General features: G+C 39.1%; 5 protein-coding genes across 8 annotated transcripts; 2 read left to right on the forward strand and 3 right to left on the reverse strand.

Moving 5' to 3' along the window:
- The first annotated feature begins 4948 nt into the window (after positions 1 to 4948).
- On the forward strand, positions 4949 to 29250 carry SCRG1 (stimulator of chondrogenesis 1). Its single transcript, XM_044225092.1, has 3 exons — positions 4949 to 5085; positions 26629 to 26884; positions 29081 to 29250. Exons 2-3 carry the CDS (start codon positions 26643 to 26645, stop codon positions 29133 to 29135), a joined length of 297 nt encoding a protein of 98 aa, XP_044081027.1. The 5' UTR covers positions 4949 to 5085; positions 26629 to 26642; the 3' UTR covers positions 29136 to 29250.
- Positions 29251 to 38032: 8782 nt separating this feature from the next.
- Positions 38033 to 43611, reverse strand: SAP30 (Sin3A associated protein 30). Its single transcript, XM_044225087.1, has 4 exons — positions 42987 to 43611; positions 41192 to 41317; positions 40655 to 40753; positions 38033 to 38370 (listed from the first exon to the last, which is right to left on the reverse strand). The coding sequence occupies exons 1-4, from the start codon at positions 43302 to 43304 to the stop codon at positions 38248 to 38250; spliced, it is 666 nt and encodes a 221-aa protein (XP_044081022.1). The 5' UTR covers positions 43305 to 43611; the 3' UTR covers positions 38033 to 38247.
- A 29944-nt stretch (positions 43612 to 73555) lies between these two features.
- Positions 73556 to 76208, forward strand: HMGB2 (high mobility group box 2). Of its 3 annotated transcripts, none has more exons than XM_044225088.1 (5): positions 73556 to 73653; positions 74245 to 74413; positions 74722 to 74867; positions 74944 to 75118; positions 75658 to 76208. In XM_044225088.1, exons 2-5 carry the CDS (start codon positions 74264 to 74266, stop codon positions 75817 to 75819), a joined length of 633 nt encoding a protein of 210 aa, XP_044081023.1. In that variant the 5' UTR covers positions 73556 to 73653; positions 74245 to 74263; the 3' UTR covers positions 75820 to 76208. The 3 variants fall into 3 exon arrangements, with proteins under 3 accessions (XP_044081023.1, XP_044081024.1, XP_044081025.1); XM_044225089.1 differs by having other exon boundaries at positions 73559 to 73653; positions 74249 to 74413; XM_044225090.1 differs by lacking the exon at positions 73556 to 73653 and adding an exon at positions 73708 to 73757.
- A 7964-nt stretch (positions 76209 to 84172) lies between these two features.
- On the reverse strand, positions 84173 to 226622 carry GALNT7 (polypeptide N-acetylgalactosaminyltransferase 7). 2 transcript variants are annotated; one of them, XM_044225093.1, is made up of 12 exons: positions 226446 to 226622; positions 151224 to 151684; positions 113677 to 113843; positions 109202 to 109332; positions 108862 to 108941; positions 106310 to 106492; positions 103228 to 103345; positions 101382 to 101504; positions 95460 to 95678; positions 90954 to 91052; positions 90090 to 90218; positions 84173 to 86612 (listed from the first exon to the last, which is right to left on the reverse strand). In XM_044225093.1, the coding sequence occupies exons 1-12, from the start codon at positions 226569 to 226571 to the stop codon at positions 86475 to 86477; spliced, it is 1974 nt and encodes a 657-aa protein (XP_044081028.1). In that variant the 5' UTR covers positions 226572 to 226622; the 3' UTR covers positions 84173 to 86474. The 2 variants fall into 2 exon arrangements, with proteins under 2 accessions (XP_044081028.1, XP_044081029.1); XM_044225094.1 differs by lacking the exon at positions 106310 to 106492 and adding an exon at positions 106634 to 106816.
- LOC122889724 (prefoldin subunit 1-like) lies at positions 122187 to 122620 on the reverse strand. Its single transcript, XM_044225095.1, has one exon. The coding sequence runs from the start codon at positions 122618 to 122620 to the stop codon at positions 122264 to 122266; it is 357 nt and encodes a 118-aa protein (XP_044081030.1). The 3' UTR covers positions 122187 to 122263.
- Positions 226623 to 288358: the final 61736 nt, after the last annotated feature.

Here is a 288358-nt window from a genome sequence, read left to right on the forward strand (position 1 = left end):
TACTTAAAGATCACATTACTTGGGGTGTTTACCACCTCTATGTATAAATGCTGAGAAAAAGTCCAGCCCTCCCAGAGGGTGTCTCCCTCTCCGTGCCCAGGTAAAAGAGAGCTTGTGTTTGCTATCTGACTAGAAGTGTCTGAGCAAGAAGTCTCCTTCTCCAATCCCCATTAGAGCCCCGACTGCCTGTGTGGGAATCCCAGCAGTTCCCGAAGACATCAGCCCTCTGAGACTGCCTCTTGGAAACAGTGCTCTCTGCCTGTAGTGGTGGCACCAGCTCAGCAACTCCCACAACAGCTCCTTGGTACTTCTGCTGCCTCCCCCAGGGCCTCCCTTGAGGCTGCTCAGTAGAGTCTGCTTTCATAAGTTCTACTTCAGTGGCAGAAAGCTAAGTTTGAGTAATAGAGGTTACCTTGTACAACCCAGTTGCAAAAACCATTCTAAGCACAAATGTTCCAACTTCAGAGGAAATCTTAAAGGAAACTTTAAGTAGTTTTTATCAAAAAGAATACTCTTTTACAGGGTTCAAAAATAAGTTAACACAACAGGTTAATTTTTTCTTTTTAACTGATTTTAAAGGAATTTTCAAAGATCATTTTATCTGTGGCTCATTATCATTGCAACAAGCAGACTGAGAATTCGTTTTCAACTAGCACAATTATTTTGAAACTCCTTTTGTCAAGAATAGTCAGAAAAAAACAGGTCCTACTTCTCTCTTAGGAGGAACGTGTGAAGGTTGAAACCAGCTGCTGCTTCTCCCCACACTGCCAATCTTAGTGACTCCAGAAGGATTTGGGCCCGAGGGAGATAAGAGAAAGGGGTCAATTATGGAAAAGAGGAGCAGCAGATTCTAAATCAGGACATATGCATGAGCTCCCAACTAGAAACCAGAGGGAGAGCTTATGTGTGTTCCCATTTTCTTCATAAACTTAGGACGTCCAACATCTAAAATTATTTGTATTTAAGACATCTCCTGGGACTTCAACTGATTGGAAGGATTTTGTTGTTATTGTTTGTTTGTTTATAAAGTACTACTCAGGGACGCCTGGGTGGCGCAGTTGGTTAAACGACTGCCTCCGGCTCAGGGCGTGATCCTGGAGTCCCGGGATCGAGTCCCACGTCGGGCTCCCAGCTCCATGGGGAGTCTGCTTCTCCCTCTGACCTTCTCCTCGCTCATGCTCTCTCTCACTATCTCTCTCTCTCAAATAAATAAAATAAAATCTTAAAAAAAAAAATAAAGTACTACTCAGCTTGCTTTTCAAATTTAAAAACAATACTTTTAACATAATTGCTTAAGTTCTATATCAAATGTTTTTCTACTCATGAAATGACTCTGTCATTAATTTACAGGATTTTCTATTGGTAACAAACCTGATTGGACATAAGGGTGATAACATAACCCATATAAATCACACACACATGTAGTAAATATCACATGAAAATCTAGCAGAACATATTTTCTAGAAATGTGGACAATATATTTAAATGTCCTAACCTACCACACTTAAGAGGTTTACTTTGGGAGGCCCCAGAGACTGTCTCAAAAAGAGAGATGGTCTCCAGAACAACAAAAATCAGGGTTTGACAAGGTCTTAGTAACTGATAGTCAGGAGAGAAGACAAAAACAAACAAAATGCTGTATATAAGAAGATAAATAGTGGCTTCAGATTTGAACCCCAAATTAAAAGTCACAAGGGCAACCTCTCCAATTGCAGGCCTTGGTTTGCAATTCCATTGCTTTTCAAATGGGCAAATCTGTGTTAAGGACATCAGGATAAATAATAGAAGATGTTTTAAAATTTAACAACATTCAATAATTCTCCCTAGAAATGGTGGGGTGTCTAGAAAGTAATAAGTAAACGTTTGAGACACAACAAGGGACTAGGAAGCTAAGATCAAAATGCGTTGTTTAGGGGAAATCTTTCCTAAGTGTCTAGGAACATGATCCAGAGGCATTAGGTAGTCATTTCATTGTCTAGAGCTACTGACCACTTGAAGCAGGCATGTAAGAAATATGGTGGCAGGCATATTAGGATTTGAATATTGTTGAATATAAAAATGAGTCAACAATTCTCACTAGCTATGGAATAAATGCAAGGAAACAAAATGAGCAGTGCAATAAGGGAAATAAAAAAGAATCAGACACACAGGGAAAGAACAGTAAAACAGAGAAAAAGAGAGAACCTGTTTATAGGAAAAGCAATTGGGTTGGCACTACACTTCTAGTCTAGATTGACTGACATGGGGGAAACAAGATGAATAGCTCTTAAGATGGAGTGAAGGCTGAATAGCTTCTATTAGTTTCTATTTTCCTCTTACACTTATAAAATTCAACACCCACAACCCACATAATCCAATTTTTGAATGGGCAGAAGACCTGAACAGACATTTCTCCAAGAAGGCATTTAGCTGGCCAGCAACCACATGAAGAGATGCTCAATAGGGATGCCTGGGTAGCTCAGTTGGTTGGGCATCTGCCTTTGGCTCAGGTCATTGTCCCAAGGTACTGGGATCAAGTCACGCTTTGGGCTCCCTGCTCAGCAGGGAGTCTGATTCTCCGTCTGCCTGCTGCTCCCCCCGCTTATGCTATCTTTCTCTCTCAAATAAATAAATTAAATATTTTTTAAAAAGATGCTCAACATCACTCATCATCAAGAAAATGCAAATCAAAACTATAATGAGATATCTTCTTACACCTGTCAGAATGGCTAAAATCCAAAACAGAGGAAACAATGAGTGCTGTCAACGATGTGGAGAAAAAGGAACCCTCTTGCACTGTTGGTGGAATGGCAAACTGGTACTGTCCCTGTGGAAACAGTAAGGAGTTTCCACATAAAGTTAAAAATAGGGGTTCCTGGGTGGCTCAGTTGGTTCACATCTGCCTTAAGCTCAGTTCATGATCCCCAGGTCCTGGGATAGAGTCCTGCATTGGGCTCCATGCTTCATGGGAAGTCTACTTCTCCCTCTGCCTCCCTCTCTCTTTCTTTGTCCCTATGAACAAATAAATAAAGTCTCAAAGAAAAAGTTAAAAATAGAACTGCCCTGGTAAGAACTACTGGGTTCTTACCTCCAAAATACAAAAATGCTAATTCAAAGAGATATACGCACCCCTATTTTTACAGCAGCATTATTTACAATAGCCAAGATATGGAAGCAGCCCAAGTGTCCAACAACTGATGAATGGATAAAGAAGATGTGGCATATATATATACACAATGGAATATGATTCGGCCATAAAAAGAATGAAATCTTGCCATTTGCAACAACATGGTTGGAGCTAGAGAGTATAATGCTAAGTGAAATAAGTTCGTCAGAGAAAAACAAACACCATACAGTTTCACTCATATGTGGAATTTAAGAAACAAAACAAATAACCAAAAGAAAAAAGAGAGAGAGAAAGAGAGAGACAAACCAAGAAACAAACTCTTAACTATAGAGAACAAAGTGATGGTTCCTAGAGAGGAGATAGGAGGGGGGATGGGGGGTAAGAGGAGATGGGTATCACGGAGTGCACTTGTCATGAGGAAAACCAGGAGATGTAGGGAGTTGTTGAATCCCTATATTGTACAACTGAAATACCTATAATGTTGTATGCTAACTATACTGGAATTAAAATAAAAAATAAGAACACTTGAAACTCAATAAAAAATAAATAAGCTCACTCATTTCTATTTTCCCCTCCTGCTCCACCAAAACTGTTCTTCCTTTTGTATTCTTTTCCCTAGATGAATAACGCATTATCCATTCAAAGCTCCTACAAGTTAATAAAGTCTCCTTCCCTTCTTTCAACTACCTCTACCCTAAATATAAAAACCTAATTGATTGCCAAATATTTTTAGCTTTGCTTCTTATCTTCCCTTCTGGGTTACCACAAGGGCCCCTCTTCTGTCCCTAGCTTCCTTCTTCCTACATCATCTGTCTTTCACACTGCAGTTAGGGCTTTCGTCCTTTTTAATACCTTTTAATACTTTTCTCATCTTTCCATTTGCTTTCAGAGTAAAATTTTCAATGTAGCATACGGGGTACTTCATCAACTTGCTTCTTTCTAGTTCTCTAACTTTTTCCTCTGCTGTCCCTAAATCCAGCTACACTAAACTACTTGAATCACCCCAGAGTTGTTTCCCTCTCTTTCACCTTCCTGCCTTTTTTAATACAACCTAGAATGCTCTTCCCTCCATTCTCTGTCTAGATAATCCAGATTCTAATTTTTCCAACTCCTTCCATGTTACTCCGAATTGAATTTTTGAAAATTAACCAACAATTAAAGGATAGTTAGCAGATGCTACGATTCCAGTGCTGTTTGCTCAAAACAGAGTGAAATTCCTTTTGTGCCTTTATTTGAGACACAGATTTCTTTTTTCAGTCATTTTATTTTCTACTTTCCTTTGACTGGTAATTACTCACTGGGTGAGGACTTGGAGAGTTTGAACATGTATTCGGCCACAATATTATAAAGGAGATCTAGATGGTGAGGAAAACTGAGTGAAAAATCACAAAGAAACTGTGAAAGAGGAAGAAGTGCTCAGCTAATTGCCTAAAATCACATTAGCCATTTCTCCTCCTTCTCTCCTTCACCTCTTTTTCTCTCCCTCCTCTCTCTGTCCCTATCTGTGTCTGTGTCTGTCTCTGTCTGTCTGTCTCTCTCTCTCTCTCACACACACACACACACACACACACACACACACACACACACTTCTCCTAAGGTTAAAACTACTCTGTGTTCTTTTTAAATCCCTCAGGTTTTACATTTTATTGCTCCAAGAGTCTGCCTCCCTGAAGTTCTTGTATAGACTAGTTATTTCCCTCTGTAAAGAAGCTGTTCAGTTCTGCCTTGCCTGGCTTGGAAGAATCCAAGGGAGGCAGTTCTTTCAGGCCTGTCTCTTTTCCACTCCCCTCCTCCCCAGTACTGGCTGGATCAGTGAGTCTGTCAATCCCAGGCAAGAGACAAGGCAGACAAAGGTTTATTTGTAAAGAACCTCCTTCTAGCACCTCCTTTTTTCTCCTTTTGCCTAAACTCACCCAGTGAATTGGAGCATTTAAGAAGATTGCTCTGCCAAGAAGACCAAAAGGAACAGAGAAGAAAGGGTATGTATTTTTTCTTAAATATCATTTTGTATCACTTATTCTATTACAAATTATTGCCATAGACTAGAGCAGAAATGTATTTATGTGTTGAATCAGAAGAGAAAGGGATTCTCTAAGGAGATGGATGTACTTTGAAAAAGATAATGCTTCCTAGGATAAAAGAAAATAGTCAGATTAAAAGGGACTAGAAAATGTACATTCCTTAACTGGGAGAGTCACTTAATCATAGGTTTAAAAAGAGACAGCTCCCTCACTGTGATTCCTGATTACTGCCTATGGCCACTCTGAATCTGATCCCATGTACTAAGACCTTATTATTCCAACTCTCAGAATCATACGTGAATAATGAAGTATATAAAGTTAGTCTTTCAATGCAGTAGATATATCTCTATATTACCTATTCTATGTGAAGTTAACTGCAATGTCTAAGAAAGGAAATGGATTTTTTTTGCTCTTGAAATCCTGATTCCTAAAAAGGAACTGGTATAAATGTGTAATACAAAGGGGGAATTCACTGAATTCAACCTTGGTGTCCTCATCATAGAACACACTACAGTGTCTGTGCTGCTAAGATAAAGGGAATACTTTCTCCCTTTCAGGCTTATAAAAATTCCTCTTTAAGATTCCTTAACTTAGTTATGCAAGTTATGAAAATCTCCCCCAAATCCTTGTCCTTTTCTCCAATGCTGATGATCTATTATAGCCAGAAAAGTAAGTAGAATGATACAAGACTGAATATTAATATCATCTTACAGCATTCTCTGAAGGAAGATTACTTTCAGGAAAGATGTGAACTTCATGTTTCCACTGATGAATGTCTCTTGGGTACTTGAGTGGATCTTGCCTGATTTAATGATGTTTGAAAGGCTTATCCACTTTCTTGTACCACCTCTTCTGTAACACACACTTTAAGAAGTTCTACTCCACGGTGCTTTCTACCACAAACCTCTTCTAACACAGTTAGTAAGAAAGAGACATTTTTTGAAATGACTTTTTTTTTCATCACCCAAGAAAGATGAATGGGAAACATCACAGGCTAGATGGCAATTTTAATCTCTTCCAACTATAATTTTTGATATTTTACATGTCAAGTTCTAGGCTGGAAATTTCATTTGTTTTTGCAGCCTTTGCTTCTCTCTTGCTGTGTTTTGAAAGAAATCTGAAAATGAACTGCCCTTTCTGTCTAATTCATCAACTCGGTTTCACTCCACTGCTCTTAATACCAGTTCCCAGAATTGACATCAGTTGCCTATATGAGCATTGCATCATAAATCTCTGAACACTTAAACTGTATAGCCCTGTTAGTTTTGGCCATTAAATGGGATAATTTTTCTTTTTAAGTCTTCATTTAACTCAATGATTCAAAAGCCTTCTGAAGGCAAACACCCTCACATAATCAAAATTTGCAATTCTATATTTTATGATGGTGACCATGATTTGTTGCAAGGTGTTGGAAATACCTTGCCCATGACTCTATATCCTCTGCTTTGATCCTTTGAAAATTATGCCACTATTCAAATATTAATGGTATCATACAGTTTTAGGAACAATATTAATTATATAAATTTGAATCCAAAAAACCAATAGATAACTATCTAAGGATCTCTTGCTTATTCCTTTCGATATTCAGATTTTAGCTTTGTTTCCTTTTGTAATTTGGATGTACTCCAGGAGGAATTTTAAGTGCATGTACTTCAACTGAAATAGAAAAGAAAATAGAGCATTTTGCTTCAGATTTGCCAAAGTCATCTCACTCTTACTGGCACTTGAAAATATATGGTCTTGATGGATTGCCAAGGATTAAGTTTGATGTCTTCTAATGAAAAAAATAATCAATGTATCACATTAGAACATACTGGTTGAGATATTTTTCCATTTGCCGCACTCAAGTAAAAGAAGAAGAGAAAACTTCATTTCAAACATGAAGTTTATTAAGTGTTAAAAAAAATACTACCAGTAAGTTCTTGCCAGGTGTGGAATTTTCCATCCTAGTATGTGACTGAGACTGTGACAGAAACAGTATTTTGTGCTCTGGCATGGACATATTCAGAAGAGGTGCATGGTATGGCAACATACCCACTTTTCCAGCAATTTATTTGTTCATTCCTTCAGTGAATGTTTTTGGAACATTTACTGTGAGCCCAGCGTTAAAGCAGGCACTCTGAGAGATGCAAAAGAATTTATAGTCTGCCTTAATGATGCTGGCATCTCCTTTTCCAATCCTCTGAATATCAACTTGCCCCAGGTCTCAGTCTTTTGTCACTTCTCTTCTTAATCTATTCTCACTACCCTGTTAGTCCCATAGCTATAAATATGATCAATAAACATCCTGATGTCTCTCAAAAATTTTTTTAAATTTATTTGACAGACAGAGATCACAAATAGGCAGAGAGGCAGGCAGAGAGAGAGGAGGGGAAGAAGGCTCTCTGCTCAGCAGAGCAGATGTGGGGCTTGATCCCAGGACCCCAGGATCATGACCTGAACCGAAGGCAGAGGCTTTAACCCACTGAGCCACCCAGGCACTCCATCAAGTTTTTATTTCTAGCCCTAACCTTCAGACACTAACTGCCTACTCAACATCTTCACTTGGATGTCTAGTAGGCCCCTCAAACTTAATTTGTCTCATATTTAACTCTTAAATTTTCCCCAAATTGACCCCATCTAATTCTTCCTCAACTCAAAAAACGTCAATATCACTTATGTCAAAAACCTAAAAGTCATCCTTGTTTTTCATCTTCCATCAACTTTCACCAATAGCCTTTTTCTTCTTCCAATGTTGTCCACCACAACACATCTTTGTAAAGCAGTCAGGGATTATTTTTTAAGTCGTTCATCAGATCGTGTTTCTATTCTATCAAAAATCTTACAATGGCTTCCTAATATACTAAATAAAATCCAAGTTCTTAATCATGTTCTGTAAGACCCTTTATGGCATTTCCATATCTTCCTTCCTGATTCTAGGTAAATACTCAGAACGACAAATTTACTCAATGGCCAAATGTCTTTTGGTGAATTTCCGATTCCCAACTGTAGCCATATTCTCTATCCTTAAATGGTTTATGAAAAATATTGACAATTACAAGGCATTATTCAGTCAAATTCACAGTTCTTAAAGAACGGATTACACAGGACAACTGAGTGGCTCAGTTGTTAAGAGTCTGCCTTCAGGGGGGTCATGATCCTGGGCTCCTGGAACTGAGCCCCACACCGGGCTCCCTGCTCAGCAGGAAGCCTGCTTCTCCCTCTCCCACTCCTCCTGCTTGTGCTCCCCCTCTCTCTGTGTCTCTCCTTGTCAAATAAATAAATAAAATCTTAAAAGAAAAAAAGATTACGCGTGAGTGCTATAGGCACATAGAACAGGGGAGCTATTAAGAACAGCAGGCTGGATCTGGCTTCTTAGAAGAGATGAGTTTGAGGTTTGTCCTCAGTAGATGGTTTGGTCAGAAATTAACATAAAGGGAAGAGGTGAGAGGGAATAATAAGGCAAAGACCTATGTATAGGATTGAAGAGATGACTGAAGAGATGACCACTAGCTGAGCAATAGTGAATGATAGATGTGGAGGAGAAGTGGAAGGAAGGCCTTAGGATTAGCCTTAGGAAGTTAACCATCTTTTAGATACCATGAAACCACTGCAGGAACTTCCTCAGGATTTAAAAAAAAAAAAAGTGTTTTCAGAGAATCATTCATGTAATACCACATACAGGGGCCATGCATTGTATTAGCCACTGGGTATGTGGTAGTGAACAAAACAGACGGCTTTTATGAAGCTTTCTGTCTTAAGGGAATGATAGACATCAAATGATTAAACTCATAAATATATAATTTAAAATGTGATAAATATCATTAGAATAAAGAAGGCACTATGGAAGAATCAAGTTGAAACTACTTTAGATTGGATGGTCAGAGAAAGCATTTGAAAAAAATGACATTTAAATTGAGAACGGAAAGTCAAGAATAAGCCAGGCAAGTACAGCACATTCCTTCTAGCATATATAAAAATCTTAATGGAGGAAGAAAGATTTCTATTTAATTATAAGGAGATACTCTATGTATCTTTATTGCAATATGTTTTTTAAATGGGTGAGATGAGCTATCTTCTAACAAAAAACAAATTATCAAAAATAACTCAAGAGATAGAAACTATATAATATTTAGGACATATTTATATTATAAATTATTTATTATTTATCTGAAATTTAAATTTAACTGAGTATCCTGTATTTTATCAATTATATTTTAACAATATTAAATATCATCTGAGTTTCAATATCATGTATATAATCAGGGACTCAGGACTGTAAAAGAGGTCAGGAAGTGGTGATATATGGACTTTGAACTTACCTGCTTTTACGTAGCAGGGTGTAGTGGAGACACTCTAAAGAATATACCTCAGTTAATACAAATCTTTGGGATGAGTTTGTCCTCAGCTTTTCACCCATTTATTCTTTTCCCCTTTTCTCATTATCTTATAAGCCTATACTTCCTTCTTAATAACTTTCGCTGGTACAACATCTTTCTCTGACTTTTCTTCTGCCCAGTCTACAAATGTTAGTTTTCCAATGTTCTGTCCCTGGCCATCTCAAGTTCTCCTTAACACCCTCGCCTTATGCATACCAAAAAGAGATATACCAAAATGCTAACAACCCTAATCTCCACATGGAAACTAGCTGTATTTTATTTATCTATTCTTTTCTGTATTATCCTTGTTTTAGACTGAGTGTTACTACTTTTTAAAAAAGTATTTTTAAAAAATCCAATCAGGCTTCTGGCTATAATTAGAACCATCTAATGGAAAGAAAGCTTAAGCAGTTAAGAGTCATGAAATGAGTTCAAAACTACACTTATATGCAGGAAACATATAAAAAGTAATAAGAGTCCAAGCTTAGTAAATGCATGACTTTTTCCAAAAGCCACAAGAATTAAGATAAAATTAAGCTAATTACTAAAAATAAGAACAACATGGTTGCATAGTTGAAACAAACAAACAAATCTGGGGAGACCCAAACTGTAAAATATATGAAAAATGCTAATGACTAACATAATACAAAAATTCTTCAAACACAATTGGTAAAAAGGTTACAAAGAATTTACAACTCTCTCTCCACCCCTCTCCTTAAACTCAATTTTTTGATAGAGAGTAATCTGGTAAGGGAGGTTAGAGAAAAGGGGAGGGGTCTCTGCTGTTGTTGAATCTTCTGATAAAAGTACACACACACACACACACATTTTAAGATTTATTTATTCTAGAGAGAGAGAGCAAGAGAGAGAATCTTAAGCAGACTTCCCAGTGACTGCGGAGCCCAACCCAGGGCTCAACCTCATGACCCCCGAGATCATGACCTGAATTGCAATCAAATCAATGCTTAACCAACTGAGGCAACTGGGTTCCCCTATAACTATATATTGTTAATTCAGGTAAGAGCTGACTATAACAAGTGACAGTTTTGATTAAAAAGGGAAACAAACCAGAAATTGGGAAGTACATCTTAAAGTCAGATTATTTAGAAAAAATGCAATACAATGCAATTTAATCAAAACAATAGTACTCGATGATATCCAAATTTAAGAATTTGACAGCTCACTAACATCTTCCCATACTAAATCGTTCCCTGCAACTTGATATTTAGTTTAGAAATATGAGAAATTCCTCCTTCTCTGACTCTATATAAGCATCTTGAGATTAGGATATATTATTTATTCTTTCACTAACATGCCAGGCATTGTTTGAGGTGCTTGGAATACACATCAGACAAAACCCTGTCTTCCTGAAGCTTACATTCAAGTTCTGGGAGACATAATAAGAATATTTTTTAACAATTTAGAGGTTCATAAATGCCATGGGAAAGTAGAGCAACTAAGGCAGATTGAGAGTATGTGAGGGGAGATACAATTTTAAACAGAATATATCTTACTGAGGAGCAAAGTGAACAAAAACTTGAAGAGGCTGAGGGAAGCAGACATGCAGTTAATCTGCTGGAAGAGCTTTCCAAGCGGAGGAACTAACCAGAGCAAAGGCACTAAGGCAAGAATGTGTCTAGTATTTTTGAGGATTAGCTAGAAGAGAAAGAACAAGGGAAAGAGTAATCATTTCAGAGAGAGAGAGATAGCAGGAAGCCGGATTGCATATGGAGGCCACCACAATCACTTTAGCTTTAATTGAAGTTATTGGAGAGATTGGAAGAGGATAGGTGTAGTTATTAATATTTTTCTTAATTCCTTTGCACTGTTGGTACTTAGGACAGTGCCTGGTATAAAGGAAATACTAAAAAATGTCTGTTACATTGAACCAAATTGAACCACCTTGCTCCTGTTTTTCTCTGTCACACATAATTACTTAATCACTTTATCAGTGAGTCCTATATCAGTGCTATTCTTGGACTCCCTCACTTTCCCAATATTGGCTGCTCTTCTCCTGAATACTCTTGCCAGCTTGGTCTTGGTATGGGCAGAGGAATTCTAAGTCACCTGAAGCAGTATGTGAAGACTTGGGCCCAAAGATAAAAGAATGATTTCAGGCTGTTTTTCAGCAGGCTATATCAACTAGAACAAACTACACAAGCATCATTCCAGAAATCGGAAGGGCAGACTGAATGTCTCCTTGTGCAAACCATAATGGGTCTTATTTATTGTGTTTTGGAACACTATAACTCTTACCCTATCCAAGAGATCGGAGTCAGAGCAACATAATCCAATTTAGGAAAGGTTGTGGAAAGGAAAAACATGGTTCCGAGACTGGCTTAAATATTAAAATTACCAGAGTACCATGCAGCTCATTTTTAGAACTTGTAGTTTGGGTATCTCTCCTTCATATTCCTCCAAAAATAGGTGCAAATCGTAGTAGCATAGAAAGCTTTGCTTCCACCCAAGATGGAGTAGAAAGAACTAGATTTACTCACTCCTCTGAACTAACAACAACAAAAAAAACCCAGACAAAACATTTGAAACAACCTCTGTCAAAACACTGGATTTCAAGCAAGGAAGGACATCGTCCTGTGAGAGATGGGAAACAAATGAGGTATAATTTTCAAGGAGAGGGAACACAGAATCCTGCAGATTCCCTGAACTGAGAAAATGGAGCTGAATGTCAGAGAGAATAAAACAGCCACAATTCACAGAAAAGAGTTTGGAGAGAAGAAAGATACATAGAAAATGCTGGATGTCTGCAGAGGGCCCCACTGAAATATTCAGAGAACTGGTTCGTGCATGCAAATGAGAAAACTATCTATGGCCAGGGAGAAAAATCCGAGAGGATTAGAGAACAGAGTGTCTGGCACTCACAAAAAGTCAGGCTTACTCACAGAAACAAATTGAAAATAAGCTTGTAATTCATTGGCCATTGGGTAGAATACTCAGGAAGAGATGGTCTCAGTAGTGAGGAATAATTAGCTTGGCTGAGTTAGAATCATCGAACAAATCGTAAAACCAAGTCCTGAAGAAATCAAACTGTTTCCAAGTAACTTAGTTACATCTCAGCACAAGAATATTTATAAAAATACAAAAATATCCAGCACCCTACAAAGCAAAATTTAAACTGTCTGTAATCTAATCAAAGACTACCAAATTGCAAAAAAGCAGGAAAACATAATTCATAACTAGAATAATCTATCAATTAAAGCCAACCCAGAATTGACACTTTTGTTAGTATTAGTAGCAGTAGCAAAGGATAATAAAACAGATACATTTTTAAGGTGCTGAAAAAAATCCAAACTATCAATCTACCACACCATAACCAGCAGAAATTTTTTTAAAAAAAGGAAAATAAAAACAGTTTCAGACATGCAAAAATTTAAAGAATTCCTCACCAGAAAACCTACACTATTAGAATGTTAAGGACATCATTAGGGCATATGGAAAATGATATCAGATGGAATGTGGATCTACACAGAAAAATGAAGAGCACTGGAAATAGAAACTACATGGATAAACACACAAGATTTTTTCTCATTATTTAATGCCCTAAAATACAATTGTTTAAGCAATAATAATAATATATTTTGATTTTTTAGCATATACGTCAGTAAAATACGTAACAGTAATAGCATAAAAGATGGGAGAAGAGAAATGGAAGTATATTATTGTAAAATTTTTATACTATATGTAAAGTATAATATCATTTGAAGGGAAATGGTAAGTTAAAGTATATACATTATAAATCTTAAGGGAACCACTAATATAACAAAATGAAGAATTATAGCTATGAGCCAACAAAGAAAGTAAAATGAAATCACACACACAAAAATGTTCACTTAATCCAAAAGAACACATACAAAGAGGAAAGAAAGAACAAAGAGCAAGTAGACCAAATAGAAAATAAAATCCAAGTTGATAGATTTAAACCGAATGATGTCGGGGCACCTTGTGGCTCAGTGGATTAAATCTAATGATGTTAATAATCACATTAAATGTAAATGACCTAAATGTTCCACTTAAAAGTCAGAGATTGTCAGTTTGGATTAAAAAAAAAAAAACAAGACCAGGGCGCCTGGGTGGCTCAGTGGGTTAAATCCTCTGCCTTTGACTCAGGTCATGATCCCAGGGTCTCCACTGGGCTCTCTGCTCAGCAGGGAGCCTGCTTCCCCCTCTTTCTCTCTACCTGCCTTTCTGCCTACTTGTGATCTCTGCCTGTCAAATAAATAAATAAAATCTTTTAAAAAAAAAAAAAGACCAAATGATAGACTACCTCTAAGAACATATTTGAAACCTAAAATGAGTAAAAATAAAAGTATAGAAAGATATATTCAGGGTCAGAAAAGCCAATATTATTAGAATGCCATTATTCGCCAAATTTATCTATAGGTTCAATGCAATCTTAATCAAAATTTCAGAAGGCTTTTTCTGTAGAAATTGAGAAGCCGATAATACAACTTATACAGAAATGCAAAAGACCTATAATTGCCAAAACAACTTTGTGAAAGAAGAAAATTTCAGGGCTAATTCCACCTGATTCTAAGAATTATTATGAAGTGACTAATCAAAACTATAGTGTTCACATAAAGATAAAGAAATAAATTGATGAAAAAGAATAGAGGCCAGAAACAGGCTCACAGCTAAATTGAAACCTGATATTTGACAAAGATGCAAAGGCAATTCAGTGGAGAAATAACAATAATTTCAAATATGGTACTAAAATTACTGGAGAACTATATAAAAAAATGCAGAAAGAAATTCAACCACACCATTCACTAAATAAAAAATTAACTATAATAGATCACAAAACTAAATGGGATATCTAATATTATAAAACTGGAAGAAAACATAAGAGGAAAAACTTTGTGTGGCCTTGGATAAGGCAATGTTTTCTTATATATGACAATGAAAGCATTTTTTAAAGAAAAAAAGAACATTGATAAATCAGACTTCATCAATTTTAAAAACTTTTGCTCTTTGAAGCCCACTGTTAAGAAAGTGATAAGGAAAGTCATAGATAAAGAGTAAATGTTTGGGAAGTACATATATGATAAAGAACTTGTATCCAAAATTTGTAAAGGACTCTTAAAATTCAGGAAAACCACCCCAATTTTCAAAAGAGAGCAAGAGATTTGAACAGATTGTTCACCAAAGATAAACAAATAAGTGGATAAAAAGGGGCTCAACACCATTAATTATTAGGGAAATGCAATATAAGAACACAATGAGACACTTACTAGAATGGCCAAAAATGAAAAAGACTGACCATACCAAGCTTTGGAGAGAATGTGGAGAAATTGGAACTTTCTCATACACTGTTGGTGGGAATGTAAAATGGTACTATCACTTTGGAAAAACAATTTGGCAATTTCTTATGAGGTAAAATATAGTCCTATCATTCAATGCAACTATTCTACTTCTAGCTATTCGAGAGTAATGAAAGCTCTGACCTTACAAAGACTCATACACAAGTGTTCAAAACAGCTTTATTTGCATTGGCCAAAACATAAAACAACTCAAATATCCATCGGCAGGTACATGGATAAACAATCTGAAGCTTATATAATGTAACACTAATACTTCTCAGCAATAAAAAGAAATCAGCTATTGATACCTGCAACGACATATATAATCTCAAAATAAGTATGCTGAGTGAAAGAAGTCAGAAAAAAAAAGTACATATTTTATGGTTCTATTTACATGAAACTCTAGAAAATGCAAATTTATCTCTGGAGATAGCAAATAAGTTGTTGTCTGTATAAGAGTGGAGGGAAGGGAGGAGGTAAGAGTGATGAACTACAAAAGGGCATGAGGAAACTTAGGGATAAGTTTGATTATGGTAATGGTTTCATGGGAATATACATAGGGCAAAGCTTATCAAAATTTATTCTCTAAATATTTATGATTTATTATATGTCCATTTTACCTCAATAAAACTGTTTAAAAACTATAGTAGAATTTTGTTTTATATCTTAATATATTGTCTAAAGCTTAATAGTTGTGGTGATTCCTGCCACAGTAAATGTTCAGTGAATAAAGAATATAATTTACCTTCTTTGAAGATTAACCTGTAAAAAAAATGTCAAGAAATATGGCTCTTTAAAAAATATCACCTATCTAAAGAGTATAAAGTAGGCCCTAAAGTGAAGTAATTAAGAACTAGAGCACCTCAGAGAATTATATTTTTTAAAATATAAAATTTAAACTATGATCTGTAAAAAGTTTATTGGAAGGCATTATTATCTGTCTATATATTAGATTGTGATGAAATACAACACTGTCTTGCTCTATCAAATTGGAAAAAATATAAAGTGAAATAGATCTCATGTTTGTCTTTTTTTCCACTAATGTTTGGAATTGGAATTAAATTAAATTTTTAAAATTCTAAAAAAATATAAGAAAAACCCAAAATAACTAATTCAAATTAGACTGTGAAACAAAGAAAATATTAAGCTCCTTTGGAGTATAAAGAAATATTTTTAGTTTCTAAGTTTAGAAAAAAGCAGTGAATATGTTTATTCAAAATTTTTATCAGACTTCTGTTTTCCAATTCCACATATCAGGTGCTTGGAAATCAGTATTCTGTCTTAACTATAAGTAAAAAGCTGAACAGATTGAAAAATGAACAACTCTTCTTGGATTCATAAGAGAGGGGAGGACACAGGGGAAACCATTCCCCCAAGATTAGGAAGACAGGCAGATGAACATAGGGATTAAAGTCTTCCCAGAGCCAAGACTCATTAGTAGAAACTGTCATGGAACAAGTGCCAGGGTAAAAAACAAACAAAACCACCGGACAAAAAACCTGAACATGATGGAAGAATTGGTGGAGGCTCACTGTGGACAACTCTGAGAGTTAACAGCTCCACAAGGACCCAGTCATGGGGATCCCCCACAATATTGTGAGATTTACTAGGAGTGAACCAAGTACACACAGTGAATAACAGAAAAATTCTCTCAGGGTTTCATCCGGGGGAAGAAAAAGGAAATATGCTAGAGCACTCTGTTCTTAATTAGGCCTGCCCTCAGGAGAAACTACTTAACCAAAACCTAACTGCTGAGGTATTATCAGAGCCTAACTGACCTAGTGAAAGAGAAACATCCAACTGCAGCTGGCTCTAGGCTAGCTGTCCAACCAAAGAGAGTAGGAAAAAAACCCAGAGAAACCCTTATGAAAGTCACAGCTCAGAAGCATGGACTCACTAAAAGACTGAGACCTAGTTATAGGCCTATAAAATGCTTCCTCTCCCGCACATCTCACCACATTACTAAAGGCTTATTTTCAGCAGTTCATTTTACTTGGTACATCATATGTGGCTATCAAGAAAACATTATAAGGCATACCAAAAACAGATAAAATGAGTATCAGAACCAGACATGGCAGAGATGTTAGAATTATCAGGCCAGGAATTTTAAAAACTATGATTAATATACTAAGGACTTTAACGGATAAAGTATACAGAATGCAAGAACAGATGGGCAAAGTAAGTGGAGAGATGGAAATTCTAAGAAAGAACCAAAAAAGAAAGCTAGAGATGAAAAACACTTTAAAAGAAATAAAGCTTGTCTTTTATGGGCTCATTACCAGACTGGACACAGCTGAGGAGAGAATCACTGAGGTAGAGGATATAATAAATGTAGCCTCCAAAAGTACAGAATAAAGATGGGGGAAAATATATTCATATATTATGAATATAAATATTCATAAACAGAATATTTATGGACTGTGGGACAACTACAAAGTTCCTAATGGGAATACTAGAAGGAAAAGAGAGAAAGGAACAGAAAAAATACTTGAAACAATAATGACTGAGAATCTACTCAAATTAATGTCAGAAATCAAACCACAAATTCAGGAAGCTCAGAGAATACCAAACAGGATATATGTCTGAAACATTACACACAGATATATAATTTTCAAACTACAGAAAAATCAAAGGTTAAAAAAAAAACACCTTTAGAGAAACCAGAGGTAAAAAACACCTTACTTATATAGAACATAGGTAAGTATTATATCCAACTTCTCTTCAGAAACCATGCAAGCGAGAAGAGAATGGAGTATATAAGAAATAGCGCAGAGGATCGTAGAGGAAGGGAGGGGAAAACTGAATGGGAGCAAAACAGAGAGGGAGACAAATCATGAGACTCTTGACTCTGGGAAACAAACTGAAGGTTGTGGAAAGGGAAGTGGGTGGGGGGATGTGGAAACTGGGCATTAAGGAGGGTACATGATGTGATGAACACTGGGTGTTATACACAACTAACGAACCATTGCACACTACATCAGAAACTAATGATGTACTATATGTTGGCTAATTAAATTTAAATTTTTAAAAAAGAAGAGAATGGATGAAATATTTAAACTGTTGACAGAAAAAAATTTCAACCCAGAATTCTGTACTCTGCAAACTTATTTTTCAAACATAAAAAAGAAAGATTTTCTCAAATAAAAATTGAAGAAATTTGTTGCTAGTAAACCTGCCTTACAAGAAATGTTAAAATAAGTTCTTTTGAGAGAAAGAAAGTAATATAGGTCAGAAACTCAGACCTACATAAAGAAAGGAAGAGCATGGAAGGAGAAATAAGTAAAAGCAAAAGAAAAATTTATTTTTCTTATTCTTAACTGATCTAACGGAGAGCAGTTTGTTCAAAATAATAGCAATAATAAAAAAAATAGCAATGATGTATTCAATTATGCATGTTTATGTATAGATCACATATACATGCAAATGTATGTTTACATACAAGTGAAACAAATGACAGTTATGATACAAGGAACGAAAGGAAGGAATTAAGATAATTTGTTGTTACAGGATATTCACACTGCCATGAAGTGGTATAGTTTGTGTGTGTGTGTGTGTGTGTGTGTGTTATTTATTTATTTATTGTGGTATCCGGATGGCTCTGACTCTTTTAAGCAACTGACTCTTGATTTTGGCTCACGTCATGATCTTGGGGTTATGGGATTGAGCCCCAAGCTGGGTTCCATGCTCAACAGGGAGTCTGCTTCTCTCCCTCTCCCGCTACACCCCCCACTCAAATAAAGATGTTTATCTGAGAGAGACAGAGTGGGGTACAAGGAGGGAGAGAGAAAATCTCAGGCAGACACCCCACTGAGCCAGGAGCTTGACATGGGGCTCAATCTTACAACTAACATCATGACCTGAGTTCAAATCAAGAGTCAGACATTCAACTGACTGAGCCACTCAGGTACCCCAAGCTATAGCATTTTTTGAAAGGCGATGTAGATTAGTTGAAAATGTATATTTCAAACTCTAGGGCAACCACTTAAAAAAAAAGTGGAGAAAAAAGTATAACCAATATGCTAGGAAAGGAGAGAAAATGGAATCATATAAAATGTTCAATTAAAACCACAAAATAAGGCAGAAAGAAAAGTCAAAGAGAAAAATAGGAAAAAAGAACAGGGCAACAAATAGAAAACAAAAACAAATATGGTAGCTATTAGTCCAAATATATCAATAATCACTTTGGATGTCAATGGTCCAAATGTCCCAATTAAAAGATAGATCATCAGAGTAGTTCAAAAAATATGACCCAATGTTAAACTATGTATATAGTGCTTTATAATTTAAAAGAATTTTAAAATATTTTTTTCATCAGGATAAATGTACTGCTTAATCCCCACTTCCTAGTTCACTCATTCCCCCACCTACCTCCCTTCTTAACCATATTTTGTTCACTGTAGTTGGAAATCTGTTTCTTGGTTTCTCATTCTCCCTTTTTTTCCTTTGCTCATTTGTTTTGTTTCTTAAATTCCACATATGAGTGAGATCATGTGGTGTTTATCTTTTTCTGACTGATTTATTTCACTTGGCATTATTCTCTCTAGCTCTAGTCATGTTGTGGCACATGGCAAGATTTCATTCTTTGTTATTGCTGAGTAATATTCAATTGCACCCCCCATCCCTATGTTGAACTTCTTACCCCTAATGTGACTGTATTTAGATATAGGGCCCTTAAGGAGAGAATTAAGGCTAAATGAGGTCATAAGCACAAGATCCTAATCCAATAGGACTGAAGAAGAGGAAGAAACACCAGACACTTCTCTCTTTCTCTCTCCATATGCACAGAAGAAAAGCAATATGAGGGCACAGTGAGAAAGGGGCCATCTGGTAGGCCAAATCTGCTGTGATCTTGGACTTCTAGTGTCAAGAACTGTGACAAATACATTTCTGATGTTTAAGCCACCCAATCTGTGGTATCTTGTTATGGGAGTTATTATAGGTGTTAGTGAAGAATTGAGAATGATACTATGAAGGACAACAAACAAACAAACAAACAAAACATGACCCAACTATATGTTATCTACAAGAAACCCACTTCAAGTATAAAGACACATAAAGAGACACCTGGCTGGTTCAGTTGGAGGAGAGTGTGATTCTTGATCTTGGGGTTGTACATTAAAGCCCCATATTGGGTATAAAGATTACTTAAAAATAAAAACTTTTTAAAAAGACAAAGATAAAAAGTAAGTGTATGGAGAAAAATACACCATACTAACACTAATCAAAGAAAGCAGGAGTAGCTATATGAATTTGAGACAGAGTAGACTTCAAAAGAAAGTTATCAAGAATAAAGTAAAATATTCTATAATGATAAAGGGGTTAATTTTCCAGTAAGACATAACAATTGTTAACAAGTATGTGCTTAACAAAAGAGCATCAAACTGCATTAGGTAAAAATTGATGGAATTGTGAGAAAAAACAGATGAATTCACTATCCATATATCATAGATTTCAACACTCCACAGAAATGGAACAAATCCAGCAGGCAGAAAATTAGTAAGGACATAGTAGAATTCAACAACACCATAAATGAACCAGTTATAATTGAGATCTACAGACTACTTCATCCCATAATGGCAGAATACACATTCTTCTCAAACTTACATGGAACATACATCACATTCTGGGCCAAAAAACATGATTTAACATGGGACGCCTGAGTGGCTCAGTAGGTTAAAGCCTCTGCCTTCGGCTCAGGTCCTGATCTCAGGGTCCTGGGATTGAGCCCCGTATCAGGCTCTCTGCTCAACAGAGAGCCTGCTTCCCCTTCTCTCTCTCTGCCTGCCTCTCTGCCTGCTTGTGATCTCTGTCTGTCAAATAAATAAATAAAATCTTTTAAAAAAAACATGATTTAACAAAGTGAAAAGAATAGAAATCATACAATTTCTTCCCTCAGACCATAATGGAATTAAACTAAAAATCAATAACAGAAAGATAACTGGAAAATCCCCAAATAGGTGGAGATTAACACAATTCTAAATAGCACGTTGGGGCTAAAAGGAAATCTCAAGAGAACTTTTAGAATATTTTGAACTAAATGAAAAGGAAAACAACTTATCAAAATGTGTGGGATGCAGCAAAAGCAGTGCTTGGAGGGAAATTTAGGAATGCATTAAGTGCAAATATTAGAAAAGAAGAAATATCTAAAATCAATTATCTCAGTTTCCACTTCGGGAAGCTAGAACAAATTCAATTTGCTCCAAAGTAAGCAGGTGAAAAGGAGTAATAAGAATTAGAACAGATAAGTGAAACAAGTCAGAGAAAGACAAATGTCATATGATTTTACTTATATGTGGAATCTAAAAAACAAACAAAAGCAATGAGAAACAATATTTATAAATATAGAGAACCAGTGGTTGCCAGAGAAAAGGGGATTGGGGAATAGGCAAAATAGGTAGAAGGGATTAGGAGGTACACATTTCTGGTTATCAAATAAATAAGTTACAAGGATGAAAAAGTATAGCATAGGGAATATAGTCAATAATATTGTAATAATTTTGTATAATGACAGATGGTAACTACATTTATCATGGAAAGCATTTCATAATGTACATAACTGCTGAACCACTATGTTATACACTTGAAACTAATATATGTCAACTATATTTCAATCAAAAAATAAGAGGAGAAAGTTAGGAATTCAAACAATGACTGGCTTTTTGATGATATGAAGAAATTATTAAATTTTTTTAGCATTTTGTTCCATTGTGTTATGATTTAGCATTTTTTTTACATTGTGTTATGAATTTTAAAAGTCCTTACCTTTAGTGAACTATACTGAAATGTTTGTGGATAAGATGAGATGACTAGAATTGGCTTCAAAGTAATCAATATTGAGGGAGAAAAAAAAAGTTGAGGTATAGGTGAAATAAAGGAAGCTATACAGTGATAAAAATTGAAGCTAACAGATGAGTACATTGAGGTCCATTAAACATTATATCTATTTTGTATGTATTTGAAGTTTTTTACAATAAAAAGAAAATAAAAATCAATGCCTTAATAAAAATGATTAGAGCAGAAATCTTAAATTAAAAACAGGAAATCAATAGAGAAAAATCAATGAATCCAAAAGCTGTTTCTTCAAAAAGATTAAAAAAATCAATAAGCTTCTAGCCAGGTAAACTAAGAAAAAGAAGACACAAATTACTAATATCAGAAATGAAAGAAGGAACATCCTACAGATCCCATTAAAATTGAAAGGATAATAAAGCAATACTTTGATCCATAAATCTGTTAAACTAAATGAGTGAATCAACTCCTTGCAAGACACAGTTTGCCAAAATTCACGCAATCTGAATAGACCTATATCTGTTAAAGAAATTGAGTTAATAATTAATAACCTTCCCAAACAGAAAGCACCAAGCTCAAATATGTTCCCCTCTAAATTTTATGAAATATTTGAGGAAGAAATTATACCAATTCTCTACAATCTCTTTCAGAGGAAAGAAGCATAGGGAATACTTCCTAACTCATTCTATGAGGCCAGCATTACTTTAATACCAAAACCAGACAATGACATTACAGGAAAAGAAAGCTATAGACCAATATCTCTCATGAATATCAATACAAAAATCCCCAACAAAATATTAGCAAATTGAATCCAAACAAGTATAAAAAGAATGATATACCACAGTCAAGTGTGATTAACGTCTGCAAGTCTAGTTCAACATTTGAAAGTTAATTAATGTAATCCATCACATCAATAGACTAAAAAAATCCACATGATAGTATCAATAGATGCAGAAAAATCATTTGAGAAAACCTAACACAGATGCATGATAAAAACTCTCAGTAAATGAGGGGTGCCTGGGTGGCTCAGTGGGTTAAAGCCTCTGCCTTCGGCTCAGGTCATGATCCCAGGGTCCTGGGGTCGAGCCCCACATTGGGCTCTCTGCTCTGTGGGGAGTCTGCTTCCTCCTCTCTCTCTCTGCCTGCCTCTCTGCCTACTTGTGATCTCTGTCAAATAAATAAATAAAATATTAAAAAAAAAAAAACCTCTCAGTAAACGAGAAATAGAGGGAACTTTCTCAATTTTTTTTTTAAAGATTTTATTTATTTATTTGACAGGCAGAGATTACAAGTAGGCTGAGAGGCAGGCAGAGAGAGAGAAGGAGGAAGCAGGCTCCCCGCTGAGCAGAGAGCCCGATGTGGGGCTCGATCCCAGGACCCTGGGATCATGACCTGAGCCCAAGGCAGAGGCTTTAACCCACTGAGCCACCCAGGCGCCCCAGGAACTTTCTCAAATTGATAAAGAGTATCTATAGGTGCCTGAGTAGCTCAGTTGGTTAAGCGTCTGCCTTCAGCTCAGGTCATGATCCCAGGGTACTGGGATCAAGCCCTGCATTGAACCCTGCATCAGGCTCCCTGCTCAGCAAGGGGTCTGCTTCTCCCTCTCTCTCTGCCCTTTCCCTGACTTGTGCTCTCTCTTTCTCAAATAAATACATAAAATTTAAAAAAAAAAAAAAAAGAAAAGACTATCTACCAAAAAACCCGAGTTAACATCCTTAATGGCGACAGATGTAAATCTTTCCTACTAAGCTCAGGAACGAGGGCAAGAATGTGCCATCTCACCACTCTTTTTCAATTCATACTGAAAGTCCTTGCTAATATAATAAGATAAGAAAAGGAAACAGAAGGTACATAAAGTAGGAAAGAAGACATAATACTGTCTTTTCAGATGACATGACTGTCTATACAGAAAATCTAAAGGAATCAACAAAAAACCTTCTGCAACTAGTATGTGATTATAGCAAAGTTTCAGGATACAAGGTTAATATACAAGCATTAGTTGCTTTCCAACATACAAGCAATGAATGAGTGAAATTTGAAATTAAAAACACAAAACCATTTATATTAGCACCACCCCCCAAAATAAATTATTTAGGTATAAGTCTGGCAAAATATTTAGAAGATTTATATGAGAAAAACTATAAATCTCTGTTGAATAAAATCAACATTTGGATATGGTTATGCCTGTTAAGATACAACACCAAAGATATAATCCATGAAAGAAATAATTGGTAAGTTAAACTTTATTATAGTTAAAATATCTCTGTGAAAGAAAATGTCAAGAGAATTAGAAGATAAGCCATAGGCTGGGAGAAAATACTTGCAAAAGACACAGCTAATACAGGACTGTTAGCTAAAATATACAAAAAACTCTTAAAATCTCAACAATAAGAAAACAACCAACCTGATTTTTTTTATTTATTTATTTATAAAGTTTTTATTTGTTTATTTGACAGACAGAGATCACAAGTAGGCAGAGAGACAGGAGGAAGCAGGATCCCTGCTGAGCAGAGAGCCCGATGCGGGGCTCAATCTCAGGACCCTGGGATCATGACCCGAGCCTAAGGCAGAGGCTTAACCCACTGAGCCATCCAGGCATTCCCCCAACCTGATTTTAAATATAAGCCAAAGACCTTAACAGAGTCTTCAGCAAAGAATATATACAGATGGCAAATATGTATATGAAAAGACACTCCACATCATATGTCATCAAGGAAATGCAAATTAAAACAACAATGAGATCACTACAACCTACCAGAACGGCCAATATCCAGAACACTGACAACACCAAATACTGGTGAAGATATGAAACAACAAGAACTCATTTGTTGTTGGTGGATATGTGAAATGGTACAGTCACTTTGGAATACAGTTTAGAAGCTTCTTACAAAACTAAACATAGTTTTACCATATAATTCAGCAATTGTGCTCATTGGTATTTATCCACAGGAGCTGAAAACTGATGACCATACAAAAACTGGTCCATGGATCTTTACAGCAGCTTTATTCATAATTGCCAAAAGTTGGAAGCAGCCAAGATTTCCTTGAGTGGGTAAATGGACAAATAAATTGTGGTACATGCAGACAATAGAATATTATTTAGTACTAAAGGAAACAAGCTGTCAAGACATGAAAAGACATGGAGGAAACTTAAATGCATTTTACTAAGTGAAAGAAGCCAGTCTGAAATTACTACATATTGTATGTATAACTATATGACATTCTGAAAAAGGTAAAACTATAGAAACAATAAAAAAAAATCAGTAGTTTACCAGAATTTAAGGAGGTAGAGAAGTATAGACAGATCACAGAGGATTTTTACAGCAGTGAAAATATTTTGTATGATATTGTAATGATGGACAAATGTCATTATACATTTGTCCAACCCACAGACTGTACAACACCATGCATGAACTTATGGCTTTTGGGAGATTATGATGTGCCATGCGGGTTCATCTTTGGGAAAAAAATTACCATTCTGATGAGTGATGTTGATATTTAGGAGACTATGCATGTATGAGGGTAGAGGGTATGTGGGAAATCTGTACCTCCCTTTCAATTTTATTGTAAACCAAAGACTACTCTAAAAATAATTGTCTTTTTAAAAAATCCATACTCTTGCCTAAATTAATTCACCTTTGAGATGTATCTAGTCACTGAAAACTTCACACAAAAATTTCCTTCCAACAACATTGTTTTCTTTCAAAGTACAATATACGTATGTGTCTTCTCCTCTTTAATATTCCGTGGTAGGAAGGATCTTTTGGCATCTGTCAACAAGATGAAATCTGAATGGCTGAGGGTTCTGGTTCTGATTCTGATTCCTCCACTATTTTGCCACTTTTCCTTTGCTAAAATAGCCCCCATTCTTTTCAAGTCTAACCTGAAAGCCAGAGAAGCCTGAATAAACAGATGATGAAAAAAAGTGGGGGGGAAGTAGATGATGAATATTCCACAGTTGTATGCAAATACTATATTTAAAGAATTCTCCCCTGGAAGAGAAAAACATTTGTTTGGTATGACCCCAAGAGCTCAAACTGGGACTGGTTGGTAGAAGCTACAGATAAAATGTTTGACAGTCAGGGAAATGTTAGAACTGCATCAGTAGAATATATTGATTTAGTCAATAATGATCTCCCTGGCATGGTAGGTGTTCAAGAACAGGCTAAATGTTTATTAGGGGAAATTCAAGCCTCTGTTTTCAATGAAGTAAACTGCATGGGACAAAAATACACAATATTACTAAAAATTTGCAAGAAAAATGAACCCCAAAATATTTCTGGTAGATTTCAAAAACTTAATTAAACTATATGTATAGAACATTATTTCTCAATGTCATAATAGATAGGTTTTTTGTTCCTGTTAGAGTGGAACCCAAGTTCTTTGACATTGCTTTTGTTAGGATATCCAAATCAAGAACCACCAAACTTGGGACACCTGAGTAGTTCAGTTGGTTAAGTATCTGCCTTTGGCTCAGGTCATGAACCCAGGGTCCTGGGATTGAGTCCCAAATCAGGCTCCCTGCTCAGCAGGGAACCTGGTTTTCCTTCTTCTGCCTTCCACTCCCCATGCTTATGCATGCTTTTGCATTCTTTCTCTCTTTGACCAAAAAAAAAAAAAAAAAAAAAAAAAAGAACCACTGAACTTGCTGATGGTATACGTTGTAGAAATTCACTGGAGTTTTACCACCTTAAAAAGCAGTTTTTCTCTACTGAATATTCTAAAAATAAAAAATTACTTTGGGTACTTAAAAATGCAGATTCTGGGTCTTACTATCACCTCCTCCTGAACCCCAGCATTTATTTAATATTTTGTTGTGGAACCCAGGCATTTGATTTTTAACAATTATTCTAAGGGATTTTTATTGTCAACAGTCACAAAATTACGCTTTGAGAAACACAAAGAAGAGAATAGAAAAGATCCACTCCCAATCTTTCTTTCCAAATATTTATGAGAATGCTACAGAACTTTATGTTCAGATGGATTTCATCTTTTTAAAAAACAAACACTAACACATTTTGCTTTCTCTTCTATCTTAGGGCAAAAAGCCAAAATGAAATTTATAGTACTTGCTGTCACTGTTGGGCTAGCTTTGCTGCTAGGAGTCCATGCCATGCCTGCCAATCGCCTCTCTTGCTACAGAAAGACACTAAAAGATCGCAACTGTCACAACCTCCCAGAGGGAGTAACTGACCTGACAAAGATCGATGTAAACGTCCAGGATCACTTCTGGGATGGGAAGGGATGTGAAATGATCTGTTACTGCAACTTCAGTGAATTGCTCTGCTGCCCAAAGTAAGGAAATGTAATTACAAAGTATATGGGTATGAAATGTATGCATAACAAGACTTTTTTTTAAGATAACTTTATAATGTTTGCTGAGACTAATCTCCTTTTTTAGTAAAATCCTACTTAAATCTCAGCTATTTTCTAGGATCATCACCATTGTGTATGAAACTGAATGTTTTCATTTAAGAAACAGAGTTTGGCAGATTTTAATAAAACTAAATATAATTCAGAAAATTAATAACACTCCAATATACTAAATTCTAAATTCCCTGACTTTTATCACACACACACACACACACACACACACACACACACACACACAAATCTACCAGTGGGAAAGGTCAGCTTCAAGGTTGATATCTTAAATCAATTTGAAAACCAATAAAAAGCTTTAGATAAAAGATCCTAATAAGCAGGGCCAAGTAATTGGACAAAGAAGTGGTCATGGTCAAAGAAAGAATTTCTAGCTCTATGTATGAGTTAACCAGAAATGAATTAAATAAAAAGTATCTACTGACTTGGAAAATAGATGCATTTTAAATATAATACAACAGCAGATAAATCAGTATTTTTTTTGTTTGTTTCCTCTTTTTAAAATCATCTTCTTCTGGTTACTGAAGAGCTTCAAATAGTATGATCTTGGCTATTTCATACTGAAATTAGCTCTTTCAAATTACTTTCAACATATGTCATCATGTTTTCCTATGTGAGATATGAGATAGGAAAGACAGAAGCATCTTATCACGGAAAGGTGCAGAGAGGTAAAATGACCAGCATCATCCCACACAACTCACTAATACCAGTACTGAAACGAAAATCCAGGTCTTCTGATATGGACCAAATATTTTTCCTACCAAGGCAGTTGGTTCTTAACATATGGCTCCCAGATCAGCGGCTTCAATATCACCTAGTTCTCTTTAAAAACAAATATCCATCCTCCAGCCCTAGGCCAGACTTACTGAATTAGAAAGACTGGAGGTGAGGCATAGCAGCTATGGTTTAACAAATCCTGTAGGTGATTCTGATGCATGATAAAGTTTAAGAATCGCTTGTACTAAATGATATCAAGAACATGAGTGAAAGGATTCCATTAAAATGACTTAATTTTTCCCAAACTACATAAATGAAATGCTTTTTAATATTAAAATACCATGGTTGCTCTTTTGTAATTGTAAGACCTGAAGCCAATTTATTGAGAAGCACTTTTATTTAATTTATGATATAATTTTTTGACCATCTGTGTTAATGGGTAGTAGAAGTCTGGATACACAAAAGTAATTTCTATCTGATTTTAGTTACCCTTTCCCCAGTACCAACAGATTTATCTTACTATGTATATTTCCTTTTTTACCCTGTAAACAAAAATTCTAATTTGCCATCCTATATTCTTCTCATTTGTATTGAGATATAATCGACATAGAGCACTGTTTATATTTAAGGTATACAGCATAATAACTTGACAGACATATATTACAAAATGATTACCATAATAAATTTAGTTAACATCCATTACTTCATTAGTTACCCCCAATTTTTTATCCTTGTGATAAGAACTTTTAGAATTTACTCTCTTAGCAACATTCAAATATATGACACAGCAGGGTATACTATACTTACTATATTTATATATACTTACTATACTTACATATACTTACAAACTATACTTACATACTAAGTATATTTCTAATGAGCCATAATCATGATACAATTTTATATTATTTTCATGCATTTTTATACTTTACCTAATGTGATCTTTTCAATAACAGTAGAGTTGAATAGCTTAACATTTGTCCTTTTCCTATAAAATGTAGAAATTTATTTATTGACTTTCTAAGAATTTTTTAACCTTCTGTTTCTTATCTATGGATTTAAACTTCATGGCCCATCCCCACTCATATTAGAGAAATAATACTTTTGGTATGACCATAAGGTTTTGAAATCATTTAATTTTTCCTTTTCCTAATAGATAAATGATGGCATAATATCAATGGCAAAGGGGAGGAAAGTAGGAAACTTGATTACCTTCTTGGTCTTTGTTGCTCCTGTGGCAAATCCTCCCACGCATTCTCTTTGTACTTTATTCCCTAAAAAAGAATAGTTACCTCTGAAATCCTGGAAATCATTGTCCATTTTTAACCCAGTAAACACTAATAGATATCTTTGTTTTCAGCAGAATTTAACCGATGTCCTGTTTTCTTTCAGAGATATCTTCTTTGGACCAAAGATCTCTTTTGTGATTCCTTGCAACAATCGTTGAGAATCTTCATGTATTCCAGGGAACGTCATCTCTCATTTCCCACAAATTGCAATATGTCGACATAACTACATTTCAAGTTTCTGTCCAGTGCAATAAAGCAGATTCCATAAATTCCTACTTGTCTAAGACCGTAAACTTGTGTTAAGTATAAGTTGTAATGGGATCGAGTCCCGCATCGGGCTCTCTGCTCAGCAGGGAGCCTGCTTAGCTCTTCTCTCTCTGCCTGCCTCTCTTCCTCCTTGTGATCTCTCTCTGTCAAATAAATAAATAAAATCTTTAAAAAAAATTAATTCAATTTAAATTCTCTGTGGACATTGTTGGCACTGGTTAAAAATTTTGGGTAAAAAATTTTCATCTATGAGGTGTTCAGTAGGTTCAGGATTTTTAAATAGTTGATTAGCCATAATTCTTGCTCAAGGGTTGAGAACTTTTACTTCTTAGTTGACAGTTATTGACCATGTACACTTAATGGGAAGAATCAGATATAAATTGAGGTTCTTATAAGGGAATCTAGAAGATTTCTAATAAGAGGGTAAAAGGGCTGGGGCACTTGGCTGGCTCAGTTGGTAGAGCATGAAACTCAATCTCAGGTCCTGAGTTCCAGCCCCATGTTGGGCATAGAGTTTACTTAAAAAAAAAAAAAAAAAAAAAAAAGATAAAGGGAGCCCATATTTAAGTACTTATTATGCATGCCAAGTATTTTAAGTGCATTTTTACTTGCTCTCTCAAAAAACAATAAAAACCTTCATGGTAAGTATTCTTAAACCCATTTTTTACATACTAACTTAAGCTTAAGATATTTGCTAAAAATCAAATGTAGCCCATATACTACATTCATACACAGCTGTATCCTTAAAATTGTTTATCTGTGATGTATCAGTTCTTCTTTAGAATAACATATATTAAAAGAAACATGTAATGGATCAGGATTAAAGTCACATGAATGTTGAAAGTATATAATACAGATGTCTTGAAAGGTATTTTCTTTTCTTTTTTTAAGATTTATTTATTTATTTATTTGACAGAGAGAGAGAGAGACAGGGAGCGAGGGAACACAAGTAGGGGGAGTCGGAGAGGGGAGAAGCAGACTTCCTGCGAGGAGCCCAACACAGGGCTCAATCCCAGGACCCTGGGATCATGACCTGAGCTGAAGGCAGAGGCTTAACCAACTGAGCCACCCAGGCACCCCTTGAAAGATATTTTCTGATAGAGGCAGCTTTGAACTATGCCCCATATCTTAGGAGGTATGCATTGACTAGTGGCCATCAGAGGTAATTTCAGAAAGTCCTTCATGCTATAAAAATGTATTAAATGCTTGCTAAGCGCCAGCTATGATTTAGATTTGGGCATGCAGTAATAAGATGGACTTGTCCTCTTGGAACGGGTATTCTAACAAAAGTATAATAATTACAAACACTTATTTATAAATGTGAATACTGCTTAAAAGGGGACATGTAGAGGGCTATACAAAGTATTATTAAGGGGGAAAGTTTGAGAAGTACCATACCCTGTAATAAACCAAGAGATAACATTTTGTCAATAAAGGTGACGTTATTTAGGGGCACCTGAGTGGCTCACTTGGTTAAGATTCCAACTCTTGATTTCAGTTTAGGATTATGAGATTGAGCCCCAGGATGGGCCTGTGCTGGGCAGGGAGCCTGCTTGTGATTCTCTCTCCCCTGTCCCTCCCCAGTCACACTCTCTCTCTTTAAAAAAGAAAAAAAAAGTGACAATATTTAATTAAATACATACTCGGAGGTCCCTGTTGTCTATCCAATATCCAGTAAGTGTTAATGGGCTAGACCAAACAATTCTGAAGTAGTCAGTATTTAGTCCCTCTTAAAATCTACACAAATATGTTAGAATATGTTTTTCAAATAGTATGACTTCCTACAAAAATATTTGAAGAAGAATTGTTTAAAAAAAAACCTAATTCATTATTTTATCAACGTAATATGGTTTGATTGGGCTTTTTTCTTCAGTGAATTAACTGGTATTAAAATCAGATGAAATAATTTAAGTCATATCTTTTCTAGAACAGTGCATGGAACAGATAAATAAGAAAATCATCAGTAAACCTGCTTCATTTTTTACTTGGTATAGACTGCTTTTGAGGGGAAAAAAAAGTGTTAAGGATTCAATATCCCTATTTGTAAATGACACATCAGTGTGAGAGCATCTGTGAGGCAACAGTGCCTTTTGAAGGAAATGTTCCCTTACTACTGTAAACAAAAACTGATGAGAAAAATTGTATTTGAAAAAAAAGCTGAATATTTAATGGAATTTTATAGATTATTATGATTATTCTTCATTGTATACTCCCCTTTCTGGAAATAACTTTTGTAATATGAGATTAAGTTACATTGTTTTAGAAATGAATGTATAACAGAAGCACACATTCTTCTGTATATTATCAAATAGGTATAAAAATATGAATGTTCACGTAACTTACCTTATGTAACTTTTCCCAAGTACATCAATATATTTTTAAAAGCAAACACTTCATTTAGTTATATTAATAACTATATCCTTTGTTTTTTCCATAGCTTTTAGCTACAAGAAAAGATAATTAAGCTTGTATTAAAAATTTACTATTTTCCTTAACACTGTCTTACAAGTGAGTGTAGTAGGTACTGTCATCCAATTCTATTGCCAAAGCACCAAGGTTTAGAGAGATTAAGGAGCATAAGGTTACATTATCAGAGCACTAGTGCCAGGTTTTAAATAGGGTCAGTCTTACTCTAGCATCTAGAATCTTAACTTCTATGTTATTTAGGAACATCATCTAATCTATTTCCTTTTTAGGAAAACAAACCTTTACTGATATGGGACACATGATTGTACACTTCAGCTAGCTCGTATAAGCTAAATGCTTACTGAATTAACCATTTCTGTATTTTTATCTTAGATGTTTTATATCCTTTTCCATATTATGAATCTGAGCACAGAGTTGAGAATAATACTTACTAACAGCTCATCTCTTCTTGATAAAATTTCTTTACCTCATCAAATCTGTCAGAATGCCTTGAATAATTTTGTTTGCTGGGATTAAGTACTAATCATAAAAGATTATAAGAGAATTGGAGAACCCAAATAACGAGCAACAACTACTAGAGGTAGGGAAGGACAGACGGATAAGAACATTCACAGATCTTGAAACTTTTAACTTTCTTATAGTTGTCAACAGGTATACATGAGTTCTTTCCAAAATAAATCATTTTTGCAAAATATTATGACCGGTGCTTTTAAAACTTAAATAATTCCATCAACAGAGCATTACGGGTTTTGAAATAATTTTCCCAAAAAGAAAAAATAATCAAAGTCATGTATTTCTGAGTCATTTTGCATTAACAGCCTAAGCCTAAACTTTTCTCTCAAAGATTTGAAGAGAAATTGATAATAGGACATTATAATAAATTGGGGTGCCTGGGTGGCTCAATCTGTTAAGTGTCTAACTCTTAGTTTCAGCTCAGGTCATGATCCCAGGGTCTTGAGACCTAGCCCGCTTTGGACTTCACACTCAGTGTGTAGTCTGCTTGAGATTCTTTCTCCCGTATCTCCCTCCACCTCTGTTTTTCCTCTACTCCCACTCTCTCTTTAAAATAAAGAAAATAGGGCCACCTGGGTGGCTCAGTGGGTTAAAGCCTCTGCCTTCGGCTTGGATCGTGATCCCAGGGTCCTGAGATTGAGTCCCGCATCGGGCTCTCTGCTCAGTGGGGAGGCTGCTTCCTCCTCTCTCTCTCTGCCTGCCTCTCTGCCTACTTGTGATCTGTCTGTCAAATAAATAAATAAAAATCTTAAAAAAATAAAATAAAATATTTAAAAAAGGAAAATCATAATAAATTGACACTGATTTAATTTCCCCCTTTTACTTCTACAGAGTTCTTATCACCATAATGGGCTCATCTTTACAGAGTGGTATACCTGGAGAGAAATATGTGGCATAGATGTAGCCCTTATCATCTAAGAATTTTACAAATAAAAACCTCTATCAGCATTATCCTGATACCAAATCAGGCACAGACAGAACAAGAAAACTCCAGACCAATATACCTTATGAATATAGATGTAAAAATCTTAAAAAATTATTAATATACCAAATCCAACAGCACATTAAAAATATCATAGAATATACATAAATACCACTAGAAATAATAAAAAAATTCAGCACAGTTGTAAGGATTCAACATACAATAATTAGTTGTGTTTCTATACGGTAGTAATGAACAATCCAAAAAAGAAACCAAGAAAACAATTTTATTTGCAGTAGCATCAAGAATTAAGCATCAGAAATAAATTTCATCAAGGTGGTGAAAGACTTACATACTAGAAACTATAAAACATTGCTGAAAGGAATTTTTAAAAACCAAAATAAATGGAAAAACATCCCATATTCACAGATTGGAGTACTTAATATTGTTAATATGGCAATCTTAAAGTGATCAACAGATTCAATAAAACCTTCATTAAAAATTCTAATGGTTGGGGTGCCTGGGTGGGTCAGTCATGAAGCATTTGCCTTCAGCTTAGGTCATGATCCCAGGGTCCTGGGATGGAGCCCCATTATCAGGCTCCCTGCTTGGTGGGGAGCCTGCTTCTTCCTCTCTAGCTCCTCTGTGCTTGTGTTTCCACTCTTGCCATCTCTCTGTCATAAATAAATAAAATCTTTAAAAAAAATTCTAATGGCCTTTTTGGCAAAAATGGAAAAGCTGATTCTCAGATTCGTATGGAACTACAAAGGACCTCAGATAGCTGAAATGATATTGAAAAACGAAAACAGGTGGGAGGACTCCCATTTCCTGATTTCAAAACTTACTGCAAGGCTACAGCACTCAAAGGAGTTTAGTATTGACATAAGAATAGGAATATGAACCAATGGAATAGAATTGAGAATACAAAAATAAACCCAATCATCTGCAGCAAATGGATTTTTGACAAGGGTGCCAAAACCATTCAGTGAAAAAAGAATAGTCTTTACCAAATGTTACTGAGACAACTGGATAACCACACTCAAAACAATGAAGTTACACCTCTACATCACTCTGTATACAAAAATTGACTCAAAATGTGCCAGCGAGCTGAATTAAGTGCTGAAGTTCTCTCTCTCTCTCTCTCACACACACACACACACACACATACAGAAAAAAGTAGGGGGTTAATCTTCATAACCTCAGATTTGGCAAAGAATTCTTAGATCTGACACCAAAAATATGAGTAACAAAAAAAAATAAACTAGACTATCTAAAAACTAAGAACTTTTGTGCAATAAAGAACATTATCAAGAATATAAAAAGGCAATTCACAGAATGGGGGAAAAATGTATCAAGTGTGGACTTAAGATTTGTATCAAGAAAAAAAAAACTCCTGCAACAAGCAGTCCAATTGAAAAATAAGCAAAGGATTTAAATAAATATTCTTTAAAGAAGACATACAGGGGCGCCTGGGTGGCTCAGTTGGTTGGCTCAGTTGGTTAACCAGCTGCCTTCGGCTCAGGTCATGATACCAGGGTCCTGGGGTTGAGCCCCACATCGAGCTCCCTGCTTAGCAGAGCCTGCTTCTCTCTCTCCCTCTGCTTGCCGCTCTTCTTACTTGCACTCCCGCTCCCATCAAATAAATAAATAAATAAAATCTTTAAAGAAGACATACAAGTCAGCAATAAACACATGAAAAGACATACAATATCATTGATCAGTAAGGAAATACAAATCAAAACCACAATGAGATACCACTTCACACCCAGCAGGAAGGCTTAATTCAAAAAAAAAAAAAAAAAAAAAAAAGGAAATACAAGTATTGATAATTTGGAGAAACAGAAACTCTTGTACACTGCTGGTGGGAATGGAAATAATACAGCCACTATGGAAATCTGAAGGTTCCTCAAAGTTAAATACAGAATACAATGTGATTAAAAAATTCTACTTCTATATATATACCCAAAAGAAAGGAAAACATGTCCACATAGAAACTTGCACACAAATGTTCATAGAAGTATTATTAATCGCTAAAAGTGGAAATCAAATGTCCATCTATGGATGAAAAATTGTGATCACAATGGAATATTGTCCAGCTGTTAAAAGGAACAAAGTACTGGTAAATATGCAGCAACTTGGATGAGCCTTGAACACATATGCTACATATGCTATGTGTGTTAAAAACAAAACCCAAACACAAAAGGACATGTATGATTTCCTTTATAGGCTATATCCATAATAGGCAAATTCATAGAGACAGGGAGCAGATTAGAGGTATCAGGGGATGAAGAGGAGAAATTGGGAGTGATTACTTATGGGTGTTTTTATGGGGTAATGAAAAATGTTGAAATTAGAACTGGTGGTTTTACAACATTGTGAATACACTAAATATTTACCTGAAAATTTTACAGCTTAAAATGGTCAATTAAAAAAAACTTTATGTAAGAGGTGCCTGGGTAGCTCAGTTTGTTAAGTCTCTGCCTTTGGCTCAGGTCTTGATCCCAGGGTCCTGGAATAGAGCCCATTATTGGCCTCTCTGCTCAGAGGGAGACTTTGTCTCCCTCTCCCGCTGCCCCTCCCCCTATTTATGCTGTCTCTCAAATAAATAAAATCTTTAAAAAAAAAATCTTTACATAAAAATAACATAGAGCTTGTTTTTGTAAAGAACTTTATTTCAGGTATTTTTAGCCTTTTCTTAAATGTTTAATAAAAGTTTTACCAAATAACTGAAATTTTTTTTTTTTTTTTAGTGAGCATATGTCAAAGATTTCTTTAACTCATTGACAAGGAAACCATCAGGACTTATTTCTTGAGTATCTGCTACCCATTGTGTTTTCTTCCTTCCATCTCTATCAATTTCAGATTCTTCTGATGCTCTAATATTATAAGTAACCTATACCCTTTTAGAGGGAAGAGTTTAAATTTACTTTTTTGGTTCAGAGATAAACAGGAAAAAAGATTTCTAGTGAATTTTTCATACCTAAGAGCAAATAATTAAAAATTTTATATAAAACTTACATTGTAGCATCTTGAGTTCCTAAGCTTTGATGAAGTTCTCTCAGTTTTTCCTGTTTTAAATTGCTCTAACAAGGATTTAATTTCATTGGATAACTAACACCCAGAACTCTTATTTTCACTTTTATCCAACTACATTTTATGCAAATAATTAACTATGAAATCAACACTCTTAGTCAAAGGTTATATCCATAAACAGGTAATTTAATGTAAGCAAATGGTTTCAAGCTTCTTTCACAAGAACGGAGGGTTTTTATAGGAAAAAGTAAGCCTACAGTCAAGTGTTATTAAAAAATGAAGTTTTTACAGATTATAGGTTTAGATAAAAATTTGTAGAAGGAATACTTTCTCCAAATAAACAACCACCACATCTTGTAGTTTCGTGGTTCATTTTCAGACAGCTAAGAAAAAATTTCTCGCAGATTTCTGGAATGCTAAAAATGAGAGGATTTTTTAATACCAATTATCACAGTCTCTGCTCATCAGTAAAGTACAGTTGATCCTTGAACAACATGGGTTTGAACTGTGTGAGTCCACGTACGTGCAGATTCTTTACGGTGTGTATTACTGCAAATGTATTTTCTCTTATGATTTCAAAAACATTTTTTCTCTAGCTTACTTTTAGAATAGTATATAATACATGTAACATACAAAATGTACATTGACTGTTTATGCTATTGGAGAGGACTGAGCCAACAGTAGGCTATTAGTAATTAAGTTTTGGGAAAGTCAAAAGTTGTATATGGATTTCCAACTCTGTGGTGGTTGGTGCTCCAACCCCTTCATTGTTTAAGGATCAAACTGTAAATCTTTAAATGGTATAGCAAGAACAAAGACCAGTACTGTATTTTTCACATTTTCCAGCTGTTAATACACTCAGAGGACTTAAATATACAAAGACTTTATAATAAACCACTATTTTAGATTTAGCTACATCAGTGGTTTTTCACCTTTGGTGATTTTGCTTACCCAGGCATGTTTGGCAGCATTTAGTGATAGTTTTGGTTGTCACATTTTCAGAGTGCCACTGGCACTAGTGTGGACGGCAATGATGCTGCTACAACACCGCATAGGACAGCCTCCTTTGGTGAAGAATTATCAGGCCCAAATGTTGACCTTTGAGGGAAACCTTAAGCTACATTAATGTTCTGATCCATTTCCAGCCTAAAATCTGCACCATAATCAAGAACATTAACTCAAACTATTGTTTTGATGTCATAAGCTATAAATTTGATTTGCAATTATGAGAACTTTAATCAAAAACTGATAGTGAATGAAATGTAAAAAAAAAGCAGAATACGAATCAAGTTAGAGCTATGTATGGACCAAAATTTAAAGCTCTTTTTAGATTTCTAAATCTCTCCAACGTAAGTTTTAATCTGCAATGTAAACAGTACAGGGCATGACTGAAAATTAAAGGGCACTACAGAACTTCTTTCTATGTTCATGCCATATAAACATGTTTTCCCTAAGACAAAATTTTAAGAAACAAATAAAGCTAATTCTATGTTATTTCAACTTTTAGCACTGTGTTTATCTTTGCTGGCATATTAAGTCTTCTTTGGAAGGAGAAAGGCATATAAATTAAACTCTTTGTTATTCCTAATACTTTATCAAATAATAATAATAGTAAAAAAGGAAGTAAAAAAGAAGTTGCACCCCAAAGGAAGTCTATTTTTCAAACCCATTAGCACCAAAAAGCACCTTATAGCGTTAGGATATTAATTCCAAATCAGCTTGTCCCAGAGAAAGCAAATGCACTGTTTGTTACTTCTCCTTGACCTTAATTTCTTGGAATTAAAAATAAAAGGGGGGGTGTAACAAAATGATCTTTAAACTCTCAATTAAAGCTAGTACCTTGGCAGTTTAATATAAAAATCAAATTTCACAAAATAAATACACCGAAGCAACTATAATAGTAATCAGCTTTATTTAAAATATTTTTCAATCTAGGAAAGCTCATTTTACACGAGTTTCCAACTAATTTATTAGAGTCAGAAACAAAGAAAATAAAACCAGAGAAAATCCTCTGTAAAAAAATACACAAGGAACATTTCTACATGTGAAAAAAGAGTAAACAGTCTTAACACTGGAACATCCAAGTCTTAGTCTCAATTCCATCTTTTTTAGTGAACACTACTATCAACCTTGAGATCTGATTTGTTCTTGTCATTCTTCACTGAGTAGATGAAATATGTTAAGGTATCCTTTTCATTCACTGGAATAGACCTAAAGTGGCAACCAACTATCTATAAAAACAAAAACAAACAAACAAAAAAACCACCTGAAATTATAGATATTGACAGATATCATATACATTCATCAAAAGAAAAAGAAAATACCAACAAGATGAAAAGCATGTAAGAATAAGATGTTATGAACAAGAAATAGTGTGACTTCACAGGACCCTCTCTAATCCATTCAATTAAATATACATTAATTAGAAATTATTTACTTTTATTTAAATTTATAACTAGAATCTACATTAGGAGGTAAATATTTTTCAATTTTAAGTACCAATGAAATAAAATAGAATGTAGACCCTACTCCCACAGAAAAAGGATATAGAAGTTGAAAAAATTTTGGTACTATACAAATTATAAACTATCTTACAAATATATTTGCTGTAACTTATATTCATTCATTCATTGGCAGTACTCTTTTTTAAGGTTCCTTGAAAGTTTTTCTGAATAAAGATTATGGATGGAAAATGAGAAGGGAAAGAGAGACGTTCACTGAAGAATGTTTATTTTCTGGCCTTTTCATTCTGCTTATCTAACATCTAGATGCACAGCAACCAAGAGAAACGCAACAGACCAAATTGGGGTGTTGCTTTGTATATCTAGAATGTGGAAGGCAAAACTTCTTAAAGAAAATGTTACTCATACAATAATTAAGAGATTTAAAGAGGGCAGTCACCTAACTCTGGAATCATGCCTAAATAAATTATAACTTTCATTGCCATTTGAATTTCTTCTCATTTCTAAAGAAGAAAGTAATTTTAGAAATAATGTAAATTTTAAATATCAGATATTTCAGGCGCACTTAAGAGATACATACTTTTGACTCTTGTACAACACAGATTTTAGCTGTGAGGGTCCACTTACACACTTTTATTTCAATAAATACAGTACAGTACTGTAAATGTATTTTCTCCTCCATATGATTTTCTTAACATTTTCTTTTCTTTAGGTTACTTTACTGAAACTATAGTAAGAATATATATAATACATATGACATAGAAAATATGCTGACTATAGTATCAGGAATGCTTCCAGTCAACAGTAAGCTAGTAGTAGTTAAGTTTTTGGGGAATCAAAAGTTATATGCAGACTTTTGACTATGTTCCGTTATAACTCTTGTGTTGTTCAAGGGTCAACTGCACAGTATATGTAACATTTATAATAATCAGTTTTCTGGTTCTCATTTGTCCCAGAACAAAGGTAACTTCCACCTGATGAGTATCTGTCTATATGGATATAGTTTTATTATGGTAGATAATATCTATGTTTACATTATATTAATATACTATACAATCTAAAAAGGACTGGATCTTTTAAATCAAATTTAAAGAGAAACTGAATTTTTGTTGCTTAGGCAAGAAGAAAAGAAGAAATTCTGGCAAAAAAAGTCAATATATTAGCTCTTAACAAAGAAGAAATTCTGGCAAAAAAGTCAACATATTAGCTCTTAACAATGTTAAAAAAGCATTCTGCCAAAGAATTGTACCTTCTGTATCTTTCACCTTATTCAATAAGCGTGTGTTAGAAAAAATGTTGCATTACTAAACCCAAGCTGAAAAATATGAGAAAACTGATTTATATATTTAATTTATATTCCAATAGACTAAATATTTTTACTCAAAATGATGAAAGTATAAGTATATAAGTCTATAAATGCCTTAATATGATTCACAGATTTTTTGGTTTATTAATTCCTGAGAAGACACATATTTCAAAATTTACAGAAAGAAATAGAAGTCCTATATCAAAGCAAACTAAGTAACGTCTTGAATGAAAGTCTTTGCATCTTCTAGATGTGAAGAAGCACAGATGCCTCAACTAAAACGAACTAACATCAACAAGGACAAATTCTCAAACAGTTAAATCCACAAGTTATGGGAATACTATTTATGGGCTAATCTGTAGGCTCAATCTGTCAAAAACTTAAAAAAATTCTAATAAAGACAACAAAGTTTATCAATTTCTTTTATTATGCCTCAATTAAGTGTTCAATAAATGTTTACTAAGTGGAATTTCAAAGCCAACAGAAATACTGAATACTGAAAGCCAGTATTTAAAAATGCTTAGAAAATTACATACAATCCATTGAGTGTTTGTTACATAAAGGAATTTAAGAGGTAGACAAACATTTCTAAGAAACTAGATTCTTCCATAATAGATTTTTTATTCACTGATCTATCTAACTAAAACGTACTGTTATATACACTACGTTAACAATTTCATTAGGCTTTTATGACTCTTTTTTGTATAAACAGGCTCATTTAAAGTATAGTTTAAAACTCATAAATACCTCAACAAGTTGTGCTTTATTAAGTCCTGGTCTGGTTGATAGTTTGAAGTGTCTTTTGTATCTCCGAAGTGTATTTACTTGTAATTGGTATAAATCCACCTAGAAAAAAATAAAGGTGGAAGAATTAGAATTAGTTCGTGCAATGTTTAAAAGTTATCTTTGATACATATAATAACATTTCAATTTTGTCACAGTAAAAATGTAATTCTGTAATTCCATTACTAAATAACAAAAGTTACATTAATGAATTCCATTATTCCTTTTATAGAATCAAAACTATAAATATATTGTACACTTTAATCTTTTGAAGATAAATATTGAAAACTGGGAGCAAAAAAGTTATAAGTCAATAGAGCCATAAGCATTGTCAATTGAAAACATAAGTCAAGCTACAACTGCCTGTTAACTGGCTATATTTAATTTTGCTTTCATTTTCAGATTTTTCCTTTTAAGTATTTTTAAAATTTATATTTTTCAATATAAGTTTCAGAATGGAATACTTAGGATTTACATTTAACATACAGAAACTTTATCTACCTCCGGAGTATCAATATCTTGAACAGGTGAATCTCCTCCATCATCATCACTCCCTTTTCTCTTTCTTCTGTTTCGAACACTCTGAATTAAGTTTTTATGATAATCACAAATGTAAAGATGCCTTGCCTGAAACAGAAAAGTTTCACAAACTACTTATAATTATGTAATGTGTCCATGTATTAGTAAAATACATAGGGCACAATGAATTATTAAAAATAAAAACAGTCAAAACAGCCATTGTTAAGACAAAACCATGTTTCTATGCTTAAATCCTGTATTCAGTTAGAACAAACAAGTCCGGCAATACCGTTGAGAGGATTGGGGTGGGGGTAGGGGATTGGAAGGGAGGAAGGGAAGCAGAGAAGCAGAATGAGAAATTCCAACTCTGGATTTTGTCATTAAATTGCAGTGAAGGTGAACTAGATTTGGTAGGTCATGCTGTTTTTTAACAAGGGGAAAGGTGATGTTGCCCCACAAAATATTCGATAATATTTTCTCTACCTAAAGATCATATTTTAGCAGCATGATGTATGCTTCCTATTCTTTCTCAACATTCAAATTATAATCCAGATACAAAACTACCCATTTCTACACATGAGCTGATTTCATATACTACTTGTATATAAATTTGAATTATAAACTTCTGAGTATTTAAAGAATGTATTTATTTGTATTACGTTTTTCCAACCAAAGCAATGTGAAATTATTCAAGTTTGCTTGAAACGTTTCTTATGAGCATGACTGAAGGACTGTTTAACAGGCATAAAGTATCACAAGCATGCCTTTAACAGGCATAAAGTATCACGAACTTCGCAAAAGCTTCAATTAAATGTAGTCTTGAGAGCTGTACGGTAACATTTGAAATATTGGGCTGCATATGTTAACACAATTAAACTCCTTTAAAAAACTAAACGATTAAAGACTAAGGCTTTTAAATTAACTTCTAAACTAAATCCAAGTTAAAATTATGCAGGACATGTGCTAGGTTCTTGCATCTTGTTATTTATTCATTTACCGCCAGCCAGAGCTCAGAAAAGAGGCAATGGTTGTTCCTAAAAACCTCATGAATGGTCAAAAGCAAACAAACAAAAAACAAAAACAGACGCGCAAAAGGACGGAAAAAGAAATCCCGATGGCTGCCAAAGGGATGGCAAAACCGCAGAGGCTACGTGCTCCCCACGTTCGGAGAAGCTGCGCTACATGCTGACATCGTTCACAATCCCGGCTCCCAGCAAGGCGAGCTTGGCTTCCCTCACTCCGTACTCGGGCGAACGAGGAAAGGGGTCTTTCTTTACGCGGTATCAGGTCCTTGGTCTCTGCAGGACTCCACTTTTGCCTACGCGAGGGTAGTTACTCCCTGCGGCCACACGAACAGCTAGGGCAGCAAAACAAAGAAGGCGCCTCCATTCCAGAAGGAGCTGCCGGGCTGCAAGAAAACTACTCCGGGCCCTCCGAGAGACGGTCCCCTTTGTTTCATTTCCCGATCTCAGTGAAGGAGGAAGGGGTTAGACAGTGAGCAGAACGGACTCAGGGACCGTGGGGGTGGGGGGACAGGAGCAGTAGGGGTGGGGGTGGGGGAGGAGCGGAACCGCGGCGTGCAAGTATGTGTCTGTTGGGGGTGGCGGTCGGAGTTGCAGCGACTTTGTTGTTTGCTTCCTACCAGAGCCCACACAACGGGTTCGCACTGCAGCCAGGTCGAGGGGAACCCTGAACCTTCCGCCCAACAATCCATGTGAGCACCGCTCCTGGAGCCCCAAGGGGGTGGGCAGGGCTGGGCCGTCCCGCCGTGACTTACGCTCTTATCCAGCTCGATTTTCACCTTCTTCTGGGAGATGCTCTTCTGGATCCTCTTGCTGAAGCTGGCGTTCCCAGCCGCCCGGCCGCACCGCTCACCGTCCTCCCGCAGACAGCACAGCTGTCCGGGGCCGGGGCCAGCCGCTCCCGGGGGTCCAGCAGCAGAGACGGCCCCTGCACCGGGCACCTCAGCCCCGGCGCCAGCCCCTGCCCCGTTCCCGGCTGAAGCTGCGGCAGCCGCGGCGGCAGCGACCACTGCGGCCACTGCGGCGGCCGCGTCCCCTCCGCGGCTCATCTCCTCAGGCGTGAAGCCGTTCATGTCTCCGCGCTTTGGGACGCCGGCGCTGACAAGAATCCCCGCTCCGCCTCTCTCCGGAGACTCCGGTGTCTCCGCAGGATCCCTCAGACACACCTGACCCTACCGAGGCAATTCCTCCGGCGACACGGCCAGACAGCAAGCGTCCTAGACTGTTGTTGTCGGCTGGCGCCGGGACAGGGGACAGTGCTTTCGGTCAAGAACCAAAGTGGGGCGGCGCCAGGAGTTAAGACCCCGCTCACTGTCACATGGAGACGCTTCAGCAGTTGGACCCGAGCGCCTCCGCCTCCCTCCGGCCCCTCGACTTGCGCAAGCGCGATGCGTTCTCTCCTGTCCCGCCCCTTCCACACTGTTGCGGGCCACCACGGGAATTGTAGTTCTCTGCGGGTACAATCAACCTGAGTTCCTCCCTGACTCGGCGCCTTGGGGATTGGAGGAACTACTTATCCTAGCATGCATCGCGTGGCAATGGGTCGGGCTCCTTTTTTTTTTTTTTTTTTTTTGGAAAACACTAGCGTGCGGTTGGGGGTTGTGATGTTTCTCGCTTCTTGGTTCTCCCAGGAAGTTGGTTTATGTTTGGCTACCGGAATTTTGCAGAGTTGGCATTCCAGACGAAGGGGTCACTCAGCTCCTGAGGCGAAGGGCAAAATGCGCCGAGCGGGGCCTAGGAGGGGACGGGAGTGAAGGTGCTGGGGTAAAAAAAGTTTCGGAGCCGTTTTCCTATCTGTGGAAAAAGAATTTTTGGTGTGGCCATGCTGTTGTGGGAAACCCAAACCAAGTGCAACTCAGTAGAGCTGGCGCTCCTCGGGCCCTGGAGGTCCTGCAGGTTCTGCTGCTAACAAGGCCGCTGGATAATAGTTACATTCATTGACGCACCAGCTTGTTTAGGGGCTCCTGCTTAGGGAAAAACGCCCATCCAGAACCCGACCGTGACCCAAGTGACAGAGCTTGAGGCCGTTTTTTAAATCCTTGCACGTTCCGGCGAGGATCAGGTTTTATTCTTGGGTGCGCAAAGTTGGTCGCTTCCTGAGGTGGAGCTGCTGACTGGTTGTAACAGGGCTGCTTTCCGCTTCCACCTCCAAGCTTTACAATTTCTCCTCTAATGGACCTGGAGAAGGGCGGAGTCCAATATCCTATAAAAGAGGACGTGGAACCCTACCAATACCAAGTTAGCACTAGTGCTCGTCAGAAACTTCCTGGCATTCTCTTTACGGAATGAGAGGCAAGAAAGAAACTGCATTTCCTTGGCTGCCTGCCAGTGCCTGTGGGCTTGTGCGTGTAGAGTGCGTGTGTGTGTGTGCGCCTTTGCGTGTGTGTGCGTGCGTGCCTGTGGGCGCGTGCTTGTGGAGGGCGGGGTAGAAGAATGGGAGCAGCTGATATGAAAGCTGCACCTTTGCTATTTGCGGCGCGTCACTGTTTTTATCAGATGCATCCTGTTTAGCAATCCCATTGTTGAAGCAAAAATACCGAGCTGGTTCTTTTAAAAGTTTAGACTTGCTGAGTGGATTTAGTGATAGATGATTTTTTTTAAAAAAGCATAAATGTCATCTGCCCTGAAATTCAAAGGCATCCATTTCTTCTGTGTTTGTCCTTTCTAGGATATGGCAAAGGAAAAAAAGAGAAACATTAAAATGTTACATAAATTGAATGGGCGAAAGAAAGATAATGAATGGTGAGTATTTTGTTACTTTTTTAAGCTGCGCTCTCCAGTAGGGTGTCTGATGGTTATTTCTACTGAAAACCTAAATTGTTAATTTAATTTTAACTAAATTTTAAAAAACGGATTTCAGTTATTGGAAAACCTTTAAGTGTGTTTGGAACAACTTGAATATATAAATATATTATTTCAATTTAAATTTTGTGAAATCTAAATTTAGAATCCAAGTTGAAATGTGCTGTATGAACTAACAGGATTTCAAAGATTTAGAATTCTCTCTCTTTTTTTTTATTTTTTAAGATTTTATTTATTTATTTGACACAGAGAGAGAGAGGTTGCAGGTGGGCAGAGAGGCAGGCAGGGGAAGGGGAAAGCAGGCTCCCTGTTGAGCAGAGAGCCAGATGCGGCCTTGGGCCTCTGGCCTCAATTCCAGGGTCCTGAGATCATGATCTGAGCCCAAGGTAGAGGCTTAACTCACTGAGCCTCCCAGGCACCCAGGATTTCAAAGACTTAGTACCAGAAATTTTTCAAAAAGTATATTGAATGGCTCATTAATAATTTTTATATCGATTACATGTTGAAATAATATTTTGAGCTGGTTTAAAGGAAATATAACATTAAAATAAAGTTTACTTGTTTCTATTGTTTTAAATGTGGCTATGAGGACGTTTAAATGTTTAAACATGTGACTCAGGTGTTTGTATTAGATAATGCTGGCTTAATCTATTAAACATAGAATATTGGTATCCATTGTTTGTGCATATATTTTCTTAAGTGTTTAAAAATGAGAACATATGGACAGGATGGATACACTCCAACTTCAGGGTGGGGTTCATCTCTCAGAGGCCAAGGGATAGTATAAGGGAATGGTTTAAAGGTTGGAGTCTGTTACGTGTGTAAGTTTTTATTCATTAAAAAAAAATTGAAACAAATGTTGTGTTAGGATGTTGGATTTTCACTTTTTTTATACTTTTGTTTTAAAAATGATTCATAATATTGTTTGGTCCTAGGTCTTAAAAGTTTATAATCTATCTCATGCAAAATGTGACCAAATTACTTCATGTATATGTGTATTGTTTAGCAATATATCTCTTTCATATGAATTTTACTAAAGTGATGAATTGTGGTTAGGCTTCCTTTACACACAATATGGTATTTTAAGAAGATCCAATTAAACATTTATTGCATAATGGGATCTTTTCTAGGCCTTGGGGTATAAAAATAATTGAAACAGGGTCCTAGCAATTTTGTAGCTCACTGTTTAGTAGTAGAGTAGCTTAACAAGCACACTGTACACACTATAAATGCCAAAGACTGAATGTTTGTGTCCTCCCCAAATTTGTATGTTGAAACCTAATCCTCCAATGTGATGGTATTCTGAGGTAGCATTTTTGGAAGGTGATAGGTCCTGAGGTGGAGGCCTTGTATGGGATTAGTACCTTCATAAAAGAGGATCCTGGAGAGTCCCCCTGCTCCTTTTCCCATGTGAGAACGCAAGTGAGAAGATAGCAGTTTATGAACTATAAAGCTGACTCACTAGATAGAGACCTGCTAGTGCCTTGGTCTTGAATTTCCCAGTGTCTAGAACTGTGAGAAACTAAGTTTTTGTTACTTATCAGCCACCCAGTCTATGGTGTTTGTTATATAAGCCAAATAGACTAAAATACATGCCTCAGTAAAATTAGAGAAAGAGCACAGATTTATGCAGAAGAGGTGGTGATTCACCTCTGGCAAGTAGAAGGCATTCTTGGAGTAGGTGAACTGCAAATTCTCAATGCCTGATAAAAGTTTATCTTCAGTGAATCTGTTGTTCAGACAAAGAAATTTTTGTTAGAATCACAGTTCATTATTTCTACAAATCTTCATATTCAGGGCAGGTAAGAATTTCTTCCTTTAAGATGATTCACAACCTATGTTGGAATCAGGCTTTGGGGAGCTTCAAACTTACATAATTTGAGGAGTCTTCTTTAAGACAAACTATTTAAAATTATAAATACAAAATTAGGCACAAGCGTTTAAAAGGACCTGTCCAAATGAGGGACTCTGGAGCTTAAATCCATTAGCTTCATGGTAATCCTACTTCAGAGTAGACAGTGTGGATACACAGATCTATGAAACCTAAGTTATAGGGAGGTTGTTGATGTCATTAAAATATTTGCTTTCTGAAATGATTATAATATGATTCTTTTAAATGTGTTTTTCCCTGACTTGCTTCCCTCTGGAGCTTTTAACATGATTTAATTTTTCTGGTTTTACTTTAAAATAAGTAATTAGTTTATTTAATTTATAAAAATTTACAAATTGACCCATAATCCTAACATGAACATGATTAGGAAATTCAAATAATACAAAAGATTCAATATTGGGGCACCTGGGTGGCTCAGTGTGTTAAAGCCTCTGCCTTTGGCTCAGGTCATGATCCCAGAGTCCTGGGATCGAGCCCCACATGGGGCTCTCTGCTCAGCTGGGAGCCTGCTTCCCTCTCTCTCTCTCTCTGCCTGCCTCTCTGCCTACTTGTGATCTCTGTCAAATAAATAAATTAAAAAAAAAAAAGACTCTCTTATGCTAAAAAAAAAAAAAAAAGATTCAATATTAAAAAAAGCCCGTTTCCTTTGATCTTCTCAAATCCCTGTCCCTAAAAGGAACCAATGTTAACAATTTCTTGGATTTCCTGTTAGAAAAAAATTGTTTATGTTAGTATATACATCTCTATATATGAATAATTCTATCACACTGTTTTACACTGTGCTTTTTTTTACCTAGTTTAAAATAAAACAAGCTTACAAAAAGTGCATAAAACATAAGTGTCCAGTTTCAGTAGTTACGGAAAAACAAACATGCATGTAACGGCTATGCAAGTGCAGAAAAAAAAATAATAAAACAAACAATACAACCACAATAAAACCTTTTGGGATTTTTGGTTGATATTGCATTGAATCCATAGGATTCAACTAGGATCCAAACTAGGAGAGAACAGTTACCTTTACAATTCTGAGCCTCCTAATCCATGAACATGATGTATTTTTCAATTCATTCAGATCTTCTGTAATGTCTCTTAACAGAAGTTTGTCATTTTGCAGAAGTTTTGCATATATTTTATTAGACTTGTTCATACATACTTGATATTTCTGATACTATTATAAATAGCATCTTTTTAATATTTCGTTTTCTTTGTTACCAATATATAGAAAATAAGCTGATTTTTCGCCCAAAATAATGTTTAAATTCAGTAACTTCCCTATCATAAAATTTCCTACTCACAGTAATTTATTTCTATATTCATTTGGATTGTCAAAGCACCCAATCACATCACTTGCAAATATTGAGTTTTGTTCCTTTATTCCTAATTTATTTACTTTTCCTTCTAACTCTGCTATATGGCTAGGACTCCAGATCAGTATTGGAAAAGAAGTGGTATTAGCAGGCTTACTGTCCTGTTCCCAGTCTCAAAATAAGGACTTTCTATGTTTCACCACTATATGTAGTCTTTATGACAGATATTTTTGTTTCTTATACTGTTTACTTGCTCATAATATCCTCTTCTGTTTTTAATGTATGCCAGATTTGTACTGCTGTTTCTCCTTTCATTCTTGATTTCAATTATTTGTACCTTCTCTCTTTTTTGGATCAGACCTCATCAGAGTATTTTATCAATTAAATTAGACCTTTTAAAGGACAAATATTAGTTTTATTCTTGGTTTCTATTATATTTTTTTCTATTTTTTAAATTATTTCCTTCTTTTTTATTTTGTTGTTTTACTAACTTCTTTACAAATAAGGGAATTAGATCCTGTATATTTCCTTATGGATACTGTTTTGCCTGCACCCACAAGTCTTAATATGTGTTATTCTTATTATCATTGAGGTCAAAATATTATCTAAATTCCCTCAAGATTATTATTGATGCGTAATTATTTAGGGGTCCATTTCTTAATTTTCAAATATATGCAGATGATCTGTTACCCTTATTGATTTCCAACACATTTGCTCTGTTGTTACAGAAATATATATTTAAATCCTTTAAAATTTACTGAGGTTTGCTTTTGAACGAAGAACATGTTTGATTTTTATTTTAAAGAAAGGGGATACATGTGCGAGCTGAGAAAGGGGCAAAGAGAGAATCTCAAACAGATTACTGCCAAGCATGGAGTGGGAGGAGGGGCTTGATCTCACGACCCTGACACCATGACCTGAGTCCAGTGCTTAACTGACTGAGCCAGCCAGGTGCCCCTAATATGGTTGATTTTTAAAAATATTCTATGTTTAAAAACAGTTCATATTCTCCTTTTAGGTTAGTATTCTATTTATGTCTATTGGGTCCTATTAACTGTGCTGTTCACATTTATGTATCTTCACAGACTTTTTGTCTGCATGTTCTATAAATTAGTAAGTTAAAATATCCTACACAGGCTTATAAATTTGTTTATTTCTCCTTTTCATTCTGTCCATTTTTGCTTTACATATGTTGAGACCATGTTATTTAGTTGACACAAATTTAGAATTGTTATATGAACCGGGAACCGAGTATTTCAGCGTTCTGAAATCACCTTCTTTATCTCTGTAATGGTTTTAGCCTTAAATTCTATTTTGTCTGGCTGGTATTAATATAGTTACACCACCTGCTTTTTACTTAGTGTTTGCATGATATTCAGCTGGCCCTTGAATAATTGTGGGCTTTAGGCGTACCATACCCCCCATGCAGTCAAAAAGCCAGGTATAACTTTTGACTCCCCCAAAACTTTACCCAAAACTTTACCTTATCAGTAACATAAACAACTGATTAATACATATTTTGTATGTTATATATGCTATATAGGGTATTCTTACAGTAGAGTAAACTGAAGAAAAAAATGTTATTAAGAAAATTATAAAGAAGAAAAAATACATTTACAGTACTGTACTGTAAAAAAAAGTCTCCATATAATTGGACCTGTGAAGTTCAAACTCATGTTGTTCAAGGATCAACCAAATTTTTCCATCTTTTTACTCTCAGCCTTTCTGTATCCTGATAACTTAAAAGTGTCTGTAGGACACATGATTTTGCATTAAAAAAAATCTAGTAATCTTTGTGTCTTAACTAGGACATTTTGTCTATTTATAGTTATGAATTACTAATATACTTGGGTTTAAACCTACTATTCATAATCTTTTGTGCTTTCTATTTTTTGTACCTACACTGTTTGTTTTATTTTCCTTTTTTGTTTTCTTTTTGGGTATTTTAAAATAGTTCAGTTTCCTTGAAATTAGTTTGGAAGTTATAAATTCTTTTTCTATTCTTCTGATCCTAAAATGTATAACATACATCCTTACTTTTTTTTTTTTTTTAAAGATTTTATTTATTTATTTGACAGAGAGAAATCACAAGTAGACGGAGAGGCAGGCAGAGAGAGAAGGAAGCAGGCTCCCCGCTGAGCAGAGAGCCCGATGCGGGACTCGATCCCAGGACCCCGAGATCATGACCTGAGCCTAAGGCAGCGGCCTAACCCACTGAGCCACCCAGGCACCCCATATATCCTTACTTTTTTAAAGTCCAATATTAATCTTTACTTTACTTTGCTGTTCTTTAATTAATTAATTAGTCTTTACTTTTCTTTCCACAAAGTACAAGATTCTTTTGAGGGTGATGTCTTCCCCCAGCTTCTTTTAAGTTTTTCTCTTGGATTTTCTGTGGTTTCACTTCAGTAATATACTTTTTATTTTGAAGAATCCTGTTGTACTTCACTAGGCTTCTCAAATTATAGATTAATATTTTAATCACTTTTCAGAAATTCTCAGCCATTATCTCTTCACACATAATTTCTGCTCTCATGGCATTTCTGGAAATCCAATATATATTAAGCCATCCCACTGTATCCTCTATGTCTCTTGCTCTGTCTTCAATATTTTTTATTTTACTTTTCCTTCCCTCATTGGGGACTGTTTCTTTTAGCCTACCTTCCAGTTATTCATTCTCTTTAGGTATGCCAAATCTGCTCTAGGATTCACCCATAATTTTTATACTTTTAGTTATCCTCTTCATTTTATAATTTATCTTTGATTAAAATTATCACTTTCTGTAGTTTCTAGTTCCTTGACAGAATTTATAAGCTTGACTTTTACTTCCATGACCATAGCGAACAGAGTGGTTTTTAGATTATGTTTGTCTTTTGTCTGTTGTTTCTACTGGTGTTGGCTCATACTCGGTTCTTCTTGCATTCTATTATCTTTGATTGTTTGCTCTGGATGTTATTTTAAAAATTAATGATAAAAATAACATGAAGCATTGGATACTGTTAGGTCCCTCCAGAGAAGAGTTTCATTTCCTTCTCTCAATCTCCATAAAAAGGGTGCCAGTAGTCCCAAATCAATGCTGGAGGATTTCTGATCCAACCAAATGATTCCAGTTCATATCCTCACTTTTGGGCTGTTTCTTAGGGTCCTGTCGCAGGGTGGGAGTGTTTCACTAGGGTTAATACATCCTGGACTCCAGCCCTATGTCCAAGTGACTGCCAAATGCTCAGTTTTTCCTCTCACCTCCTTTGTTAAATTGCCTGGTTATAACTAGTACTGTTTAGGTTAAAATAACATTCACATTCTGATACTGTCCGGAGTGTAATATTTTGGTTGGCATATCTCTGCTTCTTCCACTGTGATTTATCTCTCATCAGAATGTGAAGCATATAAAAATCAGTGCAGTACCCAGGAAATGCTGGAGCTTGCTCTGGGTAGAAAACTATCTGTGGCTGATCACCAAGATGGAATGATATTAACCATCAAAAAGAATCTGAACATAGCTTTAAATCCCCAGGATCAAAAAAGCATTCTTGGGACATCCCCTCATCCATAATCCAATAAGATCCTCTCAAATGTTCCTGTACAATGTTTTAGTTGTGTGGGTTCAGAAAGAATAGTTCACTAAAAATTCTCTTTTTAACATAGCAGAATAAAGTGCTGCTGCTCTCTGAGCTGCTTCCATTAAATTTTTTTTTCTTCATTGTGTGCCTCAGATGTTTTTTCATTACAACTACTTTGTTGCATTACTTCTGTACATAGTCTTAATGTCATAGCAGATGTGAACATCTAAATAATCAGCTCAATTTGGCTACTGACAACTACAAAATTTTGTTCATTATCTGAAGCCAGTAATCTTTCAGAGAATTTCTTAATATCTTTTGGAAATGTGGGAGAAAAATTAAGTATATTAGCATTCTCTAAGAACATAGGGTCTGCTTAGTCCTAAACTTTTTCATTCATTTTCCATTGACTGATTGAGAGCAAAAAGGAGAATGGAAATAAATTCAAAGAAACTGAATTTTCAGCAAGCAGTTGACTAAAAAAAACCCCCCAAACTCCAAAATCACATGTGAGTGCTACAGTAGGCAACTGAGACCAGAAGCACTGGGCAGGAAGCCCATACTGGAAATCAAGAGAACATTTTGAGAAAGAACGGAGACTGCACAGAGTCCAAACACTGACAAGGGAGAGAGAGAGAAGGATAGAAAGTGACTAATCAGAGATAGCAGACCTTAGAAAGCACCAGTAAAGTAACTTTCTAAAAAAAATAATATCTTTGAAGGCAAATTGTGTCTCCCTGTGGCCTGTGCATAAATCAGGAAGTCCAGAATGCTGTGTATAATCTCTTCAGAACTAGGTTAGGTAATGAGAAGCAGAGTAAGTGTGGCTTCATAGAGTTGCCATATTTTAAAGAAGTAATCTTTTGCTATAGCAACAGAGGAGAACCGATGAGAGATGAATTCTGTAAAGCTACCCTGGCCTTTCTACTCTTGGCTCTAGTCCAGGAAAATTCAACTCATTCAAATATGAAGATTATGAAAGTCATATGTACAACGTCCACTCAAAAATACAGTGAGAAAACTGAAATTGGGTAGATAATATTCCTATGGAAGATGAAAAAAAATTTTTTTTAAAGATTCTATTCATTTATTTGACAGAGATCATAAGTAGGCAGAGAGGCAGGCAGGGAGAGAGAGGAGGAAGCACACTCTCTGCTGAGCAGAGAGCCCGATGCGGAGCTTGATCCCAGGACCCTTGGATCATGACCCGAGCTGAAGGCAGAGACTTTAACTCACTGAGCCAAGGCGCCCCTGGAAGATGAAAATTTAACAGAAAATTGTTATCATAAATGAAGCTTGTGATTCTGCATCCCAACATGAATTTGAGAAACTTAACTGAAGCAATCATCCCGTGAATTAAAAATCAAAAAAGTAATATAAGAGGTAGCAGGGAGCCAGAAAACAGGTTATTAATGTTTACCTTTCATAAGAATGCAATCAGAGAATTGATGATTGTGACATTTTAGGAATGCACAGTAAAGAATTAACCTTACCCAAAGAGAGGTCTGGTCTTTGCCTTCACGTTCTAGGAGGTGATCTCCAAAAGGGTGGCTTTATTTACTTGGAGGCTTTGGGCCACACTGGACAGTCTAACAATGTGATTTATGATGGGGGCTTTGGACCACATGGATTCATCTCTACCCACAGAGGGGTTGGGTGCTAAAACTGCCAGAAGGGCAGCCAACCATGCCTACATAGTTGGGTCCCAATAAAAACTCTGGAAACCAAGGCTCAGATAAGCTTCTCTGGTTAGCAGTGTTTCTTGTGTATTGTTGCACATAAGTTCTGGGATGGTAACAATGTCCACAACTCGACAAGGACATGACAACTGGAAGCTCCGTGTATGGAACTTTCTTGGACTCTACCCTGTGCACCAATTCCCTTGGCTGATTTTATCTGTATCCTTTTGCTGTAACCATAATTGTGAGTATAACAGCTTTCAGTGAACCCTTTGAGTAAATTATTAAATCTAAGGGTGATCCTGGGAACCTTTAAACTGTGAAGTTGGGGGGCACCTGGGTGGCTCAGTGGGTTAAAGCCTCTGTCTTCGGCTCAGGTCATGGTCCCGGGGACCTGGGATCGAGCCCCGCGTCGGGCTCTCTGCTCAGCAGGGAGCCTGCTTCCTCCTCTCTCTGCCTACTTGTGATCTTTGCCTGTCAAATAAATGAATGGAATCTAAAACAAACAAAAAAAAAAAACAAAAAAAAACCCCAAAAAACCTGTGAAGTTGGTGTCAAAGTGAGGATGATCTCATAAGGACTGCTTCCCTAATTTTGCAGGAAAGCTTTGAAGTTTGGCCATAAAACACATTAGATATTGTAAGTCATGCCTAGTGATGGGGTATATTTTGTGTTTATACAGAAAAACCCCGTTGGAGTGCCTGGATGGATCAGTCCGTTAAGCATCTGCCTTCGGCTCAGGTAATGATCCCAGGGTCCTGGGATCGAGTCCTGCATTGGCCTCCCTGCTCAGTGGGGAGTCTTCTCCCTCTCCTGGTCATCCTGCTTGTGCTCTCTCTCTCTCTCTCTCTCTGTCAAGTGAATAAATAAAATCATAAAAAGAAAAAAAGCCCCTGATGGGTTTATGTGTGGACTATTTGTGTACCTCTGAGAATTTCTGCTTGTAATACCTATAGTTCTTGCTCCATTTATTTTAATCCTATGTTATATTTAATTTAATAATATATTTGGTTCATAGAAAAGCCTCTTTTCCTGTTTTAAAAAAATGAGGGCAAATTGATACTGTTTTGATAAGGTGAAAGACAAAATAATTATGTCTGTTTTTGCCATTAGTATGTAAAATATACAATTCAGAACAACTAGAGAAAGTTATTCCTGTACCTAGCAACAGTGATTTCGGGATATGGACATAATGAGAAAGTAACATTCTTCAGGTTTTTCTCCTATTCTTACCCTGTGTTCTCTCACTTTAGCCACTTTCAGTATCTTCAATTCCCTTGAAAACTTCCCTTCTCACCTGCTAAGCAAAAATCAACCCTATTTCCATCTAATCTTAGTTGACTGCAGAGTCCTTCCCCCAGAGTGCTTCACTGTAGGTCCTTCTTCTGCCCATCTCTAGTTAGTACTGAATTGTCAGTACTTTATCTGACCTCCCATCCCACCATCTCCCCTCTTATTTTAACCCAAAGACCAGTCTGCTATTTTACAAAGAAAAATGATGCTGTCAGAAATTCCCTAGTTGTCTTGTGCCTACCAACAAAACAATCTGCATTCTCAACAAAACTCACAAAGACTACTTTGTTTTATTTTGTTTACTTTATTACCTCTTGTCTCCCAAAGTTTTTTGTTCCATTAATTATCTTTCCCTCCTTCCTATATCTTCAGCCTCTTTCTACAAGCTGCAAGTTTCTCCCTTATTAAAACAAACACCTCATACAAGACAATACCCTCCTTTAACTCTAGATACTTATCTAAGCTCTGATTTCCTTAATAGTCAAACTCCTTAAAAAACAGTGGTGTATGTACACTTACTATATCCACATCTTTGCCTTCAATCACTTCCCATGCTTCAAACTCTTCTCCCCACCCCCATTATTTCCCATGACCTACAGCATAAAGTCTGAACCCTTTATATACTCGCCCCTGTCTCTGTAGCTTCTTTGATACCATTTCTCACATTACACAATGTTTCTATATTGCCCAGCCACCCAGAACAAATCATACTGTTTAAAGCATCTGTGCTGTTCACCTACCATATCCTTCTTTGGCAGTTGCCATCCCTTTCTCTTATATTATCCACTCTCTTCATCCTTTACACTCTACTATGCAATCATCTTATGTCTGAAACCATCCTTTTAGAATTTGAGGGACCTAAGAAAACAGTGCTAGGACTCCTCACTATGAAACCCTACTGGAAATTATATTGCCATTGCATTGAATCTACGAATCAATTTGGATTTTTTTAAGGTTTTATTTATTTATTTGACAGAGAGACCACAAGTAGGCAGAGAGGCAGGTAGAGAGAGAGAGAGGAGAAAGCAGGCTCCCTACCAAGCAGAGAGCCTGATGCAGGACTCGATCCCAGGACCCTGAGATCATGACCTGAGCCGAAGGCAGAGGTTTAACCCACTGAGCCACCCAGGCGCCCTCAATTTGGATTTTTAAACAATATTTAAAATTTTACTTTATACATTACATGTTAGATTTGTTTCTAGTTCTTTTACTTATTTTTTTCCAACATTAAACTCATCTTGTATTTGTGGAAGAATGCCAAATTGATCAGGATATGGTCCTTTTTATGTGTTGCTAGATTTAATTTGTCAATATTTTGTTTAGGATTGCTGCCTGTATATTCGTGAGATACTGACCTATAATTTACTTTTCTTGGAAAGCCCTTATCAAGTACTGTTACCAATAGAGTTGCCAGATTTAGCAAATAAAATATGGGACATTCAGTTAAATTTGAATTTCAAATAAACAATATATATTTTTTTAGTTTGTGTATATCCTGTGCAATATTTTACACTAAAACATCATTCATTGTTTATCTGAAATTTGGATTAACTGGGGAGCCCTAGCTATCAAGGTTTTGTTTACTTCACAGGTTCAAAAATGTTTCCTCTTTTTGTATTCTTTGGAGGAATTTGTGAACTTCCTAAGTGCCTGATAAACTTTACTGGTGAAACAATATGTGCCAGGAGTTTTCTTCATGGGAAGGTTAAATACAGACTAAGGTTATTTAATAGATAAACGTTTGGATATTCTATTTCTTCACCTGTCAGTTTTGTTAGGATGTTTACAAAGAATGTGTCCATTTCATATAAATTTTCAAGTTGATTGGCCGTGCAGCTTCTCTTTCTTTCTTTTTTTTTTTTTTAAGATTTTACTTATTTATTTTACAGAGAGAGAGAGAGCATGAGCAGGGAGTTGGGGGAGCAAGGGGAGAGAGAGGGAGAGGGAGGCTCCCCACACAGCAGGGAGGCTGATGCAGGACTCCATCCTAGGACCCCGGGATCATGACCTGAGTGCAAGGCAGATGCTTAATGGATCCACTTGCCCTGGCCATCTGTTTCTTATATTTTAATATGTAGGATCATTATAATCTCTTGATAAGTCAATTCTTAAGTTCTTTTTACTTCTAGTAATATTAACACAAATTTGACTTTTGGCATTTGAGTAACTATACTAGATTTCTTTGGTTAATGTTTTTATGATATATCTTTTTCCATCCTTTTACTTTCATTTTTTATGTGCATACTTACGGTGTCTGTTTAAGCTATATGATTAGGTTTTGCTTTTGTAATCAGTCTGACAATCTTTGTGTTGTAACTGAAACATTTAGTACATTTCCTAAATGTTTCTGAATTTAAAACTACCATCTTATCTTTATTTATATTTGTTCCATCTGTTCTATGCTACCATTCTTCTTTCTTGCCTTTTTCTAACCAATTTAATATTTTTTTATAATTCCATTTCCCCCTCCATTAGCTTATTATAGCTTTTAAAATGAAGTTGCTTTATTTTGAGGTAATTTTAGATTGTGGTACAGTTGTAAGATCTATCACAGAGAGATTCTGTGTACCCTTTACCTAGTTTCCTCTTGCAAAACTGTAGTACAACCTTGCCACTGGGAATTGACATTGTTACAGTCAGATTCAGAATGTTTCCATCACCATTACCACAGGGATCTCTCATCTTGTCCTTTATAGCCACATACTTCTTGACCCCTGGCAACCACCAAGCTTTTCCCCATTTCTATAATTTTATCTTTTCAAAACAAAATATACAAAAATACATGGAAGTATACAGATGTGACACTTGGAATTTTTTTTTTTAAGATTTTATTTATTTGACAGAGAGATCACAAGTAGGCAGAGAGGCAGACAGAGAGAGAGGGGGAAGCAGGCTCCTTACTGAGCAGAGAGCCGGATCCCAGGTCCCTGAGATCATGACCTGAGCCGAAGGCAGAGGCCCAACCCACTGAGCCACCCAGGTGCCCCTGAATTTTTTTTTAAAAATTCAACATGATACTCTGGAAATTCATTCAGGTTGTTGCATATATCAATAATTTGTTCCCCTTTTTTGCTGAGTACTATAGTATGGATGTAGAACAGTTTGTTTAGCCCTTCACCAGATGAGGGACCTCTGGATTCTTTATAGTTTGGGGCTATTATAAATAAAGCTGCTATAAACGTTTGTGTATGGGTTTTTTGTGAACACAAGTCATTTTTCTGGGCCAAAGCCATTTCTGTGTAATAGGCTGTATGTAGTTTCATATTTAGGTTTTTAACAACTACAGCTGTTTTTCAGAGTGGCTGTACGATTTTACATTGTCACCAACAATGTGTGAGTGATCTAGCTTCTCCATATTCTTATGAACATTGGGTGTTTTCACAATTTTTATATTAGCCATTCTGATAGGTGTGTGGTCTGTCATTATGGTTTTAATTTGCATTTCCCTAATGGCTAATCATGTTGAACATCTCTTTTCATTTGCTTGTACACCATCCGAATACCTGCTTAGATGAGTTCCTGTTAATCTCTTTCATTTTCTACCTGGATTTAAAAAAAAAAAATTGGTGGGGTTTGAGAGTTCTTTATGTAATATAGATATTAGTCTTTTGTCAGATACATGGTTTGCAGATATTTTTTCCCAGTGTGTAACTTGCCTTTCATCCTGTCTTTATGTTTTCCACTGAGTAAATTTTTTAGTTTTGATGAGGTTTAGTTGATCATTTTTTTTTTAAGATTTTATTTATTTATTTGACAGACAGAGATCACAAGTAGACAGAGAGGCAGGCAGAGAGAGAGAGGAGGAAGCAGGTTCCCTGCCGAGCAGAGAGCCTGATACAGGGCTGGATTCCAGGACCCTTGGATTATGACCTCAGCCAAAGGCAGAGGCTTTGAACCACTGAGCCACCCAGGCGCCTGATCAGGTTATCCTTTAATGGATTGTGCTTTTGGTGTTAACTCTAAGAACGTTTAGCTTTAGATCCCAAAGATTTTCTTGTGCCTTTTTTTTTCTTAAGTTTTATGGTTTCACATTTTACATTTAATTCTATTATCCAAAATGAATTAATTTTTCTGTAAGGGTGTAAGGTGGGGCACTTAGGTTGAAGTTCATTCTTCTTCTTAAACCTATATGGGTGTCTTTTATCAGTTGTGCAAATTCTTGACTACTATGTCTTTAGATGTACCTTTCCCCCATTTTCTGTCTTCACCTTCCAAGACTAGAGTTATATGAATGTTAGCTTTTTCACTTTGTTACATTTATCTCTCGTGCTCTTTTCTGTTTTACATTTTCCCTTGTTTCTCTCTGTGCTCCCGACTGGTTATTTTCTTCTTATCTTCCTTTTCTCATACTGGCAACTCTGTTCACCCCCCTTTTTTTAATGCTCATTATATTTTCTTGTATTCATACTGTATCTTTGGGATTATTTTCCTTCTTATGGTAGATACTTTAGAAGTCCATTTAGAGCTAGTCTACTGATTCCACAATTTTCTTTAACCTTAAAATATGTTTATTTGCCCTTATCTTGAAACTTAAGTTGCTGGTTGTGCAGTTCTAGGATGACAGTCATTCTCTGAGCACTTGACAGGTGTTAGTTCACTGTCTTCCATTGTTATTATTGAGAACTGCTATTAGTCTTTGTAGGTAAGCTGTCTTTCCTCTCTTGTTTCTTTCAAAATTGTTAATCTTTGATATTATGCAGTATCTTTTTATTAAACTACTAGAGTTACCTTATGCTTCCTAATTTTAAGTTCATGTCATTTATTATTTAAAACTTCAGTCACTAAATTAAAATACCATTCCGTGATTTACTCTCCCTCCCCTACCCAGGACTAACCATATTGGAATATTGATGAGCACTGTTATATTTTCAAACTTTCTCAGTTTCATAATTTATATTTTCCTCTCATTCTTCTGTGCTTCATTCTAGGTAATTTCAATAATAATTTCCAGTTTGTTAATTTTGTTTTCAGCTCTCTCTAATCTGTTTAGCCCGATGTGGGACTCAATCCCAAGGTCTGGGGATCATGGCCCAAGCTGAAGGCAGATGCTTAACTAACTGAGCCACCCAGGTGCCTGGGCAGTGACTTTATATTGAAGCTTAAACCAGCCATGATGAAAAAAAAGGTCAGGACATTCTAGAGAGAAAGAACAGCTTGTGCATGGGCCTTGAGGCAAAAAATACTTTGATATGTTTGAGGAAATGAAAGATTGTCTATACAGCTATAGCATAGTGAGTGAGAGGGGAGCGTGGTAGTAGCTGAAGGTAAAGAGATGGGGAGAGGGCCAATCATACAGAACAACGTGTGCAATGATAAGCTGTTAGATTTTCTCTTATGTAAATGATAAGTCATCAAAATGTTTTATGCTGGGAAGTAATTGATCTGATTTATATTTTGAGAAGATCATTCTTACAATTCCATGGAGGATCGGTTGTTAAGGGCAAGAATTCCTGGAATTCTTGTATTTTCATCATTGTATTTTCAGAATAGTGCCTGGCATAAAGTAGGAACACTACTTCAGAGTCTGTTGCTATATTCTAGGTAAGAAATTACTTTGTTTGAACTTGAACTTGTGAACTTGTGTGATGATAATAGAGATAGAAATAGAGAGATTCAGAATATATTCTGAAGGGAGAAAAGAGAATGTGTTTTTTTAAATATAACTGAGCAAGCAAAGTGGCTGTGTAGGAGGAGATCATGCATAAATGGTTATGCTACTTTACATCATATCTGAAAGGCCATCATCTCATGACAACTTTCTCAGTGATAGAGCCCTCCTGAGCTTCTTTAAATGTAAGTTTTAAAACATCAAAGTTAATATTGAAGGGTAGAGCTCAGGTAGAGAGCTGTGAGGAATACCATGATCCATCCTTAGAGGGGAATCCAGAAGGATTAAAACTAGTGTGCCCAAATACCTGCTGCTCTTTGGGGTTTTCTGATGAGTTACTATCTTAAATAATTTACTCCAGAAATAAAATGACTTTGTCTTGGGGTTGCTATGCAAAAGGGAAAAAAATTGCTATTTAAACAGTTAGAATCACTAGCTATGTGTAACAGATTGCCGGTTTAGCAGTATTTTTTAAAATATATTTTTAAAGATTTTATTTATTTATTTGACAGAGAGAGACAAAACAAGAGAGGGAACACAGCAGAGGAGTGGGAGAGGGAGAAGCAGGCTTCCCACTGAGCAGGGAGCCTGATGCGGGGCTCGATCCCAGGACTCCGGGATCATGACCTTAGCTGAAGGCAGACGCTTAACGACTGAGCCACCCAGGCACCCCTGTTTAACAGTATTAATAGGAGTTTATTTTTCTGTTGTAATAAGAAAGGCTGAAGGAAGATTGCTGTTGGTATCACTTCAGTAGTTCAACAGTGTCAGGGTTGGCATCTATGGTTTTCTTGCCTTTCGTCATACTAATCAGAGTAGCATTCTCATGATTGGTTTGAACCAGCAATATCAATACCCTTTTTGTAATCAAGATATTTTTTTAAAGGAAGATGGAAGAAGAAAATGGTTATTGGGTAGACAATTAACAGATTATCTACAATGGTCTAGATTGAAGAAGAATGATAGAAGAAGGGACAGAACAAGACCACGGTACTTAAAATTCTTGAAACAGACGAAAACGTGACTTTTTGATCATAATTACAGTTTAAAAATAATTCTACCTTCGTAAACCTACAAAGTAATATGTTCAGGTAGTAATTAAGTTGACAAATCCACTCAGTGACTATTTAAGCCTAGGACATATATATAGCAGTGTGCTAGGTTCTATGAGAGATATAAAACATGATACCCATTCCCAGTCTTCAGGAAACTTCTAAACAATAATTCTTGGTATTATATTTTCTCATTATAACTCTTGCACAGGCATTATTTCTTTTGAAGTCAGAACAACTATGTACAAGGAAAATTTTTATCTGATGAAAAAATGAAGAGTAGTAGGCCTTGTAGACTCCCACCTATACCTTTCTGGCTTTTACCACTACAGCATTCGCAGGCAGATTTCTAGCTACCAGTACTTGCACCTCTTTTCTCCCAAGCACAGGAGGCAGCTCTGGCCCCGTGTAGTCAGCGCAATTTACAAAAGCCTGAGAATTATTAACTTCCCATCTCAACAAAGGACTGATGGGATTTATTATATAGATACCCCAGCCCTCTTGACCCCCAGGTGGTTAACTTTGGGGTATGTATTTCATATCATTTCCTAGAGTTTTCCCATGGGATTATGCTCCAGTCATTACCAGTGTGGTTGCTGGCTTGATAAGGCACCCTTTATTTATTGCCTTCCCTTCTTTGTCTTACTTGCCCACCTCTTACCGATGTTTCCTGAATCCTCCAGATAAACTACCTGCACTCAAATCCTTGTCTCAGGATTATAGTGGGCATTTCCACCCCGTTATTTCCCCAATACCCACGGCTCAGCTAAAATGCTTAGTTCAATGCTGGGCACATGATTCAAACCAAGCCAGTTGGAATCCTTCCCAGGGAATTTCGTTCAGTCTGAAACAGGGAGAAAGGAGCTTTCTTCCCCCTTTTCTTTCTTCCTTCCTTTCTTTCTTTCTTTTTTTTGTCCTCTCCATCATTGTATTTTCAGAATAGTGCCTGGCATAAAGTAGGATCTTGCTAAATATTTGTTGAATATTTAATAAATAAAATTCCTATAACTTCTTTGCTGTCAACTGTATTTATGAGCAGATCTTAATTTTAAGACATATAAAATACTCTTATTATAGTAGATCACAGTGCTACAGCATGGTATAGCAGTTGAGAGCATGGACTCAGAAGCCAGACTACCTGAGATTTAAGCTCTGCCAGTTGCCAGTTGTTTGACTATGCTAATTATGTCCACTGCCTCCCAGCTCCTTCTACCCTCTCCTCTGTATCATAAGGGTTCTGGAGTCATAAAAATCATTTCCCAGATTCACTTGCCAAGTGGTCACCAGTTCCATTCTGCTAATGGGAGATTAAAAAGAAAGAAGGGGATGGGAGGCATTTTTCCTTTCTTTAGGCTCCAGTGGCCTGGGCACACTGTGCTCCTCTACTCAGGCTCCAGGAGTAGTGGGGAGGGCGGCCTCTGAATGCTGCTGGCTTCTTGCAAAACAGGTAGCAGTAATAGTTATAATAATGCAATAGTTAAGTTCCAAAAGCTTCTGATGCACAGTGTTTGTGGGTTTTGGATAACACTGCTTTCTCTTTTGTTCCTCCAGTGCTAGGATGCTGGCTCTGCTTGCAGTTCCCTTTGGATTATACCTTCCTCCTTTTTGCTCCTCCGGATAAGGATTTCCTCAACAATAAAGGTGATACATTATCTCTGAAATACCCAAAGTGGTTTTCTTTTCCTGACTGGACACTGACTAATAATGTGACCTTGAGCAAGTAATTTTTGCATCAGTAACTTCCTCTATAAAATGAAGATAGATGAAAATAGTAATCTATCTCATTGGCATTATTAAGATTAAATGAGCTAATGTTTTTAGAGTACTTAGAATAGTGCCTGGCACAAAGCAGACACTATGTTTGCTAAGTAAGTGGTATCATGTATCATATTCTGTTGTTAAATACATATGGCGTTAGCCATTAAGTTTATAAAATCTGATGTCCTTCTCCATACATCTGTCACATTGTGTCACCTGCCCCCCCCAACCGTTTCTTGTCCTTACTGCTTATTGCTATCATTTCCCTGCCTGTGACCTCTATGCCCTATCTTCTTTTGCATCTCTTCTGTCATTAAATCAGCATGTATGTTTTTCAGTGTCCTTTTCTCTCGTTTGCTTTAGACATAGACATTTTGGAGGCCCATAGGTTTCAATGTTTTTATGAAGTTTTGTATTGTAGGATGTGCAGTGGTGAGAGGGGGTATGCAGGGTAGGAAGCAGCACTGGCAGTGGAAGACTAGCATGAGAACCTGAAGACAAATCCTGAATCTACAGAGTGGGATGTCAGGGACCTTGTGTAACAGAAATGTTGAGAAATACAGATTCTTTTGGCTAAATCTTGTCCACAGTAAGATTATTTTACATTTGTATGGAATTCTTTCAGTGGTTACAATTTAGGGATTTGAGAACAGTGTTGTTTTTTATTTCATACTCAATAAGGAAAGCCGATTCAGATTTTCGGGTTATAGTTACTCCATTCCCAAGATCCTAGAGACCAAAACGTTCCAGAAAACAAAACAAAACAAAAAATGTGGGAATGAGTTAGACCTAAAATACTGAATAAATTATTCAGTTTACTGAATAAAGAGAATACTGCGGTGTCTATATGAATGTTGGATCATTGTCCAGAGAACTGGTCACAGAAATTCCTAGAATGATTGTTGAGCTCTCCACAAAGTAAGATCACGTAAATTTTTACTGTCCTGTACACTTTCAGCTTGTCCTACTAGGCACATGTTATATACAGGTATCCCTCAGTTTCCAAAAAGTTGGTTACACGACTTTGCTTTTAGGAAAGAACTGTATGAGTACCTGTTTTCACTGAGCAAAAGAAGCCCAAAGAGGATTTTTGCTTCACGAAAAAAGCCATTACTATACCACAGGCCTTTCATAAAAGTGAAGTGTAACTTGAATTTTCAGAAAGTCAGGGATACTCTTCCCAGTATGCCTTTTCAGCTTATGTAAGGTCTTATAGAAATGTTTTACTTTTGGACAATAGGGAAATCTGTACTTCCTTTTCTTTATAAGTCCAACTTTCAGCTATGCGTAAGTGCATTTTTTTTTGTCTAATTAGAATTCTAGGCTTTAAATTTAGATGGGTATTTGTAAAAGTACATCTGAAAATCTCATATTGCTTTTGAATATCTTTCCCTCCCTCCCTTCCTTCTTTCCTTCCTTCCTTTCTTATCTGTCTCTCTATCTAAAGTAGGCTCCATGCCCAGCATGAAGCTCAGTGTGGGGCTTGAACTCACAACCCAGAGATCAAGACCTGAGCCGAAATCAAGAAATGGACACTTAACTGCCTGAGCTTCCCAGGTGTCCCTTGACTATTTTTTAAAATACAAACTACTAAGCATAATAACAAAATTATTTAGAGGACAAAGTTATGTCATCTTTATATTCACCTTTATATTCATATTAATATTTACATCAGAGTTTGAAATTTTTAGTCATTACCAAAATTAAAACTATCTTTGGCTATATATAAGATCAGTATAGTATTAATATACCACGGATTTACTTTAAGTGGAAACACCTACAAAAAAATTAGATAATTTGAAAAGAATCTACAAAAGGATTATTTTTTTACTGCATGAAAACAATAGATACTCAACCAAATATGGGCCAAGCAATGCGATTACAATTCAAGAGCTGCTTAACTACCATTTCCTAAAATAGAAAAGTCATACTCACTTCCTCTCAAGTGATCCCTATATTTTCATATCGTATTCTGCAGCTCTCACTGTTAAAGTCTAATTTGTTGACCATTTTGATACAGTGCTCTCCAACTGGAAAAATGTCACTGGCTTTATAACATTTCCATTACCTGAAGACTTTCCATCATGCTTCTATACAGTCAGTCCTGCTCCCACCTCTAGCCCTAGAGCAAAACACTTCTGCTTTGAGTCTATATATTTGCTTTTTCTAGAAATGTCATATAGATGGAATCATAAAATATGTTGTCTTCTGTGTCTGGCTTCTTTTACTTAGCATGCTTTTAAGGTTCATCTGATATAGCTTGTATCAGTGTTCATTTCTTTTTTTCTCCCTACACTCCTTTTTATTAATAGATGGTATTCTAATATATGGATATATCCACATTTTTGTTTATTGATTCATCAGCCAGTGGACATTTAGTTTGTTTCTAGTTTTTGGCTATTAGAAATAAAACTGCTGTAAAACCTCACATACAAGTTTTTTGGGTTTTTTTGTTTTATGTTTTTTTGTGGACATAGGTATTCATCTCTCTTGGGAAGATGCCTAGGGGTAGAATTGCTGGGTAAATACATGTTTCAATTTTTTAAAAAAAGATTTTATTTATTTGACAGACAGACAGATCACAAGTAGGCAGAGAGGCAGGCAGGAAGCAGGCTCCCTGCTGAGCCGAGAGCCCAATTTGGGGCTTGATCTTAGGATCCTGAGATCATGACCTGAGCCAAAGGCAGAGGCTTAACCCACTGAGTCACATAGGCACCCCTATATGTTTCAGTTTTAGAAACTGCCAAACTATTTTATATTGTGACTTTACTATTTTATATTTCCATCAGTAATGAATGAATGTTCCACTTTTTCCACATCTTCACCAACACTTGCTATTTTCTTTTTAAATTATAGCCATCCTAGTGAGTATGAAATAGTAATCTTATTGTGGTTTTAGTTTGTATTTTCTTAATGATTAATGATGTTAAATATATTTCATATGCTTAGTAGCCATTGATCATTGAGTTTTTTATCATAGACTAATTTAAGAACTGGTAGCCTATGTGCAGAAGGGTGAGTTTTTGCACACACACACATATGTACATATCTCATATGTAGGTATATATATAAACATACCTATAAAACTAGCACCCCAATATATAGCAATATATACAGTTTAATACATATTATTAACTTTTATCACTTTCTGAACAATGAACTTTCTGAACAATCACTTTCTTACCATTTGCTATTGTTATATATTCTACTTATACATTATAAAAACCCACAAGACAGTATTATTATTGTAATTTTAAACAAGTAATAGTCATTTAAAATGTACATAATTACCCTTGCTTTTATTCTTTTTTCCTTCTGCAGATTTAGGATCATTTTCCTTCATCAGGACTGCCGACCATGACTTCATTCAGCTTTTGTTTGTCCAAAAACATCTTTATTTTACCTTGATCCTGAAAGCTTTTCCCCTGGATATAAAACTCAAGGTTAGCAGTTTTGTTTCTGTTTTTGTTTTTTCTTTAGCAATTTAAAGGTGTCATTCTTGGGGTGCCTGGGTGGCTTAGTGGGTTAAGGCCTCTGCCTTCAGTTTGGGTCATAATCCCAGAGTCCTGGGATCCAGCCCTGCATAGACTCTGCTCAGCAGGGAGCCTGCTTCCAACTCTCTCTGCCTGTCGAATAAATAAATAAAATCTTAAAAAAAAAAAAAAGATGTCATTCTTTGGCCTTCTGGATTTCATATTTCTATTGAAGGGTCAGCATCCACTTACTGCTTTTTAAAATTTACTATGTCTTTTTTCTCTGGTCCTTTTACGATTTTCTTTATCTTTAGTTTTCAAATTTTTGTATTATGATGTGCTCCAGATGATATATTATACAGAGAGTATATGTGCTGCCGAAGCGAGCACTATATTATACCAGAGAGGATTTGACCTTTCCTCTATTAGGCAGAATCAACCCCTTTTTAATAGGTAGAAGGATAAGGACTTATCTTAATCCAATGAAGGAATGAGCTGTGTGTATACAGGCTGGGCTGTAAAATTTCAGTAAGACCCAATTCACCTCTGGCTCATTCCAGTTCTTCAGAGACTGATGGGTTTTTGATTGAGGGCTTGGTGGTCTGTCTCTGTCTCCTTAGACCAGAAAGATTATAGAAGATTCATTTCAGCGTTTTGATGGTTTTGAGCTCGTTTTTCTACATTTCCATCTACACAGCTTCAAAAAATGGGAAATATCTTCAGGAAGCGATCAGTCTTATGTTTGTGACAGACCCTCTCCCTCCAGCCAGACTTTGTCCACTAAGCACCATGAAACCCTGGGAGATTTCACTTTGTGTTTAGATTTTTCTGGCACAATTTCCTGTCCTTTTATACCACCTCAGAATTCAGTCCATGTAGGTGGAAAATAGATCATTATGTATATCTAAGGGTCCCCTAGTTTCCAACTGGTTGTTTTAACCCCGCACAATTACCAAAAGCTTGCTGATTCTCTTTTCCTTAGTGAAGGTCCTTTTACCTGGGACAAAACTGATCCTCCATTCCTCACCTAAAATCTATAAATTCTTCTCAAATATTATCAGCACACCTAGGGTAGACAGCACACCTGTCCAGAATTTCAGTTTGAATTATTTTCTGATTGCTTTAATAGATCTATAGTGTATTTAAAAACGTGATTTTTGCAGTTTGTCATTTTCTTAATCCTGATTGTGCCAGTGGAGGCTTTTAAAAAGTAAATAACTTTTTGGTGGACATTTAGTTCAAATTGTGTCACAAAAATAGTTTTTTTGAAGAAAAACAGAATAACTTTTTCTTACTATTTTGCATTGAAATTGCTAGCAGTAGAACGAAAGGTTTTTGTTTTTTCTTAATATGCATTTTCATTTCTTCAGAAATATATTGTTGTATATTGTTGAGGGGTGCCTGGGTGGCTCAGTTGGTTAAGTATCTGCCTTTGGTTCAGGTCATGATCCTAGGATCCTGGGATCCAGCCCCTCATCTGGCTTCCTGCTCCGCAAGGAGCCTACTTCTCCCCTCCCTGCCAATCCCCCTGCGTGTGCCCTCACTCTCTCTCTTTCTCTCTGTCAAATGAATAAAATCCTAAAAAAGAAAAGAAATGTACTGTTGAACTATATCACTAATTATATCACTAACTACAATACTACTACACCACATTAAATCTCTGGAGTTAGTATATAGTTAGGCCTCAGAACCAGTGGTCTCCCCACAAGTGGATGTACCTATTTGATAATGCTCTAGTATGGTTATCCTTCCCCTCCTAGCCTTTAAAAACAACCTAAAAATATTAAACCTCAATATAAGACTAATATTTGAGAAACTAATATGTGTGCAGGGTAGTGGTTTTCAGTTTTTAATTTATTTTTTACAGATTTTATTTATTTGACAGATAGAGATCACAAGTAGGCAGAGAGGCAGGCAGAGACAGGAAGGGAAGCAGGCTTCCCGCTGAGCAGAGAGCCCAATGTGGAGCTTGATCCCGGGATCCTGAGATCATGACCTGAGCCGAAGGCGGAAGCTTTAACCCACTGAGTCACCCGGGTGCCCCGGTTTTCAGTTTTTTACATTAACTAGGCAACTTGAAAGAAAAAGAATGATCTTATATGTACCTAATCTTATGTAGAGTATCTTAATTTTAGCTAACTATTTGAGTTAATCAAGAAATTAAAAAAAAATAGGTTATGGACATTGGGGAGGGTATGTGCTTTTGGGTAAATTGGAAGGGGAGGTGAACCATGAGAGACTATGGACTCTGAAAAACAATCTGAGGGGTTTGAAGTGGCGGGGGGGGTGGGAGGTTGGGGTACCAGGTGGTGGGTATTATAAAGGGCACGGCTTGCATGGAGCACTGGGTGTGGTGAAAAAATAATGAATACTGTTTTTCTGAAAATAAATAAATTGGAGAAAAAAAAAGGCACACATGAAAAAAAAAGAAATTTAAAAAAATAATTACTGAGTTTATTATTTATTGCTTTGTGTGTGGGGGGTAGTTTACAAAAAAAAAGGATATATAATATACTCTTTCATCAGGATTTTCCAATGTGGTTTGATGATCAGATTACGAAAAGTCCAAATTTTTAGGATAACTGAATGAAAAAAATAATAGGAATTGCATTAGTTGATACAACTAAGATCATTTCTACACAATCCTGCCAGATTGACATTATACATAAATTCCAGTTTATCTACAGAATAACTATTCATACATGTAGGGTGAGGACCTACTTTGGAAACAATTTCAGTCCTAACCCAGAATTAGCTTATTGCTAAATATTTGCATTGCTACAATTTGTGAGAAGCTGAATTTAGGCAAAGTTTGACAAATCAAATTTTATTTTGATATCATCTAGGGGGAATCCCCTGGTTGAATCATTTTATTAGAAGACTAAGAAGATTGAGTAATATTGTGTAATCTAAAGTTTGGTCTATATAATTTATTACATTTGAACAGCTATAAACTCTTACTTCAACAAATACTATTTGAAACAAGTAGGCTCACAACTAATTGGTATTCTTAAAACCAAAGGATTTCCTAGATCTTGAATTATTTATCTTTTAAAATTTTAATTATAATTTCTTGACCACCTAACAATAGCAAAAGTTAACATTTATTTTCTCACATTATGAACAAATATTCACAGAATTATAAAATCATACAGTTTAAGAGCTGAATGTTACCTTAGAGATTGTCCCCCAAATCTCATTTTATAGTTTGTCAGTCAAAAGCCTAGAAATATTAAGTGTACTGTTCAAAACCATAAGCCCTTGCTGGATTATAATTCATATATTCTTTTCTTTTTTAAAGACTAATTTATTTATTTTAGAGAGAGTGTGAAGGAGTAGGGGGAGGGACAGAGGAAGAGAATCCTCAAGTGGACTCCCCGAGTGCAGGGCCAAACACAGGGCTGGATCCCTGAGATCATGATTAGAGCCAAAACTAAGAAGTCTGATGTTCAACAGATTGGGCCACCCAGGTGCCCCTCAATTTATACAATCTTTATGAAGAACATAAACACTTTCTTTTTCATCATCTTTTAGGAAGATACATCGTACTACTAACAATAAATTTGGACAATCATTTTTAGAATATATGAAATTGATGTGTTCCTGAAAAGGTTAAATTTTAGAAAACAATTTTATTTTCCCATTTAAAACCATAAAAATAGTAGACACAAGAGAAACACCTTTAGGGATACCTGGGTGGCTCAGTCAGTTGAGCATCCGTCTCTTGAGCATTTGATGCTTAATTTTGGCTCAGGTCTTGATCTCAGGGTCTTTGGGATTGGCACTCAGGCCCAGGACCGTGCTCAGCAGAGAATGTGCTTGAGGATTCTCTCTCTCTTCCTTTCCCTCTGTTCCCCCCACCCCCGACTGTCTCTTTCTCAAATAAATAAATAATGTGGTGGTTTTTTTTAAAGAGAAAGTTTTATAGGACATTTTAGTTTTCTGATAAACTTAATAATAACAGTATGCTAGGTAATTCATAATAGTGAACCAATCCTCTTGTGTATTTGACCCATCTTTACAGAACAGATTTGGTACTAGATTTTTTATGTGTGCTACCATATTCTGCGTATGGTTTTTATTCCGAAAAGGAAAAAACTTGGTACTATAACGAACAATTGCCTAGATTTCATTTAAATTTTATCACTTCACTGTGCTTTTTTTTTTAAAGATTTTATTTTATTTATTTGACAGACAGAGATCACAAGTAGGCAGAGAAACAGGCAGAGAGAGGAGGAAGCAGGCTCCCTGCTGAGCAGAGAGCCCGATATGGGGCTCCATGCAGGGCTCGATTCCAGGACCCTGGGATCATGACTTGAGCCGAAGGCAGAGGCTTTAACCCACTGAGCCACCCAGGCGCCCCTTCACTGTGCTTTTTGATGTTACTTCTAAGCCAGGAATTACAGCCTAAGAGTGAAGTCTTAGCATCCATGGTAAAAGCAGATTAAATACAGAAATGTATTCCTATTCACTGTGATGCAGAAATTGAAATTGAAAAAGAATGGAAATTGAAATGGAAAGGGTTGGTTTCTTCTGAGGGCTATAAGGGAGGATTCCAGGCCTCTCTCCTTACCCTGTAGATGGCTGACTTCTCTGTGTGTCTTTTCACATTGTCTAACCTCTGTGCCTTTCTCTGTGTCCAAATTCCCCTATTAATTTTGTAAGGACACCAATCACTGGATTGGGGGCCTACCCAACTCCATATGACCTCATCCTAACTGATTACATCTGCAATGACCCTATTTTCAAATAAGGTCACAGTTACAACTGTGCTATAAACAGCAGATTAAAAACCCAAATTGACAAATCATACTATATTATTGAAATAGCAATAAACCTACTTTTAAAATTTATTATTAAATTCAGTGGCATTAGTATATGCACAATGTTGGGCAGCCAATATCCATTTCCAAAGAAAAATCATTATTATTATTATTATTATTATTTTTATTTTTAAAGATTTTATTTATTTATTTGACAGACAAAGATCATAAGTAGGCAGAGAGGCAGGCAGAGAGAGAGGGAGAGGCAGGCTCCCTGCCAAGCAGAGCCCAATGTGGGAATCCATCCCAGGACTCTGGGATCATGAGCTGAGCGGAAGGCAGAGGCTTTAATCCACTGAGCCACCCAGGCGGCCCAGAAAGATTTTTTTTTTTAAGATTTTTATTTATTTATTTGACAGAGAGAGATCTCAAGTAGGCAGAGAGGTGGGGGGTGGGGGGAGAAGCAGGCTCCCTGCTGAACAGAGAGCCCAATGCGGGTGTGTGTGGGGGGGGCTGGATCCCAGGAGCCTGGGATCATGACCCTAACCGAAGGCAGAGGCTTAACCCCCTGAGCCACCCAGGCGCCCCACCAGAAAGATCATTTTTAAAAACCTTGCTTTTATTAGTAAATGTAGATAAAGAGCTGCCGGTTTTTGAGTTATTATTGGTCAGGGTTACTGAATACAAACCAAACAGGCACACACAGTCGAACAAATGCCAGTGAATTTACTGAGAAAATAAGACAATATTAAAATCTGTTGAAGCTGTAAGCGCAATACATGGAAAAAACAGACCTTAAAACTAAATACAACAACACAGAAATAGCATAGTAAGATGTCAGTGAAAGTCCTTCTACTTTGGGAAAAGCAGCCTGCGATGTTAGTAAGCAGTTAAGGTAGCTTTGGTGTGCTCTTACTAAACACTAAAATGAAGGTTCTTAACTTGGGTCTGGAGGGGTGTGTAAATGCAATATGCACTTGGCGAATATAAGCAGCTGGGGGGTGCGAAGCATTCATTCCTTTTATGGGGGGTCTCAGAAAGATCTTTGATTTTAAAAGTTTTTACATTATGATGTAAGGGAGACGAGACAGTGAATAGATAAGATAGCCAAAGGTGGACAGTGGCGGGGAATCCTACTTTTCGTGCAGCAGCTGTAGGAGGGTGAGCCAGAGCCCAGCCAGGAGGTAGCAACCGGGAATCCGGAGTCGGGGGAGGAGGCGGAGCCAGGGAAGACAACACCCGCTCCCGCCCCTTCGGGACCTCGGGGGCGCCCTTGTTTACCTCCCGACATTGGACACCCGAGACAAAGAGGGAAGGGAGGGAGGGGACCTTTAGAGGGAAACTCCACGGGCGGGAAACGCCTTACTGAAATACCGTTTGGGTAACACCACACGAGAGGCGGGAACAGCCGCCCTCCCGCGCCCCTCCGCGCCCCTCCCCAGGTTCCCCGCCACCTCCGGTCTTCCTGGGCTTCTGTCCTAGCCTCAGCGACAACGGGCGGAGCTGGGCAATCGGCCCGAAGGGCAAGCTCCTTAGCCTCTATTTGTTACTCTTCGGACCGGACAGAGGACGCCCTGTGGGGTTACACGGCCGAACGACTACAGCTTCCATGAGACAAGCCTGTGGGGCCGACTTGGGGCGGAAGAGAGACGCGACCCGGACAGTGGTCAGAGAGAGGGTAGGGCGGTCTGCTCGTAACCTCAGCACCTGTAAACTGCCGCCGCCGACCCCCCAACAACCCTGTTTGCCGACTCAGTATTTTTAAATCTGGCGGGGCTTTCCCTTTCAAGCCAACCACTCCCCCCGTTTACCGCCCCAGCCAGTCAGCGCCAGGCCCGCCATTTTTCAAACCCTTTTCCTGCCGCCAATCAGGATCGAGCAGTACATTCCTCTCCTGACCGGTTCTAACGGGTCTGGGAGTTAACGACCTGGACGACCCACCGAACCTGCTAGGCTGGGGCTGGAGGGACGGGCCTGGTGAGACACCGACCAATCGGAGGACTTCGTGGTGGTAGGGCGTGGCCTACGGGAGTTTGAATAATCATCAGAGCCAATCAGAGAGGCGGGGGTGTGGCCTGTGGCCCGGCTCGTCAAGTTGCCGTGGCGCGGAGAACTCTGCAAAACAAGAGGCTGAGGATTGCGTTAGCGATAAACCAGTTCACGCCGGAGCCCTGGGAAGGGAGCGTCTCTGTTGGATCCGGCCTCTTCGCGGGACTCTCAGAACAGCCACCACCAGGCAAGAATCCCTTTTAGCCCCTTCGAGTTCGTGGGCCTGTCGTTCCCCCTTTCCTCATAGCCTTCTAGCCGGGCCTGGCACTTTCGCTTTCGGGGTTCGACCTGGTGAGCGGAATCTGGGGTGCGGGCCGGTGAGGGCCGGGGGCTGTGGCGGGAGGGCGGTCGGGGCCGGCGGGAGGGCGGGAAGCTCGTCCGGGCCCGGTTTTAGTCGTTTTTTGAATGTCGGTCGCGAAGCGACTACTCTTTGAGTGGGGCCGGCGGCGTGGAAGCCGGGGAGACCTTTCTGTCAGGAAAAAGGTTTCGACGGCGCGCCCGGCGTTCCCTTCCCCAGCCCGGGCCTAGGCGGAGGGCGGGCGGCGGGTGGCGGCCTCTCGGGCCTTCGGGAGCGACGTGGTGATCGCGCGTGAGTCGGCTCGTTCGCGGCTGTTCTGCTGGGTGCCGGGAGGAGGGTGTGTGCGCGGAGGCGGCCGCCCGGGGCGGGCTGGCGGGGGAGCCTGGCGCGGGCCGCCTTCCTTCCGAGAGGGGGCGGGCGCGTATTTGGGCGGGAAGCTGAGCCCAGCCAGCGTCCACCCACCGCTTCTCTCCCCGCTAGGTAGACGCCGCCTGTCAGCATGGGTAAAGGAGACCCCAACAAGCCGCGGGGCAAGATGTCCTCGTACGCCTTCTTCGTGCAGACCTGCCGGGAAGAGCACAAGAAGAAACACCCGGACTCTTCCGTCAATTTCGCCGAATTTTCCAAGAAATGTTCGGAGAGATGGAAGGTGAGACCGGAATTCGGACAGAGCTAAGGGTTTTTTCAGGTGTTTTTTGTTTGTTTGTTTGTTTGTTTGTTTTTGGCTAGAACCTTAAACCGGTAGGTGACTTGTAACCTTCAACTTGGCTACGGTCGTGACTCGTCCAGATATTTTGAGTTTGGGGCAGACTACCTTAGGTTTTCGTTTACTTCCAAGACTAAAGGTAAAATGCTGCTAACCACGGAAAATGCAGCCCTTAAGGATGACCTTGATCTTTTTTGGATGCGTGTAGCTTATAGTTTTGCTGTACTTTATTCCTTATTTCATACTCATAGACCATGTCTGCAAAGGAGAAGTCGAAATTTGAAGATATGGCAAAAAGTGATAAAGCTCGGTATGACAGGGAGATGAAAAATTATGTGCCTCCCAAAGGTGACAAGAAAGGAAAGAAAAAAGATCCCAATGCTCCTAAAAGGCCTCCGTAAGTTGATTTTCAAATCAGTCAAATTGCCCCATAATTTTCCACCCAGTTTATTAACTCCGTTGCTTCCTTTCAGGTCTGCTTTCTTCCTGTTTTGCTCTGAACATCGCCCAAAGATCAAAAGTGAACACCCTGGTTTATCCATTGGGGATACTGCAAAAAAATTGGGTGAAATGTGGTCTGAACAGTCAGCCAAAGATAAACAACCGTATGAACAGAAAGCAGCAAAGCTAAAGGAGAAATATGAAAAGGTACATTGTCTTTTTTAAGCCCAAGATATTTTCTAAATAAGGATGTTAGAAATAGGTATGAACTGTAGAGTTGGAAAGTTTAGTTCCTCTTGATTTATGGTTGTCAGCTGTATTTGGAGATCTAGTGAAAACTGTACATTTAAGACTTAGCTATTTGAAACTTCCTTCTTTTGACTGAAACCAGTGGTCGTAGCATTGGTAGATTCCTGCAAAGAGACTCATTTGCAGTTCTGGGTCTCTTAGTTTTAAGAAATGGAGGGCCAAATACTTTGCTTTATGTAGATGTACCTAAAATAAGTGGGGGTGGGCAATATGAGGTAAATTGGACAGTGATAGTGAAAGTTTTGACATTTCCAACCCCCTCATTTTACATCATTAGCTTTCTAAATCCTCTAAAAGCTGGGTTATTAGACTTTGAATACCTCTTTGGATAGTCATCAGGGTTATTGGTCAATAAGCTTAGAATGTTTACAGCTTAGTGGTTTTCACAGTTGAGTAATGACACCGGATGCTGATTTTATTTTTTGACCATATTTCAGGATATTGCTGCATATCGTGCCAAGGGCAAAAGTGAAGCTGGAAAGAAGGGCCCTGGCAGGCCAACAGGTTCAAAGAAGAAGAATGAACCAGAGGATGAGGAGGAAGAGGAAGAGGAGGAAGACGATGAAGATGACGAGGAAGAGGAGGAAGATGAAGAATAAATGGCTATCCTGTAATGATATGTGTGGAGTGTGTGTGTGTGCTCAGGCAATTGTTTTGCTAAGAATGTGAATTCAAGTGCAGCTCAATATTAGCTTCAGTATAAAAACTGTACAGATTTTTGTATAGCTGATAAGATTCTTTGTAGAGAAAATACTTTTTTAAAAATGCAGGTTGTAGCTTTTTGAGGGGCTACTACATACAGTTAGATTTTAAAGCTTCTGATGTTGAATGTTTCTAAATATTTAATGGTTTTCTTAATTTCTTGACTTGTGTATTGTAGCACAGCAAACTTGTAGGAATTAGTATCAATAGTAAATTTTGGGTTTTTTAGAATGTTGCATTTTGGTTTTTTTTTTTTTAAATTTTTGTAATAAAATTATGTATATTATTTCTTTCGTCTTTGTCTTAATCTGCTAGGGTAATTTTCACTTTAAAAATGCTCCAGGTCTGGAACCACATCAACTTTTTCTTGTATTTGTGCCTAATTCTCAGACACAGTTGGTTTAGTAAAAGGTTTGGTTAAAAAACTTAAAACATGCCCATATTCTGAATTACAAAGTATTTAAAAACTAGATCTGAAATTTAATGAACTTCTAAAATTGGTGCTGTTTTGACAAAATGAGTGTTTTTTCTTTTTCCTTGATGTTGCTGTTTATTACTAACTTGTCCCTTGACACTATCTTTAAGGAAACTTTCTCTATAATATGAGGCAGAGGAGCTAATACAGTGAGTACATCCCTGAAGACTTAAACTTTTAAAAGCATCATTAGTAACAGGTTAAGTTTTCTTTTGATTATAAACTAGTTCCAAGTAGAATAGCAGAATGATTTTTCAGTTATATCTTTAAAAATTTATGGTTTTAAGCTTTAGAATTTTGGTAACCTTACAAAACCATTTGAGGTGGTTATTGTGATCCTGCCATGACTAAATTTCACTAGGAATTTTATTTATTGGGGGAAAGCAGTTGAGAAATGCTCCTTTGAGGGAACAATTTCTTCTGAGTTAAGATTACTATTTTGAACTGTTACCAGAGGCTTCTAGTGAAAGTCAACCTCTGGCCAAGTTAGAAATAGGTATGAATTTGTAGAGTTGGTGAGAGAACAAACCTGTTTGTTTGTTATTTGATAGTTTCCTTATTACCTACCAAGTTTTAAAACCGTCAAAATTCTTACTACCCAAGGATGGGAGTTTTGGTTGTCTGTCTTATGCCATATTTGAGTAAGTATCTGGTAAGGATTATATCATTAAACAGGAAACACTGAAGTTGTGTTAAATGGAAAGTGAGGTATTAGCATAATTACCAAAATTTGCAGACCTCTGATTGCCTTAATCTTAACCTCAGTAGTTGCACATTTAAATTTGGAGCTTTTGCTGATGAAAATGAAAATTGATAATTTAAAAAAATAATTACTGATGTTAAGTGGCTTAATAGTGCCTGAAATTAGTGTAATGTATTTTAGAGATACAACTTAGGTCTGGATCCCAGTTCCCCTGCTCTATAAATACTAGCTTTATGAACTTAATTTTTGACCTTCTGTCTCCCCATTTGTAATATGGGGTCAGTACTCAGTTCACAGTTTTAATGTTAAAGGAGAAAGTTCAAATTACCTTAAATACTTCTAGTGCTTAAGAGATTTTAAAAAGGAGTTTCTAAAACTGAAATAGGGTAAAAGTCTTGTTTCTTTCAGGATATTTATAAATCTAAATTTTAAGACCCATGAGGCAGACCTGTCCGATTTCTTGTCATCTTTTTGGAAGTTTTTGTGACTACTTCTGTTCTTTATATAAAACTTGACATGTCTAAGATAAGAGCGACTCATTCTTTTAATTAGAAGCTGCTCTAGAGTAAGCTCAGGATTTAGGGTGAGTCATCATTAAGTGTGGATCAAGATTTCAAATCTCTGAAAGATTGAGTAAATTTTCAAGATTAGGTTACTTCAGGGAGTGGTTCTGTTGGAAACTGAAATAGGGATAAGAATTAGGTTTCATTCCAGACCAGGTGGTATATGGAGGTGTTTATGAAAAGTCCCTTTTTTTTTTCTTTTAAGAAATAAGTTATATCTTAGTGATACAAAATGTAGAAGAGCCATGTAGTGGGTAGTCTATATCCTTGATTCCCAACTACCTGGTTCTCCCATGAGACAACCACAATAATTCATCCTTCAAGAAAGACAAAGCATCATATATATTTATATATATGTATTTATGTTTATATATTCATATGTATATATATGTTGTAAGTGTATATAAATATATGATGCTTTCTGCTTAAATACACATATGCATATATATATATATACACATATACACACATATATATATAAACATTAAACCAATGGAAGCGTTCTATATGTACGCTTTGCCCCTTGTTCTCATTTTAGGGAATGTTCTATCAGTATAAGAGCTGATGCTTCAATTTGAGTAGCTAGCTGCATAGTATCCCATTGGATAGATCATAATTTAGTTCATATTTATGAACAATATTGCCATGAATACCCTTGTATGTGGTTTCAAAAAAATAGTAACAAAAATTTTAAGTTTGTACATTTTAAGATTTGATGATTATAACCACTAAAACCTGTATAGTTGACCCTTGGAACAACATGGGGGTTATGGGAGCTAAACTGCCCCTCACACTGTTGAAAATCTGCGTGTAACTTCTGACTTCCCAAAAACTTTACTAATAGCCTGTTGATGAGAACCTGTACTGGTAATATGGTCAGTCAACACATACTTTTCATGTTATATTTTATACTGTATTTTTAAAGTAAGTTGGAAAAAAGAACATGTTTAGTAGAAAATCATAAGAGGAAATTTCATTTACAGTACTGTACTGTAAAAAATCCACATCTAAGTCGACAGTGCACAGTTCAAACCTGCTTTGTTCAAGGTCAACTGTACCTGGTATATGGTGGAAACCTCTTATGTTTTAACTTAGTAAAGGCTGTCAAAATTGTTCTCAGTAGTTGTACTAATAATACATAGTCCATAGCAATGAATGTTTTAGAGTGTCTATTTCCTCATCTCAGCAACATAATAGTTATCAAACTTTTAATCTTTGCTATTTTGATTTAGAAAAAGTGGTTCCTCCTGCTAAAAGTTGAGCATGTTTTTATGTTTCACAGCCATTTGTTTCCTGTGGTCTTCTGTCTCATGGGTCTCTGTATTAGTAATCTGTGGAGATTAAGGAAAGTGACCCTTTGTGACTTGAATTGTAAATGTTTTTCTCCTTATCAATTTCCTTTTGACTTGATGCTGTTTTCTTTATGCAAAGATTTATGTAGGCAATTTTATTAAATCTTTAGTGGTTTTGGGAGGTCTTTTCCACTCAAAGATTATAAAAATTATCTGTTTTATTATTTAATTCTTTGATCTTCTGGAATTTATTTTGGTCAAGGACTCAGGTAGGGGGTTAGAATTCTTTCTTTCCAGATGGCAGCTACTAATTTGGGTCTTTTTATTTGTAAAAGCTGGGTTAGAAGATCCTAAGGTTTCTTACATATTGGAGCAGTCAATTGCAAACTTACACAATAGATGACAGTATGCCTTTTTGTAAGTATTTTTTTAACAGCAGTATTTACTGTAAGTAGTAAATCATAAGCTTGTCTTAGACTAGTACAAATATAGCATTATCTTAAACCTACTACTACATATGCCACTAAAAATGTTTTACAAAACAGCAATGATTTTATTTCTTGGGGTGCTAAAGAACGATAAAGGAGCTGTTAGGTCACCACATAAGATCCAGTCCTTTTTAAAATAAAACATCTCTAGAAATAAGTTTTTTGGACTCATTCTCATGAGATTCCTATTGAGAATTGTGGCATTTTCAGAGAAAGGTAAGATATAGGGCAGAAAATTCAAAGATAAATAGAGTGCAGACAGGAAAAAAGGGCTGTATGTGGTAAAGTGATGAGCATACAAGAAAGTAAGCTCTATGAGAGCAATGTTTTTTTTGTTTGTTTGTTTTTTGTTTTTTTAAGATTTTATTTATTTATTTGACAGAGATCACAAGTAGGCAGAGAGTGAGGAAGGGAAGCAGGCTCCCTGCCGAGCAGAGAGCCCAACTCAGGACTCGATCCCAGAACCCTAGGATCACGACCTGAGCCGAAGGCAGAGGCCTCAACCCACAGAGCCATCCAGGTGCCCCATTTTAAAAATATTTTGTGTAATTCTCTATACCTTGTGCCAGAAATTTAGTAGGTGCTCTATAAACAAATATGCTGAGGATAAAGAGGGCAGCTCCTACTTAGCTCAGTCCTGTTGTTGGATGGAAATGTGGGTCCAGGATTCCCATATCCCAAATTTTCAAGAATCAGAAATCTAGATATTTTTTTAAAAAGTGAAATCTGGGGGCACTTGGGTGGCTCAGTGGATTAAGCCTCTGCCTTCGGCTCAGGTCATGGTCTCAGGGTTCTGGGATCGAGCCCCACATCGGGCTCCCTGCTCAGTGGGGAGCCTGCTTCCCTCCTCTCTCTCTGCCTGCCTCTCTGCCTACTTGTGATCTCTCTTTCTGTCTAATAAATAAAATCTTTAAAAAAAAAAGTGAAATCTGAATCATAAATGTTGGCAATGAATTCAAATGTCGGGTTCAAAGGAAATGTCTACAGGTAAGGTTCTACCCAAGGGTTACCAATTTGCCAATTCTGTAAATTAAATAGGTAAATATAAGCTTATTAACAATATTTGAGTTAGGACTGTTAAGTTTATGTACGCTTTCCAGTTGAGCATTGTTTTTACAGTTGTATAAGCAACTTTTCACTCTGACTGGAAACTCCTCTGACTTCTTATCCTGTAGTAAATGTACAGATAGACATTGTTTCTGAGGTCTGAGGTCTTAATGTAATTTCACTGGACTCCTGGGCTTCTTTTCAGGATTTACAGTGCTAACTTCCCTCAGTGAGCCTCATCCTAACAGTTACCATATCTGTAGAATAATGGACTCAGAAGCACAGTTAGAGTGTCACATTTAAAGAAAAGTAAAATAACTTTCAAGCAACGTGGAACAGCAAACTTCAGACCTGGAAATGATCTTTATATCAACAGATCCAGTTTCCTTCCTTCAGGAAGACATGGCAGTTCAACTAAGACAATATTCTAGGGCAGCAGGTAAGATAATAAAACACTAATTCATTTACATTTGTTATGTTATTCTTTGATTCTTTACATTTTTCTAATAAAGAGGAGATGACTTATGCAAGGGATTAATTAAAGTAACGGGTACTTGGCTGGCTCAGTTGGTAGAGCATGAGACGCTTGATTCTGGGGTCATGAGTTTGAGCCCCATGTTGGGCATAGAGATCACTTAAGATAAAATACAAACAGACAAAGGGAGAAGCAAGGTTATGAAGGAGATTAAAGGTGAGGAGATGAGCTTACACTTGGAACTTGGATTAGAGTGAATAGGTCTCTTTCTTACTGATTTGGTAACCTCAGACAAGTTATATAACCTTTCAATTTCCTCACCTATAAAATTAAGAAATTTTGAGGATTAAATGAGGCAATATATTTAAGACCCTTTTCTGGGTGGCAAGTGATAGTAAATAATGTTAGCTAAAGGTATATGGGTTATATTGGTAACCCAATATATATGGGTTAAGATAGTTGCTATGGTAAGAGTATCAGATTCAGTTCTGAGATTTTTTTAAATCATCCTCACCTCCTATCATCCATCCTCTACCCATCTCTCCTCTGGTAACCTTTAGTTTGTTTCTTGGTTTGTCTCTTTTTTTTTTTTTTTTTTTTTTGTTTCCTTAGCTCATTAGTTTAAGTTCCACATACAAGTGAGATCATATGGTATTTATCTTTCTCTGACTTATTTTGCTTAGCATTATATTCTCTAGCTCTGTCCATGTTGTTGCAAATGGCAAGATTTCTTTTTCTTTTTAATGGCTGTGTGCTCATTGCTGTGTAATATTGATGAGTATTTAGGTTCTTGGGGGTTTTGCTATTGTAAATGGCAATGCTATAAAAATTTCTGTACCAATTTCCTGGTATTCAAGTACACTCCCCTCCAGTATCCTTCCCTATAAAGTCCAGCTGTCTCAGAAGTACCAAACTCTATTCTCGTTCTCCATAGCTCACCAATATCATCATTGAGCTCCATTTTCCTGTACCATGATCTTGAAAGTTCTCCCAGACAGACATGGTAAACCTGAGGTTTACCTGCATGTTTCCTTATTTTCAAGCATCACAGTCTGCTTTGCCTATTTCCATTTCCTCAAAACAGTCCATATATTTTATCCAGGTTATAGTTGTTTAAGAACAGCAGCCCAAGTCCAATACCAACTACTATGTCATGGCCAGACATGGAAGTGAATTCAGTTCAATTTTCTACTAAAAGTTCTAGTTTTCTTTGTACATTTAGACATTAATACAGTTGGAATTTATTTGTCCGTATTAAAAACCTACGAAATTTCATTTAGAAATAACTTAAAGACATTATCTTAAACATCTGTTAAGATGTGCTTGGTTCTACCCAAGCGTTAAATTAGACCACTAAAAACTATTTTACACATGCTATAAATGATGTGAGGTAGAAATTATTTATTCCCTTATGGATAAACATTTCACCTCCAATTTAAGAAGCATCATAACTTCTGAGCTTCATTTCTCCATTTGTAAAATGTCAGTAATGTTATCTTGTATATGAAACATAGGTACACACACATAGCCTTTATATAGGGCTTCCAGTGTAGGTGTCTTCTGATTAAAAACGAATTTTTTAAAAAATTTTTATTTATTTAATTTGACAGAGAAAGAGATCACAAGCAGGCAGAGCAGCAGGCAGAGGGAGAAGCAGACTCTCTGATAAGCAGAGAGCCCACTGTGGAGCGCCATCCCATGACCCTGGGATCATGATCTGAGTCAAAGGCAGACGTTTAACCGACTGAGCCACCGATCGCCATGATTAAAAACAAATTTAAAGTCTCTGAAACCAGAGAATCATAGCTAATACTTATATTATCCTGACTATATGCCAGCTAATACTTGTATTATCCTGACTATATGCCATAGCTAATACTTATATTATCCTGACTATATGCCTGACTATATATATATATATATATATATATATCCTGACTATATGACATGTGACTATATATCAGGAGCTATCCTAAGCACTTCATGTATATTCATACAATCCTAATAAAATCTGTGAAATAGGCACTATTACTTTTCCCAATTTACAAATGGGAAAATTGAGGCACAGTTTAAATAACAGGGTTATATGAGTAATTTGTAGTGGAACAGAGATTCAAAACAGATTGGTCCACCATACTATATATTCATTCAGATGAGTAGACTGTAACATTTTATTAGGAAAATAAGGAGCCCTCCCCATTCCACCTCTGCTCAGACTCAATTATGGGCATCTCAAAATCTTAAATATGAGACTTGCTATACAATTATTGGATTTAGCTTAGAATCCATCCTTCCTTTAATCTCAATTCCAGGGAATAGTGGTCCACAAAAACCATTCTCTGTCCATTTTCCTGCAACTCACTGATTCTAATGAATGATATGCATTTTCATAGTGCTTGATACTTTTTAAAATCTGCTTTCACATGGATTAATTTTCATGTCCCCAAATGACTGGCCTACTGGGGCTCTGGCTCAGATCAAGTACTTACCATGTTTTCCACTGAATTATAAGTGGATTTTTAAAAAAAAAGATAGATTCTATCCAGAAATTAAGTATATTCCAAGATCCCTGTGAGACTGTATCTTAAGAAATAAGTGAGCCCCCATTTACTCCAGTCTGGTCCTAGATGACTTTTTCAAATTTCTTTGATACAGTAGCTGAGAATTAGCGGATGTGACAATAGCCAAGTCAACTGAAAGTTTCCCAAATCACCACTGCCACGTATTGGAGTGTTAGTAGCCGTATCTTCTCTTGAGATGTCGCACGTTGTACCACAAGGTCCTATACCCTGTTTCTCTTTTTTTTGGTAGGCTTCCTTTCTCTCTACTCACTTGACCTGGCAGGTTGTAAAGAGTTTTGACTTAAAGAAATTTTTGCTTTCAATAGGCAATTCTATAGTAGAATACATTGCCAAGAAAGATATATGTTGCTGGGGTGGTTTTTTATACTTGGATAAGTTACTTCAAAAAAAATTGCTATATATAAGGAACTAGCAACCAAAATAAAATTTTTATGTTTCCTTCCTACAGATACGCTCCAAGTATTCCAAGCATATTCTAAGCATAATTATAACCAATATTCAAGCACATACTCAACATATAACTATAGTATATGATATTTTAGCTATTATGTTAGTGTATCTTATAGACGAAATTCAAGCATGCAGTTTTGGATTTAGAAATGATTACAAGTACTGAAAAAACCCATGGATTAAAATATTTTATTTTTTTCTCACCTAAAAAACAAGCAACCCAGAATTAAGATATACATAAACTTCTCAAATTTATCCCTAATAAAATTTGAATATTTATACAATTTCTACAGAAACATACAGTGTATCAAAATCTGCATAAATCAAATTTATAAAATATGTAGAAATGCATAGTGATATTATCAACTTACAAAGCAAGGATATGGGAATTATTTCCAAAGCAGCCTACAGTAGAAAATAGTCATATGGCAGCAGCTTCTGATGTTTTTCATGTTTGGTAAGGTTTCTGATTTCAATATATAGAATCATTTTCATAGAGTATCAACGAATTGCACAAAATACCCATTTAAAATTTACATGCACAGTTTATGTGCCACCTTTCTTAGGCCTATGCATAGTTAACAAGGTTATAATCTATTCAACAAGGAAAATGGAGCCTATTTGCAAAGACACAAGTAATTAATGTACCAATTCTCTTAGTTTCCTTTTTATAGCTGATTTATTTTGCAGTTGTATAAGCATATATAAATGTATTCCTTTTAAACATCCCTAAAGATGAATGAAAGTTAAAATGGTTGATCACAGATCAGTAGCAAAATATAAATTGACAATTCAAAATTATAAATAAGACTCTGTTCAGGATGTTTAACTCTGACTCTCCAAATTTAAGAGCTAAGCTTGGAAGAAACAAGTTTGTAGGCTTTTCTTCTAAACAAATGTAGATTTTTTTCTTTCCTTTTTTAAGCTTTAATTAAAAATAGTTCCCTCTGGCAGTAGTTTGTGAAATTCCTTTCATTGTAATGATATCATGATTACAGGATCAAAAATGCATCATTTACTTGCCATTCCCCACTTCATCAGTTTTTTCCTTTTTTTTTTTTTCCCACTCAGTGTAGCATTTTAATCTTTTGGGTAACAAAAGACTCTTATTTAGAAATTAGAATTTAATTCACTATTTGCACTATTTGGTTTTCCTATAGTAGGTACCATCTTAATAAATGTTAAATCCAAACACGTCTTCTTTTCACTGGAAAAATACTAATAGAAATATGCTTCCTAAAACAAAACAAAACAGAAACACTAGGGAACTAACACCTAACCTAACAGAAGTTCATATTTGTTAATGAACTGTATTTTTAAATAGCCTTTTTTTTTTTTTTAATTTAAAACAATGTGCAGGGGATTTCATTTGGATGAAGACATACATGAAACATCCATTCACTCTTGGCTTCCGGGTTCCACAGCTTAGGGTTGTAACGCACATGGGTATTGTAAGGCTTAGTCTAACAAGGGCTTGGAAATTCTTACCATGGTCAGAATGAGCCCTGGATGTGCTGACAGTGGTATTTTGTTGTTTTTGTTATTCCCACACTTCAGAGTTTCAAAACTGAGAATTTTCTGTAGTGATAGGTATTGGGGAAAAGTGAATACCAGATGTCAGTGGACAACTTTTCCCTAGTTGGTAGACCCCCTCTGTTATCTTCGGAGTCACTATCAGCGGAGAACATTGGGCATGCCAGGGAGTGAGGGAGTTAATGTTACAATCTTCAACCCTATGAAATAGCGTTGGATGTTCTATACTGTCTTTTCTTTTTCAAACCATACACCATTCCATTTCAGAGCAAATGGTAGCACATAAATTCATTTTTGAGTAGTGAAAGTATTTCTCATCCAGATGACAATTCCATCATTACCATCCTATAAATTTCATCAAAAGCTCTTGAAATATATACTGAGAAATGAAAGAGGCACTAAATGTGTTGAAATTCACCTTTCAATAAAGCAGCATGACTGTGAAGGAAGGCCACCTTGGCTAAGAACCTGTGGCAGTGCTTCATAAAGATGTAAAATTAAATAAAGACACAATAGGTTGATAATCACCAAGTTATATATGAAAGTCTGGTTACTCCAACCTTGTTTTCAAGTGTGTTTAAAAAAAAAAAAATCAAACTGCCTTTCAGACCCCTGAGTGTAATCCCAAAGAAGACAATGATGCTTTTAACTCTGTTCTAAATAAAACAGAGCTAAATGCACAAATTACCAACATCATCTTGAAACAAAACAAAAAAAGATGTAAACATCTACAAAGTTTAAGGTAAAAGCAGTTTTGTAAACAGTAACTGCAGATGATAATGTTATTGTAAAATCACAGTTTATCAACGTCCTTCAAACTGATCAGGAGGTTCTGGGTTTGGAGCTGTACAGAGTTAACAATAGTTGCAGCAGGTTTCAGGCGGTTTTCAGTCCTAGATAAGTTTATGTGTCAGTAGGTAGGTTATTGGTTTCTTTCATTCTTTCTAAACACTATGGATGTTGTTCATTTCCCACTTTTGAGTCATTTTACTGGAGTCGCAGTCAGAGATGAACACTTGGTGGAGGACGTCTGAACGATCTAAGCACTTTCCTGAAGGAATATGAGTAAATCTGTACAGGCTCTGGAAAACAAGAGGACAAGGGAACTTTAAATTTGTACTTCTTTTGGTATCATTGACATTCGAAGTCATTATCTGGCTTTCACAAGAAGAGAATTCCAGCAAATCGGACAGGCTTAAACCAACCATACCTCAGACTTTGGATTTTTCGCAATTGTCAGTCTTCTAAGTCCTTTTATTGTTAAGTCACAACGTACAAATTCAATGGTATACAAACTTCAATTCACTGTCTTCCTCTCCCAACCTACTGCTTCAGTTCCCATCCTGGCTAACGGCAGTACCATCCTTCCAGGGCTCGAGACAGGCCTTTCATGCTACACTTTCCTTCCTTCCCTTCAAACTGTCGCAATCACTGAGGACTGATATTTGCAATGTCTCTGATCTGAATCCTTTCCCAGACCCACTGCATGTACCTTAGTTTAGTGCTCGTCCTCTGCTGTAGATTTCCTCAATAGAGCTCAGGGCTTCTCATACTGTAGTTCTCGGACTATCTAAGATTGGGTCTGTAAGGCCAAAACTACATTTGTAATAATACAAAGACCCCATTTGCCTTTTTCATTGCATGGACATTTATACTAATGGTGCAAAAGCAATGGAAGGTCAAAATACTGGGGCCTTTGCATAAATCAAACAGTGATGTAATTGCGCTAGTCTCAGTATTCGTGGCTATATACCCACAGCTAAAAAAAGAAAAACACTGGTTTTACTCAAAGGTGTTTGTGATGAAACCATAAAACTTACTGGTTTTATTAGATCTTGACCCTTGAGTATACTTTTTTCTTAAAGATTTATTTATTTTAGAGACGGAGAGAGAGAGAGAGAGAGAGAGAGAGAGAGAGAGCAAGCGGGGTTGGGGGTGGGAGGGCAGAGGGACTTTCCCAACTCCCTGCTGAATGTGGAGCCCTATGCGGGGCTTGGTCCGACAACCCATGAGAATATGACTTGAGCTGAAACCAAGACCAGACAATCAACTGAGCCATCCAGGTGTCCCTACCCTTTTAAAAATATTCTGAGATGAGATGGATAGTATGGATAAAGCACTTCCATATAGTGAAGTACAGTGGTTATCCAGAAGGAAAGCATGTGTACATTTGTTTGACCTGAGAGTCCAACTAGCTGCTTTTTTCAAGTAATGTCATTTTGACTTCAAAGGACAACTCTAGACAAACTATGATTATTCCAACTTGAGACTGGGCAGACTTTTTCTAGAAAATGAAGTAAGTCCATCACTTAAAAAACCAGCAATGATAATCTGATAGTATTTGTTGCCACTGATAGATAGAATCTGACTTTTCAAGCAAAAACTAGAGTGGTGGAAAACTTGTACCCACCACCATGAACCTGACAGCTTTACCATGAAATCAGTGCTTATATCTGTGATTTTTGGACACTGTTTAATGAAATGTGTCAACATTTGGAAGACCTACTTCACTGAGTGAGCCAATATTTTCCAAACAACCAACGCATGATGTTACAAAAGCAGACATGAGTAAAAGATCCTTTCAGAGTATAAGACAGACCAATGGATTTTAATGTAACATAGACCAAATGCTCACTGATATGGTTTCAGATTCTACACTGCAAATAACTTTTAAGAAACTACCATTTACTTAGCTGTGGTGTAGCATCAAAGAAGAATACAATTATCTGAAAAGGCTATTGAATTAATTCTCTCTTTTTTAACTGCATGTTTGAGGCTAGATTTTCCTCATATACTTCAACTAAAACAACATATAGCATCAAATTGAATGCAGAAGCAGTATGAGAATCCAGCTGTCTTCCATTAAACCATGCATTTAAAGGGATTTGAAAAATCATGAAACAATGCCATTCTTCTCACTTTTTTGAAATAGTAATTTGAAATAGTAATTTGTTATTCAAAATGTTATTTTTATTAACATGTGGAAGGGTTATCATTAACTTTTAACATGAATTAATATATAAATACAAATATAAAGCAACACAAATACATGCTTACAAAACTTCTCAGGTTTAATTTGCAACTCAGAAAACATTTTTTAGCTATGACCTAGATAAACAAAATCTGTCGTTGTGGGGAGGTTCTCAGTAATTTTCAAGAGTGCAGAGAGAATCTAGAGACTGGAAGTCTGACAACAGCAGACTGAACTGATCTGCTCATCAGTCCGTACTTCACGATATTCCTGGAGTTGTTTTCCTGAAGTATCCACTGTTCCCTCTCACTGGGTTCCTCACTTGCAAAATGAAGTTCAATGTTCTTCCACGTGGACTACAACTTAAGGACACCAAACTCACCAAGAGTCCTAGACTCTACTACACACTTTTACTCCATGCCTTTGCTCCTCCAGTTTTCTTATTTACCCTCTACAAAAAGCCTTTTTCTACCTCAAGATCTGGTACGATGATAATTCCTCTATGAAATTCATAATAAACAATTCCTCCTATTAATCGATCCTTTGTTAACCTATTGCATTTTACTTACTTTCATTTCTGCAGTTTTTTCTTTTCTGCCATTAGAGTATGATGTGCTTTGACTTCTTTTTGAAGTTATGACGTCATCGGGCCCCAAGAAATATTTAGTAACGTCTGATGCACAAATGCATATTCAATGCTATGGCCTTTAAAATAGCTAAAATATGTATATTCCATTTTTTGTCCATTAAACTACTTCTGGATGGTAGTTTCTGGTCTGCCTTAGCTGCCTTTTAATATTTTTAGTTACTAATACTGTTCTCACTGAGCCCATCATTTATTGCTATTACTCATCTTTCTTTGTAGAAACAAAGGCTCTGTTCTTCAAGGTTTATATTAACCTTCTCCTTTCTAACTTGTTACAGGAAAAAAATTGGCAACTGACACATAGCACTTGATAGTAATTATTTCTGAATGATGATAACTGGGAATATTAAGCTGGGTCATAACGATGTCACTACAAAGCAAGTAAGTGCTGGCATGACAGACATGGTATGATCATGACCACTAGATGCATAAATAAAGGGGAGGACTGCCAAGTTCTTTCAGTTTGGGGCAGCTTTCCCAACTTCGTGTTTCACAATAAATTGATTTAGTCAAGTCTAGACACAGAAAATTATACATAAATACATTAATATGTTGGGATCTTCAACTTGGCAAAGAACCTGGAAGAGTCACATCTGGGGGAAAAACAAACAAACAAACAAACAAACAAAAACCCATTCCTGTAGTGTCAAGTGAATAACTAAACATGACTTTTAAAGTAGTATTTCTCCCATTGTTAATAAGAAGTCACGAAGACCCAGACTTCTAAGTGTTATTTGTTTGTCTATAGCTCCACCTGCTGAACATGAACTATAAATGCAATTTATGCATATTGAAACTTAATATATATGTACGTATATAAACACACATATATATTTTAAGATTTATATATCTTAATTCCAGATGGTAGGTATTATTAAAGTGAAATAGCAAATAATATTATTTTACAATAATGCACAACCGAAATGTTGAAATGCTTAATACCTTGAAGTATTGCCATTCCTTGAATTCATTTAGATTACAGTGTGTAATCATAACTTTGGATCCATCAGGCCCTTTTGTCAAACACTGGTCATACTGCATGAGTTGATTAGCTTCATTGATTCGAAAAAGCTATTAAAAAAAAAAAAAGAAAGTATCAAGGCACCTTCTCTGCTGATCTGCATTATTTTAAAAAAAGAAAAAAAGAAACTTAACTCATAATCTCAATGACTTTATTTTTCTATAACTTTTCTGTATGTTCAGAGTTCTATGTCCAAAGATAGAAACTATATTCATTTTGATATTAGTGAAGAATCCTGCTAATACTTTAAGGATTGTGTTCTTTAGCCTTTTAGGCACAGAATGGATCATCAACACATATTTCTTATGCACCAACAGTGTGAGCAGATGAAAAAGTGGAAACAGAGCTGATGATATTTGACAATCTAACTTAGAGGCAAGAAAAACACCCACATAAGGAAGTAAGAAAATATATTAGTGAAATGTTACCTTACTGTCAGTAACATCCTAGCTCATTTATTAGGGGGAAATGTGGAATAATGAACACGATTTACAAATAAAATTACTACAGAGCTAGGCTTACATGGCTAGATACTCACATAGGAATATATTCTAATCTCTTATATCAGACACAAATTCTAGATTCGGATTGCTTGTGTGAAAACTCAACACCGTTCTCATCCCCTTCATCTAAGTAAATGTTTTAACGCTGTCAGTTTTTTCACAGAATGTTTTATTTTACCCAAATAAAATTATCAAATTAAAAAGTAAATGAAACCCCATGATCAGTAAGACTAGCTGCCGCAATGCAGCCGAATATGAAAACATGCAAGTATGGTTATTTACCTGATTCCCTCCCATCCTGTGGCAGGGCCCTAGTTCAACAAAGCCTCCGTTTGTCTTCCCCATGCTATCAATGCAGTAAACAGTCTCAAGGCCTCTGATCTACAAAAATGAACAAAGAACCAAAAAGCAGGCAACAGTTTAGTTTCAGTGAGCTCTAGCAACAGGTTAAGAGAGTTTCATGCTAAATACTGCAGTTCACAGTAGAAATCTGGGTGTGTAATGTTAGGTGATGACTGTCTTGTCTGTCTTGGAGTAGCTCAGGGAATACCAGTCACCTCTGAAATCATTTACAGTCTTGAAGCCCACACTGGAATGGGCTTATTACTCCAACTGAGGGTACTAGTCCATAGATTTTTATAAAATACCACAGAAGAAAAAAAGAAGATACCATGAAATACAATTCCAGGTTCATGAGAATTCATGCGGATGAGAAGCAAACAGAGCACAGCTACCCAGTGCTAACGGACACTGGCCCTAGATGTCTAAACCAGAATTAAAGACAAAAGAGAACTCCTCCAAATGGCTGTGCGACCATTTTGGCAGATGTCTCCAAGAGGCTCGGGAGGCAAAAGTCATGGCAAATGGGCCAGACAGTGAGATTTTTCTTGAAGCATGAATTATGCAGGTGAGAAGCAACCACAGGGTTTCATCTTTGGAATGCCCATTTTGTATAAAACATACCTTTTCCCTTCTCTGGAAATACTATATATTTGTATTGCAATTATGAATTTTACAGTATTTGGATAAAATGTTTATCCTTTCATTTGGTCAGCAAATACTGATCGAGCACCTACGATGATTAGTGCTTTAGAAGATACAATGAGAATCAAGTCATGGGCTGGGGCCCTTGTGTCCGTGGCGTCCAGCAGGATGGAGGGACAGGCATGTGGAGAAAGGAGCCTCTTGCCCTGCTTGGAGGGACGCTGAAGACTGTCCCCAGGGAGACATGGGGCTCAAACTGGTAGGGGTTCCCTGCAATGTGCAAGGAAACACTGAGGAGTGAGGCTTAACGTATAGGGGCCAGAGCGGGGACAGAGCTTAAAGTGAGGATATATTCAGGGGTGGCTTAAAAAGGGAGAACAGAAAATTCCACCTATTCACTCATTCATGACTTTATTTATTCATCAAATATTTGGTGAGTAAATACTGTGTCAGGCATGTTGTAAGGCTCTGTTACACCAGGGAACAAAATGGATAAAAGATCCTTGCCCCAGCAAGCTTATATTCTAGGGAGGGAAAGACAGAAAATAAGCAGAAAACATAACAAACATGTTTGAAGTGGTAAGCGCCATGGAGAAAAGAAAAAGAAGAGCAAGTTCAAGGTGGGGGCTGAGAGGGTTAGGGGACAGCAGGGCAGATTCTCACTGAGAAGGTAACATCTGAGCAGTCTTGAGAGGTATACAATTGACCCTTGAACAACGCAGGGATTAGGGGAGACAGCCTCCCACACAGTCAAAAACCTGTGTATATATAGCTTCTGATTTCCCCAAAACTTCACTACTAACAGCCTCCTGTTGACCAGAAGCCTTACCAGTAACAAACAGTCACTTAACACATACTCTGCATGTTATATGTATTATGTACTGTATTCTTACAATAAAGCCAGCAAGAGAAAAGAAAAATGTTAAGAAAATCATAAGGAAGAGGGGTGCGTGGGTGGCTCAGTTGGTTAAGGGTCTGCCTTCGGCTCAGGTCATGATCCCAGAGTCCTGGGATGGAGCCCCGCATTAGGGACCCTGTTCAGCAGGGAGTCTGCTTCTCCTTCTCCCTCTGCTCCTCCCCCCAGGCCCCGCTCCTGCCCAAGCTCTCTCTCAAATAAAATCTTAAAAAAAAAAGAAAGAAAGAAAGAAGGAAGAAATAAATCGTAAGGAAGAAAAAATACATTCCCTATATTAAAAAAAAAAAAAAATGCTTGTGTAAGTGGACCCGGGCAGTTCAAACCCTTGTTGTTCAAGGGTCAACTGTATAAACGTCAGGCCTGCGTGAAGAGGCAGCCTTTGTTTGTTTTCGGGCAGAGGGAACAGCAAAGGCAGGTGCAAGCCTGCCCCAACTGAACACCAGGAGGGACGGCGGCGGAGCTGACACGGAGTGGGGAGAGTAGTGGCAGGAGAGGCCAGAGAACAGTGGGGCCAGACTGCATATTGGCCTCGAGCCCACTAGAATGGCCTCTGCCTTCACCCCACTGCAGGTTTCTAACAGCAGAGCTCCGTGACCGGACTCACATTTTCAAAAGAGCACTCGGCCTGCTGGCTGAGAACAGGCCACACGAAGGCAAAGTTAATCTCAGAGATGTAGTGGCTTAAAGCACAGTAAGAAAGGCTCAGATTTGGGAACTGGATGTGACGTAAGAGAGATGATTCAAAGAAGAAGCCGAAGTTTTGTCCTGAGCAATCAGCGAAGACAGGCTGGGGAGGGGACACAAGGAGTTCAGTTTTGAATACATTGAGTTTGAAGTGTCTGTTAGATAATCTGCTGGAGATTGCAAGCAGCATGTTGGAAGGACTTGTCTGGGCTCCGGGAGAGAGATTTGGGCGAGAGATAGAAAGCCAGAGTCATCAGCATGTAGATGGTTTCAGAGACAGGAGACCCAACGAGATCACCAAGAGGATCCATTCCTTTTATGAAGAAGGCACTATATTAATCAGGTGTTCCTGGAGATTAAAAGAGAACTGAAATCTGGTCTGGACTTCCAGGGGCTCACGGTCTAGCTGGGAGTCAAACCCAGTCTGCTATAATAGAACACGGGGTACGGGAGGGTGGGGGGAAAGGTATTAAACCAAGAGGTGAACTGCATAAATTTTGGCTTCTTTTATTTCCAAACTCTATGTGCTGGAATCCCTCAGGGCTGGATCCCAACTTCTTTTATCTATCTCTATTTTCTCCCTACGTGAGTTCACTCCGTGTCATGAAACAATCTACCTGCCGATGGCTCCAAATGTACATCACTCTTTTCTGGCCTTCAATTTCCTCGCTGCACCTGGCTGTCTAACGTCCAGGCGCTTCACCCGACCAGAATGCCAATAAAGAACTTGCCATTCCCAACCCTTCCCCCGCTTCCCCTCCAGCAACCTCCCCTTCTCAGCTGCCACCTCAGTGGCTACTCAGAGAAAAAACAAAACTAGTCATCCTGGCCCATATCCTTCACATCCCCATCCATCAGCGACCTGCCTCCAGATAAAATACGTATCTCACATTGGTCTGCTCACCTCCATTCCATTTTTGACTTCCTGGTCTCTGCTACCATCACTTCTCACCGGAACTACCCTACCAGGCTTCCTAACTGGCATCCCTGTTTCCACTCTAAACCTTCACAGCAGGGTGATTAAAAAGCAAAGCTTAAATCATTTCTGTTACCTCCTTAAAACCGTCCCATGGCTTCCTATCCCCACAGGATAAAGGCCTCCCTCCTCATTAATTTCCTCTCTTCTGAATATCACAAAGGCAAAGCATTTCCTGACTCAGAGCCTCCAACCTCACCATTTTCTTCTTGGAACACTCTCTCCTGGCTCTCTGGTGTATCACTGACATCTCAGATTAAATGTCACCTCTTCCAAGAAGGCTTCCATAATCTGTCCCTCTGTCCTCCTGAACATCACCTGTTTATTTCCTTTGTAGGACCCACCACCATCTTCCATTACCTTCCTCGTCTTCCCTTTTGTTCTCTTTCCCCCACTAACCCAAGGGGAGAGCCTTTCCCTGATGAAAAGGGCCTGCCTGTCTTATTTCATGTATAGGAAAGTGACTGGGACATAGCAGGCCCTTGACCAGTAGTTGCTGAATACGTAACTAAGCAATACTACCCAGGTTTAAAAGTTCATGGCACATTTAATACACCCATGAGGTAGCAGCATGAAGGCTCACGGGTGCATAAAATCAGAAATGAGGTTACAAAGGGAAGTCTGAAAAAAACAAATGACAACACCAATCAATGCCTTGGCCTACTTTACTTGTTTTCAGTTATCATTCGTTCGTTTGACAAGCACTGTTTGAGTGCCTATTGTATATGGGGATCTCTAATTAGTCCACTGGGACACATGGTGAACCAGGTCCTGAACACGGAGAATAGCTGAGAGATAGCTGCTATCTCAATTTTGAGTGTTACGAGAACCCATGGGAAGATCAAGAACTCAGTCTTTCTGATGGATTGAGGAAGAATAAGAAAGGCTTTTTAGAACTGGTACTCTCTAAATTGAGAGCCACAGGATAAGTTAGAATTAGTCAGGAAAAGGACTTGGGAAGGAGAGGCAGGGAAGGGGCAGGAGGAGCTGCAGGGAGTGTATGGCATTCCAGGATGGAGAGCCGTAAGTCCAAGAGCTGAGAGCAGGGGACATAGTGGTTGGGCCAGGGGTTAGGGTGTCAAGGGAGGTGTCATGGTCTGGTGGAAAGGTAGAAGAGAAACTTACTCCAAGAATTCTTTCCTTTCACTCACATATTTCCACCTCCCTCTGCCTTCTCCTAAACTCAGTCTCCAAACATTTTGAGATCGGAATACCTGCCAGTACTTACTTCTCCCCATTCGACATTTTTGGGTGGCAAAGGGTAGTGTGAAGTTATGTCATAAGCTATTTCTTCCATGAACCATTTGAAACTTTTGCAGTTGTGATCTTCCCGAAATTTTTTCAGCTCAGATATATCTCCATATGGTAAGGCCTTTGATTCAGGACGACTAGCATAGAAGTAGTCTTTGTATTCATCCCACCAAACTTCAACAACTCTAACATAATTCTGTGAAAAAGAAGACAACATTAAGAAAAAGAAAAATATCGCAATGCCATAAACAGCCATCTTAGACACACGGAATATGACCAACATATAACAAACTCATTTTGATAGGACCTGATATTTAATTAAACAAATGCAAGTCAGTTAACGACCCGAATATGTCAAGATAAAATGTCATAAACGTTCAACTAAGAAGTGACGGGCATAGAATCTGACATCACTGAGCTGTAAAAATCATATATTCTAAGACTGTATGTTCTGTCCACCTTCTAGAGGAAGAAGGTGAAGTTCAGGGAGGGTTTAGGAGAGGGCTTCTGGACACAGATGCTCCTTCACCCAGAATGATCTCTTTCTATTAGAACCACACTACTAGCATGTGTAGGGAAAAGGCTCATTTCAGAAACCATCACAAAAAACAATAGCTGTGTTGAATAAAACACTTTTTTTTTGGCAAGTGGCTTTTTTGGGTCATGGTACGACTATAATAGAACCATTTTGCTACCACCCAGAATTAACCGGCTAGTTTCCCCAACTGATGCACTCTGAGGAACAGCATTTAAGGAATAATAAAATAAGCTGATGTTGTGATAGCTGACAAAGACCTATCTTGTAAGGTTTAATGGAATGAATGCAGGTGGGCGTGAATATTATGACAGATGGAATACATACTCAATCTAGTCCCTTGGTCTCCAACATCGTTCATCAGCAAATTTTCTCTATAAAAGGCCAGAGCGTAAGGATCTTTGGCAACAGTGGGCCACACAGTCTCTGCAGCAACTACTGAGCTCTGCTGTTGTCATGAGAAGGTAGTTTACACAACATGCAGACAGATGGGTGTGCTGGTGCTTCCCTATTACCTTATTTACTAAAAAGGGCTGGATCTGGTCTAAAGGCCATCGTTGCTGAGCCCTGTTTTACATCAGGAGTAGAAAACAGCTTGTGCGTTGGAAACTAATGGCATATTTGATGTTGGCTAATTGAATTTAAATTTAAAAAAAAAAAAAAGGAAAACACCTTGTGTTCAGATTAAGATTGTCCTAGGCTATGACTACCACAGAGTGAATGTAGATGTACTGTTGCCAAAAGCCCCTGGATTCCAAGAACGTTGTATGTGGTAATATTGTAACGTAACACATAATGTTACTGCTAAATTGTCTTAACTTTTGCAAAGTCACCCAAAATTGGATACAGCTCATGTCTTCTAGATACGAATGCACGGGAAGAATTCAGGGCACACACATATGGTTACAGTGATGCAAAGACAGGGCATTTCATTGTTTGGGAAGGAGAAGCCTAGAGGGGCATCTTGGAGGAGCAAGGGACAGCTCAGCCTCGAAGGAGTGGTTCATTATGTGGGAATGGTATTCAGGGCAAAGAGAAACCCAAAATTAGTGTGACTTATCATGGTGCCTTTGGAATCCTGCAAGTAGTTTTTCACACCATAGCTTGTCGTGCTTTGTGAAAATTAAAAAGCATTTAGGGTCTGGTGTACAGTGAGCGCTTAAAAAGTGTTAGCTATTATTATTATTATTCTTTTTTTAGGACTTTGAATTTTATCCTTTAGCTGAGAGCCATCAAAAGGCTTTAAGCAGGTATAGACATCGAATTTAATGTTCAGGGGAGCGACACTGGTGGTGAGTGGGAGATGGACCGAAGGGGGTTGCAGCTGATGGCAGAGAACCAAGTAGGAGGCTATTTAATATGCATGGGATTTGAGGACCTGCACAAAGCATAGAAAGGAAGGATTTCACAGATATGTAAGAGGCAGAATCTTCAGGGCTCAGGAAGGTGGAGGGAAGGGAAGAAGACTACACTAACATCCCCTCGCAAAGTTTCATTCACGGGCAAACAGAGGATGCAGGAAAAGGACTACTTTTGCAAAAAAGTTAAAATGTTCAGCTTTGACTATATGGAGTCTGAAATGCCTGAGGGTCATCTAAGAAGATAATTCTAGGAGACAACTGCCTATCAAAGTCAGCAGCTCAGAGACGACAGACAAGCTGGATAAACAGATGGAAGCCATTGGCACACGGTGGCTGAAGCGGATGATGGAGGGGAAAGGGCCTGGCACATTCTAGGCACTCACGGAATGTAAACAGAATATTACATTTATCAGGCCGTTTTCCCAATATGTACAGTTAATTTTTAGAGTGGATAAAGATTTCCCTCTCATCGTTTTTCCTTTTCCTTGTAGCACAGGCCTTCATGAATCGATGTGACTTTCCATTAATTCTTTGTGATTATGGGTCCAGCTCCAAGGGCAGGTTCTTTTCCTGCAATGCCAGTGAGTCCTGGTGTTAATTTGGTGCTCTTTGTCTTATTGGGGATATTTTAGTCTCATCTCCTCTGGTAGCTGGGGCTCCATTTGGCCATTTCTATGATAAACTGGCTAGTTAGAAAGCTGTGTTCATTCTTTAAGACCTTTCCATCTCTGCTTTTATTATCTACTTCCCTTTAAGGAACTGTTACCAGTTGCATCTACAGCCAATAATAAACTTCCTTCTGCTTTTGACTTGGTTTAAGGGCTCCAGAAAATGAATGGAATCAGACTCCTATGCACTTAGAATTTATGAAAGCAGCCCAACTAGAGAAAGTTCAAAGTTGCTCGGTCAAGAATAGAGGACTTCACCTTCCTAGCAGTGGGATATTTGGCCTCTGTGTGAAGCTTTTCTGCTTTATTCCTGGTTTGAGAGACAAAAGACATTAATCTTTTGCAAGCATTGTTCAAAAATCTGATTTTATTTACTGCACAAACTCCTAATAGGATTATTTTAGAACAAACAAAAATAATATTTTATTTGTGTGAAAATAGTAGAAGCTGACATTTTCCTTTCAACTATTTTCTGACAGAGTGGCAGGTTTTTTTTTTGTTTTTTTTTTTTAATTTTTTTATGAGATGTCTTCTCATGGAGAACATTCAGTATAAAAATCTTAATCAGAATAGGATACAAAGAATAATCTTAAAAAATAATACGATCCCTGATAAACACAGATGCAAAAAAATCTTCAACAGAATATCAGTAAGGTGAATTCAACAATACACTGAAAGGATTATACACCATGATCAACTGGGATTATTTCAGGGATGCAAGGATGGTTCAATGTTCACAAATCAATCAACATGATACACCACTTTAATAAAAAGAATAACAAAAATCAGGTAACTTTCTCAATGGATGCAGAAAGAACATTTGATAAAAGTCAAGATCCATTTATGACAAAAATTCTCTACAAAGTGAATACAGAGGGAACGTACTTCAACATAATGGAGGCTATGTATGACAAGCCCATGAGCTAACATCACACTCAATGATGAAAAGCCAAAAGATATCCATCTAAGATCTGGGACAAGGATGCCCACTCTTGTCACTTTTATTCAACTTAGTGTTGGAAGTCCTAGCCATGGCAATCAGACAAGAAGAGAAATAAAAAGCATTCAGATTGGGAAAGAAGAAGTAAAACGGTCACTTTTTGTAGATGACATGACACTTTACATGGAAAACCCTAAAGACTCTACCAAAAAAGCTATTAGAACAAATAGATGAATTCAGTCAAGTTATAGGATACAAAATTAATATACATAAGTCTGTTGTATTTCTATATACTAATAATAAGCTATCAGAAAAAGAAATTAAGAAAATAATCCATTTATAATTGCATCAAAAACATTGAGAAATAAATTTAAATAAGGAGGCAAAAGACCCATACTCCAAAAACTGTAAGACACTGATGAAAGAAATTGAAGATAACACATAAAAAAATGGAAAGATATACCACATTCATGGACTGGAAAAAAATCAATATTATTAAAATGTCCATACTATCCAAAACAATTTAAAGACTCAGTGCAATATCTATCAAAATACCTATAGTATTTTTCATAGAATGAGAACAAATAATCCAAAAATTTGTGTGGAACCACAAAACCCTGAATAGCCAAAGCAATCTTGAGAAGGAAGAACAAACCTGGAAGTATCATGCTCCCTGATTTGAAATTATACCACAAAGTTATAGTAATCAAAACAGTATGTATACCTCAATGGATACATACCTCAGATAAAAAAAACAGATAAAAACAGATACATACCTCAATGGAACAGAATAGACAGTCCAGAAATAAACCCAAGCTCATGTGGTTAATTAATCTTTGACAAATGAAGCCAAGGGGAAAAGGCAGTTTCCTCAATAAATGTTGGGAAAACTGGACAGCCCCTTGCAAAAGAATCAAACTAGACCACTTTCTTATTAACCATTATACAAAATAAACTCAAAATGGACTAAAGACTTGACTTAAATATAAGACCTGAAACCATAAAACTCCTAAGAAAACATGGGAAGCAAGCTCTTGAACAACATTTTTTTGGATCTATCTCCTCAGGCAAGTACAACAAAAGAAAAATAAACACACGGGTCTACATCAAACTAAAAAGCTTTTGTATTGATTCCATCAACAAAATGAAAAGGCATCCTTCTGAATGGGAGGATACTTGCAAATGATCCAACCAGACAGGAATTAATATCCAAAATGATAAAGAACTCATATGACTCAATATAAAAATGCAAAAAAAAAAAAAAAAACAATCAAATAATGGGCAGATGACCTGAATGGACATTTCTCCAAAGAGGACAGACATGTAGCCAACAGATACATGAAAAACTACTTAATCTCACTAATCATCAGTGAAAGACAAATCAAAACCACAAGGAGATATCACCTCATACCTGTCAGAATGGCTATTGTCAAAACAACAAGAAATAAGTGTTGGTGAAGATAAGAGGAAAAGGGAACCCTTGTGTGCTGCTTTTGAAAATTGGTGCAGCCACTATGGAAAACAGTATGGTGATTCCTCAAAAAATTAAAAACAGAACTACCCTACAACCTAGGAATTCTAGTTCTGAGTATTTACACAAAGAGCACAAAAACACTAATTCAAAAAGATATATGTGTCCTTATGTTCACTGCAGCATTAGTTATAATACAATTTACAATCATAACAGCCAAGCTATGGAAGCAACTTAAGTGTCCACTGATAATACTGATAGATAAAGAAGATGTGGGATATATAAATATATATACACTCACACACACACACACACACACACACACACACAGAGTGCAATTTTACTCAGTCACAAAAAAGATGAACTCATGCCATTTGTTAGAACATGGATGGACCCAGATGGGCAACATGGCTGGTATTAAGGTAAGTGAAATAAGTAAGGCAGAGAAAGACAAATACCGTATGATTTCACTTCTACGTGGAATCTAAAAGACAAAACAAACAAGCAAACAAAGCAAAGCGGGCAGATGGGTGACACAGGGGAAGGGGAGGCAATGCACAGCATAGGGACCAGAGTTAATAACACTGTAACAGCTTCAATGGTGACGGATGGTAGCGAGATTTATTGTGATTACTTCCCAATGTATATATGTGTTGAATACCTGTGTACACCTGTAATCTAACACCTATAATACTGCATGTCAGCTCTACTTCAAATAAAAACAAAACAAAACAAAACAAAAATGATAAGGTGTTTCATGAGTAAGTCCAGCTTAAGCTAGAAGGGAGAACCAGCATTGACTGCTTCAATGATTTATCGCACTCAGTGAACTACCGTTGAAATGACTTCAACATGTGGGCTATCAATGGAGCGGTGTGTGGTACAGAGGTCCCCAGGCTACTCTCCTGGTATCCAAAGACTCACCTTCAGAGTTGGGGAAGAGCCGACATAAAGGGGTGGAGGATTCCCTTGCCAGCCCTCAAGTCGGTAGATGTGTCCAACGCGAGAGCAGGGGACAAACAGCAATTTGCCGCCACACTGCCATATCTATCGGGGGAAAACACATGTGGAAGTTGTTTCAGATATCAAAATAAATTATACTTGAAAATTTGTCTCATAAATGTAAATGTAAAATCTAAATTAGATACAGTGTCCATGGGGAATTCATAGATGAAACGAATCCTAAAATAACGTTTTCAAACTCCTAGGATACCAAGCAAGGCAGTATGGAATGCAGTAATATTCCACTCCTCAGGGCCCCTTCTGTACTTGTAGCTTTAAACAACCTTCGCCCAGTGTAACCTTGCAAAGCCACACAGATTCTTCATTCCAGATATCACTAGCCGTTTCCAAGACTAATGGATTTCCCACCTGGGTGATTATTATAGTAACCTCCAAACTGGCTTCTTCACGTCCTGCTTCTCTCAACTCTACGCTATCCTTATTTACAGTAAGATTATTCTAGCTGAAGGGCAGCTCTGGGTCATGTTATTCCCTTGCTTAATATCTCCAATAGGTTGCCCCCAGCTTATTAAATTCAGTAAAAATCTCTTGGCTCAGCATCAGAGTGCGTCCTCTATACAATCCCAACATATGTGTCCACTTCCCCTTCTTGGATGTTTTTCTTACTCAGGCCATCGGGTTCTGCTAAACTGTGCTGTCACTGTTTGCTGAACATATTCTTCTTGTTCCCACCTTTATACCTGCTAACCCAGTCTACCTGCCCTGGGGTCTCCTTTCCCTCCCTTTATCTCGGCCTATCGATATGATGCCCACCTTCCTAGTCAGCCTCAAATCCTCCCTCCAGGATGATGCTGTTTCTTAATCACACCAACTGAATGCCATCTACCTTCTTATTGTATTATGAATTTAATTCTAATCTCTTCTTATGAACTCTAACTTCCTTGAGAGCAGGGAGTTATTCTTCTTTCGTCTCTGGACTTTTAAGACAAGAGATAAATATCTGTTTAACTCTGCCTGTGATATAGTTCTCTTTCTTACGGACAGCGGGAGGGCGGGGTGGGAGCATGGACGGTATTATTGTCCAAGGACTGCCTCAGCAACAGGGTGGGTGCTGCAGGAAGGCAGCTCCAGGGTCAGTCTGAGGATGCACAGTCATGGCTGGGGTCTGCTTCTGTCCTGAATTACCATGTCCTACAGTGATAAAGGGCAACAACAGTGTCAGTGGATGGTCAAATGTGGCCCCTACACATGCAGATTCCCTAAAGGACTTTTATAACAAAAAGCTTCAAGGCACAGAAAGCCTGGAGGGTAAGGTGGGGAGTGGGGCGAGGAGGTACTTTCATTTTTTTAAAAAAGATTTATTTATTTCAGAGAAAGAGAGGGAGAGAGAATGAGTATGTGTGTGCAAGCAGGAGGAGAGACAGAGGGAGCGGCAAAGAGGGAATCCTCAAGCAGATTCCCCACTGAGTGCAGATCCTGACACGGGGCTTGATCCCAGGACCCTGAGATAGTGACCCGAGCTGAAACCAAGAGTCAGACACTTGACTAAGCCACCCAGGTGCCCTGGAACTTTCATTTTTGAAGTTTGCTGGCTTCAGTGTTGAGATGAGCCATATAAACATATAAGAAGCTGGGAGTTGGCATTTTGCCCTATTTTTTTCCCCAAAGGCATGAATTTTTGTTAGTTCTTTATAATTTAGAGAAATGCATTAAACAGTCCCCCCCCCCAAAAGAAACAAGCCTTATCTGAAAGTCACAAAAGTCGGTAACAACTTAGAAAACTGCATTTGTTTAAATGAAATGTTACCTTGTATGAGATCTCAAAGTTTTCACCACCCCAGATCTGGAGACCTGGATCATACAGACCCAGTTCAAAGAAGAACTCTCGTTCAATGGCAAATAATCCGCCAGCCATGGCAGGGGACCTAAGGGAAGAAACACTGCAGTAACTATTAAAGATAAACCCCCAGTACCCCTTCACCAACAGACAACAGCCTGTTTGGAACACAATCTAAGTAATGCACAGAAGAGACAACACCGATGGCCAAACATTAAGAAATTACAAAGCCTTCACAAACAATCTCTTTATAATTCTTTACTGAATTTACTGATTTCTATCTGAAATCCAATTTGCAGTTCATTATGAAGTAGCGCATTGCACCATTCTGCCAGGAGAGGGCGCCTTAGTTCCCTTGTTGGTTCGAAAATTTAAGCCTTGAGAGTTAGTTAAGATAGAATTTTCTCTTTCACTCCTAAAAATACTGAGCCATACAGCCACGGTCTGCTAACTGCTCCTACAATGATTTATGAGTCATTCTAGGATGAGTGAAACCATAGACCATGGAAGTAGTCTGTCATTTTTTAATTTTATAGCTCAGGGGCATGCCAAATAAGGGTGTAAATCATGGCTGAACAGTCACAGTTCATTCAGAGTTTGCAAATGTAGCACGGAAACGACACAGGAGAATTAGACATTAGCTATTTACTGTGTCGGGAGGTAGAAATGCAAAGGGGCGATCTGCGGGCTTCCTGAATGGAATCTTGGATTGGGTCCTTTCTGGGGACATGCCACTCACATCTCTAGAGGAAGAAATTTTCATCCTGTGCCCCCACAATTAATAATCAATGCGTCTTGATTCCTAAGTAGATTCCTCCATCTCAGAACCTTTTTCATCACTACACCTAACATTCAATTTGTCACTAATTCCTACTGATTTCACCTTGAAAAGATATCTGGATCCTGTCCCTGCTGCTTCCATCCCAAACCAAGCTCCCGTCACTTGCACTGCTATGGGGACACCCCTGACTGTCTCTTCTTCTGTTCTGCCCTCATCCACATCGAATCTCACGGCAGGCACCGCAGACTCAGTGTGGGCCCGGGGTTGCCGGCCTCTCTCCCTGCTCTCCACGCGCAGCAGGCTTTTTCCCGAGTTCTTCACTGCTCTGCTCACGCCTCCAACACGACAAACGCTCCTCTCTCTCAGGGTTTCACCTCGACTGTTCGCTCTCCTGAAAAGTTCTTCCTCCCTGTCCACAGGACCAACTCCTGGCCTTCCGGGCTCCTCCCAACTGGATTAGGTTCTCTCCCCGCTAAGCTCCATGTCCACTGTGGCTTGCCTTCGTGCTGCTTTTGGCGGTTGCTATTCCAGAGTTATTCGTGTACTGATCTGTTTCATTTCTGTCTCATTCTGGCTCACCCCTTATATTTTAAGAGCCACAAGAGAACATATCTTTGAAAAATTTATCCCCAGGAAACAATGCCTCGCACATAATAAGCATTCATTAAATATTTGTTGAGAGGATAAATAATAAATCAAGTAATATTTTCAATATTAAAGGAAATCACATCAAGCGAAGCGATTCTCTTAAGGTATGCTGCCTGACTTGGTAAGCAGAGCTATTACATTCTTGGTTATTTTCATGGCACATTTATTTAACTCATTTAAAATTACTCCATTGTAACCATGCCTTTTTGATCTTTAAATGTATTCATGTTTACGGGGTGCCTTGGTGGCTCAGTTGGTTAAGCGACTGCCTTCAGCTCAGGTCATGAACCTGGAGTCCTAGGATTGAATCCCACATCGGGCTCCCAGCTCCACGGGGAGTCTGCTTCTCCCTCTGACCTTCTCCTCGCTCATGTTCTCTCTCACTGTCTCTCTCTCTCAAATAAATAAATAAAAATAAAATATTTAAATGTATTCCTGTTTATCTCAGTGTGTATTTTAAGATTCATCTTAACATGAAAACCGGTGAGTTATTTAAAGAGATCCCCCCATGAATTTTTCTAGCCTACTTAAAAAAATTCCTTTACTAACCAAGCCCATGGAATTGGCAGAAATATAAATATAATCATTACCCTTTATTTTGTACCCCAAGAAGTTCTTGTCAAATTAAGTATGTAAGCAGTACATCCTTGGACTGTTTCAAAAAAAGAACTTCAGAGGGAAATTTGTAAACCGTCAAAGCTTAAAATTCTATAATTTCCTTATGTTTGCCATCTCAGTATTTGAATATCATGACCCACCCAGATCCCGCCAGCATTTGCGTGACATTGGAAGCAACTTCCCAAAACAGGGTTCTAACATTATCAGTAGTATAACAAGGAGAGAGAGACCAAAAGCAGAACCATAAGATCTGAAAAACTTAGACACATTTAGAAGCTATACTAACATAAGACAAAAAAGTTTCATTTGGAGTCACTCTTGAAAGGCAGTGAATGTTTCAGCTAAACAACCAAAAGAATAGGGTAGGATAAACTGTTCTATTTGTCCCATAAGAAGGGACAAAAGCTGACTTTGGAATAAAGTTTCATTTTAATCAAATGTTCTTCTGAAAAGGAAGTAATAAAGGGTTCTATGTAATATTTTCCAAAGTCATGTATTTCTACGCACCAAACCTAACCCGGTACAAAAGTATTATTTATGAGTTAGCATACAAAACAAAAAGAAGAAAAAGACAAGAATTCTCTTCTATTTGCCTTTCATCGTTAACACTACGGCCAAGGGATCAAAGCGGACATAAAACTTGGACTGGAAATGATTTATGCATTTTTAATTTACAGAATGAAACTATGGCCAAAAGAATACAATTTGATGTCTACTCTACTAGGACAGAAGGGCAAAGATTTTTTTCTACTTCTATTTGAAACCAATGCCATATAACCCCATCCCTAGATCCCCCCCCCCCACAAATGAAGCTTGCATTTAGGGAAAAAATTACAAAGAAGCAAATGTGAATTCAAACCTCGGAAATAATACAAGGGAAAAAAACTCTTACAGAATCTGCAATAGCAACTACAGTTCTAATCACAAATTTTTTAGCTTGGCAAGAGGTTAATATGTTAGCAGCCACTGGAGAAAAGAAAAACATGTAAGTGATTTAGTGATTACCGATATGGTTCAGTTTTTGTCTTTCTCATTCTCTTCTCTCGAGGGGTCAGAGGCACCCGTTTCCAGAGCATACTCCAATCCCATGCTCCTCGGGCATACCCATCTTCGTCACCACCCCCTTGGGGTACAATTTCATATGTGTTGCCATTTATGACATCTATAATCGGCACAGTGCAAATGGTTCTGTATTGTGTTGATGATGGCAGCAAAGATGAAATGCAAGGGTATGTATGGACCCACATATTTATACAAGCACATGGGGAAGGAAAAAAAAAAGTACTTAGATAGACATTCCACATAAGAACATAAAGTAGCAATCGTTACCGATAAGGTTCAGTTTTATGTTTTCTTTTGGCCTTTTCCTTGTGGCTTAGAGGGATACGTTTCCATAGTAAACTCCAGTCCCAGGCCCCTCTGGCAAAACCATCTTCATCCCCACCTTGCTGCGGTTCAATGGAATAATCATTCCCATCTATGTAATCTATTAGAGGCACAGTACATGTAGTTCTGAAACATTTACAGAAAATGAAAAAGCGTTTAAGAACCCAAAACTGACTAGTTTAGCATGCCTAACTATATTGTCTCTTTTTATTATTGATTTTTTTTTTTTTTTGCATTGGAAGAGTTTAATACCTAATGGAAAATTGAATGAATGTCTTTAAAAGTCAAGGAGCCCTTTTTTTTGTGAAGGAAAGACGCAGCAGACTGTTCCCTTGGCTTATAGACAAATGTCAGGGACAAAGAGCCATGTCTTTGAACTTGATAGCGCTTTCTCATTTTTACTTTGGTCCTATAGGCAATTTTCTCCTGGTAATTTTTGCATTATTTACAAGATTTTCCTGGCTGTTATTTTCCCTCCTTATTTCTCCATTAAATAAAAATGAATATGAATATAAATGTGAATGTGCGTGTGACCGTGTGTGAGTGTGAATGTGTATAGAAATAATACCAGCTACATACTCAGTGGTTCTCCCAACTCTGTACTCCTTTGGAAAAACTTATTATGAAAATCTGTCTCTGTTCCTTTAGTGCATCAGGATCTTTTCCTGTTCCTTTAATTGCAATAAACAGCTGTCATAGCAAAAAAAAAAAAAAAAAAAGTACAGTATTGTATTCCTGCTTTTTTTAAAAAAGAGAAAAACAATCACTCAAAACCTGCTGAAGAACTTAGGTAGTGGCCTGAGAATGCAAAGCAAAAATACCTCTTATTTGGGCTTCATAAAATGCCACTCCTATACGACCAGTTAGGTGTAGGATTAAGCCTGCAAAGATAATTTTGCACCCAGCTTGTTTTAATGGTCATCTTTGTCAGACAGGATTTTAAAATGCATTTCCTGAAACAGAGACTGCAGCTTTCATAACCATGTTAAGGTGCTTTTTAGAGGCTTAGAAACCAAAGAGAAGAGAAAAACCTCCAGGGCTTAGAATTCTGATGTGGGGGACTGGATTCAAGCCAGCTGCTTTATTCTCTGCAGACGGTGGATTCCCAGGGGACAGTGGGGGCGGGGGTCACTGTGGGGTAGATGAGGGATTGCTGCGGACCCTGCAGAAAACCACTTCCTCACCGTGCCTGGAGACTGCCAGTTTTCACCTGGAGAGGGAAGGTGTGTTATCTTTCTTCACTTCTCATGATTCTCAGATTTCTAAGTAAATAGTGTGAAGTGTCCTAGAGAGATCTCAGTTTGATAGTTTATTAGCTGTTTGAATCAGGGCAAATCAATTAATTTCTCTAGGCTTCAATATCCTCTTCAGTACCATGGAGCTAATAATATCTACCTTGCAGGGCTGCTGTGAGGATTAAAACAGCGTGTGAAAAATGTTTATGACTGGCCTTCACACCAAACCCTCTGATGATTAAATCCCCCAAAGTTCACCCTTTGACTCATATTATTCACCACAGGGACATGTCCTCCCCCCCCCCACCCCGCTGCCCCGATTCTGAAATAGTCAGAATTCTGGACTAAAAGCAGGAAAGGCTTCTGGAACTGGGAGACTGATGCTGCCTTCCACTGTTCAGACATTTAGACATTTCAGACATGTAAATATAATGGCGACTGACACATTTCCATGGAGTAGCTGTCGATTTCTAAACTTTAGAGTTTCCATAGGAACCCGAAGCCTTGACATGTGTCACAGCTGGTCTGAAGTAATAATTCAAAAGGGCATAAAAAAACCAATAAGTGTAATTTCAGAGTGTGCGCCTTCAGGCTTTAGAACCATTACCATAGGGTAGAGGGAGCAATTAATGTTACTCTTTGAGAAGGCTTCTGGCGCTAGAGGATGTCTGTTCAATAACCTGACCACAAGACCATTCTTGAGTGAGACCCCCTTGGCTTTTCATCCCAAATGCCTGACTGCCTGCATCTGAGTCACCCCCAACGCTGGGCGGGCCCCCACCCCTGGACACAACGAGCTGAAGGAGCACTTATGCTCCTCCTCAATGCTTGAGGCGCTGAGGGAAACTGGAATCAGACGAATGAGAAGATGATTTGTCCTTCTACGACAAGGTTTACTGTTCCCCCAGGAAAGAAAAGAAAGCAAGGTAATGTTACCTGTCCTTGGAAATGGGAGCTACCAGTGGTGCATACCAGTTAGCGGCCACCTCACAGTGGGCATCAAGGTATATCAAAACCTTAAAGAAAAGAGGCAGGTGAAAGAACATTCCTCATATTTGGCACATCGTGTATCACACACAATTTAAAACTAGATGGAAATTTAAATCAGCACGAGAGTCCTTCTGATATACGAGTTATCTGTTTAATCTAGCCAGCATTTTCATTTAAATTAAAAAAAAAAAAAAAAACCAACATCCGAAGGGTACTTTAAAACATACATGATTGTTTAGTTAGCAAATCCAAGATGATGAAAAGGTAAATATCCGACGTTTCCTACCTGTCCAAGTTTGGCCTTCTGGGCGCCAATACTTCGTGCTTGAATCAAACCTTCTCTTCTCTCATTTCGAAATACCTTCACTAAGCCATTCCACAGCTTAATATAGTCATCTAGTTTTCCTTTTAAGTGTTCTATGAATAAAAAAATTCAATCAACATTACAAATTACATTGATGTCTATAAACCAGTCAGACTATCATTTTTTTCAAGGAACAGGAATGGGCAACAGGTCCTTTGGGCAGTCGATTTGAAACAGACTGAACGTTTGTGGGAAACTCAGGTAATGTGCATTATTTGAATTAATATTTGAGCTTAATACACCTACAGAGAACTGGTTAGCCTGAGAGTTATCAAAGATCTCTCCAAACATTAAATATATGATGACTAGGCTAGCTGACATGGAAACCGTTTTTATAAAAAATTCACATACTTAATGTCGTATCTAAAAGCTTTAAGGCAAACATTTTGTTTGCTTCGGCAGAAGAAAAGTCTCCAGATTTCTGAAGATACACTGACTGTAAGTAACATTATGTGACTTTACTGGCATCTACACAAGGTATAGGTTAACGTTTGTTTCTTGGCCATCTTTCTCCTGCTGTGATCAGCATTCAGGGTTGCAGTCTTGGTGTTATATGGTTCACATCAAGTTATCAAATAATAATCAAAGAATACAATTTTCTCTTTATTTTGGGTATCAACGAGAGTATGTATGTATGTATGTATATACATATATATGTATATACATATAAAAATATATACATAAGTGAATATTTAAATTTAATATTTAGATATAACGAATAAACATACATGTATTTATTTACAATCTGGTGGAGAAAACTGTTAGAAAAATAAGACACATTTGCCAAAATTTCCACCTTGGTTTTCCAGGTGCTAGAGAGTAGTTTTTATTTGTGTCACTATGAGCCCCTGAAATTGACCCATCATAGCCACAACTAGCTCTTGGATCTCTAAAGATGTTTCTTGGGGACACAAAAAATATTTTTAAGTTGTTTAAAATTTTGGACCATGAATACATAAACAACAACAACAAAGGCTTTATTTATTTATTTTTTAAAGATTTATTTGAGAGCGACTGAGTGAGACAGAGCATGTGCAAGGGGGAAGGGATGGCATGCGGAAGAGGGGAGAGAAACTTAAGCAGACTCCGCCCTGAGTACAGAGCCCAGTGTGGGGCTCGATCCCAGGACCCCAAGATCATACCTAAGCCAAAACCAAGAGTTGGAAGCTAAACTGACTGTGCCATCCAGGTGCCCCATTAGCTCGACTGCATGATGTGCTGGTGCTTAAGTGGCCAAATCAGGCTATATACTTAATACTTGACTCATTTTTAGGGAGCTTATAATTAGAAATACATCTATATACAGGTATTTAGAATTGAGAAGAAAAAAAAATCCACCTTTTTCTATTTTGGCATCCAGTTTTAATGAGTATTACAAATAAAATTCTTATGCTGAATTATATTTTTTTTCCTAGAGAAATCTGGGTACTTTTCCCATTAATTTAAGTGATTTTTTTTTTGTTTTGTTTTTAAATCTTACCTTCTGATTTTTTTTCATCTCAGTAACAATCCTAAATTACTTTTTTGAAAGATTTTATTTATTTATTTGAGAGAGAGAGAGAAAACAGGGAGAGGGGCAGAGGGTGAGGAGGAGAGAGAATCTCAAGCAAACTCCCCACTGACGGGGAGCCCGGCACGGGGCTTGATCTCACAATCCTGAGATCCCCGTCACAGCTAAAATCATGAGTTGGACGCTTGACTGACTGAGCCACCCAGGTGTCCCAATCCTAAACTGCTTTTTAGAAAGTCTTTCTGAATTGCATTTTGGTGTTCTTTGGGCTATGCAATCTACATAAATCTAAAATAAACTGCTATGGCCAGAAATGAGCTGATAGCCTATTTTCCAAATGTAGATTCTTAATTCAGGTGAGCCAACAGATCGGTTGGTCAATCAAATGACTTCTGGCTTCTTTGGGATCCGCGCTGTGGTAGATTCTAAGAATGCTCACAATTGGGGATTATTTATTCTTTCCAACCTACTGAGGGCAAGCCAGACCATATACCTCGCCACAGTCCGTGTGAGGGGACAAAATGACGTGAGGCACTTGTGAACACAAGGGCTAAAATCCCACTAGTGCTTCACCATTAGCTTCTCCCTGCACAAGGCAGGAAATGTCTGAGATCAGGCTGCCATGCAATGGTGATGTGGGGCAGAGCTGGGCTGACCCACAGAAAACACGCAATAGGAGCCAGGGAATGGTACAGCCCTTGTGGTTACAAGCCACCGAGTGTGTGGAGCCCATTTGACCGCAGCTTCACTTATCCTCAAGCTGCCTGACATACACGCATGCAGGAACGTGTTCTATTTCAAGGTCCCACACCTTTTTAGAGAGGACACTGTATTTTCCAGAAACCCAGATAGTACGAGCAGCCAGCTCCTCTACAAGGTATTATCTTAGTATTTCGTCATTAAAAGAAAAATTATAACTCAAAGAACAAACCATGTTCCCACTCACAGGCCAGGACTGACAAATTTTAAGGTTGTTTTGAAATTGGGAAAGTTAAAGACTTTCTGTAGCTCTGTTCAAGAGTATAACCCCAACAAATGCTTTACTGTACTCTGTAAGTGAAGCGGGCCGTGCACTTGATTGCTGTTAAAATGTGTTATAAGAGACCGAATATTAGAGGTATGCAACAACAGAAACACTGATCACCAAAATACTAAGGTAAAATGGACAATAACCTGAAGTCTAAAATTTTGTGTTCCTTTTCGAAGCCAAGCAGCTATTTTAGGATGGGAAACATATTTTAGTATTTCTTCACTTTTTTTTAAGGATATGCTAAGCTTCTACTTGTATTAATAACATAGGGCTTCTTAAAAACAGCATAATCACATACATGAGATTTCTCAGTTATTTTTGTAGATGTAGGTTTTCCTAAATCTAAAATATTGTCGGTACCAAAAGGATTACTTTAAAACCTATTTTCAAATATTTAGCTTGAGACAGGAATGTGTCTCAACAAATGTGTTCCTTAATGAAAACACTCCTATCATAGAAAATTGCAACCAAGGTAAGATGTCTAAGTGAAAAGGCATTTGACAGGACTAAGAAGTTTAAAGTTTACATTCTTTAGTGTAATTAAAGGTGATTAGTTTAAAAAAAAAAGTGATTAGTTGTATAAAAATGACTGGAAAAGGAAATTGGCCATATTTCTATTTCTTCTCTGTGCTAACGCATGTATACAAGATCAAGATTCTGGTCATGTCCTTGCCAAAACAGCAGAGGTTTATCTAGACTGCAAGAGTTACAAATTAAGTTTTGGAGAAAGCTTTTTTGTAAAGCTGTTCTGAATGGTATTTTCATGCTACCCATGTTCTGTCTGCGCTGAATATATTCAGTGGTATCACTACTTGTACACAAAAACTCTCTGCAAAACTTATTTGTCAAAAAGCAAATATCCTGCTGTTATTGAGTAGCCTGAGCTCTTCGGTCAATTTTCAAAGAATTCAACTCAGTTTTATGACAGGCGAAGAGGAGTAAGTAAATATCCAGATCTGGGTTTCTGCAGCACAATTACATTTTTTACTTAGCAAGCTGATTTGGGTGTGAACTATAGCATTATCTATCTTCTCATACTTGTGCCATTAAGAAGATACATTCAGCTTACAATAATGGATCTACTTAAAGAAAAAAATGTTAATTTAAAAAACCCACTTATCTGGAAAACCACCGTTCAATCTCTGTCTTGCCAAGTTGAACTAAGACTACGCAATATCTCCCTAATGATAAGAGCTGACTCCTTAAAAAGAATAAAAAATAAAATACAATTTCCTTTTAGTCAATGTACCACATCAAATATAGAAAAAAATAAGCTCCAGTAGCTACTTTGTATTATAAATAACAATGGCCCATGGTTTCTGGTCAAATTCCATATTTGCATCACTGCTCAAGTGCAAAATACAGACTATTAAACAGGTATGTGGGTGTCACTTTGACAACCATGGATGGAACATCAGGTGGCATTGCAATATACACACACTTACACTTTTTTGATCTTTCAGTAAATCATCTCCAAAACCAAATTTTTATAAAATCCAAGACCCGGAAAATTGGTAACATGTAAGATGGTACCTAAACACACAGATTTATGAGCCTGTAGATTTGGATGCATCTGTTAACTACTATCTCTGTGGTGTTTGGCAAGTTACTTAACATCTCTGAGCCTCGTGTGTAAAATAAAGATGATAACAACTTCCGCCTCAAGGATTATTGTCAGGATTAAACAAAATAATCCATACACAATGCTTGGCACATGGCCAACTTGCTGGTAACAGATACTATCAAGGGATGCTAATTATTAATTTTTAAAGGCTAATTAATTTTAAAATTACATTTTATAATTGTTCCTAATTAACTTATTTCATAGACAAAATGTCAATTTTCTATAGCCATTACCTTTATTACTGAAATCATCAATTAACACAATTTCTGCTAAATATTTCCTTGGAGTCCTTTTAATTACACTGTGGACTGTTCTCATGAGGGTTGACCATCCTTCGTTATGGAAGACAATGACAACACTGGAAGTGAGCAGGTTTTCATCATAATGCCAATACTTGCACCTGCAAAAGGAAAATTTCACTGTGTTTACTTAGAGGAAATGTATAACGTGGGGTTCCACACCTACTATGATTATGTTTTCTGATTGAATTAAATATCACTGGCTTAACCGACCTTAGTGAATGAGACACAACCTTTTGTGTCTTAACAGAAGCACAGAAGACAGAACAGAAGAGAGAAGATGCTATGAGATGCAGGGATTCATCGACAGAGCTCCTTCCTAACCAACTGGCACTTGCTGTGTGGATAAAGAGAATTAATTTCTGGGTATGTGCTTCCCAGCTGGGGATGCATCAGATATTATTTACAGCTATCAGGGCTGGGTTGTTTTTTTCCATGACTTAGATCTCAGTTTATTTTCCTTTTTAAAAACTTGAGTTTCTAGTGCAAAGGATTTGTTTCACTTGCCATGTATAAACCACTAGGTAGCTGTATTTGAAAGCTGTACCACTCTAATATGGTGAAAACATTCAGAACAAAATAACAACAAAACAACAACAAAACCCATTAAATAGGCTGACTTGTGGCATATAGCAGAATAGCAGACATTAAAAAAATTAGTGTTGAATGAATTTTAAAGGTTCTAGTAAGGTTTAGTTATTAGATTAGCTAAAGGATATTTTGCTATTTTATTGTTTTATTTTTATTTTTTTAATTTAAATTCAATTAGCGAACATGGAGTGCCTCATTAGTTTCTGATGGAGTGCTCAACGATTCATTCGTTGATGTAACACCCAGTGCTCATCTCATCACGTGCCTTCCTTAGTGCCCATCACCCGGTTCCCACATCCTCCCACCCGCCTCCCTTTCTGCAACCCTCAGGTTGTTTCCCAGAGTCCAGAGTCTCTCATGGATTGTCTCCCTTCTGATTTCTTCCGATTCAGTTTTTCCTCCCTTCCCCTATAATCTTCTGTGCTATTTCTTATATTCCACAGATGAGTGAAACCATATAATAATTACCTTTCTTTGATTGACCTACTTCACTTAGCATAATACCCTCAGTTCCATCCATGGTGATGCAAATGGTGGGTGTTCATCCTTTCTGATCGCTGAGTGATATTTCACTGTTTGTATGAACTACATGTTCATTATCCATTCATCTGTTGAAGGACAACTCGGCTCCTTCCACAGCTTGGCTATTATGGACATAATGCTGCTATGAACATTGGGGTGCATGTGCCCCTTCTTTTCATCACATCTGTATCTTTGGGGTAAATACCCAGTAGTGCAGTTTCTGGGTCATAGGATAGCTTTATTTTTAACTTCTCGAGGAGCCTTCATACTGTTTCCCAGAGTGGCTGCACCAGCTTGCATTCCCCCCAACAGTGTAAGAGGGTTCCCCTTTCTCCACATCCTCACCAACACCTGTTTCCTGTCTTTTAATTTTAGCCATCCTAACTGACATAAGGTGGTATCTCATTGTGGTTTGATTTGTATTCCCCCAATGACACTGATGTGAAGTATTTTTTCATATGTCTACACAAAATTATTTGAAACAACTGTAGTAGGAATAAAGTTCCCAAAAGCCTTTTTCTAGTTGAAAGGAGAGTCCAACCAGGGCCGGATAAATACTCAAGGAGCAAGAGAAGGTACAATGAGTTTCACAAAATATCTATATATTATACAGATATATACATACATGTGTATATATTCATGCACATTTATTTTTGTTTATTTTTAACCCCAAAGCTTTTCTTGAAGTAAATAAGCTTGTTTCCAAGATTAAATTTAAAACCATGAGAGCAATAATTAACATTATCAGCCCGATAACCTATCCCAGCATTTAGAATAGTAACTGTTATTTAAAATGGGGCCTGACCCAATACAGATGGAAACAGCCTTTTCTTAGGTGTTTATTTTCCTTTCAAAATTGTTCTAAATTATCTATGTTTTTAGAGGTTTCTGTAGAAATGCAGACTGAGTCCGGTAATCCATTTAAGTCCGATTTCCTACATCTGCATTTTCTCATTAAACAAGTATTAATTACCTATTACGCCCATGCTCTCTAAGCGAGGCCCTAGGGCTATGGCATTGAGGGGGTTCCACATGGTTTCTGCCCTTCCGAAGCCATGGTCCTACAGGGGAATCAAGACGCAAAACAAATATCTGTATTTTCCCTGAGTGTGTTGGTGTAAAAACCAGGGTATATATGACAAATGGACCTCACCTAGCCTCAACACATATGGTCAGGGAGGGCTCCTACAGTCAGAGATTTGAGGGTGAGACCAGAAAGATGATTAAAAAAAAAAAAAAAAAAAGTACTGACCCTCAAAAAGTGGGGAGAGTGTAAGGAGGAAAGATAAAAGCACAAGAATGAATCATGCGCATATGATACAGATACTATAAGAACTTGGAAGAGTGGGGAGCCTGGATGGCTCAGTTCTTAAGCGTCTGCCTCTGGTTCAGGTCATGATCCCAGGGTCCCATTGAGCCCCACATCATCCCACTCCCTGCTCAGCAGGGAGCCTGCTTCTTCCTCTCCCACTTCCCTTGCTTCTGTTCCCTCTCTCACTGTGCCTCTCTCTGTCAAATGAATAAATAAAATCTTAAAAAAAAAAAAAAAGAACTTGGAAGATCTGTATCATTAATTAAAATATGAAAGATAAACATAAGTTAAAGAGGAAAAGTTACAAAGAAAGGCATTTGCAGTATAACAAATATCAACTTATTATATGCCTGGAAATGTTCTACATGCTTTACTTTTATTAATTTATTTAATTTCCCAATACCACTCACTCTGAGGTTAGAATTATAAATGTCTCTGTTTTACAGACGAGGGGACTGAGACTCAGAAATGATTTATCTAAGATCATACAGCTAGTAAGTAATGAAGACAGGAAATAAACCTAGGCTATCTTGAATTTATAAGATATCTTGTTAAGAATAAAACAAATGAAAAAAAAAAAAAAAACGCTAGCTGTACCTATGTATGAATGGCTAAAAACTGACCTAAGATCTAAGAATTGAGGATGAAACCAAGTATCATCTCCATACAAGGCACCCGTGGAACATACTGTTATGTGACAGGAACTATTTTCCCTCCCCTCTGCAGCGAGGAGATGGCCCCAGAAATGGGGAAGGAGTAGTGCAGTGTGGCAGCATCTAGCAACAGATTAAACCAAGAGGGCTTTCTAGTGTAACCCAAAGTTGAGATGGGCAAATGCTCTTTCAGAACGAGTTAAAAAATACAATAGTGGAAGAATGCATATCTTGAAAGATGTGATGAGCGTTTCTGGAGAGAAACCAATCTGGGCACATAGGTTTAATTTAATTTTTTAAAAAAGATTTTATTTATTTGACAGAGAGAGAGAGAAAGAGTGTGTGTGAGTGCACAAGCAGTGGGGAGGAGCAGAGGGAGAGGGAAAAGCAGAGAGCCCGATGTGGGGCTCGATCCCAGGACCCCCAGGATCATGACCTGAGCCAAAGGCAGACACTTAACTGACTGAGACACTTAACTGACTGAGCCATTTAAAATTAAACCTGTGGGGCGCCCCACAGGTTTAATTTTAAATAGGTAGGGATAACAGTCCCCCAAACAAATTCTAACCCCGATGTAAGTTCAGGCAACCTTTTTCTTTCTCTGAGTAGAACCACTGAGTTTAAAGCAACAGAACCGGAGAGCACAGACAGCAGTTTTGATTTGTAACAGACACCAGAGATGGTGAAAATATTTAAGACATGGTAGGACATTTGGGACTTGCTGATTTCTAAGGCAGAAGATGACAACTTGGGGGACACCAGGGTGTCGCAGTCGGTTAACTCTCTGATTCCTTGATTTCGGCTGTGGTGGGGATCTCAGGGTCATGGGACTGGGCCCCAGGTCGGCCCCTGTGCTCAGTGCAGAGTCAGCTTCAGATTCTCTCTCTCTCTCTCCCTCTGCCCCTCCCCCTGCCCACGCTGTTCTCTCTCTAAACCAAATAAATAAAATCTTTAAAAAAGGATGACAACTTGGGGAAATGAGCAGACAGGGACTTTGAATGGAAGAGAAAGGAGCTGAAAACACAGAGGGACTGAAGGGGAACGGGGAGAGGTAGAGTGAAGTCAGGAGACAGCGTACGTTGAGGGACACCGTCACTGTCCTGGGGAGAGCTGCATGTGGAGACAGTTTAAAGGTCTGGGCACCCTACCTTGCCTTCCTCCATAGGACAAGGGGACAAGAGAGCTGGAATAGAGTGTGTTGTCTCATCTTTTCATCCCCTCTTGCCTACATACAGTTCAGAAATAACTCCAAAGATGTTTAGATTGTGTGACAGTTAACAACTCTTGGTGTATATTTTCCCTGTCCGTCTCAAAAATAACCAAAGCAATATACAACTTGTACAATACAGAAGTGTATGAAGGTGAAAGTTCCCTCCTTTACCTCTCCCCATCTATGTCAAATCTCACCTCTTAGGGGAAATCATTGCTAATAGTTGGCTGTGTATTTATTTTAAGATTTTATTTATTTATTTATTTGACCACGATCACAACTAGGCAGAGAGGCAGGCAGAGAGAGAGAGAAAGAGAGAGAGAGAGGAGGAAGCAGGCTCCTCACTGAGCAGAGAGCCTGATGCCAGGCTTGATCCCAGGACCCTGGGATCATGACCTGAGCCCAAGACAGAGGCTTTAACCCACTGAGCCACCCAGGCACCCCTGGCTGTGTATTTTTGAAATTTTCTTATACTCACTCAGACGTATAAATGTGTATGTGTATATATACACATACACACACACAACATATATTCAGATAAGTAGATATAAATTCTTCTTTCATGTGATTATGTACAGATTTATCTTATTATCTCTTTTTAACTTTTTAACTACTGCATAATATTCCACAGTATGGCTGGCCCATAATTCACTTAACCATTTCCTTATTGATGGACATTTCAGTTGACTCTAAAAATAATGTTACAATGATCATCCTTGTGCATATACCTCCATGCCTTTGCGTAGGCATCTTTCCTATAAAATGCTCAAGGGTGTATGCTCATTAAAGGACAGGAGTCTCATCTATTTTGCTCACCATAATCTAACACAAAATAGTTGCTCCATAAATATTTATTCAGTTGCTCTGGGGATATTTTTGGAAGACCTCTGGATGCATTCTCTTTTCTCAGTAATGTCCACCCTCCCCCGTACAACCCTTCTAATTTGAGGTAGCCTCAAGAACAAGTCCATATGGCCAGTGGAGGAGGGGACATTCCTCTTCCACAGAAAGGGGAAGGAAAAGCATTTTTAGTGGCAAGGGACAGAAAATCTGGAGGGAACAAGATGGGAATGAAAGCAGATAGAAGAAAGGATGTGTGCTTGGCCTCCATTTCTGAACCTGAGCAGGAGATCACCAGCAGGGTATGGTTGTGGCACAGAACAGAAATAATGTTGAGGTGTACTAAGGCAGAGAGGGTTAAACACAATCCCCTTTCCCACCTCTTCTTTGCAGTCTCCCTTGGCTCTAGGATGGAACCGGAGAGCTTGGTATTTCCACATGCTTCCAGTGGGAGCACAGAAGGCAGCCGAGCATTAAGATCTAGGGGCCTGCCAAGAGTCACTATGGGAAGGGGTAAGATGATATGTAGCTGAGCTATGGGGTAGAAGACTTAAGCCAGGGACTGGCCCTCAGGGTTCAGAGGATCCACAGTGCCAGTGAAAGCCAAAATGGAGATGAGTCCCTGGAGTGGGGCACCTGGGGAAGGGGCCATCCATCCCAAGAAGAGCAGGAGAACTGACCAGAAGTTACTGCAACAGGGGTTCCTTCAGCACCAAATGAAAAGAGGTCAATACACCTGGGAAGACAGGAGGAGGCAGCAGAGATGGAGGGTAAACAGTCCCGAGCTGCCCACAACACCTTAAGAATGCAAAACTGTCCTATCACCTGGATGTGACAGAAGAAAGGAAAGGAAGAGATGAGACACTGTGGAGAAGAAACAGCCCAGAGAGGGAATATGAACTTCAGGCTGACAGGACACTAGCCCAAAGGAGACCTTTACGCCAATGCAGATTGGGTTCCCTTTAATGACTAGCTTTCATTGGCCACCATCAGCCTGAATGCAGGTTCACGAGAAAGTTTAGCTCTTGGGCAGCTTCTCTGAATTCCCATTGTGAGGTAAGTCCATTGTCTGGAGCATAGGGAAATAGAGCTCATAATATACATAAGCCTTAGTATTGAAAGAAGCACCCAAGGTATTGAGGTAAAACCCCCTATTTTGCATCATTCCCCTCACTTTACTGGTGTAGAGTTTATAAGTTCGAATGAGAAGCAAGGTCAGCTGAACCAAGAATTCCACATTTAAAGGGGTGGGTTTTCTTATAGACTTTTGGCTAATTTCTGCTCTCCGGCGCTTCATTTTCCAAGACAGCTTATAAATCCTCTAACGTCAAGGACAAATCAAGGTCACAAATAATTCATATTCAGATTACGGGTTTGCAGTGATTAAAGCTACTCTTATTCTTAAAGTTATTTAACAAAGTATGATCATAGCGGCAATGTGGGCTAGGTCCTGGGGATCAGAAGAAAGGATGGGAATAAAAATTCTCATGGTTGTTATTCTATAACTTTAAAAAGAAGATTTCAAAACCAAAAGTGAAATTCCTATGTATAATTCACTTGTATTCTCTGTACCAGCTATGTTTTTAAGGTCTGTAACATGATATACGGCTTTGTTGTACTTAGACTTTATCAATAAATAATATCTAATTCAGCAGAGTATGAAAAACACAACATTCTTAGGCTGCCAACCCCTGTAATCCGCATAGACTATCATTGATCTATGGTAGAGTGTATGTGTGTGTGTTCACACATGCATCCACATGCTTTTTTAGGCATGGGAAACAAACCCTCAATTTGGGGAACACTTTTTTAAATTATCTACTTTTATTTTTAAATAAATTAGGGATATTTCCTGTCTCCATCTAAAACCTTTTTTGCTCATTCCCATGATAGAAGTAGAAAATTGCTTATGATTTACATGAAACAGTGCTGACACCCAATGGCTGAATAAATTAGTAATGTAGAATATAAAATTTAACTTAGCATTCAGAAACCAATATACATTTTCAATGAAAGGAGAATTACCACTGTTAAACCAAATCGCTCAAGTCAACAGACTGGGGGGAGTGGATTTTACCCCGGTATTCAGGATCCATGCACTTTGACTGAAATGACACGAAGTAGGCTCCTTGAGAACATGCTACGGTAGAATGTATTCCTACAGTTCATTACACACACCGAGATGAAGAACGAAAGCATCAAAGAAATTTATAAATTAAGCTTCCTAATCACCATTCTCTGAATATGCTCCTTTCTGTCGATGTCGTTCCCAGAAAAGCCTGCTATAATCCAGATGTGGACTTGCTACCATAAAGGTGCACTATTACAACACTTACTCTGGATAAGAATCCTTTACAAAAGCAATTTAAAATTACACAGGCACTGGATATATTTTTCTGTAACCATATCATACTGCTAGATCACATACCCCTACAACTTTTCTCACCTGATTAGCATTAAGTCTAATGTTTTTCATTTCATTCATTCTAATGTTTTTCATTTTCATTCTGTGTTTCTGTAGCTGAACGCCACATAAAGCACCGTGTTTACACCTATCGCATTTTACATTTTTGGCTTGGGTACATGTTCCAGCAGGATCTGCTCTCTTTGAGGATTTTGTCAATTGGTGTATACAACCGTTCCTCCTGCTTTTTTTATGTGGAAGACTGAAATTAGTATGATTTCTATCTCTGTATCCACTGTTTATATGGACAAATATGAGAAGGTCAAATACAGTGCCTGAAAGCTATGTGTAATCCTTGAGAGGCTGCTATCACTCTACCCATCAATTTCATCTAACTGCACCATATTTCACACTACATTTCTTTACCTGGTCCACAAGGATCTGAAAACTTGACTCAGATATGCAGCTACATCAAGATGAATTAGGTATCACACAGTCTCCTGGTCCACTGGTATAAACTTTTTTTTTTTTAAAGATATAGTTGCTGTTAGTTTGATTCTTTTTCATAAACCCAAGCTGGTACCTAGTAAAGGTTACTTTCTAAATATGCATAAGTGATCGTTCCTGGGATCTTTTGGGGTGGGGGGCAGATGCCTTTTATTGGTCTAAGCAACGTACAGAGTAATAGGCTTGGGCAGAGCTCCCCTGTCTGTCCTGGCTCCCATCTTCCCTCTCCTGGGAGTTAGTGATTCACCCCTAGGGGAGAAGAGTGTTCTGGGTAGGGGTGGCAGACAGAGCCAGGATAAAAAATACAGAGCTGGGATCTGAAAGGGGATCAGGGTGAAGAAGAAAATATAGGTTTACCAGATCATCCAAATAAAAAGTCCGTCAGGGTAGAAGAGAGGTTGTTTCCCCACATGGGCCCCTCTGCCCTTGCCAGGAATGGGAGGGGGCAGGAAGCTTCTGCTAGAGATTTCCTACTGTGCCATTCATGCCATCAGCATCTCCTGGACGTTGTCCTCAGCTTCCTTCACACTCCGCTCTAGGTAGGATTTCTTCTGCTCTAATTCTTTAATTTTTTCCTCTGCTATTTTCTGTTTCTCTAACAGCTGACTGTGAATTACCTCCTTGGACTGAAGAATAAACATTTTTCCTACACCTTCATACATGTTAGTCTCATCTACCAAAGTCATAATCTCTGTATCTGTAAGATGTGCATGCTTTTTCGTTCTGTTTAGCTGTTCAATCTGTATGTCTGCAAGCTTCACCTTCTGTTGAGTGTTAATTACTTTGGCTTGAAACTCTGTGAAGGCCTTCTTTAACTCCAGATCCACGGGAGCCACCATCTTGGTTCCCGTTCCTGGGATCTTAACAGTAGTATATCAGTGCCAAGTTTCCAGAAGCAAACTTTCTCTCTCCTCTTTGTAAGTGCAAGAACTATTTTCCCACCTCAGGCTTTCAGAAGTATTCTTCACAATACTTCCGGATTATTATTTTTTTTTTAAAGATTTTATTTATTTATTTGACACAGAGAGAGAGATCACAACAAGTAGGCAGAGAGAGAGGAGGAAGCAGGCTTCCCACCCACCAGAGAGCCCGATGTGGGGCTCAGTCCCAGGACCCCGAGATCATGACCTGAGCTAAGGCAGAGGCTTAACCCACTGAGCCACCCATGCGCCCCAATACTTCTGGATTATTGACAGCACTTCCTCTCAGACTCATGGGGTAAGTTCCTTAGTATCTGGTGCTACAAGAGATTTATTTATTTATTAAAGATGTATTTATTTTAGAGAGAGTAAGAGAGCACGGGAGCGAGTGGGGGGGGAGGAGCAGAGGGAGAGCAAGAGAGAATATTAAGCAGACTCCTCACTGAGCACAGAGTCTGCCACGGGCTAGATCTCATGACCCTGAGATCATGACCCGAGCCAAAATCAAGAGTTGGATGCTTAAACAACTGAGCCACCCAGACGCCCCTAGAAGAGGCTATTAGAAGTCTCAAAAATTTAATGTATTTAGGTGCTTCCTTATTCCATGCGTACTGTTTTGGAATTTAATTCCCTCTTTACCATGTTGTTATAAAACTTTCAATATGGAGATCACTCATGCATCTAAGAAAGAAATAAGAGTACGCACATGTCTCTTTTTTCTCATATGTAAAACCACATAATATGCCTGAATCATCTGGCTACTCTTTGTTTTTGTTTGTTTTTTTTCTTTATTTAACTCCAAACAGATTTTTAAAATTATTTTTGTTTAGTTATCTTTGGCAGACGCCACTGGGGATGCATTTCTGGAATGTCTCCTGCTTCTCTGAAAGCTGCCCATCACTCAATCCTGCCCAAGGTCCACTTCTCTGAAAGTCTCCCTAAATAACAGTTACTGAGTAGAAGTATCCTGGCACAGGAGGATGGCCTAACAGGGAACACTTGGCCAAGCTGGGCCAAAGGCACCCCCACCCCTTGAACTTTAAGCTTCTGAGATTCCAGTTGGTTTCCATTAAGCTCTTGAATGATCCTGTGAGGCATGGGCTGAGCAGAGAAAAAAAGAAGTAGAGATTAGAGTCTATGAGCCACAAAAAAGGAAGAGCATATGACTTTGGTTCTCAACTTTTCATTTCCTGGTCCAGTCAAGTACACTTCCTGACCTTAGGTTCCATGAGATACTCCTACATCCTTTCAGTTAATTGCTTGCCTCCCCACACTTCCAACCTTCTTCTTCTTCTTCTTCTTCTTATTCTTATTCTTATTATTATTATTTTAAGTTTTAGCTAGTTGAGAAGAATCATTCCTGCTATTAATCCATGTTTAACATGTGACTCTTGATATTTTGGTAAACTTCAGTTCATTACACATATGTCTCCACAGAATTAAACTTAGAGATTTTCACGATCATTTGATCAATCAAACTATCTATCACTTAAAATTTGAGATTACTGGAGACATTCCTCAATGGTCACTGCTGAAGTTACAAAAAGATGAACTAGAGGTGGCCTTACCAGAGGCCAGTATTACTCGGAAGGTACTAAAAATAATTTTTATGAATGTACAAAATTGAGCTTAAGAGAATTACATAAGCTAACCAAATAGGAGACTGATACATTAAACTGATGTGAAAAAACAACCCACAAATTTTCAAGTAGCCTAGTCATGACTAGAAAAAGCTGCCTACAAATTCTGATTACAATAGGAATGTTGCTTGGTGAGCGTGGAATCTCGACAGTCTTACTGGTTTTGAGAGCTCTGTGCATCTCCGTCCCCAGCAGGGTTTGTTGAACAGAGTAAATTCAAATTGGCTGACTCAAGTCCCCTCTCTCATGGACAGCTGTGGGTACAATGATCACAGAGTTTCTTTGGCTCCTCTATTCTCATCCCCATGGAGACAATTTCCTTCTTGATAATATATTCTTTCTTTTATTAGGCACAATAAAATGGAAGCTTTTTAAAAAATTTAATGATTTTATCAAAATTCTACTTTAATGTCTTTAAGAGTTTATGCTCCTTTCCACAATTATTAGAAGCCCTAAGATGATTTAGTTCTTTTTCCTCAATGTTCTTATCAATTGCTCTGATTAGTCAGTCTTCCCTTGAAGGTCAAACTTAAGTCTATAGTAACAGAACTCATTCCTCCTTAACCATCTACAAGATGAAAACACCATAGCTGATTGCCAGAAGTCTTGCTCTTAGCCAGAAGAGAATTTTCCTGTATTATGTTAATACCCAATACATATTGGTTGATTTGATCTCAAAAACTTTTCTGAGAATACTCCTCTTCTCAGTGTTGTATTGTATCAAAGAGTACCACACATTCTCTTCTTTAACAAATTAAGTATCGATGACAAAGAGAATAATAAGCCTTTAGCTTCTCTACCGAGGTTAAAAGTCAAAATCAATGAACACAGAATTAATGGTTGGGTCTACAAAAGTTTTTCAAGTATGCCATCTTTCGGGATTAAACTAGGTAAGTGAAAACATATAGCTTTGCCATACTTGTTTTGGAGTATAGTATATGGTGCCATAATCCGAAGGTGGGATACCAGGATGGGCACGAAGGAATGGAAAATGGGTTGCTTAGCTCCTCATACCCATACCCTCCATCAGGCCCAGCCTCCCAGTCACTTGATCTAAATAAAAAACAAATGCTTGCTATGTGTGTCAGGTTTTAGGACAAGTGCCCCCCATTCTATCCAAGTAGCTGCACTGAAACTTTTCCTGGGATGGATTTCATTTTCTGAGGCAGAGCTGAGGTGTACAAGTTTATTTCATGTCCAAACGATTAATGTATTAGAGGAAGGGGGGTGGAATTCTTGGCAGAGCAGAATAACAAGGACCAGAAACTGTTTAGTTCACCACAGCTGATTCCTAAGGCAAGAAGCCACAAAAAGAGCTAGTAAATACCACTGCTTTGTGTAGTTTATGTAACAAAGAGGAGGCCCAGACGATCTGCCCGGACCACTTGTGACCTGTCACCCAGGGTGTTCCAAAAAGCATGTATCCGTGTTCATTCCCATTCTCTCCAACCTCCTCTGAGGTAGCCAGTTTCCTGGCACCCCCACAGTTCGTGGGAGACTGCTGTCTAGTCATTAGCCATGACAGCTCATCTGCCAGTGATCTTCAAAACACAGCCGCAGGATGGTGAGAACGCACAGCTCCACAACAGCCAGAGCCTGCCTGAAACGGACAGTATCTTCGGGCCCCTCAGCCTGCGGTCTCTGTGGCAACCTGAGATAATGTGTACAGAGCCTGGGACAAGTCAGGTCTGGCTTTAGAGAATGCCTCCCTCTCAGCCATCCTGCTGATACTCCTCCTCATTCAGCGTCCTGACAAACCAACCGGGTGTGAAAGGCATTTTCTCCATTTTGAGATACTCTGAGAAATGACGTAGGAGAGAACTTGACAGTTGACAGGTGTCAAGAGTGGTTACACAGGGATGACGACGTTCCTTTGGTGAAGACACTACTGGCCTCAAGGGCCTCCGGCCAAGGATTTAGCGAGGCTACGAGCTGTGTGAGCGGCTATGGAAAGTCTCTCACCTCAGTGAGCCACAGAGAAGGAACTCAAACGCCCCTGAGGAACCCAAGCATGTGTTCAACAAGCCCAGAGGACTTCCAGAACCAGGTGGGAGGAATCTGAAGGAGGCAAAATTCTAGCAGAACGGACAGTATCTGAGCCAAATAAATAGTGTTTTTGCTATTAGTTATTGTGATCTCATTTCATCCCAGAGTGGGGAAATGCACTTCTAACAGCTCTGACGATTTCCAAAGCACTTACGCATGCGCTGTCTCCTCTGAGTCCCACAGGAGCCCTCTGGTGTAGGTGGGACAGGCATTGGTGCTACTCATTTTCTACATCAGGGGACCAAGGCTCTATCAGGGTGTACAATTTGCTCATAGTAATGGAGGCAAGATTTAAAAATGAATCCTTTGACTCTAACTTCAAGGTTCTTTCCCTTAAACCAAAGATTTACTAAGAATTACACACGATATATGCCTTAAAAGGGGGGGGGGCTGGGTGGCTCAGTGGATTAAAGCCCCTGCCTTCCGCTTAGGTCATGATCCCAGGATCCTGGGATCGAGCCCCACATCGGGCTCTCTCCTCAGCGGGAAGCCTACTTCCTCCTCCCTCTCTCTGCCTACTTGTGATTTCTCTCTCTTAAATAAATAAAATCTTTTTTAAAAAAAGGGGGGGAGGAAGGAATGAATTTCTTACTTTCACTTAATACCCAGGGACTATGCAGACACTAACAGAATGACTGCACACAGTTCTGTCAATTTCTGCCTGATTTTAAAGGTTGAGAATACTAAAGAATACATCAGGGCAAGTGAAGAATGCTGAGCTATGTCATTGGATAAATGTTCTCGATTTTTTTTTTTTTTGAAAAGGAAAACATATGCAGACAGATGTGTCCACTTAATGATCTGAAATGTCAAACCATAATTTAAGAAAAAAACCTGGCAGGGAATCCTATGACTGGACATATGTTCATGTGCATTTCTTCAGAACTCCCTGGGAAGGGAAAATGAACATTTCATAGTGTGAGCCATATGTTTACAGCTATATTGGACTCTCTCTTCACATATGAGCTTACATGCCATATTCTGACTTTACAGAGGCACCAGCTCATCAAAAAACCATATATCTGAGCCAAAACAACTACCTCAACAGGAGCAAGGATCCGGTGAGGTGTCAGGGCAGGGATAAGGACAGTAACGACATGAACGCAGGTTTGCGCCTATTCATTTCTGCTGCACCTCTTTCCACAGAGGACTCTGAGCAGCTTACACACAATCAGAGAATGTGACACTGTTATGAAAATTAAAAATAGGGGGAGAAGATGGATAAAGAAAGAATGAGGGAAAAAAGCAATAATCAAGAATGAGGTGTTAAAAGTACCTACCAGCGGGCACAAGGGCTCCTGCGGGCACAGTCCTGAGGCACCAGTCACAAAGAACATACTATTAATAGCACTGCCTTGAGTCAGGCAATACAGTGGCCTTGGTTGCTGTCGCCCCTCTTGTTAATGGGGAGGCCACAGTTTGGCTTGAATTGCCTAGCAGGGAAACCTGGTCTGATCTGTGTTTAACAAACCAGTTGTTCTGAAGAAGTACAATAATCTTGGTGTGAAGACCAGATGGGATTTTTTTAAATTTTTTCCTAGAGGTCCTCCTTATGGCAAATGCGGCAGTGAGTTTCACTGGGCTGTTATTCATGAAGGCTGTCAATGGAGACCAATGGCATTCTACCAAAACACAACTTAGTAAAAACAGTTGTGCAGAGACCAAGTTGGGAATTTCAGTTCAACACAGATTTGAAAATCACACTTTGCAAACATTCCTTAAAATGTTTATTGAGTCATCTCCTATTCCATGTTTCATCACTCAGCGAGTGAGTGTGTGCCTTCTCTACTCTCATTACAAGAAGGAAATCACATCGACCATATGGAGGGCTCATATTTCTAAGAGCAAATTTCAACACTGCTAATGACGAAAGAGGTGTAAGCTTGCGATGGTAGCATGGTAACTTTAGATTGGAGTTAGTAAAAAATTACACAACAGAGAGAAGTGTGAGATATTGAGAGAGTTATCGGTATAGGCTGTATAATATTTACTCATGGAAATCTTCAACACTGACTGATCCTAACACTCCTACAGCAAAATGAGGAGATGCACTAGACCATTTTTAAAAGATGCCCAACTAGAAAACTATGATTACAGATGTGGAAAAAAGTACAAGAGTTAATATTTATTAATTCACAGAGCAGGCAATTTCTGGAGCTAATAAGAATATATGAACTGTTGAGTAATTTATCTTGTTTAAGGTATTAGGAAGCCAGGTTATTCATTTAGCATGTAATATAATTGACACATACGAGATGTTTAATAAATACTGTGGTGAAGAAATCTGGTAATACTATTTCAAGAAATCATTTAATCGGTCTACCTCTTTTCCTGCATTAACTCAATTACCTTTACCTCTCTCTTAAATCTTTGCTTCATTGTAATTTTCCAGAAAATCAGATCCTCTACTGGGAGGCTGATGAGTCCCCAAAAGTAAGTTGAAGTTCGTTATTAAAAGCTTTATGGCTCAAAGAGGAGATGGAATTTCTAAGGTAAGAACTGAAAGGATATGCCAACGCCCCCTCTGAAGAAGGCAGAGGACAGGAAACTTCAAGCCATAATTTCGGAAAACATTTTAGTTCATTAAAATCTGGCAGGAAACCCAAGAACTGAATACATGTGAACACCAGCAGTGACATACAGTCAGTTGTCAGCTGAAGACAGTACACAATCAATGGTTACCTTCTCTCCTCGAAGCCCTTGTGTTTCTCATAGGTCTATAGATAGGCCACGAACAAGGGAAGCCAAATAGCAAAACAAAACAAAATGAATCTGTTCTGTGAGGTGGAGACTGACAGAGCAGTGGAGACCAGGGAAACAGAAGACAGTGAAAGGGGGAGTCCAGTGCCGAAAAAACACTACCAAGTAAAAGGAAATGGGTATTAAACCTTTGATCGAGGGATTCCACTAAGACATCTGTCCTACTGAAGTCCGCAACAGTGGACTCGATAATGGGGCCACAACTTGTTCATCTCAGCATTGTTTAGAGAAACTGGAAACAACCCAAATATCCCCAAATGAAGGACTGGGGACATAATTCTGGTCATCTATGCAGTGGACTATCTTTGTTTAAAAAAGTGAAAATTTCCAGCCTGGTGGTAGGTGATTCTTATTTCCTTCTTTTATATTTTCTTTTAAGCATATGCTTTCCTCTTTTGAAACCTTTAAAATGGCTACTTCAGACTATTGAAAGTGAAAAGAACATCATTGGGCAGCTTTCTAATCAGCAACCCCTGGTCAACAGGTCCATCCTAACATTTTTCTTATGAGAACTATTACATTAAGGCTTTCCCTGGAGTTAGAACTTTTAAAAAAAAATTATTTATTTTTTCAGTGTTCCAAGAGTCATTGTTTATGCACACCCAGTGCTCCATGCAGTAAGTGCCCTCCTTAATGCCCACCACCAGGCTCACCCAACCCCCCAAAACCCTCAGTTTGTTTCTCAGAGTCCACAGTCTCTCCTGGTTTGTCTCCCCCTCCGATTTCCCCCAACTCACTTCTCCTCTCCAACTCCCAATGTCGTCCGTGTTATTCCTTATGCCCCGCTGTGGGGCCAGAACTTTACCTTAATAACGGAATTAGAACAAACTTTGGCATTTGCTTCGTAGATGGCTGGGCTGGAATTCATCTAAGATGTGAGGACACGTTTTTCAAAAACATTCCTCTTTAGACCCATTTGCATTTTGATTCAATATGAAGATATTTGAGGGATTCACAAATCATACTTAAGGTTTCTCTCTGCATTTCATTTCTGCCAGTCTTTTCCTTCCTGACGCTAGCTGGTTGCTCCACTTCATCTCATCTGACTGCAAAGCCATCCTGTCAGGGTGGAAAGAAGTCCCCTCAGAACAGAGCTGCTAAGAAGACTACTCTTGCTCAGAAATGCTGGACCAGCTAGAAAAAAAGACAAATGTGACGAAGTGGGAAAGGAAAACACAAAGAAAGATGTAAGAGCTCTGTTGGAAGAAATCTTTTATGAGGACCAGCTGCTAACTTTTGGAAGTTTATAAATCCAAATGGGAAAACTAGATCTTCTGAGTTCCAATATAATGTTTCAAATATCACTGGCTAAGTGTGTTTAATTATCACCATTTCAGAAATAAAGTATTTTGTGTGGTGGAAAAATCATACCTCTTTAAAATCTACCAAAAGCCTTAGAAATCCTCAATGTTCTGAAGCAATTCAGGGTGCTTCAGAGATCTCCAATTATGTTTCTCAAGAGGAAGAAAGTCCGACTTATGAATTCCTTTACAGAGAGCTCTGAGTGGACATCAAGTCAGAGTTATCTAAAGACCTGTATTGATTTAATAGATGGACTGACTTCTTATCCCCTCCATTCCTCGAGGGTCCTTTGGACCCACTATGTCATTTGCTGCCAGCTTGCTTCTGTCTGCCAGCCCCAGATTACGGTCAGAGTGCTGGCTGCCATGGCCAGCTTTTATACTAAAGTCTTCAAGACAGAAAGGAAGTTTCTTCTGCAGCTTCCTCATTACCTGAGATACCAGAACGCAGAACGCGATTTCTCCCCTAAAATTTTTATTCATGAAACACTTGTCACCAAAATAAAAAGCGTTCTTTTTTCAAATTGATAAACCCAAGACCTCACAGGAGCAATTTAATTCAATCTCTGCACACCTAAACTCATTTTTTGAGGTGGACCTTAATCCATTACAGCTTTATTCTGGGGAGAACAAGCAACTAACCGTTAAGGGTAACTGTCACAATCTAAAGGGGAGAAAAAAGTAGTCTTCTATTTACCATCCAAATTATCCCCACTTTAAAAAAAATTTCTCGAGGAAATTATCCATATCCTTACCATTGGCAGTGACATTGGCTCTGTACCTCCGCACAACTGTTAAAACTCGTGGCTCTACTTCAAAGTGCATTTTATGACCATTTTATATGTTCAGGTTCTAGAAGTATGCACACATTTGTATTGTCTTGCTCTTTTAGTCACAGGACTTTTGTAAATAACTTCCCCACAACCAGCTGTGCGGACAAGGCCTCTCGTTTTACTGGACGCAGGAGCATAGGAACTCTCCCAGCACTGTGCCCACAACTTCTGAGCCTCAAAAGCCACATTTCTTCTCCTGCCATCATTGTGTAATGGGACTTCGTGGCCATGGTCTAGAAGACTGTTGTTTATTCCTCTGAGACCAAGACTGAATTAACAGGTGTGATGTTCTTTTATTGAAGTACTACCCGGAATGAACTTAAATCACTGCTCTTGAGGAGGGAGATAAAATCTAAAATTAATAAGTATTCCTGACAAAAGTCTAGGCTAGTTATAAGAAATTAAACAGATTCACAAAGCATCTAACCATTTAGGTAAGGTGACATACTTGGGGCCTGGAAGCAAGACACCATCACATGAAATGGTCATCAGTACCTCTGAAATTCAGATTAGGTGTGCTAATCAACAGAGGTGATTTCATCACTGAATCTAATAAATATTCCAAACGGGCAGAAAACCTCCTGCGTTTCACTGCCCGGGCCCCTGCTAGCAGCAGCCCCTGTTGAGCACATCCTGGCAGGATTCCAAATTCGTCCCAAGATCATTTTAGTAGTAAGATGTAGTAAAGGAGGTAGGAGTGATGTAGGGAAGGAGGTGTGGGAAGAAGAAAAGAAAGATTAATTATGGAGGTATACTTATAATAACTAGTCCAGTTTCTTTCCGTTCTTTGAATAGAAAAACTTAATATTCTACACTTTTGGTTTTGACATTTCTATAAGCCATTATTGCCTTATCTTTTTGGCATAAACTAGCAGGTTAAAAAAATACTTGGTTTACTAGAACTGCCAGTGTTCCTGAAATTTGCACTTACCATAATGGGGTATTGGGCATTATGTTCATTAACTATATACTAATTTTTTTTTAAAGATTTTATTTACTTGACAGAGATCACAAGTAGGCAGAGAGGCAGGCAGAGATTGAGGAAGGGAAGCAGGCTCCCTGCTGAGCAGAGATCCTGATGCTGGGCTCGATCCCAGGACCCTGGGATCATGATCCAAGCCGAAGGCAGAGGCTTTAACCCACTGAGCCACCCAGGTGCCCCTATACTAAATGTTTCTGTGATTAACCTGAGTTCCATATTCAAATACACAAAAATGCAACAGATCCTTATTCATCCTGGAGTCTGGTGTGTCAACCTGCGCACTCCCTAAAATTTATTTGTAACCCCCAAATCGATACCGGACACTGTTACAGTCATTTGAGAACATGTACAAAGCAGCAAAAAAAAAAAAAAAAAAAAAAAAGAAAGACAGAAAAGAAAAGAAAAAAAAGCGAATTGCAACTCGAGTTGCCTACAGGCAGACACAGGAGGATACTCTGTCTTCAGTTTCTACTCTGACAACCGTAAACAGTGTGCTTTTCAGAGTCTATTTAGGGCCATCTTCTCCTCAGTTCTATGTTTGTTTTTTTATTTTAACATATAATGTATTATTTGTCCCAGGGGTACAGGTCTGTGAATCGTCAGGCTTACACATTTCACAGCACTCACCATAGCACATACCCTCCCCAATGTCCATAACCCAGCCACCCCATAGCTCCCCACAACCCAGCAACCTTCAGTTTGTTTCCTGAGATTAAGAGTCTCTTTCGGTTTTTGTTAGTGATTTCACTGTCTGCAATGGCTCCCAAGCCTGGTGCTGAAGTCTGTCTAGCATTCCTAAGTGTGAGAAGGCAGTGTTGTGCTTTCTGGAGAATATAATATGTGTGTTCGATTTCTTCCTCCAGGCATGAGTTCAATGTTGCGGTTCAACAATACATGTTAAACAGGGTGTTCGTAGACAGAACCACACATATATCCAGGCTACATAATGATCAGTGAGGCTCACAAGAACCTAACCCTGAGTTTCCTCTAGGAGCAATGTTTCTGCATTCCTAACCCCGTGTTCATAGTGACTTGATAGAACACAACTACCTTGATAACAAGGATCGCCCACATAGCAAAATACACACGGACAGAAATTCACTTCTGCCAATAAGGACAGCTACAAAAAGTCAGTTACAAAGTTTGTCATTCTTTTGCCCTGCCCACTGTACAGGGGAAGTGTGATGGGTGGATGAATTTCTGTTCTCGGGAGCACTCATGAACTCAGTCCTCCTCTCAGGTACCATGCAGTACCCTTTGTTCCCTCTAGCTCAGGATCACTGGGGGTGGGGGTGCCCCACTGCAAAAGGGCCTTGGCTTCCGTGAAGTGGGTCCCACTGCTGCACCTGCTATAAGGCAGGGCAATGCTGGACACACTTGCTGATCTGTGCCAAGGCCATAGTTTCTTGTCACTGCAGAACCCACTGGATGGTGATACGCTCCTAGCTTTGACACACCTGCAAGTGTGGGAATCTGCTGTTCTGCAGATATTCCAGTAAAAACTTCCCGCATAGTATCTCCGTGGTGTTTGGGTTTGAATGAGCTCAGGGGGCAGGCAGGGCGTATGACCTAAGTGAGAGGCACTGGACCAATGCTAACACCGCCCCTCTGACCACACTCGAGGGCCTTTCTGCCCTCTCCCTATGATGGCTTCTTCCAACTTAGACTGAAGCAGAGACCCATGCTGCGAACAGCTGGGACTTGAAATGCCTACACTGAAAGACAGAGTCATTGATAACACTGCTCCCTTTTGTTTGACAACATAATTGATAACCTAAACTCCTCTTTTGTTTCTAAGAAAGAAATGCTATTACTATAAAAATGTCTCAAGTTTAAAATGACTGCTCCGATAACAGACTTTTCTGATCTTTTACCTGGTGTGGAGAAATATCCCCGAGACGTGGTGACGCCCCTGGTAGCACACCATCCTGGGTCATTGCTTACTTTGCAGACTTCTGGTACTTGATCCATAAGACGAGGAAACAGTGAGCTCTCTGGCTCCACTCAGCTCTAGGATTTTGAGTCTCTGAAATATTTAATGTATTATGAGCAAGGTTCTTGGGGTGTCCAAGCCTTTAGAAGTGGCCACCTTGGGTGTCCAAGCCATAGCCTTTAGAAGCGGCCACACGGCTCCAAAAGTGCAATCTTGTGCCCTTGGCTCCCACCTGTCATAACTCGTAGTTTATCTGGGCCAGGTGAGGCGTGAGAGGGAAGCAGAGATTTGGCCGCAGGATGGCATCAGACGAGGCAAAACCACAGAGGGGAGCGTGCGGGGACACACGATAAGCCGTCTGTGTGAGAGAAGGAGTAGGAAAAATCAGGGCCCACCCCCTATCACTCCTGCCTGGGATGGTCCCGTTGGTGCCAGTAGGATGCTGACCATGACACAAGCCTCAGATCACATAGCAAAGGCTGCTGAGGTCAAAGCAGAAGGAAGCATAGGGAGTGATGTACAGCAGTACAGAAGGAAGTATAGGGAGTGATGAGCAAGTTTAGTTCTAATAAATGTGGCTATAGGTGTAAAAATGGATGGGAAAAGAACTTGACAAATTATTTAAACAGCAGCTGCCCCTGCAATGGGAGAATGGGGACTTTCGGTTCTTGGTCAAGGTGCCAGAACGGGTTTCGTCCCCTCCCTGGAGCGGATGCGTACAACTGGGTATGGGTAACAAGAGGAGACGTTCTCACAGCGGGATTCTATCCGAGGGACTCCAGCAGGGTTGAACTTGGCAATATAAAGTAGCTGATTGTCTTCTACCCGATCTATTCTGTTCCCCTTCCTGCTCCTGGGGAAACGAAAGAAGGGGGGAGCCTGGTATCCTGGCAGCCAGTCTGATGTTCTCTCTGCCAGGATGGGCACAGCGTCGAGGGGCTGAACATCAAGGGCAAGTTTTGCCAAACGGTGCAAATTGCTAATGGGCTGGAATCAAAGCAGTGCCTGCCTCTGCTGGGATACAGCACAGCTAAGTTAACAGATACTGCATCTATTGTTACTTTCCAAGAAGAGCTGTCAAGCCTGGCACTGGCCCAGAAGCTGCCAGGCTCCTCAGCTCTTCCAGGAAGAGAAGGCAGGGCCAGAACAGAAAGCGCTCTGCTCAGCTAGAGTGGTAACAGCTGCACACCAGCTGCTCGCTGGCTGGGTCTGTTCAGCTTTCAGATCTAGAGAAACATTGTGGAAAGCCCAGGGGAGGGTGGAGAAACATAGAAAAAAGTAATTTTCAGATGGAAGAGCCCTTGGAAGATGTCTGGAGGTTTCCACACTGAATTAAGGAGTCCAAGGTTTCAAGGAGGTGCACAGATCCAAAGCACAGAGTCAATAAGAAAGGCATTTGAAGAAAGGATTCTGGGGATGGTGTGGCCAAACAAGTTAAACACAATTAAAATTCCTTCTTTTTATGGATGCCGACTCAGAGAGGGCTATGAGGAGTGTTTTCCCCAAGAAGTCATACTCTGAAGATAGAGACTTGAGAATCAACAAAGTGTGAACACAGTGTACGTCATAATGGATACTGATGGGAAATAAAAGACAAACCGACAATCTTGTAGAGTTGACTTTTTCTGATTTTCCTGTGTATCTGTTTCGTTTTACAATCATTAGGATTGAAATAATAAGTGCCTTCTGACGACTCAGGTATTATACAGATCTTTTTCTTTTGAAAATGAAAGGGTGGGCTGGACCGAAAAAAAATCAAAGCATCCCAAGTTGCTATATTTTCCTTATTAAAAATCTGGTTCCAAGATCAATTTTAGCTTTAGAACTTAATTACTTTGCTATATAAACAATATATATGATAAAATACCAATAAAAGAACATGGGCTGGGGGGAGGGGCGGCGTCTAGTGATTTACCAAAGAGCAAAAGAGCTTTGCAGGGATGCCTGGGTGGCTCAGTTGGTTAAGCAGCTGCCTTCGGCTCAGGTCATGATCCCAGCGTCTTGGGATCAAGTCCCACATCGGGCTCCTTGTTTGGCAGGGAAGCCTGCTTCTCCCTCTGCCTGCCACTCTGTCTGCCTGTGCTCATTCTTTCGCTCTTTAGATCTCTCTCACAAATAAAATCTTAAAAAAAAAAAAAAAAAAAAAAAGAGCTTTGCAGATGTCCCAAATGAGCTAACAGTTTGGAAGCTAACTTAGGTTATCTGTATAATGTCTTATCAATTTGTCATGTTAATACTACTCGTCTCATTTTATGATGTACCTGCATGATATATTTGATATTCTAGTACTATTTCTAAACTTCAGAAAATAGCTTTTGGGCACTCTGCCATGAATTCCTAAAATATCAAAAATGATCAATACAAAAACATTAGTATAATAAAGTACCTGGCCAATAAATTATTGAACTTTGAATCCTTGGGTATGAATCCCTTTTTACTCCCGCAAGACCCTTTCTGGATAATTTAAATTATTATGATAAGAATAAACTACTCCAAATTTGGAGGCTGGTTGCGTCACACCATTTAAAAACATGTCTTTCCCAGGAATATTAACACTAGACTTTTTTTAATTGTTTTACCCATCAGTCCTATTAATTAGTCCAGTGATAGGATCTTATACTATCAGGTCATCTACCCTTCTGCAGGTGTTCCAGCACTTTTCATAACCTAAAGTTCTTCTTTATCAGTTAATTAAAATAGGGTCCAATTAAATTTTGGACCAGGATGACATCTTAATGATCTAAATCATCACTAACCATGGAATCCGGTGAAATTACCAATGAATCAGGTATAAGAATTCTAACTTAACTTTATAATATTATAATTTGTTGGTGACCAAACTGAAAGACTGAAGTTGACAACTTTTTTCTGAAGTCTGTTTTCATTATTTATCTAATTTATTCTAAAATCTATAACAGTGGTGCCCCAAGTATGATCCACAGATCACTGGGATCCCTAAGACCCTTTCAGGAGCTTGGTTAGATCAAAATTATTTTCATGGTATTAAGAGCTTAATATCTTTTTCCCTGTGTTATTTACTCTGAGGGGGAAAAGCAGTGGTGGGTAAAACTGTTGGTGCCCTTGGACAAATCAAGGTAATAGCATCAAAAGGTCCTTGAGTTGATGGTATGTGTCCCTCTTCGTCACACTCACAGTAAAAACAATGCCATCTACACTGAATGTCCCCGAAGAAGCAACTAATTTTTTAAATTAAATCCTGCCCTTGAGTACATGACTTTTTAATACTTGATGAGACAAAATGGGAAGTATGCAAAGAGGGCTTCTGCTCCATTATGATGGTTGTCTCAAAAAAAAAGCGCTGTATAACTGAATTCCCCGTTGAACTTGCCAATTTTTTCATTGAACGAAAGTTTTGGTTATTTGGCATTTTCTCAAATGTGGATGAAGGGAGCTTATGTCACTTTTAAGGAAAACAGCTGACATCATTTGTTTCTGATGATAAAACCTGAGCTTTCAAGCAAAACTTAGAATTCTGGAATTAGGACAGCTTCCCAGGAATTAAAACCCTTTCTGATGAGATCTGATGATGACATATGTAATGAAACTGTCAATATTTGGAAGCTCTGCATTACTTGGGGTATGAACAGGTGATGTTGCATCATTCACCGGGAAAAGACTAAAGTGCAACACAGACAAACAACAGAGTATTCAAGGCTCATTGGTATAGCTGCAGATTCTACATTACAACTACCTTTCAAAAACTACTATGGCTATGTTTTGGCACAGTATCAAGGAGGAATATCGACAATTATCTGAAAGGGCTATTAAAAATACTCTCTTTTCCAATTACATATCTGTGTGAGGCCAGATTTTCTTCATATATTTCAACCAAAACAACATATGTGCATAGACTGAATGGAGAAATAGATATTGGAATCTAGATACCTTCTGTAAGCCAGACATTAAAGAAACTGGTAAAAATGCAAAATAATTTTACTCTTACCAAACATTTTTTTTTCATTTTGGAAAATGTACTTTTGATAAAAATGTGTTAACATGTAATGGGTTTATTATTATTAACTGAATAATTTAAAACTTTTTTAGTTTCAATATGGTAAATTTTGATAGATATATAGCATATAAACCAAAGTCTAATAATTTGGGGCTCTTAATAATTTCTAAGCGTTGAAGGGAGGCCTGAGACCAAAAGGTAAAGAACTGCTGGTCCAGAGAATCTGAACAGGCCAAGGCACCAGATATTTTATTACAGGTTTTACCTTTACATAATTCATTCTGATACTTGCTGATACATAACTAAAATATCACTGCCTTACAATGATACTAATGAGCATAAAATTGTCTTTGCAGGTTAGTAACACAAGTACTGTCAATATTTATTTCTTAGAATAATTTCCCTCCCCAACAAGTATTAGTAGTTGTCCAGATTTAAAAAGGTGGGGGTGGAATAGAAATAGGAGATAATTCGAGAGAAGAATGATTTGAGTAACTTAGGATCAAGTTCAGACAAAATGCACTCACTTTTGAAAATGTCATCAGTGGCCAGCACTGACTGAAAGGTGGGATTAAATAAAAGGCAGGATTGGTCCCCCCCCCTTTTTTTTTCAACAGTGGAATAAAGTGTGGCTCTGTGCTTTGTACTCCCAGTATTTGTTACATGGAAAAAAAGCAGAAGAGATATCCATGGATCTGTGAATGATTACTGTAACGTCACTGATACTCTGCCTCAAGGTAGCCTAAGACCCGTGATGACATCTTCACCTCTAATAACTAACTTCATTCTACCACAGATCAGGCCTTCCTATTTATTTGACTCATTCGGTCAATATGTGCTTATTCTTTCCCACAATGAAATCTCATCTCTGTTCTTTCCACTGTATTACCACCGCCCTCACTCTACCCACCAAAACATTCCCTTGACTTCTTAGAACAGTGGTTCTTAATCAGGGGAGATTTTGCCCTACCTGGAACACGTGGCAAACTCTGGAGAGATCTGTGGTTGCCGTCACAACAACCAGGGCCAGGGTGCGTGTGCCCCTGGCATCTAGCGGGTAGACTGCAGAGATTCTGAGAAACACCCTACCATGCACAGGACATCCCCCATGACAAAGAATGTGACAGTGCTGAGACTGAGAAACCCTGTCTTAGGGGCAGAAAAAAACCTCTGCAATAATAAGATAAAAAGTCTTTGCCTGGGGCATCTGGGGGGCTCAGTCTGGGTTTAGTATCTCTCTCTTCGGCTCAAGTCATAATCCCAGAGTCCTGGGATCAAGCCCCTCATTGGGCTCCCAGCTGGGCAGGGAGCTTACCTCTCCCTCTCCTTCCCACTGGTATTCTCTCTCCCTATCTCTGTCTCTCTTTCTCAAATAAATAAAATCTTAAAAAAAAGTCTTTGCCTTTCACCTTTTCCTAACTTTCTGCGTTTTTCGTTTTAAGAAAGTTAGCACACTGTAGTCTCCCGTAACACAAACCCCTTGGCCATTAGTTCAGCATCACTGATGAGGCAACGTGCTCTAGAAGCCAGATTTTGAATCCCAGGGCCACCATCTTACAGTTATGTGACCTTCAAATTACCTACCTCTCTGAGCCCCACGTACATCACCAAAAAACACAGTGCAAAAAATATGTAGTTTCAATACGGTTGTAAAGATTGGAGACAGTTCAGTCAAAAAGCCCCTGGCACACTGCCAGACATACAACAGGTGCTCAATAAAATGGACAATGATGTTATTGATCCTGTCACTTACAGAGGACCCTCTGTCTTCATGACCTGCTGTATGGGAGAAATACAGGAGCAAAGCGCCATCACAGTGACAGAGTTAATTCTGCCGAAATGGTAAACATAGCTTATACTGCATTTAATGTGACTGAGAAGGGGCACCTGGGCAGCTGAGGCAGTTAAGCATCTGCCTTCGGCTCAGGTCATGATCCCAGGGTCCTGGGACTGAGCCTCGTGTCAGGCTCCCTGCTCAGCTGGAAGCCTGCTCCTGCCTGCCACTCTGCCTGTTTGTGTTTGCTGTCAACATCTTTTTTTAAAAAAATAGTGACTGAGAAATATTTTCCCCAAAACCATATAAAAAAGTATAAATAAATGCCCTAGGGCTGGAACCTGCCTTTCTGTGTCTTTCCAGGTCTGTGGCACATGTCCCCTAGCAGACCCTTAACTCCAACCTGTCCTGCCCCTAGCCCTAATGTCCAGCATCTGATGACTGTGGAGGCAGAGCTGAGCACATAGGACAGAAGCCAGAGAAGGTTACGAAGCAGTCAGACCAAATCTAGGCTGTTTCATGTCTGCCTCCAAGATAAACTCTTCTTTGCTTGCTTTTATTTTTCTAAAAGACTATTTACTTATTTATTTGGGAAAGAGAGCAAGAGAAAGAGAACAAGTGGAGGGGAGAGGCAGAGGCAGAGGAAGAAGCAAGCTTCCTGCAGAGCAGGGAGCCCAATGCCCCAATGCCGGGCTCAATCCCACGACCCTGAGATCATGACCTGAGCTGAAGGCAGATGCTCAACTGACCGAGCTGCCCGGGTGTCCCCTCTTTGGTCTTAAGTAAGACTGACTACCTGATGCTACATGCCCAGGAAGTGGTGCATCCCACGTGTATCAACAAAAACTTTTAGGAGTTTGTCTTCCTCCATTGCTCCCTCCCTACTCTTCTTGTGAGAAGGCGTGTTGCCGATCTTCTAGGGAGGGACCCAAGCCAGCAGGCCTGGAGCGAGCCTCTTGTGGCTCTGGGGGGAGCTCCTGCCTCACAAAAGATGAAACACAGCAGTCCGCTGGTCTGCTCTTCACTCACGTCAGCTTTTGGTAAAGACTTTCCAACTCCTTCCTTTAAAGTGACAGTAGTGCATCTCCAGGGTCTAAGAATACACAGTGTAGATTCTCTAATCGTTCCCCAGAGCCCTTTAACCTGCTTTTTGATTTGCTCATTGGAACCTGCTATTTTGGAGAAGGAGCAGAGATCTTCCTTTTGATTAAAATGGCACGGCTCATTCTAAAATAAGTTACTAAAAAATGTGATTTTCCTCCTACACATTGACTACATTTTGGAAAGTGGAAGCTCACTGCAGGGATGTCGTGAAGAGGAGAGCAAAAACTACAGGCCATTTCCTAGATATAACTGAAGTTACACTGTATTTTAACGTAATTTTAACACATGCAATTCGTTTGACCTTTTTACTTTTTTAGCATGCTCCCCTTCCGTGTTGCAAGAGTGATAATTCTATTTGCAACATACCAAGCGCATTTTTTAACATACTCAGCTTAAAGTGGGCAGAGATAAGTAATTTACAAGTGCACTCAAGAAGTTGTACAGCAAATTATTCATCTCACTACTTCTATAATACATGCTTATGAAAAAGAATTGGTACGGATGATCCTGCTTTTCAGTCCCCACCCCTTGCTCCCCCGGCCCCCTCCACCAAGGACTTTTCTCTGCCATGGGTGGGCTGTCACAATTGGCCCAGAACTGAGTAGTGGATGTCAGCCTGAAACTCAACCAATCAAGAGGAAGGAAGGCTTTGACCTGGTACAACCACTTTTAAAGACTGCCATCTCTCCCACAGCCTACTTTTTGCTTTTCCCCCAAACTAGTTCTTTCTACCAGCTATCCCAGAGGTAACCACATGTGTCTCTGTGGAAGGGGTGAGGCTGTCACCTCCGGCTTTTACAGCCTAACATGACAGTAGCGAGACCTGGCTCTCAACTGGCCAAAGTTTCTCCCTAGTGTGTGGCTCAACAAGAGCACTCCCTTACAGATCACAACCTCCCAGAGTGGTTGCAGGGGCTTCCGGAATAAATAAGGGGTAGAGCTTTCCCTTTCCTTAAAGGTTCATTCATGCTTGGCTTAACAGTTAACCAGTTCCATGTAGAGAATTCATCTTAAATGTGGAAAACACCCTATGTTATGACATTGCAGTCACACTATGATGATCCTATGTCCGCAAGTTTGGCTTTGACTACCCCTGAGGTACAATACAAACACTTTTGCTACAAGGTCATAGAGAGATGGATAGATAATATCCAGGTAAAACTCTGTTTTGCAAAATCATGTATTTCAAAAAAGAAAGAGAAGCAAATAGGACCTAAAACAGAGATAGGACCAGACCACTCCAAGGGTAGGGAACGTTGGGATGAGAACCCAGAGAGTAAAATCTTAGCTAAAATCAACACTGACATTCATGGACCATCTTTCAGTCTTTAAACCCCAGGGGCTTGTGTTTTCCTTCCTGTAGGTCCTGGGGGACATTTGGTTCTAATACAGAGAAGCTTCACCAAAATTAAAAGTCTGATCCAGAGACACCCTTCTTCCCCAGTCCATTTCCTCTCAGTGTCTCTGGATCCACTGGCAGCTTCCCGAGACAGCTTAACACAGTAGCAAGTGTAGCTGGTGCCTCTAGCATCTCTCTTATTCACCACACACACACAAGCCCATATGCACTAAGGGAACACACTGGAATTAACAGGCTGTACCTAATAGCCTGGCTGCCTCTACTCATCTGAGCTGTTCAACTGCCACAGAAGGTCATGCAACCCTCCCAGGGGAGAGACAGGTGTTCGGCACCCATACCGCACTGTGGCCTGCCTGGGTCTGCTTCTGGAACTCTCCCCGCGGGGGTGGGGAAGAATCTGATAACCTTATAGCAGAGGACAAAGAGACTAAACTCGGTGAAATGATCATTATTTCCAAAACTCAGAGGCTCTAGTAGGAGTGGGCACAAAAAACATCCCTCAACCTCCATGGCAGTGCTCCTCATGGGTGGGAAACTTAGCCTAAAGTGGGGGGAAAGAAGAGTCAAGATTTTCAGGGCACCTGGGTGGCTCAGTGGGTTAAAGCCTCTGCCTTCGGCTCAGGTCATGATCCCAGGGTACTGGGTTCGAGCCCCGCTAGGGCTCTCTGCTCAGTGGGAAGCCTGCTTCCTCCTCTCTCTGCCTGCCTCTCTGCCTACTTGTGATCTGTCAAATAAATAAATAAAAATCTTAAAAAAAAAAAAAGTCAAGATTTTCTTTTGCTGAAATTGTCTGTCTCTGGGGTGGAATGTTATGGGTTATCCAGTGGTGCCTCTCTACGTATTTCTCTTATTCTAAATTCTAAAATTGGGAGTGGAGGGTTTGAAAAACAAAAATGAGTCACCTGATTTACAGTTTTTCATCAGGCATTTCTTACTCACATTTCTGTAATGCCAGTGGTGGGGATGCAGGGGAAATGGAGCAAAGTCCCTTTCAACAGAGCAACTTGGATAGTGACTAGAGAATGGGAAGGACTTTATCAACCAAATGAAGTTTGGCAGGAGAAGAAAGTTTTTGCCAAGGGAAGGGAGCCATCCCAGAATAAGATTAAGGGGAGAGTGGCTCTCAAGATTGCTACTCTGCTCATGGTGGCTTAGAGCAAATTCCCTCTATCTCCAGTTTTTGTAGGCTCACTTTATGAACATGGAACCCTCCTCAACTGCTGTGGAAACTGGGATGACCTAACTTACCCCTGATCTGTAATAATTCCACTTTGGCTAAATAACATCTCCAGTTGTCAGCCAGGACCTTAAATAAAAATCAGCTGTGCACCGCATTGAGAAAACACCAACGTGCAAAGTGTGTACCTGTGTGTGTGCTCGTGTGTGTGCACGTGTGTGTGTGTGTGCACGTGTGAGTGTGTGCTCGTGTGTGTGTGTGCTCATGTGTGTGCATCTGTGTGTATGTGGGTTTAGAGGAAAAGGAAAAAGAGAAACCAGGTGTTAGAATGCTATTTTTAGTCTGGAAAATGTCTGAACTCACAAAAAGTGGCTTCTAAGAGTAAAAATTTTCAAGCCAGTTAGAAAGTAATACCTTTGAAGACAAAAAAGAAGCAATATGTCCATCATGGGTCATCTGAAACCAATTTCAAATATGTTTCCTGCAGATCAAACCTAGGGTTCCCAAACTGTAGTTTGAAAAATGAGACACATCTTGGGCCATTCATGAGAGAAAACGACCAGGTGTTGGTAGCTGTGAACGGTGCAGTTTGGATGGGGTCTGCCATATATTCTAACAGAAACTGGGACATAGTGCTGAAATCCATACGCACGTACATGATTCACAATTGTATGTGTAGATCGGGTTTATACATTCTAATAATTTGTTTTAACTTCTGATGTCCGGCTCAGAGTTTTAGTTAGCTCTAACTGAAAACTATGGGTCATTGGTAGAAACTGAGATTTAAAAGGAACCCTATACCATTTCAACAAAATAAGTGCTTTGAAAATGGTATGTTCTATAAATTATAGCACTATATTCCAAACAAATGTATTAAAGAAAGCCTTTAACACAAATAGAAAAAGAAAAAAAAAATCTCATGATCACAATTCACCTTCAATAAGAGTATAAACATGAATATTTTGGTATCAGGTAAGAAGAGAATTGTCTAGTATATAGGCATGAGTGTAAGTGAAAATTTCTTATTTAAAAAAAAACCAACAAAACCTTCAATTTCCCATAGACAAGCTTAAGGAAGTTATTAACAATCATATTAACATTTGCATAGCTCTTAGAATTTTTGGAGCACTTTAACATCTATTATTTCACTTTGTAAATGCAATGAAGATAGCTCTCTACAAAATAAAAATGCAATTGGTACGTAGGTAGGAGGAAAGGTTAAATATTAGAAGCAGATGAATTTGCTCAACCAGTCAAAATATTTAATTCATTTGTTTGAAACAAAATAGCTTGGATTATATACCTCTGATTGTCTGTCTTCTTGGGCAGAAAAAGGGCAAGAATAATTTCCATGTATTTGCATCGGCAGTTAGTTCCCAGCAGGGGAAATAAAATCTGGAGCTTTAATTGAAGGAAATCTAACATATTCACAAACAGACCACGCCACCTTTTCCCACACGTGGCCTCCCCATCCTGCTGGGCTCTGCAGGAATTCACCTACAGCTGGGAGAAAAGTGGTTCAGGCCACTGAGCTTTGGGCAGAGTAGCCTGCTCTGCTCCAACCACGTTTCCCTGCTAAGGCGCCATTCTCTGTGCTGCTGCCTGTCCAAGCACTGGGTTTCTCTTTGATTCCTCCTTCCACTCCATCAAGCTGCCAAGGCCTACTGATTTCTGTTCTCTTACAGAGTCTCCTTTTTCTGGTTCTATACCCTTCACTGAAGCTCCTGGTCTAGAGCTCCTAACCCTCCAACTGGTCTCCACCCCGTAATCCATTCTCAACAACTTTACTCATCTGATATTCCTAAGATTCTCTGTGTAACCTTTGGTGGGTCTTTCCTGACCACCAACCCATGACTTTGTGCGTGACCCTACGGTCTCCCAAATGTGAAGCTACTTATCCTACAAGTATCTCTATACCTACTTCCTGACCCAAGTATATATTACACCACTTGTTTTTTTCCCTAGTCACTGGCTGTCTTGAAGTCTTCTAAACCTGGAACTCTTCCTGGAGAGACCCTACCCAACTTCCAGGCTTCAGCCCTGGTGTTCCCCCTCCCTCCATCTTGTTCCGACTCCTGTCAAGTACCCCTCCCCCCTCTGAACCACATCATTTGGCTCGCCCCTTTCCTAGGACTCTTACATTATGGATTTCTTTCCCTTCCCCCAGGGGCAGATGGGGAGCTGTCTAAAGGCAGGGACTGTGTCTTGTCAACCAATGGGTTAGCACAGTGCAGTGCTTATTGGAGATACTCAATAACTGTCGAACTGTCAAAAAAACCACTGTGTTTTTCATAGGATATTTGTGTGAAGGCAGGTGAAGTCATTCTTGGATCAAGTTTCTAAAAAAGAAGTAGGCCTCCAGTTCACTCAAAATACAGTTACTCACTCTTAACAAGCAATCAACAGCCAGTAAATTACTCAGCCAGTGCATGTAATTCAAAGCTGTAACATACATAAGTATGAGTCACGTTGGCAGCTGGGCAGTTCTGTCTTGCTTCTAAGGTAGAGAACAGTCATCTGAAAAGACGACGGAACAGCCACAAGAACAAACAAGTTAACCACAGTGTCAGAAGTCACAGCTGGACAAATAGCCCCAAAGACCGTTTCTAAGCTTGGCAGCTGGCTCATTTAAATGTCTGATGGAGGGGTGCCTAGGTGGCTTAGTTGGCTAAGTGGCTGCCCTTGGCTCAGATCATGATCCCAGGGTTCTGGGATCTAGCCCCACAGCAGGCTGTGTGCTCAGCGGGGAGGCTGCTTCTCCCTCTCCCTGCTGCCCCCTGCTCGTGGTCTCTCTACCTCTCTATCTCTCTCTGAAATAAATAAAATCTTTAAAAAAAAATGAATAAATGTCTGATGGATGCAAGAGAACAGGGCTGAGAAGGCCTATATTCCAAAGCTGCAGAAAGTCAGCAACACCAAGTCAGCCTCTGGTGGGCTCTATGTAGCTAGCATATTCTCCATGTGGGATGAGCATGAGGAAGGTTGAATATGTGATATGGATGCAGGTTTGTTTTCAATATATTTGCCAGAAAAGGAGAAAAGTGCTAATTTGCATATGGGATAATATGTAAAAATTTAGGGATGTTTTATTAATTGCTGGCCTTTTAATTTTACATTAAATTCTTAAGACGATCCACATCCTAATTTATGAATAACTCTACTTAGAAATTATTTTTCTACATTGGATTTTCAATGTTCAAAGAGGAATGAAGCCTATCTCTTTCTCTCTTTTTTTAAGTATGAGAAAGAATCAAGTTTAAAAAGTAATCTCTGTGATCTCTCTCTGTCAAATAAATAAATAAAATATTAAAAAAAAAAAAGTAATCTGGATTTTGGGCACCTGGGTGGCTCAGTCAGTCAAGTGACTCTTGGTTTTGGCTCAGGTCATGATAGGACCGAGCCAATGATGGCTCTGCACTCTGCACGGAGTCTACTGGAGATTCCCTCTATCTCCCTCCCTGCTCTGCTCGAGTACTCTCTCTCTCTAAAACAAATCAAATCTTGCCAGCAGGGGGTGATCTGGATTCAGTTTAGAAAAAATTGGGGGGACTACCTGGGTGGCGCAGCATCCCAACTCTTGATTTTTGGCTCAGGTCATGGTCTCGGGGTCATGAGATCAAGATCTGCCTGGGCCCCGCACTGGGCTTGATACCTGATTAAGAATCTCTCTCTCTCTCTTCTCCCCCGACAAGCTTGCTTGCATGCTCTCTCTCTCTCTCTCAAAAACCAAAAAAAGCTTCTGGGGTTTATAATATTTGAGTACTTTGAAGCATAAAAGAGAGAGTTTTCTCACCAGCATAGAAGTTTAAAGAGGGGCTTAGGAGCATTTGCTAAGATAGTCTTGGGTCCTTCTGTTTGACCGAGGACAATGTACTTAAAGGAATGATACATAGAAACATGCAATATCCAATTTCTAAGTACTTATGCAAGAGAAAAGAACACAGGAAGTGATCAGCCTATGTGTGGCACGGAAGAAGGAAGGAAGGGAGAGGAAAGATGGGGGGAAAGAGGGATGCAATGAGGAAGGCCAGAAAGAAAGGACAAGGGAGAGACAAAGGAAGGAAGGAAGTTATATGAGAGCAAAGAGTACTCAGAGAGATTGGAGGTTTAGGTGGCAATAATTGGTATGTCTAAAAAACTTACCACAGAAGAGGGGAAGGCGTTGCCATCATGGAAGGTAACAAGTAGAAGCAAGATGATGAAGATAAGGGAGTGTGTGACATTTACATCTTCCAAAAAGCAACAGAGGACCTCAAAGTTAAACAGAACTGAAAACATGAAAATTTTGACAAGAGGGTATATGACCTGAAGAAAGTGCCACAATAATAATAATAATATAATTATTATACATATATTATATGTATATTATTATAATATATGTATATTGTATTATTATATATGATATAATTATTATACATATATTATAGTATATGTATAATATATATGATATAATAATAATATGATATAATTATTATTATTATTATTATTAAAATTCAAGAACACTTAAGTGCCACCAGGCCTGTGACAGAAGACTTTTAGTCTATTATATCATTTAATTCCAATGCCAATCCAGGGAGATAGGTATTGTTAGAGTAATTTTAAGGATTAGGTAACAGAGTATAAGTAACTGATCAAAGATCTCACATCTGGTAATGAAGTCAAGGTTTGAACCCTAGCAGATTCCATTCATTCATTCATTCATTCACTTGTTCTCTCAACAGATATTTACCAACTGGCTGTCAGCTATTGGAAGTAGCTGGTGAAGAAAACTGGCAAACTCCTCATTCCCAGGACCTCATCATGCAGTAAGAAAGATGGTCAATAAACAACTAAATAAACCAATACCTATATAAATTTGATAAATTATAAAACTGGATATGTACTATGAATGAAATGGTCAGAGAGCAGTATTAAAAAATAAAGCAGGGCATTACCAAATTAGACAGCACGGTTAGAGAGCTTCTACTAAGACCTAAAGAACGGGAAGGAGCCAGCCACAGTATCCGTAGAGGAGGGAAGAGCACAGGCAAAGAGACCGGGAAGGCCAGCCCAGCTAGAGCATTCTGAGCCAGAGCACAGTACAAGAGGAGGTTGTCAAGACAAGGAAGGGTTGCGGCTGCCACTAAGGAGTTTGGATTTTATTTAAGTGCACTAGGAAGGCAAAGAATCGTTGCAGATAAGCTAGAGTTGTGTGGTTCAGACACCATACTGGCTTCTGTGGGAAAAGAGAGGAGGCAGAAACTGAATTGGAGAAACTGTGAAGGAGATTCTTGCAGGATTTCAAGAGAGATGATGGCGGCCTGGACTTGGGTGGTAGCAGTGGGAATGAACAAACTCGCCTCCGAAGTAATCGGAGACGTGTTTTGGTGGCAGAAGCTAGAGGCCTGCAGACAGAATGGATGTGTGGGGTGAAGGAGAGGGAGACAGACAGGCGTGTACTTCTCTGCTTGTAGGTCATTTCGCTTTTTAGCCTATTTCTTATGTTGAAAAGTGAGCCAGATTTATATTGGTGTTATTAATGATCTTTTACAAATTGCCCAAGTGCTAAAAACCTCCGTTTCGACACTAAGCTCACCCACAGACTGTAACATGGCACGGAGGCACGTCACCTGGGCAAGACCTACCTTGAGATAACGACGTATGGTGGAAAGATAGGGCTTTCACACCAAACCACCCTGGCTTGAACCACAACTCTGCCATTTTGCTGGGCAAACACACGGAAGTCAGAGCTCCAAGCTTCAGACTACCTACACAGGTAAAAACTCTCAAGGTTTGGTTGTAAGAATTTAAGTAAGAGAACCTATAGTAAGTCCTGGCATGTAGTAGGAAGTCAATCCGTGTTACTCTCCCCTTCCCTTCTCAGTGATGAGGATGCCATTGATAGGTTCTCAGATAACCTTCTGTCACAGAGATAAACAGTATGTTTAAGTGCTGTATTTTAGATAACCAGGACACACTCCAGATAAGGGACTGCAGAGCCTCATATGGGTCTTAAAGGATACTCGTGTGGCAGTTGCAGAGCCTCATATGGGTCTTAAAGGATACTCGTGTGGCAGTTCTAGCTCCATAACCACCACCCTCCGCCCCTGACTGGAGGGGTATGGGACACCCGGTTATATTCAGGTTTCAGAGAAACAACTATTTTCTAAAGTATAAATATGTCCCATACACCATTTGGGATATATTTATACTTAATGTTCTTCATTATTCATCTGAAATTCAAATCTAATCGAGTGTCCTCTGTTTTTATTTGCTAAATCTGGCAACCTTGTGACCAGGCAAGCCTCTACTTTTGATTTAGAATCAATTGCTCCAGGCTTCCTCCTCCACTGTCCCTTGAGATGCTCTAACTCCTCTCACCGTCATGGTTCTGTACTTCTACTCCTCTGCTTTCTTCGCATATTTCATTCACCCCCTCTCACTCTTACCAATTAATAGATGAATGTCCAAAGTCTTGAAATTTAAGAAACAAAACAGATGAACGTATGGGATGGGGAAAAGAAAAAGAGAGAGGCAAACCATGTGAGACTCTCAACTAGAAAGAACTGAGGGCCACTGGAAGGGAGGTGGGTGGGGGATGGGCTAGATGGGGGATGGGGATTAAGGAGGGCACTTGTGATGGGCACTGGGTGTTGTATGGAAGTGACGAATCCCTGAATTCTACTGAAACCAATACTGCACTGTATGTTAACTTAACTATAATTTAAACAAAAATTTAAAAAGGAAAAAGTCTATTGAGTAGCACTATATTAAGTAAAGAATCTTTCTTAACGGTCCTATGGAACACTGCAATGGGGTCTCTGTGTGTGAGCATAAATGTGTTAACCTTTTAGGACAAAGATTACATTAGCAATCCATCATCAGAATACATTTTGAGAGTTTTCTAATAGTACAGAATTAAATTTGCACCATGTTAACAGAGGCTATTTAGATACTACAGAAGCAGAACAGGTTATTAAATAAACTGAAAGAGAAAAGCTTTGAGTTTAATCACAGTAACCACTGTCTATCAGGTTAGGAGTTGGGGATCCTTTGATCCTTTATTTTAAATCAAACTACATGAAAATAATTTGGAAGTTTAGGCCATAGCTTTATCTGCTGAGGACTCCTTTTACATTAGACCCAGAGTTCCGATTTCCAAGTGCAGGACTAAGAAAAAAACTTAAGGGAAACATCAACATCTAGGTAATTACAGGAGATAGCTAGAATAGCGTTACTATTTGTTATTATTCCAACAAGACAAGGGGCTTGATCCATAATGAAAATCAATGCATCGAGACAGTTTTGTTATTAAAAGATTGTCACTTGTCCTAAACAAATTATTTACTGGTTGGTTTACACTCTGGCACAAATTCACGTTTTCACTATGGACTGGTAACAAAAAATTCACACACTGGTGCCAGTCCAGGGACCACAAGTGAGGAGCACAGATATAAAACCCCCAGAATTTTATAGGTCATACCTTCACTCTAACGGCATAAATGGAGCGATCTCCTCCTTCTGGCCATTTTGCAGACCGAAGAGCCTTTTATTTCCTTGGAATAAAGGCAAAGATATTTTCTCCAGTCTAACAATCTAACTAAATATCTATCAGAACAATAGCTGCCCCAATTTTAGAAAGAAGAGGATGTGTGCTTACTCTTCTTGTCGCAAGTCATTGACGCTGCGGTCCAGCGAGATCATGTCACTTGCCACCATGTTAAATCCAAACTCTTTAATGCTGGCTTGAACTGCATGTTTGAATTCTGGTCCCAAAACCAATGGCTTGGCGTTCTCTCCAGGGCCACCAACCACTCCATGAGGCTCAGGTTCTTTGGGTTCAAAGTTACCGAGGATCCCTGGACGTAGCACAGGATCTCGGTAGGTGAATGTCTGAGGCTTAAATGTGAGATACTGCCTCTGCATTATGTCTTTCTGCTTATCTCCTCCAGCATGGCGCTCTTGTTCATTTTTCGCCTTGTTTTTTCTTCTAATAGACTCTAAGTCCACTTCTACTCCTTCAACATGAGGCCATGGTACCACAGGTTTGAATCTGTCATCCCCAGGAGCTAATCCATTGCCTCCTCGGTTAGGCATGGGGTTATTGACATCTCTGTCTTCCTATACAAAAGGGAGGGGGATATACAATGAGTGCATGAAGGCAATCACAGCAGAGTTTATGATATGAATTTTCATGTTTAATAAAAGGCTGAGGCAACAATACAATGATTTAAAATGTTAAACAGAAGCAGACTATTCATCAGGACTTCCCATTAAAAAGACATCTTTTGGGCAAGGGGAGGACATCCCAAGAAATACACTCTTTCCTTGCCTTACCATTCCAAAATAAATTAATGGATACATGTTCTTTAACCTCTTCCCTTCTAAAACTAACTCTCCCAACAAAGACCTCTTACTAAAGTACACTGTTATGGGTGAAAGCAATGGGGTTCGAGGAGCTTTGACAAAAACAGACATTTAATAGGTCATGTACAGTATGTGGTTTTCCCAGACGTCTGGTGTGTGATAAATATAAGTATTTGTCAGGAATGCAGCCATATGGTGGCAGTGGTATTAGATGTCACCCACCATGAGGCTGGCTTCATGCCTCTCACGGCAGAGGAAAAGGGGAAATGCACTCAATGTCTGTATTTTCTACTCAGTGAGAGGTTAGCTGAATTCAGAACCATTTTTTTTTTTTAAAGCAAACAAAAACAAAATGCTAAAGAATGACCAAGTCACTTCAGGCTTTTAAACCACACCAAATACCTAGTCTGCCCCATTCCAGAGGTAGCCCAAGTTAAAACAGATTTGGTGCATATGCATATTCTGGAAGGGCCATCTCCCGTGTCCGTGTGGACCTTCCTCACCACCTGCACAGATCTTTTGGTAAGAAATCCTGAGTGCTTTTGCTGCTGAGGTATCCTATGTGAAGTTTTTGCTAAATCAGTACCATTCATTGCACAGGACAGTGTTTTCCAATATTAGCATCACCTCAGTGACTTTAAGAAATACTGATGTCTGTGTCCCACCCCCAGACTTTGTGATTTAATTGGTCTGGGCATTCCCATTTTTAAAAGCTCCCCCAAGCGATTTTAATATGCATCCAAGCTTGAGAACCTTTAGCTCAGAGGAAGAGCTGCTGGCTATAATTAGACAAGAGGATTATTGAGTATGCACAGCTGGGGAAGAAGCAAGGTGAACTTCAAACTGCAAAATAGGCGAACGGGTCTGCCGCTCCCCTCCACTCTGAGACTATCGGAGCCCTTCATAAATTCATAATAGAATTAGGGCTATCGGACCAAAATGTGGCTACAGTGTTAGAGCTATCTTGAAGAGGAAAGTTTAAACCTTGATTTTAAAGAGTACAGAAGTGCAGTGCTAGGTATGACACTGAGAGGTAGGTTGCGATCTGCTGGGAGCTTATTGAGAAAGATCTCTTTAGAAAGCCAGTTCAGGGCGCCTGGGTGGCTCAGGGGGTTGGGCCGCTGCCTTCGGCTCAGGTCATGATCTCAGGGTCCTGGGATCGAGTCCCACATCGGGCTCTCTGCTCAGCGCGGGGCCTGCTTCCCTTCCCCTCTATCTGCCTGCTTCTCTGCCTACTTGTGATCTCTGTCTGTCAAATAAATAAATAAAATCTTAAAAAAAAAAAAAAGAAAGCCAGTTCATTAATTTATTTTTAGTATTAAAATCTTTATCTTTATTAACATATATTATTTGGTTCAGGGGTACAGGTCTGTAATTCACCAGTCTTATATAGTACAAAGCGCTCCCTGCAACACATACCGTCCCCAGGGTCCATCACCCAGCCAGTTAATTTAAATGTGAATTTACTTGAAGTTTTGGTAAGGGCTAGCTAAGGATTGATTTGGGGGAGTTCAAAGAGGAATTTTAAAAATTTATTTGTTTAGGTAATATAAGTATATGATAGAATATTCCAAGGACCCAAAAGGGCATCTAATGAAAAGCACGTTTTCTGGCTTCCTCTCCTACAGAGGCCATCACAGGCAGCACTTTGGGAATCTTTCTAGAGATGTTATATGCACATATAAACACACGTGTGTAGGTAACAAAACAATTGTTTTTAGCATGGGACATAGATTTTAATTAACTCGTTATTTAAAAAGGAAACCAGTACGATGTTACAAGTGGTTCGAAGGTGAATCCAAAGAACAAATATCTAAACATCAATGATACTGCAGAGGGTTTATAAACAGATGCACGACTGGTAATGTTGGTCAATACCTACAAGGCAATAACCCACTGCACTCATTGTATACAATTTCCATTTCAATGGACAAGAATCTTTCGCATTCTTGCGAACAAGAATACTTTCTCAGTATTCTGCTGTTTCTAGCCACTGTCAAATAGCTCAACGATAAGGAAAGGGCAAGATAACCTAGAAGCCAAGCCAGAGAGTATACCTAATAATCTTTTTGGTCCACTTTGAAGTTTTTCCATAATTTTCCTCCTATAACACAAAACCAAATTTAAAATGCAACACTCAGCCTGATTATATAAATGTGATACCTTTCTTCAGGCATGTGTGATAAGGGAGATAAGGCTTCTGGATCAGGCTTCTATCATCACACATCTCAGTAGCAAGGACTTAGCTGGAGCCTAACCTGTGAGCCCTACTGCCTCGGAGGATGGAAAAAGTGTACGGTGCTCCAACCTATCTCCCAGCTCTTTCTAAAAGAAAAGTATTGTGGCATTGTTATAGGCAAATTAAAACAGAAAAATCTTAAAACTCTAAGATACTGGACCTAAGATATTGATGCTGAACCAAGTATAACACATAAAGAAGACCATCTCCCCCACTTCAATATTTCACATCAAGGCTCCAGTGAATGTGTAACTGGGGAGGTTAAAAAAAGAAAAAGAAAAAGGGGGTGGGTAGGAAACGTCAAACACAGAAAAGCAGAACAAATAGGTCATCAGATGTCAGCATCTGTAACCACAGCAACCACTCTACCGTTGCCTAAAATTCCGTAAAGGGCATGGTGTATACTGGAAGAGAATGGAATATGGCGGTACATGAAATTGTAGTACATGAAAGACCCACACTGTGAAATACACACTATGGTTTAGGTTGGCCTATGCAAATGCAAAACTTGAAAATTTAAGTATTTTTCAAATTCACCCGCCTCAATAAGAGAATATTTAATGGGTTTAAACTTCATGCTTATCTTCCTCCAAATTAGATCTTTTCTTGACCTAAGGGTTCTTTGTCTGATCTTCCGCTGCTGGTGTTCCTCATAGTTCTCTTAGACATCCACCTATCAGTCAGTTAGGGTCTGTGATTACAGTTCCTGTTTTACCAGTAGAAAATCTAACAGAAAGTTATTCAACATCAGAATCAGTACATGGTAGGGCCAAAATTTGCATATCGGCAGTCTGGCTCAAGAGTCCATGCTCTTGGGGCACCTGGATGGCTCAGTGGATTAAGCGTCTGCCTTTGGCTCAGGTCATGATCCCAGGGTCCTACATCAAAACACAACAAAACACTACATCAAAAACTAATGATGTATTATATGTTGGCTAATTGAACATTTATTAAAAAGAGTCCATGCTCTTAACCACTACACTGAGTGCTTCTCCTTCTAATGCATGCATGTACTCTTGCTTTCATTGTTTTTTTCTACATAGGAACCATAGTGACTTTTCTTTTTTTTTTATTTATTATTATTATTTTTTATTCCCAGGGGTACAGGTCTGTGAATCGCCCGGTTTACATATTTTACAGCACTCATCATAGCATATACCCTCCCCAATGTCCATATCCTCACCACCCTCTCCTGTTCCGCCCGCCCCCCAAGCAACCCTCAGTCTGTTTTTTGAGATTGAGTCTTTTCATAGTGACTTTTCTAAAATTCAAATATGAACATGTTACATTCCCTGCTTACAACATTCCACTGCTGGTCCACTTCCCTCAGGAGCGTTTATATTCTTTTTTTAAAGATTTTATTTATTTATTAGACAGAGATCATAAGCAGACAGAGAGGCAGGCAGAGAGAGGAGGAAGCAGGCTCCCTGCTGAGCAGAGAGCCCTATGCGGGGCTCGATCCCAGGACCCTGAGATCATGACCTGAGCCGAAGGCAGAGGCTTAACCCACTGAGCCACCCAGGTGCTCCCATTTATATTCTTTAACAAGGAGAGTTTATACTCTTTTTTCACCATACCCCTAGAAAAAGCATTGGTTAGCTTTATCTGTAAAGGTCAAGGGTAAATATTTTAGGCCTTGCACACCACAGGGTCTCCATTGCAATCATTCAAGTCTGCCATTATAGTGCAAAAGCAGCCACCAATAACATGTAAATGAATGGGTAAGGTTGTGTTCCAATAAAACTCTTCACAAAGACAGACAACAGGATGGATCTGTGACTACCACCCCTCCCAACCCTTGCACTAGACTGTCAGTTCTGTGAAAAAGTAGGTGCCATGTCTATCATATGAACCACTGCATTCCCCATGTTTATCCTGGCGCTAATTCCTCCATAAATATTTACTGAATAAATGAATGACCCCTAAAATTTCTGCTTTGGTTATGAGAGAAGAAAAGGAAAAGAGAGAATGGAGAATATGGAATGGGAATGGGAAGAGGGGCTTGGATCAGATAGTACATCGGGCAATACTTTACAAAACTGGCAAGAGAACAGGATATAACTTCATACTCTCTCCACAGTAGTGTACTCTTAATAATGCTATACTAGTCACCAGAAAAACTGAATTTGCTCACTTCTCAAAGCCTGTATGGCATTAAATCTGAAAGCAAAACCAAATATGAGAACTGTCTAACCTCAAGTCAATTAAAATTAATCTTGTCAAATCTTGTGTTACGAGATTCAAAGAACGGCTACAAAACCGTAGAATACTCAACTCCCCTGAGAAGGAAAACTACACACTCCATCCTGAGAGTGAATGAGAATCAGGAGACGCCTTTGTGACTCACTGGTACTATAATATCTTCATAAGCACCAGCTGATTTACTCTGCAGTCAAGAGCCAATGAATCACTGTTGACTAGAAATGGAAAAGACAATCGGTAGATAACTGGTTAAGATCACCATGTTCATAAAGGTGGAAATATACTGGAAAGCAGAATCACTTACCAGCAGATGGAAATATGGTATGATCAGAAATCAGGTCAGACTATTCACTTTCTATCTTACAAAGCTCCCCCTTCACCCTTAGATTCTACTTAAGTATGGTATATTCCCACGATGATCATGCCTTGGTAGAAACGATAGGAATACAAAGGGATTTAGAAAAATAGTCTTTAGATAGAAGCTTGTCTATATTTGAAATTATAGGTGAACCTAGAAAACTTAAGCTCTTAATCATGAGCTCCTAAAGTCAATGATTTCTGCAGAAATTACAATTTAGTTTTAGAAAGTGGCCACGGCTAACAATATTTACACTATTTGGTTATCATGCTACATGAGCCACAGAACTTAAAAACATAAGTCAAATTTAATACCATGATTTAAAAACCCTCTCGATAAGAAACGCCTTAAAAAAAAAAAAGATTTTATTTATTTTGGGGGTGGAGGGGCAGAGGAAGAGGGAGGAGAGAATCTCAAGAACAGTCTGTTAAGCATGGAGCCCTATGGGGGCTCGATCTCATGACCCCAAGATCATGACCTGAGTCAAAATTATGAGTCCAAGCCTTAACCAACTGAGCCACCCAGATGCCCCAAGGAACACCTTTAATTAGAAGAATGACACCAGCATGTTTTTTCTAGCTCCACTTTCTTCTGCTCCTAGGTGAGTGAGCAACAGGAACAAAGATCACAGAGGGAGATAGTTAAAACAAGGAGGCCCCAGAAGAAACTGGGTGTGCTTGTAAGGCTGGACCTCCCCAGACTCCAATCCACCTGTGGCAGAAGGTGGGTGGGAAAGTGGGTGCTCCACCCTCGGTACCCTTGTTTCTCTCTGCTTAGCTAGAGCTGGATTCTCAGCTAACCCGTCCGTGCTGGCATTTTGTGCTGACTGAAGACTATTCACTCCAGCTCCTTTCAGAGGACCGATAGGGACTGCATGGGGGAGGGGGATGTCAGTGGCCTCTGCTGATCATGAGAGGAGGGGCAGGGGTCAAGTGACTTTTCTGTGTTTAAGTAGAGCAGAAAATGGAAAAACCCAAGATTAAACAGAGACCTTATCAGTCCTTGAATATCTAAGATGGTCTCCCTTAAGGATAGAGACCTAACCCAACTACAAGTAAAGACTCATGAACTAGAAAGCGATTGAAGACCCACGGCCAGGCCTCTGTTAGCAAGTAGGGCAGAACTGAAAATGAAGAAGGGTGTGCCTTATCAGTATTACATTCTGATAGAAGAATTATCTTCTGAAAGAAATTGACTGCCATGGGACGCCTGGGTGGCTCAGTTTGTTAAGCATCTGCCTTTGGCTAAGGTCATGAGATCGAGTCCCACATCTGTCTGTCTGTCTGTCTCTCTCTCTCTCTATGTCAAATGAATAAATAAAATCTTAAAAAAAAAAAAAAAAGAAAAGAAAAGAAAGAAAAAAAGAAGAGAAAAGAAATAAACTCCCATTGCAGGGATTTCAATTCTTCTTTTCCCCCTTGACCCCCCAGGCCAGGTTATAAACCAAAAGGTAACAGAATGGAGAAAACAGCATGGTTGGCATCACAATAAGTGCCCCACCAAAAGAAATCTGGGTAAGCACTTCTAGTACTAGAAATTGGACTTCGGCGGGGTAGCCGCTAGTCACAGTAAGCCAGATTGACCCAGACTTCTTCCAGGTACTATAACACTGACACTGGACTGTGGAGAGCTGCCTATTACGTAATAGCTAATGACTGGTCCTTTTATTTTCTCTTAAAACTTATGATACACCATGGCAACCATAGTTACAAATGCGTAAGCTAGTGCTGTAGTATTAACCACCCACTGGAAAGATTTTACTAGGTTCATATGGGGGTATTCTGAGTCAATTAAATGCCACCTCTCCTTAGCCAAACAAGCAAAACACAGTATTTAATACAGATCTATCCAGTACTATCGTGAATACCACTGAAATTAATAGGTGTCTTCCTAAAAAGTTAGCTATATTACATTGTGAACATTTAATCATGTTAACAGAAGAAAGATTTCCATTATAAAAGAGTCTCCCAATAAATCCCATAATTGTGCAACTAGTCAGTTTTTGTAGATTTGGATCTTCATGCATATCATATGGTATCCTTAAGAGAAGTATCCATCTGCACTGACAATTTTCTTCAGATCTTTGCACATCTTGAATAATCATGGTCAACTATAGAATATCTAGATATGGCAAATTTTAAGTCTTGGGCTCTTTTCAAAATTCAAAAAAATATTTAGTTCAACCAAAGTAAATGTCTGAATTGGTTAAAGTTATAAAATTTAGGGGCACCTGCGTGGCTCAGTTGTTAAGTGGCTGCCTTCGGGTCAGGTCATGATCCCAGCATCCTGGGATCGAGCCCCATTCGGGTTCTCTACTCTGCAGGAAGCCTGCTTCTCCCTCTCTCACTCCCCTGCTTGTGTTCCCTCTCTCGCTGTGTCTCTGTCAAGAAAGTAAAATCTAAAAAAAAAAAAATTATAAAATTTATTCTTTTGAAGATTTTATTATTTACTCAAGAGAGAGAAAGAGAGCAAGAACAAGCCAGGGAGAGGGGCAGAAGGAGAGGGATACGTAGCCTCACTGCTGACCAGAGAGCCCGACAGAGGGCTCAATCCCAGGACCCCAAGATCAGAATCTGAGTGGAAGACAGATACTTAAACCAAATGAGCCACCCAGGCGTCCCCCCTCCCACAATAGATACTTTTTCAAAAACCATATCAATACATTGCATTTTTAAAGGTATCAGACTAAACTACAAACTCCTCAGTAATCAACATTTTCAATTTTCAACAGCAAAGTTAAAACTATAATTGAAAACAGGGAGATTTCATGCAAAATCCTTCTCTGTTTTAATACCATTATCTCCAATGTTCTATTTTGTAAATGTGAAATTACCATGAAGCACCAGTAGTTCAAGTGAGCAGTTCTAAACTCAGCAATTGGCTCCGGGTATATTCCCCCACAGTACCATGAATATTTCTGATACTGCTCTTCCTGAATTGCCCTAGTATCTGTGTACATGCTTCTCCCCAGTCAGACTAAGGGCTCTCTGAAGACAGTGAGTGTGTGTCCCTACACAGTGGCTGGGAGTGGGGGGGGCAGGTGGAGGGCAGGTACTCAGCACATGTTTCTTCACAGACGACTAAGTGGAGACCACCTAGCTGCGGGTCATCTCTTATTATGTTGCTGGAATATAAACGGACTTTGGAGCCCCTGTCTTATCTCACTGGTTGGCTTGATTTAAGCTCGCATTTTGAGAATCTAAATGAAATAACTAAAAACATTATTTTCTCTGCTAACAACATTGCTTTCCCTACCAATCCAAAACTTGAATAATCCTTTTTTTAGTTTCTTCTCTTCTTCAGATTTGGATAAATCGTGTCTGCAAGTGAAATTTGTTACTTCATGGAAAATGAGTACTTTATTTAAACACGAGAAAGTATATATGCTGGTGTTCATCTCAGTCCTCTAAGCCAATTCATCTTGCAAATGGTTTCCTGCTAAATTTGGGGCTTGTTTTAAAACAGTAATAAGATAGAGATTCTAAATCAGGTCAGGAAAGTATCAGATAATACTCAAGGGGGAATAAATTAAAAGAAATAAGCAAGTAAAGGACCAAAATGTAGGTTAATGTCTACAATAGTAAAGTAACAAATTGGTTATCCCTTTACAAAAAAACTTTTATTTGTACTACTGCTTAATGGCCCAGATCAAAGTTAATATCACACACAACTAACCAAGTCTATGAAACATGAAATTTATACATATTTCTGCAATCCAAATAATTTTTATTTTCCAGAAACCTTATGAAAAATGCATGCTTTAGCTCATGAACTGAGTCATAGATATACTGCACAGGCATAAAAAATATTTATTATGAATATTTAATATTAAATCCTTAACTGATTTGAACTGAATTTTAAGAATCAAACATGATTATGAAGCAATGGCCAATAAATCATTTTGTAGTATGTTTCAAAAGGTGATGAAGCTATAGTTGTCAAAGTCTATGCCAGCATTTCAGTGGTAAGAGCACCGACGTCAAGACTAGGCTATAAATACAAGGCGCACCAATGCCATTTAAAAGCTCCAGCTCCCATGGGTACTAAAAGGCAGATTATAATACCTCTTAGAAATCGTAAAAGGATATAGTGGATAGATTTTTTTAACTCTCTCTGTTTGGGAGCTAAGCAATTACAGAGTTTTAAAAAGAAAGCTCCTAAGAGGCATTTTCAATCTAAAAATAGCATGTGGTAAGTTATGCAAAATATTTTAATAAGATTGTTGGTATTTTACCATAAATATTCTACTACATTATTCCTACAAAATGACCTGTCTAAAAATAAGGTATTAAAGAGGAGAGGAAAATGAAAGCAAAGCAAGGAGAGGAGAGATTATAAAATAAAATCTGTGAAGATTTTTTAGCACATGAATAATTTATGTATGCATACATATGATAAATGCACATGGAGAGAGGAAATACACATTTAAAAACCAAATAGCTTAGCAGGATAAGAAATAAGAAATTAACCCAGCTGAATGGACCCTTCAAAAGAACAATTATGGCATTTCATCAGGTGGAGAAATGAGGAACTACTTAAAAGCTGAATTGATTGAAAATGAGGTCCCATCTGCTCCTCTTCTGCCCACTCACATGATGTTCTGGAACCTTCTTTTGCTTTATGCCAATCAATTCTACTTTTTTACCTAGAAGAGCTAGGAATCTCTTCACTCTCTTTCCTAGATCATCTTTAAAATATTTCAAAAGAGCAATCCAGGCACCAATCCTTGGGGAATGACACTGTTAACACTTTTCCTTAAACCCAGGACAAGTGTTTATTCAGTCCTATCCTTTGATTTTCGTTCCCGTTACAACAATGCACTTCATAATCTAATACCTGCCAAAAGCAGACAGTTTAATTCCTAATTCTCCTTCACATCCGGCAATGCCGGTGAAAGCATGAAATGATTTCCAAATCTTCCTGAAAACTTTATTGGAAATTATGTCACCAACACAACCATTAATAACTCTTATGACACTAAGGAAAACATTTTACTGAGTGAAAGAAGAATGAGGTCAAATGTGGTATTTGTGTTGGGAGAGAATGTTTGTAATACCCTTTGAAAGCTGAAAAAGCAATGTCCTATTATCCCTCTAGGGGAGAAATTCTAGAATGAATACAGCACTCCCACATGAAGTGCTACTACTTTCTGCAGCTGGAAATGCATAAAACAGCCTTTCCTCTAGTGCTTCCTTGCTTTGCCCTGAAGCGTGGCTTTCATAACAGCTCACGAAAAAGCACTGTAATGTGCAGCTTCAGAACACATACATTTTGACTGGTGTATAAGAAACTCCTCTTGTAAATCTTAAAAAAAAAAAAATCACCTCAAGAAAGAAAGTATCTCAAAGTTTTCAGGGTGAAGTTTTCATCTTAAAGTGTGGGACAACATTTTACTACCATGTCAGGACTAGAAATCCATTTTAGGAGGGTGTGTCAAGGAAATGTAACTGTGGGAGACAGAAAAAATACACTCAGGGTGGATGGAGGCCATTTACATAAAGAAACGTTTGGACAGTTTACTTTTCGACTATCAGCAGGTTCGATTTCAAGAGGGAATGCTTATCCAGGGATAGTCTAGTTTACCATAATTGTTCTTTGGCATTCTGATTAGTATTTCAATGTATTATTAAAGGTAAAAGAGCCGTCCTTTCAGTTTTCCAAATATTCCAGGTCTGCTACCCGCCAGGCACTGACGCGCCCTGCCACGCAAGGACGTGCTGACTGGGAAAAGGGATGTCTGAATGGGCTGGAAGTGACTGAATCCTTGCTTTGAAGCAGCAGACAGTCCCCTGCGTGAGATGGGGAATGGTTGGTAGGTAAAGGAGGTGGGGGTGGAAAGTGGAGTTTGGCAGCTGAGGCAAAGGCACAGAAGCATAAAAGAAAAAACGGTTTAATGTAACGAGTGCAGGGGACATATGGGGCGGTGGCAGGAGAGGAGACTGGAGATGCCGGCGAGCGCCTCTTAAGAAACGCCAGTAAGTTCAGACTTTATGGGAGCCATGAGAGGGGTGCATGCCAGATCAAAGCTAAATTTTGGGAGGAGTTTGCCGATGGAGCAAATGAATGGGAAGAGGTGCCAAGATGTTTGCAGTGGGATAAGAAAAAAAAATGTAGAAAATATGGGGAAAAGCAATACAGGAGAGAATTTCAAGAGGTGGACAAGAGGACTAAAAACTGCAGGCAAGATGTTAAATTGATGAGAATTCCAAGGTCTGAAGGTACAGGCAAGGGAGGTATTTAAGTCCCGGTCCTGCAGCATGACTCACTACAACGTTGGCAGAGGCCCCAGGAGGGCAGATCTAGAGTGGACTCAGGACTCCTCACCATTATCTCCTACCCAGCTGCAGATGGAAGTATCCTATTTTCTCTCACCTAGAAGGCTAGAGGCATTTCTGTGATCCTCTTGTTCAGCCCTCGACATTTCTCTGAAAGAGTCTAATTGATGGGTGACAAGTACGTGTTGAGCACTTATGCTGCTCCAGGGCTTCCAGGACACGTGATGAGCAAACCCATCCCTGCTCTCGTGGAGCGCTCTGTCCAGTGAGGGAGACATGTAATCCGACAGTCATACAGAATTGGTGCTCTAAGAGCCTTTTGGGGAGAGTCAATTTAATCTAAGATGCTAAAAAAGGCTTCCTTGAGAATGGAGGACTGCTGAGTAGAGGTTTGAGGGATGAGGAGAAGCTAAGTTGGTAAAAAGAGGAAAGAGGGGCACCTGTGTGGCTCAGTCAGTTTAGAGTTCAACTCTTGGTTTTGGCTCAGGTCATGCTCTCATGGGACTGACCCCTGAGTCAGGTGGTCAGCGGGAAATCTACTTGAAAGATTCTCTCTCTCCACTCCTTTCCCCTACTCTCTCTCTTTCAAATATATAAATCTTTTAAAGATTTTATTTATTCAAGAATGAGAGAACCAGAAAGAGCATGCACGTGTGTCCGAGCGCAGGGGAGAGGCAGTGGGAGAGGGAGAGGCAGACTCCCCGCTGAGTGGGGAACCTGACATGGGGCTCCATGCCAGGACCCTGAGATCATGACCTGAGCCAGAAGCAGACACTTAACCAAGCCACCCAGGTACTCCTAAAATAAATATTAGTATTTATACTAATAAAAAAGTATTCAGAGAGAACATGTGCAGAGTCTCTATAGCAAGAAGTTCTATGGTAAGTAGGGAGAACTAACTATGGCTGGAGTGCCAGGAGCTGGCGAAGCCTGGTGCCAGACGAGGCAGAGGAAAGTAGTGGCCAGAACAAGTGGGGCTCTTGTATGATGGTCATGACTTTGGCTGTAGTATGGGAGCCTGAGCAGACAGTCAATAGTTTCAATGCTCCTACCAGAGACAGGAGCACTCTGATAAGAGCCCACTGGCTGGGGAGCGAGAGAATGGAAAGAGGCCAGAGTGGATGAGGGCTAATTAGGAAATGGAGATATTTAATGGGGAGCCTCAGGGATGGCTCTACGGCATGACTGGATACTATTCACTGAGAGGGAAAGCACTGAAGAAGACTGAAAATGAAGTCAACTACGAGGCCCTTCTCGGGTATGTGGACTTCGAAGTGCCTCTGAAACATTCAAAAGAAGATGGAAACGTAGAATTTGTATCTCAGTGACTAGACTAGAGAAGATAAAAATTTGGTAGATACCTTAAATAGATCAAAACTGATATAAGGACCCAGATGCTATTTATGAGTTGACCATAAAGTGAAAAGAGGAGAGGACCCCCTGACCCCACCTTGAGGAATCCAACCCTTAGAAGACTGGTGGAGGAGGAGGGTGGGACTACCAAGGAGACAGAGGACTAGCCCAGTATGAAGGAAGAAAGCCAAAACCAAGACAGCACGTGTGGGACAGCAGGAATGGTCAATGGTGTTAAATGCTGCTTAAAGGCCGTGTGAGAGGAGGACTGGATTTAGCGAGAGCCATTCCAGTGGTAGGAAGTGTCAAGAGCCCAGGGCCAGTGGCGTTGAAGTGTGGAGTTGGAAGGTATGGAAATGGTGCAAGCAAAAGCAGGCTACCTTTGTGAAAGCCCTGCCTGTAAAGAGAACAGCAATGGAGAGGGAGCTGGAGGGAAGGAGGTTGGGTGAGGGGTTTGGGTTGGTTTTGTTTTTAATGGGAAAGTTCTGAGCAGCTTTAAAAAGAAAGGCAAGGATAAGATATTCAAATATATGTGAGAGGAGGAATAATTAAAAGTGAGGCATTCCTGAGAATGGGGACTGGTGGGAGCCAAAGCAGAGGTGGGGTTAGCCAGGTCAGGAGGAGGGCAGCCTCTCTGCAGTAACGGGAACATGCAACTGGGGCAGACACATGTACTTTGCTCCTCCTTGGGATCCAAACCCTCACTACTGCTGTCTGAATTACTCCAACAATAATTTAACCCATTCTGTTTTAACCTATTCTACTTCCTGAAATCAGACTTACCTATGTTAACACTCTCAGAGCGCATGTCAGAGAGTTCTTAAAAAACAAAACAAAAACAAAAACTGGGGCACCTGGGTGGCTCAGTGGGTTAAAGCCTCTGCCTTCAGCTCAGGTCATGGTCCCGGGGTCCTGGGATCGAGCCCCACATCGGGCTCTCTGCTTGGCGGGGAGCCTGCTTCCTCCTCTCACTCTCTGCCAGCCTCTCTACCTACTTGTGATCTCTCTGTCAAATAAATAAATAAAATCTTTAAAAAAAAAATTTGAAGTCTTCCCATCTTTTTCTAACATGTCAGTTCAAAATCCTTTGCCTGGCCTTCTGTCATCCCTGGTTACTCACTCAAGCTGTCCCCATACTCTAGTCAGCTGGACCCTTCAGGAGATCATAGAAACACATTGTCAGCCTGGCCTCTAGTTTGGCTCCTGCTAGCAAGCCTTAGCCTACAGCACTGCCCTGTTGCCTGCCTCTTTCTTTCTAGGTTCAGTTCCAAGTCCTTTGATAAGATCCAGCCCTGCCATCTGTTCTAGTTCCAGTGATATTTTCACTCGCATGAATTTCTACTCCTTCGTACTTTTATAATTCCCTATCTATCGCATGTGCTCATCTTCTCCCCCCGCCCCCGACTAAAAGTTCTAGCTGAGGAGGGTCTTAGTCTTTTACTCCTTTTGTGCAGTAGGAGTTTGTATTATGTATCTTCCTTTCTTCTCAATTCTGACATTTCTCTTTTCCTTATTCTTATCCCCCTATGCAAATAACACCTATTCAATAGAAACGTGATGTCCCCCGAGCTCCCTGTTTCTAGAAGGGGGTGTGCCATGTGGTGTTTAGATGGATCTTGGGGGAACAGCAATGAAAAGTCTGATTAAAAAAATAAAATAGCCAGATACTGCTAAGTAGGTTTCATTCTCCAGTGCTCACAGTGATCCTAAGTATGACAGGTCCTGTAATTTTATTTTCACATTTTACAGTTGAGGAAATCAAAGATTAGAGAGACTAACACATCCAATGTCACGTAATTCAGAAGGGACTCCCTGATACTTGAACCCTGCGTAACTCAGACTCCTTAGCATTTAGCCCCAATGCTGAGCCACCTGACTTACAACTGCTTAATGACTTCTACTTTCTAGAAATATACCAAAAAATTTGAGAGGCCTTTAAAAATGCTCAACTAATATATACTTTCATGTCTCTTTATTCTGCTTCTTTATCACATTTTATACAGTTTGTCTTTGGCAACTTACTTACACCAAAGAAATGGCCCATTCTGACACTCTAAACAATGAGATGTGCCTTGTCAACGGTTTGTTCGCTCCTTTAATGTGTTAGACGATGATTTCCCCTGACAGCATGTGAAATAAGGGAAAGACATTTTGAACTAATTTTACACAAAGAATTAAATCAGTCTCTCTCATAAGTAAGAACTAAAGTATTTTTGGTCCTGTTTAGCTGACTCTTCTGACTGATGTACTACATCTTTAAATTCTGAGCTGTTCAAAATCCTGCTAAAAAATACTTTTGCCTTTTTATGACTAAAAGCATCGCTGAAGCCATGGAATAAAACCAAATTATTCATAAGCCCGTGACTATGGCTTCACTAATATTCCACTTTAACCAAAAACTTATCCAAAAATGGCTCCATAATAGAAAAGAATTATACCATCACGGGGAGCTTACTACACTTTTCAGGATGGGCTGCCTATATACGAGACCATGAAAGGATAAAAAAGAAATGGTCTTTTTTATCCTTTTCATGGTGTAAAAGGGATCACCCAGGGAGAGGAGAAGAAAGCCTCACAGAGTAGGTATCCACAGATACCACAGTCTGTTTTCTGGGATACACGAAGATGTGCCCTGTGAAATCCAAAGGCAGGTTAGGAGTCGCATATCAAGACACTGCTTTCATGGAGAATAAGACACGGTCCTCTCCTAATCCATTCTTTTTTTTTTTTTTTTTTTAATTTTTTTTTTTTTTAAAGATTTTATTTATTTATTTGAGAGAGAGACAGTGAGAAAGAACATGGACGAGGAGAAGGTCAGAGGGAGAAGCAGACTCCCCATGGAGCTGGGAGCCTGATGCGGGACTCGATCCCGGGACTCCAGGATCCCCCTCCTAATCCATTCTGATATATCACGGGATAAGGAGCTTATACTGACATTAGAATGTTAACAACGTGATGCCTTTCACGTTAACTTTCCAGTTCTTTCCAGTTCCATTTCTTAATCATGCTAAACACCACTTTCTGGAAATTAAAAGTAGTGTCCTAATTTTATCACAGCAATGTTTATAATAGTTAACACCTCTTTCTAGAACACCTTAAGATGATAAGCTCAAGAAACGCTGGGGAGAAGGAAGAGCAGCAGTTCCTGAGCCATGGAAAGTGGCTCTATCAGTCAGCAAAGGCGAGGGTCAGTCAGGAACATGCTACGTTTAGCTGCTCGAACACATTCCAGCCAACTGCACTGGGTCTCACATAAGCTACCAAAGTAGTAAACTGAAATCTGAGATCCCTTTGCAACTAAAGGCGAAATTCCAGCAAAAACATGCACAGTGCTTGGAACAGTCAAGTCTCACAAAACACCTCAATGTAATTTTGACATCATCTTCTGATGACCCTAAGTCATTTAAAAGTATTTTTGTTTTTCTGTGAAAAAGAGTTCCTTTTTCACCTGGCACAATTAAGGTAAGCAAGACAGTTATTTTTCTATCTATGAATGAATGGAAAAAGGAGGCTCAAGGTTACTTCACAGCACATGCCAAAGACAGTCTGCCAAGGTGTCAGTCAAAGCTTTGTCAACATTAGCAAAATTAGCAAAGAACCTCCAAAGGCTTCAACAGGAAATCGGAACAGATTTTTAAAACAGAGGCAAATCAGTTTGTCACTGGAAGTATTTTATTGAGTGCTGATTCAGTTCAGAGTGATGATGACGATGATGATGATGGTAGGGTGAGAGCAGGTAGAAGAGCCCTTACAATGTCACCAGCATATTCCAAGTGCATCCTACCTGGCTCTTTTCATCCTTGAAATAACCATTTGAGCTGAAAACCATCATTTACCCCATCCTGCAGATGAGGAAAATAGAGGCACAGAGTTTAAGTAACTTGCCAAAAGCCATACCCTCCGGAGGTGGCAGGGATTCAAATCCAGGGTCTCGGACACCACAAGGTTCTCAAAACGTTTAGCTATATAAATTGATAGCTTTCTTTCAGATTTTTTTTTAAAGATTTTATTTATTTATTTGGCAGACAGAGATCACAAGTAGGCAGAGAGGCAGGCAGAGAGAGAGGAGGAAGCAGGCTCCCTGCTGAGCAAAGAGCCAGATGCGGGGCTCGATCCCAGGACCCTGGGATCATGACCTGAACTGAAGGCAGAGGCTTTAACTAACCACTGAGCCACCCAGGCGCCCCTTTCTTTTAGATTTTTAAAATATCAAAACCTAAATATATTCCTTAGAATCTGTTCATTTCAGAAGTTCATTTTAATAAAAATCCCTTTTTTGTAAAACCAGTATAATGCTATTAATAAGATAATTCAGAAAGGGCTATTTTCAAAGAAGTGAATTTCCGGAAATCCAATTCATACTTCAAAAAGGAGTAATAACTTACTATGAGGCCCACTAGGCGAGGTGAATATCAGAATATTAGAATGATACACTCATATGATTTTACTTCTACTGAGAAAAACTGAAATTATTTTCAGTTAGTCAGTTGGGCACATAAGGCCCACAAGAGCTGCTATGCTTGCTCTTCTGATTTCACAGAAACATGGAATTGTTTTCAAATATCTTCTATTTGTCTGCCACCGACAAACAGGAAGTAAATAAAAGAGGACTTTTTGAATTGATGCGAAGAAGAGTTACTACCACTTCTACTCCCTGAAGTCCAAAGTATTCCTGAAAGGAATCCTCAGTCTGATCACCTGCAGGTCTCACTGAGATCATATTTTCAACAAATTTCTTGCACAGCTTCTTCAGGCTATGCTTTTGCTAGCCTTCCAGAAAGCTAAAAGTCAGCGATGACCTCAAGAACCATAAAATCTTAATTCCATAAAATTTTAATAAACCTATCAGTGGTTTTCAACCTTTTTAGGGTCATGAAGATCTTGGACCTGCTCTTTAAAAAAAAAAAAAAATATGAATAGTACAATGTTGGTAGAGTTCTTGGCAGAGCCACCTGGCTGTAGGTATCACCATCCTTAAAAACATTCATTTTTTTTCTAACTACAAAATTTCAGAGCTGGGTATATATTCTAGGGAGATAATTCTAATAACAGAAAAAGACATTATGCATAAATGTTCCACTGCAGCATATACTAGCAAATAGACTAGAAACAAATAGAATGTTTCTAACAAGAGAACGAATGGCCAAGAATGTTACCCTTATACAGCTGGATTGTCCATAACTATAAAAATGTTTAAGAGAAATAATTCCTGGGGAAAATCCTTATGATGTTTTTTTTTTAATTAGGATACATGCACTGAATATACATACTGCTTATATCATATAATCTCAAATATGGAAAGAGAAAAAAACAACCAGAAATGACTAGCAAGAAAGTTAAAAGTAGTAGTTGTGTCTGGTGGGGAGATTTTAGATATATTTTCTCATCCCTTGGTTCCTATCTTGAGCATATGCTTATATAAAGTTTTTAAAAAGATCATTACCTTTCTCTCAAACTTGTTTTAAGATTTACTGATGAAATCCATTAGAAAATGGTCTATAACAGTAACTCGAGATTTTGTTTTCCTCTAGGAGGTTCTACAACAAATTGTGAAGTTGGTTGACTGCCAAAGAGGTCATTATAAGTAATTTGGGGATAAAGAGAATACCCACAGAGCACAGCTGATGGAAGGCTCAGAGAACAGTACTTGTGATCATAAAAAGACTAAGCTGAAAGTTCACACACAGGACACAGGTAGGAATATTTTTCATTTGAGTATACTACCGAAAATTTAAGGTAGCATTAAGAAGACAAAACAAAAAGACTTTCAGTAAGTTTTTAAAAAGTACAAAAAACAGAGTGAATTCAATGACGCATCACCTGGTCATCAGTTATCAATTACTTAAAAGCACAGAGGAGACATTATGTCATAGGACATCCTCTAAAATGAGGCATTCATGAGGCAGAAGCCCAAGGGCTTTATGCAAAGATGCATACACTTTTTTCAAACAGAATACTTTATCACACTCTTGTTCTCCACTGATCTCTCCCTCTTATACTTGCTTCCAGTTCATCCTCAAGACATTTCTTTAAAGGCAGGTAAATTTTAAAACTTTGTATTTAATTCAAAAAATTAAAGAGGTTAAAATTAAAAGCATTTCTTGTGTGTTGTGTGTATGTTTTGTTCTGTTTGGTAGGCAGCAAAGCAAGGTTAACTGAGTGACAGCAAAGTGATACTACAAAGCTCCCAAGGAGGGAGGGGACCCGAGAGTGCTGCCTAATTTAATTAGAAATATCAACAGGATGATTAAAAGAAGAAAACAAGCATACTTCCTTGCCCACTTGCTGAAAGGGCCTGAAAGCAGTGATACATTTCATTTGTAGGTTAGAGAACACTGTAAAGCAAATTGCGTTGTTGGGTGCCAAAGTTCAGTAAAAGGAAAAATGACTATGTTTTAAAATGTACAGAACATAATAAAAGTATTTTGAGATCCTCCCAATAAAAATGAAGACTAGATACACCCCTAATGTAAGATAACCAGCAGTGCATTTACAATATGCAGGCTAATCTAATTCAAATACTCAAAATCAAGCATTTCTTTTGCTGAGAACACTTATTCCCCACCTTCCCCCAAGAAGGGAGCCGAGGTACACCAGATAGGAGGCATGTGGCAGTCAGCTGTCAGTGACACCATATTCCAGCTCTCGCCATCCACAGATCTAAACCAACAGGTGGATGTGGATCTTTGTGAAACAGGCTGCCTTTCTACCTCCAACTTCACAGGGACAGTCAGGCAAGTCACCAGCAGGCAAGTCACTTTCTTCACCAGAAAATCATGGGACGATGGGGCGCCTGGGTGGTTCAGTGGGTTAAAGCCTCTGCTTTCGGCTCAGGTTGTGATTTCAGGGTCCTGGGATCGAGCCCCAATCAGGCTCTCTGCTCAGCAGGGAGCCTGTTTCCCCGTCCCTCTCTGTCTGCCTCTCTGCCTACTTGTGATCTCTGTCTGTCAAATAAATAAAGAGAATCCTTAAAAAAAAAAAAAAAAAGAAAAGAAAATCATGGGATGAAGGATGCATGTTGAGTGTCAAAGAGAGTGCTTTAACAAAGAAGGGTTTGAAATTCAGGAGACCCGAAGCTTGAGCTAACATAAAAACTACCTCTTGAATAGACTTTTTTGAGAACCTTCTCAAGTGTGGTTACAAAGTGAAATAGAGTAAAATTCTGGTGACTGGATTAGAGATGATAAACCTGTGATATCTAAAAACAGTGTAAAAGTTACCTGCATGTAAAAATTTTGGCCCCATCAAAATCATACAAGGCAGGGAGCTAAAAGCTGATTAAACTGGGTTAAAAAGGAAGAGTTTAGGTTTATTTTTTTTTTTAAAGATTTTTTATTTATTTATTTGACAGAGCGAGATCACAAGCAGGCAGAGAGGCAGGCAGAGAGAGAGGAAGAAGCAGGCTCCCCGCTGAGCAGAGAGCCCGATGTGGGCCTCGATCCCAGGACCCCGAGATCATGACCCGAGCCGAAGGCAGCGGCTTAACCCACTGAGCCACCCAGGCGCCCAGAGTTTAGGTTTATGATAAAAGGCAATGAGAACAAACTTCCTTGAACATGGATTCTTTAACAGAAAAAATAAGAAGATAACCAATGGGGAAAAAATGGTTTTTGTCAAGAACAATTTGTTTTGGAGAAACTATAGCAAATCCATAGAAGAGGTTGTGGGCACCATGGTAATCTCCCATAACCCCTCCAGGACTAAAGGACTTACACCCCCAGCTGCTGGCGGAGACTGCTGTCAGCCCTTGCTGGGATCACCTCTGCTAAAGAAACTGCCTTGCCCAAAGTCAAGCCTCCTTCAGGGACAGTCTGTTGTACACAGTCACTGGTCACTGCAGAGGTAAAAAAGGCCCAGCTTCTCCATTCCAAACTGGAACAACTCTGAAGGACCATCCTAGCTCCAGGCCTCCTACTCCCCGCCCCACAGTGGGGTCAGCTAAGGACTTCATAGAGACAGTTCGCATCGACTTTTTTTTTTTTTTAACCAGTGTATTGCTTTGTTGAGGGTGGAGGTCGGTGGGGAGGTTCAACTTCTCTGTGCATTTATGTTTTCAACCTCTCCTTTCAGGGGTGTTGATCCAGAACCCTCTCCCCCCAACCAATAGAACCTGCAACCACACCTCCATATCAAAGTCAGCTTTCCTAGATAACCCATAGATAACCTTCCTAGATAACCCTACCTGTGGCAGAAGGTAGGACGTGTATTTTCCCTGAAAAGTCATCCCATAAGCAGACACTACATATATTTAAAATCAATGTTCTCACTTATAAAACTGAATATGTGAGTGCAAAGATTAAATGAGGTAATGTATAAAACACTGAGTGCCTAGCAACACCAAATATGCAACATAATGTTATGCCATTATTAAATAAATATTAAATGTTTTTCAAATCAGGATTACTGTTTAAAACCTCCTGAAGGAATGTAGGGAAGATACTGTAGAGAATGAGACTCTGAAAATGCGAAAAGTTATTGTTCATTTTTTGCTCCCCAGTCAACCCTTTTCCCATTTGTTTACATTTTTCTCTCTGTGCCAATTACTCAACATTATAATCAAACTATGAAAGTGTCTAAGGAGGAGAAAAAGGAGGTGGGAATATTACCCAAAGCCAAACAGATCTCACACATTCCAGCAATCCCAAGACTGACTACGGCAGTAGGTCATGGATTTGTTATTTGAAAATACAAACCTACGAGCTGACACCAATTTCTCCTCCAAGAGTCTCATGCAAAAGGTCTGGGGGTAAACGAATTTGTAGGTTTAAAAACTCCCCAGGTATAAGAAAAACTGCAAAGAAATCTTAAACTTCAGAGTTTTATTTTTAGTAGCAGTAAAATTGATAGCATAACTTTAAACATATGTATATATGAAGGAAATAAGCAAATATTTAAATAAGAACCAAGATTTTCAGAATAAGAAACACAGATGTATTCAAAAAGCTAAACTTACTTTAGTTAGAAATATCAACATGATGATTAAAAGAAGAAAACATACTTCCTTGCCCCACTTGCAAAAAGGGCCTGAAAGCAGTGATACAAAAGAATAAACATGCCCAACCCTTAGAACTTGATTTCTAAATACCATGCCCCACTAAAAGGAGCTCATCTCCTTGGAGAAGTGGCTGATTCCAGATGTGAAGTAGGAAATCACAAGGTGAGCCAATTTGGTTGTGTCAGAAAGAAAAACAGCACTGGAAAAAAAAAGGTGGGGGCGGGATTTGATTTAGTGAAATCTACTCCAAACAGGGTAATTATAAGGGAAGAATTAAGCATTTACCCTGATTTTTAGCATGAACTACAGTCCATCTACTGTTAAAGGCGAGGGAATGCTCACCTTTAGAGAAGAACGAACAGCTAACCATGTGGATGAAATAACTCAATCCTGATTGAACACTAGTCTCAGGCAGGGGCCAAATGATGCTGAAACCTTTGGCTAAAAGGCCGTTGGGAGAACAGGACATGCACATGGTACCAAAGTTGTACTGACACACATTTGTTATTTACAAAAAAGAGATCTGGCAGTTTACCACTATATACAAATGATGAAAGAACATCATTCATAATGGAATAATCTGACATCATTTGCCTCCTGATGTGATACGATATAAAGTCCACACATCAAAAAGGTATTTTTAATAATCAATCATGTTTTACCTAAATCAAGTCAAGACCTATATAGGGGGAGAGGGAAGAAGAGAAGGAAAGCAAATTTGTCAAAATATTAACTGTGAATCCAAGAGGTGTTCACATGGATGTTCACTGTACTGTTCTCTCAAAGTGTGTGTGTGTGTATCTTATTGAAGATGACATAGTGTTACATTAGTTCATGTGTACAACATAGTGAAAAGACAAGTCTATACACTATGTTATGTTCACAAGTGTAGATACCATCTGTCACCATACAATGCTGTTACAATACCACTGACTGTATTCCCTGTGCTGTGCCTTTCATCCCTGTGACTGATTCATTCCATAACGGAATCTGTAGCTCCCACTCCCCTTCACCCATTTGCCTACCCCCTACCCCCTTTTTGTATATTTGAAGAAAATTTCCATTATAAAATGCTTAAGAGCAAAATGTTTTTTTAAGTTCTTTGAACGATTGGACAAATTTTGGATGAGTGAGGTAAGGGTATTCCTAAAGAAAGCAAATACAATACTGTGCAATTCTTTTTAATTCAGTAATAACATTTTCGTTATTGAACAGATATATTCAAGAACTACAGAACTTTTATCAGAGCTAGTATGATCTGTTTTTCTTGGGTCAGAGTTAAACTAATAGAATGCAAGCTTAGAAATCTTGCTGTACTAATTTTTAAAAACTCCACTAAATTTATGCAGTGAATTATTTGACACTTAACATGGTTTAAAACAAGGCAGGATGTAATATTAAAAAGGGAGGGGAAGGACTAGTGCACTTAAAATGCAACGAAAGGAATCCTAAGCACAATACAGAGACTATCTGATTTGACTTCTATTATTTTTTAAACCATGAACTGATTTTACTTTTTATTAAAGTAAACTCTACCCCCAACGTGGGGCCAAACTCACAACCCCAAGATCAAGAGTCTCATGCTCTAATGACTGAGCCAGCCGGGTGCCCCTGACTTGATTTTTAAATGAGTACAGCAAGTATCAGTGGTCAAAATTCTCAAAATCATTTATCAGACACCTCTGAAGGGGTCCTCTTTTGTTAAAAATGAAAGACTGCTTATCTTTAGAAGCCCCATCTAAGTACAAGTGGCTCCCAGAACTGATTCAGAGAAGTGCTGATGGAATTTTTTTTTTTTTTCTCTAAAGGATAAGTCTCTCAAGAAGAAAATTATACTACTATTGCCCAAAAAGATCCAGAGCCAGAAACTAACAGTCCGGTGCTTTGACCTTAATAGCAATTTTATTTCAAACACTGATAGAGGTCAATGATGAAGGAGTTCAATCTCAGCTCTAAAACAGTAGTCAGGAATTCTAGTTTTCAGCCCACATCTTCCACTCATTAGCTATATAATCTCAGTTAAACTGTAGTTAAGTCGTCGGTAAAATGGGGAAAATAGTTAAGTGTCCAACTTCACAGAACTGTCACAAGGATCACAAGAGCTAAAGTGTGGGAAAGCACTTTACATAAAGTCCTATTTAAATGTACCTAATCTAGAAGAGGTAGGAACGGTTTAAAATTTCTAAAAGAAGTAATCGGAATATAAAAATCTTTGTTTCATATGCATAACTTTTAAAAATCGCCTATTTAAAGGCAAAGCAACACCAAATGTACAGATTATTAAATAATGTTGAGATCTTCTCTGTGCAATGAGCCCTCCATTCATGCGAATGTTTACTAAGGGGCTCCTAAGGATGCACTGATGCTGCAGAAGGGCAGTCCTCAGGGACAGGTCAGCACTCCCTGAGGACACAGGTACAAAGGTAAAGGCAGCTTTTACAATCTTTAAGGCAATCAGGTAGCTTCATTTTATGTCTTCTCAATCTAATGCAGGCTCATATTTTGCATCTTCCTTTTAAAATTGTCATTTTTCTCTCAGTTCACTTTTACTGATCTAGAGTATCGGTTTGTGACCTGATAAAAACAAAAAACAACCCAAAAAAACAAACACAGCCCTTCAACATAGACTGTTTTGGAAGCAGTACTGGAGAGCGTGAAGTGATGAAAACAGTGCCTCGCCCCTTTTGACTCATGCTAAAATTTAAGTATAACTCTCACTAGATCAATCCCCCCGAACAGTGGTAATTAAAGAGTGGACAGAGTCAAATAAATCTGACTGACGCACCAGTGAGGTAACTGCAATTTATCTCCTTGCATATTTAATAAAGTCTGATGTGACAGCCAAACTTGCCAACATTTGAGTCAGAGCTGGGTTTTAAAACTGGTACCTGCCTTTCACCTTTTTCCAAATAAAATTAAATTAAGAATAGTTCATACTAGTGAAATATTACTGAAATATTAAAGTTCTCAATGACTCAAATGCTAAGTAAACAACCTCCCAAGCCTATGTCTAAAGACTGCTATTTTAGATTTGTGATTTTGCTCTACCGGGGGGGCCATAACTTCACTTAGTCACTTAAAAAATGACACTCCCCAATTTCCAAAAATGGGCTAACGACCTCATCCTCACCAAAGAAGATGTACAGATGGCAAGTAAGCACATGAGAAGATGCTCTGCAATCTATGTCATCAAGGCAAGGCAAACTGTAAAAATGAGACACTGCTACACACCCACAAGAAGGATCAAAATCCAGGACACGGACTACACCAATGGCTGACAACGCCGGGAAGCAACAGGAACTCTCCTTCGCTGTGCAGGGAATGCAAAATGGTACAGCTATTTTGGAAGACAGTTTGGCAGCTTCTTATGAAATGAAACCTACTCTTACCATGCAGTCCAGCAATCATGCCCCTTGGTATTTACCCCGAGGAGTGGGAAACTTAACGTCCCCATGAAGCTGCACATTTACAGCAGCTTTATTTGTAACTGCCCAAGCTTGGCAACAACCCAGATGTCCTTCAGTAGATGAGTAGATAAACAAACTCTGGTACAACCAAACAATGGAATCTTACTCAACACCATAAAAGAAATAAGTTATCAAGCCACGAAAAGACATGGAAGAATTTTAAACACCTATTACTTAGTAAAAGAAACTGGTATGAAAAGGCTACATGTTATATGATTGCAATTTAGGACACTCTGGAAAAGGCAAAACCACAGAGACAGGAAAAAGATCAGTGGTGAAGTATGCTGATGGTAGAGGCTGGGCATGGATGGGGGCAGGGAGTATATGAGAAATCTCTGTCCCTTCCTCTTAATTTTGCTGTGAACCTAAGACTGTTCTAAAAAATAAAGTCTATTAAAAAGTCTATTCATTTATTAATTAAACTATCATCAAAGGATTGTCTCTATTTTTTTTTTAAATATTTTATTTATTTGACAGAGACACAGTGAGAGAGGGAACACAAGCAGGGGGAATGGAGAGGGAGAAGCAGGCTTCCAGCTGAGCGGGGAGCCCGATGCGGGGCTCCATCCCAGGACCCTAGGATCACGACTGGAACCGAAGGCAACCGTTTAATGACTAAGCCACCCAGGCATCCCCAAGGATTGTCTCTATATTGGTATGATTGGTAGCTCACTCTCTATGAACAGGTTTGGCTCAGTACCGGTTGGTTTGTTATTTCATTCATGTTGACTTATGACTGGGCTAGAGAACAATCCCATAAAGAAAGAGAGTATTCCTGTCTTTTTTCTGCTACATCTCCAGTACTAAGCAGATCTCCAGGAAGATGGATATTGATGAAAAGAAATAAAAATAAAACAATCATATAGCCAAGCATTTGGAAGCTGGTGGCTCCTTGTGATGGGGGATCATAACTCATTCATCTTTGCACATCGAGCAACTAGCTAGTCCTAGAAACAACAGGGGTTGGTAAATGCTTGTTGAATAAAATGAATGAATGAATGAATGAATGGGACCATGAGGCAACTGCCAACATTTAAAAGAATATGTTTTTCACTCTCCACATAAGGTATTTAATATTTACTCTCTAATTCTGAGCAGAAATTATATTTTTGTATTATTTATGCTGGATACTATCCATCCTTCTACAATTAACACAATGTGAATAGTAATGCTCCAACTAAAAAGAAACACAAAATCTTAGTGGCTGAGAAACTTGCTGAAATTGCTCTTTTTAGAGTATATGTATATGATTCCCTTCAAAGAGCACTTAAAATCTACTAATATACACATACCCTTCTCAATAGTCACTGCTTGGATGTTGTTTCTAAAGCCAAGGACACAAAATATTCAGGAGAATTGAGGTAACTGTGATAGTATCTTGATCTCCATGATTAAAAAACAAAACAAGAAAAAGTCCTCTCAAATTTAAAATAAAGCTTTTTAGCTTTCAGAAAACATCTCACATTAGAAAAGAGTTAAAATAAAACTCCTCACCCAACCTCCGAATTCCAACAATTGCTTCTAAGCCTGGATTTGCATAAGACTCATTTTTTTCTATAAGATGCCATATTTCATTCACAAATGAGAGGACTTCCAATCTACATAAAACATCTATGCTAAGATTTGAGGATAAACCAATCTGTTAATCTACATTATCATTTAAACTTTTAAAAGAAACACCGCCAGGCCCAACAAATAGCTTAAGGTATTGGAATTTAATCAGTTTTCTTCCTAACCTGTCTCCAGAAGCCAGGAGAAAAATGTACTGAGGTGATTCAGCCAGAGAAATTAAGGCTATTATGAAATGTAATCAGAACTCTCTGGAGCCTGATGGCTTTATGATGGTATTTTATAAACAACTGTCAGCCTTCTTAGCATTGTTTCAAATTAAGACAGTATCTAATAGAAGGGACTATCTTCAGTAAGCAAGGTTGAAGTTTATCAGCCCCACCTTCACTGACAGAAGGAAGGAAGTCAGGCTGCAAATTATCTCTGCCTCAGGTCTAAGAAAAAATACAAAGGGCAAAACCACCATCTCCTGTCATTTAGGTAAAGAAACAAAGAAGACTTAAGGCCTGAATCTCTGGGCAATACAGATGCTAACCCCACTTTAAATAAGAAGGCGGGGGGATTTGGGCCTTTTCCTTTGTGCATTTTAAAACAATTTTCTGTAAAACTAAAACATGAACTCCCTTCAACCTTATGTTCTTGTAGATATCAGATCCAAGTATACCTTGTTTTACTGTACTTCACAGATACCCCATTTTTGTAAAAACACAAACTAACGGTTTATGGCAACCCAGTGATGAACATGTCTATCGGTGTCATTTTTCTAAGAGCATCCGCTCGCTTTGCGTCTCCCTGTAATATTTTGGTAATCCTTACAACACTTCAGACTTTTTCACTGTATCTGTTATGGCGATCTGCAATCAGTCATTTTGATTGTTATTATTGTAATTGTTCGGGGGCACCATGAACTGCACCCATCTAAGGGCAAACTTAATAAATGTGTGTCTTCTGACTGCTCCACTGACCAGCCATTCCTCTCTCTCCCTCTCCTCAGATCTCCCTATTCCCTTAAACACTACAATACTGAAATCAGATCAGTTAGTTACCTAATCCTAAAAGGCCCCTAAGTGCTCAGGTGAAAGGAAACATTCCTCTTTAAATCAAGAAATGACCAAGCTTAGTGAGAAAGACATGCTGAAAAGACAGGCTGAAAGCTAGGTCTCTTGCACCAAATAGACTTTTTTTTTTTTTTTAAATATTTTATTTATTTAGTTGACAGAGATCACAAGTAGGCAGAGAGGCAGGCAGAGAGAGAGGAGGAAGCAGGCTCCCCGCTGAGCAGAAAGCCCGATGCGGGGCTTGATCCCAGGACCCTGGGATCATGACCCGAGCCAAAGGCAGAGGCTTTAATCCACTGTGCCACCCCGGCACCCCCAAATAGACTTTTGAATGAAAAGGAAAAGCTCTTGAAGAAAACTAAAATTAAGAGCTCCTCTAGGGAACACATGAATAAGAAAGTTAAAGAGCCTTATTGCTGATGTAGAGACAATTTCAGTGGTCTGTACAGAAGATCAAACCAGCCATCACATTCCGCTCATCCAAAGCCTGATCCCAAGCAAGGCTCTAGTTCTTTCCAATTCCATGAAGACTGAAAGGTGAGGAGGCCTCAAAAGAAAAGTTGGAAATTAGCAGAGGTTGGTTCAGGAGATTTAAGGAAAGAAGCATCAAAGGGAAGCAACACGTGCAGATGGAGAAGCAGCAGCAAGTTCTCCAGAAGATCCAGTTAAGAGAATTCATGAAGGGGGCTACACTAAACCAATTTTCAATGTAGATGAAATAGCCTTCTGTTGGAAGAAGAGGTCATCTAGGACTTTCCTAGCTGGAAAGGAGAGGTCAATGCTCGACTTAAAAGCTTCAAAGCATTGGCTGACTCTCTTGTGAGGGACCACTCCAAAAATCCTAGGACACGTAAGAATTATACTGGATCTCAGGCACCTGGGTGGCTCAGGGGGTTAAGCCTCTGCCCTCAGCTCAGGTCTTGATCTCAGGGTCCTGGGATCGAGCCTCAGCAGGAAGCCTGCTTCCCCCTCTCTCTGCCTGCCTATTTACTTGTGATCTCTATCCAATAAATAAATAAATAAAATCTTAAAAAAAAAAAAAAAAGAATTATACTGGATCTACTCTGGCTGTGCTCTATAAATGGAACAAAGCCTAGATGACCATACATCTGTTACAACATGGTTTATTGAACATTTTAAGCCCACTGTTGAGAATGACTCAGAAAAAAAAGATTCCTTTCAAAATATAACTGCCCATTAACAATGTACCTGGTTACCCAAGAACTGATGGAAATGGACAACGAGATTAATGTTTTCATGCCTGCTAATGCAATGTCCATCCTGTAGCCCACAGATCAAGAAGTCTTATTACTTAAGAAATGCCTTTCATAAAGCTCCAACTGCCATAGTGATTCCTCTGATGGATCTAGGCAAAGTAAACAGAAAACCTTCTGGAAAAGATTCACTATCCTAGGCACCATTCAGAACATCTGTGACTCCTGGGAAGAGGTCAAAATAGCAACATTTAGAGAAGTTTGTAAGTATTTGATTCTAACGCCCGTGAATGACTTTGAGGGGTTCAAGGCTTCAGTGGAGGAAGTAACTGCAGACATGGTGGAAAAAGCGAGAACTAGAATTAGAAATGAAGCCTGAAGATATAAGTAAATTGCTACAATTCTCATGACAAAACCTGAATGGATAAGGAATTGCTTCGTATGGATGAGCAAAGAAAGTGGTTTGAGATGGTAATCTATTCCTGATGAAGACGCTGTGAAGATTGGTTAAATGACAACAGAGAAATCGTTCATGAAAGGATGTGTCAATTGGTGTAGCAAATTTCATCGCTGTCATTTCATGCCTATATTTACTAGTTATTAGTAGATGCACTAAAGGACTATTGCCACATGATATAAGAATGATATTTCTGACTAAAGTAGGATGGATAAAACACTTCATTAGATTCTACTGATCTGGAATTGTTGATTAGCTACAAGTTCTACCTTTGAATTTTTTACAAAGAAAGTGTTTGCTAAAGTAAATCAGTGGTTGAAAAAATATTAAAGGAGGAAAACCATCTTAGAAACAGCATAGGACACCAGTCAGAATGGCTAAAATCAACAAGTCAGGAAATGACAGATGCTGGCAAGGATGCGGAGAAAGGGGAACCCTCCTACACTGTTGGTGGGAATGCAAGCTGGTGCAACCACTCTGGAAAACAGCATGGAGGTTCCTCAAAATGTTGAAAATAGAACTGCCCTATGACCCAGCAATTGCACTACTGGGTATTTACCCTAAAGATACAAAGGTAGTGATCTGAAGGGGCACGTGCACCCAAATGTTTATAGCAGCAATGTCCACAATAACCAAACTATGGAAAGAACCTAGATGTCCATCAACAGATGAATGGATAAAGAAGATGTGGTATATATACACAATGGAATACTATGCAGCCATCAAAATAAACGAAATCTTGCCATTTACGACAACATGGATGGAACTAGAGCGTATCATGCTTAGCGAAATAAGTCAAGCGGAGAAAGACAACTATCATGTGATCTCCCTGATATGAGGAAGTAGTGATGCAACATGGGGGCTTAAGTGGGTAGGAGAAGAATCCATGAAACAAGATGGGATAGGGAGGGAGACAAACCATAAGTGACTCTTAATCTCACGAAACAAACTGTGGGTTGCTGGGGGGAGGGGGATTGGAAGAAGGGGGGTAGGGTTATGGACATTGGGGAGGGTATGTGCTTTTGGGTAAATTGGAAGGGGTGGTGAACCATGAGAGACTATGGACTCTGAAAAATAATCTGAGGGGTTTGAAGTGGCGGGGGGGGGGGGGGTGGGAGGTTGGGGTACCAGGTGGTGGGTATTATAGAGGGCATGGCTTGCATGGAGCACTGGGTGTGGTGAAAAAATAATGAATACTGTTTTTCTGAAAATAAATAAATTGGAAAAAAAAAAAAAAGAAACAGCATAGGGACATCATTCTCTGTAATCACTAAAGCCAGTTTTAAATATCTGAATGTCAGTCAAAATGCAGTCGATATTGTCTATCTCAAACCTACATACTACAACAGCTTCAAAATCATTGACAAGAAAAATTGTAGTTTTTAGATGGTTCTGTAATTCTAACATTTCATTAAGTAGAAATGAGCTTCTTAGTTAAATTTAAAAGTAAAGCTTTATTGTCACATAATTGAAGAATTGAGACTGGCACTCTGTCAAGATATTTAAACCTGGGGCACCTGGGTGGCTCAGTCAGTTAGGTGTCTACCTTTGGCTTAGGTCATGAACTGGAGATCCTGGGATGGAGTCCCGCATTCGGCTCCCTGCTCAGCTGAGTCTGCTTGTTCCTTGCCCTCTGCCCCTTCCCCACCCTACCGGGGTACTTTCTCTCTTCTCTCAAGTAAATAAAATCTTAAAAAAAAAAAAGTTAAACCTCAAGCAGTATTAAATTTTCTATAATTAAGTGACCCTACTTCCTGAATTTCCTCATATCAATTTCAGTGGCATGTAATTTTATCCTTCTCATAAATGAAAACATAGGCTTTTTCATTTTAATTTAATTAATGTTTTAATTTCGTGCCTTTGTAAGATTGTCCAGAGAAACAGATTCACACATTTTTTTGTTTTTTGTTTTTTGTTTTAAATATAAAATTACTTTACTCACAGCTAAAGAAAGATACTTATATCACTGCCACTGGAATTGTGATCCCAGTATGCTCCTTGAAAGGCTTCTTTTAGCCCAAAGGTCTCCAAATCCTGGACTTCTCAGGTACTCGGGTCAGCAACCAGCCCTGCCCTGGCTAGCAGCTCTGATCCTTACTTAATTCAGTTCCCCTAGTATGTGAGTGTATTAAAAAGAGAAAAACAGACTTGAAGGGGCTAATTCAGAACCTCTTGGATAGCTGAATTTGCTCCTTCAACTAACCTCCCTTGTACATCCACCATTTTCCTGGAGGTAACAGAGAGAAAAGTCATGGCATCCGCCTTCTAGGAGCTTAGATTCTGGTGGGGGGAGAAAGCAAGCCGGCAATTCTGATAGGGTTACATAAATGAATGGGTCCACGTGTCCAAACCACAACTTGGCTACATGAGTTGGCACTTGGCCATCACCAGGGCAGCTGGGTATTCCTGAAGTACGAACACGGGCTAGGTGCCAGATGTGTTGGTACTGCCTCTGGTATTAGAGAAGTGTTGAATGACACTTTGGAAAATGTTGACCAGCTCCTGGGGCTGGCAGGAACAGAACAGAAAAAAAAAAAAATCCATAAAACTGCAAATTTGGGAATAAGTGAAAGGCCAGGGTAACAGGTTACTACTTACTGCCGGATTCCACCAAGGAATTCTACAAACTCTCTACTACCAAGGGCTGGTAATCTAACTCTCTACGGGGCTTGAGAACCTGGATTTGGATTCTTGGTCAGAACAGTTCTGCTGAGTGTGTACATAAGGTGAACCTGCACCAAATACTTCACTTTTCCTTAGGGCTCATCTGGGCTTGTGTCTCTTTTCTGTTTGAAGATTTTCTAAACTCTGGTGTTTTCTTGGGTGCCTCTGGTCCCTTACAGACTCAATTTAATCACACAGAGATCTTGCTCTTTCTCTTGGAACACACTCTGTGTCCCAGCGGAGAGGGCTAGATAGAGATAAGAAGCCTGAAGCCATCATGACCTTACAGAGTGATGTGGGTCAAATCACAAGTTAATGACTTCTCTAAAGAAAGTTTCTTAGGTTATCAAAATCCAACGGCTAAAATACCTGTCACAAAGGTGGATTCGGTAAGAGTTTTTAAAGAGCTTTGTACTCAATCTCTCAAATTGAACTTTGTTGTTTAAAGGAAACACCTGATCATCTATTAAAACATCAAAATTAAAGGTTATTATTTAATGATCATATCTTAGCTAGGTCTTCCAAAAATAAACAACATTCGGTTGTGTATTATTTTCAGAGGTATTCTGATCTTTTTTTTTTTTTCCCCCCCAAATCAGAGACTGAGGTTTACCAAATTTGCCTGGAGCAATATAAAAGCCCATATGTTAGTTAATTTTATAAAGTAAAATATATATTAGTCAAGTGCAGTGTTCAACATTTCTGAAAACGTATAGAAGAATACATTTAAACTTCCCTAAAACTGAGTCCAAAGTCAAAGTTACTATGAAAAATTATGATGAATCCTTCGCAGTAATAATAAGAAAGGATGTTCATATAATTCACTTAACGAAAAAAGACTTTTAAAACCAAAGTTGGTGAAAACAACTACATTTGAGGTGCTTTAAGCATAGCAGTGCTTTAATATTTATTGAAACAGCTGCATTTTTGTCATTTAATCTTTAATTTCATAAGACTGAATTTTATTACAAATTTTTTGGTTGGCAGACCTTCAAAAATTACTAAGAAGTAACCACCATATACTTATCAAATTATAGTTTTCAGGATATGTGCAAACAGGCTCCTTTATTTGATTGTGAAGTACAGTGCATAATAAAAATATCAATCCAGGACTCCTCTAAGACAATGTATGATTACTCATATTTGTTCATCACAACTCAATTGTGTTAGAGATTACTGCTCATTGCCTGATCAGTTTTTACAAATGCTGCCAGAAAAGTAGCAATTCCTTTTCTCTTACTGGCTTTCAGTCTAGCTCTTCTTAATATGCTCAAATGGCAAATGCTTCACTTCTAACAAATTCCCAGGTTTATGGGGAACAGTTCCTCACTGAAGCAGCTTGAATAGCACAGAGTAGATCAGGTTTATCAGCTTTAATTTTGTAGTAAAAACACTGTCCAGCATTAAAAAGAAAAATACTACTGAGTAAGTAAGAAGAGAATGTAAAAAGAGAAATCATGTTTTTTCTTATTTAGCTTAAGGATCTTGAATACTAAGAATACAACAGAGCACTTAAACAAGGAGTCATCCATTTTTTCATTTGGTCAACTGAAAATTAATAATAGGTAAATTTTCTCACTTAAGACATTAAAAGTCAATTGGCAACCTGTATGTCCTAGTACCTTATATATACAATTATACACACTTGCCTAATGTAAAATTTTTTCCTGACGTGATCGAGAATGTTAAAAAAGAAAAGCAGGGTTGCAGATTCAAGTTCTAGTATTTTCCATAAAAAGGATTTTAAAACTTCGGTTACTGTACTCAGTCTTAAGAAACCTATTTTTGGAGAAATAATCATTCTCTACTTAATGCCCAATGATAAACAGAAGGAAATACAGATGTAATTTTCAAACACTGAAGTCATGCTATTATCTTCATCGTATTGTGTTTGTAAGTCCAATTGATCTCAAAATAGTTTTCATCATTTTGTTATAGCAAATCACATCTTAATAAACTATTACATTCCAACAAAAGAGGCCATCATAGTCAATAAAAATGACAAGTCAGTGAAGTGAATCAGAAGGCAGTGGCAGACCAGAGGACTTTCTGTGTGACCTGGAGTTAACCCACTGATCTCTTTGGATCTCAGTTTGAACTGTTCATTTGTAAAAAGAGAGAGGCAAAACTAGACGGTGGGGATGAGGGAATCAGTGGCTGCCAGGGATTGGATGGGGATGAATAGGTAGAGTACAGAGAATTTTTAGGGCAGTGAAAATACTCTGTAGTATACTATAATGACGGATGACCCCTGAATAAAAAGGTTTTAAACTGTGCAGGTCCACAAATACGTGGATTTATTTTTAAGTAAATACAGTACAGAGCTGTGTAGGATTTTTTTTTTAACATTTTCTTTTCCCTAGCTTATTTTATTGTAAGATTACAGTATATAATACATAAAACATACAAAAACATGTTGATAAAGTGTTTATTATCAGTAAGGCTCTGGTCAACAGTATGCTATTAGCAGCTAAGTATTTGGGGAGTCAAAGTTATACACAGATTTTTAACTGTACAGGGATTGGGGCCCTTAACCCCGGGTTTTTCAAGAATCAATTGTACACTGCATACTGTCCAAATCCAAAGAATGTATAACACCAAGAGCGAATCCTAATGCACGCTATGTACTTTGGTCGACGATGTGTCAATGGGGTGGGGGGGGTTCATCAGTTGTAACAATTTCAACTCTGGTGGGGGATGTTGATAATAGGGGAGGCTGTACAAGTGTGGGGGCAGGGGACATAGGAGAAATCTGTACCTTCTCAATTTGGCTGTGAACCTAAAACTGCTCTAAAAAAGTCTTTAAAAAGAAAAGAATATCTATTATCTAGACTATATAAATTATCTAGACTATATAATATAGTCTAGATACTCTAAACTCAAGACTCTCAACTGGGAGCCATATAACCATTCTGACCACTGTTTAAAAAAAAAAAAAATCTGTTTAAACAGACTTTAAACGATCTGGAACTTTAAGATGCTTTTTTAAAATCTAGTAGTTATTAGGAGGGCACTATGAATACCATTCCTTTATTTAATAGGCCTTGTGCTTGTACTCTCTGAAAACTTAAAATGATTTTTAAGAAAAAAATTATTAAATAACTTGAAAATATTTAGTTGTTAAATTCACTTGCCTAAGATTTATCTAACTTCAAAGTTTAGTCACTTCTAAAACTAGTGTTAAAAAGCAAACATTTTTCTTGTCTTCAACTAATCTAAAATAATCCTGGCATTACCTTTGGATGACCTCTCAGATTTATTTTTCGTGTAGTACTTGTGCTGCCCTTGTCAGCTCTATGTAAAAGAAAGAAGAAAGCCATTGTGATTTACCCTATAAAGAATTCCCATAAAATTACAGAGCAGTCAACCATACTGCCTGCTGAGATGTGGCAGTCTTGTCATTAAAGATGAAATTTTAACCTGAAAGCGCAAGAGTTGAATGTGTTTTTCACACTTTGAAAATTGATAGGCTGAAGAACCTATATATTAGATCATGATGTCCAGAGATACATTAAAATTACAATAAGCCCAAATGCTATTTTGATACAGATTTTGAAAAGGAGTTTTAAAATAGCAGCCCATGGTGCTCTACTGACTAACTCTAATATCTAAAAGACACGGAGAATGGAAGTACACATAAAATCTGGTCATGCCCATCACAATGAAATTTCAATCAGTAAGAGTATTTAGGCGACGTGTTTGCGTGCACACCTGCACGTTACCAGTGTGGTATTCTACACTTAATTTCCTCAAAAACTGAAGATTAATCTGAAAATCCATTTTGTTGCCAATCCCTTTTGTTACTGAAAATCCACCCAGGGACACCTGCATGGCTCAGTCAGTTAAGCATCCTCTGGCTCTTGGGCTCTTGATTTCTCCTCAGGTCACGACCTCTGGGTTGTGAGATTGAGCCCCTGGATGGCTTCTGGGCTGGGCATGGAGTCTGCCTGAGATTCTTTCTCTGCCCCTCCCCCACCTTTTAAAAAAATCCACAGGGGCGCCTGGGTGGTTCAGTGGGTTAAAGCCTCTGCCTTTGGCTCAGGTCATGATCCCGGGGTCCTGGGATAGAGCCCCGCATCGGGCTCTCTGCTCCGCGGGGAGTCTGTTTCCCCCTCTCTCTCTGCCTCTCTGCCTACTTGTGATCTCTGTCAAATAAATAAATAAAATCTTTTTTAAAAATTATTTATAAAAAAATCCGCATAGAATATTAGTCTACATTCTTATCCACTATGGTAGAAAGGACAAGCAGTGTAATGTAATAAAAAGGGTACCAGATTTGTCATTGAAAGATTCAGGTCTGTATCATTACCCTGTGGAAAAGCTCATTATACTGGGTATGTTTAGTCATACGTAAAAATGAATAAATGGGACTAGCTTGGTTTTTAAAGGTACTTGTTATAGTCACCTATGTTGTGTGTGTGTGTGTGTTTTAAGATTTTATTTGACAGAGAGAGAGCACAAGTAAGGGGAACAGCAGACACAGGCTCCCAGTTGAGCAGGGAGCCCAAGACCCTGGGATTATGACCCAAGCTGAAGGTAGCCACTTAATCAACTGAGCCACCACGGCACCCCACACCTATGTATCTTTTGCATGCCCAGACTCATAGATTTTTACCTCAGCAGGTCTAATGGTGGTACAGACAGGAATGTATAATTTGAAATTCTGAGGTGTTTCTAGACAAGCATCCTCAGAGTAAGAACCCCTAGAATTGGTTAGTTTCAATACAAGGACAAGGTAAAACACCCCAAATTTAGAAAACGATCTGTGATTACTGAACACTTAAAATATAGGCTAGTCCAACTTAAGATGAGCTGTAATTATAAAATACACACCTGTCAAAGGAAAAAAATTTGAAGGATCTCAATTTTTTTTTTTTTTTACATTGACTACATGCTGACAGGACACTGGATATATTAAGCTAAATAAAGTATGTTAAAATTAATTTCAGCTGGGTTTTCAAAACTTTTCAATGTGTCTACTAGAAACTTTGAATTGTGTGACCTGCATTTGTTTTTCTGTTGGACAGCATCAGAATAGAGTTTCAATAAAGTGTGTTCTACAGAAAATATTTAATTTTTAACATTTCAATTTTTGTTGAAGAATCAAAAAGAATGAGAGTAATAAAACAAATATAAAAGGAAAAAGAATAAAGGTGATTTTCTGCTCTCCTTGGCTCCTGATAAAGATTTGGGCACAGGTTACCATTTTTCATTTTGCTCTAGGTAGGTTTATGAAAGAGTCCATGTAGGTGAGTTTTCCAAACGTTGAAATTCTATCTACCTCAAACACATGCTCCATGCCCACAGGGACTCCAAAGTATAGGTTTCCTGGCATCCTTCCTGCCAGGAAACAAGTGCTCATTCTTCTGGCTGGAATGAGTCATGTTGATGCTGCAATGTTTCTGTGTAAGGATAATTAAATATTTCTTGAATTGTTAGGTGCTCAGTTCTGCCTGAGCACAGAGGTATGCAAGATCAGGAACTTTCTGTGCTGGTACCCTGTGGGGGAACGCTAAGGATGGGTTGGCAGATGGGGTGAGAAAGGAACCTGATGAAATGGCCCCAGGGCATCTACACGTTCCTGAAGTGAAGGAGGCTGGGTGAGACTGCCAGAGACGGGGAGAGCAGGTGAGGTGTGGGGGTGTGTGTGGAAGGAGGGGGTCTATTGGCAGGTACCAGAGAGGGGAAGCCCACCTGTAGTATTGATAGTGAAATTGGCTACGTGATTATTTTCCTTTTGGCTCCAAGTAACTACACAAACACTGGTCAGTGAGATATTATATATGTTCACAGAATCAGAGAGGAGTTAAGGGTTACTGGCAATGTACTGCATTTTCCAATTCTAGTCATGGGAGCAAGTGAGACTCGTTCTGGACAAGGAACTAATGTAACACAGAAGTTCTACTTCTCCAGCTCAGCTAGGGAAAAAAAAAAAAAAAAATACCAAAGAGTCCTGAAGAGCTAAGAAATGGGTTGACCAAGGCAACTTCATTCAAAATGTATAATAATATGGCACACTTCTCTTCTTACTGAAGGTAAGACAAAACATATCAGCTAAGAATATATTTCAAAAGAAGAACAATGATGTTACGGTATGTGGGGGGAGAACTGCCCTCCAGATATTAAAATGAATTTTGAAATAAAAGAAATTTGGCACCAGTATAGATAAAGATTAATGAATCAAAGTTCACAAAGAGACACAAATGTATAAAAGAAACTAAGTATTTAGGGACACCTGGGGGGCTCAGTCAGTTAAGCATGTGGTTCTTGATCTTGGCTCAGGTCAAGATAGCAGTGTCCTGAGATAGAGCCCTGCATTGGGTTCCACGTTGCATGCGGAGCCTGCCTAGGATTTTCTCTCTCCCTCTCTCTCTGCCCTGCTCCCTGCTCACGTTCTCGCGCTCTCTTAAAAACAAACAAACAAAACAAAACAAAAAACAAAAAGTACTTAATAAAAGCTGGTACTTCAAAACTTTATTATTTAATAAATGATACTGGAGGAACTGGCTAACCATTTGGACAAAAGATAGATTTCTAAACCATTCCACCACCAAAATAAATTCTGGAAATTAATAAAGATTTAAATGTAAGAAAGAATTCATAGAAATACTGAAAGGAAACAATCCTAAATTGAAAAAGGACTTCCTACACATGGCACCAAAGGTAGAAACCAAAAGAAATCATTTGTAGGTTTGATTATAGAAAAAAAAATGTTTAACTCTCTGTCCAAAGCCACTGTAAAATTAAGGTGGAGATGGCAGGCTAGCTAGGCATGTTCTCATCTTTCTGAGAACTCAATTTAATCAAAAGATATAAGGAAGGAAACTTGTAACAGGCAAGAGAAAGGCCTAAGCAGAAACAGAGTCTTTCTAGAAGACAGGAAGCAAAGGAGAGCGGGCTAGGAGATGAACCAGGCTGGGGGAGAGGCAGTAGAGATGGATGCCAGTCCTGTGAGGACTACAGAGGAGAGGGAAACTTCTGGAAAAGCTCTGGTCTCAGAATCCCTAGGTATAGATGGGGATAGACGGTAGGCCCATAGGGTAGAGATGCTAATACTCTTACTTTATAAAGTGGGGTTCAAGAGAGGCTGATAATGGAATACAAAATGAGAAGAGTTATTTTTTTTTTTTAAGATCCCATTTATTTATTCAACAGAGAGAAATCACAAGTAGAAGGAGAGGCAGGCAGAGAGAGAGAGAGGGAAGCAGGCTCCCCGCTGAGCAGAGAGCCCAATGCGGGACTCAATCCCAGGACCCTGAGACTATGACCTGAGCCAAAGGCAGCGGCCTAACCCACTGAACCATCCAGGCGCCCGAGAAGAGTTATTTTGAGGGCACCTGGGTGGCTCAGTCGTTAAGCATCTGCCTTTGGCTTAGGTCATGATCTCAGGGTCCTGGGATCAAGGCCCACATCAGGCTCCCTGCTCGGCGGGAAGCCTACTTCTCCCTCTGCTCATGTTCCCTCTCTCTGTCTCTGTCAAATAAAAAAATAAAATCTTTAAAAAATAAATAAATAAAAGAAGAAGAGTTATTTTTAGTCATAAAGCTAAAGAGAAGAACACCTAAAAATCGCAACTTTTGGTAGAATGAGAGGTAAACAGAAAAGGACAGGCCAAATTTGCATCTTTTATATCAAGGAGCAAATAGAAATTTTCCATTGTTAAATCAAAAATAGGAAAAACTGCCTGTTTTCTAGTGCTATTAGAGAAACAATATAGACTGTACTTTTTCACTTTTACCTATTTATATCTTTAACCATGAATAATACTTTAAATTTAAAATACCAAAACAAAAAAAAATGCAAGACAAAAAGCTGAGGAAGTATTTATAATATAGCAACAAATATTTATAATATGGCAACCAAAGTGTTAATATTCTTAAATCCTAGCCACCCCATCCCACCCACACAAAACAAACAAACAAATAAAAAAACCTCTTGCACATTTTCAGGAAAAAAATAAACACCTATAGAAAAGAATGGGGAAAAACATAAGCAGGAAATTTTAAAAAGATGACATTCAAATTTTAAAAAGATGATATTCAAATGGTTAATAAAAATGATGCTTGATCATATTAGTATTTTAAAAACACTAAGATTTCATTACCTATAAAATTGACAAAATATGAAATAATATCCAGCGTCAATGAGGTTTTCATTTATTAGTAAGAGTAAACTTATACAGTATAACCTTTGCAAAAGGCATACCCTTGGACCCAACAATTGAAATTCTAGAAATCTGGAGTGCCTGGATGGCTCAATTGGTAGAGCATGGGACTCTTGATCCCAGGGTTGTGAGCTCAAGCCCCATGCTGGGAGTGGAGCCTACTTTATTTCTTTTTTAAAGGTTTTACTTATTTTAGAGAGAGGGAGCATGGGGTGGTGGGGCGGTGGAGGAGGGAGATGGACAAGCACATTCCACACTGAGCACAAAGCCACACACAGCGCTCGATCCCACAACCCTGAGACCACAGCCTAAGGTGAAATCAAGAGCTGGACACTCAACCAGCTGAACCACCCAGGCACCCAGAAAAAAAGAAAAAAGAAAAGAAAAGAGAGATGCCTGGGTGGCTCAGTCAGTTGAGCACCTGCCTTTGGCTCCAGTCATGATCCCAGGGTCCTGGTATCCAGTCCCACATTAGGCTCCTTGCTCAGCGGGAAGCCTGCTTCTCCCTCTGCCTGCCACTCCCTCTGCTTGTGTTCTCTAACAAATAACAAAATCTTTAAAAGAAAGAAGAAGACAATTCTAAATACCTATGCTGAGGAAATCATAAGGTGATGGATGGAAGCTACTCTTCTCATGTACGTATATTACTTTGAAGATAAAGAAACCAGGAAGAAAGGGTGAAAACACAGTATTTAAGAATTTGTGTACAAAATTAGCTACAACTCTTACCACAGAACTATTTACAAGAGCAGAGAGGTGGGAAACAACCCAAATAGAGGTTTGAGTTAATAACTTTACTTTTATTTCTAAATAATTTAGTAAGTATAATGATATGGAAGATATAGTTTTAAAAGAAAAACCCTGAGGAACTACAGATATAAAATGAGCCACACATCCTTTTCTGATAGTGTTTATATATTCTGCATGAAAAAATATATACACCGATGTGGGAAATGTTAGAGTATATATCAAAATTTAGCAAGTTATCCTTGGGTGGTTAAGTCATTCTTATTTTATTCTTCTTTGTATTTTCTACAAAAATTTATTCTTTTGAACTGAGGGAAAAAAACCTTTATGATGGGACAACTCTCCTGTCAAGATCACTTTCATTTTGGGGTAGGAGGCCCATGAACAGCCCTGGTGACAAAGAACAGGGTATCCCCTTTGGAGAAACTCAAGAGCCCACTACAGTGGTACTGAAAACAGTTGTAACTGACACAGCTGTAAGAAAGAAGGAAAAGGCAAGTCACATTCTAGACTCAAGGACCCATATGAGGCAACACAGAAAGATGGCAGACACTGAGTCCATTTGGTAAACCCCAGCAGTGAGGGGTAGTTGCTGTAAACGGGGAAGCTGGCGATGGCCACAGTGATAGACAGCAAAGCACCCCCTTCCACAGGGCCCCCAAGTAGCCACAACAGCAGTTTCCAATGCACCGGAGAGGCTGTGTCACATCTTGGCTGCAAACTGAGTTTTCTAAATCCTGAACTACTTAGTGGGAGGGAGACCTTGGACTGGAGACTAAGGACAATCTGTGTTCACCCCACCCACCCCTTTAGCCACAGGCCTCCTGGGGCCAGTGTGCGCTGCACAGATGGAAGAAGGGAAACCCCCCCCCCTCATTCTTCCATACTCTTTTCTACTTCCCATTTCTTAGAACATCAGAGAGGCAGAAAATTCTTGAACCTGAAGATGAGTTTGAGAGTCCAGGTCCACACAGTGGAAGGAAGCAGACTTTGAATCAGAAAGATGAGGTCTCAAACTTGGCTCTAGGGCTGCAACGTTTTGTGACTGGCAACAGAGGTCATCTACCTTCATCTGTCAGTTTGGGATCATGACGGTACCTATCTCAACGGGATGCCAGGAAATAAAAACAAGCTCCTCCCTGGTTCACATCCAACACAAGGACAGCCTTTACTTGGAAATACCAGGCAGTAGCCAAGTCAAGGGTCCCATCAGACTGTGCAACAAAAGCTGTAACTGGCCAGGAAAAATAGTTGTTGGGAGCTGGCACGGGTGGGGCAGCCTTCCCAGAAGAAGAGGATTTGAACTAGACTTTGACAGCAAGGTAAGGACTGAAGAGATAGGAAACAAAGTAAAGAAGGGGTAGTCCCAGAAAACACGACTGCAGGATCAAGAGCAGGAAGACAGACCCAATCCCTCTGTACATGATTTTTCAGGCTCTAATCACTGTAGATCTGCACTAGGCTTAGGAACTCACCGGCTGAGGAAGAAGTTACTTCTGCCTACTATGAATGTCTGGTGTAGGGCTAGACCCATAATGATCTGAGCTTCTCTTCCAGAGAGAATGCTCATTCACGCCAGCAGTCTGTGTAGCCCAGCAGTAAGGATGAACCAGGAAAAGCCCTTTTAAAAGGCTTGCTTCTCAAGGTTTTGGAAATATAGGAGTGTTTCCCTTTGGCAAAAATGAAAACAGTTGATATCGTACAGTATCAAGTTTGCTATGAAAGAGCAATATCACCATCAGAAAGAAGAAAGAAAAATCAATGCATATTATGAACTTGAAAATCAGACTTTCTAATAAACAATTCATAAAGACAGAATCTGCTGTTTTCTTTCAGAAAGATCTTCCTCTCTTCCTCACTTTAGAAGTGTAAGATCAGACATCCACTTACAATAGGACTGTCACTTTTCTCCAAACATCAAAACCCACTAAGAGACACAAAAGTCTGGAAGTTCTCTGCCTTCCTATTAAGGAAAGGCTGAGAGTGGCATCCTAATGAGAGCTGATGAAAAGATCTTTGCAGGGTTCTGGACAACCTGGCTAAAGCATGACGAGGCACTCTAAGCCAATTAACATGGAAGGTTGTAGGACACAATCAGCAATTACCAGAAAAAGGGTACTCTTTCTAAGATGTCCTATTTGATATCACTTGTTGGTCATATCCCCTGAATGGGAGCTGGCATTTTCATTAAGTTAATACAATGTTGAATTGAATCCTATAGAATGAAGATGACTTACTAGTTGGGCTCAGTATAGAAATAGAATATAACCCAGTTCTCTTTGCTCAAAATAGATTGCATTCTAGTCATACAAATAGCTGTGAATTCGTTCAGAGCACTTAAGTTTTCTTCTTTATTTTTATCTGGATTCTGTAAGGCAGCAAAGGTGCATTTGGAACAGCATGTACTCTGCAATTAATCATAGGAGGGTTTGTATTAATATTTGGCTCTTCAGTTCCTAGGTGGGTAAATTTGGTCAAGTTTGTAATTATTTAATTAAATAATTCTACCACATACTGAAAAGAATATGAGGTAGTCTATCTAAAAACGTGTCCTAAAAATACAATTTTTAAAATATTAAGCAAAAAGGCGAAATGAAGGCAAGAAAGTGAGGGGAAAAAAGAAATAGAAAATGCCTTCTAGGGGCACGTGGCAGATGGAACATGCAAAGCTTGGTCTTGGGGTTATGAGCTTGTACCCCAAGCTGGATATAGAGATTACTTAAAAATGAAACCTTAATTTGTTTTTTCATTCTAATAGGTTTACACCATTGTTAAGAGTAAGCAAAAACTTTAGCTTTGAACTTTAAAAACATTAAAACCAAGTCAAAATAGTAATTCACAAAGCCATCAAGCAACTACTCAATCTGAACAAATTTGGAATGGATCACAGATCTTGAAGTTTTATGTTAAGAATCATATCCTCTATGAAAACACCTACCATATAGTTATCTGTCTCATAAATGTTCTTCCTTTGTTTTCACTTAAGATTTTCTGTGATACATCTATTTTAAACTGAGGTTCAAAAATGGTATTTGAGAAATGCTCCTCTAATCTATCTCTCATTTGGAACATTACTTTTGTTTCACTGAAAAAAAAGTAGCACTCAATATTCTACCATACAGACTTTGGGGACTCTAGAATCTTGTACTAAAAAAAAAAAAAAAAAAAAAAAAAAATGGAAATAACTGTATCCTACAAGATCTATTTCCTGCAACATCCTTTATGAGTACATATTTACCTCCCACTCCTTAGCATACTCTAAAGACCAGATAGACATAAATAAAAAAAGAATACATAAAACTGCTATTAGCAAGCTATGGAGAATATATGCTATTCAAATAACTAGAATATCACAGTCTTGCAGATGGAATCCTAAAATAATATGTAGGAGGTTGTCAGCTCTTTGATATTAGTGTGTTAATTAGGATTCCCCGGAATAAAATGGTATGTCAAGTGAGATATTCATTTTTTCCTTTTATTTTTTAAAGAATAGAAACCTACAGATTTTAGAAAGCAGTATCCAAGAACAAAGTGGTCTTAGAACATGGGAGCATGTTTTAAAAATAGTTTTAAAACAGATTAATCTCATTGGCTTTCTTTCTGCCTTAAATAATCAAGGGGAAAATCTGGCTCTCTGTAATGGAAAGACCTGACATTTTCATTCTCCTGGCATAAAACTGTCATGTTGCAAAAGGTGAGTGACTTTCAATGAACGCAATTAGATTAATTCCAAAGGGCTGCTACGGAAGTTAGATATATAATTGGTTAGCTAAATCGCTTCTTCCATGTACAAAATAGAAGTTTAATAATTTCTTTAGCTTTATAAAAATCTCTCATTTTATCTAAATGGTTAGGGAATGAATTCTTCAGGTTATGAATGTTTGCAGCCACTGGGCCTTTCTTATTTTATACAGGGATTGCTAATTTTTTAAGAATTAGAAATCAATATAATGCTAGGATGCCTGGGTGGCTCAGTCAGTTAAGCATCTGCCTTTGGCTCAGGTCATGATCCCGGGTCCTGGGATCGGGTCCTGGGATCAAGTCCTGCATCAGGCTCCCTGCTCTAGTGGGGAGCCTGCTTGTGCACTCGCACTCTCTGACAAATAAATAAAATCAAAGAAACCAATAAAATGCTAAAATTATTCCAAATAAATTTTAACTTTTATTTATTTGGAAGGAACATGGTGAATCTTATAGTGCCTTAAGGTCACTTGTGATGATCCATTACTATTCTAGAACTATGATTCTCATCTAACCTAATCCAAGAAGTGGTGGACTGCAGATTCTGATTTGTTCCTTCCTACCCTTCACCCCTGCCCAAAATGAAAGACAATCTGACTTAAGGCTTACAAACCCTTAGAAAATATTTCATTGTTAAAAAAGGTAACTTGGATAGAAAGTGGACAAGGGGCACCTGGGTGCTTCAGTTGGTTAAGTGACTGACTCTTGGTTTCAGCTCAGGTCATGGTCTCATGGTGGGGGTGAGATCCAGCAGTGTGTATGGGAGCCACACGCAGCAGGGAATCTGCGTGAAGATTCTCTCCCTCTGCCCCTTCCCCCACTCACGAGGGCTAACTCTCTCAAATACATAAATCAATATGAAAAAGGAAAGAAAGAAAAGTCAATGAAGCAACTTTTAATCTCCTTTGCTGGGTAAGGACAGTTCATACATGGTGGGTGATCACTGAAGGATTCTCATGGGCAAGCCTGGGCCCTATTAGGAGGGGACGAAAGCTATCCAGGCATCTGGACTGTGCCATGTGGGGCACTAGGTAGTCTACTATAATGATGTCACCATTACCTTCTAATGATGGGGACAACAACAGGACAATGACTGTGCTAGGAATAGCACACCATCGTCATCTATTTTAGCAAGTGGGCCTACATTACAGGCAATATTCTAAGAACACTGCAGATACTAATGGTCTGCTGAAAGAGACACCACAGGGTTCCTAATATGCCGTCACAGAGGCTCAGTAACTTATGGTAGGCTTTAAAGCGAGTGTGAGGCAGAGCTGAGATTTGAACCTAGGCAGTCGGGCTCCCTCTTGCCTCAGCCACCACAATATGCTGCCTCCATTGTACCACCTAGCCCTTGTCCCCTAAATGTTGAATCCTTCTCCTTTGAAAGACTCTCTTCTTTAAAACAGAACTGTGCTGTGTCTGTAGCACAGAGTACCTAGCCCACAATGCTCAACAGAGATTAAATATATATCGTGCATGCAAAATCGGGATTACGAAATCCTTCTCACATGTATTTCTTTGCCTTTGCTCTCCTCAAAATGTGCTCCAGAAAACATGAATCCCTTTTCGGATTCTCTGCCTAGAGGATCCTACCCTCCAAGATTTTTGCAAGTCTAGTTCTGTTGCCTCACTCCATTTACCTTTCAGACTCTGGCTCAAACAGCCCCTTTCTAGAGACCTTTTATGACCATCGATCAAAAGGAGTTCTCACCTCTCACCCACGGCACTCACACGGCTTTAAGATGTCCAGAGTATTCATCGTTATCTGAAATCATCATTTCACTCTTTATCTGTCTCTTCCCTAGCCCTCCCAGAGGCAGCCTACGACAGGGTCTGAACGCAGCAAGTTCTCAAACAGTATTTACTGAACTAACAGGGTTAAAGTTAAGTAAATTTCTTCAAGACTTTTCAGACTTGTGGCTCCTTAAAGGGGTGGGGAACTAGTAAACCGTTTTTGCGACACTTATCTGGCCATGGAAATTTATTTTTTATTATTTTTTATTTATTTAAAAAAATTTATTCATTTATTTGACACAGAGAGAGAGGCAGAGCGGCAGGCAGAGAGAGAGGGGGAAGCAGGCTCTGCACCAAGCAGAGAGCCCAATGCAGGGCTCGATCCCAGGACCCTGAGATCATGACCTGAGCCAAAGGCAGAGGCTTTAACCCACTGAGCCACCCAGGCATTCCGGGAATTTTTTATTTTTAACGGAGCCCCTCACAGGGGGACACTCCAGGAAGCACCACAGAGAGAGATCTACTCTATGAGAGATTCTGGACGCTGCTTTAAGAAGTGGCCTTCTCCCCAAGCCTTTTTTCACCAAAGGAACGGGTTCAGTAAGGTCACTGAAGCAAGTCAGCAGCAATGTAAGGAAAAGAATTTGGGGTCACAAAGCTGAAAACTAACTTATTTATGTATCTCCCACTTGATAAACTTCCCATCTAACCTTGATGAACCTCCCCTTTCTCATATTTTTTATTAATCTGAAAACTCAAAACCAACCAAAGAAAGGAGGGCTTTTCCTTTAGATAATTTTCTGAAGGGGGAGAACAAATAATAGTAGCCAAAGGCAGGGAAGAATATTTTACTCTTGACTAAAAGTATTGGCTCGTACGTGCCACATCCTTGTATTATTTTCCATCGTTGTGAAGTTATGAAAATTAGGGTTAAGTTAGGGTTTATATTCCTGGAGACCACTTCTCACTTTCATCCTGTAATTCCTCACATGCACAGAGCCCTGGGCTTCTGCTACACCCAACTATATCTGCTTCCTTCCCCCAACCACTCCCCAGAATGGAAGAGAGGCCAGGAACCATAACACGGAAACATGCATTAAGCAGTGTTTAATCCTCTTGGCAGCTCTGTGAGATGGGACAATCTCCATTTTACAGATCATGAGGGTAAGGCTCTGAAAGATTAAGTCACATACTCTATTACACCTGAGAACTAAGAAGATAAACCAGGGCTCAAATTCAGAACTTTCTGGCTCCAAAGCCCATCCATCTCCCACTGTTGAACACTGATGTGCAATATCATCTCCCAGCTTCTCTTCAACCAGAGCCTGAACATGCCTAGGGCCTGGGCTTTGGGATGACCCTGAGCGAGATGTGGCCAGCCAAGATGGAGCACAGGGAGAGGATCACGCATTCCCCCTCGTGTTTATACTGCAGGGTGTACAAGACCCAGATAAGAATAAACTGTGTCCAGAGTGTAATATTTGACACTATTAGGTCCTATGAATTGAAGCTCTAAACAAACAAACAAACAAAAAAAACAACAACAACAACAAAAAAAAACCCTTTGATAAGTAATACAACCATTTTTCATCCCTTTAGGAGATAAGACTTGAGAAAGAAGAGAAAGGTCTTCTCCATATTTCTGATTAAAGGTGATTAGGAAATGAATTACTTTTATCATAAAAGTCTGGTCCATGGTTTATCAAAGCCACTCCTATGCTTTCTTTTCCCCCCACATACATAAAACTTCTTTATTGTTCTAAGAGAACATGTTATAATAGGCTCCAGATGCAACATAAATTTATAAAAGCTTGGATTACAGAAATCCCGCAGAGCAGTACTATTTGGTTTAAGACAAGAATACAATTTCAGTGATAAGAGTCTGAAACTCTGGGGTTACTTCAGAGTTTGTAAAAAGGCAGCATTCACGGAATTAGATCCCTACTATCCATATCATCTTGATAATACCAAATGATGGGGTTCCTTCTGTTTCCCTTCCCTCCCCAAAAAAGGATCTAAAAATTTCACCTTCTTTGAAACACATATACCTCTCAAATGTACCTCTGACTGTCCCAGCAAAGAACCCAACTTTGATATGCCTCTATCTGATATTTAAACAAACGGAATAAAGGACAATAGTGTTCAAGAAGCAAAGCAAAGTACAAACATGGAAAGGGCTCAGAGGTTAGGCCCATTACATAATGGCACCATAATCACCAAATTAATTTGTTTTCATGAAACCAAACAACAATCTTCATAGTATCAACTAGTAGTGCCTATACCTGCTCCAAAATCCAAGTTCTTTTAAAAGGTCACGTAGAACACCTAAAATGTTTTCACTTTAAACAACAACTTGAACATTTTTCAACTTTGGATTCTCTCCATCAGTAAAATGTGAACTAGGAAACTGTAATCCAGCTTTATATAATTGGATGTAATGCACTGAGGGTTAATTTTTTTTCCTATTAATTAGGGAATTAACAAATAAGTATCTCATTCACACTTGAAAACAGTTATTCATAATTTCCATTATCAATTTGAAGGCAGTTTCAGTTATTCTTTGTACAACATCAGTAAGAGGTGCGTTTTAGTATTAGGGCTTAAATTAAAACGTCAATCGAAGCCACATGGTGATGTGTATTCTTTTCCCTCATTAAGTCCCATGTGACATTTTTGAAAGCTTCTCTGGATTCCATGCCAGATCTAGTATCTACTGTCTAAAAGACTACACATACAGGAAACCAAACATAAGTTCTTTACCTATCTCATCCAAGTCATCAGTTTAATTTAAACAGCTGTTTAAGAGGAACAACTTTCGTAGAAAGCATGGAACAGAAATTCTTAATGGTCATTACAGATTGTCCAAAGAGATTCATCAGGATAAGGACAACTCTGCTCCTACACTGAGAAATTGTCTTCAGGATCTAATGTTCCCAGAGAAGAAATTATGTTTTTGGACTACACTCCCGATATTGAAGGCAAAGGGAAGGGGGTGTTTTTATGCCACTCTCGTTCCTTTGTAGAATGATGCTAGGATCCTGGAAGAGTTATCAAGTTTACCCCAGAGAAGGTGGAGAACCAATTCAAGCACTTAAAGGTCTGCTGGAATGGAAAGGTATTAAGTTCAGAGTAAGTTCAAATACAAAATTCACTTCAAAGTTAGCCTAGAACGAAACCCAATCACAGATCCCCTTCCATTTTTGGAAGATCGTTCTATCTATCCATGCTATAGATCATTTCAGTATGCTTCAAGAAAAAAAGCCAATTTTAATTACAAATACTCCGAGATGAGTCTGAACAAGTAAAAATAATTGAAGTTTAAGAGGTATGACACACTTGTTGAATGACACTTTATTAAATCCACACTCAATTCCAAATCTCAAAGACAGCCTTTGTATTTTGGTCTTGAAATTAAAGGAAATAAATGGCTTTATAAATACTTTGTATGTTATGAAACCGAATTTTATGAACAAGTTGAGTTTTCATTACTCAGCCAGCACTGAAAATCAACCTCTACTACTTAGTCACTGATTCTAGGTTGAAAGTTAGCTAAGGGGATCTAAGCTAAAAGTTCCCAGGTTTATAAAACCTTTTGTTGATCTCTTCAATCGCAACAAAAAATGGAGAGAATGTTCTCAGGGTTCAGATTAGATGCTCCTATGGCTAAAAGCCAGATTACATTTATCTCCTGTAAAATAAAATCTTAATCAAAGACTCACATGAAACCACCTCCCAAAAAGTAATTAGATTCAAAACCTGATATTAGTTTCATTTTATCATCAGCAAACGTCATCTCTCCCTGTTTCTGAAGATAATGAAACCTTAAATTTACCCTCAAAGCTATGGAATATTACTGGGATTGTCAAAGTGTTGGCTAACAAAATTCCCAACAGCTTTCCAGTTCTTAAAAGTTGTAATGCGCTGTATACTAACCCTAGGGCAATAAGACAGGCTTTTCACATTGATAAGTAAATTGCCTACTTTAAATTTAAATGCCCCTTAAAACAACCCAAGGCATGTACTAAATAGGCTTGTATAAATACTGTATATTAACATGCTATATTAAATCTGACAATAAGAACTCCAATTAGTTTACATCATAAGTCTCTTTAACATTCTATTATCTCTCAATGCTTTTAACATTCTGAAAAGTGAATACAGTAAAATAATGAAGTCATGAAGTAATTAGTTGAGCCATTAAGGAAATATTTAATTGGTTCCTAGACTATCAAAAAGAACTTAAATCCATTTACAAATAGGAAAGTTGAAAACTAAGTCTAATTGCTTTCATAGTACAATTCTGTAACTATAGAGCATATGAACAAAATTTATATGAACCCAAAACTCAGAGTAAACAGCAATAAATTATTACTATTGTTAACAACTGAACATGTTTAGTCTTTTTTTTTTTTTTTTTTAAACTTAGTGGTCTACAGTTTTTGGTCCAATCACCTATTTCATAAGCCACTCAGATACCTCCCTAGTAAATGACTAAATTTCTTTCAAAGAAATCAAGTTAAAATGATACTTTTCCTTAGCAAGGAAAAAAAATGCATATATATGTAAACTTTTACATATAATTATATATATATATAAAGTTTAGGGATTTTGATTAAAGGAAATGTACTCATCAGCAACAGACTAAAAGCTAAAAAATTTGGGAACTTACGAATTCCTTTTTTCTATTTTGTTTGCCCTCTGGGTTATCATTCATTTACACAGAAATTTCTCCAAATTTCGTATTATACATACTACAGAGAGTCATACTATATATCATAATGATTTTTTGTCAAAAAAAAAAGGATAAAAAGGCAGACATCTTAAATTCCAAAACGAGTTTTACTCTTGTACAAAAACACGCTTCAAGTTCCTTTATCACCACACCTCAAAACAAATTTGAGGTGGGGGAAAAAGACAGTGGTAGCAATAGACATAAGGCCCTGGGGAAAACAACTTCCTGTATGTGACTTGAGGGCCCTACTAAAAATCCTCCACTCTGGCTTATCTGTGAAATGTCTATGATGGTAATTCCTTTAGGTTAAAGCAGGAGATTATTTCTGTATGTTACTCTAACAATTTGTTATGCAAGATGCAGAAACCTATTTAAGTAAAAGGGCACTTATTGTAAGGATTCAGGCAAATGTCACAGAACTTAATGTGCAGTTAGAATAGGTAGTCTCATGAAATTAGAAGGTCTTAAGGCAGAAGTAGTCCTTTTGTCTATCCCTCTCCAAATCTTTCTTCTCTGCTTCTAGAAACAAAGTCTACTTCATTCTTTTCTCTGATACTGGCCTCCTCAGCAAACTCTTAGGTTTCCCTCCCCCTTAATTTTACTTTGTATGGGACTTTGATGCTTAATGAGTTGACCATGGTGCAATGCCTACAGACCAGCTCTGCATCATCTCTAGTAGACAACACCACATGACTCAAAAATCCCAGGACCAAAAATGTAGTTGATCTAGGTTAGATACCCCTGTTCCAATTACCTGTGTCTGTGGGACAGACCTTTCCTTTCCATGCCACGGATACAGACAGAGAACTGAGACCAGGACCTGCCTTAAGATGCTATAAGATGGGCGCCTGGGTGGCTCAGTGGGTTAAGCCTCTGCCTTCAGCTCAGGTCATGATCTCAGGGTCCTGGGATCAAGGCCCGCATCGGGCTCTCTGCTCAGCAGGGAGCCTGCTTCCTCCTCTCTCTCTGCCTGCCTCTCTGCCTGCTTGTGATCTCTCTCTGTCAAATAAATAAATAAAATCTTTAAAAAAAAAAAAAAAGATGCTATAAGATGTCTTGAATTATGTTTTACAGAGGCTATAATATTAACCACTGGCACAAACAGGAACATTGAGGGAGACAGGCTCAAGCAGGTGAATTTTTATTCTTTCTCTACAATTTAATTCTCTTCCCTATTTTTTTTTTTTAGATTTATTTACTTTAGAGACAGAGTGCAAGCAGGACGGAGTGGGGGGGTGGTAGAGGGAGAGATAAAGAGATAAAGAGAATCTCAAGCAGACTCCCCACGGAGTGTGGAGCCCAACACGGGGCTTGAGTCCAACTCCCCCAGATCATGACCTGAGCAGAAACCAAGAGTCTGACATTTAACTGACTAAGCCATCCAGATGCTCCAATTATGCTCCCTTTCAAGACAATGACAACAATTCAAGAAACCAACTGTGCACATAAAAGGGATATGGTACCCGGGGCCAATCTTTCATTGCTTAGAGATTCTGATACTCAAGACAGCTTTTTATAGGTAGGGAGGCTCACATATAGAAACTTGAAACTATTTTGTGAGGGACAACTAATATAAAAACAGATGAGCCAGCTTTGATTTGAAAGTAAAGTAAAATAGGAATTTTTATCTTATAAAGGTGACTGTCTCAGGAAGAACATGGCTAAAGTACAGAAAGTCACAATAGAGGGGGGCAGGAGGGAGGATCCCTATCAAATTCAAAATTCTGGAATAAGGAGGATCCCTCGAAGCCAAAACAAGGGCCTCTGTACAGCTAATTGAATAATGTTACTTCATACAGAAACTGGCAAATGTATGCCAAAGACCATTATAATAATTATTTCCTTCTTTGCCCTCAAATGTGTAGTTTCTACTTGCTGCCCTCCCCCATAACACACACTTACACACCCTCAGCCGACTTTTGAGGATGAGCCCAAAAGTTAATTCTCTTCCATGGGCCTGCTCTATTCCACTTTCCAGGTACAATTCATTCTATCTTACTATTTATATAATAATTCCCATTAGCCTGGTACCGCAAACAAGGTTGTCACATCCCCGAGGACATAGATGATACCTTAGCCATTTTTTGCATCCTCAAGGCCCAACACAATGCAAGACACCTAAAAAGTTCTATGTAGTTTTTAGTGAGTCACAGATACTAGAAATAAACTCAAAAAAGCCTCAAGGAAATGTGTAACAGTTTCATAACAGGCTTCCAAAGGAAAGAAAGAAAAATCTAAGCTGCATCCTTAACCCATAAGGATAGAAGAATGAAAGTTATGCACTCTTGCATAAACACAGCTCTGGTACTTTGGTAAGAGTACCAGATTGGACCGACCACGGTTCGACTTAGTATACAAGTTAAGTGGCCTGCCGCAAAGAAAGTCTATGCTTGTCCATATTAAGAAGTCATATCTGTAGAGCATCCAGTCCAGATCTAACTAATTTTTCTCAGAATATTATTTCACCCTAAAGCTTCCCACATGAACTTTCTAAAGTTCTAAAGTTTAAAGTTCTAAAGACTATGTCCAGTACTGTGTTGGCTATTAAATTATTGTGTCTCAGCACTAAACCCACTACACACACACACACACCCCATTTTGTTTTCCTTCTATATTCTGCTTTGTGGTCTGGAACTCTGCAAACATCTCTCCTTTGCCAACTGCCTCTGTTACGCTTCACCAACAGGGGTCGTGAGAGAGAAGAAAGGCAGGCAGAACGGATTGCTTCTTTGCTGTCAAAGTTAGGGCACTGTGCCGGGGCAGCTGGAGTGATTCTAGCCTCTAGCACGGATCCAACCCAGCTTCGTTATAGATTCCCCCCAAAGCAGCCTCATTATATTCTGGAGATCCAACAGGCAGCTGGACAGGGTCCCACCATGCTTCACCCAGAGACCTGAACCCCAGCTTGCTGGGCTTCCTGTGAGCTTCTAAACTCTGACAATCCCAACCTCTTCCTTTTTACCATGCCCTCACCCCTTGACCTCCCCTGGGTATGGCAGCTCTTTCAATCACTACCCCTGTGTTTTACTCTATATCCCATTTTCCTTTTTCTGTTCTCTAATACATCTTGCTCACTGTAAGACCTACCTCTTTATACTATTATGCAAAACCACAGATTTTTGCTAACTCCTCCAATGACATACACTTCTTCCGTGAATCCCTGACTGCCAACAGTAAAGGGGTCCAAGAGTGACTTTTTGGTAACACATCTTCATCAATCCCAAAACTCCATACCTTTTCTGTCTTTCTGATAGTGGACAGGGAGTTCAATGCAAAGAGTAGGGACTGTTACAGTTGGGGCGGGGGGAGACAAGAAACCACTGAATCTATTGTCAAATAAGCAAAAGAGGCAAAATTTTAATAATCCATGATTCGATGTGATAAAAGTTTACTGAACATCTATAGCACAATCTGGTGCTATAGATATATATATATATCTATATATATAACCTAATATATATATTAAGTTTCTCAGAAGAGAAACTTAAAACCTGGTCCTGTTGATGTGAGTTTAGCAGACAAGTCTGAAAAGAATCTGGGATCAACAATTAAGTAATTCAAAAATAAATTTTGTGCTTGAGTGAGAAGACCAAACTTATTCCAGATACCAAGACCATGCTGATTTTTCTAGGGAAGGAGTTGTGTACGACTAAAAGTTGAGCTACAAGGGACTTTTCACCCCTGCTTTTACACTTTATTGAGAGAGAGAGACTTTTTCAAACCTTTTAAAACACTCACACACTATCAAGTTGTTGCAAAGACTTCTATAACTCCCCGACACTCTTCCTCGCCTCTCCTCTCATATTAACCACCTCCTCCAACCTCTGACTCTTAGCTATTCAGATGGCACCCAGAATAAGGAGACATTTACAATTTTCTTTTGACTGCCTTTTGACCAGTGGAATGTGGCTGAACAGGATATGTACCTATGGAGAGAAGGAAACAAACTCCCCTTTCAGTTTCTTTCCTTCCTATTGCTAGAAAGTGGACAGGGTGGTGTAATCTCAGACCATGTAGAGGAGGGCAGCTCTCTAGGAATAATAGAAGAACAAGGGAGAAGGGGCATGGATCCCTGATGAGGTCACACAGGTCTATGAAGAGTTGCCAGATTCGTTTGGCTACTTTCATCAGAGGAAAAAAAAAAATCTAACTTTCTGAATTTCTACAATAGTCCAATCTATATTCTAATGGATATAAACCCCAAATATATAGATACCACCCCTTAAAATTCACAGAGAGCCCACAAAACCAACTGATAACTGAACCATCGGTTTGCCCTTTTCGTATTTCCCCAAAGTTTGGGGGAGAGTGGTAGAAATCCCCATTTCCCAGCAGGTACCATTCAAAGACTTCCAGAGGCATTTAGGCACTAAATAGAGTGAAAATAGTCAAAATAGTTATGTTAATTTTGTACACAAAAGTGCCTTGGAGCAAAGAAAGACTATCCATAATTACTATAGGGAGTTTCTAAAAGAAAAGGTGGTGCTTTCGGTGCAAACCCTATTAGACTCATATTTTAAGCAGCATCACTCTATCTTGCCTATGCAGAAAAATTTATCCACATAACATACATGATACGGCTTTGGTTTTATGTGCCTGCAAAATATTTATAAAAGCATTTATTTGGTTTAGGGGACCTGTTTTGATATTTTCATGATGTGAAAGGAGTTTCTAGTAACTGAAACACAATTTATGCACTGGACACCTATTTCCATACCAACAGCAACCTGATATGAGTTATACTTAAAACCATTTGTCTTGCAACCAAAGTCAAGGAACCCCTTATACTGGGATTCCCTGTATAAAAAAAATTCCTCACTATATGGGCGCCTGGGTGGCTCAGTGGGTTAAAGCCTCTGCCTTTGACTCGGCTCATGATCCCAGAGTCCTGGGATCGAGTCCCACGTTGGGCTCTCTGTTCAGCAGGGGGCCTGCTTCCTCCTCTCTCTCTCTCTCTCTCTACCTGCCTCTCTGCCTATTTGTGATCTCTGTCAAAAATGTTTTTAAAAAAAATTCCTCAGTATAAATACTTGTCAGAGTCACTGGACTGCTAAAGCAATGGAGAAAGATGTAGGTGACTCCAATGCAGGGGCTGTTGTAAGAAACGTATTTTAACTCATCAGTAGGATTTTTCTGCCTTGTAAAGTACTCACTGTGTCTGAGAATCTACAACAGAACTGAAGTCATTTTTGATAAACAGAGCAAGATCAGTGAGTTTGTGTCCCACTGGAAAGCAACACAGGGAGCAGGATTGCTAATGTCAGTATGAAATGATTACAGGAGTTCAAGTTTGAGGATTAAGAATGAATGCAAGTCTCAGTAGGGGTCATGACCAGGAGACAATGAGTATTTGTCAACTGAACAAACCACTACTAGAACAACTTGGATCTCTTTTCTAGGACAACAGGACCGGCAGCTAATTAGCAGAGAACCAAGAGAGCACTACAGAACAGGGCCTACCCTCAAGAAGCTGAAGACCAACTAGGAAAGCAGCTATGTACTAAAGAGTATTACACTCATTTATAGTCCTGTCCCATAATGATGAATCTATCTGAGACTGGAGAGATCCGAGTGGACTAAAGTACTTAAGGAAAGCTTCAGAGAGGCTAAACCCGGATAGCCACCTTGAAGGATGGTATGATTTAGACCGTTGCATGAGGCCATGCCAACCGTGAACACATAAGTAACAGTCTAGCAGCAGAATTCAGCAGGTCCAGGCAGTTAAAGCCTTCCTCTGACACAGGTGCACCTACCCACAGGCATGAACCAGTAACATCACTCAAATAGCTTCCTTACTTTGATTCAGCTATTAGCCAACCATTCTCTCAGGATGCTGGAGCTCTTTACAGACCCAATCGGTGACCAGGTCAATTTGGGAAAGATGAGCTAAAAAAAAATCTTAAAATTTTATTTCCTGCAGGACTTTTCAGGGCTTCTAGCATACTTATGTGCCCTGTGGATCTCTGAGGGGGTGAGAGGACATGCAACATTTCTCAACCTTACCAGCCCAAGAACCCTTTGTAAAGGAACCCCCTTGGTTCACAGAATATGGTGGTGGTACTGAATCCAGCCTGAGAGGGTGGGCTCTGCTGCCAGCCTGGGTTTGAACTCTGGCCAGGTGACAGGTAAGGCACTGAACTTTCCTATTTCCTAAGCCATAAGGTTTCTCATCTATAAAATGTCAGAAGGCTAAATTGAGAATTTAAACACACCTAGCAGAGGGCATAGCAAGAATTCAATAAAATTCCTTATTAGTATTTGATGTTCAATTTTCACACTAGAATTCTGCTCCCACAGTGCTGACCTATTATGTTGCTATATACAAGTTTAAACAAACAGACGGTGTGTGCTTAAAAGAAGATTCAAGGAAAATAAAAAGCCTTATCGCTGCACAGTGACATAGTATAGTCCAACAACACAATGACTAAAAAGAATACACAATGACTAAAAAGAAAGGGCATAATTTTCATCTTTAAATATGAAAATGGAACACAATATTTAAGAAAAATCCAGGAATGGCTGAGTTGAATTTGCAAGAAGAAAACTTGTTTTTCACAATACAGAGACAAAAGGAACAAAATTAAGATTTTATTTATTCATTTGACAGACAGAGATCACAAGCAGACAGAGAGGCAGGCAGAGAGAGGGAGACAAAATTAATAAAATCAAGAAAACAATGTATTTGCCCCACCTCATAATTAACCCGATGGCAGTGACTTGGATTTCTTAATACTTACTAAGCAGAAGTTTAAAAGCTCTGGAATGTTCCACAACCACAACTCAACATTAAGTTGGGGACTAGACTTCTGGGAAAAATAAGGAAGAGAGTGAAAATAAGTAGCTTCAATAGTTGCTCTCCCAGTTTTGTTCTCCCTCAGATCACTTGTTTTACTCCATTTAATGGGTATGTCAGCCAGAGGTACCCAAAATTATTTTAAACAGCAAAACTTGGAGTCAGACCTATTTTTTTTTTTAAAGAGGCAGGTGGGAAAACAATTTTGCACATATGGTGTACACAACAATTTGGAATCTGTAATTCTCAGCACACCAATACCTTTTTTTTTTCTTCCTAAAATCCTCTTCCCTTAAACCATCTCCATGACTAATCAACCAGACACTAAAAGGTGAGTTTACAAGACAATGTAGGTCCTAAAAATAATATATAAAGTAAGATATTTCTAGAGTAAAATAAAAAGGCAACCCACAAAGTCATGTATATGTAATCTAGGTCTACCCTTAAATTTGGACAAGAAATACACCAATTATAATTAGCTTTGAGTAAAATGAATTACAGGGGATTTAGTTTAATTGTTTACTTTTTTAAAAAAATATTTAATTTATTTATTTAACAGAGAGAGAGAGATATCCCAAGTAGGCAGAGAAAAAGGCAGAGAGAAGGAAAGGGAAGCAGGCTCCCCACTGAGCACAGAGCCCAACTCGGGGCTTGATCCCAGGACCCTGAGACCATGACCTGAGCCGAAGGCAGAGGCTTAACCCACTGAGCCACCCAGGTGTCCCTGTTTTTTACTTTTTAATATTTTTTACAATGAATACATATTTATATACAGGAAAAAAGTATATTTTAAAATAGGTTATTTATTTGTAAGAGTGAGATGGCACACATGAGCGGGGACAGAGGCAAAGAGAGAAGAGAGAATCAGAGCCCACCATGGGGCTCAATTCCAGGACCCCAAGACTATGACTAGAGCCAAAATGAAGAGTCAGCCACTTAACTGACTGAGCCACCCAGGCACCCCCCAAAAGAGTATATTTTTAAAGTAAATAAACAATAGCATTTTCCTCTTTCCCTGTTTTAGAACATTGGTTCCTCGAAAAGACATAAATTTTAAGGCAAAAGTCACAGTCTAGGAGAAAGACTTAGCCCCTTTCCATGAATTCATAACAAATTCGTGTAAGTATTTTTATTCTTTTAAGCACTCTTGAAACTATGTACAAATTGTTATACTCATCCAAGAAGGAAGAGAAAGAAGGGGCAACAACAGGTGTAAAACTGCAAGTCAAATGCTTTCCCAGGAGCTCTGGTAACCTCACCCTAAGGCAAACACAGGAACAGTGCCTTGTCTCCTTTACAGAAGAGGGAAAGCAGGCTCAGGGACATCAAGTCACTAGGCCAAGCTCACTGAAGCTAGTAACAGTATTTATAACAGGACTCCAACTCCTGTCAGAGTCCATGTGGACTTTTACTACACAAGGACATCAGCTTTTTTTTTTATCTACCTTGTTCTTGAGGGGCGACATGCCACAAAGTAATTTTAAACATAATAAAATGTCCCCAGGATATTTCGTTATTTAATGGGGATTACTATTCAGTTATCAACCCGATTACTTTAAAAGAAAAAACACGTATGTGGTTTAAATCCCTGTCTTTCCTACTCCCCACTGCCAACACGAATGATTGGTCCAAACCATGACCTTGTACTGTACAAGGCTCCTCCTCCTTTTAGGCAGCACACCTTCCTTCCTCCCACACCTTCAAGCTCAAACTCCCTACCCTTCCTAGTAAGGAGTACTGTAATCAACTTGCATGTACCTTCTCTAGGAATCTTGATTAATTATGGACTTAGGCACAGGCGTAGGTTTTCCAAAATCTCAATGAGACAGTGACAAAAAAACACCACTAAAATATCAGATTATTCCAAACCATGAGGGTGCTGAATCTCTCAAACCTAAACAGAGTTTCTGCCTCTTACTTGACTAGCAGGCAATTTACAGAACAACAAAAACTATTACAGTTCACAAAACAGCAAAATCAAAGATGGACAGGCTCTAAGGCTCACTCAAGGAAATAAACTTTCCCAGGCAGCAGATATGACCTCTACTACTTCCTGATATCTGGCCTACAGGATGAAATTCTACATTGTGTATTCCTGAGCTCTAGCATGTGCTAAATATCTGTGCATTTTAATTCATTACACTGAGACAGGAAGCTCTGAAGTAATTTATAAAATCATACAAATGTAGTATTCGTAGAAGATCAAGGAATTCTCTCAGTGAAGAAACTGTAGTAATCCAAATCCCAGAGGACATTAGCTAACCCTCCCCAAAAGGAATTTTTTCCATTTTTCTTTTTGAGACTTACTCATCTTCACTCTTAGCAATAAATTAAGCATATAAGAGACACTATTCTTTCAAGATTCCAGGTGCGACTAAGTGTACCACTCTCTAAATGTATTTCATGAAGACATGCTTTCACAGAACAGGAAAGAGAATTCAGCCAATCTGCGTCTTTTCTGGGCAAGGCAAAGGTGATTTCCAAACGATGATGAGCAGACTGAAACACAGCAAATTTCTCATGCTTTCTGCTTCACCATAAACTAGCTAAAACACGACAGTTTGGGTTATGTTTATTGTTTTACTTTTTTGAGTGTCAGCCATCTATTAAAACTGTCTTTAAGTGTTTTTATTTAAGATATCCCAAGAGTACAACTATGAATATCAGGACTGGCCCATGAATTTAGGAAACAAGTAAATCAAATCTGTATCTAAATGGAAGATACTAGAAATAAACAGGAACCTGACTTCATAAGGCATTGCATATTTTCTGATTTATTTTTTTAACCATTAAACTCTGACAAATGAACCAGTGTCTATAGTCACCTGACAAGAGATGGAAGGAATGGAAAGGAGGTGGAAACTTCAACTTTAGAACAGTAGCATTTCAAAATCTCAACATCACTATCCTAAATCTTTTTCCCAAAAACATTATCAGGAAAATGTTCCACACAGTATTTTAAGTTTGATTTGATTTTCATCACTGCATATAGGAGGCAATTTTAAATTAGGCCCATGCCAACCAAGGAAAATCTGCAGTCTCTGACAGAAAGCAATCTCCTGCAAGAAAACCAAAACTCTAATTTTTCTTCCATTCCTAGTCTGTATTCACAGGATGTAACAGCTTCTTAGAGCATTTTCTTAAAGTGAGACGTATAAGAGGAGTTGTGGGTAGGGGTGTATAGAGATTTACAGAAAGAGTACAAAGTTCTTTTTTAAAAAGTTCGTTTTATCTCTATTTTAGCAATGAAATATTTTTTTCATTAGTGCTGATTCACCACAAGAATTACAGATATGATAAAGGACTATGAAGGTTTAGTTGTCTTTAATGAAAAACAATGGGGGTATATTCAGAAAATGCAACCTCTGTGTTAGAAAGTTAGGAGCAAGCTGCTGGCTTCATCATTCGGAGACAATGCACTGCGTGCCCAAACGGCAGGCTCGGTTTTTCCAGTTAGCTTGAGGTCAATAAACTATGTGGCTACCTTTCTAAACTTGAAGGAATCATTCTCACATTTAGCACCCACTGGGACCCAAAGAAACTGACCAACTGCTCAACAAATGTCTCACAATCAACAAAAGAAATCCCAAGAGAGGAAAAAAACAGATTTCAGTGTTCTTCATGATTTGAAAAAAATAGTAGGAATGTTATCATTCATTAGAAAGCACAAAACATATATATATATATATATATATACACACACACACACATATATATAATACACATATACATATGTACACACACACATATATATGTATATATATATTGCCTTTACTATTACTGTAAGTTTCTGATATTTTATACTAAAAATCTATTCCTTAATTTCCACTTACGATTTCCTTTAACTCTTTCATTTCATCAGCCCTTCTGAGCCATAAATCATTGCACAAAACATACTTGCTTTTGAACACGAGCACCTGTTTAAGCTAGAGAAGTAGAGGCAAATGAGTCCACATTTCAAGCCATTCACTTAATCTTCCGGAAGTGATTTTTTTGCCAAGGTGTAATAATGATTTTAACATTTACTTTTCTCTTTGTGTTACCAGTTAATGGAGCAGAGGTCAAGGAGGATACCTGCCTCTTATGAAATGTGGCTGTACCACAGTGAAACTATTTATTAGATTCTCTGTCTGAGATTTTCTTCAGGTTAGTCACAGGAATAGGCTGCTCGAGCAAAACGCCTCCTGCCGTGCTAATTCATGGAAAGTGAAATGAAGTCCCGGTTCATTGAAACCTTCCTCAGACGTCAAAGAGGACGCTGAAAAAAAAATAATCTGAGAATATCCATGTAGTACAGATGTATTTTGACCATACTGCAGATACCAGTTCTTTTCTTAAACTAAGAGAAGAGCAGGACCTGGGAAGAGGTGCGGTGTTCGGGGCTCTACTACCTTCGCAGGTTTGACAGCACTCTTCAAAATTTTCAGTTAACAACTGTGATCACATGCACGCTACATTTATTTTAAAATAGAAGTTATATGTGCCAGGGTTTGCAGCCTAAATGTTAACCATGGAAAAAAGAATAAGAGTTCTAATTTCATACAGAAAATGTATTTCTTTGAAATACCAAGGCATTTGGAAATCACCGTATTGAGCACATTTTTAGAAGAGAGAATTTCTGAGAACTATTTGCTAGAAGTATTTTTCTCTTCGCCACCCACCAGGATCTCCCTGAACTGTATAAGCAAATTTATTTTAATTGACCATCACAATGCAACACTCTCCTCCAACCTTCTTTTACAAACAGCGGACTTCAAATTTCCTAAGGCCATCACACAGAGAGCAGCAGTAAATGAAACCACATGCCTATATTCCTGCCTTCCACCAATCCTTTGCTTAAATGTTAAAATGTAATTATATATTTTAAATAATCAAAATTTCCAATTTTGACGGTGATCTTTTAGCTTAAACTAAGCACTCAACAATAGGAGAAAAATCTGCATGTGCGAAGTAGAAGGATTTCAGTCATTTCCATTCCATTACTCTTAAAAGCACTTTGTAGTCATTTATTCCGTACCATAATTGGGAGCTTATTTGCCAAAAATCTAATGGATTTTTTATTCATTTTAAATCACCCTGGCAAGAGTTAGCAGACTTTTGAACAGGAGGTTTTAAATGCTTTCTTTCAAAAGAAAAGATGTAAAACCCTGCAAACAGATTGTAAAGGTAACAAATACTGACTTCCATGAAAGACACCTCACTGTATTAGAGATTAAAAGACTAATCTTGTTGGATTAAATTTTAAGAAGCATAATGATTAAATTGTCTAATAAGAATTACAAAACAAAATATTCAATTGCCAGAAGAAATATTGGGGGAAGAGGTTTGGATATAAGTCCTCCCAAGTAAGCATAATTGAAACCTATAGCTAATAAGTCAACTATTTCAGAAAATATCTTAAGACAGGTTTTAAATTGGCTATTTAAAGTGAATCGTTGATTTCATAGGTACATGAGCTGTTGACCAAAAACTCCAGTTGGTATAATATACTGTATGGCAAATTTTTCTACGTATGTCTCATAGCTGCATTTAACAATCAACAAATAAAAATTTAATTGATTTAACCCTATTAGATGTTTCCTGAGTCATTTTTGAAATGTTTATACAATTGACTAATAAACTACATATCTCAACAGAAATGGGAGTCTACATTTCCTGCTACTTCCCAGTTTTCTGTATCTGAACATCTTTTTCTCTTATCTATTATATCTGTCTTTGATCTAAGTCTGGCAAAACTAAACTTACATGACTCACTTCAGTATACTGATCATTTTTGGTTTTTTTCCAGGGTTTTAAGGGAACTATTTTTCCAATAACAGATGTTAAAAAAATGCACATAAAATATTTACTTTAAAATTCAACAGGATAAAATTATTAAAATGCAGAAATGTGACAAATAAAGAACCCTTAGAGCACTTCAAATATCATGACGTAAGGACTATTTTTTATAATATAAATTGCACCCTATTCTATTTTTTTCTCTTTAGCGTTTCTAGAGAATTAAAGAAATTCTCAGAAGCATAAAAATTATATTGAAATTACGATATTACTTCAACAAGTGTTAGTTCTTAAAATTCTATAAAACTGTGCAAAAGTGTCTCTTATACTCCACTGTGAACCTGAGCCTACTGTCTCACTTCAATAGCTAGCCTCAATGGCTTGGTTTGAAATCAAGGGTTCCAGCTGGAGGAGTTAGGCATTCACACAGTTGTAAAAGCTATTTGCAAACCTTGCTCACATCAAAGAGTATCGTATCACAGTGTGTGTGTGTGTGTGTGTGTGTGTGTAGTGTTTCTATTAAAAGGAAAATCAAGAGTCAAGGATAATTACAGACAGTCTAAAAAACAAATGCTGGCACACCCACCTTCTTGTAAGAGTGATTAAAAAAAAAAAAGCGTTTGCAATTTCTCAGCTAATGTCTATTTAAGACTTACTCTTATTTTATATAAATTCAATTAACTAACATAGTATATTATTAGTTTCAAAGGCAGAGTTCAGTGATTCATGAGTTGTATAGAACACCCTGTGCTCTTAACTCTTCAACACAATTCTTACAAGGTGTACCCATTACCACTGAATATGCAGTAGCTTTCGAAGTACTTCAATACTGAAGTGCTAACACATATAGCAAAATATTTTATAAAGTACAAATGCTAAAATTACATTTAAGCCAGATAATCATTAAGCATGTAAGTTTACTATTAAAAAAAAAAAAAGTAGCATACCTCTTGAGGCCCAGATGTATTCTTAAACCCAGGGACTCAATAAGAGATTAAAGATTAAAAAATGATTAGGTCATTTATTTTATTCTCATACAGAACTGCTCCCACAAGTATGTGATTTAATTTTAATCCATCCAGTTTAAAATATTCTTGGTAATAACAAATTCCAATTGCTTTGCTTGGAAGCCTATTAGCAGACTAGTTGGTATTGATATTATACAGCAGTTAATTGTACCTTCTAGATTTGGGAAACCAGGCTGCTCTGTAGCAGTTCTATAAACCTAATTAGATAATGCAAAGTTAATTTTTTTCCTCAAGTTTCAGAGTACCAGTTCCTATATTCAGTGAACCAAATCAGGTCTCCCGGTTGGCATGTTTAAATGTTTCTTAGGAGTAACGCTTTAAAATGCTACCAAGCCCAGAAGGGAATTTATAATGGAGCAGAAATGAGAACATTTCTCATTTTGAAATATTCAGGACTCTTAGTAAAAGGAAGCACCGGAAGGTAGTCCTTCCCTCTCCCAAACAGACTTAAGGCCTGGAAAACTGCAGTTCACACTGCCTCAGCATTGCTTTCAGGATCCCAGGACTGAACTAGAATGAAACAGTGGACCCCACTGTCAAAAAACCAACATCACCTGAAATGCTGAGCAGACATTTTTGCTACTCTGGTTCTTCCTGTAATTACACGTCAGGCAAATTAATGTGCTAAAAACTAAAAACTGCCTAATATTCTGCGGATAAAGTTTCTTTTCCAACTTCAAATATTAAAATGTTCTGGTCACAGCTTCTTAGAAGTTATTGGATTTCAGACCAAGAGAGCACAAAAGAATGCCTGCCATGAATTCTAATTGTTTTAACAGAACGTATGTATAGCATATGAAGTATATATTACTACACCCACATGATTACAGTTTAGCTTAAAATGTACAGATGCGTCTATATACGCACATGGGGAGAGGATGCAGAGAGGGGCCTAATTAAGGCGGAGCAGATAGAATCCGACATGGGTTAAGTTCCCCTTTGATAGTTAAGTTCTCTAAAACCCTTCCTCTTCTTGTATCTTTCATCTTGTGAAGGTGATTATTCACCACTTGAACTTCTTTTTCTTCTAGCTGGTTCCGCTGGGTCATCCCACTTACAGGGATGCCAATGAAGATGCCACTGTGTCCCTCCCAGGACCAAGGTGCTATGGGTTCATCTACCAGGCCGGTAAGCCAGCTTCTGCAGCCACTTTCCAGATCCCTAATGGTGATCAACTCTTGCTCCAATGCTGGAACATCCAATACTGCTGGTGGCCCTGCCCTTAAATTATCTTTGCCCATGTTTTCTACAGGGCAATAGGCTCCACATCTTCTCCTTCTGCCTATGCTCCTTTCATCTCTCCCCGGCCCGGCACCTGAAAGGAGGCAATTTCCGGGTTTCGGTTTTCCTACCCACACTTTCCTCCTCTATCCATACAGAGTTCCTTCGTTTACCAAGCCAGTCCTCAAGCTTCAGACGTATTCCTGCCAATGATCTGCATACTTTGCATCCAGTACTGATCTGGTTATGAGCTCCACCTACCCAGTAGACACGGTCTATAAAATGTGACATCCCCCCCCCCCGCCACTAAAAAAAAAATCTACATGCCCAAACCAAGCCAATGTTTTGTTTTACAGCCCCCAAATCTCCCCATCCCCCAGACCAGCACTTCTCAAAGTAGGATCCCTAGACCAGCAACCTGGGAACCAGTTATAAATGCCAATTCTCTGCCCCACCTCAGACCCACTGAATCAGAGATTCAAGGCATGAGGCTGGAGTACTTTGTTCTAACACACCCTCTAGGTGACTGTGAGGCCTACTGAGGTTTGAGAACCTCAGCTTTAAACAGTTCTGTTCCTTCTAAGGCATCAGCATCCTCCCCTTTCAGTTCCATCTAGAGGGTTCCTCAACCTACACTCCACACCAGCTAATTCTACTTTCACAATTTCACTCTCCTCATATTCACGGTCTTGGTCCTCCTAGCTTTTGGGCCTTGTCATATCCTAGGAGGCATTTCTCTCCTCACTGAAATCCAGCCTGCACTGTTTCCAGATTATTCCTGATAGCCCAGCTCTGGCCATTCATAGTATTCAATCTTTCAGGGCTCAGACTCTGTCTTTCTAGGGTTTGCTCTCCCCATCTTCCACTCCCCAATCCCATCTTCCAGCCATGAAGTCCCCGGCATTTGCTGTAATCTTTCATGACTTTGCACATACTGCTCTTCTGTCCTCACACACCTGTCCCTCCAATACATGTTTTCTAAAGTGCTCTTGACGGCACCCAGGCCTTATAGACTAGATGCTGCCTTCTCTGTCCCACAGGACCCAGTAGACTTAGCTAATACAGTTCTTGCCTCACACTACAACAGGTCGTCAAAAAAAAAAAAAAAAAAAAAAAGTCATTACTCATTTTATCTTGGACCCTACATAGACGACTATACAATTTATCATCCAAAGCAGGGCCCCGTTTATATCTGCAAGCTTATCAAGTACTATATTCCCTCCAAACTCACCAGGCTCTAGTCATCCTGGCCCTCTATTTCTCAAACATTATAGCCTTTCATTCCAACATCAGGGGCTTTGCACTTTCTGTTCCCTCTGCCTGGAACATTTATCCTTCAGAATTGCATTACAGGGTTATACTCATTCTTTGGGTCTCAGCTCAACCACCCGCCCTCTGAACTTCCCTGCATGGTCCCCACTGCCCCTTTCTCCTTCATGTTACTCTGTACTGTCTTCAGTGTTATTTGAAATTACTGCTCTATTGTCTCTATGTTCCTTTCAATGTAGCCCGCTTGAGCACACCTACTTGTTAAAATCTGTAGTGTTTGGTCAGAGCCAAGCTCAAGTCCAAATACAGGAGACAATTCTGGCTCTACCACTTACTATAAGTAAATGACCTCAGGTAAAGAGTTCACCTCATCTATAAAGTGACAATTACATCAGACCTGCATTACAGGGTTGTTGTTACCATTAAACAACATGATACATATAGAATGCTTTCGTGGCAAAGAAGAGTCAAGGTATTTTATCTCTTGCATGTTATCTGTTATCATCGCTATTATTATTTACTGCTCTAGAGCATCTCCAATGCCTACAGCAATGGATGGTACTCAGTAGACACTCAATAAATATTTGAAATACTTGAGCAAATTACTGAATCAAGAGTTGACGATTAATGGATGTCACCACTCCCTCAACTCTATTTCAGAAGCTTCCAAAAATCTTCTCTAAGTGCTGACTTAATAAAACCCCAACCCAGTTCCTTGGCCTACCATTTAATTCCCTTCAAATTGTGGCCCAAGCTTACTTTCTCACTCTTAATTTCCAACACTTTGTTCTAGTAAAAAAAAGACTTTTTCTGGTCTCACCTTATTCTGTCAGTGTAGACTGTTCTTCCTTGCATCCCTCCCGGATCCCACGGACACTCCAGGTTTAGCCAAATGTCATGCTCTTGCCTCTGAACATCCACCTCCTACAGCTGTGCAAGAACCTCCTTTTTAGGGGTGCTTGGGGGGCTCCATCAGTTAAACATCTGCCTTTGGCTCAGGTCATGATTTCAGGATCCCAGGATAGAGCCCCTCATCCGGCTCCCTGCTTAGAGGGAAGCCTGCCCCTCCCTCTGCCCCTGCTGGTGCTCTCTGATGTAATTAAATGAAATCTAAACAAACAAACAACAAAAAAAAAAAAAAAAAAAACCTCCTTTTTACTACCGTTCCTATTGCCACAGATCATCTCACTTACAGAAGGAGCTCCAAGTCTGTGTCCTTGCCATCTCTGCATCTCCAGTACCCAGCCCAGTGTCTTGTGGAAAGCAAGCCTCGATATGTTAGTTGGAGCAAATGGAAGGTTGGAGGTTCCATATAAAAAGGGAGGTATTATAAAAAGGGCCAGCTTTATATATCAAAGAAATCTGCAATATGGACACAACACCTACTGTGCAGTTGTTAGGTTAAAACCTGAGTTACACATTTATTATGTCAACAGTTTTTATCTCTTTCACTGTCTAGTACAGCATCTCCAATGCCTAGAGCCACGGATAGAATAGTAGTAAACACTCATCTGACACCTGTTGAGTAAACAATTCACGCCTTTTTTTTCCTTTTTAAAGATTTTATTTATTTTTGACAGAGAGAGACACAGCAAGAAAAGGAATCAAGCTCGGGGAGTGGGAGAGGGAGAACAGGCTTTCTATTAGCAGGGAGCCCGATGCAGGCCTCAATCCGAGGACTCTGGGATCATGACCTGAACCAAAGGCAGACGCTTAACGACTGAACCACCCAGGCGCCCAATGATTCATGCTTTTAATAAAAATGCATCTCCAAATTCTTACAAAGAATTCTGTTCACATTGTGAAGGCATAGCTCACCCTCTCACCCCTTTCCCTCTTCCACCATGCAAAACCCAACCAGAAAATCACTCCTCTCATAGACTCAAGTTATGTCCATTTTACTCTAGAGATTATAAATTCTTAATTTAAATACTTCTCCTTCTGTCAGATTGTACATTCATTCTTCAGGGATGAAAATTAGAATTCAAAACACGAGCAAAGACAATGATCTAGGTTGAAGTCAGATAATCACAATCATTTTCCTACATTCAAGAGCCACTCAAATCTTGCTGACCAACTCTTTTTTTAGAACTCTGAAGTTAGAATTTACAAATATTCTGTTTACAAATGGTCCATACTCAGAATTCTGATTTTCATTCATGTTGCATTATTTTCTCTCTCCTTCTGTCTCCAATTTAGGACTGATTGATCTAATGCAGCTTATACTAAAACCAAATTGTTGCAGCCCACACCTTATCTCCTATTCCATGCAGCCAGCCTCGATCACAAAATAGTTATCCAAATTCAACCTGCTCTTGAACAGTTTTCGTTCCTTCCTTATGAATAACTGTGCACTCCCTGAATGGCTATTCTCCACCTTCTCCACCTATGGATTTGGCTCTTGACAAAACATTCTGTGACAGCTCTCAGTGTTTCCTTATTACTACTTGGATTAAGGAAGAAAGGAATGAACCCCATGCCCTGTGAGTATTGCATCTCTTCAACTAGGATGAGATCCCTTTAAAGCAGGGACTTCTACTTGAGGTATTCTTGGTACTCTACAATGGGGTCTTCCTGGGAGGGACGTGAAGAGGCATGGTTGTAACAAGTTTGATGCCTTTGACCTTTGACCACTGGGTGGGCAACACTTCTGCAAAATCCACAGATTTTGAATTCTTAGGAATGTTTGCATTTCTGGGGTGTCCAGACCTAAGGGGGCGACATGAATGAATGCCTCAGCACCCTGGTAGATGGAGGAGATAGTCCATGAGCTACTCCAAGAAACCTAAATCCTGCCTTCAAAGGACTCAGTCAGTGGCTTACAGTGAAATGAGAAAGCTTCTGATTATCTCCCCCCAAGAAAGCACATGAACGTACAAGTCTGCATTAATTTCAGGAGGTCTGTAACGCCCAGAGTTCATAGACATGGGAGTTTTTCATTACAGGCGTGAGGGAGGACAGCAATACATAATGAAAACAAGTCCCAAGGCATTTCAACCGGGGAAGTGAGACCACAGTGACCACTTAAGACACTAAGCTTTTGATAAGTGATAGCTCTATTCCTAGTATCAATGGAGCTTCCATTTGAAATAAAGTCTTAAGGTCAAGGGCAAAGTCTTTCAGGTTGCAATCAGCCATCACAGAGATAAAAGGGTTTGGTAAGGTGGAATTTGACTGTGACAGAGTAATAATTCACTCACTCAGCCTCATTTAAGCAATATTCCTTTCAACTTGGGTCTTAGCTTATCACTTAAAACCTCTGCCTAGGACCGATTCCTGAGTGAGCCCTGCTATGTATGCTCTAAACCTAAGTGGCAGTAATGGCTTGACTAAGGTAGTATCTGCACATACAAAGAATCATCCATTTACCAGCAACTTCTCATCAGTACTGGATTAGCTATAATAAAACCACGGAAGACCTCAACATTTCCATTACAAACCTTTATTGTCAGGAGCTTATGGTTCAATTTTAAATTCAGGGCTAGGGGTGCCTGGGTGGCTCGGTTGTTAAGTGTCTGCCTTTGGCTCAATTCATGATCTCAGGGTCGGGGATAGGGCTCCCACATCTGGCTCCCTGCTCAGTGGGGAGCCTGCTTCTCCCTCTCCTGCTCCCCCTTCTCCTGTTTCCTCTGTCTCTCTCTAAGAAATAAAATCTTTAAAAAATTTAAAAATTTAAAAAACTCAAGGCTGAAACTTGGAATGTATGGTTTGGAAGATACTATATTTAATTAAAGGAAATTTCTGCACTTCACAAGTACTGAACAGATGGTCTTAATAAATGCTGACCTCAAAATATCCAGAGGACAAAGCCTAAAAAAGTAAACCTTCCCATAAGCATAAAATAGAACAGAAAATGTATGTTTGTCTTCAGAACTTTCAGTGTGACAAATAATCTATCAGCCTAAACCTCCTGACACCTTCTCTACACCCACATCCAATCACTAGTTGTGATACCATTGCATCTTTAATAGCCCTTGAATCAATTCTTTACTTCTATTGTTACCCTGCAACATCATGTCCCACCCGAACCATTATAATCTCCAACAGGACTCCTACATTCTGCTCTTGCTCTAAATTAATTCATACCTCCTGCAGGCAATCAGAATCCTTCCAAAAGACAAATCTAATCAACAAATCTAATCAAGTCCCCCCTCCCCCTCTTAAAAATCCTTCCATGGCTTCTGCTGTTCTAAAGACCTCATCTTTAGCCTAGTCTACAAACATTTACATCCTCATTCTACCTCTCCTCTCATTCTTCCTGTTCTAATTATATTAGTCTTCTTCTAATTCCTCAGTTCACCATACTACCTCCTACCTCAGGCCCTTTGCACATACTTCTCCCTCTCAGGAGTGCCTTCCCCCCACATCCGTATCAACTATCTGTATTCAGATCTTCAGATTTCAACTCACTATGTCATTTCTTCAGGGGCTTTTATGACCAAATTTCTGTTCCCTTATCCTTTTTTCAAAGCATGTAGCATAATTTTTATTTGCAGATTTGTGGAGTTTTGATTAAAGTGGGGTGCTTTTTTCCTCACAAAGCTGTAAGATCCAGGGTTAGTGGTAAGGAGTACTTCCTCGATAACTAGCATTAGTATATAGTAGGCACTCAAAAATGTTTATTTATTAAATCCCATCATATACAACAGAGTACAATTTGAACGGTAAGATCATCTTTCACATCATTTACCTAAGAAAAACAGTGAGAGGCCCTGAAAGAGGAAGGAGATAAGAAATGTTTCTCATCTTGACCATGGGTATTATGTTTTGTAATAGTGACCTCCACAGCTGGGCAGATATAAAGAAGTAGTCCAGGTTTTTAAAAACAAAACAAACAAACAAAAAGAAAACAAAAAACGAGGTTGCTACAGACTTTATTGCCTGGCAGGCACACTGAAAGTGCAAGACAAACAATGGCACAGGGTGGAACCACATGTACAAGCTTGCCAGAGTAGAGGCAGAACCTTTATTTGGTAGATTGTTCTAGCCTATTTCAAGACATTTACAGGGATTTAGAGAGATCCAAAAAAAAAAAAAAGACTACAGGTGGATCAGCATTAAAGAAAAGGCAGGTGCATCACAGTGTGGGGAGGTGGCTACTATGATAAAGGAAAAGAACTAAAGGCATAAGGGAAATTCAGGAGTCAGAATTTATGTGCTGATCAGAACCTTCCCTAAAGGAAATGTTCTTCTAGTGCCAGATCTCAGAAGTGCTCAGACTAGTTTTTAATAAAAGGAGGCAAAAGTCCTCTATTTATGCTCGTAATGATTCACAAGCTATGCCTTAAATTGCAGTTAACAACTGCCTATATTTTGTTTTCCTGATACAGATGGATTCTTTTCAGTGTTAATTTACATTTAAAAGTCTTAAAAAGCTAGCTTCTGTCTTTGACAAATGATATCAATGACCGTGAACCCAGTGACAAACTATCAAATAAGCTGAACCAAAAATCAAGATATCACCTGCTATTGAATGACTAGTCTTGTGGCTGGGTAGTTATTATAGAACCACTTTAATAAAGACTTATTACAAAAGAGATGGGTATTGGTGTGGATGTTCCATCACCTCTTTAAAAGACTTGTCATGTGAACTACAGGACATTCTGAATATGGTTAGTTTTGTCAGACTCTCTTCAGTTTCTCTCCCAGAAAATGGGGTTTTAACATTCCTAGCTCTCTGGGAAAGGCCATTTAATGACTTAAACACTCTCGATTGCGATATTCAGTTATCCTCTGTCAATCATTTTGAAAGCAAAAATCATAAAGAGGTCACCAGATCTGAGAGGCTTAGAATCACAAACACACTAAAAGGAAAACTTGGGACTTTTTATTATTAGTACTCAGATAACTTAGATGGGAACCCACCCCAGATATTATAAAGAAATTCCACTTCAGTCGAGACTTCAAATACTAAAACGTAAGAGTAATCTAATTTAACCATATAGACGGCAAATGCTAAGGAAATCTCTTCCTAGGATTCTCATTCTTAAAAGGAAGCCTAGTCATTCAACCTCCTGATGCTAAGTTAAGGCTAAGGAAAGTTAATAAAGGAGATCACACAGACGCAGTGTGGGTAATATTTACAAAAGGCACTTTACTGGAGAGCCTAACTCCTCCCAAGGCCCCTGGGCCACTCCGTGGCCCTGAACTCCTCACGCCCTCCGTCACCCTCAAGGGCAGAGGGCCCAGCGGGCTACCCTGGGCTCCTGGATGAGGAAGAAGAGGGGTGCGGCGGCTCATTTTCGGGGGGAGCGGAATCCGGGCGGGGGGGTTGGGAGAAGCCGGTATGCAGCCAACCAACTGGGTCAGCGAAGCTGCAGTCGCGGCGGCCCCCTCCCGGCGCGGCTCACGGTAACTAACGTTCCGAGGCGCCTGACTAAACCCTCAAAGGCAAGGGAGTGTCAAAGCTAACACTCGCGCCTTGGGCGGCAGACAAATGCGTCCCAGCGGAGGCGCGGGGAGCTCCGCTCCGCGGCGCCCCTCGGCGTCGGGCTGGGCGAGTCGGCGGCCAAAACCAAGCGGCGGGGCGCCGGTACAAGTTAGTTTTCCGGCCCGAACAGCCCTGCCACAGTCGGGTTAGAGGAACCGGCCCCACATCCCCTCGGACAGAGCCGCCGGGAGCAGGCGGGCGGACGAGCGAGCGACGCGGCTGTAGAAAAAAGGACTTCCCCCGCGCTGTGCGGACTGCGGCCGAGGGGCTTGCGAGCCGGGCGGGGACGCCCCTCCGCCACCTCGGGTCAACCGCCCCTCCCCTCACTCGGGAAGGGAGGAAGGGCCGGTCCAGGGCGAGGCCGCGGCCGCACATCGCACCCGGTCTCCCGGCCCCCAGAGCTGGGGTGGGCGGGGGGTGGAGGGGGCAGGGAGGCGGCGCTCTCCGTACGAGCCGGAGGCGGGGCGCCATCTCCCTCCCACTCCCGGCAGGCAGGCGGGCAGGGGGAGCCGGGGGCTGCGAGCATCCCCGGACGGGTGGTGGCGGGAGGGAAGGCTGCACCGAGGGGCCTGGTCCCGAACGGCGGTGATGGCAGCGGCAGCATCTCGCCTCCTTCAGGCCTGCACGCGCCACAGGCCGCAGCCTGGACCAACCCCGCGGCCCCCGGCCGCCACCGCGGCGGTCCCGGCACGGAGGACTCGGGGGGCTGGGCGGCCGCGGCCCCGGTTCTCCTCCCGCTCCGCCCCGCAGTCCCGGCGTGGAGCGCGGCCGCCGGCAGCGGCGGCGCCCCAGGAGGGGGAGCGCGGGAGGAAGGGGAGGCGAGGGGGCGGGCCGGTGGCTGGTGGCCGGGACCGGGTGCTCGGGGCTCGGCGCCCCCGATCGGCCCGCGCTCCGCCAGCACCACCTGCGGAGCTGCGGCGCAACGCCGCGCCCCGACCCCGCCGCCCCTTCTCCCGCCACGCGCGCGCGCAAACAAAACAAGTTGCAGGTCGCAGCCGCCGGAGGGGGCGGGCGGGTCACTCACCCTCCTCTTGCTCAGCGGGCTTGGGTCGTCCGGCCGCGGGGACAGGGAAGACCAGAGGACTACTAGCCCCAGGAAGCTTCCCACCACCAGTAAACTGCGTAAGATGAACCCAATCTTCAGCCTCATCTTCCTCCGGCGGCGAGAGACACAGAGCCCGGCGCAGCCGCCGCCACAGCTCTCCCCTCCCTCCTTCCCCCTCCTCCGGCTCTCCACCTCCTCCCTCCCCCACCCCTACCGCTTCGGCTGCCGCCCTCTTCGCCGCCTGCCCTTTCGAGCTCCAGATCCGGAACTCCCCTTGGCTCTACCTTCCCCCGGGCTCTTCCCTCCGCCCCCCTCCCCGCGGCTGGTCGGCTCGGACTGCGCTCCGCCGCTGCGCCCCCACCCCCCCGTCGGCCTCCGCAGAGCTCCAACCGACCCGTGTGCCTCGCTCTTCCAAGCTTCCTCTCCTGTCTCCCTACCCTCTTCCCAACCCGCAGCCCTCTTCTTCTCTCCCCACTATGTCCAAGAATCCTCTTGGCAATTCCCTGTTACCTTGTAACTAACTTACACTTTCCCCGGGTCTGGTCCTTACCCTTTGCCCCACTGCTCAGCTCTGAAAGCTTCCAGATTCCCAAACTTTTGTTTTAATTATGGGCCATAACTCTGTCCTTAACGCCCGTACCCTCCGGGATCCCCCGGCCCGCCGCCCCCCTCCCCGCGGACCTGGAACGGTTCCTAGCTGCCCCTCCCTTTCTTACTCCCACTACCCGGAGCCCCCAGCCGCAAGGCTTGCAGGAAGCAAACCAGGAAGTCAGGGCTACCGCTGCCGCAGCAGCAGCTCCACGTGGCTGATTTATAGCTGGGAGGATTTTTTCTTATTGATTGTTCTTGCTTTTTCACACGGCTCCATAAGGAGGTGAATTTGTAACTGAAGGGCCCAGGTGTGATGGGCACGTATCACTGACTGGAGGGGTTCACCTGCAAAGCCAATATTCACTTTCTCTGGAGCTAATTAGAAGAATGCTTGTCTCGTGCTAATAATATCAACCTTGTTCAGGAGCTGTTTCTATTTGGAGGACCGAGGACTGGGGATTTATTAAACAATGCTCTACCTTCATTGCCTCCCTCAGACCTGATTTTTACCACTTGATGGACGTTCCTTGATTTCTGTTTTTCAACCCTTTTCTGCCTCTGAGACCTAAATTATACATGAAAGGTTATCGACAAACGTGTACCAAATACTTCACCCTGAGGGAGTAATTTTAGTCCATATCTCCCAACAAAGATGACAGTCACTTTATTGCCAAGCCTATGTGATTACGTTATCAGTGGACCATATCTTAAACTGCCTAATTTAAGTTAAACAGAATGTTTAGTATCTTATCCTAATATTTAGGATGGTGAAAGTTCATCCTTTTTCCTAATGCCTCATATCTAAAATGACTTTTAAAAAAGTAAAAACTGTTTATTTAAATTTTTAAAAAATGAAATAAGGAATTTGAATCACCCAGATAAAGAACTGTACCAAACTAACTTCATGTATTCCTAATTTGTGTTACATTACCTGTATATTGAGGAATTCCATAGATGTCATAATTTCAGAATTTCCACAAGATATTTGAAGTGATGTCCTTGTGAACAACATAGGGAAATGTAGAATGGATGACAATATAGTTAGGCATATTCTTGTTTGGCTGAATGAATAATTGTACACAGTTGCAATATAAGCCATTATATACACAGATCACCTGGAGAAGGGGTATCAGGTGTTGAACACAAATCACTACCCAACCCAGCACTTATATCAGCCACTTAAGAGCTAGTTTTTAGTATAAAACGAGGGAGATTTTTTAAAAAGATTTTATTTATTTGACAGAGAAATCACAAGTAGGCAGAGAGAGGAAGGGAAGCAGGCTCCCTGCCTAGCAGAGAGCCCGATGTGGGGCTCCATCCCAGGACCCTGGGATCATGACCTGAGCTGAAGATGAGGGAGATTTTGCTGAAGACTTTCTTGGTGAAAAAGACCTGAATATTTAATTGCTTACATATGAACCTGCTGGGTAAAATAGAAAAATAATGCCCCACTGTTGGGTCAATTCAGGTCCATGTTGGGACCCAGAAATCACCTGCTAGTAAGTACCCAGGTGATTTGGATCCAGATAAGTTGTGCACCACCTTTGGAGAAACAGTGACAGGGAAGGGGTGCTTGGGGAAAGATTTATTTAGGTATTCTTGGGAGGCAGGAATAGGATCATTTGTGGACTTGAGCTGCTCATAAGGGAGGAAGACACCTTTGGGATGACAGTCCCTAGACAAAGACAGGGCTTAGAATAAGTGACCTTTAAGGGATCTTATTCTGATCACATGAGGGAATAATTCTGTTTGAAATCAGCTGCTAAAGTTGAATCTCTCATTTGTGCTCTCACTTTCACAGAGAAGACAGCTTTTTATTATTAAGAAAATAGGAAGCTTTATTTTTACTATTAGCATAGTTGCACAGGTATGCAAATTTTAAGTGGTACTTATTACTCACTAAGTGATGGGAATGATTCTTGTGCAGAAATAGGATTCAGAGATCCAGCCATCCCCCTTTAGTTTTAACCAGAACTTAAAATTTGCATGAAAAGATACAAAGTTAGAAATTGACAAATGGGTGTAGAGTTGTAAAACCCCATGTTTCTCTGAGTCCTCACAGTGTTTAAAAGAAATGAAAAGTATGCTTTAAAAATATATGCACATTGCAATATTTGCCGGGAGGCAGCCTAGGAGACACAACTCTGTTTAGAACATGAGCTACATGCAAAGCTTACATCAATGTTAGCCACTTAACCTCTCCGAACCCAGGGCTCTTACCTGCCGAATAATGATTACAATACTCATTTCACAATATTATCAAAGGAATAATGGAGATTAAGGACATAAGCCATAAAGCGTATGTAAAGATATAAAATGTAAATATATGGTGGTAGAACAAGACTCAGTTGTGTAAGGGCATATATATATATATTTTTTTTTTTAATGGATGCTACTTTTTTTTTTTAAAGATTTTATTTATTTGACAGATAGAAATCACAAGTAGGCAGAGAGGCAGGCAGAGAGAGGAGGAAGCAGACTCCCCGCAGAGCAGAGAGCCTGATGCGGGGCTCAATCCCAGAGTCCTGGGATCATGACCTGAGCTGAAGGCAGAGGCCTTAACCCACTGAGCCACCCAGGTGCCCCGGATGCTACTTTTATATGACAGAGATTTGCGTAATCTTTCCGGTTTGTCTAATCCTGGGTTCACCGAGGGAGAGGGTAGGGACTAGAACTGCACTGGGGGGACAGAGAGGGTCGCCAAGGGAGCACTGCCCTTTTGGCATGCAATCGAGGTGGTGCGCCTTGACACGGTGTCTTCGGCTAGGAGGCCGGCAGAGGACTCAGAAGCAAGGTAATGGGATGGGATGGAAGAGAAAATTTTTGAATGCCTAGTGTGTGCAAGATGCCTCACATTTGTTAGCTTCACTTAATCTTGAAACAACCTGAGTGAGGGTGGTAATTCTGCTGTTCTCAAGCTGGGATTCAAAGCAGATCTTTCTAGCCTCAGATTCTTGCCACCACATGCATACTCCTCACCAAGCCGTGCTAGCCTTCTGGGCCTAGAATATAAATAAGTGTTCTCCGAGGGGATGCAAAAGGTCAAGGCCTAAAGATCTGTTAGGTTTTTTAATTCTTCCTGGTGCCTGCTCTTTTAAAGGAGAACCCACCGAAAGGAATTGTGGCCAAGCTTGGGTTGCAGCTTAAAGGTGTAGTGCATTCCCTGGGGTTCTCACCGCTCCTTTCTTTTCTTTTTTTCTTTTTAAGATTTATTTATTTGAGAGAGAGAGAGAACGAGTGGGAGGGGCAGAGGGAGAGGGAGAGTCTCACCACTCCTTTCTGTTTTATGGTGCAACCAAGCTGAACCCGAGAGTCTCTAAGTGTATCTTGATCTCCCTTGCCTTCAGGCCTTTGTAAAGGGTGTTCTTTTGGCCTGAAACAATACCTTAACAACAACAACCAAAAAAAGCTTTTCCACACTCCTGCTCACATCCCACCCCACCCCCATCCCTGCCTAACTAATATCCTTCCTAGGTACCCTCCCTAGGTGCTACCACTGCACCCCACACTTTTCCTTCTCTACTAATTACCACCACGTTGTAATTGCTTAATTTCTTTTCCCACTCCCAATAAAGAGGTACAGGAGAGTGGAGTTTGGTCTATCTGGTTCATCATTACATTCCTGTGTCTAGAGTGTAGGAAGGGTTCAGTAACTATTTTTTCGATGAAATGTTGAATGAATAATCGGATGGAGACTGTACAGTGAAGACAAAAGGTAGACGAGGGGTCAGAACTCTGTCAACTGCTCTTCTTCCTTACCTGGAGGCTCTCCTTCTGAGGATAAAACTTTAGAGGTTTCATCTAATTAGGAAAGTGATTATTTTGCAAGTTGTCATCAACGGCGGCAGCTGGCAGACTATTGTTTCCCCTTTACTCCGCATTCTACTAGGGCAACTCAAGACAAGAGGAAAGGGATAGTTTTAATTAAAATTGAGACTTTTGTATCTACTGAGAATCCACTCCCCCCCACCCCCAGCAAAGAAAGAGATTAAGTTGTATTGAAATGGGAACATGTAGCCATGGGCAATTACTATCTGCAACGAAATTTCAATTTTAACTATGTTTGGCTGCCAAGAACTCAAGTTAAGTCAGAATCAGTGACCTATAAATTACTGGGCAAATCTCCTATTACCTATTCTGTAAACATTTAATCACCTCTTTTCAAAGAACCCCAGTGGTAGTACTTTCAAGTCAAAAATGCATTTTACCTTTTAGAAAAGAACTACTATTTAGATATGTTTAAAGTGTTGGTAGTTTGTTTGTTAAGAATATATTAATTCGTGGGGCGCCTGGGTGGTTCAGTGGATTAAAGCCTCTGCCTTCAGCTCGGGTCATGATCCCAGGGTCCTGGGATCCAGCCTCATTGCATTTGGCACTCTGCTCAGCAGGGAGCCTGCTTCCCCCTCTCTATGCCTGCCTCTCTGCCTACTTGTGATCTCTGTCAAATAAATAAATAAAATCTTTTTAAAAAAAGAATATTTTAATTTGTGCAGTGTTTACTAGTTATCTCTTACTGCATAGCAAACTACCCCCAAATTTAGCATTTTAAAACAACAAACTGAACTCACACAGTTTCTGAGGGTCAGGAATTCAGGAGTGATTTAGTTGGGTGGTTCTGGCTCAAAGTCTTTCACAAGGTTGTTGCCAGGCCACAAGCTGGGGCGGTAATCATCTCATGGTTCTACTGGACTTAGAGAATCTGCTTTGAGTTCACTCATAAAGCCAACAGGCAGGCCTCACTTCCTCACAGGCTTTGGGTGGGAAACTTTAGTTCCTCATCACAAGGGCCTCTCCAGAGAGCCGCTTATGACATGGCAGCTGTCTTCCTCCAGAAGAAAAGATCTGAGGGCAAGAGAAAGCCCAAAGCTGAAGTCATAGTTTGGTACAGTGTGGAGGCAGACTAGACAAGGGTGTGGATACTAAGAGGTAGGGGACCTTGGGAGCTTAAGAAAAACAATGGGAATCAAGTATCTGGGTCAGAATACTAGTTTTTTCATTTATTGTTTGTGTTAACTCAGTTGTGTAGTATTCATTATCATATGCTGAAATCGTTCAGAAAGAATCTAGATCTTAAATAATTATTTATTTCAGGTTATCTCGCAAAGAAATACTCTGTGTACTGTTGTCAACTATAAAACGAAGGAATTAGACCAAATGATCTTAATTCCTCTCAATACTGAAATTCTAAGACTGCCCTGTGATGTTGATGCGTGGTTGACACTTTTAAATTTATACTGTAGTGTGGACTCCGGTAAACTGAAATTCTGCCTTTACACTTTTCTTCCTGACATGGATTATTGTTTCTAGCATAAGTTTATGAGCCGGATAATTCCTAAATTGCGCTCATCTGGAATAAAAAACTGTTGTCCCTACGGCTTTCATTTGATGAGGTTAATCGTATCCTACAGTGTTTCAAAGGCAAAAATGCTTATTTAAAAGCCCTCTTAGATTTAACACTGTAGAGCACTACCTCCTCATAGTTTGGCACTGTTTTCGGATTCCCACAATTCAGAAGTACTCTTCAGATTTTAACCGGTTACTTAAGAGGTGATTGAAGCAAATTTTATCTCTTACCACTCTTGCATGGAACCTGTTTCCCAGTGTCCCACTGCTTTTAGCATTAAATCCAAATTTCTCAATGCATTACAGAGACTTTTGTGAGCTTGCTTCTGGTTTCCTCCACAGCTTCACAGCTGGTCCATGAGCTCTTCCTACTCCAACTATAGTTATACTGACCTCTCCATTTCTGGATCAGGCCATGGTCTCTCGCTTCTAGGCCTTCCTGCATGGTATTCCCTTACACTGTTTCAGCACTAAATCCCTTCTGCCAAACTCATGATCATCTTCAGTTCAATTTACACATCAGTTCTTTCAGAAACCTCTCGAATGTTCTCTTCCGACCCCACCCTTGGCGATGCTCTCAGAGCACCCCGTGCCCACTCTGTTGTACCACATAACATAGTTCTACATTTGTTACTGCTTCTTCAGTGGTCTGTCACCCCCATTGGGCCAAATTTCTTAAGGTTAAGGGCCACATTCTGTCATTTGTGATTGTATTCCTAGATGTCCATTGTGCCTGCCTCTCAGGAGATGGTCAGTGTTTGAGAGTAAACGAGGGCCAGTAGCTTTCATATGTTCACTGCATCATATGTTCACTCTGCGTTTTAAACACAGAGAAGTTTGGAAGCATTGTGGAGTAAAAGACCTATTGCATGCATGCCCATAAAGAAAAAATATACTTGTTCATTGCTCAGTTGTTAGAAAACAACAGAAGAAAAGAGGAAATTTCTAGGCCTCAGCAAGATGCAGTAAGGCACAGTGGGGAAATGTAAGGTCTGGAATTAATTACTGGGAACGGAGTCTTGTCCAGCCTCTCATCCTGGATCATTTCTGGTGATGTCTCTGCATAGTCTCTCTGCAGGCTGTACCTCAGTTTCTTCGTTAGTGTGTGTAACTCTGCTTATCTCCTCCAGGATGTCTGAAAAGGCTTCTAGATATAGACCATCACTAAAAATAACCTAATCTTATAACTAATTTAAAAATATGTCAGGTAATTCTGTCACTAAAAAATAAAAATCTTAGGAACCAAAGCTCCCTTCTTGCTACACACTGCCCCCACTCCACCTCGGCGATGAAGTTCTTTACCTCAGCTTTCTGTCATCTCTATGAGCTTCGGTGTCTTTCTATAGCTTGATAATGTGTATAGAAATCTCCATTTTCTTCCCCCATGCTTTAATAATTTCTAATTAACAGATCTTAAGAGGGGATAATAGCTAAATGTTTTGCATAAGTATTTTAGAGTTGAGTGGCTTTGCCCTTTTTTAGGAGCTGGGATAGGAGGGTACACTGTTCTACATTTTTATCTGACAAAAATGAGTACTTTGATTCCCAGATAATAAACTGATAGCCGTTTGAAACTACCCATCTGCTCGCTGATGCAGAGGTTTATATGCACAAACTGTAATAGGACTTAGAGTAATTCCTTGACAAATTTCAGTTTTAAAGACTTTTCATGTCTTTTAACCACACTCGGCTGAGAACTTGAGTCTTTCTTCAGTGGATTTCGTATTTTAATTTCATGAAATTTTAGCACTTCAAGGGAAATTAGAGTCTAGCCAAATCTCTCATTTTACATTTGACAGGTGGGGTTCTCTGTCCCTCTTCTGACACCCCTGTTGCCATCAAACTGATGCTCTGAGAGATTATCAGTATGACAAAAACAGGATCGTTTGTCTTGAAGATATCAGATTCCCACATTAAAGAAGGTGAGATTCTGGGCGATATGTTTTTGCTGAATCGCTCTGGCCTGACCGTGGTAGGTGTAGCTGGATAAACAGGATCTCTAGAAGGATGTGAAGACGTGTAGACCAGGAGGAAGGAACATTTTGGTGCTTGTCCAAGGCAAACTACAGCCTAAAAGGCACATGACGGGAACCACACAGTTCTCTGCACTGTTTTCTGAATGTTTTTTGGATTAATTATAAATGGGTTATTTTTAGTAATGGACTGTGCCTCGAAGCTGTTTCAGACATTTCAAAGGAGATAAACCAAATTGCATGCAAATAAAGAAACTGAGGTATAGATTCTCACATGTGCAGGAAGATTATCCTGAATGATCGATGAATCAGGGGCCAGGCAGGGAGTAATTCCAAACCTTCTATTTCCCCACTGGGCCATACTACATCTTGCTGAGACCTGATAACTTTCTCTTTCCTTCACTTATTTTCTAACAACTGAGCAATGAACAGGTGCATTTTCTTTTTATCTGGATGTGTGGTCCTATGTTAAATGAGTATTTGGAGAACTACACCAGGGAGTTGTGAGCCGAGAGTGCTGATCTTCGGAGAAGTTCAAAATACTGTCACTTAGATAAATGTACCTTTTGGCTATTGCAAAGAGTTTTGAAATTTGAATTTTAATTATATTTCTTTTTGGAGAATGGTCTTTGAGGACTTGGTCTCATAGGATGTCATCTATTTCTCAGACTGCGTAAAATGATTTTTAACAAATTGAATCATTTTCTATAATCTTTTATTGTATATACATAACTATTTCTATTCAACTTTTTTAAAACATGTATCATGCGAGGCATTGTTCTAGATGATGGGATATAACAGTAAACTAAAAGAACAGATATCTCTGTTCTTGTGGAATCAGACAATAAATGAGATATGTAAAGCATTACTTCTTATTACCAAATAAACTGGAATATCATGGGCCAAGCATTGGTCTAAGAGTTTACAAACTTAGCTCATTTATTTACATAGTATATCAGAAGATAAATGCCAGGGAGAAAAATAAAGCAGGGAAGTGGGATTTGGAATGCTGGGTAGGAGTGAGGGAAGGTTTCAGTATGCAGTAGTCTGAGGTCTCATTGAGAAGACAATACTGGAACAAGACCTGAAGGGATGAAGGAACAAGTCAAATGGATATCTGAGGGAGATGCCTCCAGGCCTAAAACGCAGCAAGTGCAAAGTCCCTTAGGCAAGACCATTCCTTCTTGGTTTAGGAAAAGCAAGGACAAACGGAGAGTTACAGCTGAGAAAGTAAGAGGAGAGTATCAGGGCACAGTAGTGACTATGGCTTTAATTTAGAGTGAGATGGGAAGCCATCGACTGTGCAGAGGGGTGGTGAGATCTAATTAACATCTAAATAGGATCACAGCCTCTTGCTTCTGGATTTAATATGGGAAGGAACAAAGATAAAGGCAAGGATCAGTGAGGAGGTTGTTTTTAATAATCCAGATGGGAGATCATGGTAGCATGAACTAGGATTAGGACAGCGGGATTGGTGAAAATAGGTCAGAATATGAATATATTTTGATTATTCTTCAACTATTATGGTTCCATATAATCGAACTTGTTGTTTTGCTTCCAGACTCTCTGTAAGTAGTTAAATTAATTGTCTGTGAAACAAACTCTTTAAATGTTCTGGCAGCATGCATTATTTTAAGAAGCTATGTAAGCAATTGGTAATTTGTTCTAGACTTTCATATATGCAGTATATTTTCAAATGGAACAACTTCTATTTGGAAATAAAATCTTCCATGCAACAATGCCAGAATCAACTGATGTGATGAGTAAAATATTTTTTAAATCTTTCTAAATGCATCCATGGGTAACAAGAAAATAGAGAACACTAAGACCATACATGGAGTAGAGAGGGTCAGTTAAACACCAACGCTGACTTTTTGCCTTAAGGGCTTTGTCCAAACCCTGTACGAGTATCACTTATATTCTGAGTTCAAGGAACAGATTTAGGAGCAGAAAACAAATTCAGGATGCACCCAAAAAGGAAAGTCTAATAGTACCTCAAAAACTAGGATCCCCAGGGGAGCCTGGGTGGCTCTGCTGGTTAAGTGTCTACCTTCAGCTCTGGTCATGATCTCAGGGTGCTGGGATCCAGCACCGCATCAGGCTCTCCACTTAGCTGTGAATCTGTTTCTTCCTCTTCCTCTGTGATCTCTCTCACTTTCGCTCTCTTGAATAAATAAGTGTAAAAAAACAAAACAAAAAAAACACAAAAAACTAGGATCCCCAAAATATTTCATCCCCAAGGTGAAAGAGAACTAAAATTAAACCCATTCCCCTCATCCCCTAAAGAGAAACCCTCCTCTGCACATACCCCACACCATCTATCTAAGAAATTAGTCATTATAAATTGGCCATCATGCTGATTTGCAACCAGAATCCACACCACCCGGATGGCTAGAAAACCTTCAAACTAAGAACTTAGTTTAAAGTGATCCCAGACGAATCATCTCACAAGGATCTGAAATGTAAATACACTCCTTTTTGGTTTTCATTTTCTGTCTTTTTTTAAAGATTTTATTTATTTGTTTGAGAGAGAGAGAGTATGAGCAGGGGAGGGGCAAAGGGAGAGGGAGAAACAGACACCCTGCTGACCAGGGAGCCTTATGTGGGTCTCAATCCCAGGACACTGAGATCATACCTGAGCCAAAGGTAGATGCCTAACTGAGCCACCCAGGTGTCCCATTTTTTTTTTTTTAACAAACTCTTTTTTGAAAGAACCCTCTGTCCTTCATGCTTTGAAAAACTTTCTGTTCCTGTGGCCCCTAAGAAAATGAGTTGCTCACAGTAGAAAATCACTGAACACCAATGCCCGTGAAGGCAATTTAGCAGAAAAAATACACTGCAAAATACACAGTTAATAAATTTAGCAGTTGGAATCATTGGACACTATAAATTAATCATATTTAATATATTTCAGACTTGAAAAGAGCTCTGAAAATATGAGTAAAATTGAGAAGAGATCTCATTTCCAGAAACAAAAAAAATAGATAAAAAATTTTAAGTTAATGGATGGATTAAAGAGCATATTAGAATTGTTATTGACATTCTCTCATCCCTTGGTTTCTGGGCTCTTAGTTCTCTTTCCATCTTTCAGCCACTCATTCTCGTCTTGGTCACTAATTCTATAATCTAAATCAAAGGCAGCATCACTTATTTATTTAAAAAAATTTTTTTAAAGATTTTTTAATCTATTTGTTAAAGAGCATAAGTGGGGGGAGGGTCAGAGGGATAAGCAGACTCACCGCTGAGCAAGGAGCCTGATGTGGGGCTCCATCCCAGGACCCCAGGATCATTACCTGAGCTAAAGACAGATGCTTAACTAACTGAACCACACAGGTATCCCCGCAGCATCACTTAGAACTCCATTCTAGTTTGTTTTCTTTTCCTTCATTTTTAATATTTGCATAGACTGACCCATTCACAGGGTTTCATTTATGTTAATAATTGTCACACCTAAACTTTCAGCACAGACTTGTTTTCTGAGCATTAGACCACAGGACACTTCCTACTTGGAACTTTCAAGTCAGCATTTCCAGAGCATACTTTGTGTCTTATAAGGTGAAATCATTCACAGCAATCTACTCTTTCTGCTTTGGATTTGAGAAGTGGCAGAAAGTGAAATCAAGTACATTCACAACCAGCTGACCACTAGACAGTTGACTTCACCTGGGATTAAGTAAACTGAAAAAGTCAAGATAAGGCCCATAGAAAAAAGTGCCACAAAATGAGGAAACACGAGTTTGGAAGTCTTTAAGGGGGAAAAAAATACACACACACACACACGTATATATATATACACATATATAAAAATATAATATATACACACATATACATTTTTATATATTAAAATATATACTTACATATTTTTAAAAAATTTTTAAAGGAAGTTTTCAAGAGTTAGAGGAAAAACATAAATGAATTAGGGTAGGCTGATTACTATGACAAACAATTTCAAAGTTCCATGCAATCAAAATGTACCCTCCTCTCTGTGTATTGGTTGAGGGACAGGAAAAGGACTCTGTCCCCAAGCAGATCTCCCTTCTAGAGGCATGCTATTCCCATTCAGGTTCTCTACCATCCCCTGAGCAATCCAAGCTCTCTACTGTGTTCTTTGCTTCCAGCTGGTGATTTTGGAAAAAAAAAAAAAAAAAGAGCACATACAGGATGCCTAGGAGGTGTTTCTAACAGTCAGGTTTGGGGTGGTGAACAGTCATTCTGCCCGATTTTATTGACTAAAACTCAGTCACGTGTCTACTGGTAGATGAATAGCATACCTGATCCTTCAAGCCATGTTTTAGGAAATATTTGGTAACATGGGAAAATGGAAAAAATAGAAAATAAAGTGGGGAAAAAAACATAAGAAAAAAGTAAGTATACTCTTGTTCTGACTCTGTTAATAAGAGAAATATTATATTTTTACTTTTGAAAGACTATAAGGAGGGCATCTTGGTGGCTCAGTTGGTTAAGCACCTGCCTTTGGCTAGGCTAGTGACCCCAGGGTCCTGGGATGGAGCCCTGTATCAGGCTTCCTGCTGAGTGGGGAGTCTGCTTCTCCCTCTCCCTCAGCCCTTTCCCACCCCACACCCAGCTTGTGCTCTTTCTCTCACTCAAATAAGTAAACAAAATCTTTAAAAAGAAGATAATATAATATATAAGCAGATAAGTCATTAGCATTTGATCTCTATCTGAATAGAGGGATTGATGGGAATCTTCTCAACATTTTTCTGTCTTATCTAAATTATTAATAATAAAAGTGTTACTTTGTTTATTTATTTTTAATTAGCATATCATGTATTATTTGCGCCAGGGGTACAGGTCTGTGAATCGTCAATCTTACACACTTCATAACACTCACCATAGCACATACCCTCCCCAATATCTATAACCCAACCACCCTCTCCCTACAAAAGAAATATTAATTCCTCCTTTTAAAAGAAACATTATCAAAAATATTTAAAGAAGGAAAATGGTAACAATTTCTTTATTCCTGAAAATTGCCTATCAGAAGCCTTATACATAGTAGATACTTAATACATATTTATTGATTGAACCAGTACAACTGAGTAGAATAATTAAATGTAAGTCTAAGAACAAAATGTTAAGAGCAGTTATTTCCCTAATGATGCTATTTAAATGTAGCAACTGATTAGCCAAATTATCATACTTTTTTTTAGGATAGCTTGACTTTAGTTTTATGACTTAAATCATATACTAGGTATAATACCAATACTAGGGAATAACTTGTGTTAGTGTTTCCTGAACCTTATTCATCTTGGTACTTTTTACACTATTCTTAGTCATACCTGGAGTAACACATATATTATTGCTTTAATATTTTTCACTAAAATTACATACTTTTATAAACCTAAATTTAGCTTCATACTAAGCAATACCAGTAAAATCACAGAATTGTGGTATTAGTTTTTCTATGCATATTAAAATAAATACATAATTTTAAAAATCAAAAATATATGGAGCTCCTGACTGGCTCAGTGAGTAGAGCATATGACTCTTGATCGCAGGGTTGTGAGTTCAAGCCCCATGTTGGGTATAGAGATTACTTAAAAATGAAATCTTTAAAAAAAAAAATTTGTTTTCTACTTAATCATCCCTTTTACCCCCAAGCTTACTACCCTTCAGAAATAACTGATCTATCATATGTTATATTTACCAGTTGCATGTTTTAGTTTCAAACTTCTATGTGTTTGGGGACCATGACTCACACAGGTTTTTCCCACCAGGTAGACTATCTAATTTTATGATTTATTACCTAATTTTGTGACTCTGTTCATAGATAAGTACCAAAAAGCAAATGTTTAATAAGTCATATATATAAGTTAACTTTTTTTAACATTTTTTAAAGATTTTATTTTATTTATTTGACAGAAATCACAAGTAGGCAGAGAAGCAGGCAGAGAGAGAAGGGGAAAGCAGGCTCCCTGCTGAGCAGAGAGCCTTATGTGGGACTCCATCCCAAGACCCTGAGATCACGACCTGAGCTGAAGGCAGGCCTGAGCCACCCAGGCGCCGAACAATTTTTTTAAACAGTGAATACTCTCTTCCATACACCCACCTCATTTTCAATGGATGCCCACTGATATAACATAGAATATTTCTTTTATCCTTTTCCTGGGATCATAAACTGAGTTGAAGGCAGATGTCAACCAACCAAGGCACCCAGGCATCCCATGGCAAACAGAATAAGTTAGTTAATATACAGAATAATTTTAAGAAGTATTTATTTGTTTAAGTAATCTCTACACCCAACCTGGGGCTCACACTCACTACCCCAAGATCAAGAGTCACTCATTCTGGGAGAAGATATTTGCAAACGACGTATCAGATAAAGGGCTAGTGTCCAAAATCTATAAAGAACTTAGCAAACTCAACACCCAAAGAACAAATAATCCAATCAAGAAATGAGCAGAGGACATGAACAGACATTTCTGCAAAGAAGACATCCAGATGGCCAACAGACACATGAAAAAGTGCTCCATATCACTCAACATCAGGGAAATACAAATCAAAACCACAATGAGATATCACCTCACACCAGTCAGAATGGCTAAAATCAACAAGTCAGGAAATGACAGATGCTGGCAAGGATGCGGAGAAAGGGGAACCCTCCTACACTGTTGGTGGGAATGCAAGCTTGTGCAACCACTCTGGAAAACAGTATGGAGGTTCCTCAAAATGTTGAAAATAGAACTACCCTATGACCCAGCAATTGCACTACTGGGTATTTACCCTAAAGATACAAATGTAGTGATCTGAAGGGGCACGTGCATCCGAATGTTTAAAGCAGCAATGTCCACAATAGCCAAACTATGGAAAGAACCAAGATGTCCATCAACAGATGAATGGATAAAGAAGAGGTGGTATATATACACAATGGAATACTATGCAGCCATCAAAAGAAATGAAATCTTGCCATTTGCAACGACGTGGATGGAACTAGAGGGTATCATGCTTAGCGAAATAAGTCAAGCAGAGAAAGACAACTATCATATGATCTCCCTGATATGAGGAAGTGGAGATGCAACATGGGGGGTTAAGGGGGTAGGAGAAGAATAAATGAAACAAGATGGGATTGGGAGGGAGACAAACCATAAGTGACTCTTAATCTCACAAAAAAAACTGAGGGTTGCGGGAGGAGGGGGGCTGGGGGAAGGGGGGGTGGGGTTATGGACATTGGGAGGGTATGTGCTATGGTGAGTGCTGTGAAGTGTGTAAACCTGGCAATTCACATACCTGTACCCCAGGGGATAAAAATATATTATATGTTTATTTTTAAAATTAATTAATTAATTAATTAAAAAAAAAAAAGAGTCACTCATTCTACCAACTGAGCCAGCCAGGCATCCTCTCTAGGGAACATTTTGTAAAGACCAGAATTCTTTGTTTTGCACCTAGCCAAAATGAGTAAGATAAAGAGGTATCTACTGTTTCTTGAGGTCATAATCCTACTCTCAGAGATGATAAGTAACAACAACAAGAGCCATAAAAGCTGGTCGTTAATTTTTACACTTTATATGAGGTTTCCTTTTGAATGACAAAGAAAAGACAAGCTGGAAGTTTTGACACTTAAATAAAAAATACAGAGGGAATTGTAGAATCTACATCTGGGGAAATCCTTACCATAGAGACCTACCTGGAATGTTTTATGTGTTGTCCAAAAGTAAGGATGTGGTCTCTGTTATTTCTGGCTTTGTGGTTATTATTACTAAGTCTCAATTTTGGGAAGTTTTTTGTGGGGTTTTTGTGTGTGTGTGTGTGTGTTTTGTCTTGTTTTGTTTTGTTTTTGAAGCCAAGTGTTAAGAAATGGATGGGATCAAGTCAGGGCAGGGCAAAGTCAGGAAAATTATAGTTGAGAGGCATAGCCAAGCAGAATGACTTTATAGGTTACATTAGGTGAGTTAAGGTGAAAATTCTACATTTTCTTTTCCTGTGTTTTTAAGGGAAAATGAGAATCTTCAGCAAAAACCCCACCTACAAAGACTTTGGAGGATTTTGTAGAACAACAGCTGACTGATGAACATTAGCATTCTTGTGAAGCACAGACTTCTGGAATGAGCGCTTTCCTGAATACTGATGGCCATAAACACACTAGCTGGGCTATTTGTTATTATTACGAATTAGATGTGACAGAGTTTCTATTATACATAACTCATTCCATCATGTGATTTGACCATAGGGTGTCTTTTAATTATTGAGCCAAGAAGTAAATAATTGGAAAGGAGGACACCTAAGAAGAAATACCAATTCTTCTGGATTGTCCTGCCAGTGAGGAGCTATAAATTGTTTATTTCCCCTCTTGTTATCTTAAAAAAAAAAAAAATTCATACCTCTGTAAGACAAAGGTAAAGAGCAAGAACCTGGAGGGATGACACACTCTGGATAGAGGGTCCACAGTAAGTTTCCCATGTACCCCATGTGTTACATGCTTGGACCCTCACTCCTATTCTATATAGGTAGCTCCAGTGAGCACATGTCCTGGTGCACCTTTCTCCCTCTCCTCTAACAGTATCTCACCTTTTCTGTTCTTACGGCATTATTTAAACAGCCTGTTTCATGTGTTGCTCTGAATTGCTTTGTCTTTTTTTTTTTTTCCAAATTAGATGTAGATTGTAAATAATAAATGATTTGGCCTTCGTGTTGACTGGTCTCATTAGACTTGAGATGGGAATCACAGAGGCCTACAAATGTACATTACAGTTGTTTGGTGCCAGGGAGTGATTCCCAGGACGCAGAGCTGCAGACCCGCCGCTAACATGGAGCAGGTCCAACTGCATAACTGAGGGCAGTCCTCACACTGCCCTGTGGGAAAAACTACTGTTTGACTGTTGGTCTCTGTAGCCGCATTGTACTGAAGTACCTCCCCTCTACTCATCATGGTGCAAGATTCTCCTAGCTTCATGAACCGTGATGCGAGCAAACAAACTAAGTTCTTTTACTTGCTTTGTTGGAAGAGGGGGCCCAGGTTCACAGTGGCCCTGAAAGCACATTGGGCTGGTAATAAGGATTTGATCCCCTTTCTACAAATTTCCAGCCCAGGGTTCCCTTTTCTCACGTTGGACACATGATTCATTTGTTCAATTTCATTAAGTAGCTGAAAACTGAACTTGGATGCTGGAGATAAAATGGTGGACAGAATAGAAAAAAATCCCCGGCTCTCCCAAAGCTTATGTGCCCAGAGCGAAGGTACGCTTTAAATTGTATAATGTGCATTATGATAAGAAATACTTCAGATCCAGTACCTGCTGCCACGGAGGCACTTCCATTAGTACCTAATCCAGTGTATCTAGAAAGGCCTCCTGAAAGACGAACTGTTTAAGAGAAGGCTGACGGGCGAACGGGTGCTGCCCAGTCACGGAGGTGGTGTGGGACGGAGAACATCCGGAATGCCTGAGATGAGGTAAAGGAAGGTAAGTCTTCACAGCTGCTGTGAGTGTTCCAGGATGGGCAATAGCTAAACCAAACCAAGGATTCTAGAAGCAATCCTGAAGGCAATGGGAAAGGGAGGGAAACCGATTACCAGTGAGTATGGATGGAGAGTCACAGAGAGCCTTAGCATCATTAGCTCAATACCTAGAATATACTTCAGCCTCGAGTCCCTGCCTCATCTTACCAATAATGTGAAGAATGTGCAGATATTTATTTTCCTAAGCGTGGACTGGAGGAAAGAGAAGCCAGTGCTCTCCTACTTGATGCCATCCTTCAGTTTATTCAATAGATGTCCATGAATAACTGCTGTATTCAAAGGCACACACACCTGTTGTACCAGAGTCAGTGGGCACAGGAATATGAGTTGAGTGTCTGCCCGCACGTGACACTCTCAGATTTGTGGGAGGGCTTGTCTACAGTAATCTGATGGGGTAAAAAGGAAAAACAGAATGAGATGGCCTACTGGCAGACATTATACAGATGGCTTAATGTTTTTAATAAATGACCAAGTTGATCTTGGGATTATATCTAAGGATAAGAGAATTTTGGGGTTTCAGTTTCTAAAAAAGGATTAATCACAAATTTTAGTTTTTATGCTACCAAATTACTTTCTGTTGAAAGATCTGAGTGCAAACTATATGCCAGGCCATATACCAGGGATACAGATGGAGGTCTTTGTGTCTGGCTGGTGGGGAGATTACAGACTAGTGGGACCTATAGACAGATGAGCAAATAGATTATAGTTAGGTAACAACTCCTACTAAAAAGGAGTTACGGTAACATGGACAACTTTGTACCAAATTAACTTGTTTCTTCACTCTGCAAAAATGAGAAGGATGCCTTTCCAGAATTTTTTCTATTAACACAATTTTAAGTAAAATGGTTGAAATTGAACACATTCCTGTTTTCTTCTAAAGTCTTCCAAAGAGAATAAGAGGTATAATAAAATTATAAAAGTGATAAACCATTTCCTGTTTGGGGAATTAATGTTTTGTTAATCAGAGAAGGAACAGGTAGTAAATTGCACTCTACAAATGAAATTGTTTTAGTCACAAGGAGACATTTTCAGTGTGATGAGACAGTTTTCTTTCAGTACAGACTAAAGAAAATAAACCAATGGATGAAGGCCCAGAAAACTTTATAAGAATGCCCAGTTTGCTTTCCTTTTTAAAAAGACTTAATAACCTATTCATATTATTAAGTAAATTTGTAGAGCTTTCTTCTTACATGTTATACACTAGTTTTCATATCTCAAAATAAACAGGTTTCTGATTGTATTTGAAACATTCAAAGGTATCCTGTCTTACCATTCATATATGATTTCATTGACATATTCATTCAATAAATATTGAGTGCCTAGATGAGATGTACCAGACTGAGGATACAAAGGCCTGCTCTCAAGAAGCAGCCTGGAAAATCTGAATGAAATGATTAATGGCTTAAAAAAAAAAAAGGCATTTTTAGCCATTCTTCTCAATACCATCTTTAATAAAAAAATGTAAGGTTATATTTTATATACATTTTCACATCTCTCTTTTTTTCTGTTAGGACTGTGTGAAAATGCTCTTTTTTGGGGCATTATTTAGTGTTGTGCCATAAAAGCTCACATCATTAATTTATCAAGGAGATTGATACACTGCCATGATTCACATTTGTTAATACATTATATTTAAAAAGAGAGGAAGGGAGGAAGTGGGGGGAAGGAAAGGTGCAAAAGAGAGAAAGAAACTGCAAAATAAAGAGAAAGAAAGAAAGAAAAAGAAAAAATAAGAAGGAAAGAAGGAAGAAGGAAGGAGGAGGGTGGGAAGAAAGAAGAAGGAAAGAGGGAGGAAGGAAGGAAAGAAGGAAGAAAAAAAGCTAATGCTAGTAAGCATAGCCATCCATGATGCCCTTTACAGATAACGGACAAGAAGAAAAGGAAAAAAAAATTAAGCACATTTTGGGGGGAACAACAATTTGGGAGCATAGAAAGGAGGACAAATGAAATGTAATAAGTAGAATTGTACAACAAATCAGGGTTATTGTTAACCAAAGTTGGGAAAACAGGTGGTTAAAAACCTGTCAATATAATCTAAAGAAAATTTTCAACTACATAAGTTATGGAGTGAGAAGATCTTAAATCAGATGTCATCAAGAGGAAACAACTTATTGCAATTCCTTAATTCAGCACTAAATAATATTTCAGCCACCATTTGCCCTTGTGAAATCTACCAAGTAACTAGAACTGTATCTCTTGCCTAGAAATAGGTCAATTGAATAACTCATTGCAAACGAATACACGATGTCTGATTTTGTAAGTCATTTAATGCTTAATAACGCAAGCAAATCAATCAAGGGGAAAATAGTTCAAATCTATTGAAGTTTTAGATTTTATTTACTGCTTTACTTTTGAAATCTCAGCATTACAAATCAGAATTTTTCATTATTTTGTTTCTCTTTTCTTCATTCTCAAGTACCAGTTTATTGAAATCATTGTATTACATATATAAATGTTAAAGTGCAAATTGTTTTACTTCATAGGCTTTTAAAAACATTGATTGCACAGATAGAAAGTGCTATGAATAAGAATTCATACCTGTATACAAGGAGGCATTTTTAAAAACTGTATGTCTTTTTAAATATGCATCCACATACTTCAGGATTAGTGCATTAAAAGAGGAACTTTACCATTTAGAGTTTCCATAAACTTGCATTTACTGATCACCCAGAGTTTAAGCACAAGTGATACCACAACCCCACTCAGTAAGACGGTGGCTCCAGACTAGTCCTTTGCCTCCATTTGGAACCTATCGTCCACTACCCAGCTCAGAGTTTATTATAGTTTTAACCAAGATTCAGCAAAGTCCTTTTTATTTCTATAAATTTGAAGAATAATTGTTTCAAAGTCTAAAGTACAAGACAAGCATAAATCAAAGGGCTGAATACTCGAGTTTTGTGGAGAGTTTCATCAAAGCACACATTCACATCCCGCAGAGAGGCTAAAGGCGGTGATACACAGAGACCCCTCCATCTGCTTTTCCTACTGGGTGCACAGCTTTAGCACATTTCCCAGATTCTCTCATCCAGGGGATGTATAATACAGCTGATAAAAGGGAGGTAGTGGGTAGGAGATGAGAAAACAATTATCCTCGCTTTATAGTTTGTTACTCTATGCTTTATTGCTAGTGGAAGTGAATAAAGTAATAGCAAACCACATGATACAAGCACCAGCCACAAACAAAAAGTTACAAGCCAATATATTAAGGTTTAAATATAGTTGAGCTTCTTGCTATCATCTGTTTTTGTTGTTGTTGTTGTTGTTGTTGTTGTTTTCCTTCAACCAAGTTCTGCATATCTGCGTCACATCTCTCCAAACATATTATAGCCGCTGACTTGCCCTTGGGAACCAGTCATTCATTTCTTCCACTCACAACATTCCCCCCTTGATTATGGAACTTCATTACCCTACATTCCTTTTCCAAGTTGCTCAAATTATTTTGTTTTTCATAAATTGTTGATAACTGCTTTTTTGAAATTCATGAACTCGTAAGGTGGGGGGGGAGATAGAATCAATTATTTCAGTGTAGAAATAAAAGCCAGTTTTTTAAAAAATCGTAATTTTTTATTGTTAAAGATTAACATTTCCTTCTGTTGTTTTTTTTTTCCCCCCTACCAGAAATTTCAGTATGTTACAATGCTATGGTATCAAAACCGGAACAGTGATGATGGGGAAACAGACAGATCAATAGATTGAAGTCAAAGACCCAGAGGCATATTCAAGGAAATATAAACGTCACTCTTCTGTATACTGTATATATACAAAAACATATATATGTGTGTGTATGTTTCTGAGCCTTCTGAGTTCACATCTCTTGTTCCCTATCTTCTGTTTTATTCTCTTTTGTACAGATATATTTTAAAACCACAGTGCCATGGCAAAGTCTCCAGAAAGGCTCCCAGTACTCCCCACCTCCCAGTTCACACTCTGGGCTCTTGGATCACTTGTTCTGGGGAAGGAGGCTGTAGCAGGAGAGGATGCTGGGAGCAGCCTCTGGCGAAGCCCACGTGACTAGGAACTGAGAACCCTAGCTGACAGCCAGCACGTCAGTGAGGACTGCCAGCAAACGTGTGAGTGAGCTTGGAAGTGGATCTTCCCGCAGCTGAGTCTTCAGAGGGCCGCAGTTCAAGCGACCCAGAACCGCTCCGCTCTGCCACTCCCACAGGCCTGCCTCTCAGAAACCCTGTGAGATTAGTGTTTGTTGTTTTAAGCTGCTCTGCTAAGTTTTGGGTTAAGTCGTTACTCAATAGATAATTAAAACACGTGGCGAATAAATAAAATCAATAAGACCAATGCGGGTCAATGATTAGAGTGTTAGGTGCTTTGACAGGTTTTGACATGTTCTGTTTCATCTTAATTGTTTTGCCTCAAAAAGTAATCCCTTCGGGCAAAACATGTTAAGAGCGGTTCCCAACAGGATGTTAGAAAAATTAACTGTTAGCTTTGGGAACTAAAGTGTAACCACAGCATTATTTTCCATTTTATTAAACTCATTAAATGGTATTGCAGTATATTTATTTCTGTTAAAAACACGATATTAGAGTCTGGGAGAAAACCTTTTGCAAATTAGTCTGAAACTATCGTTTCTTTCTAACAGTGTATAATAATATTATAATTGCTTAGCGGAAGATCCTAAGAGATGGACTGACTTTAACACATATTTAAACCTAATATTTAGACAAAAAAGTTCCTTTGCAGTATTTGAAGACAGCTTTTTCCTGTGTACCTCCTCCTTTCTACGACTAAGATGGTTTGCAATCTCTGCCATTATTCTTGGTAGAAGATGAAACTTCAGCAGAGTACCTATGTGAATTCTAACAATTTCTGAACTAGTGAAGCCCCACATAATGAAGATTTATCATGTGTAAGGGAACTGGAAAACTCTAAAATCCCAAGTTATGACTCAAGGCAATTGTTCCAAGCAGCCTGTGTCCCTGCCAGGATTACGCCACGAGCGTTCTCCATGCTCCACTAAGGTTGGAATTCAGCTTTTGGTACTAACTTGTCTCAGTCTTGGACACAATGGTAATTTCATTTTCCTATTTGTTCTCCCTCAACTAGAATGACTAGGAGTAATTAATCTTTCCATGTAGAAAAAGAAGCAAATTGGGGATACCTGGGTGGCTCAGTGGGTTAAGCCTCTGCCTTCAGTTCAGGTCATGATCTCAGGGTCCTAGGATCAAGCCCTACATTGGGCTCTCTGCTCAGGGGGGAGCCTGCTTCCCCCTCTCCCCCGACTGCCTCTCTGCCTACATGTGATCTCTGTTATCTTAAAAAAAAAAAAAAAAAAAAAAAGCAGCAGTAGATTGGATCCCTACTTCACAATCTAAAAAAAAATCCACATGAATCGAGGGCTTATATATGAAAGGCAGAACCTTAAGAATTTTAAAAGCAAATGTAAAAGTTATCTTTATGACCCTTGAAAAATTTCTTCATCAAAAAAATTACAAATCACAAAGAAAAGATAAGAAAATTTACATCACGAACTATTCTCTCTCTTTTTTACTTTTAAATATTATATTACTCACAAGAATTTTTAGGGGGAGCAAAGTGATTTAATATGTGTCATAATTTATGCAATTTGTAATAATTTGCAATTAGTAATACAGAGTTAGGGATTAGGCTCCAAGATCAATTTGCATGCATGTGTGTGTGTGTGTGAGAGAGAGAGAGAGAGAGAGATTCTTAGTTGCTATGACTGCTCTGGCATTATTTTCCTCCTTCATATTTTTCTCAATTATTTTCTGAATTTTCTTAATTACTGTTTTATTTTTGTACCATAATATCTTTGTAAGTTACATCAAAACTAATAATAAGAACAGAATAAATAACTAAGTTGAACAAATCATCATCAGATTCAATTTATGCTCCCAACAAATAAGCATTTATAACTCAATCCCTCAAAAAATTATAACAATTTCATAATGAACAATGGATAATTTATGGAGACTTTATGGCAGCAGTGAACACGATTATGGGTAAATTGTCTCCAAGAAACTGAATTCTGGACTATCCAAATTCCCTGTAATCTCAGAAATGGAATACCAAAGCTATCTGTAAGACATAATATTTTCTAATCGTCTAAGGATTCAACTTGTTAGGTTATCTCATTAATTGTATCAGATTTTGTCTTCTATTGCATTTTCTAAATGGAATAGTAACTACTCGGGCTTCACCTGAGGTTCCCGTAAGCCTTCTCAGAATACAGAGAAGGATGAGGGACCAACTTTTGTTCTTCACAATTCAGTTTTGTTAGACGATGCAGAAGTCGGCGCAAAGCTTTCATCAACAATTACTGACTACTTTCATTGTCATCCCCATGTGGGAGTTCTGAAAGACTGTTTGAAATCCGTTCAAGTAACAGAGGAGAGTGCACAGAGCAGCCTTCTGTATTAAACAAAGAATAAGAGAAAAATATTCACTTTCATCAAAGGTGCAAGCAAAAGTGCATCAACACAAACAAAGCAGGCATAAGCCAGAAAGCCTACAGGAAACCATGGAAGGAAGATCAAAATCAGATTCTTTAGAAGGTGAGTGGTATAAAGAAAATGCAGTGTTATTTGCAAAAGCATTTTTATAAAAGAAAGACAAGTCTGAATAGACTATTATTAGCGAGACACTTCTTCACAAACTGAGTTTCAGATAGTGGTTCAAGTTGTAAGGACGCCAGCGGTACCACAGGCAATGCTGGGCAGAAGAGTTCACAAGAATATTCTGCTGCTGGCACATTCAGACCAAAGCAAATCATTCTCAACCAGTCAATTCCTGAAACTTAATGTATTGGAAACTCATGAGTATCTCATACTTTCTTCTAAAAAATTATGGTTGAGATGGATTATGGATGAAGGTATGTTAGAAAAAATCCACACTTTGCTTAATAACCACTTGTTGTAGTTAGTTAATCAATGTCCTTATAGCAGTTGAGCAAATCCCAACCCCAGGGTGAAAAGCCCACATCATTGTAGACTTATTTACACCTCTCAGAGGCCTAAGTATTTTATATCAATATCATTCTATTTTAAATGTATAAAATGATTTACGTCTTTGACACTGAAAAAGTGAAATGTCTAATTAGAGACTATATTCAAGATTTATGATGACACCTGACAGATAATACAAGAACTTCCTAAACTTAATGCACTATTATAAATTGTATCAATTGATCATTTTAGCATAAATGTCAAAGTAAGATTCTGAATACCTGAAAGCAATTTTACCCTGGGAGGGAAGAATATAATTAATAAATAGCACTCCTATGATCATCATGGTGGTGGTTTGCATATACCAGGCTGTCTCTCTTTCACAACACATGGTAGGGCTGTTATTTCCCTGTGTGCTCAGAATTAGGTGTGCCAAGGGATTTCTCTGGCTAGAGAACGTACAAGAGGCAGTGTCTCCTTCACCACATCCATTTTTCCCTCCGGCTCTGTGACTGACAATATTTAAGATAGCAGCTCCTCCGTGAGCTGGGAGGCCTGAGAGTATATCAAAGGCAGAGTCCTACTTCCAGCCAGCAACAGGAATAGAGCAAAAGCAAGAAATAAGTAAAATGTATGCTTCAAGCCACAACGATTTTGGAGTTTGTCACTGTGTCACAACCTAACCAATCTTGATACGATACCATAAACAAAAGCCTACAAGAGCATCATTATCAAGAGTGAAATAAAAAGGACTTGGCCTTTATTCCGTTGGAAGACTCACTAGGAGTTGTGAGGAGAAAGAGATTCCAAATTGTGTCAATTTGTTGGAAGATAACAAAGATGTGGCTGGTGGAGCAGGGGACAGATGGTGCATATTGTGAGACACAATAGAAGGAAAATAATTAGCCGTGTCAGGCAGGCTCTTGTGCATTCTTTTGCATTTATTTTATTAAATGAATAGGAAAAAAATATGAAGAGTTTACTTTTTAAAGGAATGATTCCCACTCCTTTTGGGCTCTGATATTTATCCTCCTGACTAGAAATGAGCTAGGGTAGCAATTTGGGAGTCTATTTATCTATTTATGGTTGTCAAATGATCCTTTATTGAAATATTTTCCTTTGTAGTTCATAACTAGCTGGGTATTTCCCTGCACCACTGTTGATGTCATCTATGATATCATGAGGATGGTCACCACCAACATCGCAGCCCACAGACTGGGCAGCTCCCACAATCTTTCTCTTCCTCTCTCTTTTTAAAGATTTTGTTTATTTGAGAGAGAAAGAGAGAGAGAGAGCGCATGAGTGGAGAGGGGAGAGGCAGAGAGAGAAGCAGACTCCATGTTGAGCACAGAGCCTGATGTGAGGCTCCATCCCAGGACCCTGAGATCATGACTTGAGCTGAGGGTAGAGGCTTAACCAACTAAGCCACCCAGGTGCCCCCCTCTTTTAAAAGACTTTATTATTTGAAAGAGCGTGCGAGCATGCGTGGGAGGGAGGGGCAGAGGGAGAGGGAGAAGCAGGCTCCCTCCCACTGAGCAGGGAGCCCAACTTGGAGCTTGATCCGTTGTCCCTGAGATCAGGATCTAAGCCAAAGGCAAAGCTTAACCAACTGAGCCACCCAGGAACCCCCCTCCTAATCTCTTCAATGATTCCAGAGGGTTCTCTGGATAAAGAACAGTCCCAAATCTGTAGGGCAATGTTGGCAATCTCATCAAAAGTGATATTTCCAGGGACCCTTGGGTGGCTCAATCGGTTGGGCTGCTGCCTTTGGCTCAGGTCATGATCCCAGGGTCCATGGGGCTCCTTGCTCAACAGGGAGCCTGCTTTTCCCTCTGCCCATTCTACCTGCCGCTCCCCTGCTTGTGCGCACTCTCTCTAATAAATAAATAAAATCTGTTTTTTTTTTTTTTTTTTAAGTGCTATTTCCACTGTGCTTAATGTTTTTCTGCTTCTTTCTGTGTCTTGGCAGTTCCTTGAGGGCTTTGATAATCAGGGCAGAGGCAGAAAGAACCACTTCAATCTGGACCTTGTCTGTTCCAAATGGTCAGTTCACTGTCATCCACAGACCCTTCCCATCACTGGTTACCTTGGCAATATCATCATCAAACATTTTTGAAGACAGACCCACCCAGCCCAGCCCATCTTTGGGGCCAAGGCAGACATAGAACCGAGCTCCCCACCAGTGCACCTCAGGCATTAGACTTTGATCTCATTGGGGGTGGAACTTACACGGCATGGCAGAGGCGGCGGCAGTCCAACGAACCTGGATTGGATGAACCCAGACGACTGAAGACAATTGCACCATCGCCTCCTCCGAGCTGAAAGCCAAAAGCACTTACTTATTTTTAAAACTCAAACCATGTTGTAGATAACATTGACTTTTAAGGTTTTTTTTTATGTTAATTTTATGAGGGAAGGAACCTTGTTATCCTGTTCAAAGCTCTGTCCCCAATATCTAGAATAGTACACAAACTAGACTTAAAATATTTTTTGAATGAATGAATGAATCTGTATTTTTGCTAGCAGTTTTTATGAACTGCAAGGTCAATGTTAGATAACAGTCGAAGTGGCTCTCCCCAAACCCAAATGCCATTTTAAACTTCAAGCAAGGAAGTGCAGGAATCCTCCGCTTTTTGAAAGTTCGTGTTCCACTACTTCTCCATTAATAGTACCGGATGCGGAAAAAGAAATAGTACCGGGTGTGTTTTCAGTAACTGAAGGAAACCTGAAGATTTTACAAAAACCTCGGAAAGCAAAGACAGTGTTGTCATTAGTTTTGCAGCGAGCTATTAAAGAGGCTGCAAGCAGTCAGAACTAGGAGAGTTGCACCCCCCGCCCCCACCCCGGGCTCCTTCCCGGGGCTCTTCACTGTGCACCCCCACCGCAGCATCCAGTGGCAATATCTTTGAACTGTGTATGGGGGCATCTGGGCTTTTTCTCGATTTATTTTGGGCATCCATTAGCAATGTGTGTCCTAAGGAATCAGAAAACCTTGGGCGCCTGGGTGGTTGAGTTGGTTAAGCATCTGCTTCTGGCTCAGGTCATGATCCCAGGATCCTGGCATCCAGCCGCGTTTCAGGTTCCTTGCTCAGCAGGGAGCCTGCTGCTCTCTCTCTGCCTCTGCCTGCTGCTCCCCCTACTTGTGCTGTATCTTTCTCTGTCAAATAAATAAAAATCTTACAGCAACAACAACAACAAAACCTTCAGAAAGATTATTTTTTGGATCTGGGAGTGCTCAAAAAACATTATCCATATAAATTAATGGTAATTGCTTCTCCACTTCCTGTCATTTCAGGTAATGAAAGGTTTCAGGGGTACGCTCTACTTTTGTAGAGCAGAGGAACGTGGATCGTGTCTAGAACAAATGAAGACTATAATTCATCCTACTCTTCTTAACCTTCTGGAGTATAACGAGTTAAATTTGAGTACCACACACCGAGACAACATTAATAAACACCACTGTGGTCTTGCCCTAACTTTTTTACACCACGCTGACCCCAGAAAATGATAACATTTGTAGGATACAGTTGGAGGGGGGAAAGCCTTGCTGGGTCACACTTAAGACTGAGAGACTAATACATGTCAAGATCTGACCTATTTTCTTAGAGAATCTTTTATTTCTAGCAAAAGTTGCTGCTCAAATGCTGATCATGAAAGAATATTTACAGTGCGAGGGAGAGAGACTTTTTTTTTAAGGACAATTTTTTTTTTTTTTACAGATTTTATTTATTTATTTACTTGAGAGAGAGAGAGAAACAGCGAGAGAGGGAACACAAGCTGGGGGAGTGGGAGAGGAAGAAGCAGGTTCCCATTGAGCAGGGAGCCCGATGTGGGGGTTTATCATGGACCCTGGGATCATGAACTGAGACAAGGTAGCTGCTTAACGACTAGATCGCTCCGGTAGGGGGAAGAACATAAAAACGAATAGGGTGCTTCTCTCACCTACACCCCAAGGCTATGGCACCCACAGAAAAATGATAATATTTTGACACACCTGTGATACAGTGTTTACGAAGCTCTGTTCTGTTGCATCAGGAGAGAAAATGGGGTGGAAGGAGAGGATTTGAGGCCACAGTATTAGTAATTATACTAGCCACAATTAATTAAGTACCACTAATAAAAGGCACTCTGCATACATTAGTTTATTTAACACACTTAACGACTAACTACATGAAACGGGTGTTATTTCTTCTCCTTTCCGTTAAAGAATGTTGAGGTTTAGTGGTTTGTTGTTGTTTTTTTTTTAAGATTTATTTTACAGAGAGAGAGAGAGACAGTGAGAGAGGGAACACAGTAGAGGGAGAGGGAAAAACAGACTTCCCACTGAACAGGGAGCCCGATGCGGGCCCTGATCCCAGGACCCTAGGATTGTGACCTGAGCTGAAGGCAGATGCTTAACCACTGAGTCATCCAAGCACCATGAGGTTTAAAGACATTTAATGTCATATCCAAGTCCTTGTAAGTGGTAAATTTTAGGGCCAGGTTTTGAATCTAGGACCCTAGATCCCATGTTGTGTTCTCTATAAACAGCAAGACACAAGAGCTTATGTGTACGTAACTGTCTTCAAATGTTAGCAGACTCTTTCTTATGTTGCAGAAAGAGTAGAAATTTCTAATACTCTAAGAGGTAAAGCTAGAGCCTATGAGTGGAATCACGAAGACAAGCTTTACTTCAGAATAAGGAAAAGATGATAATCTCATGAAGGTAGAACTTAACCTCAGATGGTATTTAGCAAGTGATTACTTCTTAGGGAATTTATGGGAGACTCCCACATCGATGACCTCTACTTTCTTCCGGCTTCGAGAGTATGATATTATAGTAAGTAAAAAGCACGAGAAGATTCTGTTACAAATATTGTTCCTCTTACATGACCTTTCTAAGGAGAGATTTGTATTTTAGACTAACTACATATGGATCAAGAGCTCAGATGAGCTCATTTGAGCTCTTGATCCAAGAAAGAAGGATCGATAATTCTCCGAAGAGCTTATAAGTACCTTTCTTAGAAGACTGCCCTCTTATCCGGGAGTTTCTAGGCCTGGTTAGAAATATGCTTGTTCTGAAAAATCAAAATACAGTCTGAAACCTCCACCACTGGCAGGATTAGAATAGAGTAGAGCGAAGAGGATCTATGACCTTCCACAAGCCTTCCTGAAAAAGGGAATGGACGTCGATGAACAAGAAATCCTGAAATCCATAGATTGTCCTATGTTGAGGAATGGTTTAAGCAATTCTCCGTGTGATCCTGTTGATATGCATAAGAGAAAGCCCTTTACTTATTTCCAGATTTTTTCCTATTTTTTAAGGATTTTATTTGTTTATTTATGTGAGAGAGAGTGAGTGAGAGACAGAAAGAGAGAATGAGCAGGGAGCAGGGGACAGAGGAGGGGCAAAGGGAGAGGATACACATCATTACAATTTCATAATCCTTGATATCCATATTTACGATAACTTCCTGGTTAAAACTGAAAGTCCTTTTAGTTCAGCAGATCCATTAGTAAGGATCCAAGACACTCAAAATACCTAATTTTGCTTCAAAACAATAGGACCAGTGATCATTTCTTTAAAAAATATATATATATATATATATTTATTTATTTTTAGGATTTTATTGACTTATTTGGCAGACAGAGACAGAGCGAGAGAGAGAACACAAGCAGGGAAGTGGGAGAGGGAGAAGCAGGCTTCCTGCTGAGCAGGAAACCCGGCATGCAGCTCAATCCCAGGGCACTGGGATCATAACCTAAGCCGAAAGCAGATGCTTACCAACTGAGCCATCCAGGTGCCCCTCTTCTTTTCTTAAAGATTTATTTATTTATTTACTTATTTATTTATTTATTTGAGAGAGAGAAAGAGAGCAGGGAAAGGTGCAGAAAGAGAGAAAGAGAGAGAGAAAATATCCTAAGGAGACTCCCTGCTGAGCACAGAGCCCAAGATGGGTTTTTGATCTCAGGACCCTGAGATCATGACCTGAGTCAAAATCAGTCCAGTGCTTAACCGACTGAGCCACCAAGGCTCACTGACCATTTCTTCTATGATGAGCCCAGAAAAGAACACAGTGTTTAAGAGGATGCATATTCAGGATAGAGACTGCTGGAATCCAGCTCCATCATTTACTAGCTTTATCTCACTGCCCGAGTTTCTTATCTAGGTTCCCTCATCTGTTAACTGTGGATAACTCAGAGGCCTATTAGGAGGACTGAATGGGATAAATCTTGTAAAGTACTAAGCATAGTGTTTGACATATAGTAAATATTAAATAAATGTTAAACATTATTATTATCATTAATCTATCAGTATGAAGAATAAAAGGAAAGAGGGAAGTATAACACTAACAAATAAAAAGGTAATTTGGCTACCTCTCATATCTAGGAATTATATTTTAGGGGTTTGGATTATTGTATATTATTATTCTGTATTTGTACATGCTTCATTACTTATGGGAAAATAAGCTATCAAACCCTGCCATGCTACAGGAATATATATAAAAATGGTTGACTGCTTTGTAAAGTATTCTCAAATCTAAGGCTATTGAATTTTTTTTCTCCTTCAAAGAAACTTTTATGTTTTAAACACATATACTATCTCTGAAAAGTATCATCAGAGGTTGCTGGCTGGCTTAGCCAGTAGAGTATGAGACTCTTGATCCCAACGTTGTGAGTTCAAGCCCCACATTGAGTGTAGAGATGATTTTAAAAAAAAAAACAAAAAAGAGAAAGAAAAGAAAAGAAAGTGCAGTCACTATCTTTTATTCAGCACCAGAACCTTTGTTATTCTGAATCTGGGGACTTAAGACCATTGAAGTTTGTAAATGGATTGACAAGTGCTTCTAAGAAAGCATGGGCAGAGTTCAGAATATTATCTTAGAAGGTGAAGAACACTATGTAAATAGAGTTGCAAATCTCTTTGTATTGAGCTGAGCTCACAGTTCAGTACCTTAATAATCTAACAGACACTAAAGTTCCTCAAGTTTAAGACAATCCCTGATGAATTAGTTCAATTACTATGATGTGGGCCAAAGAGCAAGGTTACATATATCCTCATGGAGAGAAAGATATCATTTTACATTCATTTTCAGACACCTTCAGTTAGAGTTCCACTGGGTTTTTTGATGTGTGTGTGTGTGTGTGTGTGTGTTTTAACAACAATTAAATTTAACTTCTTGTTCACCTTCCTTACTACTTGTTTTTGTCTAGCATGATTTTTATGCCTTCGGGTGCCTATGAATTATTTATGCACCCATATGATTTTCTTTCTACATCTCCTTGCTATGTTTTAAGTGAAAAGTTATGAAGGAATATTAAATAAGATGAGAGCAAAGCCAAGGGAAATGCAATATAGTTATATGTGTGTACTGATAATGCCAGTTGTCAAGTATTACTGGACTCAGCTGAAAAAAAGAAAAAAAAATATGTAACTGCCTTCACCAGTTGCTCATTTTATATCACCCTAAGGCAAGTTTATTTCCTAGAAGACATCGTTCTGTAATGTAACCCTTTCTCACCTCTAAATCTCCCTAGCCCCCACTCCAAATACCGAGTAATTTTACTAAATCATAATACATTCTGTTAGCAGTACAGGGAAAGGGACTAAATGAACGTTGGATCATCTGTTATGCCGGCGGGTAAATTACAAAGTTCCATTTCTCTGGATCAAATGCATTTGCAAATCAAACCCTGTAGCAGCTACAAAAAAAGCAGGCATTGCTAGACTCATATTTTACATTCATTTTAAGTCATAAATCTTTAAAGTGTCATTTAAGTCCCCAGACACAATTATGTATCTTTCTGCACTATTCACAGAGAGTAAGAAGAATTTGCTACACTTAACACCGTCCTAACCTAACAATTCATAGCCTTAACGGGTGTTTGCCGGAGACCCTTTTCTCCCTTAATCTTCTCCCAAAGCCATAACACTCATGCATTTTTCTATGATGAAAAGACAGTTTTAGTCTGAAATCCCCAACTTTGCATTTTCATCTTAAAAATCTCCTCTCTGTAGGGAGTTAGCCCTTTTCTTGGCTTTCACCTAAAAAAAAAAAAAAAAAAAGAAAAGAAAAGAAAAAAAGAAGAAAAAGAAAAAGAAAAGAAAAGAAAAGAAAAAAATGGAAACGGTGCTTCAAGTCGAACTTGATCTTCTGTGTCTATCACCTGACACCTGTTTCTTTCTTCTATCCTCACAGTTGGCCATACGATTTCTGTGTTAAAAAAAATATACCTCATCCATCACAGAGTTAAGAGATCAGGAAAAGTGCCTATCAAAACTGTTGTGAAAGAAACCATCTGCTAACTTTCAACTGGCTTTCCAAGAAGGTGCTAAGTAGTATCTTTTAGTAGCTCTGCGGCATGGAGCGTTAAGTCAACAACACCACACAATAAATGGTTTTCTCTCTTTAATACCTAAACCTGTTCCAATATATCTAGTGGAATCTTTTATTTCCTTTTCTTTGGCGATGAAAGAAAACATGCTGTCACGTAAAAATCACCTCTAAAACAACCGTGCGGTAATGGGGTTCGAGTTATGTGTTTGGAGTCTAAAAAGCAAGCATGGCCTCACTGTGTGATTTTTAACAATCTTTTATTCTCTTAGTGTCCTGTGAGTTGATTTCTTTCTGTAAGATATACACTGCCTTTTATCTACTACAGAAAGAATAGGAAAAAAAAAAATCTTGGGAAACTCTCAGCCTGGTGTTTTCTTTTATGAGAATTTTAAGTCTTTTGTTTGTTTTTTGTTTTTTGCATTTTTTTAAGGATTACAATTCATTTACTTCCAAATATCAGTTGTGTTGTAGCTTCATGTGTGCAGTCCCTGTGCATCTGCGATTTTAGCTACTGACATCATTCCATATTATTTTTTGTAGTCCAAATAAAAAAAAAAAATTAGATCCTAAATGGCCACTGCAGAGCTTTACGTTCCTCTTTAATGTCATACCTCTATTAGGCAGTTTATTTTAACTTCCTTCTTTTCCAGATTATTCGTGTTGGAAGATATACTTTTGAAACTCCCCTCTAGTGATGATAAAATGGACTAGACTTGATAAATCTTTCTGCATATAGATTTTCAAAACTCCTGTTGATCCACTGTGCTTTCATGTTAAAGAAAGAATTGAGACATCAGCTCTAAGACAAAATAACTTCAGCTCCAGAGCAGAGAAGGCCAGCCAGCCCCTGGGTGGTTTTCATACAAGAAGATTTGAAAACTTCCCTCTGTAGATGGTCAGTTACACACCCACATCGAGGCATCAAAGCGAAGGTGGTGACCAGTGTGGGGTTGATGGAACTCAGCAGGTCCCGCAGGTCAGTTTGGCTAAAGGTAGTGCTGTCACCAGCCCCGCAGTCTGTGGCTCTACAGTGCCCAGCTGTCAGAGGGAAGGCATTTATGTCCCTCTGGAGATGCACGGGGGGAAGAGAACTGACAGTCGACTGTGTGTTGATCTCACAGCTCTCTCCTGATACATATCTTTTTAATACTGTGATACGAATGAGCTCCTCTGTGTTACCAGCAAAGAGGATTTTTACCTTTGACAGCCTGGGCTCTATGGTTAGATCCCTAAACCTCCACTTCAATCAGTAGGAATCAAAATGTGGGTGTGCTTTTGCTGCCTAAGTTCAGTTTAAACACATTCAGATAAGAACCAGTGTTTTTGGAGAAAGCTCAAGAATATGAAATGGTGATTATTGGAGTGCCTGGATGGCTCAGTCGTTAAGCTTCTGCCTTCGGCTCAGGTCCTGATCCCAGCCAGGGTCCTGGGATGGAGCCCCACATCAAACCCCACATCTGGCTCCCTGCTCAGGAAGCCTGCTTCTCCCTCTCCCACTCCCCCTGCTTGTGTTCCTTCTCTTGCTGTGTCTCTGTCTGTCAAATAAATGAATAAATAAGCTTAAAAAAAAAAAAAAGAAGAAGAAGAAAGAAAGAAAGAAAGAAAGAAAGAAATGGTGATCATCCAAGGCTTTCTTTTTCCAAGCTGCCTGCCAGGTACATACGGGTGGAGGAGATGAGTGGATGTGGGTAGGAAAGTGGCTCACTTCTGCTTCCCGCGGTCCCATTTTTTTTTTTTTTAACATTTTATTTATTTGATAGAGAGAGAGATCACAAGTAGACAAAGAGGCAGGCAGAGAGAGAGGGGGAAGCAGGCTCCCTGCTGAGCAGAGAGCCTGATGTGGGGCTAGATCCCAGGACCCTGGGATCATGACCTAAGCCAAAGGCAGAGGCTTAATCCACTGAGCCACCCAGGTGCCCCCCGAGGCCCCATTTTTATATGACTTTTCAGCCACCCTGTTCTAATCCTTTCATGGGCCATGAAGTTGAACTGGACGCAGGTTTGGCCACATAAGTAGTGTTGGGGGGCAGGCTTTTGAGGAGGTGTGGAAGGTGTGTAGTGGCTACAGAGGCAAATCCTCATCCCCAACAAAAAATCAACCAAGCTGCTTTCTTCTCTTTTCAAGATTTTTATGTAATTGCTTGTGGATTAACTGCGTGATTTTCTTTGTGGTTGTTGTTTTGTTTCCTTTCGTTTTCACAATTTTTGACCTTCGGAGCTCAAACAGCTGGTCTCATCTGTACAACATTAAGTGATCGTTCCCATTGTGTTGTGTTCACGTTCAACAATGTTTTACAGCAAATGTGTATGTGCACTTGACAGAAGTAATAGTCTCATTTTACATTTGTGTTAAGTTTCAGAATACAACAGTAAATGCAAAACAGGTGCTAGAAAGAGCCTGCGGCAATTACAGCAGGGATGACACATCAGTAGTTGTCATAATGACTTAACAATTAAGGGTTAGCTGAAAATCTTGTTGAGCTCAGGAGACTGCTTGGTACCATCATCCTGTAGAAGCACAACAATTAAGGGGACTTGTCCTGCCATGTTGTTACTCAGAACTGAAAACGCCCTCTGGATTCATGTTTCCTCATTTCCCGGCCAGCTCATTCCACCAAATGACATGATTATGTGACTCGGGTGGGTTTTGACTTGCCTTCGGTGGAGAGGTTTCTTTTTCTGGGTTTTCTGTTAAATGCCCTTTGCTCTCAGCTTAAGCCGTGAACGAAATTTTACGTTTTGGCAAACTATGCTCAAGTCACAGACGTCTTTATTTCATAAAGTTAAATTGACTTTTATCTAGCATATTTATTTTTCTTATCAGCACTGAAAAACTGTTTTGGGGGAGGTCTACAAAACATACTCAGTTGAAAATCCTTTCACAGACCCCCCAATGCTAACCAAATTTTTACTTATATCAATTTACAGAAGGGTGGACCCTAAGTCTGATTTCTTCTTCAAAGCTAAAATTCCAGTTCATCTCTATTTTCTCTAAAAAATGGGTCTTGGATAAGATTTCAGTTCCACGTGTACTATTCCCGCTTTGATTTAAAGGCTATAATTAAGTCTTTCATTTGTTCCAACTGCAATTCATTCCTGGCACTGGAATAAGAGCTAAGATGTTGCTTCCGCCCATTCTTCCCGCAATAAAAGTGGAGTTAACAGCACAATGATTACTAGCTTTTCTAATGCGAATTATAATACACATGACAAAACAAATTCACCTTAATATAAAAACGGAATGTAGAATTTTATTTCATCAGCTACCTGACAAGGAAACCCACTTATAAGTCCTAGAATAATAATATTAGTCTTTGCAATAATGTTTCTTTCTATTTTCATTTTCAAAAATCAGTCACATTTCAAATGACATGCCCATTCTTGGGTCAATGTGTACTTTTACTTTTTAAAGGCAATTAACAAGGGCACCTGGGTGGCTCAATGGTTAAGCGTCCAATACCTGGTTTTGGCTCAGGTCATGATCTCAGGGTCATGAGATCGAGCCCCGTATCCTGCTCCCCACTCGGCATGGAGCCTGCTTAAGATTCTCTCTTTCCCTCTCCCTCTATCCCTACTCACCCCACCGCCTGCATGTGCACTCTCTTTCTCTCTAAAAAAAATAAAAAATAAATACAAGTAATTAACAGACTATGCTAAAATATTACTTTGTTTCTTCCAGTCTGATTTTTTAAGGTCAGAGTTAAATTCAGCATGTTTTAGAACTAGGTGCTGGAAGAAACACCCTTCTTTCTGGTTCCTCTTATGCAATGTCTAGTCATCTTCTTTATTATGAGGGAACAAAGTGGGCACTTGGGAAAAATAAAAAAACTGACCTCATAAGTTTAGGCTTAGCAGACGATTAGGTATAGGATAAATATCTAAAAAATACTTAGCTATCTGAAAAACAACAAATATCTTAATCTTCAGATGAATTTTACATATTATTAACTCTTCTGCAAGTAGGCAACTGAGACCTAAAATCTAAGAAACATTTTAAGGTTATAAAAATGGGTTAGGAAATGGGAACGAAAGCCAGCCTTCAGACTCTTTATTCTGTGTTTCATTGACTAGATAAGAAAAAAAGGGGGGAGGGTATAGCTTTAATCTTCTAAAGGATGGGTCTCACCATTGAGTTTTTCTAGGATTGATCCCATAGACTTCACAGTTCTCTGGCGACTAAAGGCACTTTGCAATGTGACCTTTTCTTACTTATTTGAACCAATTTACCCATAAATGCCTCTACTTTAGTCAGACCTTCCATGAACACACTGTGTTCATTCCTGCTTCCTTGCTAATGCCCCACCCGTTTGCTCACATAATGCTGTCTGTGATTCTGCTCTCCACTGTTTGGCTTTCTGTCCCTTAGAGTTCAGCTCTGGTCTTACTTCCTTCATTAAGCCTTCCTTTGATGCCTGCAATTAACATCAATCTCTCTCTCCTCTGAACTCTGCAACTTACTCCCACAACATTTCATATCTTTATTTTGTTTATATATGGCTTTACATCACAGGTTCCTTATGAACTATATTTTGTTTTCTTATGTCCACCGGCAACATAGTTGTATATACCTTATTTAATTGGATTTAAGGGTTAAAATGGTCAAAGGGCTCCTTTTTGTCCCCTGTCCATCACCCAGTCCTGGTGATTTGAACTGGAGACTAGATGCTATAAGCTGAATGCTTGTATAACATCCCCCACCCCCAAATTCATATGTTGAAGCCTTAATCCCCAGTGTGATGGTGTTTGAAGGTGGGGCATTGGGAAGTAAATAGGTCATGAGGGTAGAGCGTCATGAATGGTGTTAGTGCTCCTATGCAAGGAGACACAAGAGAGAGGGTATCTCCACCATGTGAAGACACAGCAAGAAGATGGCCATCAATAAGCCAGAAAGAGAGCTCTCACCAGGAACTGCTCCCCACCCCCCAGCACCTTGATCTTAGACATGTAGGCTCTAGAACCTGAAGAAAGAAATGTTGTTTAAGTCACTCAGTCTATGGTATCTTTGTAATGGCATTCCAAAATGACTAAAATACTTAGCAAGTGAATCAGTAAACAAAGAATCCAAACCAGGTGGTTTAATTGGAAGGATTTAACCCAGGGAACTTCTTACAAAAAGTGTTGGAAGAGCTAAAAAGGCAAACAGCAAATGATAAAGCCAGAGGTTAGGAATAGCAAGAAGCTGCCAGCACTTCCAGGGCTGGAGGGATAGAAAGAGGAGAAGCTTTCACCAGAGTTCAGGAGCTGGGGCTGCTCAGCTGCTTGTCTTCTGACTTGCGCTCTCACTCTCTCTGTCTGGGCCACCAAGAATAAGGGCTTCTTGCAGGAGGTTGGGACATGGAAGAGACACAAACACTGTCAGAAATACTGGCCAAAGCAAGGAAAGAAGGAGAGGCATACTCTGGCTTCTCCCCACCTTCTATACTCCAAACGCCTGCTAAGGACTTTTATTAGCCAAACTAACAGGAAGCCAATTGGCAAAGAAGCCTGGGCAATGTTTTGCAGAAACCCAACCTCTATGGTACAAAGCAGAGCAGGAGAAGCAGAGAAAAGAAATCTAAGAGCAAATAGGTAAATGATTAACAATTGTTGGGCCAGAACTGAACAAATCCAAAGCTCTTCTACATGTGATGAAACCGAGTTCTAAATAACTTCTAAGTAACCTTAGATCTTTATTAGAATTGCTACTTCTAAATGATCACAATTTACTAATTTAGACTTCTTAATAATATATGATTCCTTTTGTTTTCTTATAAGTTGGAAAAGAAATACCAAGTCTTTCTATCTTTGGCCTATTTCAAAAGGGTCACGACTGTTCTGACATCTGTCACCTCTAAAGAAATAAGTTCTAAAATGCATCACTTAATTTAACTTATTTCTCTAAATTCTAGCTGCTCCCTCACTGATAAAATTTCCCTCTGTTAACACATTGAAAGCTAATCTCATTCCTTCATTATTAGCTAAAACTTTTTCATTTGAAAGAAATAGAAATCCAACTCTAACTAGCTTCAGCAAAGGAGGAAAGGTATTGACTTGATCTAATTGGAAAATCGGAATCTTGTATTTCAGGCATAGCTAGATCCAGGAACCTAAACGATAATCAGTTAAAATTTGTTTCTCTCTCACTCTCTGTCTCTGGCTTCCTGTCTCTTCTTACTCCACTCTGCTTACCTTTGTTTAACTTTTTTTAAAAATGTTAATTTAAATTCTAGTTAGTTAACATACAGTATATGGTTAGTTTCAGGTGTGCAGTGATTCAACACTTACAATACCCAGTGCTCATCTCAAGTGTCCTCCTCAATCCCCATCACCTATTTCACCCATTCTTCCACCCCTGCCTCTGCCACCAGTAACTATCAGTTTATTCTCCAAAGTTAAGAGTCTGTTTCTTGGTTTGCCTCTCTAAGTCTCAGTCAGGCTGGCTTTGTGTGTGACATAGGCATGATTTGGAAAGAACTCTCTTTGGTCGGCTTGGATCACGTGCTCACCTAGAGAACCATTCAATAGGGCCAACTCTACGGTAGATCCTGGTTTACTAGACCTAGATCCAAAGTACCACTTGTAGATGGTTTGGGAGTGTGATCTTTCCCATCCAAATGCCATTATGGTTTGAAGAATAGATTGTTTCCAAAGAAAAGGATATGGAGAAAATAAAAACATATACTCAGGACACCTGGATGACTCAGTTGGTTAAGCGTCTGCCTTTCACTGGGGTCATGATCCCAGGATTCTGGGATCAAGTCCCACATCAGGATCCTTGCTTAGTGGGAAGCCTGCTTCTCCCTCTGCCTCCTGCCCTCCTTGCTTGTGATCCCTCTCTCTCTCTCTCTCTCTGACAAATAGATAAATAAAATCTTAAAAAAATAAACAGGGGGACCTGGGTGGCTCAGTCAATTAGGCCTCTGCCTTCAGCTCAAGTCATGATCTCAGGGTCCTAGGATCGAGCCCCGCATCGGGCTCTCTGCTCAGCCAGAGAGAGCCTGCTTTCCCCTCTCTCTCTGCCTGCCTGCTGCCTACTTGTGATCTCTCAAATAATAAATAAATAAAATCAAATAAATAAATAAATAGATAAATAAAATCTTTACAAAAATACATTCATTATAAAACAAACAAGCATATATATACTCATTACACTCTTCCATCCTCCTCCTACTAATTTCTTTTAAAAATTTTGTTTTTGCGGGACGCCTGGGTGGCTCAGTTGGTTAAGCAGCTGCCTTCGGCTCAGGTCATGATCCCAGCGTCCTGGGATCGAGTCCCACATTGGGCTCCTTGCTCAGCAGGGAGCCTGCTTCTCCCTCTGCCTCTGCCTGCCATTCTGTCTGCCTGTGCTCGCTCTCTCCCCCTCTCTCTCTCTGATAAAAAAAAAAAAATCGTTTTTGCTATTAGAATTTGCCAAGCATGTTTTAAACCACCTAGTCCCTATCTTTTGCCTCCAGACCCAGCCAATCATCAAGCTCTACCTCTTCTCCCTTGAAAATAATTCTATTATCTGTCATTTGCTTTTATTTTCACTGCTACTACTTTAATTTAGACCAGGTTTTCTCCTCCTTGGCGCTATTGACATTAGGGGCCAGATATTCTTGATTATAGAGACTCCTGCTCATTCTAAGATGTTTAGCTGCAACCCTGGTCTCTACCTAATGGGTACCAGAAGGATTCTGCACTGTGTAACCACCAGAAATGTCCCAAGACATGGCAAATATCTCCTAGGGAGTAACATATGCCCTGATAAAGAACCCCTGATATAGAGTGTCTGTGTGGCTCAGCTGGTTAAGTGTCTGCCTTTCGCTCTAGTCAGAATCCCAGGGTCCTGGGACGGAGTCCTGCATCGGGCTCCTTGCTCTGCTCTTGCCAGTCCTCCAGCTTGTGTGTGCATGCTCTCTCTCTCAAATAAATAAAATATTAAAAAAAAAAAGAAACTTTGATATAGATATTTGTTATCTTAGACTTGAGTTATTATGATAGTCTTTTAACTAGTGTTTCTCTTCTCAGTATGTATCCTTTTACCTTGTTTCCCTACAGTATTACCACAATAATATCGTTAAAGCACACCACTGATTTCACGAAAATCCTTGAATAAAATTTTTGTCACTTCTTCTGTACTGTCCACTGGATAAAGACCAGATTCTTTAATTTGATATCTATCTTTGAACCCTTAACCTATTACTACTTAGCTCAACGTAAAGGAGTATTTGGCACTCCAACGGGACTACCCATCCCTATCTCAGCTTGCGTTTGCCAAGTTGTTGGTCTTGCTGCCTTACAGGGCAGCAACGTAACCTGTCACACCCTCATACTTCTACACATTCCCCAAGGCCAACCTCCAGTGCCACCTTCCCTTTTCCTCTAGGAAATTTTCCTTGTGTCTTTCTCCTTTGTCTCCAGTACAGCTTTATCCTCCTCATCAGCTCTCACCTTTACAACACTCTTACTACATTTTACTCTTGTCACCCGTTTGACTCATAGCACATATATCTTGCATTGTTATTTTTTTCCAATTTATTTATTTTCAGAAAAACAGTATTCATTATTTTTTCACCACACCCAGTGCTCCATGCAAGCCGTGCCCTCTATAATACCCACCACCTGGTACCCCAACCTCCCACCCCCCCGCCACTTCAAACCCCTCAGATTGTTTTTCAGAGTCCATAGTACATTGTTATTTTTTATGTCACTATCTTATCATTCCAACTAGAGGGAAGAGATTGAAGTATGTGATACCCTGGTATCAGCACTTAGACGTTTCCTAAGGGTCTTGTGTTTCTGTTTCCTGATTAGGTTAATGGAAAAAGCCATGCCCTTCCTGCCCATTTCAGTTTTTTTTGGGGGGGGGGAATAAAATGAATTCCTTTCATAGGGATATTGCAGAGGACAACACATTTTTTATTAGAATCCTTGGAAGATTTATTTTGACTTGTTATTGATGGGCAGCATACATTTGGGAATAAACGGGGAAGTAAGAACAGAATCTTTATTCTGGAGAAGAATTATTTGTGGATGTAAGGGGATTAGGGATCAACCCTGTGTTTTGTACTTTCACTTAGATATTAAGTTGGTTACCACTCTAATAGTTATGAGGGTGGTAGAAAAGATGAAGGAGTCATGGGAATGTTAACTGGTGCAGCCGTCTTGGAAAATGGTAGTTTCTGAATTAGTTAAGCATATAGTTACCATATAACTGAGCAATACCAGTCCTAGGTACGTACCCAGGAGAAATGAAAATATGTGTCCATACAAAAACTTGGACGTGAATGTTTATAGTATTATTTATCTTAGCCAAAATGTGGAAACAATTCAAATGTTCATCAACTGATGAATGGATAAGCAAAATATGATATATCTTTTCAATATTTTGTCATAGAAAAGAATGAAGCACTAATACATGTTACAATGCAAATAAACCTTGAAAACTTAAGGTGAGTGAAAGAAGATAGTCAGCAACAAATCTTCTATTATATCATTTCATTTACATGAATTGGCCTGAATTGGTAAATCCTTATGTACAGAGAATAGATTAGTATTTGTTTAGGGCTGGGGAGAGGAGAAGACAGGGACAAAGGAGTGATATATGAAGGGTATGGGGTTTCTTTCTGAGATGATAATAATGTTCTAAAATCATGCTGATGGTTACACATAAGTGTGAATATACTACAAAAACCCCACAGGATTGTACATTTGAAATTATACACTTGAAATGTATGGTATATGAATTGTATTTCAGTGAAGCTGTTATTTAAAACACAAAACAAAACAAAACAAAACTTGCAAGCCACCAGCTATATTTAAAAAAAAAAAGTCCATAGTCTACCAATGTGTTAGTAAGTTTCTTGAATCAAAACAGATCAAAACAGGTAAGATAATGAAAGACTAAAATGCTAAGTCCAGAGATTATATCATGCATATTTTTGGTTTAAGTCCTTTGTTTGCTCCCAATTCATTTTTTAAAAAGATTTTATGTATTTATTTGATAGAGAGAGACATAGTGAGAGAGGCAATGCAAGCAAGGGGAGTAGGAGAGGGAGAAGCAGGCTCCCCGCTGAGCAGGGAGCCCGATGCAGGGCTCTGGCTCAATGAGTCCCAGGACCCTGGGTTCATGACCTGAGCAGAAGGCAGAGGCTTTAACGCACTGAGCTACCCAGGCGCCCTTCCCAATTCATATTTATTCCCCTGGCAGAAACTGTGTGTTCTGCTGTCTCTGCATCTGCATTCTTACCTGACACTGAACACTAATTAGTGACTCATGGATCCATAGAATGCTATTAACTTGCCAATACTAATTCTCTCTTTTTCACTTAGCTATGTCAGGTTGTCAAACAGGAAGTTTTACCATAAAGGATTATACTTGTGGTGGAATATAGAGAGGAAACCCTGTGCTTCCAAACCATCAAGAACACTTGAGTGGCATCGGTCTCTTCCAACACGTAAGTTGTGGCCCAACAGTTATATAACAGAAAGTGTAGGCAGACTATGACTTCTATTGTTGTCAGAGGTAACCTACGTTCTTCACACTGTCAGACCCATGTTAAGATCACCACTGATTTGCTGAAGAGTTTTCATTTCTCTGTGTAATGTATAGATTGTCCTACTTAAACTCAAGTTCATTTTTTGGGTCTATTTCCCCTTTTAAGTATAATAGGAATGTGTGGACCTCCCAACCCTTTCCTGGGGGTGGATTTTTTTAATCTACATGAGCCAATTGGGAAGTTTGGCTTTGCCATCTCTCTTGCAGACATTCTCTCTGATGTTCTAGGTTTCTTGGTTGACACAATGACATCTGTGTCTTAGCATATCTGGAGATGAGGTGACTCTTTCTCTTGGTGCCAGAGATGGGATGGAGAAGACTTTTTTATTCTTCCCCTTGCTCCCTTGATCCTTTAGTCTCTTCAGTAGGAAAACATTAAATGGCACACTATATATAATATTTAGCAAAACCCAGTGATAGTGATAAATGGAGGATCAATAGTCACATGTATTAAGCACTTACTATTTACCATCCACTATGTTGAATGCTTTATGGAATCTCGACAACTCCATGAATATGTACTACTATTGTGCCTATTTTATAGGTGGATAAACCCAGTCTTAGAAAGGTGGAACAACTTGCCCCAGATCTAGGCAGTCTCACCAATGCTCTTAACCGCTGCCAAGATTCAAGTTCTAAATACAGTTGACCTTTGAAAATGTGGTAGTAGAGGGACATCCTGTACCCCTGCGCAATAAAAAATACATGTATCCCCCAAAACATAACTACAAATAGCCCATTATTTACCGGAAGCCTTACTGATAACATGTGCAGTTTATTAGCACATATTTGGTATGTTACAGGTATTATATATTGTATTCTTACAATACAGCAAGCTAAAGAAAAAATTATTTTTAAGAAAATCATAAGGAAGAGAAAATACATACATTTTCAGTACTGTGCAGTATTTGTCCAAAAAAAAAAATTAACACGTAAGTACTTGGCAATTCAAACCTGTGTTGTTCAAGGGTCAACTGTAGTTTGGAATTTTCTTTTCTAATTTTAAGTAGGCTCTACACCCAATGTGGGGCTTGAACTCATGACCCCGAAATCAAGAGTCGCATGCTTTATTGTTGAGCCAGCCAGGGACCTGGAGTTTGGAATTTCTTTGTGCATTTGAAGGAAATGACCACAAGATGCAGGCTTTCACAGTGTGAGTGTCCACCTGCTGGACACCTTCTGTTTGTCTTCCAAATCTGTACATTTTTCCACTCTGTCTTGTGCATTGGGAATTGACCCTAAATTATGTTGATGGCACCCTTACCCTTTGGTCCCAAGAGGATCATTAGCAAGAGATTGGAAGGAGGAGAGGCAGAGAGGTCAGCTCTCTCCTGCCTTGTCACTGTCCCCTGGCTGAGTCCTGTCACCACAGGTGTCAAGCTGTTGTCATATGGCTCTTTCCCCTCAGCATTTTCTGTCTCCAGGTTCTGGTAACCATTGTTTCACTTTGCCTAAGGGCGGTAACACCTGCAGTTCCAGCCCTAGGAGTCACACTAATCCCTTGTGGTTTCTCACACCCTGCCCACACCTTTGTAAATAGACCTTTCATCAAACTCTCTCTGTATTTCCCTGTTGTGATAGTGCCATTTGTTTCCTGCTGGGACCCCAACTGATCCAGTCTCAACGGGTGTTCCCATTTCCTTGACGTGGTTCTAGCTTCAGGTCATACCTGTGACTCTTGTTAGAGAAGGCTCAACTCCAGTTCTTTCCTGATGCTTGCAGGCTCAAGTAGTTGGGAGGGCAGTGGGCCTTGGGAGAAGGGGAAGGTGCAAATCTTTCCTCTAGTTCTGGTTCAGTCTCCCCACCTAGAACAGCTTCTGGGACTGCTGATGCCTTATTAACTAATTACATCTCTCAAAAACTCAGCATAATTATTTTGTCAGAGACACCATGGCCTAACCTAAGCTGAAGAAGACTATTTCTCTTACTAACAGGACTGTGGCCCAGACATGAGGAAATAGTGGGTCTTAATTATTGTCCCTAAAATCACTGGATTCAGATTCCTTTTTTAAAAAAAAAGATTTTTAAGTAATCTCTAACCCAACATGGGACTAGGACTTACAACCTAGAGATTAAGAGTCACATGCTCTACTGCCTGAGCCAGCTGGGTGCCCCTTGGTTTCAGATTCTCTTCTGCTCCACCTGGGGCCCTGGCAGGATGCACAAAAACCCATGATAGCTTTTAGTGGCTTCCTGGAGAATGTTACCAACTGTGATAAAAATTACTTTGATTCAGAATTTGGGGGTGAGAGATGCTCACTGATTCTTCTTTGTGCGTTAAGTAATGGAGATAAGCAATCTTGCTTTTTTGGAAAAGAAGCCTTTCTACTTCACATTTTCCCTCTGAATATAAGAGTATATATAGAGTCCTCGGGAAGATCTTCAAAGATGTATTTCATTCAGTTTTTGAAGGGTTGGGAGGTCTTCTGGCAGGAAGTTACAGATGTTGGCTGGGGATTTTCTAGGTGGAAAGAACTATATGTGCAAAGGCACGGAGGCAGGAGAAAGCGTGAGAAATTTAGGGAAACCAAATACAGGACTCTATGATTCCCAGGGTTCACCTAATTCAAACATCATCAGACAGCAAGGATGAGCAATTAGAGCATCCACCAGCCCACACAGGTGGGTATAGCTGATGTCTGTTCAGGTTGGTTAGCGCCCTTGCCTAGGGTGACCAAATATCCTGGCTGCCCAGGCCTGTCCCAGGGTTAGTACCAGAAGTTCCATATACCAGGAAACCCATTAGTTCTAAACAGACTGGGACAGTTGTTTGGAACTAACTGCTGCTAGAGTAGTTCAATATTTTGGACATCATCCCAGCATTAATATTTAAGCACATATATACATTCATGCAGCTAATGTTTTCTTTTTTAAGATTTTATTTATTTGTCAGAGAGACAAAGAGGGTGTACAAGCAGGAGGAGAAGCAGTCAGAGGGAGAGGAAGAAGCAGGCTCCCTGCTAAGCAGGGAGCGGGAGGCGGGACTCAATCCCCAGGACCCTGGGATCGTGACCTGAGCTGAAGGCAGACGCTTCACTGACTGAGCCACCCAGGCACCCCATAATATTTTCTGTATATGTATTTATGTTCTTGGGTCCTCACTTTCCAAGTTTAGGCCTTTGATAGCACTCTTGCTCTTTTAGTCTTGAGCAGGATTTCTAACCCAAGGCTGTATAAGGTATCATCAAACATGACCTCCTCTCGCCCTGACAGTCTAAAGAATTTCCTACGCCTGGAGTCTTCTGAGGCATCTTGAACTTTTCTTTCCTGCCATCAGAGTGAGTTTTCCTCAAGGATCTTTGAAGAACTCTTTTCAGACTTTTCTGCTTAGAGGAAATTCCTTTTGAGCCTCCGAAGATGGCTGGTTGTATTAAAAGAAGCACAGCTATGACGGGAATGTTTGAAGACTGTTCCAGACATTGTGGGCTCATTTTGGTTTTAATTTTAGTCCTTGAATTACGTATTTAATATAGACCAATTTGCAAGAATAGCAGATATCCCAGCTGACTTCTGTGGCAGGCAGAGAGTTCTTCCTCTCTGCCGTCCTCTGCGCCAAACAGCTGTGCTCTGAATCAGCTCAGCAGGCAGCTGCTGGGTGCCGCAGTCCTGCTGGAACATTCTCCCGCTTTGAGGCCACACCTGGGAGCCCAGAATGTCACCGGACAAGCCAAGCGAGGTGACTGGTGCTACGGAAAAGTCTGTTACCGCTCCTTCCCTTACATGCCCGAAACTCACAGACATCTGCAAACGATTTGCTGAAAAGTAAAGTTTATGTTGAGTGAGAGGTCTGAGAAGTGCCTGCTTGAGGTAAAGACATATTCAGATTTGGAAAAGCTTTTCTTTGTCAGAGGCGAAAGCATTCATCTATGACTCCGTGAGGACGGTAATTATCTCCAATCTTTCAGAGTTATCATCACCATCACTATTATTTTCCATTTGCTGGAAAGCCAGCTTTGGAAACACAGCAGAAGGAACAACTGCCCAAGTTCGTGTCCCGAGGAGTGATTTCCGTGCTCCATTCTTGTCCCCATGGTCACGTTTTCTGTGTCTTAGCTTTGGCTAAATCGATACCCATAGGAAAAAGCTGGAAGAGTGCCCTCTGCTCAGACCTGTTCTGCCATCACTTAGTTACGATTCAACACACATTTACTGAGCCCTTCCCATGTGCCAGATACTGGTGATGGGTCCCCCCTTCTGTCGTCTAATATTGGTGGCAGTTTCAGACCAGCTTGGCAGGGATATTTTGGAGAAGGTGCTAGTCAACGCACATTACATATTTATAAGTTCTATCCCTATTTTTCAATGATTTGAGGAGGAAATGCGAACCATTTATAAGATCATGAACCTATTAGTGAATTTCTTTACACGAAGCTGTATACTTTCTGGGTTTGAAAGGGATTTGGCTGTCCCATGGTCACACGGTCTCAAGGCTGTCCCTCTGACTTTTCTGTATCTGTGTTTATTTGCCTTTCTGCCTCCCCCTATCTCCAGGTGAGCTCCAGGAGAATGGGCCAGATCATACTAACCATAGTATTCCCAACATTTTAGTTTGGTATCCGGTGTGTCCCAAGTGCTGCAAATTGATTGACAAATGGTTGCAGGAAGGGAGAGTTCCAGAGAGGCAAGTGACTTGGTCAAGGTCAAAAATGCGTGGCAGACCCAGGACTCAGATTCAGATTCCCCACCTGATCAAATCCAGTGCTCTTCCTATTTCATTATTTGTATCCAGCTTTGAAACGGAGTACTCAGGTGAGGCTGAGCTGGTGTGAAAGCTTCCTCTCAAAGAGTTCGGAGGCAAGCGGTATGGAGAGTAAGTGAAACAACAACGATAAAAGGATGTGTTTTCAAGTTAAAAGATGCCAATTTAGAAACTAGGCTTGATGGCCCCTAAGTTCCATTCCTTAACAAATCCATGGTTGGCTTCACCTATATGCAATGCTCCGTCAGAGTTCTAGAGATGCCGCTTTTCATTTTCTTGACATTGTTAGGAATTCCAAAGATGAGATATTTGGCTGAGTAGCTATGATTTTCTGTTAATTAATTAGCTATTAAATAATTATCTTCTCTGTCCGTTTTTTTCCCAAAGATTTTATTTATTTATTTGACAGACAGAGATCAGAAGTAGACAGAGAGAGAGAGAGGGAAGCAGGCTCCCCGCTGAGCAGAGAGCCCGATGAAGGGCTTGATCCCAGGACCCTGGTATCATGACCTGAGCCGAAGGCAGAGGCTTTAACCCACTGAGCCACCCAGGTGCCCCTCTTCTCTATCCTTCTACTGAAGATCCCAGGGGCATGTTCTCAGGGTCCCAGCTCTATTTGGAGTACAGCTTGAAAATTCCTGATGTGGTCCATCCAATCCCTCACTGATCAAGAAATTGAAATACAGAGATGTACGGGACTAAAGATTCACTGTGACAAAAACTGTGGGAAGCAGAGCTCAAGAAGACCTTGGATTTGCTCCCCAGCCAAGTTCTCTATCTGCAAAGCTTTAAGATATTGCTCAGGAGATAGTGGCTGTGTAATTTCTGTGGGTACCTCATTAAGACTTCATTAGGATCACTTAAACCACTTAAAGCCCAAAAGTCAGCCCAACTGAGGTTCTCAGATGGGGTAAGATGCCTGAGTCACACCGACAGACAGATAGGTCCAGAAAGACCAGCAGAATTGCTGTGAATTATTGCATCCATATCATGAAAGCACCTGGCAAATTGAGGATTTATGGGTGGAGTTGAATAAAATTGAAAGCAAATGCTTGCCTAACATGAGAAAGAAGCAGGAAGAAGGCTTAAGGAGAGCCTTGGGGAGAAGAATCTTGCTAATCTGATAAAAAAATTTCCTTTTATGGTGCCACTTTTTTAGAAAAATTAAGCACACATAATAAATTGTGAAAGGGTATATATACTAAATTCTTAATAGAGGTTGCCTTGAGAGGGTCGAAATCAAATTAGGAGGCACTTTAATGCACTGTTTTTTATTTCAATCAATTCTTCTTTAATTAGTAGAAACAGGAGTGCAAAAAATGATAGATTTATTTAATTTTTTATCTTGTTTGAGAAATTATTCAAATAATTAAAAATTTAAAAGCTTGTATTTAAGCAAACACTTATCGGAGCCTCTATTACGAGCATTACACTCAGCACTGTGTATGTGTGTGTGGAGGAAGCTTGTCAAAAATGCTGATGTACAAAAAGGTCTAAATATTGTACTGTGAGAATGTAAGGAAGGAGTGGGGTGGGCTTAGTGCTAGCTTCCAGTGAAAGGTGACATTGGAGCAAAGACTTGAGGCATGAGGAGAATTTCCTTAAGAAGCAAATGTGGAAGATTTCTCCTTCCAGGTTGAGAGAACAGCATGAGCTCCATGAAAATGTGACAGTACACAGTCCTTTGGGACAGGATAATAGATTTGTGTGACTAAAGCACATTCTCTTGAGGGAGGAAAAGGAATGTTTGATATAAAGAGCTTCAAATGTTATGCTAGAAAGTCAGGCTGTTCTGTAGATATTAGAAAGCCATAGGAAGCTTTGTTACTGAGGAAATGATACAGTTTTACTTTTATGTTTGAACATGAAAAAAATTATATACTGTTACATATATATTTTTTATATACTGTTTTGTAATAATTCCCCCCTCCCATTTATTAACATTTTGTGAATGTCTTTTCATTATCAATAAATATAAACACATTATTTTTAAATGTAACATGTATGGAAGAACTGGAATTTATTTTACTAAATCACATGGATGGATGTTTAAATTAGTTCACATATTTGGATTTATTTATTATTATATTTTAAAGACTTCATTTATTTATTTGAGAGAGTGGGAGAGAGCACATGCACAAGCAGGGGAGCAGCAGAGGGAGAGGGACAAAACAGAGTCTCTGCAGAGCAGGGAGCCTGATGGGGGATATGTGACTCAATCTCATGGTTTCGAGATCATGACCCGAACTGAAATCAAGAGTCGGGCACTGAGCCACCCTGGCATCCCTCATAAATTTAGATTTATAAACAGAACTACCCCAAGGATCATTTTATATATACCCTTGTTTTCTTGTGTAATTATTTCCTTTGAATGACTTTTTGGAATGTACTTGCCTGTTTCTTTGGAGGTATCCAATTTTTCTTTCATGTTTCAGAATTTCGTTCCCCTCCTCCAAGATTTTAGCAGGGTATGCTTGTGTTATTGCTTAACATTGAATGTTTTAATTTTGTATATATAAATCTTTAAGCCATTTTATATTTATTTTGGAATACAGTATGAGATATGGAATCTAACCTAATTAAAAAATAGTTCCCCCCAAAAAAGGTTTGCCAGTTTTCTTGCTGACTATTAAAAAATATGTGTCGGGGGCACCTGGGTGCTTGGTCAGTCAAGCAGTCGAGTCTTGATTTCAGCTCAGGTCATGATCTCAGGGTCATGAGATCCAGCCCAGTGCTGGTCTCCGGTGCTGGGCATGGAGCCTGCTTAAGATTCTCTCTCTCCCTCTCCGTCGGCTTCGATAACCTCCAGTCTCTCTCTTTGAAAAAAAAAGACTATGTTTTGTTCCTATTGTTTTGGAGTACTTTCCTAACTATACTAAATTCTTACTTTGGATTGAATTTTAAACTGGATTTAATTTTTGGATATGATATTGATTCCATCCATCTCTTCTGAATACAGTGCCACAATGTTTTCATTTTTGTAGCTTTACAACAGACAATACACAATAGGAAAATCTCCCCTTATTCCGGCTAGTTTTAAATAGTTTCCCGTATGTGCTAGGGTAATTCCCCTCCATAAGCCTCAACGTTTAATGAGAATCTTCATACTTAACAGCCTTACGTTAATGATACTCCCAGGAATGATGAGATTAGGAGTGTCCACCCTTAAAGAAGGGGATGTAGGAAGAGCGGACTATATGCAGAAGTGGATCATCAATGAAAGGGTGCAATGTTTAGAAAAATTGAAGATATTATTATTTTTTTTGAAAGGAAAGTGAATCCAGATGGCTGTAGATGATGAGAACCCAAAGCTTATGTGTTTGTTATGTAACATATAATATATAAAATCATGTCTTTATCTTTTTAATAGAGTGGTGTCACATTCTACTTACAATTTTATATTCTGCTTGATAAAAATATTCACATTGTTTTAGAGGCATTTTCTTTAAAGACTTTTTTTCTTTATGAACTTATTTTTATTGGTTGTATAAAGCCCATCTATTGGATGTCATAGGATCTCATGATACTTTGTAAAGTTGCATAAGAGTACTTCACTACCAACATCTCATAAAGGTCAGCCACAGAGGAAGCATTAGAAGGTGTCAGAAACAGAGATATTTCTCTCCGTGCCTCTGTCTCTCTGTGCTTGGCTTAAATTGCTGGACGTCATGGCTTTCAGATTCAGCCGGCTTTTTTGTAGATTCACTCTTGAGCATCATGTGCTTGAGTAGCTCTTGCTAATTTACAGATCCAGTCTAGTTATTTACCTTCTGCCATTATTTTTTTTAACTATCAGCTTATTGTCAGTAATGTTTGATTCCTTACTCTTTTACTTCAGAAATTGTGGCGTTCCTTTCAAGTCTTGGGAGTAGACCTACACCTACAAGTGAGGAGGCACTTCAACTTTACACAGATGTTTATTTAAAACATTGAACTTTACGATCCGTGATAAAAATATTATAAAATAGTCTTCCCCAGTCTCTAAAATCTTATTATTCATGATTTATTTTTAAGTGGAAAGGGTGTTAAAGAGAAACATTACCATAGCTCAGATAGCCAAGTGGTTGGCCTGACCCCGGACTGGAAGGTAGTTCTGGCTCCAAGCTTAATGATTACTTTACTCAAATTGCCCTTTCTTTTTTTTTTTTTTTTTAATATTTTATTTATTTATTTGTCAGAGAGAGTGAGCACAGTCAGACAGAGTGGCAGGCAGAGGCAGAGGGAGAAGCAGGCTCCCTGCTGAGCAAGGAGCCCGATGTGGGACTCGATCCCAGGACGCTGGGATCATGACCTGAGCCGAAGGCAGCAGCTTAACCAACTGAGTCACCCAGGCGTCCCTCAAATTGCCCTTTCTGTTGTGAATCATCCTCACACTCTTTGTATAAACAGCACTTGTGCATAGAATGATGGATTTTATATTCTAATGTCTTATTTATGATTTTAATCTATATTTAGAAATTATATTAGCCTACGTTTTTATTTGTATTGTGTTTTCCAGCTTTGGTGTTAAAATTAACTGCCAATTGTTTTTATACGTTTCTACACTCTAGACTGCTTTATGTGATGTAGAATGATTTGTTCTTTGTTTGACAGATTTAACATAGATTTTTTTTTAAGATTTTATTTATTTATTTGACAAACAGAGATCACAAGAAGGCAGAGAGGCAGGCACAGAGAGCGGGGGAGGCAGGCTCCCTGCCAAGCAGACAGCCCAATGTGTGGGGGGGTGAGGGTGGTGGGGTGGGAGGTGGGGGGTTGGCCCGGGGCTTGATCCCAGGACCCTGGGATCATGACCTGAGCTGAAGGCACAGGTTTTAACCCACTGAGCCACCCACGTGCCCAGATTTAAAATAGATTTTAAAATATAATAGAATATTTTAATGAAAATTGATTTTATAAACACAAAATAGATTTAAAAACAAAATAGGTTTATTCATTATTAAAATAATTTAAAAATAAAATAGAGTTTAAAGTCTCCTAATCCAGCCATACTTTCAGGGGCATTTTTTGTTTTTTGTCTTTTATATTTTTTTATAGTTTTTGCGTTATAGTATTAATGTTTCTACCTGGTTTTGAATCAGTATTTCTGAGAAATTGTTTATGTGACATACATTTTTAGAATTATCGGTGCAAAATTATATTTTATCTTCTCTTATAATTAAAAGAATCTTTATAACTGAGGCATGCTACATTTTAATTCCCAATGCTGTTTATTTTATGTCTTTTCTCTTACTTTCTTGTCAAAAAGTTGATTTTATTGATTTTTCCAAAGAATTAACTTTTATGATATTAAGAGGAAAAGAAAAGGAGAATATATATGATATACGTATAGATCAAACTTACTACCTTTTTTTCTATTTGGTCTATTTCTACGAGAGAGAGAGAGATATCAAAATTTCACATTTCTTACAATTTTTCTATTCTCTATGGCTTTATAGGTTTCAGAATAGTGTTCATAAGTGCATAAAAGCTTACTATTGTTATGTATTCTCTCCAGTTCGTACCTTTTATAAATGTAAAATATGTCCCTTTTTTAAACCAGTAAATGTCCTTTTCTTTACGTTTTATTTGGTTTAATATTAATACTGCAATATCTAATTTCTTTTGCCAGAATCAGTCTGTTAAATCATTTTGTATCACTTTATTTTTCACCTGTTAATGTACTTTTGTTTGCTTTAATGTCTGCCAAACCTGGGGCTGCCTGCATCTCTCTGGTTCAGGCCATAAATTTTATTCTGTTGATTTTGGTAAAAAAAACACCATGTGTTAGAGATCAACTAAAGTGCCCATCTAGTGTTTATTTCCTATCCTATGCAATGCTCAGATAATATCTAAGTATTAACAACATTGTTGCAGGTATCAGCTGAAAGGTGGAAGTTTTAATCCACCCAAGTATTCTTAGGTTCTGGGGCTAGCATCATTTACTTGGTGATTGCAGAGTGAAGGGACAGACAATAGAAGGGGTTTATTCTCAGCTAATATGAGTGGGTAACCTGTTTTGTATCTGCAGAAACTCTTGATTTTTTTTTCCTTTGTTCTTTGGAATTCCTCCATGAATATTTTTTCAATTTTCCTGCTTTAGATTCAGTGACTTTCTAAATTTCTGGGTATTTTTCTAACACTCTTTAGGCTGGTTTCCTAACTCACTAATTTGCTTCTCAGCTCTGTCCATTATGCTATTAGCTCATAACTGAGTTTTTATTTTTCCAATTACATTTAAAATTTGTCATGGATGCAATATCTTCTTAAATCTCTCCAAATATAGTAATTACGCTCGTGAGGTAGACACTCTGTGGGTGAACAATCTTGCCTCTCTCTGTTCTAGATGTTGTAATTCATAAAAACCTGCACCTGGATGTGGCTATAAACTCTAATTCTTGGCCAAGTCTGTTGGTGCTGTCTTTCTATTTCCTTTCTTTTCATTCAGAGGATGTAGTTACGTGATCTGGAGTTCAGCAGCTATCTTGCCACCATCAGGACAAAATCTGGACTGAATGGCAGGGCAGAAAAATGGAAAGAATATGGATCCTGATGATATCAATGAAATGCTACAGTGGCCTCGGATTACCGCCCTTCTTTTTTCTCTCTATATAACGAAAGCAAACCTGATTTTCAGTTCACTTTTAGTTGCCATTTGCATAGCCGTTTGCAATCCCTGGTGAATGTAACTGATTCCTAAGTTTTTTACTGATTACTCTACTAGCTTATTTTTATTAGTTTTATTAGGTCTTCTGATTATTGAGTTTGGTGCTCCTCTCATGGTGTGGACTCTCTTCAAGTAATTAGAATTCTCGTTTGACTGCTCATCTCTTTAATTAAGAATCCCAGCCTGCCTATCTGTAGAGATTACCTTGTTTTGTCAATAATGACCGTTGGGGAGAGATAAAATATTTCTGAGGACAGACAGCCACAGGTCCTTGGCATGGGGTCATTTATCTTCCTCATCAGTAACCACCAGGGGCCCCGGTACTGCTTTGCTGACACAGCCCCAAACCTCTGTTGGAATGAGTAAAGGCCACAGGTGCCTAGGATTTGGCATCGTCGGGGTGGGGAAGGAACACAGGGAGGCAGAAGAGGGGTCAGCCCTGCCCAGCTGTTCTAAGGAAGCCACCTAAATTAATCACCAAGGGCTTCTCCGTCCCCTATCCCTAAACAGCCCCCTACTTTTCTTTAATAAGGTATTCTTTTTCCTCAACTTCTTCCACCCGAGTAGACATAAGATTTTTAGTTTTCTCTTATATTGCTGCTTTGAGTATCCAATCCAGTGTGCTTTCTATTCTTCAGTAGTGTTTCCATTATTATTATTTTTTTGGTGTGTGTGATGCTTTCTTCTGTTTTGGGGCTAATGTGGATTTATTCCTTTTGAACTAGGGGTTCTCAAAACCTAATCTGTGTCAGAATCACCTGGAGGTCTTGCTAAAACAGATTCCTTGGTCCTCTACTCCAGCGTTCCAGTAGATATAGAGAGAAGCAGGAGAAATTTCCATTTCTTCTACGTTCCTGTGTGATGCTGATGCTGTTAACTCAGGGAACCACACTTTGAGAACCACTACTTTAAAACATATCTTTTGGGCAGGTGGCTCAGTCGGCTAAGGGTCTGCCTTTGGCTCAGGTCATAATCCCAGGGTACTGGGATCAAGCCCTGAATGAGGCTCCCTGCCCTAAGGAGTCTGCTTCTCCCTCTGCCCCTCCCCCCCACCTGTGCCTCTGCCCCTCACCCTACTTGTGTGAATGCTTGCATGCTCTGTCTCTCACAAAAATAAACAATTTAAAATATATCTTTCACTTAATGAAACTTTGGAAAGTTTCATTAAAAAGTATACATGTGATTAGTTTACTGTATTAATCCAATCTCAAAAAGTTTGGTTCACTTCAAACACATTTTATTTTCTAAAAGCCATGATTTTGATAATTAGATATGAAAAGCTGAGGGGCAGACCAAGAAAAATGCTTGTTTAAAAGTGTTTTTTGGTTTTGTTTTGTTTTTGTGTTTTTTGAGAGAGAGAGAATGTGGTGTAGGGGCAGAAGAAGAGGGGAGAGAGAATCTTAAGTAGGCTCCACACCCAGCACGGAGCCCAACTCAGGCTTGATCTCACAACCCTGAAATCAAGACCTGAGCCAAAATCAGGAGTCTGATGCTTAACCAACAGATTCACCCATGCGCCTCTAGTTTTAAATAACTCCCTCCATACTTCTTGTCCATTTAAAAATTATTCCTGGGTGGCTCAGTGGGTTAAGCCGCTGCCTTCGGCTCAGGTCATGATCCCAGGGTCCTGGGATCGAGGTCCGCATCGGGCTCTCTGCTCAGCAGGGAGCCTGCTTCCCTCTCTCTCTCTCTGCCTGCCTCTCCATCTACTTGTGATTTCTGTCAAATAAATAAATAAATAAAATCTTAAAAAAAAATATATTCCAAGTCTGTTGCTCCTTAGTAATCTTGTACCCACCATTGCCTTCCAGAATGCAATGTTTTCATAGTTCAGATTTTAAGTGAAGAAAAAAAGAAAACCCTAGTGTGCATGTGTGTGAGAGTCTACTTTGGTATCTTTGCATATAAAAATATGTAGTATTTATGGACAAAGAAGAATTTGAATATCTAAACGTTGTCTCAGAAATTTACATTTCTTTAAGAGTAAAGGCCCCCAAGTGTCACCTACCAGGCACATTCTACAGGTTAGCCTGAGACTGACTCAAGATAATCTAACCATCTACTTGAAGCCAAACCACTCACAGTTTTCCCAACGTAGCCACTGGTACCTGAGAAATCCAAACAGAAGGACGAGGCTAAATATATATCGGTTCCTTTTGTCTCATTCCTGTTTCTCCTTTCTTCTTGGGAATTTATTTTCAGGCCCAGGCACATGATTACATGCTGGTTTTCAAGATTGAAAACCTTCTGCTATGTATTTAGAGAATGGGTCTAAATACATGAATGCATTTAGAAGAATTACTTGTATGCGTGTGCCTGGAGGGCACAGAATTTAATACACATAGTAACCTGCATGGTTTATTTTAACCTTGAGGCTTCTCTCCTTCCTTATAACAAGACAACCTTCCTTCCTTCTGAGTCTCCTTAACTTAAGTATTTGAACGTGCTCTGAGGTTATATTATTCCCACTACCTGTCATTGAGTGCTGAGCTCAAACACTGCTTATTTTCAGCTCTAACTACTTTAATTTAAATTTGCAAGTAATTATTACCCCCTCGAATTTGAAATGCACATTCCTTTAAGTGCAAAAATCACACTCAAGTGAATCAGCTTAGGTGTAAATATAAACAACCTTAGAGTAAAGGAGATCTAAATTAGCCAATCTTGTATTAGCTGTAATCTGAACATATCACACATGTATTTTAGGCTGCAACATTCCTACTATAACCTAACAACTAAAAATACTACCTGTGTGCTTGAGGGCAAGTTATGACTGTCATGGGAACCATAATTTTGAACTTGAGATTTGTGGGCATAAATCTCAATTCTGTTTCTGCCTAAGCCTTAACTTAGAAAAGAATGTTTGAGAAGCTCCTTTGCATATTATAATGATAGCATGTGGCCTGGCTGTGAGCTGTTGAAACCACCATGGTTTTTTTTGTTTTTTTTTTTTCAGATATCACTAGATATGAAGATGTCACCTAAGAGAGGACACCAGCTAGATATTGCTGACCTTCTGATTGCCTGACTGCCGTGTAAATACCTGGGAAGGGCCAGATTAAGTGGTCATTGAAGCGTGAGAATTTCCTAAGTGAAAGAAATGAAGAAAGAAGAGTAATATCATCTTGGAAGTCTTTGTAAACTATTTAGAGAAAAATAGAATGGCTGACTTTTGAACAACATGGGTTTGAACTCTGTGGATCTATACTTACACTTGGATGCAGAGAGCAAGATGGAATCACTCGTGTCAAGCAGCCAAGGGTGGTGCAGCTCTGACCAGATAGCGCCCAGACCAGCACAGGCTGATGACACCCAGAACGGATAACAAGTAGAACCAGAGCAGGTTTGCTAAGGCCAAAGCAGGATTAAATTCCTTTACAGAGGAGAGATTTTTGCAGCAAACTGTCAGACTCTCCTGACACTGACCCTTTCAGGTCTCACCACATCAAAAAGGCAACTGCCACAGAAGGCTCTACCCAACTGATGTTGGAACATAACAGAGATTCTCCACGGCTTGAACATAATTAGCTGCACAGGGTGAGAGCTGACCCTGACCTGACGGAGACCCCATCTCAACAGTGTGCTCATGGATGGACTTCGAGTTGAGTTTGTTAGCTTCTTACTCCTTGTTGGATCTTGTTTGTTGTGTGACTTTATATGGTCCTGTGCTTTGTGTGATGTGTATGAAGCCAAGTTAAATGCCGAGCGACAGGTCTTTGAGTTTGGAATCCTGAAGCCGCTTTGCAATTACGTTAGCCTTGCTTTTTGATTGAATGAAGCTGACACTATGGAAAGACACAACTTGTGTGTGTGCCTTCATAGCGTGCTCACAATAGGATTGCTTCTGCACATTGTGGAAGAGGGTGAGGTCACCACTCTGCTTTTGCTTCTTCAAGAGATGCTGGGGTGCCCTTGTGCTTCTCTTTCATCAGCTCGTAAGGAAGTGACATATACCCTCTAGAGCTCCATTGTCACGTTGGAAATAGAAGCCCAGAGAGAGGTGGTATAAGAGGCCTGCCAATGCATGTTCACTAGGTGGAATAATTCTGACACGTGGTGCATCACAGTAAAGAGCTAAACTCAAAAAACAGTGTTGGCTGGTCTTGGTGGTAGAGGGTGGCTGAGATGGTTTGGAAGGTTGTAAGTGGAAGAGAGACTGGAGGGTGATTGGGGGGTGGAAGAAGGGATGTTCCTGGCTCTGTCCGTTCAGATGCTACTAAAGCAAGAGATAGACCTGCAGGACCTCCAGGCACATTGCCTATGTGTGAACTTTTTACGTTGCAGTGCTGGAAATGTATTTTCCTTCCTTATGATTTTCTTAATATTTTTTCTCAACTTTTTTTCTCTAGCTTCCTTTATTGTAAGAATACAGTATATAATTTACATAACGTATAAAGTATGTGTTAATTACCTATAATGTTAGCAAGGTTTCTGATCAACAGCGGACTTCTAGTAGTTAACTTCTGGGGGTGTCAGAAGTTACATGTAGAGTTTGGACAGCATTAGAGTTGGCACCCCCGATTCCTGTGTTGTTCAAGGGTCAACTGTATTATCTTGAGAACAGCTCTGAGTATAAACAGTGGTGGCATCTCACTCTGTTTTGTTTGAAGAATTTAGAACATCAAACTGTGGCTCTGGAAAAGGAGTTTAATCTCTCAGAACACCAGTATCCTTACTCATAAAGAGAAGGTAATGATACTTACTTTTCAAGGTTTTTGTGAAGATTGAATGAAATAATATGAGTAAGGTGCTTGACACATGGCTTATGCATGCCTTACATAAGCACTTCATAAGCAATGGTTCGTATATTGAAGAAACTGAATCAAAGCAAGAGAATAATGATTACCAAAAAGATATAAGCCAAATCTGGGCTAATCCCACATGTGTGTTTTAATAAACAATGCTTTAAAGAGTGATTTAAAAAATCACATTAAAAGATATATAACTGAGGAGGGAGAGTGAATGAATATTTACTGGAGCAATCACTTTGTGTCAAATTGTTGTGGGTGTATCAGCTGTTTGTTTGCTACAAAACAAAAAACCATGAAACTTAGTGACTTATAACAATACAAACTCATTATATCAGTTTCTATGGCCTGGAAATCTAAGCATATCTTAGGTGGACTCTCTTCAGGTCTTTTATAGGCTACAAAGTATAGGCCAGGACTGGAGTCTTATCTGAAGGCCTGACTGGGGAAGGATTTGTGGTAAGCTCATACGGTTGTTCACAGAATTCAATTCCTTGTGGGTTGTTGGCCTGGGGACCTCAGTTCCTGGTTGGTTGTTGGCTTCAACTGACCTCAATTCCTTGGGACACAGCCTCTCTAATGTGGTACCTTGCTTCATTAACATGTGTAAGCCAAGGAGGCCGTAGAGAAAGTCTGCTAGCAAGATGACAGTCTCTATTTCATATAACCTATCATAGGAATAACATCTATCAACTTTGCTGTATTTTATTGGTTAGAAGGAACTCACAGTCAGGATGGCTAAAATTAACAAGTCAGGAAACAACAAGTGTTGGCAAGGATGTGGAGAAAGGGGAACCTTCTTACACTGTTGGTGGGAATGCAAGCTGGTATAACCTCTCTGGAAAATAGGATGGAGGTCCCTCAAGTTAAAAATAGAGCTACCCTATGACCCAGCAATTGTACTACTAAGTATTTACCCCAAAGAGACAGATACAGATAAAGAGACAGACACGAAGCAGCACCCGCAACCCCAATGTTCACAGCAGCAATGTCCACAATAGCCAAACTATGGAAAGAGTCCAGATGCCCATCAACAGAGGGATGGATAAAGATGTAGTACACACACACACACACACACACACACGGATATTGGCCATCAGGAAGGATGACATCTTACTATTTATGTCAGCATAGATGGAACTGGAACTAGAGGGTATTGTGCAGACTGAAATAAGTCAATCAGAGAAAGACAATTATATGGTTTCACTCATATGTGAATATAAGAAACAATGCAGAGGATCAAAGGGGAAGGGAGGGAGGGAAAACTGAATGGCAAGAAATCAGGGAAGGATAAAAAGCCATGACAGACTCTTGGCTTTAGGAAAAAACTGAGAGTTGCAGAAATGGGGGTAGGTAAGGGGATGAGGTAATTGGGTGATGGGCATTAAGGAGAGCACATGATGTGATGACCATTGATATTATATGCAATTAATGAATTATTGAAAATAAATGATATACTATATATTGGTTAATGGAATTTAAATTGAAAAAAAAAAAAAGAAAAACAAAGAAGCCATTCATAGGTTCTACCTACACTTGAGGGGAAGAGATTACACAAAGGGTGTGAATACTGGGAAGCGGAAAACATAGGAAACCATCTTAGAGTCTGCCTGCCATAGTAGCTAACAGGAAATAATAGAGATTGTAATTGTATCAAGAAGTAGCATAGTACTGACTATGTACCTCAAACTTCTCTAAACATTTCCATTTATTTTTTAATCCTCCCAGTGATCCTATGAGGTAGAAGTTATTATTATCCCTTTTTAGTAATGACACTGGAGCACAGAGAGCTTAAGTTATTTGGCTAAGGTCACACAGCTAGTAAGTGGTAGACCTGGGGTTTGAACCTCAGCATTTTAATTCCAGAGTCCTTATTCCTAACCACTATACTACACTGCATATACTCTATAGCTCTATACCATAAAAATTATAAATAGAGACTTCTTGACAAATATGGTAGATTTATCTATTTCTTGTTTCTATATTTAAAGGAGTTAGCTGACTGTTAGAAGTATTATCTGAAATTAAAATGTTCTAAGTACGTGTACTGTACATAATAGGTGCTCGATCTGTGTTAGTTCCTTCTGTTGATTTGGCAGCCAAGATGGGCACAGCAGAATTAGGGCAGCATTCAATGGAGAAGTCTTTGAATGATTCAAGATTTAATGATGTTACCATATAACTAGCTTCCTGAAGACCCAGAGGACTCAGAATTACTTACTGGGAACAGAACAATATCCTAAACTGAGATGATATTAGGATTTTTGCTTGGAGAATGGCAACCAAATAGTACTTGAATAAGTCATTGGGTTTGGGTAAATGGATTTCAGTGGTGGAGTTGAGTAGTGTTTGTTTAGAGGGGATTGTTTTGGTCCCCTTTAGAATTTAGTTATCACTCTCTGAGTGCTGTGATAAATACATTTAAATTGCGTACTATTGAAGAGTTCCCTTAGTTTTCTGCCAGGTCTACTCCTATTTCTTTGAGGCCCAGTTTCATGCTTTTTGCCATACAACCCTCCTCCCTTACTAAATAAAATAGGATGGAGATACTTACATAACTCCACAGAGCATCTTTCCTATTCATTGAAGGTATGGCCATCTATGTAGAAAGGCATGGCAAAGTTACACTCTTGTCCCTCTCAATGTTACTGGTG

The sequence above is a fragment of the Neovison vison genome, chromosome 11 (genome assembly GCF_020171115.1).
Source record: "Neovison vison isolate M4711 chromosome 11, ASM_NN_V1, whole genome shotgun sequence".
Classification (NCBI taxonomy): Eukaryota; Metazoa; Chordata; class Mammalia; order Carnivora; family Mustelidae; genus Neogale; species Neogale vison.

Coding starts and splice junctions, on each gene's coding strand:
- HMGB2 (XM_044225088.1), top strand. CDS start 74,264: ATGGGTAAAGGAGACCCCAACAAGCCGCGGGGCAAGATGTCCTCGTAC. Junction 74,868..74,943: donor AATGCTCCTAAAAGGCCTCC/GTAAGTTGATTT, acceptor GCTTCCTTTCAG/GTCTGCTTTCTTCCTGTTTT. Junction 75,119..75,657: donor TAAAGGAGAAATATGAAAAG/GTACATTGTCTT, acceptor ACCATATTTCAG/GATATTGCTGCATATCGTGC.
- SAP30 (XM_044225087.1), bottom strand. CDS start 43,304: ATGAACGGCTTCACGCCTGAGGAGATGAGCCGCGGAGGGGACGCGGCC. Junction 41,318..42,986: donor AAATCGAGCTGGATAAGAGC/GTAAGTCACGGC, acceptor TTTCTGTTTCAG/GCAAGGCATCTTTACATTTG. Junction 40,754..41,191: donor AAGATATTGATACTCCGGAG/GTAGATAAAGTT, acceptor ATTTTTTTCTAG/GTGGATTTATACCAATTACA.
- SCRG1 (XM_044225092.1), top strand. CDS start 26,643: ATGAAATTTATAGTACTTGCTGTCACTGTTGGGCTAGCTTTGCTGCTA. Junction 26,885..29,080: donor GAATTGCTCTGCTGCCCAAA/GTAAGGAAATGT, acceptor GTTTTCTTTCAG/AGATATCTTCTTTGGACCAA.
- GALNT7 (XM_044225093.1), bottom strand. CDS start 226,571: ATGAGGCTGAAGATTGGGTTCATCTTACGCAGTTTACTGGTGGTGGGA. Junction 108,942..109,201: donor AGAAGGCCAAACTTGGACAG/GTAGGAAACGTC, acceptor CTTTTCTTTAAG/GTTTTGATATACCTTGATGC. Junction 90,219..90,953: donor ACAGGATGGGAGGGAATCAG/GTAAATAACCAT, acceptor TTTTTTTAATAG/CTTTTTCGAATCAATGAAGC.
- LOC122889724 (XM_044225095.1), bottom strand. CDS start 122,620: ATGGTGGCTCCCGTGGATCTGGAGTTAAAGAAGGCCTTCACAGAGTTT.